Source organism: Mytilus trossulus, chromosome 12 (assembly GCF_036588685.1).
Source record: "Mytilus trossulus isolate FHL-02 chromosome 12, PNRI_Mtr1.1.1.hap1, whole genome shotgun sequence".
Taxonomy (NCBI): Eukaryota; Metazoa; Mollusca; class Bivalvia; order Mytilida; family Mytilidae; genus Mytilus; species Mytilus trossulus.
This window is the reverse complement of record NC_086384.1, coordinates 900,614-1,139,155: the sequence shown is the minus strand read 5'-3', so window position 1 is coordinate 1,139,155 and position 238,542 is coordinate 900,614. Positions and strand designations below refer to the sequence as shown.

Genomic DNA, 238,542 nt, shown 5'->3' with positions numbered 1-238,542 from the left:
ACAATTTTGGTCATATTAACTTATTTGTAGATCTTACTTTGCTGATCATTTTTGCTGTTTACAGTTTATCTTTATCTATAATAATATTCAAGATAATGACCAAAAACTGCAAAATTTCCTTGAAATTACCAATTAAGTGGCAGCAACCCAACAATGGTTTGTTTGATTCATCTGAAAATTTCAGGGCTTATAGATCTTGACCTAATGAACATTTTTACCCCTGTCAGATTTGCTCTAAATGCTTTGGTTTTTGAGATATAAGCCAAAAACTGCATTTGACCCCTATGTTCTATTTTAAGTAACGGCGGCCATGTTTTTTGACGGATCAAAAATCGAGGCACACACTTTGTGCAGGATACTCTAAGGAACAATCATATTAAGTTTCATCCAAATCCATTCAGCAGTTTCAGAGGAGAAGATGTTTGAAAAATTGTTAACGACGACAGACGACGACGACGACGGACGCCAAGTGATAAGAAAAGCTCACATGGCCTTTTAGGCCAGGTGAGCTAAAAAGTATTTCTTGACGATCCCTGCCAAGTGTTTGAATTTATTTGAAAAATGTCTAGCACGCAAAATAAGCATTTATAATACACTTTAAATTAAATAAGCAGAACACGTTGAACGAGGCTTGCACGACTGAACGTCAAATAAAAAAGTAAAAACACATTGAACGTGAAATAAAAAAAACGGCGATCACGTTGCACGAAAATAACCCTTTACCACCCTCATTACACTATTATTGATACTTTTAATATTACATTTGATATTTCAATAGGTCGTTCTGATAAATTTCTTCACGTTGTATTTTTTAATTTAGATCGAAGTATCAATATACGTTGCAGTCTCTGATATAAAATACCAGTATATTTTATTTCAGTTCATAGAATCTTGAATGACGTGAACAACTCTTTCCTTTTCAGAATAATTCAATATTAATAAGTAACTTTTTTATCTGCAATTTAAGAGTTCATATTTCCTTTTCCTATCATAAACCCTTGCGACAATATGTACGTTTCTAGGTGTTTATTGGAAGGCACAATTTCTGTCTCTATTCAACATACTCTCAATTTCAGCATCCTTTACCATTTTCACCCTCACAGAAACGAAAACATGGATCATATCAACAGTCAACGATAGATTCTGTGATCTGACCTTGAGGCTCTGCGAGAACATAAATAAATAAATACTGCCATATTTACATAGATATTTCGATTGTCTCCATAAAACAGGATAATTGTCATACATAATGGAATGTAATAGACAGTGATGCGAACCAGTTGTAGGGCTAACAGAAAGCAGCTTACCATTATGTTAAATAATATAATATACAGTAAAACATCACAGTACCAATTCAAACTACGTAACTATAGAAAGTATAAGACATTACTACTACATAATGACGCGAGGGACAAACAATTTCTTATAAAGAATCATAACAAAAATCACTGAATTCGTTCAATTATATTTAGTCACCTCATAGAATCTCCATTCAACGACGTTTGTTAGACGAGACGTGGCTTTGTACTCATACATCCAGGACCAACTAGACTAGATATACATACTTCAGCCCAGGTGGTCCGGCGTGTGGTCTAGCGGGACGGCTGCAGTGCAGGCGATTTGGTGTCACGATATCACAGTAGCATGAGTTCGAATCCTGGCGAGGGAAGAACCAAAAAATTTGCGAAAGCAAATTTACAGATCTAACATTGTTGGGTTGATGTTTAGACGAGTTGTACATACTTCATTATATACATGCTGACCAGAAATTAATGACACTAGACAAATTATTGTAATATGGATTGGTTGTTGGTTGCTGAATGTTCAGTGGCTTATATAACATGCATATCTCGGACGAAACAACACTAATGTATCCATTATTGTATGACGGCTGCGTGTGTATATATATATCCTAACGTAAAATGGATTATGCCTTTCAGGTCATCTTATATCGATCGGTATCAACATCCCACCACTGAGTTATTGTTATATATTTTTAGGATCATTATTTTTGGAAATTTTTATTTCAATAAAAATGATTAATTACTGAGAAAGAAATTTATATTTTGCTAGAATTATTATTTTTCTGTTCCTAAAATTAATTTATTTAATTTCTATATTCTTTTCGTCAAACTGAATTTGTCATAACTTTTTTTATTGGTTTGTTAGTTGAATTCTACTCACTTTCGTTTACCTGTTATGCGGGGTTCACACATTGCCGATTATTGCTCCCGTTTGAGATCAGACAGCGATACGACACGAAAAGTGAAAAAGTCGTATTAGTATCCTCAATTATCTGGAATGTCCTATTATTGTCTGAACGCAGTCGTTTTAGTTCGTAACAGATTCCTACTGGTCGGGAAGGGTCCGAATAGTTCGGCAAAGCACCCCGACAGTTAGGTGCGTCCCGTAACATTCGGGGAAACTCAGCCGATTTTGTCTAGTCGGATTACAATCGTGCCTATGTCGTGACAGATTCTGCTCTATCGGATCGAATTCCTAACAATGTTCTGTGTATTCGGGACGGTGTCCTGTGGAACGGGAATGATCTGGAGAAGTCCCGACAATAACAGAATACAATACGACTGAGACCAGACAAAGCCGTTTGCAATGCGATAGAGCGGACCGTGATAGGATTACGTTCCGACAGTAACTGATCATCCCGATTATGTCGACAGTTTTCGAACGGATAACTTCCGTCAGCGTCGGTTCACTGTCTTGTCACTATCTGATCTCTGTCGGATTACATTCGGTAGAATCGGGACGCAGTCGTGACAGACTCGGTCGAATTTTACCTGGCGAAAGATACAAATCGAATTTCCATCCACGATTCACAGGACCTTGATCAGACTTTTGACAAATTTTAATCGGGAATGGTCCTGTCAAGGACGGCAGTAAAAATCGTGAATGTGTGACCCCAGCTTTATGCGGGGTTCACACATTGCCGATTATTGCTCCCGTTTGAGATCAGACAGCAATACGATATGAAAAGTGAAAAAGTCGGATTGGTATCCTCAATTATCTGGAATGTCCTATCATTGTCTGAACGCATTCGTTTTAGTTCGTAACAGATTCCTACGGATCGGGAAGGGTCCGAATAGTTCGGCAAAGCATCCCGACAGTTAGGTGCGTCCCGTAACATTCGGGGCAACTCAGCCGATTTTATCTAATCGGATTACAATCGTGGTTATGTCGTGACAGATTCTGCTGTATCGGATCGAATTCCGAACAATGTCTTGTGTATTCTGGACGGTGTCCTGTGGAACGGGAATGATCCGGAGTAATTTTTCATAGCTGTTTTTCTGCCGATTGAGTCCAGATTGCATCCAGATCTTGTCGATTGCGAACCGTTTTTTGCCGAAACCGTTCCGAAACAGTCCCGTTATTAATACGAAATTCGTCAATGATACCCACGTCAGAGTCCCGACAACTACAGAATACAATACGACTGAGACCAGACAAAGCCGTTTGCAATGCGATAGAGCGGACCGTGATAGGATTACGTTCCGACAGTACCTGATCATCCCGAATATGCCGACAGTTTTCGAACAAATAACTTCCGTCAGCGTCGGATCACTGTCTGGTCACTGTCTGATCTCAGTCGGATTACATTCGGTAGAGTCGGGACGCAGTCGTGACAGACTCGGTCGAATTTTACCTGGCGAAAAATACAAATCGGATTAGAAGCGGATTCAGAACGGGATTATCGGGACTTATTCGCTTAGAAACGGTTGAATATCGGTGCTTCCTGAACACTAGATTGTTGTCGTGATCAAATTATTTTTTTTACAAATTTTATTTTAAGTTTGAATTTCCATCCACGATTCACAGGATCTTTATCAGACTTTTAATAAATTTTAATCGGGAATGGTCCTGTCAAGAACGGTAGTAAAAATCGTGAATGTGTGACCCCAGCTTAAAATTACATACCTTTTTACTTCACTCAAAGATTTGCTTTCACACGGTAAACACTTAGTTCTTATTATATATTATTTTTGAAATTTGAGTTGAAGCGTCGATCAACACATTTTGGTAGTTTTGAAAATATTTTTTGAAAGTAATTTTGTACTCTTCTCCTTCAGTTTTGCTTATAAGCATTGTCTTTAAGTTCGATATCACAGTCGATTATGGTGAGATTCGTGTTGCCCAGTCATTTGTTTTTTGTGTTGTGTTTTTTTTTATCGTATTTCATGTTTTGCCATGGGTTGTCTGTCATCTAGGTTTTGACTAATGATTTTAAATTTTCCTTTAGTATAGACCTATATGACCTATAATTGTTAATTTCTGTGTCATTTGATATCTTGTGGAGAGTTGTCTCATTGGCAATCATACCCCATCTTCCTTTTATATTCGGATATGGTACCTTACCCGCACACATAGTCCATAATAAATGTATTATATCTTAAGTGGAGGTCCTTTCTGTATTGACTTGTTGTAGAAATAGTTATCAAATGTACCAGGATTATAATTAAGTACGCCAGACGCGCGTTTCGTCTAGATAAGACTCATCAGTGACGCTCATAACAAAATATTTATAAAGCCAAACAAGTACAAAGTTGGAGAGCATTGAGGATTCAAAAGTTGTGCCAAATACGGCTAAAGTAATCTATGCATGGGATAAGAAAATCCTTATTCTTCCATATACATTTGGTTTTTGTGAGGATTTATCTCTAACTTACAGCTTTAAACCGCCATATGTACCTGTGTCTCTACAAAGCAAGGAGTCTCGTTATTTTGTCATTTCGGGGCCTTTATAGCTGACTATGTGGCACGGGTTTTGCTCAGTGTTGAATGCCGTGCGGTGACTTGTAGTAGTTATTTCTATGTCATTTAGTCTTGTGCACAGTCGTCTCGTTGGCAATCTTACCACATATTTTCTGTTTTAAATGTATATAGAAGACCTTGCACAACAAGTCATCAAAGCTTTACCTTTCTGGCCAATAATAATTGTGCTGAAATTTTAACATCCATATAATTGCATATAAGATCGCACTCGATTTTAGAGGTTTGTCAGAGTAATACAAACACAATATCTTTTGACCTCAGCAACAAGCAATATGCCTATCTATTTTAGTTTCATGCCTATTTTTTATAACCCAAAATAAACTTCACGCACGGGTTCTATAGTGATCCTCAGTCCTGAAGCTCTAATTTGCTACAAAATTTACCCCAATATTTATCTCATCATTGACAAGGTGACAGTTTTGCCGGAGACATCATATTTGTGTCTCTGGTTGTGTGTAGGGAGTATTTCATGTAAACTATGTACTTTCTTGTATATAGATATAGGAAGATGTGGTGTGAGTGCCAATGAGACAACTCTCCATCCAAATAACAATTTAAAAAGTAAACCATTATAGGTTAAAGTACGGCCTTCAACACGGAGCCTTGGCTCACACCGAACAAAAAGCTATAAAGGGCCCCAAAATTACTTGTGTAAAACCATTCAAACGGTTTTTTTTTGGTCAGACCCGATCTAAAGGTTTTATACAATGAAGGAAGGTGTTTGATGGTCTCATTTAAGATTTTTGATATCTTTGTTCTTGACGGTACTGAATTTTCGTATCATTGGTGTATAAAGTCAGTCTCATAATCTAGAAAAAAATAACAACCAAATTGGCTGTACATACTCATGCTGTATTATATTTATAAATCTACAGTTTAAGGAGAATTGTCCCGTTTAAAAATTTCTCCTCTGCAGTAAACCACGTTTTTATCCGTTTTTAAACATTTCTCCTCTGTAATAGACCACGTTTTTATCCGTTTTTAAACATTTCTCCTCTGTAACAAACCACGTTTTTATCTGTTTTTAAACATTTCTCCTCTGTAATAGACCACGTTTTTATCCGTTTCATGTAACTTAACTTCATATAACAAGTCTTTAGGTATTACTTCTTCTAACTGTTTCCATATGAACACTACAATATTCTCTGCGGTACTAACAATGTCTTTGAAATATAAAACATCTTTGTCTATATTTTTATGGTCTAGCACCTTCATTATACATTGATCCATGTAGTCTTTCAAAGTAACGAGATTCAATACCATACCATTGACTGTGTCGACGCCACCACGGACTGTGACCTCGACCTTGTAATTGTGTCCGTGTCCATTTGGATTATTACACTTCCCGAATAGTTTCTTGTTTTCCTCATCACTAAGTTTGTTACTGTGTAGTCTGTGACATGCGCTGAACGATTCTGTACGAGTGATGTACACTTGAGGTCGTGAGCCTTCCATTGTAGTTTTAAATCATTGCCTGAAATATATAGATACCACCCTTCAATAAAATGTCTGTACAGTAGTATTTATTTTCAGAGCGTTCGATACTGTCACACAGGGATGTGTAAAAGCTCCTTGTAAATAAGTTTGGATCCATATTTCAAAACATAGAATATCAAAATTCAGTTAAATCGATTAAATAGGAACAGATTTCTAAAAAAAAAATCTACTCGGGGATCGAAAGGGTGACACTGTTAGTCCTAATTTGTTTTAATAGTTATATTATAAACACAAATAACTATATAGATTTTATTAACTTTTGTGTGTAAAATTTAAGTAAATAATGAAAAATCCAAAATATTATACAATAGATATATACAGGCCCAACACAGAGGCTGATATAAAAATAAAACTAGAGGCTCTAAAGAGCCTGTGTCGCTCACCTTGGTCTTTGTGAATATTAAACAAAGGAAGAGGATGGATTCATGACAAAATTGTGTTTTGGTGATGGTGATGTGTTTGTACATCGTACTTAACTGAACATTCTTGCTGCTTAAAATATCTCTATCTATAATGAACTTGGCCTAGTAGTTTCAGTGGAAAATGTTAGTATATTTACAAATTTTACGAGAAATGGTTAAAAATTGACTATAAAGGGCAATAACTCCTAAAGGGGTCAACTGGTCATTTCGGTCATGTTGACTTATTTGTAAATCTTACTTTGCTGAACATTATTGCTGTTCACAGTTCATCTCTATCTATAATAATATTCAAGATAATAACCAAAAACAGCAAAATTTCCTTAAAATTGCTAATTCAGGGGCAGCAACCAAACAACGGGTTGTCCGATTTTTCTGAAAGTTTCAGGGCAGATAGATTTTGACCTGTTAAACAATTTTACTCTTGTCAGATTTGCTCTAAATACTTTGGTTTTTGAGTTATAAGCCAAAAACTGCATTTTACCCCTATGTTATATTTTAGCCATGGCGGCCATCTTGGATGGTTGGCCGGGTCACCGGACACATTTTTTAAACTAGATACCCCAATGATAATTGTGGCCAAGTTTGGTTTAATTTGGCCCAGTAGTTTCAGAGGAGAAGATTTTTGTAAAAGTTAACGACGCCGGACGACGACGGACGACGGACGACAAAAGATGGGAAAAGCTCACTTTAAAGCCCTTTGGGCCAGGTGAGCTAAAAATGTGGTATGGTTGCCAATGAAACAACCACCCTAAGAAACATAGATAACAAAGTATTTTATAACTAAAGGTCACCGAAGTTGACATAAAAAATATTTGTAGGAGGAAAAGACAACTCAATACCAAAAGAAAAACGTTGAAACTGACAAAAACTATACAAACAAAACACAAAATAAAAAAAGAATGTGAACTCAGATAACTTTATAGCTTGTTGTTCGGTGTGAGCCAAGGCTCCGTGTTGAAGGCCGTACTTTAACCTATAATGGTTTACTTTTTAAATTGTTATTTGGATGGAGAGTTGTCTCATTGGCACTCACACCACATCTTCCTATATCTATCAAGCAAAGACTAGGTTGACCTAAGGCGCACGGAAGGATAAGCATGCACATTCAAACACATTGGCTAGAGGTACAGGGGGAGGGTTGAGATCTCATAAACATGTTTAACCCCGCCGTAAATTTGCGTCTGTCCCAAGTCAGAAGCCTGTGGTATTTGTTAGTCTTGTATGCTTTTTAATTTTAGTTTCTTGTGTATAATTCGGAGTTTAGTATGACGTCCATTATCACTGTACTAGTATACATATTTTTTTTCAGGGCCAGCTGAGGGACGCCTACGGGTGCGGGAGTTTCTCGCTACATTGAAGACCCCCTGGTGGCCTTCGGCTGTTGACTACTCTATTGTCGAGTTGTTGTCGCAAAACAGAAAACTAATACCATACTATATAACTTTATGGACAGGATCAGAGCCTAACACACCATGTGCTTTATATAACTATTATATTAAATCTTATAATAATAAAATATTATATTACTTCAAACATTTTGTTTACATCTGGATCTTATTTCTAAACCTTTAATAATGTAATATAAAACGACATCTACACCCCATACGGAAGCGCTATTGCTTGAAACCAATGGTGCCTCTGATTTTCAAAAAAGTGAACCAGGAGAGATCACATCAACTTCCCTCAACCAAAGAAAAAAGTGTATAAAAATATGAATTAGCCTTGTGAGGAGACTGATTTTTGTCCTTCATATTTTTGTTTGCTTTATGCAATAAGGGATATATATATACACTGTCACAGTGAATAAAATTAAAATCGATTACACATTTTTAATATGTTTTATATAAATGTTTTTTTTTTCCCGTTTACTTTATATTATATAGAAAATCAAATAGAAAACGAAAGTAAAGACCATTCTATTATAAAATCAATCTTATATATATAGAATACCGACCTTTGTCCCATTTTTTTTTTTTTTGGGGGGGGGCGCTTTTACTTTATAAACTAAGATGATTGCCAATGAGACAACTCTCCATCGCAAACCAACACATTTACACATTTCTATTTAAATTTGTACTGAACACAGTATTTGCGTACTATATGTTTATTGATTTAAAATTAGAAACTGGTTATAAATATGTACAAATTATATATAGTAGCAGGTCAAGTAGGTTATATATAAACTGACATGCGAATATTATATTTATTTGATGAAACCAAAGAATACACATTAAGAAATCTGTAACACTTACGTTTGTGTGTGCGTGTAGTTCAAGCAGTAATTTCATTAATTGTAGTATCGTCGTAAGCTGTACAATCAATAACCGGAACAAAAACATACGATTTTAAATGTCATGAATGTTGCAGTTGTGTCCCCTTAATCATAAACCCTGAACTTAGATGCGGATTGGAAAGGAATCAGAGGATAAATAAAATTAGTATATTATATAAGAATTGGATGCGTAATGAGTAACGCCATAATTCAAGTCAAACATTAGATCACCAACCTTTGATGACTTATATATTTAGGGGTTTCATAGGCGGATCCAGGGAAAGGGGGTGGCTGGGGAGCTCGGGCCCCCCTTTCGAGGAAAAAAAAATGGTTGATTATACAGGGAATCATTGAAGCATGACTGGAGCGGCCCCCTTAGGTCAGTCAGCGCCCCCTCCCTTTTAGGAAAAGTTCTGGATTCGCCACTGGTTCTAATATATCTATAATTATGAATATGATTGCAATATTTGTCACTGGACATGCAATTTATACATGTATGTCACATAGTCATACAGAAGCATCATAAGCACAAGACTCAATTGCCAGGCTAAAATGAATGAGATTAGAAAAATATATACTACAGTGTCTTGGAGTATTAAATTGATATTATTTAATGAGGGTTTGATTGGGTTTTGCAGAATAGTTTATAAACATGTTATAATGGGCGAACATATAAAATTTCTCTTGAACTGAATTTCAATGTGCGTATTGGTATGCGTTTACATTTCTACATTGGCTTGAGGTATAGGGGGAGGGGAGGGTTGATATTTAATAAACATGTTTAACCCCGCCGCATTTTTACGCCTGTCCCAAGTTAGGAGCCTCTGGCCTTTGTTAGTCTTGTACACAATGTATTATTTTAAATTTTAGTTTCTTGTGTATAATTTAGAGTTTAGTATGGCGTTCATTATCACTAAACTAGTATATATATTTGTTTAAGGGCCAACTGAAGGACGCCTCCGGGTACGGGAATTTTTCGCTGCATTGGAGACCTAGCTGTTATAGTGACCTTCTGCTGTAGTCTGTTCTACGGTCGGGTTGTTGTCTCTTTGACACATTCCCCGTTTTAATTATTAATTTTGATAATATGCTCAATTATGATAAAGATAAAATAAATTAAAAAAAACGGGTACAGAACGGTTTGATATAAAGAAAAGAGATTATTGCATATTAATTATAGTATTGGCGAGAGTATTGGTAATTATAAAGATTAGAGAATGCTGATTTTAATAATAGAATAGACTGAATAGAGAACAAGGCATTATACAGTGTCAGCTGGTCTCTTGCGAAGAGTTGTCTCATTGACAATTATACGGTACGATTCATACCACATCTTTTTTTTTTATATACATACACAGCTTGCATAGGTACGTGACTTCTGTGACCAAAAAACTGTAGTACTGGAAATCTGCTTTTAATATTCAGTACTATTTTGTTACTTTAAAATTATTGTAATATTTAGGTACCTGTATTTTACAGTACTTGATTTTGATTTGAAATTGAAATTAGAGTACTGAAGATTTTTTGTTGCATGGTTACATTTTCAGCATTTTGAAAGTTTGTCTTCTTCAAATCTCATAAAGTTATGATGTTCAAACATGGAATACTGTGATCATTGTTGGTATTATTTTTGTACCAATATTTTAAGTACAAATCAAGTACTGGAAAATGCAAGTACCTAAATATTACAAATAGTACTATATATTAAAGTAAATTTCCAGTACTACATATTTTAAGTACAGAATTAAATAGTACAGAAATACGTATGCAAAAGTTGCTGTGTATACATTGCGTAATAAAGAAATTAACCCTCATCAAGGCTCTCATTTATGGAAATACTACAATCCCTGAGCAATGTTAGATCTACATCGCTTCATAGGTCAATTATTTCTACTCTACAAATAGATGTCGTTGTTTCTGTATGATTACCCTGTACGGCAATTTATTTCACATTGGTGTTATTGGGAAGGCAACACCAATCAATTAGAAAAAAATTATCTCCGCAGAGATGATTTATACAGCATCTTGTACATTACACACAAATATAGCAGTTAAATATTCGATATGATTCCTCGCTGAAAGCATCAATTTAATTTGCAGAATAACAGGTTTAGAATAAAAAAATCTTTATTTGCTAGAATGCAATAGACACGTGACTAGAATTCGATTTTCTTCTTCATTAGTTCGTACACCTCAGCAGTGGTTGTTTAACTCTGTCACTAGTTATTGTATGGTAGTGCTAAAACATCCATAATGTGAAAAAATATCAATACACAACTTGTGATTTTCTTTGATGGTTTATAAATATGATGCACTTATGTTCGATATTTGAATACTGGATAATTTGTGGTTGATTTAAAATCCGTTAAAAGACCTTGATTAATGGTAAGTGTTTTTTCTATTTTTTTAGAAGATATATACATTTTAATTAAGATTCCAAAACAGAGGCAAAATATATCAGAGGGATATTTATCAAGGAATTGCATGGTTCTGAAGCAATACGTTTTGATAGATATGTAAACGACTATGTTTTACACGAGTAAAAGATATTTGATGTATTGAAACTATTAATAGATAACCACTGCTCACCTCAAACGCTTTTATTGCTACGAGAATTTGTAGAATGACAGTTTAGACATATCTTTAGAAATATTTTCTTCCCACATAACATACGCATTTATATTCTGAGAAGATTGCCACCGTGCAGTGCATATAGTTCCTTACATCAAAGTCTTTGTACTGTGTTGGATATTTGTTTCATTGTCAGTCATGTCATATCGCTCTATGTCTATATTTTTTCCTGTTTCCTACTGTTTGAATCTGACTTTTAAGTCCGCATTGCTTTAATTATTCCTACGACTTATTGTAAACATTCCGCTTATTCTCGTAAAAAGGAAAGTAGTTGATTTACTGTACCAATAGCGTGTTAACCGAGGGTGTGAGTTCGAATCTTTTTCTCACGTGACAAGTCCGTTCGATTTTATTTTTTTTCTGCCAATGGTCGGTGGTTGACTCCGGGACTGCTGGCTGTACCAATGAAAAATGACCGCGAAAAGTGCTGAAAGTGGCGTTAAACATTCGACAATGAACCAGTATATCTTATTCCCCAAATATACACCTCAGTAAATTTTAACGATTGAGAATAAGGCTTCTTAAGAAGTCTGATATTAGTTGATCTGTGTTTTTTGACATAAAACAGATATTTATCTCTTTGCTTTACCGCTCAAGATATTATGTTACAACGTTGAGGTTGGCCCAGAGATTCCAAGTTTATACCTTATAACTATTCGAATTATATATGTAAAGCTTTCAATTTAATAGATAATTCTATCTTTGATTTATGTCTAAACTACGATGAAAACTATTTTTAAAATACTAACGTATCTAATTAAAATAGGATTTTTCTCTTTGCTCTGTCAAATTTGATTGATACTCTCACAAGCGTACATCATATCCAAATTGTCTATATATACATCATCCTGCATCCCCTGACTATTTTCATGTGTTACCAATCTATGTAAAACGTTTAATATTCCCCAAAACAGCTGTTTCTCATCTGATAAGTACGACCACAGAAGGCAGGCCCATCTTCTGTTTAGCAGTACAACCATGTATAACGTAGAGATGGCAAACCTTCAGAATATAGCTTTCTACTGAAATCTGTTTACACAAAAAAAATGTATATTCATGTGTGAATGGTTTTACACTAGTCGTTTTTTGGGGCCCTTTATAGTTTGCTGTTCGATGTGAGCCAATGATCCGAGTTGGAGACCTTACCTTGACCTATAATGGTTTACTTTTACAAACTATGACTTGGATGGAGAGTTGTCTCATTAGCACATCTTCTTATATTATATATGTTCAGAATTTTGGGAGATGGTTAGAGGTTTAATGTTTACACCATTCCAGATAATGACAGAAAGTTATGCTAGTGCCTCAGTCAACTACTTTGATAACTAAACAATTGTTTTGAGCATCATCATGTTTATAAATGATAAGCCAAAAAAGTTTTGTTAATCATTGATTAATTTGTCAAACAGATTATAAAAAATACAGTCCTTCATTTTCAAATAATTAAATAATTAAGAAACATTTTGTCAGGTAGTCTAATAGTCATTAAAAAAACCTGCCAACTAGTCACATAATCAAAAACCCCTTGAAGAGGCTCGTTCATTTGATGTGTTTTGGTTAGTTCCCACTTTTCATTATTTCAGGTCTTATAATTCTCCTGAGTGACTTTTCACAAATTCAATACCTATCCCAAAAGTCATTGTGTGCAAAATCTGTTATGTTAAGGAAAATCACTTTAACATTAGGTTAAAAAACGACTAATTTATAATATTATCAAATAAAAGTGTTATGTAATTTATTCTTCCATACTTATCACAAATGTAAAATGTATAAATAGTTATCTATAGACGTAGATAAACAACTTAAAGAGTACGTTATTAAATACTTGTGGTTTATTATGCATTTTTATGCATTGCTTTCACAGGTGTTTTTCGGTTTTGTTGCAGTTCTACAGAGTTTCAGATGTTTCATCACATATGTAATCGCTGCAATTTTTACCTGGAAGTTTCCTTTAAGATTTAATGTTTTCATCTTTTGAGTCAATACATTGGCTCTATATAAATCTGAAGATAACGGTCATAAGCATCATCCTTGCTTCATACGTTACAAAGGTAAACATTCAAAATAGCAATACGAACATTTTGTAAGAATTTAAAATTCTGAAATCTATGAAATGATTAGTCTGAGATTATTGAAAAGTTTAAAAAAAATAAATAATATATTTTATTTGACTAATTTGAATATATTGACCCCTGTCCCTATGGTGACATAAAGGTGCGTCGATATTTATCCTCCTCCATATATATCCTTGGTAGATAGTTATATCATTGATTTAATGCATACCAAATCATTTCAGATTTTTTACATACTCGAGACAGTCTTTAGTAAATCAGTTCTGACAAGACGAACAAAAACGTGATTATTGCTATAGATTGAGTGATAGACAGAATCAATCGGTTTGTAGTGTCTTATAAAACGTAAATTAAGGTCATTTGTACGGTATCAATATTGACTATTGTGATGGTAAAACCAGCACAACTCAATTTCTTTTCCTCTCAGTATTAGGTTTCTTCGTCTGTGTAAGATGTAGAATGAATCTGAATATAAGATATGTTGATAGTGGTAGTGCTGGTAGTTTTAGTTTAAGTACCGATTATCAGGTTATCTGTAGGTTGACAATGCCTCTTTTCCAAATCAGCTAATGAAACTAGTAAAAAAAGAAAGACTTTTTCTTCCTTTCTAATATATGATTTATGATGGTTGTATTTTAGTATTTGTTTGAAGCAATTAAGTGTTTCTGTTGATCGGTTGTTTTCCTGCTATACTAGCGTTTCCCTCATTTTAAGTTTGTAACCCTTTTTTTACCTTCTCGATTAATGAATTTTGAATACCAGTTTTCTACTGTTGCATTTGTTTGAATCATGCGATCATGTCTGCAGTGTTGACTATGTATTTCAGATATTTGCCAATCATTGACATTTGTGGTCCTCTGAATATGAATGATCAAATAATGTATACTCATTGGACAAAAAAATAACTTCGGATACACATTAACAAACCACTCTAAACACTATTTTGAACTTTTCCTTTGAGTATAAAGAAACAACACTATTGATCAGATTTTTATAGAATTAATTTCCTTAATCGTTACTATGTCATCCATGTGATAGTGCGCGCTGAAATGATAATTCTAGCAACTACTTAATTAAAATCTATTCTATAAAATGATTATATACATATCGGAGTTATTTTTGACTTGTATATTCTCAACTACTCTGGATAATAACAAAACCATGCTGATTCAATATACGTTTTTTATTTGATATCATTAACTTAGTGGGATATCACATGTTTATACTTGCCCTTCCAGAGCACATGAAATCACACCGTCTTTGGTGGGGTTCGTGTTGCTCAGTCTTTATTTTTCTCTGTGTTGTGTTTTGTGTATTATTGTTTTCCTGTGTGTCTTTATCTCATTTTAGGCATCTTTTATCCCTTTTTATAAACTTAAATACGACCGATGATGACACTCAGTTACAGGTGCTAATGGTGTATCTTGTAAAGTAAATGTAACCGAGTCCTTTGTCGAGTCTGATATGATCTGATATAGTTTCCGATCCTCTAACAGGGTTACATACACAAAATGTGATCAGAAAAGAAAACAATTGATTCTGTTAGTTATAGTCACTTAAAAGAAAGAATATGCCTTATTAACTTTAAGGGACATTAAAGACACTTCATTAAATCAAACACTACTACTATGACATTGACATTATATTGCTAATGATTGCTGTCGTCTAGCATGTCTATGCGGTTGTTCATTTGTTTGTTTTGTTGATATATGATTGATTCTGATATTTGTTTTTTGTCTATAATATCTTGATTTTGAAGTAAGATTTGGATTTTTAAATATTTTTGGCTCGTGCATCACTGAGGAGACATTAATTGTCGAAATGCGAAACTGGGTCATACACATTGGTACCGTTCATGCAACTATTGTTGTTTTCTGTTGTCTTGTGTTGGTTATTTCTTTCAATAAAAAAATCTGGATTTATTGTTGTTTGAATTTGTTATTTCTTTGGGTTTAGTTTATTTTGATAAATCGCACTTCAAAAAGAGTAATATACTTTAAAAGAAAAGAAGGGACATGGGATATATATTCATATCACAAAATGAGTATATGTACAGCAAAAAAAACCAAGAAAAAAACCCCAGCATCAGTCCCATTTCCAGCATTTTATTTATAACTCGTGCCTTAAATTGTTCTTGTCGGTCGCCATATGTATTGATGACTGTACCAGAATGTTGATGATCAATAGTTGTATAAATATTTTGTTCTGTAATTGACAACTGTATGGTATTATCATTGTATCACTTTGTCCATTGTAACAAGTAGACCACGATCAATATTGTTACACAATGGAATAAAGGAAAAAATATTATAAATGGGGTTCAAATATGGTAGGAATGATGCAAAACTTCTTTTATCAGCAGAACTTACAGCTTAGGGGCACACGCGAACATCAGTATGTTATTATAATAAATTTCATGAATCTATAATTTTCAAATTCCGTCAAATACTTGCGCATTAAATTATTTCAAATTAAGAAGCTCTGGCCTTGAAGGCATAAAACTTTGCTCAGTGCTCGGAGCACAAAAATCATGCTCGAAACATTAAATCCAGCAATTTGATTGGTTGAATTTCGAGTCTGAGTACAAAAATCATGCTCGAAAGTTTTATGACCGTGAGGCCTGATTCCTATTCGTCTGGGTTTATAATTTGTCTTTTTGAATTTTAACTTGGATGCACAAAATGTAACCTTTGATGTTGTCAGTGTTTACGGACTCATCCTCTTTGAATTTACATTAAAGTCTGGTATTTTTGTTAACAATTTATTGTAGCAAAATATTTCTGTTGCTACTATCCAAAACATCTAATGCCAAGCTATCAATGTGAGCTTGTTTTGGAATGTTTTCTTTTAAATTGAAGAAGTTTGAAAATAAATTAAAGTTGTCGAAATATTACTGCTACAAGGGACACTCAAATATAAAATTTCAATCCTGGTATCTATGATAAATTTATTTTAACCCACAAAGTCGATGCCACTGCTGATGGAGTGTTTATTCCCCGAGGGTATCACCAGCATGGTAGTCAGCATTTCTGTGTTGACACGTATTATCATTGATGTGGTCATAATTATGAAATAACAGTACTTCGAATTTTTGATTAATTTTTCAAACATATCAACAATTCAGTCCTTCATTTTCAAATAATTACAAAATTAAGAAATATTTTGTCAGGTAATCAAATAGTCACTATAAAACAACATTGTCACACAATCAAAAACCCTTGAGGAGGCTCGTTCATTTAATGTGTTTTGGTAAGTTCCCACTTTTCATTATTGAAGGTCATTTAAATCTCCTGCATGTAATTTTCATCAATTCAAGACCTATACAAAAAGCCATTGTGTGCAAGATCTGTTATGTTAGGGAAACTCACTTTTACATTAGGTTAAACAAAAAACGACTAATTTAAAATGTTATCAAATAAAAGTGTTATGTAATTTATTCTTCCAAGCGCATCACAACTGTATAATGTATAAATAGTTATCTATAGACGTAGATAAACAACTTAAAGAGTACGTTATTAAATACTTGCGGTTGGTTATGCATTCTTATGCATTGCTTTCACAGGTGTTTGTCGATTTTGTTGCAGTTATACAGGGTTTCACATATGTAAACGTTGCAATTCTTACCTGGACGTTTTCTTTAAGATTAATGTATTCATATTTTTTGTGAATGCAATGCCCCTTTATAAATCTAGAGATGTTGGAATCAAAAACATCATCCTTGCATCCTATATTATATATATTTTGGTAAAGAATAGCAATACACAATAGCTTTGTAAAGTTTACATTTCGAAAATCAATTAAAATATTGAAAAATTTGAATTGTATATTTTAGTTGACAAATATAGTTCATTAAATTCCCCTTTCTCCTCATGGTACCACGAAAATGCTTCGACCTTCATTCTCTTTCAGTTTTGTCCTTGCTAGATAGATATGGTAACACATATATCATCTTCGTTTCTTTTACATACTCTAGACAGTCTATAAGAAATCAAAACCGACAAGACGAACAAAAACGTGAATATTGAAAAAGATTGGGTGATAGACAGAATCAATCGGTTTGTACTGTCTTATGAAACGTGAATTAAGGTTACCTACACGGTATCAATGTAGACTATATCGTAAAAAACCTAGCATATTAACTCGATTTGTTTTTTCTCAGTATTTAGTTTTCTTCATTTGTGTTAGATAAATACAATAAATCTGAATATATTAAATGTTTGCAGTGGCAGTGCTGGTAGTTTTTTTTCGGGTTGACACTAAGAATATTAACTCTGAATCACATACAATGTCGAGATTTTTGTCGAAAGATCACTTCGAACTGGTCAAATAAGTGTTTTAGTTTTTTAAGTATTAAATGTTCAGATGTTTGTATTTCGCATTGGTTCGATACACTTAATGTTTATGTTGTTCCGTTGTTTTTTCGCTTACAGTTGATAAGTTTCCCTCGGTTAAAGTTTGTTACTCTAATTTGTTTTCTCTCAATGATTTCTGATTGTCAGAAAGCGGTATACTCCTGTTGCCTTTATTTGAATCATGTCTGGAGTTTTTACAAAGTATTTCAGATATTTGTCAATGTTTGTGCTCCTCTTAAAATGTAAAATTAATGTAAAATTAAATATACCAATGCATTGGAAAGAGAACAATTTCAGATACCAATTTTTACCTATATAAAATCACTGTAAGCAGTTATATGAATTGTTCCTGTGAGAATAACGAAACACCAATATTGACTAGATTGTCATAGAATTAATTTCTATATTCGTTACTATATCATCAGTGTGGTAGTGCGTGCTGAAATGATAATTCTAGTTACTACCTAATTAAACTCTGTTCCATGGAATAATTATTTACATATCGCAACCGCTCTGTATACTAACAAAAGACTATGTTGATTAAAAAACGCTTTTTATTTTATCTCATTAACTAGTTTGAATATCTATACATTTTAATACCATCCCTGACGACAGTCAGTTAAAGGTGCTAATGTCATATCTTGTATAGAACATTTAATTGAGTCATTTACCACTAATACTCCTCCCTAGGTTAAATACACAAAATATGAACAGAAAAGAAAACAAATGTTGCTGTTAGTTTGAATCAGAATGGTCTTATTTTGTCCTCTAGATTGTGATCTCGGATTATCTTGTGAGTTATAGCTATTTAAAAATGTTCAGTTGCTTCAGGATCATTGTCGTTTCGTTATGTTTTGTTGAATTTTGGTATCTGGAGTTTTTTTTATTGTCTTGTAAAACACTAATATACCTTATTAAGCGTCATTCAAACACTTCGTTGAAACAAACACTACTATGGCATTTGTATTTGACTGCTTATAAATGTAATCGTGTCTATGCGTAAAAATCTCACTTCAAGAAGGGAAATATATTTTAATAGAAAAGAAAGGATATGGGATATCAGTTCATGACCCAAATCAGTATATGTTCAGCAAATAACACAACAAACAAACGAACAGCATAAGTTAATTCCGAAAATCCAGCAATTTATTATTAACTCGTGCATTAAATTGTCCTTTTCGGTCGCCATATGTATTGATGACTTTACAAGAATGTTGATCGTCAATAGTTGTATAAATATTTAGTTCTGTAATTGACAACTGTATCATATTATCAATAAATCTCACTTCAAAAAGGGAAGTATACTTTAATAGAAAAGAAAGGATATGGGATATCTATTCATACCACAAAATGAGTATATGTACAGCAAAAAAAAACAAGAAAAAAAACCCAGCATCAGTCCCATTTCCAGCATTTTATTTATAACTCGTGCATTAAATTGTCCTTATCGGTCGCCATATGTATTGATGACTGTACCAGAATGTTGATCGTCAATAGTTGTATAAATATTTAGTTCTGTAATTGACAACTATATCGTATTATCATTGTATTACTTTGTCCATTGTAACAAGTAGACCACAATCAATATTATTACACAAAGGAATAAAGGAAAAAATATTATAAATGGGGTTCAAATATGGTAGGAATGACACACGATGGAAAACTTGTTTTATCAGTAGAGCTGACAGCTTAGGGACACACGCGAACATTAGTATGTTATCATAATAAATTTTTCATGAATCTATAATTTTCAAATTCCGTCAAATACTTGCGCATTAAATTATTTCAAATTAAGAAGCTATTCGTCTGGGTTTATAATTTGTCTTTTTAAATTTTAGCTTGGATACACAGAATCTTACATTTGATTTTGTCAGTGTTTACGTACTCTTCCTTTTTAAATTTACCTCGAAGTCTGGTATTTTTGTTAACAATATTTTGTAGCAAAATATTTCTGTTGCTACTATCCAAACTAAATATACTAACTAATGCCAAGCTATCAATGCGAGCTTGTTTTGGTATGTTTTCTTTTCAATTGAAGAAGTTTGAAAATGAATTAAATGTGTCAAGATAATACTACTACAAGTAATACTCTATCATAAAATTTCTATCCTGGTATTTATGAGTATTTTTACACACCATAATCACATGGCAACATAAAATAACAAAACGCACCAAAAACGAATGGACAAGAAATGTCACATTCCTGACTTGGTACAGGCATTTTCAAATGTAGAAAATGGTGGAGTTAACCTGGTTCTATAGCGCTAACACTCTCACTTTAATGACAGTCTCATCAGCATTACTTTATATTTGTTATCGCTTCAGATCATACATAATCAATATAACTAAGTAGAGTCAGAGCTTTTTATGTTATTTCATTATGATGAAATCCGTATATATTGGATTTAAGTTGAGATATATAACATGGAAATATAAATCTGTGGTCAGATGTAACATAAATGCTACTTTATAAAATTATGAAAAGGAGCCTTTTATATGTATGCTACAACCATGAAATTTAGAGTTATAAGAAGCGTTTTTTGTTTATATTTGTAATGCATTTCTTCCATTATATCGGGTAGCACGTGGAATCATAGCTTTTGAATCTGATACGTTAAAAAAGTATTGGAGTGCCAGGCAATGAAAATAACGGATTACTTGTTCTGCTTTGTATCGATCTGATGAATTATTACCGCTTTTTAACTGCTATTTTGTTGCTGCATGTATCATATTTGTATTTCGTACATTGTTTTAATAGTAAATCAGGTCGTTAGTTTTTTCGTTTGAAAAGGTTCACATTTGTCATTTGGGACCATTGCGGTATTGATTTCGCTCATTGTTGAAAGCCATCAAGTGTTTCACTTCTATGCCAATTGGTCTCTGTTTGAAAGTCGTCTCATTTGCAATTTTACCACATCTTCTTATTTGTATATGCAATTTAATCATTGGGTTATTAAAGTTAAACGATAGTTTTAGGTGTAATACCACCAAATTATGGTACGTCACATCCGGTTGTATACTAAAGTAGGTCTAAAAAACATTCCTTTGAATTTGACCGTTGTAGGTAGTTAATCCTACATTTTATTGCAGTAAAACTATTTCGGTGTCATCAACATATGTCTTGGGTATTTCAAAACACCATTTATTTTTTATTTGTGATTTCTATAGAAAATTTTGTAATCTTCAGGTTACATGGTGACTAAACCTTGTGCACATATAGAATACAGGGAGAAATTTGATTGGTTAACTCCCATTGATGGTTATTTTCTTATATGCAACGAAATGTTATGAGAAATTTTTTCTAAAGTACTGGACAAGATAAATTCTTACTCATGCCAAGTATTTTTTTATTTGAAACAAAGATGAATTCTGCACAATTTTTTTGAAAAGTGCAAATTTAACAAAGACTAATAGGGGAAAATCAATGGTGGTATAACACCTAATAAGGAAAGCTGTGCATGCACCTATGGCCTTGTGAGTAATCTCATGTGATAAAATTTCTTGCTATTTAAGTGATATAATACAAGAAATTAAATATTCTGAGTGTATAAGCCTCCAAAACACATTTTATGAGAAAATTGTTTTGAAATAGGACTGTACCATGAATATTCAGTTGACAGAACAAGCCATGCTAAATGCATATATTTATTTCTTTGGAGGAGGGTGGGCTTTTTCTCCTTATTAGGTCTTTCCACTTTTCTGTGGAAAGACCTATTGTTTTTCTTCTGATTATTTTTTTTTTTTTTTTTCCGCCTAATTTTGTTCTTGCGATAAACATTTGTTTCGCAATATGTCGCTTAGATATTTTGTATATGATATCGAACAGTTTATGCGCTTTTGAAATTTACCCTGTGTAAACGAATACTTTTCTTTGTAGGAGTTATCTCCCCAAACACTGTTTTCCTTGTTAGCGCATCTCCTTCGCAACCGTAAAAGATTATGACAAATTTATTTTACAAAATTGCTCGTTATATCCTTGGCATGATTTGTCCTATTTTGACCGAAGCGATATGACCGCTCCATATGAGAGTTATTTCCCCTTATGCATCTGATATAAGTGATATGAATTTCTATCTTATAAATCATAAGTGATAGAGACCTAGGATCTTTTGATTTGACGTCCTTGATCCCAAAAAAATGAAAATTAGGTCAAGGTTAAAGGTCAAGGTCATATTCTAATATTTGAATTTGGCTTATTTTCACTTATATCCAAAGACTGTATAAGATATCAACAAATTATTTTTACTAAATTGTTAGTTGCGACATGTCGTAAGATGTAAATTTTGATTGCAAGCGTACGTTGAATGTAAAAGGGAGTTTTCTCCCCTCTTGTATTTAAAAATACGCGTTTGGTGATATAACTCATTAACTAAATAAAATTAAGACCTATGGTCTTTTGATTTGAGGTCCTTGGCTTATGACCTTGAAATTGATCTCAAAGTCATAGCTTAATTTGACGTTCTACATTTTGACCTTTGCTTTTATTCTATATGTTTACATGATAAAGATAAACAACTTTTAGAAAAAGGTATCAAACCATTTAACCTTGAAGAAAACAACCGGAAGTGACCTTTTGTAAACCGGAAGTAGCTATTTTTTTGTACTTTATTAATATAAAAGTATATAGAACCAGATATTTTTGGAATGAATGTCAAGTAAATATTCAAATATAATCTGAAGTAACATTTTTCAAACCGGAAGTAACAAATTATCTCCCTTATTTAAAAAAAAATGTATGGAAACAATATATTTTTGGAATCAGCTTACTAGGAGCTATCATTTGACGATTGAAATGACATTTTAAACTTAGTTTCACAACTTTTCATATCAAAATACATTGTTTTGATGGAAAGACCTTCAATTGTTCTCTGAACAATTGGTTTTTAATTTCTTATATTTTGCTATGAAATAACATTTTCCTAGGAAATGCTTAAATGAATATATAGTTATAAGTAGATGAAATTATTTTTAATGTTGTAACGACAAGTTATTCACTTAAAGAGAAGCCTTTTATGCCCCTCTTTGGAACGCGGTGTAAATTAATTTTACGTAAGGACTTATTGAAACCTCCTCGGAGACAGTAAACTTTTATATGGATTGTTCATTCTGCTAAAATGTTTCAATTCTCATTTCTTATAACATTTCTACCATAAATGAGTGAAAGTTACCCCAATATTTTTATTTTTTGGTCTGAAAAGTTGAAATTTGAGGAAATGAGAGGTATAAATCGACCAAAAATGACCTTATAAAGAAGACAAAAACGTTCATTAGTGGTATTTATCTTCCGAAAATCATCTTGTGTATCATTTTCAACTGTTTGTAGGCAGATAAGATAGATATTATATCATTTATTGGTACACACTCTACTCTATATGATGCGGCTTGGTTTGGATTTGTTGAAGAAATTTTGCTCGAATCGCTGTAGGTTGCATTTCTGTAAATATTGACAATGCAATTTCCCATAGGAATTTCTTTTACGGCTAAAACTGTACCACTTTTACTATGAAGTTTTAAAAAAAATCTTATCCTAGAATTTAAAGTTCATTTGCACCACAATTTTTTTTTTCAGAGGTCAAAATATAGGGCTGTGCGGCATATTTTCAACGTTTATATGCCCTAAACTTCTCAGAGTTTTAACTTACACTAATTTTCTTAACGACCCTCACCTCAAAGGAAAGGTTACCACAGATTTCAATGTAAACAATATGCACGTGTTTATTTACTGGTAAATAGTTAACAAAGGTGCCATTATTATAATTTAGTACGGCAGACGCGTGTTTCGTCTACATAAGACTCATCAGTGACGCTCATATCAAAATATTTATAAAGCGAAACAAGTACAAAGTTGAAGAGCATTGAGGATCCAAAATTCCAAAAAGTTGTGCCAAATACGGCTGAAGTAATCTATGCCTGGGATAAGAAAATCCTTAGTTTTTCGTAAAATTAAATGTTTTGTAAACAGCAAATTTATACAAATGACCAAATTAATGATATTCATGTCAACACCGAAATGTTGACTACTGGACTGGTGATACCCTCGGGGACGACACGTCCACCAGCAGTTTCATCGACCCAGTGATGTAAATAGTTATCAAAAGTACCAGAATTATAATTTAGTACGCAAGACGCGCGTTTCGTCTACACAAGACTCATCAGTGACGCTCATATCAAAATATTTATAAAGCCAAACAAGTACAAAGTTACATTCCCAAGTTATGTCTCTGCGATATGGAACACAGGGAGCATAACTTGGAACCAGTATGTAAACAAAATTTATTTTCTATGAATATTCAATTTCTCCCAAAAGACGCGTGTTCTCAGAAACAGCTGTATTTACAAAGTGCAACCTGTAGATGTCGTCTTTCATTAAACTAGATTTTTCTCAAACTATTGAACTGATTATGACAAAACTTGACATAAATGCTTGAAATAGATAGAATGAGGGGAGAAATTTGATTGGTTAATTTCAACTGATGGTTATTTTCTTATATGCAATGAAATGTTATGTGAAAATTTTTCTATAGAACTGGACAGGATAAATCCTTACTCATACCAAGTATTTTTTAATTTGAAACAAAGATGAATTCTGCACAATTTTATGAAAAGTGCAAATTTAACAAAGACTAATAGGGCGATTAGGGGAAATCAATGGTGGTATTACACCTTTGAAGAATAACGAATAAATAAAAAAGACAACCGAAAAAAACACGTATAAGTCGCGTCACACATTGAAAATATTGATATCGTTTAAGAAAAGAATAGATCAAAGTACAAAGTAAAATCAAATATTTATAGGTTTACATTAGACAAAAACACATGTTTTTATTCCAATTTGTTTAAGAACTACGATACCCAGTAATATGTTATATAAAACACAAGCATACAAAAGTAATACATGGTTTTCTGACATTAACTACTAAAAATATTGGTGTGACAACATCTAGCGATACCTGATGCAATCAAATTGCACTTAAAACAATCTTTATGGAGGAAAGCTTATGGAGAATGATATAAACATTTTCAATGTGACTTTAAGTGAAGCTATAATCTCAATGAAATTACCTTATTCATGTGCTGATAATGGTTACTGATTTTCCAACGATATGAAAATCTATTACCTCGTTAAATGTATTTTTTTCAATAGAATGATTAATGAGCCAGCGTTATTTTATATTCGTTTTCATTCAAGATCATAAATAAACAATAAAACAATATTGTATCAATGCTTTTTATTTTATCTCTTTTGGTTAAATATTTATATATTTACAATACATGATGACATTAAATAACGGGTGAACTAATACACCTTATCGCTTTTTGACCGCCATTACTGAATATCACACAGGTTCCCGTAAAATTTTGACGTCATTAAACAAAATATCTGGCGACACAATGGAAAAGTGGTTGTTGTAAACGTCAAAAGTTCAAGCGCCCGGGTCAGCTGGGATTAGCGATAAGGTGTATGGGATAACTTGTATTGAAATCTCTCGCATAATTATATTCTTCTAATTAAAGTTAGTTTAAACATATTTTATTGTCTAAAACATTGACAATAGGATTATACACGAGTTTTGCAACTTCAAACGTCTTCTCCATAATAAAGTTAATGATCTCTAACGAGTCAGATTAAATTTACCAACCTCAAAGTCGAGTCAAATACATACGTGTAATCATACAAAGAACTCTGACATCAGCATTATCATTGTTATGTTTTAATATGCATATGAATTGTCATTTCGGGGCATTTTGTAGCTGACTATGCGGTATGGGCTTTGCTCATTGTTGAAGGCCATACGTTAACCTATAGTTGTTAATTTCTGTGTCTCATTGGCAATCATACCACATCTTCTTTTTTTTTTAAAACATATATGATTGTTTGAATTTGATAACCTCTGATTCTGATCAATTCTATGAGCAAATTGTATTCTGTCTGCAATAATGATTATAACAAAGTTCTGACTTCGGTCAACGACATCGCGTAGGTTAAGTGTTGTAAGTTTTTATCAATTCATAGCCTTAGAGAATATATGACACATTGTTAGGAGGAATCACAGTATAACACATAAATATTCTATGCGTATGTTCTCTATAAGACTAAAATCTCCTTAACGTGTTATGCTTGATCTGGGCTTTGCAAACTTTGTGTCTGGTGATTGACCGATTAACGTCAGTTCAGCAACACGCGTTGATATATATTTATTGTGTCTTGTTTGATAAAATCGAATAGAAGAAATAAAAAAAAAAAAAAAAAAAAAACCACACCAAATAAAACGCTTGAAGCTTTACTATTTGGAAACTCAACCAACTGTGTATTAAAGCTTTGGTAAACTACGGCTGCACTAGTATAAAGAAGATGTGGTATGATTGGCAGTGAGACAGTTCTCCACAAGAGAAATATATACTAATGACACAAAAATACCAACTATAGGTCACCGTACGACTTTCAGCAATGAACAAAGCTCATTCCGAATTGTCAACTATAAATGGGCCAATTTTTTGACAAATGTGAATCTATTCAAACGAGAAAACTTACGATATGATTTTTATAAACTCCCTGTTTACCAAAAAAACTAAGGATCTACTTATCCCAAGCATAGATTACCTAATTCATATTTTGCACATTTTTTTTGGAATTTTGGATCCTGAATGCTCTTCAAATTTGTTCTTGTTTGGCTTTATAACTATTTTGATCTGAGCGTCACTGAATAGTCTTATGAAGACGAAACTCGCGTCTGGCACATTAAATTATAATCCTGGTACCTTTGATAACTATTCGACTAACTTCTTTCTGTATCCCGTTGGTATCTTTCACCTCTCTTAAACTTGCGTTGAACATAAGCATCATAACTAATATAAGAAGGGCGACAGATACCAGAGGGACATTCAGACTCATTAACCAAAACTAAACTAACAACGCCATGTCTAGAAACTTGCGTTGAACATAAGCATCACACTGATATAAGAAGGGACGAAAGATACCAGAGGGACATTCAGACTCATTAACCAAAACTAAACTAACAACGCCATGTCTAGAAAAATATACAAACAATAGTACACAAAAAACAAAACATTAAATGATGAGGACAAAGCAACGTGACACCCACCAAAACTAGTTGTAATCTCAAGTGCTCCGGAATGGTAATCAGGTCCTGCTAACCGATGCAAAGTACAAGCAATAAGTTGTGAACTAAGATTAAAAAAAACCCCAAAATTATATGTACCGAGATAAGAGTACTCCCAATAACAGAAATATAGGTCAAAGCCAATAACAACTAATAAATAAGCCATGATTAGAGTGTCTTTTTATATCCTGGTTTACTGAGGACTATTTTTACGTTGTAAATGGTAATTTTGCTAAGTACGTCTCATTTGTCAATAACACAATACACATAATTCCGTTTTGGTTTCTCGTAATTGAATTTGGTATAAGTAAACGGGATTTCTTCTAATATAATCAGACATTTTTTTCATACTACGAAACCCTTAAAACTCATATAAAAGTAAGAGTATTACAGGATTAAAATTTGATTACATTTCCTGTCAGTAAAATTCAATAGATTTTGAGGTATATTTTTCAGTTTGATCATTTGTTGACCTCGTTTTTTTTTTTTATTAATACTGTTATCACAACAAATACTAAATGTTAATAGAAATATTACTTAATACAAAACAAAAGAATAACTATCTTTTTAACTTTAATAAATAAAATTTGTTTTAAAAATGTCAATATTCAAATAAATTATTATACAAATGCAAAATGACATTTTAACCACAATTTTATAGATTTTCAACATCAATTGTATGTATAATCTGATATTCAAATTAGAACCACGCTTTCCGACAGGTTACTAAATATTTAATTGTTGAACCTAGACAGAAAATGTTCAATAATTAACAGAAAGCGCCATAGTGTTGGTACGCTAAGAATGTATATATAGGTCATGTTCTATTGGAATACTTGACATATATCGTTTATAACAACAACCAGTGTATTCATTATTCATGTTTTTCCTTGAACGACAGACAAGAGTCTGAGTATGTAGAAAGACAGACAAGAGTCTGAGTATGTAGAAAGACAGACAAGAGTCTGAGTATGTAGAAAGATGTCGTGTCTTTTATTGTGTATTTAAAGTTATAACATTGGTGGAAATGAATTACATTGATTTTCCAGTGAAATAAAAACCGATAATTTCACATGTGAAATAAACGTGGATATTTCACTTCATACAACACTTACATTTTCTACTTTAATTTCATAAAAAAAGCCATTTGGCAATGTAATAAAAAGAATAAATAATCAAAGAATTGAAAAATCGAAAAATATTCAAATCGTGCGCGCAATCGTGAATTAATGTGTTGTTCGATCACTCGTTGAATATATTTCTCTATTTGAATGTGATATTTATATTAGTGACCTATCAAAGTGATCAAGTCTTTTATATTTTTAGTACTAAGAACCTACTTCAATTGGTCTATAGAAAAACAAATAACAACAATAACAAATTGTTAGATTTAGATTTTTTGTGAAATAAATTTATTTCAATCGTTCATCATCAATTCCTTCGTCTGTTTAAACCTTTTTCCTTAAAAAATTTTCTTTTATAAAGAGATGCAATGCTACTTATAACCGTGTATTGAAATGCGCCCCGCATACTAACACCATATGAAATATAAATGGTGTCCACGCGGTTGCTTTTTAACTAATCCTATTCCAAGAAATGTATAGAAGGCGACATAAAAGAACTTTAATTTTTTTATTTAAATAAGGGCATTAGTTTCCGTTTGAATTGTTTTACATTGTCATATGGGGCCTTTTATAGCTGACTATGCGGTATTGGCTTTTCTCATTGTTGAAGGCCGTACTGTGACCTATAGTTGTTAATGTCTGTGTCATTTTGGTCACTTGTGGACAGTTGTCTCATTGGCAATCATACCACATTTTTTAAAATTCATCGTCTCTCACATAGAGACCATGCAACACATCAACATATTACTAATATGTTCATTTGATACATTCTAAGATACGGGCATACTTTATATTTGAAATTTTAGGATTGCAATGCAGGAAATGCTTACCCTTCCGGAGCACCTGATTTCACTCCCGGTTTTTAATGGAGTTCTTGTTGTTTCTTATTCATTTAACTGTTGATGCTAATGTCCCTTGGTTTTGTGAGCCTTTGTTTACTCCTTGGTTTTGATTGTTATTGTCTTTTAGTTCGTGATTACTTTGATCTATCAACTTTGCACTGATGAGTCTAATTTTTACGAAACGTGCGTCTTGTGTTACATTACATAAGCCATTAATATTTTGCCCGTTTAATATACAAATTGTATAAATACTTGTCTATTATACTAGGCTTTTTATTAACCATTGCATCGTTTTTATTTGGCTGTCGAATTAACGATTACTGACAACCCGATTTATTGTTGATTGTTAAAAGAAAATTTATCAAACATGTGTAATGGAATTCAACCAACATCTTTATTTATGGCTAATCATTCGTTTAAATTCGTTCCATGATATAGTAATTCTATAGACTCATGTTTGATAACATACTTCAGGAAAGATTACTACTCAAATAGTGAGAGAAGATAAAACAAATCAACCAAATGTTTTATTGGATTTAGATAGACCTGTGTGCTTGATCAGATTAGAATTTGCCAGAAGGGGGGATAGGCTGTTTATTTTTTATAGAATTTCGTTAAGACAGATATACTGCACGAGAAAAATCATAATGAATACTAACTAAAAATCTATATGTGAAACATTGGAGTTTCTGGAAAAAGAAACATTGCTTGCGCAAAGTCAAATTCATAATTGTTGAACCTATATTTTTGTTCCTGACCATGCTGCAAATTTAAGTAGAAATTACATTTCAGTGGTTATAAACTATTCTTAGTGTAGTTAATGCAATTAATTGATGCACGAAGAACTATGGTAAATTAATTTGTCTACGGTGATGACTTTAACGACGGAATTTACTACTGATGCTGAAAACAACAGAAATGTCAGATTACTTAAACGAAAAGCTTTTCATGTCGATATAGAAGAACAAATGTCAAACGGTAAAAGAATATAAAGCAATTTCAACACATTTTTGGCATCAATTCCATGGAATTATTATCGGATGCTCGTCATGATTAGTGCAATAACAAAACCACAAAACAGCATCCCCATAGAAACTGTTTGTATTAATTTTATATTCATAGCAATTGGTTTTGCAGGTTGACATACATAAACGCAATATTATTTTTGAACTACATTTCTGCAGCAAATAAATCGTGTTAAATGACAATGTGGATTAGTTGTAATTGTCTTAATTAAATTTGGGTGCTTTTTGATTCGTTTATTTCGAACATTTTGTGCAAATTCCAGGACGATGATGTATCAGGTAGTTACATTGCTTTAAAAAACATACTTTGTTAGCGACAGCATTGTTAACGAGAGTACAGAAATAATATCATAACATGTATCGTCCGTAATGATTTCATAATATATTGAAATGGATTCAAGCTAACCTATTTATAAGAAGCTCAATCGGCCACATCCATCTTTTTTTAAAAGCAAGTCGGAGGAAAGATTGCTTATCAATTAGTAGGAGGAAATACATATTTTATCAGAACCCTTAAAATAGTTAGAACAATAATACAGTAAGGGTTTTATATAGAATTACACAAAGGCAGATAAACTGCACGAGAAATACATTATAAATTACTAACATATATGTATTAAAAGAAGGACAAAAAATGACCGTACCAAAATGCAGAATTATATTCGAGTTTTTATGTTGTGATAACAGTCTCTTGAATACAATATGAATTTAGTGAAAATACATTCTATCTTTCATTTTGAGAAGAATAATAGGTGTCAATTATGTCTTTTTGATACTGTTTTTTTTTCTCTCGATAATTTACGCTTCTTTTGAATTTTCAGTGAAAAAGTATTAACAATGAGCTATTCTATGCTTTGACAGTTTAAGATTTCTGATTTGCATGTTTGCGTGACTTTAACACAGAAACTAGACAATTGTGGCAAATTAACTTAATATGCGGACGAAAGTATCTGGTGTTATAGACATATACATTATTTATTAGGTTTTGTTTCTTAATGACAGCTGTATAGCAGGCTTTACTACATGAAAACTCTTTGCTGATATAAAATCTGTCTAGTTATGTTCTTACTATTACCCTTAAAATTACCATAACACTTGGATGAAACAAGTTAGCAAAAGAGATAAAAAACGGCAAATCAACATCCAAAAATTTAAAAACATTTATTGAATCCTTATTATTTTAGTCGTTAATAAAGTCAGACAGTGTATAATAAAATCATTAACGAAAATATGCTCGTAATTTGTTTGAATTGGTCCTGGTGGTAAAACAGATATTGATTAAGTGCGAAAGCGCAACCAAACTGAAAAGATTTATTTATCTTCTGATTTCACAATTAGAATTCCCGGATCAAGCAGTTAACATAATGAGTATTCTGAATGTGAAGATTTTTTATCTTCAATTCCCACTAAGTGAAGGTCAAATCACATGCTAACATTTATGTTATTAAAATGTTATATTTCTACCCCAGGAATATATTACCTTAGCTGTATTTGACACTACTTTTAGGAATGTTTGGTCCTCAATGCTCTTCAACATGTTCAACTTCGTATTTTATTTAGCCTTTTAAACATCTTTTGATTTGAGCGTCACTGATGAGGCTTTTGTAGACGAAACGCGCGTCTGGCGTAAGTATAAAATGTTAATCCTGGTATCTATGATGAGTTTATTGGGAATGTAATGAACTCGACGCGAATACAGGACAAGTGTACTCTGTTTTATATTCACCGTCGGCAATGCGAATATTAACATAAGAACAGCAAATAATAAAAAAAAACATAAATAAATCAAACCTTATTCGATCCAAGTTGAAAAAAAAACCAGAACGGGCAGACACAGTGTTAGGTTTTCAATGCAAGCCCTCAACTTCGGGGTATAATTTTCACTAAAAAGAAATTCAAAAACCAAAGAACAGCAATTTATAAGAAAAAATTCAAACCTTATTCCAAGTTGAAAGACTAGATCGGGAAGAAATAGTTGCTAGATCTGCAATGCAAGCCCTCAACTTAAGGGTATAGGCTTTTGGCAGCTACAACACATTACCTTATTAATGTATTCTGAACATAAAACTACTGTTATAATTAACGATTCTAATAGTACTGCATCAGATGCGCTTCTCGACACTAAAAAGTAAAATCACAAAAATATTGAACTTAAAGGAAAATCAATTCGAAAAGTCTATAATCACATGGCAAAATCAAATAACAAAACACATAAAAAACGAAGGGACAAGAACTGTCATAGTCCTGACTTGGTACAGGCATTTTCAATAGTAGAAAATGTAAACGTCTTTTCAGCTATTTTCGAGGCCAAAATATGCGATAAACTAAATAGGACTATAAGTAAAGCTTGAGTCAAAGTTCTGCATGCGAGAGGTTTATATCTTGATTTGATCTAATGTAATTCCCAAAATTTTGTAACAGTTAATTTGAGCAGTAAAAGTACATGATGTATGATTTTTTTTGGATAAATATAACTATAAACAACTGTCATCAAACTAGATATAACACCAGATTTAATTCATTATTTTCGTTTTGAAAATTCATGCAGAAGTAAAGAATAAAGCAATTGTTTTGCACTTGTTTTGCCTACTGATAGCATTTGTTTTTTGTAAGGTTAATAGACTTCCCGTTTTTGAAATTGCCTTGTATCTAGGGATTATGAATATACTTAATTTACGTGTAGTTTACGTTTCGTGTCATTTTAGGACCAATTTTAATTTTTGACTGGGCAACTCTTTTTGTCCGTCAAAAATGAATTTCTGGATTGAACTTTCATATTTTTGTACAATAGATTATTTATATAACATACAGACAATTATGTGTATAGATTGTTTTTATGTTGCTATGCTTCAAACGAAGTACCCCCGCCATTTTCTGTGTTTGTCTGTCCCAAGTCAGGAGCTTGCAATTTTATACATACATCAGGTCGTTAGTTTTCTTGTTTGAATCAGTTCGGGGTCTTTTATAGCTGAATATGCGGAACAGACTTTGCTGATTGTTGAAGGCCGTACGATGAACTACAGTAGTTAATTTTTGTGCTATATGATGTTTTGTGTAGATTTGTTTCTATAGCTAGCATACCACATCTTCTTATTTCTGTGTCATTTGGTCTTATGTGTAGAGTGGTCTCATTGGCAATCATACCACATCTCCTTATTTCTATATATCATGTAAGTACTAATACACTTGGGATTTTAATGCAATATTATATTCAACCTTGCCTTTGAATAGAATGTCAATTCCAGTGTTAAGTCTTATAGAATATTTTGTCTACACTTTGATTACTTGAGAGGAATCATTTTTATGACAAACAATATAGACGATGACAAATTGTTATTTTTGTGTCAACACGATGTTAAATGTTTTCTGATTTATCGGCCATTCTAGTTACAAGTTATAAACAATTATGAATAATACTCGATTTACGAGCTAATGGGAATATGTTGGTTGACTTTTGATTTCTGTAGATTATTTATGATACGAATTCTATACTTTTTTTCTTATGTGGTATTGAACAACAACTGCACTAATTTTGAAAAAAGCCTAACGATGAATACTACAAGTTTTAAAGGACAAGCTGAGAACAAAAAAAATACACGAACGAGACAGTGAACAACAAGCATTAACATACTTTGTACAATTTGAAAAAACTTCTGAAAAAATCATTTTCATCAAAGAAGAAAAGTATAACAAAATTATGTTCTGATAACACACATTAGCTATTGAATAATTTTACGTTGCTCTTTTTCATTCTTAGTCTTACATTCAGCAGGGTCGACATAAGGGGTAAGAAATGATAGCTTTCATTTCTGTGTTCATGATTCTATGCCATTTTTTTATATGTTGTATTTTTAACGTGACGTTTTTCTATCTATATATTTTATGTTTTATTAATTATGTGATTGTCTTATTTTGTCTTTTTTTAGCCCATTCTTAGATTTTTCCAATAATTCTGAATTCTGTAAGCTAAAACAATACCACAATTTAAACTTAGGTGAATTCTCGTGTTTAATTTAAGATACCTTGCGTCAAGTTTTTACACTTTTAAGGTCTATAGCTCGAGGTTGATTTGACTCTATCTTGATATTGCCTTTGTGATATGATCGTATTACGCTGAATAAGACTGTAATTTTTAACGCGACAAGTGATTCAAGATGCCTTAGAAATATGTGGTTGCATGCTTGCGGTACCTGACGAAATATCGACATTTTTTTGTATCAGTCATCTAAACGTTTTATTGAAGATGAATTCTTACAAGGTTATTCGATATCAAACATTACTGAAAAGATTTTCAAAGTTCAATATATTAATAGTAAGAATTGAATTCCATGGATTAAATGCCAATTTTTCTTTGAAGAACATTGTAATCCGTTATGTTATACAGTTTAAAGCAACATCGTTTTTGTGTAATACAAATGTTGATTTAATTATGCGATTCTATATCGCAAATCTTAACCGCAAAAAGCCGAACCTAGATGAATCTAACACTGTCTTCTGATAAATAATTGACATACTGCGTCTTCATACACTCCTAGACATCAGCTGTTCATTTGACTGTCTTTAAATTAGTCAAGTATGTCTTTATAACATGTTTATAGGCATACCATATTAGGAAATTGACAAAAACACTATAGTAGGTACTTTGTAACAACTAACATTTTCTATTGGCCATTTTTATGATAATGTCAATAGGCAATAACCGTTGTGGTAACATTATTGGAAAACCGATTTGACCTAATAATCAGTCGTAGATTACTACAGAAAAAAGTAAAATCACAAAAATACTGAACTCAGAGGAAAATCAATTTGGAAAGTCCATAATCACATGGCAAAATCAAAAAACAAAACGCATCAAAAACGAATGGACAAGAACTGTCATATTCCTGACTTGGTACAGGCATTTTCAAATGTAGAAAATGGTGGATTAAACCTGGTTCTATAGCGCTAACCCTCTCACAGAAAGGCTTGAGTTAAATGGTTATATGTCCCTTCCGTGCAATATGGTTTATTTTACAAATCTCTCATATTAAAAGTGAAATAATGTATGAGGTAATGTGAGGGTATCAGTATGACTGTTCCAATTGACGTTATTATTTCTTGACCGTTTTTAAACATAACTTCTCACTCAAAAAAATTATCATCATTTTATCGAAATTTTTCTTTCTTTAAAACACTGGGCAAATAACAATTTGTATAAAGTATGAGAAATTAAAGATTCCATGTTACTTGAAATTTGATTGGACCTGTTTGATCATTCAATATAACGAGAAATGTTTTTGATTCCCAAATGAGACAATTATCCAATAGAGTTTAAATAACGTGGATTCACAGAAGTCGATCATGTGTATATTTGTGAATTCATTTTGTTTTAGAATAACCAATAAAGCTGGTTTAGTAACATCGATACATTTTATAAATTGATATAACAAACGCGAATAATTTATTATCCATAACCGAGTCAGAATATAATCTTTGTAACAGTTTTGTAGATGGAAAAAAATCAATGTAAAGTAGATGTCTTTTATTGGCATGTAATTAATTACACATTAAGGTGACAGTTTTAAAAATTTGGTTGAGCATAACGAGAAAGTAGTTCTTATCAAATGATTTGTGTCTACTGAGGGATTTTCACTAGTTTATTACACAATTTTGTGGCGGTTGAAGATACTTTTAATTACTGTAAATGGTTGAACACAAAAAGTGTAGATTATGGTAAATTAATTCAAGTCAACATTTTTCTTCAAAATGTATTTGTTTGTGCAAAATGAAAAAAAGATTGAGAAATAAATACAGAATTGAAAAAACCATATCACTGCCCAATTAATCACACCGTCAAGTTATGATAATGATTACTTCTTTTTTTTACTTTGAAGAGGTTCTGTTAGAATTTTGCATTATCGTAGTACAGCCACTCTAATGTATCCACTCAGATCAACAATAATTTGAAATTTTATTTATAAATTTCAAAGCTCCGAATTTGACAGGACTTTTTTTCTACGGATGATTGAATAATATATAGATAGTTTTTACATAGGCAACCGTTGTTTCATATATTAAAAGTGACCTAATTTTAACTTGTGCAAATAAGGTAAGTTACAGTCAATATTAACAGACAAAAGTGTTACCTCAGCGTAGTGTTAAATTTCAAATAATAAAAAATCCCCTTAAGAAAAAACCATCGGTATGTGTTTATTATCTAACCATAAGACGTGACAGAATGTGAATATAAGAGTACCTTATAAAAAGGTCGACTACAATCGCGTTATTCCATGTGATAGCACTGAACAAATTGTGCTCTGTACATCTAACTACCTTATGGATCTAATTAACAGCTTATATTATTATATTGTAGTCCCAACGAGTACTAAGCCATGTATATGGAAAGGCTAATAAAGGCATAACAAAATAATTTAGTTGCGTTTATTGCCAGATGAGACATAGATATCGCGTCTTTACAAAAAATAATTTAATACTACGCCGGAAATATTAATTATTTGGAAAATTGCCATATAAGCGCTCTAATGTGTACAACTCTGACCAATTTTCCTGAAACCTTTTTTTTTGCTATCAAAATACTGGAAGAGTTCAAAAATCAGTTCTGACCAATAAGGAGTTATGCGCTTCTATATATTGATAATATAACAAATTACAATGTTATTGCTCTCATTGTGTGTTCACCCATTTTCAGTAATTGAAAGTATCTTCAATCGCCACTAGGTTAACAAATGTATTGTTGACTAAAGCACGTCATTATTTTCCCTCTGTTAGTCTCTGACAGTCTGATAGCTTTTGACTACGTCACATAGTAACCGGTGTTATGATGACGTTTTTGAGGTTCCAATTTGGGATAAAAACTTCGTATATACCCCGGCAGTTTCCTGAATATATACTGACATCTCTGTGTTGTTATCATATCACAAACCTCGACACATTTGTAATCCGTAATATATATTTATTTTTACCACCATTCAGAGGCTCCGATGTTCGATATGATCCGTGATGCTAAGTTATGTATAGTGTGTTTAAGACTGTAGTTTGTTTTGTTATCGACTTTAATATCCCCTTTGAATAACAAGGTAACTCTTTAAAACTGAACGGTTTTGGTTGTTGATAAATGAAAGAAAAGTCGTTGGCAAAAAAATATACAAATTACGGTAATTCTCGCTAAACATTAGAAAAGATTAATATGCAGTTTTGAGAAAATGCATTATTAAAGAATAACAATGAAGTCACCGTTTTGATAAGATATTTTGAATTTTTGACGTAATCGTAGATTAAACTGAGACGACGATATAAACCATTCTTAGAATAGTTTATAAATTTCATTGACGCACAAAGTAATATGGTAAATTAATTGCTGCGCGGTGATGAATTGAACGGCGACATTTGATATTGGTGCTGTACACAGTAGAAATGTCAAATTACTATAACACAAATTCTCCTGTCAATGCAAAACAACATAAATGTCAAATTACTATAACACAAATTCTCCTGTCAATGCAGAACAACATAAATGTCAAATTACTATAACACAAATTCTCCTTTCAATGCAGAACAACATAAATGTCAAATTACTATAACACAAATTCTCCTGTCAATGCAGAACAACATAAATGTCAAATTACTATAACACAAATTCTCCTTTCGATGCAGAACAACATAAATGTCAAATTACTATAACACAAATTCTCCTGTCAATGCAGAACAAAATAAATGTCAAATTACTATAACACAAATTCTCCTGTCAATGCAAAACAACATAAATGTCAAATTACTATAACACAAATTCTCTTGTCAATGCAAAACAACATAAATGTCAAATTACTATAACACAAATTCTCCTGTCGATGCAAAACAACATAAATGTCAAATTACTATAACACAAATTCTCCTGTCGATGCAGAACAACATAAATGTCAAATTACTATAACACAAATTCTCTTGTCGATGCAGAACAACATAAATGTCAAATTACTATAACACAAATTCTCCTGTCGATGCAAAACAACATAAATGTCAAATTACTATAACACAAATTCTCTTGTCAATGCAAAACAACATAAATGTCAAATTACTATAACGCAAATTCTCTTGTCAATGCAAAACAACATAAATGTCAAATTACTATAACACAAATTCTCCTTTCAATGCAGAACAACATAAATGTCAAATTACTATAACACAAATTCTCCTGTCGATGCAAAACAACATAAATGTCAAATTACTATAACACAAATTCTCCTGTCAATGCAAAACAACATAAATGTCAAATTACTATAACACAAATTCTCCTGTCGATGCAAAACAACATAAATGTCAAATTACTATAACACAAATTCTCCTGTCAATGCAGAACAACATAAATGTCAAATTACTATAACACAAATTCTCCTGTCGATGCAAAACAACATAAATGTCAAATTACTATAACACAAATTCTCCTGTCGATGCAAAACAACATAAATGTCAAATTACTATAACACAAATTCTCCTGTCGATGCAGAACAACATAAATGTCAAATTACTATAACACAAATTCTCTTGTCGATGCAGAACAACATAAATGTCAAATTACTATAACGCAAATTCTCCTGTCGATGCAGAACAACATAAATGTCAAATTACTATAACACAAATTCTCATGTCAATGCAAAACAACATAAATGTCAAATTACTATAACACAAATTCTCTTGTCAATGCAAAACAACATAAATGTCAAATTACTATAACACAAATTCTCTTGTCAATGCAAAACAACATAAATGTCAAATTACTATAACACAAATTCTCTTGTCAATGCAAAACAACATAAATGTCAAATTACTATAACACAAATTCTCCTGTCGATGCAAAACAACATAAATGTCAAATTACTATAACACAAATTCTCCTGTCGATGCAGAACAACATAAATGTCAAATTACTATAACACAAATTCTCTTGTCAATGCAAAACAACATAAATGTCAAATTACTATAACACAAATTCTCTTGTCAATGCAAAACAACATAAATGTCAAATTACTATAACACAAATTCTCCTGTCAATGCAGAACAACATAAATGTCAAATTACTATAACACAAATTCTCCTGTCAATGCAAAACAACATAAATGTCAAATTACTATAACACAAATTCTCTTGTCGATGCAGAACAACATAAATGTCAAATTACTATAACACACATTCTCCTGTCGATGCAGAACAACATAAATGTCAAATTACTATAACACAAATTCTCTTGTCAATGCAAAACAACATAAATGTCAAATTACTATAACACAAATTCTCCTGTCAATGCAGAACAACATAAATGTCAAATTACTATAACACAAATTCTCCTGTCAATGCAAAACAACATAAATGTCAAATTACTATAACACAAATTCTCCTGTCGATGCAGAACAACATAAATGTCAAATTACTATAACACAAATTCTCCTGTCAATGCAGAACAACATAAATGTCAAATTACTATAACACAAATTCTCCTGTCGTTGCAGAACAACATAAATGTCAAATTACTATAACACAAATTCTCCTGTCGATGCAGAACAACATAAATGTCAAATTACTATAACACAAATTCTCCTGTCGATGCAGAACAACATAAATGTCAAATTACTATAACACAAATTCTCCTGTCGATGCAGAACAACATAAATGTCAAATTACTATAACACAAATTCTCCTGTCGATGCAGAACAACATAAATGTCAAATTACTATAACACAAATTCTCCTGTCGTTGCAGAACAACATAAATGTCAAATTACTATAACACAAATTCTCCTGTCGATGCAGAACAACATAAATGTCAAATTACTATAACACAAATTCTCCTGTCGATGCAGAACAACATAAATGTCAAATTACTATAACACAAATTCTCCTGTCAATGCAGAACAACATAAATGTCAAATTACTATAACACAAATTCTCCTGTCAATGCAGAACAACATAAATGTCAAATTACTATAACACACATTCTCCTGTCGATGCAGAACAACATAAATGTCAAATTACTATAACACAAATTCTCCTGTCGATGCAGAACAACATAAATGTCAAATTACTATAACACAAATTCTCCTGTCGATGCAAAACAACATAAATGTCAAATTACTATAACGCAAATTCTCCTGTCGATGCAGAACAAAATAAATGTCAAATTACTATAACACAAATTCTCCTGTCGTTGCAGAACAACATAAATGTCAAATTACTATAACACAAATTCTCCTGTCAATGCAGAACAAAATAAATGTCAAATTACTATAACACAAATTCTCTTGTCAATGCAAAACAACATAAATGTCAAATTACTATAACGCAAATTCTCCTGTCGATGCAGAACAACATAAATGTCAAATTACTATAACACAAATTCTCCTGTCAATGCAGAACAACATAAATGTCAAATTACTATAACACAAATTCTCCTGTCAATGCAGAACAACATAAATGTCAAATTACTATAACACACATTCTCCTGTCGATGCAGAACAACATAAATGTCAAATTACTATAACACAAATTCTCCTGTCGATGCAAAACAACATAAATGTCAAATTACTATAACGCAAATTCTCCTGTCAATGCAGAACAAAATAAATGTCAAATTACTATAACACAAATTCTCCTGTCGATGCAAAACAACATAAATGTCAAATTACTATAACACAAATTCTCTTGTCGATGCAAAACAACATAAATGTCAAATTACTATAACGCAAATTCTCCTGTCGATGCAGAACAACATAAATGTCAAATTACTATAACACAAATTCTCCTGTCAATGCAGAACAACATAAATGTCAAATTACTATAACACAAATTCTCCTGTTGATGCAAAACAACATAAATGTCAAATTACTATAACACAAATTCTCTTGTCAATGCAGAACAAAATAAATGTCAAATTACTATAACACACATTCTCCTGTCGATGCAGAACAACATAAATGTCAAATTACTATAACACAAATTCTCTTGTCGATGCAGAACAAAATAAATGCAAACGATAATAGAATTTTAAAATATTTCAGTTTATATTTGCATCAATGGAATATTACTGGCAGCTTGTCAGGGTGATACACAAATCACATACCAGCATTCTAAAAGAAACTATTTGAAATGATTTGCAAACGTAAGAATTGAGGATCAGCTTGATACGAAAGACATGTTTGGTTTTGAATCTTTAAACTAGGCCGTTAGTATTCTCGTTTGAATTGTTGTACATTTGTCACTTCGATGCAGGAATTTCTTTTTTTCTGCTCCTTGATAGGGTTGTTGTCTCTTTGACACATTTCCTATTTCCATTCTCAATTTAATACATTTATTAAACATGTTGCTTTTAGTAAGAATATAAATTCACTCCATTGATCTTGATACGAGATGCAGATGTTGCATTTCAACATAAATAAAGGCAACAGTAGTATACCTATGTTCATAATTCATAAATTAATAGAGAAAAAACAAATCCAGGTTACAAACTAAAACTGAGGGAAACGTATCAAATATAAGAGAACTACGACATAACAGAGACACAGCACTGAAATGTAACACACACAGAAACGAACTTTTATGTAACAATGACCATTTTCCTAACATGGTACAGGGCATTTTATGAAAAAATGGTGGGTTGAACATGGTTCTGTGGGATGCCAAACCTCCCGATTTAATGGCAGTGTTAATTATAACATGACCTCTCACTCGTTTACGAGAAAAGAAACTACACCAAGAAAATCCGACATAATTATTTATTACATAATAGTTACTGATATAATAGATTTGCAGTTACCTGGTTATTGAGGCTTGATATAGAAAACAGTAGTCAATTACCGATGTTTACATAAATATACATAACTGGAATATAGTCTGGAAGAAATACAACTTAATGTCCTTGCTATGAAAATGTCATAAATTATCAAAAATAGGCTTCATACCATTCATACCAAAATCGTTCCAGTTGAAACATAAATTTTTGAAACTTATACTTATTTTTAAGCCTTTTTCATCGACAATATATTAATATTTGTAACGTTAATATTGAGATATTATATACATTAAAGCTTTATAAATCAGATTTGCATGTGTGCATGCTTTTTGCACTGGTTCGCGATTTATTTCTTGAGGCAGACGACACTACAAGTGTTGTAAACGTTTATATTGTTTATTTTTCATTTATAGAATAACTTCCTAGCATGCGTAACCTTTTAACTTCAACATTCTTATGACATAATTCCTTATTGTCACGTTAAAACATTACATATAACCATTGTATGAAACAGACGATAAAATACGTTAAGTGTAAAGCCAATGAAACACAATTACAAATTTCTCTGTCAAGATAGTGTCAGACATTGTTTAGACCAGGATGGAGGCGAAGCATAAATTAAACTGGAATAACAATGACTCTGAAACAAACAGATTAATTACATAAGTGCGAATAGACGGAACAGGTCTCCCAGAACTTTGACCAATATATATCGTCCGGTCCTGCAGAAAGCTCAAATTACGTAACTTGCGTGATCAAGGAATTGAAAACGACATTTAATGAAGGTCTAAGTCATTAGTGATCTATATGTATTTGTTTGTAATATGTGACACCCACAAAAAAACCAACGCCATAGAAATGTTGCGCATTAGGAGCAAGTCTTTATAGTATAAATGTACCGTCCGCCATGAAAATGTCAAATACACGTGAAGTCTTCAGTAGACTCGTCAGTCCCGCTTGACACCAACGTTTAAAATTAATTCAATACAATAGATTCGAAAAAAAAATGAGTAAAATCTACTAAGATCATCTACACATTAGGAAAGAACAACCTTAGAAATTTGAATAATTCGAATCGATTGTTTTACAGCATCTTAAAACAAATTGAACGTATCAATTAAATTATATCACAGCAGTGGGAAACACTGATTTAAACACACATGTGGTTTATCAGTAAACGTTCATGCGGAAGTAATCTTTCAATTATAATAAATAATTAGTTGAAATGTTTCTCCTTCTTTTAGATATAGAATATGTTTAAAACATTATTAGGTTAACAAAAAGAACTTATAAATTAATCAACCGGCTAAAGTATATTTTACTTTCACAATGCAATTAATTCTGACCTCTCATCTTGTGTTATTTAGTACACATTTTAAATTATCAATAAAAAGAAGGGATATGGTGTTAGATCCTTGAACAAAATCATAACAGTCAATAATTGAAATAAAGTCACGTGCTATAAAATGCAATTCACCGTTTCAGAATTTAATACTTGCTGGTTAATATTTCCAAAAGCGCCTCTGAAATTGTACACTAAATAATGATGTGACGTTGTTTTCACAAATATTGAAATTAATCAGAGTCTTTTAGATTCTTAAACGGTTACATGCTTCATTGCTAGTACAAAACAATCTTACTACAGATTTGAGAATTCTTGCATATTTTGGCTTTAATATTGTTTCAATTACAGTGTCTTTGCATCGGAAATAAACAAATTGATTTGAAAACTAGTTGTTGGCATGATACGGGTTATGTTCTTCTCATATATATTTTATGATGGTACAATACTTAACCCCTAACGTGAGGGAGTGTGCTTGATATTCATATAATGTAGAAAAAAGCTTTCAATCAGTTCAATTTAGGTCTAGAGCTTGCAAGTTAGTTAACTGCCAGTAGTCCTTTGTTAATGTAGGTATTATTGTCATTTTGTTTAGTTTCTTTTGTTGCCTATTCTCACATCGGACTCGGAGTTCTTTTGAACTGACTTTTACTGTGCGTATTGTTGCATGTTTAACACTGCTGCATTTTTGCGCCAGTCCCAAGTAAAGAGTCTCTGGCCTTTGTAAGTCTTGTAAGATTCAATTTAATTTCGGAGTTTTTTTGACGTCCATTTCACTGAACTGTTTTGTGTAGGGGCCAGCTTAAGCACGCCCCCGGGTACGGGATTTTCCCTTTACATGAAAGACCCATTTGTGGCCTATGGTTGTTATCAGCTCTTTGGTCGGGTTGTTGTCACTTTGACATTAGACTATTTACCAGATTTGTTATCACATAACCAACATGACGGGTGCCACATGTGATGCAGGATCTCCTTACCCTTTCGGAGCACCTGAGATCACCCCTAGTTTTTGGTGGGGTTCGTGTTACTTATTTTTTAGTTTTCTATGTTGTGTCATGTGTAATATTGTGTGTCTGTTTGTCTTTTTCACTTTTAGCCATGGCGTTGTCAGTTTAGTTTAGATAATGAGTTGGACTGTCCTATTGGTTTCTTTCGTCCCTCTTTTTGGCACATACCACATTCGAGTCTACTTATTTTAAATGAGAAGTTGTCACTTGTCAACCACACCACCTCAACTTAATTATGCCATTCTCAACATAAGGAACAATTTAACTGTTTCAATAAGAAATATATATGTAACAATGTATTTAGAAAACATCAGCTTCCTTCGAATTCCATAAAACTTTTTTCTTCTGAATATGAAAATACAACTTTAAAAATGATTTTGCTACACTCTTTGAAACTTTTATGATAAATTATCAGACGTTATATAAAGCCTCATTCACTTGCAATATCATTTTGAACGGCACTTTCATAAAGAAAAAGGTCAATTTCCACGATGAATGTTCGATTCAGAGTTTAAGCATTCCCTTTGATAAATACTCCATCTGCGCTGTGTTTATTTGTAAGACATTATTGCACTGACATACAATATAAATGAAGGTAATTTGTGTTATCCGTGTCATCTCTATGATAAATGTTTAGACTGACTGTCTGAGTAATCGTCCTTTCCGAGGCTAGATGATGAATAATTAAGATCTGATGTGCTGGCTGATGGGAATAATTTATCTGTCTCTTGATTTCAGTTTAAGTTTTTTAATGATAAAAAATTATTTTGTTTTGTACAATACTAGTTGTCAAGTTTGAACAACTATCAACATATGAATAAAAATAACGGGTTGTGCTGTGGTTGACAATAATGCAACGGTCAAAAAATTTCAGGATGTTCGCTACTCTGTTAGAAAATAACAAGATTTTTAAAAGGCTATTATGAATTGATAGTATACAAATAAAGTAACTAAAAAAAATTAAAAAAATGAAGGGTCTGTGTGCTCGTTTTTGAGATAGAAGCCATTGAAAATTTGGCGGGAAAAAATTCTCTCTTGACTTTTCATATATTTGACATTGGAACCTTATTCATTTCAAAGACTAAGAAAATATAACAAGAACTTATCAAATTTTGAAATATGGCTTTCTAAACTTTGTGTAATAAAATTATGAAAAGAAAAGTAGGGGCTAGTTTGCAAATTTTTTTAATGACAATAAATGGATAAAACCAGATGATTCCAAAAATCTTGCAGAAAATCAAAAAATGGAGGGGAAATCATCCTTAAGGCGACTAAGTAATTGTTCGGTTTTTAGAATTATCAAAAATTGGATACTGTTCTATGTATGACACAAGAAGACGAATGGATCAAGAAATCAAAGTAAACCAACATATGATTACTTGATATAAAAGAACATATCAAAAAAATATATATGGCAAATGAAATAAATCAATATCTGGTGGGTTAAAAACTTCATGCTTGGAGAAAGGCACATGCATATGGCCACTTCAGACATTTTTGTGAGCTCTCTGTGCTCCCCATTAATTCGTCTTTTTTAAGGAATAAATGAACGCTATGACAGGAACAATGTCAGTTTTCTCGAACACAAAAATCAAATTCTACTCAGATAATATGAATGTTTCCTCTGATAAGTTTGATCTCATACTTTTAAATTTTTGTTTCTCATATGCCTCGTCCAATGAGTTCATGGTTTATTTGTCTTTTAATATACATTTTCTGAACGCAAATATTAACCATGATTATTTATTTAAAGAGAATGTAAATTAACATGCAATCAATATAACAACCATCACATTAATCTAATCATATACAAATATCAGTGATAAAAAGTCTATTTCGTTTTCTTTTCACTTTACCTGTAAAATAAGTGCTTCCGATATTGAATATTTTTACGTTGGCATTTTACGTTTTTCTTATATTCAAAGGAGCCCTGTATGAGAGGACGTGGGGATTCTTATGTGACGATTAAATAAAAATAGTTTGATAGACCGTCTATACCTTATAGTTGGAAATTCGTAGAGATAATCAGTAGTACATTTGAAAAGAGGACACATCAATTAAATTTTACGGCAACATTAATTTTGAATATTATACATTGAGGATTCATTGTTGGAGGCCATACGATGAACTTTATGTATACAATTGTTAATGTCTGTGTCATTTGATCTCTTGTGTATAATTGTCATATTGGCAATCATACCACATCTTCTTATTTCTATATGTCATGAAAGTACTAATGCACTTGGGATTTGAATGCAATAGTATATTCAACCTTGTTCTTGAATAGAATGTCAATTCCAGTGTTAAGTCTTATAGAATATTCTGTCTAGACAAGTTGTTTTTCGTGTCACTTCGATGTCACTTAAATGTTTCCTAATTCATCGTCCATTCTGAGTTATAGATAATAAAGACAAATATTCGTTTTCCGAGCTGATTAGAATATTTTGGTTTATTCTTGATTTCCATAACAATTCCGTAGATTATTTATGTTACAAACTCTTTACTTTTTTTAAGTGGTATTAAGCAACAACGAATGTGTGTTTTTTTTTTTTATATATAACGATCAAAAACACACTGTCTGAAACAATGGGCAACTGCATACAGTATAAGTTTGTCACCTCAAATCGCCAAGATTTTTTTAGATTGTATGTGATTATATTTTACAGATAGTTGCAAACATCTGCCATCAACACCGATTCAATCAAATACTATAATACTAAAAAATATAGCAGATAATTGCTGACAACGATCTGGATTTGAAATAAAAAGAACAATACACGTTTTTAAATTCTTCGTTTTACGTTCAGTAGGGCTAATATGTGGGATTGGAGAGGATTGGAGGAAATAATAGCTTTATTTGTGTGCTCCATATTCGTATGCATCTTTTCTATGAGTAATATTTTTATAAAAGATTTCCATTGTTTATATTTTAGCACGAATGTGTCTTATTTTCTCTTTTTGAGCCCATTGTACTCTATTCTTTGTATTTCCAATTATTCTGAATTCGGTAAGCCAAAACCATACCATAATTTAAAGCTTCAATGGATTCTCGTGTTTAATCTAAGATAAATAGACGTCAAGTTTTTACACTTGTAAGGTAGATAGCTCTAGGTTGATTGAACTCCAGCTTGGTATTGCCTTTAGGTTATGATCAAAGTACGCTCAAATAGACTGTGATTTTCAACGGAACAAGTTATTCCATATGACTTAGAAATATATTGTTCCGTGCTTGCGGTAGCTGATGCAATATCCACATGTTTTGTATCGGACATCTAAACGTTTATTAAAGATGAATTCTTACAAGGTTATTCGATATCAATCATTATACCAAAGTTTATAAAAGTTCAATATATCAATACTAAGAATTGAATTCCATGGATGAAATACCATGATAACTTTGAATTACATTGTAATCAAGGATATAATCACAGGCGAATTATTTTTTCCAAGAAAAAAAAAAGGAATTTGGAATGTTACAGACTTAGAAGGTTTCAGTGTTCAATGTCAAAATAAAGACATCATACTGAAAAACGAATTTAGTTTTCGGTTCGTTTTTTTTAAATAGATTGTAGACAAATGAAATAAAAACTGTGTAATCGACGGCGTTTGATGACAAAATTTTACAAAACGAATTAAAATTACACTATTGTATCACGGTTGTAGTGGCGGTTGAAGATACTTTTAACTACCGGAAATGGTTGACCATATAAAGTGTAGATTATAGATAATTTATTTAAAAGTATTTGTTTGTGCAAGATAAATAAAGATTGAGAATTAAGTATAGAATGGAAAAAGCAATATCACTGCCCTATAAACTACACCGTCAATGCTTTCGTAGTAATGATTGCTTCTTTTTTTCTTTGATGAGGTTTCGTTAGTATTCTGCTTTGTCTAAGTCCGATCTGTCGGGATGCAAATCGGGTAGCCTATGGAATACTGACTGTTTGTGGAAATATTAATTCATTCATATTAACAATAATTTGCCATTTTATTAGAATTTTACATGTATTTTATACGGATAATTACATAATGTAAACCTATACATAGGCAACTATTGTCTCCTTTATAAATACTGACTTAATTTTAAACATTTTGGTATTAAAAATAAGGTAAGCTACACTCAAGTTAAACAGACAAGAGTGTCACCTCAGCGTAGTAAGGGTAGCCCAACTAGGACTAAGTCAATAAATCTTTGTAAATTAAGTTTTTGTTAAGACGATATTTATGTTTGTCTCATTTGGCAATAAACGCAACAATTTATTTTGTTATGCCTTTCTGAACCCTGTTTATGTATATGTCAGGGTATTTGTTGGGATGACAATATGGTCATATTAGCTGTAAGTTAAAGGCAATAGATAAGGTAGTTAAATCTACCTGACCACAATTTATATAGTGTTATCTCTGGAGTTACCGCTATACTAAAAGCGATTATAGTCGACCTTGCTATAAAGAGTCTTATATTATTTATATTCTGTCACGTCTCATGGTGAAATGATCAACGTATTATAGTATGTTTTGTTTGTGGATACATTGATCAATCCTGCAGTTCAAGATATAAAATCAATCACTTGATGATGCATTACACGATTAGTATTTCGTTTTGAGCATAAACCGTTGATCCTTAAGTTTATTTTTGTTTATCTGGTAAATAAATGTAATCGTAAAATACCTTTGTTCAAAAAATATAAATCGATTGAGACAAAAAAAAAAACAACTACCGCCAAAATACAAAGTAACAGACTATTTGTTAAAAGCTGCCATATTTTTGACTTGGTTCCGGACATTTAAGGAAAAATCGTTGTTAGAACCTGGTTTTACGGCTAAGCAACCCTCCCGCTTACATGGCAACGTAAAAATCGCTTGTATCTCTTGACAAAACTTTTACTGATAAAGGCAATAGTATTTTTTTTTTTAGAAAAATACATTATTATAGAATAGAAGGGAAGTCAACGTTATCGTTTGGATAAAATAGTTTCTATTATTCTAAGAATAGTTTATACAATTCATTGACGTACAAAGTAATATGGTAAAATAATTGCTGCGCGGTAATAAATAAAACGGCGACATTTAATTTTGGTGCTGTACACAGTAGAATTTCAAATAACTATAACGAAAATTCTCCTGTCAATGCACAACAACATAAATGTCAGATTACTATAACAAAAATTCTCTTGTCGATGAAGAATAAAATCAATGTCAAACGATAATAGAATTTTAAAATATTTCAGTTTATATTTGCATCAATGGAATTTTACTGGCAGCTTGTCAGGCGATGCACAAATAACATACCAGCATTCTAAAAGAATCTATTTGAAATGATTTGCAAACGTAAGAATTGAGGATCAGCTTGATACGAAAGACATGTTTGGTTTTGACTCTTTAAACTAGGCCGATAGTATTCTCGTTTGAATTGTTGTACATTTGTCACTTCGATATAGGAATTTCTGTTTTCTGCTCCTTGATTGGGTTGTTGTCTCTTTGACACATTTCCTATTTCCATTCTCAATTTAATACATTTATTAAACCTGTTGATTTTATCAAGAATATGTCCATCTTAAGAAATTTCACTCAATTGATCTTGATACGAGATGCAAATGGTGCATATCAACATAAATAAAGACAACAGTAGTATACCGATGTTCATAATTCATAAATCGATAGAGAAAAAACAAATACAGGTTACAAACTAAAACTGAGGGAAACGTAGAAAATATAAGAGATCTACGACATAACAGAGACACAATACTGATGTGTAACACACACTGAAACGAACTTTTATGTAACAATGGCCATTTTCCTGACATGGTACAGGGCATTTTATGAAAACATGGTGGGTTGAATCTGGTTTTATGGCATGCCAAACCTCCCGTTTTAATGATAGTGTTAATTATAACATTAAAATGACAATATTACACGACAGGGTTACAATAAATAAACAGATAAATGGGAGGAAAAAAGAACAGAGAAACAAACGAATAATAGCCAACAAAAGGTAACAGGTTAACAAATATTGTTATACGCCAGACACGCGTTACGTCAACACAAAACTATGCTCAGTGCAAAATGTGTTTTTGTTCAATATAAGTTTTCTGTGCTATTTCTAAATATTAGGAAATTTTGATAGATTGAATACGCGGAATATTTTCATTCAATAATAAGTTAATTGTATTATAGCAATCAGATATTATTTAGGTAATTCATATTCTTTAGTGCAGATCTGAAGAAAATATACTTCATGACCTCTCACTCGTTTACGAGAAAAGAAACTTCACCACGAAATCCGACATAATTACTTATTACATAATAGTAACTGATGTAATAGATTTGCATCTACCTGGTTATAGAGGGCTTGATAGAGAAAACAGTAGTCAATTATCAACATTTTCATTACTAAACAGAACTTAGATATAGAATATATAAAGAAATTCAACGTAATATCCTTGCTATGGAAATGTCAAAAGTAGGCTTCATACCATTCTGCTTCCCATGTTGTGAGAATATACTTATTCTGAGATTTCAGAGGCAAAACAAAATTAATGATCATAATTGAAATTGAATTAAATCGTTCCTTTTTAAATATATATTTGAAAAATTTTTTCACCGACATTATATTTAACTATTAATTATGACAACACTAAGATTTTATATACATTTGAAGCTTTTTAATTTAGATTTGAATGTTTGCATGCTTTTTGTAGAAACTGTAACAAACCAGGCACTGGTTCGGGATTTATTTCTTTGGGAAGACGACACCACAAGTGTTGTAAACGTTTTCATTGGTTATTTTTAGAATAACTTCCTAGCATGCGTAACCTTTTAACTTCAACATTCTTATGACATAATTCCGAATTGTCAGGTTAAAACATTACATATAACCATTGTATGAAACAACCGATATAATACGTTAAGTATGAAGCCAATGAAACTCAATTCCTAGTTGATTCCGTCAAGATAATGTCAGACATTGTGTAGACCATGATCGAGGAGAAGCATAAATTAAACTGGAATAACAATGACTCTGAAACAAACAGATTAATTACATAAGTTCGAATAGACTGAACAGGTCTCCTAGCACTTTGACCAATATATATCGTTTGGTCATGCAGAAAGCACAAGTTACGTAACTTGCGTGATCAAGGAATTGAAAAAGACATTTAATGAAGGTCTAAGGCCGTGTTCACACCAAACGCCGTGTAGAGTAAACATGTTTACAATTAGTTTAGTGTAGTGTGCACTGGTTTCACATTACATTTGTTCACATCTATACACCTTGTTTAGCTACCTGTACATAAGATTTGTTCCCACTTGTAAACTATATGTCATTTAAATATTCATTACGTAGAACTGAATTCAAAATTGTTGGAAAATATTTCTAGCGGTAAGGGAACAACCATTTGACTTCAAAAGGGGGTGGGGGATGGGAATGCAAATATTCCGATCCCCAATTTGATTAAAAAAAAAATGGTCATACAGATGATAAAAAAAAAAAAGTCTGAATCAAGAGTTTCCTCATACATTATAGTGTTAAATATTGAAAAAAAAGTATTTGATCACCAGCATCGAAAAAAAAGGAATAAAAACGTACGCGCGAAAAAAAATCTGACTCAGATAAAAAAAAATAACCCTCCCACTTTTTTAAGTTAAGTGGTTGCTACTATATGAAAGCCATTTTTATACGACCGCAAATTTTGAAAAAATTTTCGTCGTATATTGCTATCACGTTGGCGTCGTCGTCGTCGTCGTCGTCGTCCAAATACTTTTAGTTTTCGCACTCTAACTTTAGTAAAAGTGAATAGAAATCTATGAAATTTTAACACAAGGTTTATGACCATAAAAGGAAGGCTGGTATTGATTTTGGGAGTTTTGGTCCCAACATTTTAGGAATTAGGGGCCAAAAAGGGCCCAAATAAGCATTTTCTTGGTTTTCGCACTATAACTTTAGTTCAAGTTAATAGAAATCTATGAAATTTTGACACAAGGTTTATGACCACAAAAGAAAGGTTGGGATTGATTTTTGGAGTTTTTGTTTCAACAGTTTAGGAATTAGGGGCCAAAAAAGGGCCCAAATAAGCATTATTCTTGGTTTTCGCACAATAACTTTAGTTAAAGTAAATAGAAATCAATGAAATTTAAACACAATGTTTATGACCACAAAAGGAAGGTTGGTATTGCTTTTGGGAGTTTTGGTCCCAACAGTTTAGGAATTAGGGGCCAAAAAGGGACCCAAATAAGCATTTTTCTTGGTTTTCGCACCATAGCGTTAGTATAAGTAAATAGAAATCTATGAAATTTAAACACAAGGTTTATGACTATAAAAGGAAGGTTGGTATTGATTTTGGGAGTTTTGGTCTCAACAGATAAGGAAAAAGGGGCCCAAAGGGTCCAAAATTAAACATTGTTTGATTTCATCAAAAATTGAATAATTGGGGTTCTTTGATATGCCAAATCTAACTGTGTATGTAGATTCTTAATTTTTGGTCCAGTTTTAAAATTGGTCTAAATTAAAGTGCAAAGGGTCCAAAATTAAACTAAGTTTGATTTTAACAAAAATTAAATTCTTGGGCCTCTTTGATATGCTGAATTTAAACATGTACTTAGATTTTTGATTATGGGCCCAGTTTTCAAGTTGGTCCAAATCAGGATCTAAAATTATTATATTAAGTATTGTGCAATAGCAAGTCTTTTCAATTGCACAGTATTGTGCAATGGCAAGAAATATCTAATTTCACAATATTGTGAAATAGCAATTTTTTTTTAATTAAGAGTTATCTTTCTTTGTCCAGTATAGTAAGCAAGAAATATCTGCAAGAATTTTTTTTAATTGGAGTTATCTTTCTTTGTCCAGAATCAACTTAAATCTTTGTTATATACAATATACAATGTATATTCACTTTTTACTACCAACTGATAAATTTAAATGATCTTTACCATTCAGTGATAACAAGCAGTTTTTTTTACATCTTAATATTTTATGATGTATTTAAATGAGTAGTAATTGTTGCAAACTCCATTAGAATATTTTAATTGAAATTAGTTTTGGAATAAGGGAAAGGGGGATGTGATTAAAAAATTGGGTTCAATTTTTCTCATTTGAAATTTCATAAATAAAAAGAAAATTTCTTCTAACATTTTTTTGAGAGGATTAATATTCAACAGCATAGTGAATTGCTCTAAGAGAAAACAAAAAAATTAAGTTCATTTGAATACATTCATTCTGTGTCAGAAACCTATGCTGTGTCAACTATTTAATCACAATCCAAATTTAGAGCGGAATCCAGCTTGAATGTTGTGTCCATACTTGCCCCAACCGTTCCGGGTTCAACCTCTGCGGTCGTATAAAGCTACGCCCTGCGGAGCATCTGGTTATAATTTGCAGTAGTTCAGTTGAATATACTAGAGATGTCTCGATAACGCATTAGAAAACGTTAGCTGCAACAGCGTGCTTACAGCCGAAAAAAAAGGATTGAGATATTAGGGATAACTACATTTTTATCTTTTCTGTTCGTTTCAAATGGTATTTCTTCTCCAAGGAGTATTTGGTAAAGGAATAGGGTAACGTTTTTTTTAATTTATATTACGTGTTATTTAACGGATCTGAGATACTAGACAAACATATCATTTACCTCACACTTTTTTTAGTCATGCATTAATGCGTGAATCGTTTTTTGAGTAAAGACCAGTGGCGAATATTTCTTTGTTCGTCAAGTCGATTCGGGAAGACCTTTTCAAATGAATTAGGCAGCAACTATTTACCTTATTTTTTTGTGGAGGGGGAGGGGGGCGAGAGCTATTGAATTTTTTCAGGACACATGTTGGTGACAAGTCGAAATCAATTTTAGCATTATATATAGTGGCAGCAGTGAGGGTGAAACAAACAATTTTTTTTCAGGGCAAAAAACTGGAAACATTTTTTTTTCCAAAACAAAATCCATAGCTCACCACCCCACCCCCTTGCCTTTATGTTTTATACTCAACTATAATAGCCCCCCCCCCCCCGAAAATCAATTGGTTGCTGCCTGATGGGTTCGGCAATGATGCTACTTTGAGTCTTGATTAGGGGTTAATAACGTACGTTATTTTTTTTAACAAAAAAAAATCTGTAAAATTTAAACTAATAATTATAAAAAATAGCAATTTTACTCAAAAATAGTTTCCTCCTTAAATATATAAACGATAAAACTAATGTCCTAAATGCCTAGTTTTGTGTACACTTAACCTACACAAGGCCTACATTGACTATCGACTGTGAGTAGGTAAAACATGATTTAAACTACATGTAAACATGGAGTTTTATCAATAGGAACGCAATTGTGTTTAGTTTACGTGTTACACTAACACAACACCGAATTTAGGTCAATGTGAACACGGCCTAAGTCATTAGTCATCTATATGTAGGTGTTCGTTATATGTGAAACCCACAAAAAAACAAACGCCGTAGAAATGATGCGCATAAGGTGCAAGACTTTCTATTATAAATGTATTGTCCGCCATGAAAATCTGAATCAAACAAATACAAAGACAGGCACGTTTCAATTGGTACTTTCAATGACTCTGTTACTAAGAGTCTTAATCATTAAACCAACTATTATTTGTAACATTAAGATAGAAGTGTCTCTTGTGTCACTTATGATTTGGTTGTTGATGTCTTTCTAAAACAAAATCATCAAAAATTGATTTAAAACTAAGTATTTATTATGTCAAATACACGTGACGTCTTCAGTAGACTCGTCAGTCCCGCTTGACACCAACGTATAGAATTAATTCAATACAATAGATTCGAAAAACATGTGTAAAATCCACTAAGATCATCTACACATTAGGAAAGAACAACCTTTGAAGTTTGAATAATTCGAATCAAATATTTTACAGCACCTTAAAACAAATTGAACGTTTCAATTAAATTATATCACAGCAATGGGGAACATTGATTTGAACACACATGTGGTTTATCGGTAAACGTTCATGCGGAAGTAATCTTTCAATTATAATAAATAATTAGTTGAAATGTTTCTCCTTCTTTTAGATATAGAATATGTTTAAAACATTATTAGGTTAACAATAAGAACTTACAAAGTAATCAACCTACTGGAGTATATTTCTACTTTCACAATGCAATTAATTCTGACCTCTTATCTTGTGTTGTTTAGTACAAATTTTAAATTATCAATGAAAAGAAGGGATATGGTGTTAGATCCTTGAACAAAATCATAACAGTAAATAATTGAAATAAAGTCACGTGCTATAAAATGCAATTCACCGTTTCAGAATTTAGCACTTGCTGGTAAATATTTCCAAAAGCGCCTCTGAAATTGTACACTAAACAATGATGTGACGTTGTTTTCACAAATATTGAAATTAATCAGAGTCTTTTAGATTCTTAAACGGTTACATGCTTCATTGCTAGTACAAAACAATCTTACTACAGATTTGAGAATTCTTGCATATTTTGGCTTTAATATTGTTTCAATTACAGTGTCTTTGCATCGGAAATAAACAAATTTATTTGAAAACTAGTTATTGGCATGATACGGGTTATGTTCTTCTCATATATTTTATGATGGTACAATACTTAACCCCTAACGTGAGGGAGTGTGCTTGATATTCATATACTGTAGAAAAAAATCTTTCAATCAGTTCAATTGAGGTCTAGAGCTTGCATGTTAGTTAATTGCCAGTAGTCCTTTGTTAATTTATGTATTATTGTCATTTTGTTTAGTTTCTTTTATTGCCTATTCTCACATCGGACTCGGACTTCTTTTGAACTGACTTTTACTGTGCGTATTGTTGCATGTTTAACACTGCTGCATTTTTGCGCCTGTCCCAAGTAAAGAGTCTCTGGCCTTTGTTAGTCTTGTAAGATTCAATTTAATTTCAGAGTTTTTTTTATGTCCATTTCACTGAACTGTTTTGTGTAGGGGCCAGCTTAAGCACGCCCCCGGGTACGGGATTTCCCTTTACATGAAAGACCCATTTGTGGCCTGTGGTTGTTATCAGCTCTTTGGTCGGGTTGTTGTCACTTTGACATTAGACTATTTACCAGATTTCTTATCACATAAACAACATGACGGGTGCCACATGTGTTGCAGGATCTGCTTATCCTTTCGGGGCACCTGAGATCACCCCTAGTTTTTAATGAGGTTTGTGTTACATATTCTTTAGTTTTCTATGTTGTGTCATGTGTCATATTGTGTGCCTGTTTGTCTTTTTCACTTTTAGCCATGGCGTTGTCAGTTTAGTTTAGATAATGAGTTGGACTGTCCTATTGGTTTCTTTCGTCCCTGTTTTTGGCACATACCACATTCGAATCTACTTAATTTAAATGAGAAGTTGTCACTTGTCAACCACACCACCTAAACCTAATTATGCCATTCTCAACATAAGGAACAATTTAACTGTTTCAATAAGAAATATATATGTAACAATGTATTCAGAAAACATCAGCTTCCTTCGAATTCCATAAAACGTTTTTTCTTCTGAATATGAAAATACAACTTTAAAAATGATTTTGCTACACTCTTTGAAACTTTTATGATAAATCATCAGACGTTATATAAAGCCTCATTCACTTGCAATATCATTTTGAACGGCACTTTCATAAAGAAAAAGGTCAATTTCCACGATGAATGTTCGATTCAGAGTCAATAGCATTCCCTTTGATAAATACTTCATCTGCGCTGTGTTTATTTGTAAGACATTATTGCACTGACATACAATACAAATGAAGGTAATTTGTGTTATCCGTATCATCTCTATGATAAATGTTTAGCCTGATTGTCTGAGTAATCGTCCTTTCCGAGGTTAGATGATGAATAATTAAGATCTGATGATCTGATGTGCTGGCTGATGGGAATAATTTATCTGTCTCTTGATTTCAGTTTAAGTCGTAAGTTTTTTAATGATACACAATTATTTTGTTTTGTACAATACTATTTGTCAAGTTTGAACAACTACCAACATATGAATTAAAATACCGGGTAGTGGTGTGATTGACAATAATGCAACGGTACAACAATTTAAAGCCACTATAAGTCATTGAACGGTTTTTAAATTAGAAAAATTGGAAACTGAGCTGTGAATGACACAAGAAGATGAATGGATCAAGAATTCAAAAAAGAAAACCAACATCTGATTACTTGAAATAAAAGAACATATCAAAAATATGTATGGCAAATGAAATAAATATATAATTGGTGGGTTTAAAACTTCATGCGTCGAGAAAATCACATGCATGTGGCGTCTTCAGACATTTTAGTGAGCTCTCTGTGCTCCCCATTAAGTCTTTTTTAAGGGAATAAATGAACGCTATGACAGGAACAATGTCAGGTTTCTCGAACATAAAAATCAAATTCTTCTCAGATAATATGAATGTTTACTCTGATAAGTTTGATCTCATACTTTTAAATTTTTGTTTCTCATATGCCTCGTCCAATGAGTTCATGGTTTATTTGTCTTTTAATATACATTTTCTGAACGCAAATATTAACCATGATTATTTATTTAAAGATAATGTAAATTAACATGCAATCAATATAACAACCATGACATTATTCTAATCATATACAAATATCAGTGATAAAAAGTCTATATCGTTTTCTTTTCACTTTACCTGTAAAATAAGCGCTTCCGATATTGAATATTTTTACGTTGGCATTTTACGTTTTTCTTATATTCAAAGGAGCCCTGTATGAGAGGACGTGTGGAATCTTATGTGACGATTAAATAAAAATAGTTTGATAGACCGTCTATACCTTATAGTTGGAAATTCGTAGAGATAATCAGTAGTACATTTGAAAAGAGGACACATCAATTAAATTTTACGGCAAAATTAATTTTGAATATTATACATTGAGGAGTCATTGTTGAAGGCCATACGATGAACTTTATGTATACAATTGTTGATGTCTGTGTCATTTGGTCTCTTGTGTATAATTGTCATATTGGCAATCATACCACATCTTCTTATTTCTATATGTCATGAAAGTACTAATGCACTTGGGATTTGAATGCAATAGTATATTCAACCTTGTTCTTGAATAGAATGTCAATTCCAGTGTTAAGTCTTATAGAATATTCTGTCTAGACAAGTTGTTTTTCGTGTCACTTCGATGTCACTTAAATGTTTCCTAATTCATCGTCCATTCTGAGTCAAAGTTATAGATAATAAAGACAAATATTCGTTTTCCGAGCTGATAAGAATATTTTGGTTTATTCTTGATTTCCATAACAATTCCGTAGATTATTTATGTTACAAACTCTACTTTTTTTAGTGGTATTAAGCAACAACGAATGTGTGTTTTTTTTTATATATAACGATCAAAAACACACTGTCTGAAACAATGGGCAACTGCATACAGTATAGGTGTGTCACCTCAAATCGCCAAGATTTTTTAGATTGTATGTGATTATATTTTACAGATAGTTGCAAACATCTGCCATCAACACCGATTCAATCAAATACTATAATACTAAGAAATATAGCAGATAATTGCTGACAACGATCTGGATTTGAAATAAAAAGAACAATCCACGTTTTTAAATTCTTCGTTTTACGTTCAGTAGGGCTAATATGTGGGATTGGAGAGGATTGGAGGAAAAAATAGCTTTATTTGTGTGCTGCATATTCGTATGCATCTTTTCTATGAGTAATATTTTTATAAAAGATTTCCATTGTTTATATTTTAGCACGAATGTGTCTTATTTTCTCTTTTTGAGCCCATTGTACTCTATTCTTTGTATTTCCAATTATTTTGAATTCGGTAAGCCAAAACCATACCATAATTTAAAGCTTCAATGGATTCCCTTGTTCAATCTAAGATAAATAGACGGCAAGTTTTTACACTTGCAAGGTCGATTGCTCTAGGTTGATTGAACTCCAGCTTGGTATTGCCTTTAGGTTATGATCAAAGTACGCTGAAATAGACTGTGATTTTCAACGGAACAAGTTATTCCATATGACTTAGAAATATATTGTTCCGTGCTTGCGGTAGCTGATGCAATATCCACATGTTTTGTATCGGACATCTAAACGTTTATTAAAGATAAATTCTTACAAGGTTATTCGATATCAATCATTATACCAAAGTTTATCAAAGTTCAATATATCAATACTAAGAATTGAATTCCATGGATGAAATACCATGATAACTTTGAATTACATTGTGATCAAGGATATAACCACAGGCGAATTATTTTTTCCAAGAAAAAAAAAAGGAATTTGGAATGTTACAGACTTAGTAGGTTTCAGTGTTCAATGTCAAAATAAAGACATCATACTGAAAAACGAATTTAGTTTTCGGTTCGTTTTTTTTTTAAATAGATTGTAGACAAATGAAATAAAAACTGTGTAATCGACGGCGTTTGATGACAAAATTTTACAAAACGAATTAAAATTACACTATTGTATCACGGTTGTAGTGGCGGTTGAAGATACTTTTAACTACCGGAAATGGTTGACCATATAAAGTGTAGATTATAGATAATTTATTTAAAAGTATTTGTTTGTGCAAGATAAATAAAGATTGAGAATTAAGTATAGAATGGAAAAAGCAATATCACTGCCCTATAAACTACACCGTCAATGCTTTCGTAGTAATGATTGCTTCTTTTTTTCTTTGATGAGGTTTCGTTAGTATTCTGCTTTGTCTAAGTCCGATCTGTCGGGATGCAAATCGGGTAGCCTATGGAATACTGACTGTTTGTGGAAATATTAATTCATTCATATTAACAATAATTTGCCATTTTATTAGAATTCTACATGTATTTTATACGGATAATTACATAATGTAAACTTATACATAGGCAACTATTGTCTCCTTTATAAATACTGACTTAATTTTAAACATTTTGGTATTAAAAATAAGGTAAGCTACACTCAAGTTAAACAGACAAGAGTGTCACCTCAGCGTAGTAAGGGTAGCCCAACTAGGACTTAGTCAATTAATCTTTGTAAATTAAGTTTTTGTTAAGACGATATTTATGTTTGTCTCATTTGGCAATAAACGCAACAATTTATTTTGTTATGCCTTTCTGAACCCTGTTTATGTATATGTCAGGGTATTTGTTGGGATGACAATATGGTCATATTAGCTGTAAATTAAATACAATAGATAAGGTAGTTAAATCTACCTGACCACAATTTATATAGTGTTATCTCTGGAGTTACCGCTATACTAAAAGCGATTATAGTCGACCTTGCTATAAAGAGTCTTATATTATTTATATTCTGTCACGTCTCATGGTGAAATGATCAACGTATTATAGTATGTTTTGTTTGTGGATACATTGATCAATCCTGCAGTTCAAGATATATAATCAATCACTTGATGATGCATTACACGATTAGTATTTCGTTTTAATCATAAACCGTTGATCCTTAAGTTTATTTTTGTTTATCTGGTAAATAAATGTAATCGTAAAATACCTTTGTTCAAAAAATATAAATCGATTGAGTCAAAAAAAAAAAAAAAACAACAACCGCCAAAATACAAAGTAACAGACTATTTGTTAAAAGCTGCCATATTTTTGACTTGGTGACGGACATTTAAGGAAAAATCGTAGTTAGAACCTGGTTTTACGGCTTAGCAAACCTCCCACTTACATGGCAACGAAAAAAGTTCTTGTATCTCTTGACAAAACTTTTACTGATAAAGGCAAGAGTATTTTTTTAGAAACATACATTATTATAGAATAGAAGGGAAGTCATCGTTATCGTTTGGATAAAATAGTTTTAGTTTTTAACATCTTCACAGAATATCTGAGAATAACCCGCTTACTCTATAAATTATTATTCTAAGAATAGTTTATACAATTCATTGCCGCACAAAGTAATATGGTAAATTAATTGCTGCGCGGTAATAAATTAAAAGGCGACATTTAATATTGGTGCTGTACACAGTAGAAATGTCAAATTACTATAACGAAAATTCTCCTGTCAATGCACAACAACATAAATGTCAAATTACTATAACGAAAATTCTCTTGTCGATGCAGAACAAAATAAATGCCAAACGATAATAGAATTTTAAAATATTTCAGTTTATATTTGCATCAATGGAATATGACTGACAGCTTGTCAGAGAAATTCACAAATCACATATCAGCATTTTCAAAGAAACTAGTTGAAATGATTGGCAAAAAGTAAGAAATGAGGATCAGTTTGATACGAAAGACATGTCTGGTTTAGACTCTTTAAAAGAGACTGTTAGTATTCTTGTTTGAAATCTTTTACATTTGTCATTTCGAGCCCTTCTTTAGCTGGGAATGAGGTTTGGGATTTGCTCATTTTTGAAGGCCGATCGGAGATCTATTGTTTTTAATGTCTGTGACATTTGGTCTTGTTGTTATCAAGAATATGTACATCTTAAGAAATTGCACTCAATTGATCTTGAAATGAGATGCAGATGTTGCACATCAACTTAAATGTGTTTTTGTTCAATATTAGTTTTCTATGCTATTTCTAAATTGATAGAATGAATATCTGAAATATTTTCATTCAATAATAAGTTAATTGTATTGTAACAATCAGATATTATTTAGGTAATTCATATTCTTTAGTACAGTTCTGAAGAAAATATACTTCATGACCTCTAACTCGTTTACGAGAAAAGAAACTTCACCACGAAAATCCGACATACTTACTTATTACATAATTGTTACTGATAGATTCGAATTTGCCTAATTATTAAAGGCTTGATAGAGAAAACAGTAGTCAATTACCGATGATTACATTACTGAACAAAACTGCAATATAATCAAGAAAAAATACGACTTGTTGTCCTTGATATGGAAATGCCGCAAAGAATCAAATAATCTCTTCATGCCATTCTGCTTCCCATGTTGTGAATATGTACTTATTCCGAGCTTTCAGTGGCCAAAACAAATTTTCATGATCATAATTCAAATTGAATTAAATCGTTCACTTTTGAATATATATTTGAAAATAACTACTTACTCTTTTTTTACTGATACTATTGATAACTATCAATTATGTCAACAATAAGATTCTATATACATTTGAAGCTTTATTATTTAGATTTGTATATTTGCATGCTTTTTTGTAGAAACTGTCACAAACCAGGCACTGGTTCGCGATTTATTTCTTGGGGAAGACGACACCACAAGTGTTGTAAACGTTTACATTGTTTATTTTTTTGTTTCTAGAATAACTTCCTAGCATGCGTAACCTTTTAACTTCAACATTCTTATGACATAATTCTGAATTGTCACGTTATAACATTACATATAACCATTGTATGAAACAAACGATATAATACGTTAAGTGTAAAGCCAATGAAATACAATTCCAAATTGATTCTGTCAAAGATAATGTCCGACATTGTATAGACCATGATGGAGGAGAAGCATAAAGAAAACTGGAATAACAATGACTCTGAAACAAACATATTAATTACATAAGTGCGAATAGACTGAACAGGTCTCCCAGAACTTTGACCAATATATATCGTCCGGTCCTGCAGAAAGCACAAATTACGTAACTTGCGTGATCGAGGAATTGAAAACGACATTTAATGAAGGTCTAAGTCGTTAGTGATCTATACGTAGGTGTTTGTTATATGTGAAACCCACAAAAAAAAAACAACGCCATAGAAATGGCGCGCATAAGAAGTAAGTCTTTTTAGTATAAATCTATCGTCCGCCATGAAAATCTTCATCAGACAAATACAAAGACAGCCACGTTTCATTTGGTACTTCCAATGGCACTGTTATTGAGAGTCTTTATCATTAAACCAAATATTATTTGTAACATTAAGATATAAGTTTCTCTTGTGTCACTTATGATTTGGTTGTTGATGTATTTCTAAAAACAAAATCATCAAAAATATCAGATGTAAAACTAAGTATTTATTATGTCAAATACACGTGACGTCTTCAGTAGACTCGCCAAACCCGCTTGACACCAACGTATAAAATTGATTCAATACAATAGATTTGAAAAAATTGTGTAAAATCACCTTAGATCATCTGCACATTAGGAAAGAACAACCATAGCAGTTTGAATAATTCGAATCGATTGTTTTACAGCACCTTAAAACAAATTGAACGTATCAATTAAATTATTTCACAGCAATGGGGAACATTGATTAGAACACACATGTGGTTTATCAGTAAACGTTCATGCGGAAGTAATCCTTCAATTATAATAAATAATTAGTTGACATGTTTCTTCTTCTTTTAGATATAGAATATATTTAAATCATTACTAGCTTAACAAGAACTTACAAAGTAATCAACCTAATGGAGTATATTTCTACTTTCACAATGCATTTAATTCTGACCTGTCGTCTTGTGTCATCAAGTACAAATTTTAAATTATCATTGAAAAGAATGGATATGGTGTTAGATCCTTGAAATAAATCATAACAGTCAATCCATTAGAAATAAAGGCACATGCTATATGTTGCAATTCGCCATTTCAGTATCTAATACTTGCTGGTTAATATTTCCAAAAGCGTCATTTGGCTAAAAATTTTTGTTAAATTATACACCAATCAATGATATGATGTTGTGTTCATTTTATTGAATATTGAAAGGTGTAGGTCCGGTAAGGACCGATTTTGGCCTCAATTTTAAGTTTCATCTTACGAAAGATTTTGACCATTTTTTTTGATTCAATCAATTTATGTGCAAGATTTTAACTTATTTGGTCATTAAAAACGATCCGATTCAAGCTCAAATATGAAAAATCTACCAAATATGCGAAAAAATGTCAGTTTTCAGATGGTTTTGGTCCAAAACAAAAGTGGCCGCATCCGTGTTCATCCTCAATCTTTACATATGTTATGTATTATCATCAAATACAATTTCCATTTCAATATTTTGGATGAAGACGAATGCGGCCACTTTCGTTTTACCCGGAAACCGTCTAAAATTTTACTAAAATGCTGGAATTGTGAGGATTTCAGTAATTTAGCACGACTTCATGGTGCTAGTTCCCAATATATTTACATTGTATTGTCAAAAAACAGCCCATATTTATGTAGTAGGGCCATTCTACTATCCAATAACTAAGAAAAAGTTTAAATTTTAACAATTTTGTAAAACTGCTATATTTTGGGACCAAAAAGATGTCTTACTGAACCTTATCCTTTATCGTAGTCCTTAAGATTCTGAAACGGTACAATGGTTATACCTCATTGCCAGTACAAAACAATTACATATCTGAACAGAAATTTCTTACGTCAGACACTTAAATCAATTAAGTTGTTCGTAATTAGTAGATGTTTTTGTGTTCTGTTAAATTGTTCCTTTTAAAATTGTTAAACGATGATTACTGATGTACTCATATTTTGACTATTTTATTTATTGTGTCTGTTTATTTGTTTAACGCATCAATGTAAATATCACGGAAATTGATGAGACTGTCATTAAAGTGAGAGGGTTACCGCTATAGAACCAGGTTTAATCCACCATTTTCTACATTTGAAAATGGCTGTACCAAGTCAGGAATATGACAGTTCTTGTCCATTCGTTTTTGATGCGTTTTGTTATTTGATTTTGCCATATGATTATGGACTTTACGTATTGATTTTCCTCTCAGTTCAGTATTTTTGGGATTTCCCTTTTTGCTAGATTTTCACATTTTAGTCCACTTATCTTTGGCGACTTGGCGTCATTTTTCAAACATAACCATCATCTTATTTATGGTATTCTTAACATAAAAATACTTGAACAGTTTGAATAAAACAAAGTATTTAGAAAACATCAGCTTCCTTCAAATTCTACAAAACCTTCATTAATATAAATGTGTTTTGCTATACTTTATGATAAACTACCAACTGTAACATATAACCTCATTCACTTGGGAGTAGAATGAAGTATCATTTATAATAGTACTTTTAAATGGAAAAAGGTCAATTTCCACGATTAGTGATCGATTCAAAGTCAATAGCATTCACTGTGATTATTACTCCATCTGCACTTCGTTTATTTGTAAGACATTATTGCACTGACATACAATATAAATGAAGGTAATTTGTGTTATCCGTGTCATCTCTATGATAAATGTTTAGACTGACTGTCTGAGTAATCGTCCTTTCTAAGGCTAAATAATAAATAATTAAGATCTGATGTGCTGGCTGATGGGAATAATTTTATCTGTCTCTTGATTTCAGTTTAAGTCGTAAGTTTTTTAATGATACAAAATTATTTTGTTTTGTACAATACTATTTGTCAAGTTTGAACAACTACCAACATATAAATTAAAATAACGGGTTTTGGTGGGATTGCCAATAATGTAAAGGTCCAACAGTTTAAGGCGACCATAAGTCATTGTACGATTTTTAGAAATAGCAAAATTTGGATACTGAGCTTTGAATGACACAAGAAGACGAATGGAACAAAAATTAAAAAAAGAAAACCAACATCTGATAACTGGTGGGTTTAAAACTTCACGCTTGGAGAAAGGCACATGCATATGGCCACTTCAGACATTTTAGTGAGCTCTCTGTGTTCCCCATTAATTCGTCTTTTAAGGAATAAATGAACGCTATGACAGGAACAATGTCAGGTTTCTCGAACACAAAAATCAAATTCTACTCAGATAAGATAAATTATTCCTCTGATAAGTTTGATCTCATACTTTGAAATTTCTCTGTTTCTCATATGCCTCGTCCAATGAGTTCATGGTTTAATATACATTTTCTGAACGTAAAATATTAACCATGATTATTTATTTAAAGAGAATGTAAATTAACATGCAATCAATATAACAACCATCACATTAATCTAATCATGTACAAATATCAGTGATAAAAAGTCGATATTGTTTTCTTTTCACTTTACCTGTAAACATAAACGCTTCCGATATTGAATATTTTTATGCTAAAATTTTCCTTTTTTTCTTAAATCCAAGAGAGGTCTGAATGAGAGGACGGGACGAATCTTCATACCTGTATTTCTTATTTGCTAACTAATTTTTGTATGTTTTTCTATTTATCTATATAGAATCACACAGGTATTCTCCTTTTTTGGGTCGCATTTTATATATGCATTATTATGTGAACCTTATTTAGATTCTCATTCAATAAATTGACACATATATTTGAACGATACTCAATATGTTCCTGCTGTCCTATTAAGTATATGGTAAGCTCAGCATTTTAACCCTTATAAAGTCGATATGGTTTGTCTTTGCCCATGACGTTTTATGAAAGTAGGCTTACTGAGTCGACTATGATCTTAAACTTTTGGAGGTGATATCAGATAAAATAAAAATATCTGGGTTGCATATTTATCTTTGCAAGAGCTTAAGGTGGTACGTCCCACTTCAACTACAATTAATTTGGCTCGTTTAATTTCCTTAAAATTTTGACAAAGTATTTACTTTGACCTTTTGACAAAAATATAAAAATTTCAAAAACTTTAACCAACTGTTCAATCAGTTTTACAAACACTTTTTTTGATCATCGGGAAGCTTAATATTCCCTTATGAACACAACGTCATTAAAACGTTCTGCCGATTTAACAGAGTTATCTTCCTGTAGTGTTATGTACCACCTTAACATAAACTGACAATTTATCGTATCAGTCATGTAGACACTTAATTCAAGATAAATTCTTACAAGGACATTCATTAATCGGAATTACATAGTTTATCAATATCATCAATGTTCAACTTGTCAATAGTAGGAATTTGATCGCATACATGAAATTCCATGAATACATTTTCCATGCCAAGAAGTACATTAATTCCCGTGAATATTGGTTCAGACTTTCCCAAATTTATCAAGTTCTTTGTCATAATGAGGGTTTATTTACGTGACCCTATTGATTTTCACTTCTTACCTTTTCTTATCCTCAGACAGTTTAGAAATAAATATGCGACATTCCGGGTCGGAACTTTTAGCAGTGTTGATAAATCAAAGTATAGGGTATTTAATTTCTGGAAAACATTTTACACTTCCGTTTTTCTGCTTTAGAGAGTAGGATGATGATATGGTATTGTAGTATTGGTAAAGATTTAACAATCATATTAATCATTTCAGTAGTGAAAAAATACCATCTTACGAACACTTCTAGCAAATAGTTGATCATGCAACGATTAAACATGAGATACGTTGGGTGATTGAAAATTTATTTTTCTAGTAAAAGTTAGCTATATATAGAGGCCTGACATTTAATGGTTTTCGTTTGTATCTGTATAACATATTTTGTTTTTTTGTACATGGTTTGGTACATAATTCTTGAATAATGAGGTTTGATTTCTCTTCTTAATTGTTTAGATTAGTTTTTTCGGGGCATTTGAAAGCTAACCATGTGCTATGGATTTTGCTCATTATTGAAAGCAGTATTGTAACCTATACATGTTGACTGCACTGTAATTCATGTCATTTGGTCTACGATTGGGAGTTGAATAAGGCAGGATAACAGACACTTTGCTACAGCTATTATTTTGAAATAAAATATTTCATGAGAAAAGTCAAATGAGAAAGTACTCATTATGGTAACATTTATTGGTAAAGTCATGTGACATTAATGATCAGACGTAGATGACTACGGGGAGCTTGAGGGGAATCGTTATATATGTTTTATGTTGTTATTTAGCACAGATGACAATGATAATGGTACTCATACAACGTCTTCCTTTATCTATAAAATAAAGTTGAGGATGGAAAAGGGGAATATGTCAAAAAGACAACAACCCGACAAAAAAACAGAAAACAGCCCAGGACCACCAATGGGTCGTCAACAGTCAGAAAATTAATTAAAACAACATCTTACTCTATAAAAAGGAAGATGTTGTATGATTGCCATTGAGACAACTATCCACAAAAGACCAACATCACACAGACTTAACAACTATAGGTAACCGTTCGGCCTTCAACAATGAGCACAGCCCATACCGCATAGTCAACTATAAAAGGCCCCGTTAAAACAATGTAAAGCAATTCAAACGAGAAAACTAACGGCCTTTTTTATGTTAAAAAAAGAACGAAAACAAATATGTAATACATAAACAAACGACAACCACTGAATTACAGGCTCCTGACTTGGGACAGGCACATACATAAATAATGTGGCGGGATTTAAAAAGGTTAGCGGAATCCCAACCCTCCCCCTAACCGTTCTTATATGTATATGATAGTTGCCAGATAATTTGAAGCAATACTGTAGTTAAATGATAAACAATTTGTGTGTTCTGATGTTTTCGATCGGTAAACTAATGTCATCTATATTTGTGAACTGTAAGTTTTTTTTTAGTTAATTGGAAAGTGTTTTTATGGGTTGCAGCGTAAAAAAAAGTAAATGATACTTCATAAATTTGTAACATGCGTGACGCGTAACGTGATTTAACATCATTAGGAACAATCAAACACAAACTAAGTCAAGGATACAAAATTATTTGTTAAGAGCTTCGAGTTTTAATAGAACAAACGAAAAATCCATCTTTTGTCAACTTTGCTTGAACTATATATGGTGGAGAGTTGTGTTATTGACACGCCTACCATATCTTCTTATATCTATGTATAGTGTATTGATAGTATATTGTAACACACATTATTGAGATTAACCACTAATTTACTACATATAGAGATGTAAAGTAAACCAAACCAGCCCTGGGAAATCAATTCGTCAAACATCAATTATTACCAACACATTTTCCCGCCATTATATATGCATACACCCACGTTTCAGTCGATAGAATAATTTCATGGAAAATATTTTCATAAATTAAATGATTTGATAAAATATTTATATTTTCTATCGTTGACTGTTTTGTATTGATTGTTATTACTCTAGTTTATTTTCATTGATTTTGCAGACGACATGAAGATTTTTAACTGGTGACATATTTGCCGTATAAATCATCTAATTGTGGTAAGTTTGTTTAATATCTTTTTAATGTCTTTATTTCAGAAAAAAACATCAACGAAGGAGAATGCTTCTAATATAAATAATTTGCTAAAGTACTTATTACTATATTTCCTCTCAGTGTTTGTATTATATCTGCATTGTTGTATATTCCATAATGTATCAACAAATTACCATATACTGCAATTTTACGATATTAATATACATATATGCGTAACACTTGTAATTCAAGAAGACCTTCGACCTTGATTTGCAACATGTTAATATCGACAAAAAGGAAGTAGTTGAGTATTTTATAGGAGTCAGCATAGTATTTGAGATTCAGTATACACACATTTTGCAAGTAAAGATTTTCCATTATTATCGTTAAATTAACGTTACCTTTAGCCTGTTTAGCATTATCTATTTTTTAATTAAGTCGGATACTATACTATTACATCAAATAACTTGAATGACAACACAAATTGCGAATTTTGTTATCATCATTACTTTTTTTTTATATGCGATCAGACCAAAAATACAGCGTCTATACATGGTTTTCGAGTATACATTGATTTACACAGGTCTATCTGTATATATATTTATATTCGTTTAAAAACATAAAAAATGTTGCTATTATTCATAACGTGCTGCTCGGTGTGAGCCAATGCTTCGAGTATAAGGCTGTTCTTTGAGCTATATTTGTTTCCTTTTTACACACTGTGACTTGGATGGGGAGTTTTCTGATTGGCACTCATAACATATCTTCTTAATGTTAAATACATGAAGGGATATATTTTTCGAAACTATATTTGATGAGATGTCCTTGATCGCAGGGTGAAAACTTACAAAAAAGCGAAGCAAAAAGGGTTTAAGGATTTGGAATATATCAGTGAAATAAAACTACGGACTATTTCCACGAATTTTTGTTTGTTTGAATTTACAGAAGATCTATGCATATCAAAGATATGTGACCTCTGTCCTCCTTATTTGGTGCAAGCGATATTCTCTGTCTTTTTTGTAACCTTGATTTGTTTTTTATCTACTGCTGCCTCAATTTATCAAAATATTTAAGTTTTCAAGGCAAACATATATTAAAATTGACAATGGAAATTGGGAATGTGTCAAAGAGATAACAACCCGACCATAGAACAAACAACAGCGGAAGGTCACTAATAGGTCTTCAATGCATCGAGCAATATCTGCACCGGAGGCGTTCTCGGCTGTATTTTTACAATTTGGTTTTACTTTATATGGAAGTAATATTTGTTTTTGGCTTGGGGAAACCCATTATTTATTTATAACCTCGGCGGCTATTATAACTGAATCTTTTGTGCATGTATTTTATAGAGTAAATCATAACATTGAAACTTCTGCTTTGGTTTGTTCATACCTTTAGACATTACTATAAAATCTATATTATCGTAAACAAAGTGATACTATAGGAATTGAATATGGAACAATAGCACTATAATGTGTTCTCAGTTTATTTTCGTAACATTTTAATTACACTATATGAACACAAAGACAATGATGTACGGTGTCTTTTTCAATTACATTTTACCACAATCTTACGACATTTGAGATTTCTTTAGAATTAATCTGTTGGAAAGCAATCGTGAGTCCTTCAAGGAATCAAATCCATTAGAGCTGTGTGATATAAAACAAACCACATGATTAAATTATCTCAGCTATGATTGATGTGCATGTTTTAGCTTGTTTTTTATTAGGATGTTTAATTAAAATTGAAATATCGAACTATATTCAAGCCAGCCTTTCAAAATAAATCTGTGACCTCAGTTTGCCAAATACAAATATAAATTAAATTATGAAAAAGTTTTTCACAAAAAGGGTCAAAACGCCAAATGTAAAAATTTACCAGTGATAGATTTTGTTAATGATTTTCACATTCATTTTATTATTTTTGTATAATTACACATTTGACGATTTTGGTCAGCTGATCCGTAATGGATATACTATTTATCAAAGGTACCAGGATTATAATAAAGTACGCCAGACGCGCGTTTGTCTACATAAGACTCATCAGTGACGCTCAGATCAAAATAGTTATAAAGCCAAAAAAGTACAAAGTTGATATACAGGATGGGTTACGATTATATAGTGGGAAACGTTCGTGTCTGTCACATGATGTTGTCATTTGAACGATAATTTTAGCATTGTCACATAACCAGGAGGTGTTGCTTGCTTTAAAACCAGGATAAACCCATTATTTTGTCTTAGAATGTACCATAACAAGTCAGGAATATGTTATCAAATACTCTATGTATGTTGCCGTTTGGTTTTATAGCACTTCAGAGTTTTTCTTGTTCCGTTGTTTTCTCTTATAGATGATGGTTTCCCTCAGTTTTTATTTTCAACTCAAGTTTGTTTCATGACTTTTGAACAGCAGTATACAACTAATGCGTTTATTAATTGTGACAAATCTGGTCTTGCTCTTTTTGGAAATTTAGTGGGTCCTCATGTAACACCTTGATATGTATCTCCTTAAATTATTTTTCTCTGGAATAAATATTGATAAACATCTGTTAGCTTTCATTATGATCATGAAAAGTAATTTCACTGAATCACGACTGTTCGATGACGACCAATTTCTTAATGTTGACGATTAGGTATGATATTTATTTGATTTGATGAGACTTATGTTATAATGTACTTTTGTAATTTAATCGATCAGATTTATTAGCAGTATAAATTATTATCATAACAAATGAGGAACACAAAAAGCACATACGTATTGAATTGAATCAAAGTATTGATTTATTTAAATACCATATTCAATCCCAACTACAAATAACGCCACTTTTGTTAATAAACATACAAGATACAAATATGTTCATAATAAAACATACAAAGGACACACGTAATGAATTGAATTTAAATATGGATTTATCGGTAGTCTTTATTAAATCACAGCTACAAATAGAAAGCACTTTTGTAAATGAATATTTTCGGAACAAATAGGTTTATTGTACATTATATTTGTTAACGTCCATTCATTATATAAATATTCATATATGATTCTTTTGAATATATTGCAGGTAAGGTTTATTCCGTCTCGTGAAATGTGAACAGATTCTATCTAATGATAACCAGGTCAGTACATTCAATTACATAAAAAGATAGTGGTAAAACATGGAAAAAGGAACATAAATAAGTATATAACTATATCAAATTATTAATATTACAAAACGTTTCTGCGGTAGTGGTTGATTTATTGATTGTAAATTGCTTAACGTTCTCTGGCAAATAAATCATTCATGTTCACGACGAGACTTGAAAACGTCTTTTGATCTTTGATAAAATCTAAATTACTAAACGATCCACTGTCGGTCTCAATAAAAAAGATGTATTTCCTTTATCTGTAAATATTGGCAGAAACTTTGAGACCAGTTCACTGATAACTAAAAGAGGCACGAAAGATACTAGAGGGACAGTCAAACTCATAAATCGAAAATAAACTGACAACGCCATGACTAAAAATGAAAAAGACAAACATATACACAATAATGCACAGGACACAAAAGTACCAGGATTATAATTTAGTACGCCAGACGCGCGTTTCGTCTACATAAGACCCATCAGTGACGCTCATATCAAAATATTTATACAGCCAAACAAGTACACAACATAGAACATAGAAAACTAAAGAAAAAGCAACACGAATTCTCACTAAAAACTAGGGGTGAACTCAGGTGCTCCTGAAGAATAAGCAGATCCTGCGCCACATTTCGCACCCGTCGTGTTACCTCGGTTATAGCTGTTCTACAGATTATGATCAGACAATTAAAAAAAATATACATTCTATGCATTATCTTAGCTACATTCCTGTAACATATTTTCACACTTACTCTCCAAATAATATGTCATCTTCCTTTTGTCATTCATTAAGGTAATTTTAGTTATTTGGTGGTAGCTGCAAGAGATGATATTATGCGTGTTAATTTTATTAAAATATTGGTCTAGGTTGACAAAATGTGTTACAAATCAAATGAGAAAACTAATGATCACCCTATGTTGATTTGTTAAAATGTTTGTCACGCCAGGGCCGAATTTGAGATTCAAAGATAATGCCCATCGGTTTACCACACAGCGGGCGTTGTATTTAAAGCTTAATTTATCGACTAACACTGTCACAGACATAACATACGCCATCAACGGAAATATGATTGTAAATATATTGTCGGTTGTTTGGTTTGTGTTGGTTCAAATCATAATACTTAGATTTTATCTTTCAGGTTGGTACAAAGAATAGCAAAGAAATGAAATGGGTTTATCATGATTACTTTATCAAAATGATTTGGTTGTGGACGCCATTGTTTGCCAATTTAACAAAAGTCAATTCAACACGGAGTAACAATGTCAAGTATGACGTAATGAACGACCAATCAATGGACGATTCAATTATGACGTTACCAACACAACCATCCAATTACGATCATCTGTTGAAAGTTCGTCTTCTTGCGCTAACAACGTCTTCCATCGCAATAGAGTGGAATTATGAAGAGACTGTTTTTCGTAATAAAACGTTGCTTGGATCAAAAGTGGAATATTTTATAAATAGTGGTAAATTCTCTTCCGATATGTTACAACCGCATATACATTCTTTTACGTGTGACCATTTAAAAGTTGCAACAAAATACACCATTTGCATTTCTGTGTATTTAAGTGAGCTTGTTTATTTAAAAGAGGATGATTCAATTGTTCTATCAAAATGTTTTGGAGCTGAAACTATACCATACATTCGTAATGATTCTATTCTAGTTCTTATTATTTTACTGTCGTACTATTTATTTATGGGAATGATAGGCGTTTGTCAATGGAAAAGGAAGTGTCGTATGCAGAATTCTAAAAATAGACGAATTGAGATCGTGCATAATACCGAAAATAATGTAAACAGTAATTCGACTATGCGATTCCGTGAATTGGAGGAGCGACAACGATTGACCAATCCAGTATGTTCTATTGAAGAATCACGCATTTGAAATAGTGCTTCGTTAATATCTCCTCAGGGTAAACCAGCTTACAAGTCATAAGAAAAAGTTTCAAAATGTCGTGTCATAATGCCATTCGAAAAGCCATTTGTATACGATTTTTGACGTGGGAACATACACAATGTGGTATTTAATGTGGATGTACTATTCGTCGTCCATTTAATTTGGAAACGCAAGTGAAGATTTTAGAAATATACAAATATTGACGTTTTTGTATTGGACTATATGCTCAAGAAATCCAAGATAATTTATATGAATTCTTTTTTTAAACTTCAACAGAAAATATTTCAATTTTAAATATCGATAACTGGCTCGTTTTCATATAAATAAGGCCAGCTTAAGATGTACTACTTTGGTAAGTCAATGATATTTTGTGTGCAGTTTGTAATTAGTATAAGAAATCGTATTATCATGGAGAATATTTCATCTTGTACGTCTAGTCTTGTTTCATTGGCTTTGAGAGTTTGTATCATTTACACGACAAAGTTTGCAATTTAAATTTTAACATTTGTATTATAGATCAAAATTCGATACAGGTGAGGCAAAGCTATGGGTCAACATTTTATTAGTACAAAAAAATAATAGAACAAAACAACTTTCGACACGTTTTATTGTTTCCGTTATTCATTAATGAAATATTAGTATGATGTACTCACTTTTTCTTAGAATCATATAAAATTTGGATAATTTATTGTTAACAAGCTTGAATTTCTTTTATTGAGATGATACAAATATGATTCATTGACCATTTTAAGTATTCAAGATTGATTCATTTCATTTAAAAAAAAAACTCGTTTATGTGGGGATCAAATGCCATTGTTAACACAAAAAACCAACAATGGTTATGTATTTGAAAAAAGGGAGACATGAGTTCAAGTTTTAAATGTCCTACTAATGTATAGACTACATTTACCTTGGGTTCTTACTCGAATGTAAAATGAATAAATGTGATCAATGCATTAGACCGTTGGTTTCCCGTTTGAATGGGTTTACACAAGTAATCTGGGGCCCTTTATAGCTTGTTGTTCGGTGTGAGCCAATGCTCCGGGTTGAGGATGACAGATCCAATAGTCAATGAACATGATAATACCATCAGCGGCATATATGACAATCATCAGGCAGATAAATATATATATATATTACATCATAGAACAATAATTTAATTTTGGATGTAACGCGTCTTTTGATTGGCTGACGTTATTTTGTAATCAGCCCATAGACATAATATAGTCATGTGACCGTGACCTCATCAAAGTTTTTTCATGGTTTTCTACGGTTTAAAATGGAATTAAGAATTAAATTATAAGAAATGACTGTAATATTTTTTCTATCTATTCGCAAAAACAATAAAAATGGACTGCACACTGTTAAATAACCAGTGTGCACTATTTTTTTATGTTATTTCTTCATAGACAGAAAAAATATTACAGTCATTCCTTAAATAAACAATGTACTAATATTTTTATATTGTCTATAATCTATAGGTGTTGTTGTCTCTTACATATTATTAAAATAAATTGCAGTATTAAAACTAGTGAAAGTGATTGGTAATAGTTTTGTTTTGTATAAATAGTTTGCTTTAGAATATTACATTTCTCCCAACGGATATGAACAGTTATGTAAAATTTGAAATCACAAAAATACTAAACTCCGAGGACAATTCAACACGGAAAGTTCCAAATCAAATGCCAAATTGAAAGCTAACACACATCAAACAAATAAATGACTACATTCACATTACTGACTTAGAACAGATATCTTCTTATGTAGAAAATGGTGGATTAGCCCTGGTTTTAAAACTAGCTAAACATCTCACTTGTATGAGAGTCGCGTCAAATTCGATTATATTAACAACGATATGTGAACAAAACAAATAGACATGATACGAAAAAAAATGTCAATAATAGGGGTACAGCAATCAGCATTGTATTATAATCATAAATACTAAAACAAACCAACCACATATGTTATAAAGAAGCACAAAATGGCATATAGTCACAGCATATGATCAAATATTATTAAATGTACCATAATACAATAACACAATGATGATATGTATAAGTACAGAGCCACGACATATATATGTATCACAGAAACATAAAAAGGCATAGAGACAAAGCACATTAGCAAAAATGAAAGACAAGAATACACAAATGTTTTACAATAGCACCATAACTAAATGCAGAAAAACAGAGCTACGGAAATCGTTCTTTAGAACACGAAAATGGGAAAAGCATTATAAAATAGAATATGGCAATACTGTAAAACATTTAAAAAGAGACAACCCAAGGAAAAAATAAGAAGCGAGACTGAGTGCGAAAGTGTATCGTTCTTTGCCTGCCTGCTTAATAAATACACTCATTATAATAGATACCAGAATATATCTACGCCAGACGCGCGTTTCGTCAACAAAAGACTCATCAATGACGCTCGAATAAAAAAAAATTGTAAAAAGGCCAAATCAATTACGGAGATGAAGAGCACTTACGGAAAAAATCCTAAAAGATTTGCCAAATACAGCTAAGGTACTCCATATCTGAGATACTTACTTATTTAAAAATTCAAAGTTTTGTTAACAGTTAACAATGATAATGCAAGTCAACACAGAAGTGCGACCTACTGGGCTGGTGATACACTCGGGGGATTAAATCTCCACCAGCAGTTGCTTCGACTTAATGGTTGTAAATACACTCATCAGAGGAACCAGGATTGAAATTTTTGTATGAACGCTAGACGGGCGTTCCGTCTGCAAAAGACACACCAGTGACGCCCGAATATTTATTTTTGAATAGGCCAAATAAATAACGAAGATGAAAAGCACGAAGGATAAAAAACAACCTAACCCAATGCCAGCTATGTTTTTATACATCCTGCAAAGCCAATTAGAATCACATTTGCCTCGAGTGAAATTTCAGACTGGAATTGTCATATGACCGTAATTTTATTTTTATAGCTCGCTCTAATGTTGTGCTGTCATACCACTGTCCCAGGTTAGGGGGAGGTTTGGGGTTAACCCCGCCACATTATGTATATATTCACTTTTTTTTTACATAGAAACAGCCATTAGTTTTCTCGGTTAAATTGTTTTCCATTGTCATGTAGTGACCGTTTTTAGCTGACTATGTGGTTGGGCTTTGCTTATTGTTGAAGGCCGTACGGTGACCAATAGTTTTTAATTTCTGTGTCATTTTGGTCTCTTGTGGACAGCTGTCTAACTTGGCAATCATACCACATCTTCTTTTTTTATTTTTTTTTACACCAAAGTCAACTTTTTGGGTCTTTTAAGTAAACAGGTGAGCCTACATAAATACATGCTAATTTTGTGCCTACATTCCTATATGCTTTAATTAATTCATGAACTGGTTTTTTGAACCATAATTCCCTAACAAACTTTCAATGCACTCTAGGGAAAACAAATAAAATTATCTAATATACCATAATGTCATATTTAATGTTGATTTTGAAAAGAACACATGTTGCATCGTAATAATGTTGCGATTTTGTTATATTATTAGTGATGGTTAGAGAATATTATGTAATACTTCATATTATTCATGTACCATATGTCAATTAAACTTAAGAATGTAGCGATATTATAGTACAGTGAAGTTTGAAGGCAATAGTATTAATTAAGTATGATCCTGAAAAAAAAATTGGCTTTAAACAATAAAGATATGTTATCAATGAAAAAAGAATATTTAAGAAAGTAATGTATGTTTGACACGTATTGATAAGGCATTGTAGTAAAACCCTTAATATATCAAATTCCTATTTTTTTTAAATGATATGATTGATCGCATGGACCTAATTCAACGCCTAATAACTATATAAATAAAACAGGATCAAAAGTAAAGTACCTTAAATACCGATCTTCAAGGAAAATTCAAGGCATGGTCACACTTGGTTTTGAGATTTTAACCTTCCTTATTATTATTATTGATTGATGGAACTACAAACAATTCAAACAATATCAATTGTTTTGAAAAAAAGTTGTAACATAACAGAAAAACCTGCTGTATGAGGAAGATTATTTCGCAATTAGTGCAGCTGACTGAATGCTATTAAACCATAGCCTTTAGTTTAAACAAGATATATATATTTTATTTATTCTTAGTTCTTTTTTTCTCCAACAAACACAGAAAAATTTATTTGTTCGATTAAAATCAAATCAGATAATTACTTCTTAAAATATCTCTTTTTGCAATGTTCATGTTTGATTTAAAATGTAAATATAACCAACTTATTCTTTATTTCCCGTATGCTTAAATATGTTAATTTTTCTGTTAAATTGTCCCTTTTAAAATTGTTATGCGATGATGACTGATGTACCCATATTTTGACTATTTTATTAATTGTGACTGTTTATTTAACGCATCATGCAAATATAACGGAATTTGATGAGACTGTTATTAAAGAGAGAGGGTTAGCGCTATAGAACCAGGTTTAATCCACCATTTTCTACATTTGAAAATGCCTGTACCAAATCAGGAATATGACAGTTCTTGTCTATTCGTTTTTGATGCGTTTTGTTTTTTGATTTTACTATGTGATTATGGACTTACGTATTGATTTTCCTTTTGTGATTTTACTTTTTATGCATTGGACAAGTGCGTTTTTTTCTAATTTTGAATCAGAATTATGCAATTTATTTCCAGTTATACATCAATGTGTTGTGTGTTTCAAAGTAGGAACTATTATATGCTTGCTAAGATAAGTAACGATCATTATAAATGGTAACTAGATAGTACATGTATGATTCATTTGCTGTCACAGCTGGAAAAAGAGATAGTAGACCCTAATTACATAATGGGAATTAAAATATATTTTTTGTGTATTAAAAATAATCTATATTATAAATATAGATTCTTACACTGCAACAAGTGTATTACGATATTTCTCCACTCGAGACAGTTAAATTTTATTATTTAAAACGCGAGGCTACCGGTATATTGTTGAAGAAAACCCACCAAGAATAATAGGATTGTAAATCTTCTTATCAAAGAATCCAATTGTTTATGTCGGTAGTAATACTCATTTAAAAGAGGGACGAAAGATACCAAAGGGACAGTCAAACTCATAAATCTAAAATAAACTGACAACGCCATGGCTAAAAATGAAAAAGACAAACAGAAAAACAATAGTACACGTGACACAACATAGAAAACTAAAGAATAAACAACACGAACCCCACCAAAAACTAGGCGTGATCTCAGGTGCTCCGAAAGGGTAAGCAGATCCTGCTCCACATGCGGCACCCGTCGTGTTGCTTATGTGATTTCAAATCCGGTAAATAGTCTAATTCGGTAGGTATATAAATATCATATATATAAAATATCATTTCAAATCCATTATTGTTCACGTTAAAAAATCAATCTCTTCAACTATCTTATTTAAAAAAAAAATAATACGAATACAATATGCCATTTTTGAAATTTCGCAATTTTGTTAGTGTTAAAAGAAGACAGAGCCAATTTAAAATATATTTGAAAGATACTTTCAACATATAGCGAAATAAACATTATCACAGCGTCATATGAGTACTGCGAAATTCTACTTACAATTTGTTCAATTTCGTAAAACTACCTGTATATTGTTGAATACTGATGTCTCATCCCCAAGAAAATATATACCGTATAGAAAATAACAACGAGAACACTCGGAATGATGGTCTTCTTATTTAAGAGTCGACAAAATCAAACCAAAGCTTATGTCAGTGGTCAGTGATAATACTAATTTAAAACAGTATTTTAAACCCATTATTGTGCACGTTTAAAAAATAATCTTAAAACTATTTTATTTGAAATAAAAATATAAATACAAAATGTCTTTATATTCAATATTTATCACAATTTTTGTGTTAATTTTTGTGTTAACCTTTTATTGATAAGAGTCATATCTTTGCTACATAATGATAACATAAAACATGCAAAGAAATAATGTATACCAATGGAGTTCTATTCGTTTATTGGAGTGTTTAACACAGTACTAAACACTATTGCAAAAAAGAGCAGAACAAAAAAAAATAAATAAAAAACTGTGAACATAACATAAAAATTAAAAAATGACCAACACGAACCATCCAAAAACAAGGAGTGATTATACATATTTTGATCTTTCAAAATTTTGTACGCGCCATTCTGCTATTTGAAACAAGAATTTAAAAATATTGTTTTGAGTAAGAAAAACTATTTTCAAGTTGTATCTGAGAAGTCTGAAAAACTAATGGAAACCCCTTTTCTTTTTTTTTCAGAATTTTCCGTTCAGAGACTTTTTAAAATAATTTTAAGAATATGTGATTTCGAATGTTGTTAATTTATTTCAGCTGCAGATATATTTGCATTTCAAAAATAAGAAATAGAATTTGACTAGTTATTTCAAGATTGTAAATATTTGCTGCATATTTGCACTTTTGTTTTGTTTTGTTCTTATCTGCTCTGACCAAACACGGCCAGTGAGGAATACTGCACGTAGAAACATTATTTAAATTTGGAACTAGAGTAAAATTTTGGCACAACATAATTATTCAAAACTGCTATAGCATAATGTACTCTGTTGCTTGCTATTTTAGGAGGGATTTGCATCGATATCAGTATATGGTAATACTTTTTTTCTCAATTTAATTGTTTTATGTCTTTTGACCTGGACGTTTCTCTGTGAATTAATAATTAAAATAGTAATAACTTAAATGTGACAAATATTGAAAGAGAGGAACGAGAGATACCATAAGGATAGCCAAACTCATAGATTGAAAATAAAATGACAACGCCATGGCTAAAAATAAAAGACAAACAGACAAAAAATAGTACAGAAGACACAACATAGAAAACTAAAGACTAAGCAACAGGAACCCCACCAAAAACTAGGGGTGATCAACACTATAACTGATTTCAAATATCTAAGTTTTCAGAGTTTGCAAGGAAGTTTATGTTTGTTAATAGGTAGGGAGCTGTACACATATAGATTTTGGCTATTTTTTTTTATTTGGGGCGCTATTGATAGGAATAATTTACTCATTGTGGTACTTAACACATTGACTAAAATTTATTTGGCTTGTTAAAATTTTCATGAAATTTTGAAAAATATTTCATACGACCCTTTGATAAAAGTATAAAAATTTCAAAAAACTTTTACCACACATTTTATCGAAAACAAACACTGGATATATAGGAGTTGTGCAACACAAATTTTTAATCAATGAGAAGCTTAATAATACCAAAACAATAAAAGGTGGTTAAAACCTGAAACTGGTTTTTACAGAGTTATCTCCCTGTTATTATCTGTACCACCGTAATCAATAAAAATAACAATTTACTCTCAAGCAGAAAAATTCTTATGGCAAAACAACAAAAAAACTGAAAGGTGAAAACGGAACCTTCGTTAAAGCAACTGAACCTAAATATGATATATCTATTTGTGATATAAGACATAAACAGATGGTTTCACATTTTATATCAACGTCCGTTCATGAACTTGGATTGCAATCTAAATTAACCGTTTTGAATTCACGTCCCTCAATTTATTTTTTGGAATTCGAAGCAAATTTTAATATAAAAACTACCGAATAAAATCCCCTCAGAGTAAAGATAAAACACTTAACCATTACTATGGTATTCTTTAAGTATCCTTTTGTGTTCATTTATTCTGCTTTCAAAGGTAAAATGACATATCGTCAAATAACGGCAACAGTAGCATATCGCTGTTTGAAAGAATAAATTGATTGAGTGAAAATAAATCCGGGTTACAAAGTTAAACTGAGGGAAACATCAATATTAGAGGAAAACACCAAGCTTATATGTATATTAAGATTCAACGTGTCGGTCTTCTACATATCCCGGTATACATTCTTATTTTATGTTCATTTCTACCTCTTCAATGTGTTTTTCACTAATCAGGAAGGGAAACGGATTTCAAAAGAATAGTTCATGTCATCGTATCGAGGCACATGAACATGTGTTACTTCTAATTTAGTCATGAAAGTAAGGTTCAATTACTGGTAAGAAGTGCATGATCAATTGTTCTTTTAACATATTTATTGAATGTCTAAACGTTAATACATGTGATGCGTTGTTCATCAAAGAATGTTGATAATCAATATGCTGCTATAAACGTAAAATATATAACACATTATTTAGTCCTAATGGAGAAAACATTTTTTTCTTATTTTTGTGCTTTTACACATTCCTGACCGGTGTGAGAAAAATAGTTCTCCTCACTAGTGAAAAAATTGTTCTAGGCAAATGATTGGTTTAAATTAAATTGTGAATTTAAATTTTCTTGTTTTCTTCTTGATTTTCTTTTGACGTCATGAATAAGGCGACCATGCATCATGACGTCACAACAAAAATACACAACTGTCATCAAATCTTTGAATAGAAATCATAAGAAAAACAGATTCCACCGCCGCAAATCGTGTAATGCCTGTACCTAGTCAGGAATATAACAGTTGTCCATTCGTTTTTGATGTGTTTTGTAATTTGCTTTTGCCATGTAATTAGGGACTTTCCGATTTGATTCAGGTCTGAGTTCAGTATTTTTGTGATTTTACTTTTTACACTTGTTGCAGTTGTGGAATCTAAAAATAGAATGAAATTTTGATTAAGGGTGTTAGAAAGTTTTAGGTAGACAATGTAACGGAAAAAAAGTCGATTACAAAACAACATAATCAAATACATTATAACTATTTATTCAGCTATGAGATATCCGGAGAAGGTACTGTAGTTATTATTGCTACTGTAGATTTTTTGACCATTACAACTCGAAGAACACCTAATATAGACGCGATCACCTTTCTTTAACTTGAACACGACATCAAAGGAACCAGTTTTATGACCGTCGCCAATCGTAAAACTTCCAGCGGTATTTGTATCATTGTTCCATAAATGAAGAAATAAACTTTTTCCAGTCACTGACATCAAAACTGCAGAAAAATGATAAAGACCAGGTATTGGAGCAGTAAAGACACCTGTAGTGACGTCATATGCGTTCATGGTATTTGTCCATAGCTTATTAAACTTTACAATAGCATTGGCCGATGCAGTTTGTGCAGAAGTCAAATAGAATGAGAAGCCAGGTGTATCTTTTTGTATCGATGCGTTTCCTTGTCCTACATGCCCTGAAATAAGATAACAACACAATACTGATTTCTATGTACAAAGTTGCCTTATCATAACAATACATTCGTCTGATTTCCTTTTCCAATAAACATAAATTCTGCTTTTTTACTCTGTACCAACAATCTTTTATTTTTTCAAATGATATGCAACTTCTTTGTTAATAGCAATCAGCATCATTTTGAATATTCAATTACATTTTTATAGACATACGTGAAATAGAGATTATGAAAATCAGAATATGTCTTTGATATATGAGTATGACATATCAGAACCACTATGGAAAAAGACAAGGAGAGGAGAACAAGAACAAAATGTATGAACTAAATCATTTATACCTGTCCCTTTCAGCTTTAACATCCTTCCAATAAGGTCATCAAACAATGAGTTTTCTACAAAAATAGATACAAAGGTTTAAAAATCAGAACTGTCAATCGTTGATCTCGCTTTCAAAAGTAAATTTCATTATATGATGCAAGCTTAAAATTATTAATTTCTTTTGATTTACTTCATCTTATCTTTTGCAGTTCATAGATACAAAATCCAATTTCACTTGCTTTTTAAAAAATCTAACAAGAAGAAAATAATAGACCTAAATCAACTATAAATATAAAGCTTATCATATTCCAAAAACGCAATACTTTAAACCTTTAATGCAGTCCAACCATATGTTCCACTACATGAGTTGATCACGACTCATATAACCTACCGAGCTTAATAGTACATGAGCTGTAAACGACTCATTTAAATTACCAATATAAAAGGTACACGAGCTGTTCACGACAGCGACATTGGCTCCTCATGACACATTATTACCTTAGCAAAAAACTATAAAAGATTTCCAGGACACATAGAACTTACCAAGCTTGGAACTACACAAACTAATAACGACACATAAATGTCCGCTTAAAACAAGACATACTATTGGTAGATGCTGTAGTATAAACATTATTGCACTTGTCGACTGTAGACATAACTAGAAAAAGATTCCTTATATACATATGTACCTGTCTAAAGGTGTATCATGCTTCTAGTGTCATTTAAGTAGGGCTCCGTGTAAAAATCATGCAATGAGTAATACATGGGGTCAACAGATTATCACCAAATTTGGTATGTTATCTTGCCTTCAATCAAGATTGATGTAAAAATATTCATTTTTGTTGCTAGGACACTTTGGTTGCCATGGCAACCAACTGTCAGATTGTTGGTTCTGGTTTAGACAAATATACACAAATTACAGTATATTAAACATTCATTTACAAACAATAAATAAAAAAGCAGACAAATTGCAGTGATATATTATTTATTTTCAGATATTATCTAAACACAATAACAAAAAATAAAGAGATATTTCAAATTGTTTTTCTTTGTTACCTCTGTACCAAAAAGGGGTACAACACCATTTTCTTTATATTGGAATTTTCTTGTTTTTGACCAATTTTGAAGTTAAATTTTTTCACAAAACCCAACAAGTAACATCATATTATGTATATACAAATAAAAGAATACTTATTGGAGTTAAACCAGAAATTAAAAAAAAATGGTGCAAATTTACAAAATTCAAATAAATGAATGGCTACAAAAGGGAGGTAATCCATTTTTCAGTTTTTCCTTATTTTGACCATTTGTAATGATAACAATTCAACATAACTCTTCAAGTAAAACTGTATCACTTTTTAGCAAATTTAAGTTTTTTAAAATAAATATCTTCTAAAGGAAAAAAAAAGTGTGCAAGTTTACTAAAAATCAGTAATTTAATGACAAAAAAGGGAGGTAATCCATTTTGTTGCTTTTTTCAATTTTGACCAATATTAAGGACAAAAGTTCTAACAAAACTCTTGATGCTAAACTATAATACTTTAATGCTTATTAAAGTTTTTTAGTTGAAAATCATTCAAAAAGAATCAATTATGTGTGCAAGTTTACTAAAAATCAGTAATTGCATGACAAAAAAGGGAGGTAATCCATTTTGTTGCCTTATTTCAATTTTGACCAATATAAAGGACTATAAAGTTCTAACAAAACTCTTCATCCTAAACTATAATACTTTAATGCTTATTAAAGTTTTTTAATTGAAAATCATTCAAAAAGAAACAAATATGTGTGCAAGTTTACTAAAAAATTAGTAAATTCATTGAATAAAAGGGAGGTAATCCATTGTGTTGCTTTTTTCAATTTTGACCAAAACGAAGGACTAAAATGCCAACAAAACTCTCCATGTTAACTAATACTTTTATACAGATTAAAGTTTTTTTTAACTGGAAATCTTTCAAAAAGAAACCGTAATGTTTGCAATTTTACAACAAATCATTAAATCCATTACATAAATGGGTGGTAATCCACTTTGTTACTTTTTCAAATTTTGACCGAAATCACGAGTTTAAACTGAATATCAATGAAAAAAAACCATCAAAGTCTTGCACAAAATTCATAACCAAATGAGTAAAATTCATGAAATAAAAGGGAGAAAAAACAAACCTCTTCATGTAAAACTATAATACTTTTATGCTAATTACAGTTTTTACCTAATTCATTCAAAAGGGAACAAAAAACTGTGCAAGTTTACTAAAAATCAGTTAACTCATGGAATGAAAGGGAGATAATCCATGTTTTGCTTTTTCCAAATCTTAACCAATATCAAGAATTAAAATTGTTCTTGAACTATTTCAGAGAGGAAATGATTTTTATTGAAAGTTTACATAATTCAAAATGATTAGTTGACAATGCAAGTAGGTTATCTGTTTCAGTCTGACTATCTTTAAATTTTCAAATTATTAAAGATAAAATTCTATCAAAATTATACAATTAAAATCATAAAACTTATAACTACATTTAAAAATGGATAAAATTGAATTTTGTATTTTTCAAACATTTCTAAATTAACAAGCTTTTAAGTGAATATATGCACTATTTCTTAACAGTCATTTGTTGTTTTTGCAGAGTTAACTGATTCAATTAATTCAGATTGATTTATTGCAACAGCAGCAGCTACCAAGTCATCATCTTCAGGTACTATTTTCTTGTTGTTACTTGCATTAGCTGATACCAATCGTGAGAAGAAAGATGTAATTTGAGTACTATTTAAACATTCGTTTAACTGAAATACACGTCTGCCCTCAGTATCCCTCATTGATTTCATTTCTAATGCGACATCATCTGGACTGCATTTGTTTTTACTTTTCTCTCCTTCATTGAATTTCTTAATAAGGAAGTTTTTAATCTTGGTAGGAAATCTATTCACCTTTCTGGCCCTTTTTAATGCCCAACCCATAGGAAGGGTTTCTACAGCTTGTGGATTATCTGTACATTGGCTGGCAACATTTTTCTTCCTTGTAACAATAACATTGTTGCAGAGTTCTGCCCATTGCTTGCGAATGATATCATATACCGATTCTCTTTCTAATCTTAAATCATGTTTACCTAATAAAACATGATTTTCTAGAGTTCTGTAAGAAGCATAATGCTTAATACAACCTGGTTCTGGGCAATGAAAGGAGAGTGGTGTCTGCAAAGCAGATGAACTGACTGGTCTTATTGTTGTGGTCTCAGTACTCATTTCATTTTCTACAGCATTACTTTCAGCTTTTGTTAACTTGATCTTTCCTTTGACCTTTGATGGCAGAACAAAATCTGTTACAAGAGTACATCCAGTTTCATTTTGACAATGGCCTGATAATTCAGTTAACTCACTATAAGTCATTGACAATCCATCCCCAATACCATAAGCTTTTCTGAATACAACACCAGATTCTGTGTACTGAAAATCGTTGTAATGTGTTATATTTTTTAAAGTATGAGTCTTGAGAATATGTTTTGATGTTTCAACAATAACATGGGCCACTTGACATCCAGCTACACCTGTAAGAAAGGGAATTGAACTTATTATATAAAACTTAGCAGATGCAATGATTATGTCTTGACCTTTGACCTTTATGTAACACATAGTTAAAGGTGATTTTGTTTATAGAGCTGGTAAATTAAAATTGTATTCTGTACACCTATTAATCTTTTAAAGAAGTCAACTGTCAATTAATTGATTGTCTCTTGTGCTGTATTTTATAATTGTTTTTTTTGTATAGTTTTACTCTGCTATTGAATCAAGGCCTCACTTTGAAGCTACACTGTGACCTATAATTGCTTAAATTTACTAATTTAAGTCTTGGATAGAAATATGTCTCAATCAATGGTTATCATACCACATCTTCTTATGTTTAAAGAATAAATTTACAATGTACCTTTTCCATAATCAATTGCAGTTTTCATGTCGTCTGCATTCAAAATATTATTTCCGGTTGCCACAAAGGATCTCATCTTGGTTCTCATATGAGCAATTTTTAAGTCACAGTAGGACTTTCCGGCCTGAGCCTCTGAATATGAATATTGCTTTATTTGAATACCTGCAAAAAATCACAAAATAAACATGAACAAAGATTTGAGAGTCTACTTATAAATATATAGCTTATATTTTGAAGTATTTTCTTTATTTTAAAAGCTTTGAACTACATGTAGGTTGGTTGAAGTTCCTGTTTGTATTCCTAAATATTTTTGTGTCTTTTTTTCTTGTTCATTTAATTTTATGATCTTTTGAATAAGTCCTCTGCCAAATGTTTTTTTATATAAAACATATGATTGCAGCATATCAGAATATTGTTTTAAATTTGTACTGTGATATAGTGCAACTTTACATAATAATGTGGATTCATCTATTTTCGTGGATACCAATTTTCGTGGATTGATGAAAACTTATATGTTCGTGGATATTTAATTTCGTGGTTTTGTGGAAATCTGCATACAAGCCTATAGAAAATTTGGTATTTGTTGAACATTTAGTTTCGTGGTTCGTCTGTTCCCACGCAATCCACGAAAATTGGTATTCAACGAATAATAAGGAATCCACAGTAGCCTGACTTTTTTTGTTTTTTTATCATATTAATAGATCTTTCTAAGTTGCACTGTTCTTTCCATATAGAACTTGTAGGACTAAAATGATAATTGCAGTATAAAAATAAAATTCCACTTTACATTCAGTTAAGCTCTGTATAAGTAGGTCAAATATCAAATTATATCTCTTACCTGTTCTATTGCTAATTTGAGGAATAGCAATCCACAAATGTCCACAATGGTAACAGCCCGCATTATCAGAACGAAGAAACATATCTGTCACCTGAGGTAGTTGGATTTTAACTGTTTGCAGCACATGTTCCAACAGTGATGCCACTGCAAACCAATCTTGTTTAACATTCTCAAGAACATGAGTAAATGTCCTATGCTGAAATAAATTATCATAATAATGTATTTATCTTTCTTACTATTCAAAACTTTTTTGTCCCTAAAAATACTGTAACAAATGAGTTGTTATATTGTCCATTGTCTTTAAACACTTTATTGAAGACTTTAAATAATTGTTACATTTTATTGGTATCCAATATTTGTTAACATACAATTACAGTGTTTGTAACCTTAAAATCAAGCTTCACATCGGACTTTTATAAGTTTGTGAGTGAATTGGTCCAGTTTATACAGCAATAAATTCCTAAAGGCGTTTAATCCTACAGTATTTTCTTTTAAAGAATACATTTTTGTCGAGCCTTCGACTTAAGTCGAAAAAGCGAGACTAAGCGATCCTACATTCCGTCGTCGGCGTCGTCGTCGGCGGCGTCCACAAATATTCACTCTGTGGTTAAAGTTTTTGAAATTTTAATAACTTTCTTAAACTATACTGGATTTCTTCCAAACTTGGACAGAAGCTTGTTTATGATCATAAGATAGTATCCAGAAGTAAATTTTGTAAAAATAAAATTCCATTTTTTCCGTATTTTACTTATTAATGGACTTAGTTTTTTCTGCGGGGAAAGATAACATTCACTCTGTGGTTAAAGTTTTTAGAATTTTAATAACTTTCTTAAACTATCCTGGGTTTGTACAAAACCTGGATAGAAGCTTGTTTATGATCATAAGATAGTATCCAGAAGTAAATTTTGTAAAAAAATAAATCCATTTTTTCTGTATTTGAAGTTTAAATGAACTTAGTTTTTCTGCAGGGAATCATTACATTCACTCTGTGGTTAAAGTTTTTAAAATTTTAATAACTTTCTAAAACTATCCTGGGTTTGTACCAAACTTGGACAGAAGCTTATTTATGATCATAAGATAGTATCTAGAAGTAAATTTTGTAAAAAGATAACTCCATTTTTCTGTATTTTACTTATAAATGGACTTAGATCTTCTTCCAGTTAACAGTTAACATACAGTCTGCAGTTAAAGTTTTCAAAACATTTATTAGATTCATTAATTATTCTAGATTTTTACCAAACTTGGACAGAAGCTTCTTACAATCATAAGATAGTATCAAGAGGAATATTTTTATTGATTTTTTCCCTCATTTTTGTTGAGCCTGCGATTTACAGCAAAAGTAGGCGAGACACTGGGTTCCGCGGAACCCTTACTAGTTTTTCTTAATGAGTTACATATTTGTTTTTCGTACATTTTTTATATAAATAAGGCCATTAGTTTTGTTGTTTGAATTATGTGTTACATTGTTACATTAAAATTAGTTACCCCAATTTCACCACTTTCATCTATAAATGCAGACGCTGACATGCCAATGTTTTCCCCTTTGGCCAAACCAATCTGTTTGTTTCTCTCTGTATCTCATTGGTAGAAACTTCATTGCCCAGTCCATCACTAAAACTCCCTCAAATCGCTTTAAATTATCTAGCTTTTGAGTTCTAAAAAGGTCTTGATTCACATTTCTAGCAATATGTGCTTTCCAGTCGTTGATTTTCTGTAATGCATCCTGGAAGTTTTTGGTGGTATCCTCTTTGAAGTCATCATCTCCCATCTTACCAATACATTTGAACACATCATCCTCTATGCCATGTAACATTTCACACCTATCACACACTAATGTATGAATGTGCTCACAGGGACTTTGAAATTGACAGTTTTCAGGGTCACTCAAAAGCCATTGAAGACAATGGTCAGCACACAGGCAGTCTTTTTCCAGATGAAGTTTATAATCGGTTTTGAAGTAAAGTTTTGCTGATGTGATATTTTTTTGTATCTGTTCGTGTTCTTCAGTTGATAGAATGGATCTTTCATAAATGTGTTTTGTAATTTCTTTAAGTGATTCAAAACCTTCAATTCCCTCATCTGCAATATTGTCTAATCCGTGTAAATTGGTGCGTTTAGTAGCAGCACAAGTATTTAGAATTTTAAATAAAGTTGATTTAGATAGTGGTTCAAAATTTGATTCTGTGCAGTATGAAAAGTACAGGTCTATAATTTTGGAGTGATTTGTTGTTCTGATTACATCTGGTATAGTTATATTTTCCCCTGAATCCATTTTTAAATCTCTTGTACCATAGGATACTAGCTGCATAAATGAAGTGTCAAAAAAACAACTTATGGCATGTTCAAGCTTGCTGTCATCCATTCTTTGATGTGGTACTTTTATTTTATTTTTGACTTGAAGACCCAAATTTGTAGAGGTATTGAAATGAAGTCGTGCCTGGTCTATACGATAAATGGTTATACCTGGTATTGCTGTTTGAAGTTCTGCCTTGGTAAGTCTATTGGTGATTACAGATAGAATTTGCATTTTTAAGGAGTTGTCCACTGTTTCCATGTAGAGTTTTGAAAGATCTTCTATCATAGCACTCTCTGTTGGTAAAGATGTGTCCCTGTTTTTAGTTAAAACTTCATCTTTAAGTAAATGTCCTTGTTTTGGAGCCATAAAATCCAACAATGAATCAATAGATTCATGTGCTTTCCGCTTGTAATATCTGATTGTTGAATCTTTTAAATCTGTAATTTCTTTTTGTAGTGTGGAACGTAAGGGGCTCACATTGATTGATTCCATTACCATGTTTACTTTCTCCAGTGCAAGCTCACTACAGTCACTCCAATTAGAAGTCTGGGAGTTTGTGGTCTGAGAGTACTGTGAATTCTGAAATAATATGTGTAAACATAAATAGACAATAAAACAAGAAGCTAATAGAAAATATGGCAAAAAAATAATAGTAGTTATCTTTGTGTAGTCAGGGGCTTACAGAATTTTGGAAGGTTACAAATATATTTCTTTTAAAAGTACAAAAAACTTGTGTTACTGTCTTAGCAAACAAAAATGAATAATTTTTTTACAGAAAATGTCAGTTACTAAAACAATGCATTGGAACAAAATATTCTGCTTATTTTTCAAATTAAAAATGTAATGATACATAAAGTTCCCCAGCTTAATTGAACAGCTTCACACATCGGTGCAGGCATTCCACGTTGTGCTTTGCTGTTGGAGGTTGTCGGGTGTCTAAAAAAGCCACACCTTACTTTTGGTCTCCATCCAATTCCATACTGGTATCTGTGAGCAGGGCATACTGAAATCCCATGGTCAGTTTCAGGTCTCCATTTCCATATCCCAGCACGTAAACAAAGCAACTCCCCTTCTGATTTTACCGACTTTTCACCCATGTTACATGCTCTCAAATGTCCAACAATGCTCTTATTACAATTCACAATAAGTTTCAAACAAATTTCATTTGGAAATTTGCTGGAAAGGCTACAGTCCCCCTCAAAATAACTGTGGAGGGAACACTTCCCCAACTCATCCATGGGGACATCCATCTTGTTACTATACCAACAACAACAACAGTAGAGCGCCCCCTATGACAAAGGGAGATAATTTTGATAGTTTTGGAGGGAACATTTGAAAACGTTTTTAATGAATTTTTCAGAAACAAAGGATTTGCACAAAATTTTGACGCATCTTTTAAATTCTGTTTACAATTATTGTTTTTATAAAACTAAAATCTTTTATGTAATAAAATGGGTTTGTTGTTTATTGGGTGATGAATTATGGCACATTTCTAAAGGATATCACTATGATTATAGATAAAATACAAAGCCTAATATTTTTTCAAATACACCATTCTAGAAGAAAAAACCTGGGTATAAGTTGCTAGCAATCAATATTTCATTTTAAGCATGCAACATCATACATTTGTTCTGACCATGTATCACCATATCATTGATGGCTGCATGATTTTTACACGGAGCCCTACTTAATGGTAAAATGATACATTTACCCTTTCCGTGTTCATTAGGAACAGCTTGTAAAACAAACATTTCTGAGTATAGTTTGTAGGACATGTGGTTCTTGAATGTCTATCTCCAAGTAACTGATGAGTCTCAAAGTCAGACAGATTGGAAATTATTTGGTTTACAATATACATCAACGCATCCTGATAAATTTGGTACGCGTTTCGTCTATAGAATCATCATCAGTGACGCTTCAATCAGTAAAAAGTTTAAATAAAGTTCGAAGTTTATCATTGAGTTGTTGATCAAATATAATTGCTCTAAACAGTGGAATTAGTAAGAACAATCATAGGCTTTGATGGCTATACCATTCTCTAGCTAAAGACTGAAGTGACTACAGATCTGTATGTAGCTTTACGGCCATCAAAATGGCACTTGTCACGTGGTAGTAAGATAATACATCTTCATTTTATAATTTACTTTATCAGATCGTCACCAAAAGAAAGGCAGTCAAATATAGAGAAAAATATAAAAGAAAGAGATAACAAGTACAAAGACAGATAACTCATTTATAAATTTAATGTGTATTTCTTTTCCCTGTCTCAAATATATGATTCTATTCATATTCAGACTTAGTTAGTATTGTATTAGAAACTTAATCTTCTTTTGTAAAGATCCTGATAAAAAAGGCTTTCGAGAGTAATGTTTCTCGTGAAATAAAGTTATAAAAAAGAGGACACGTAAAACAAATTTCAATTCAATTTGTTTTTTTTAAGTCCGCAGTAATGATATCGTTGTTCAATTAGGGAAATAAGAAGCTATTTTTCTGAGCTATTGCACATTTTAGGGAAATTGTGATTACTCAGACTAAAATAAGAAAAAATCTAGGGTACTTAATATTTCTTGAACTTTATTTAAAATTTATTGATTGATATATGTTTTAGACTCAGTGGTAAGTATTTCTTTATTCTTCAAGATTAATCTATTAACAATAGATAGTATAGAACGGTTTTCTACTGGAATGGAAGATAGGTACAACAAATTTAGTATTGACTTACAATTAAAAGATATGATATAGATTATATTTAACATGGACAGACATTTAGTCTTTCATAAGGCCAAATACTGACCCGAAGGTTTGCTGAGACCGTTTCACTCTCCCAACAAGAAGCATCGGATATTCAATTATGACTGGACATGGTTGGACATTTCTCGCACAGCAAAACTAACGCCCCACTTTGACAAGCTTAGAAGATCAAATACAAGTCATGACTGTATTTCTGTACCTCAATGAAACCATAGTGTTTACTTGAGTTTTCAAGTATCTTGTAAAAATCTAGTTTTCATTTCCAGGCATATCTTTTTTAGGAGATATTTCATAATGGTATACTACCTAAAGTATGTACTAAAATTGTACGGGTTTTTAGGTAATTTTTAACGTCGGGAATACAAAATGTTATCTATAAGTTTTGATCACACAAACTTACCAACACACTTAAAATGTGTTTATTTATGTCTTTGTGTATCATTTTCTCCTGAGATTTTGTTAAGATAACAAGAAATAATGCCAAAATTAGTTATACTCGTCATATAACTTTATTGATGAGTAGACGAAAATTGTGTATGACGTACAAAACTATGATATTGGCCTCATTGACGCATTATTTTTGAAAAAGAGTCGACTGACGATTTACCTCATTAGACTTATATATTATCCTATCTTGCTTGTGACTTTTGAAATTTAAAGTTTTTATCTATATATTATAATTTTAATTTGATAGGTCAAAAAACTCCCCAAAAATGTAAAGTTTAAAGCAATAAAACATATCAAAGTTGTAAAGAGACATCAGGTTGATGCGTTGAACCAGTCAGATTTCTCCTTCTATAGTGGTTATAAGATAATAGAAAAAACTTTATTCCCCATTGTCTTATTTTTGTCATGGTGTCAATTACTGTTGACAAGCGGGGTCATTTGGAATAATTTGTTAAACAAGATACCCAAATGATTATTACAGCAATTAAAAAAATAAAATTTAGAAAGTTTTGAAAAAATTGGTGCAGTAGTTTTAGAGGAGCTGATGAAAAGTACTCAGTCAAATAAACGACTAAGCAAAAGTGCATAATATTCTGATATTATTGATTTTCAAGTTCATACGATGACTATGTAATATTTTGATTTGGTATAGCTGGCTATGATTCAAACCATTACGGTCAGTCCAATTGCTATCAATACCAGCTGTTAACGTAGACCCAGTTTATCATTTTAATGAATTCGGTTTTAAAGCGTAAATGGCAATGTTATTAAGTTATTATGACATAGGAAAATAACTTTAACGAAGGATCTTTGGAAAAGGTTTGAAAAGACGAATTTGAACGCATTAAGTCGGTGACATGTCGATGATTTACCTTGAATAGAGTTCACAAGTTTTGGATACCAATATTGAACATTTTTTCGAAAACATCAGCAAAATAAATCCGTTGCAATTGTTTGCACCTGTCCTAAGTCAGAAAGCTGATGTTCATTGGTGGTCGTTTGTTAATGTGTTTCTATAGTGTTTTTGTTTTCTCATATCCATTTGATCGTTGGTTTTCCTGTTTGAATGGTTTTAAACTAGTCATTTACGGGGACCTCTATAGCTTTCTGGTCGGTTTGAATCAAGGCTTCGTGTTGAATACCGGACTATGAACTTTATTGGTTCACTTATACAAGTTATGACTTGGGCGGAGAGTGGTCACACTGACATTTTTACCACATCGTATATCTGTATTATTATCCTCATCATAAAGCTATTTAAAGACATGATCTGGAAGATGAGGTAATATTACGTCCTTAAACAATGAGCAAAACTATTAAAGACCCATACATTTTTTTTAAAATTAAAGTTTTATTGCACTTTTGCTGTTAACAATTTACTCCATCTACAGTAATTAAGTATCCATAAATTAGTTATTGAATATCTAGGGGAAAATAATTAATGACGTATGTCTATTAAGTTAGTTATATTTATTAAATATATTAGAACAATTATACATAGCTCAATTTTATATAAGAATACGGTACGTTTCTTAACCTAAACTGATTTGATATTTTATTAAAGATTCACTGAACCGTGAAATTGATGATGATCATTGTTAGTGATAGCATGACTTTTCAGAGAATTTAGAAATTGTTTTGGTTTATTTACTCCTTTGAATTATTATACAAGTCTTAGATGATGAGGTAGAAAGGTGTTTTCTTTTCCACACATTATAGGTTCAACATTATTTTTAACAGTGAATGATAATTTTTATGATTAAGCCAAAGATAAAAAAATAACTGATCGAGAGTTCACGTGGTCTTCAAATTGTACATGAATGCAGTATTGAAGCATTGTGTTGTGTAAACTAATAACAATACTATTTCAGTGTAGCTGTGTTAGACATGGTAATTTATATAAACACTATAAAGCTTAATTATGGAAAATCTATCAAATATGCAAAAAAATGTCAATTTTCAGATCGTTTTTGTCAAAAATGAAAGTGGTCGCATCCGTGTTCATCCTCAACCTTTATATATGTTATGTATTATCATCAAATACAACTTAGATTTCAATATTTTGAATGAACACAAATGCGGCCAGTTTATTTAAGACGAAAGCCGTCAAAAATCAAACTAAAATGCTAAAATTGTAAAAAATTTAAAACAGCACATATTTATGTAGCAGAACCATTCGTCTTTCCAATAGATAACTAGAAGTTTGCATTTTAACAATTTTGTAAAATTTCTCTATTTTGGTGACAAATAAGGGTCTTACCGGATTTGCTCATTTGTTGTTTTCAAAAAAAAGTTGAATGTGGACATCAGTTTTGAAGACAATCTTTATGATAAATTCATTCCCGCATTAAAATGCCTGTCGGTTTATCATGAAGACCAATATGATTAACTATACGCAAGCATATCACCCCCGTGAGTGGTTTGTTTCGTGTTGGTTTGTCTTTTATTTTTTATGTTGTGTATGGTGTACTATGATTTTTATGTTTGTATGTTTGTCTGTTTGTCATTTTTATTTTAAGCCATGGGGTTGTCAGTTTAATTTCGATCTATGAGTTTGAATGTCCCTCTGGTATTTTTTGCCCCTCTTTTGCATGACCTTGATTTGAAACAATTATTATTACCTAGCATTTCGTCTTCGTCTGGTATTTACAGCCCCTCTTATCATGTTATTTTTGGGGATCTGAACATGATTATATATGATCTTCTCCGAAAGGTGATGTCTCATTGTCAGAGAACTCCAAACATCTATTAGAAACATAACTTTCAAATTATTATAGATTCCATGGAGGACTACGTCAGAGCATTGGCTTCTTGTTACTGAAGGTACCAGGATTATAATTCAATACGCCAGACAGACACGCTTTTCGTCTAAATAAGACTTATCAGTGACGCTAAGATCAAAATAGTTTTAAAGCTAAACGTGAAGAAGTTGATTGACTCAACACTTTGTCAGAATGTGTTAAAAACAATCAGGTGTCTGATAAAACTTCAAAATCATAAGTTGAAAGCTGTTTGAATGACCGAGCAAAGTCATAGTAAAAGAAGCTGTAAAATGTCTATAATCTCTTCACGATATATGTTTGGTTATTCCTGCATCTAAAGCTTATAAATATTTCTACTACAAGTTTCTTGTAAGATTATTTAGATTTTTTGATCTGTTGACATCATATAGAAGTATTTCTCAACATTTGAGCAGTGAATATTTTATTGTCAGCTCGTTGATGATTCTATGAAAGGTCTAGATAACCACTCAAAATAAAAGCAAATTGACTTTAATGTGCTCAATATTTAGAATTGATTCACACACTTGACTTATTGTATATTGTTAGAGAAAGACAGACAGATATCCTAAAAGGCATAATTTCTTGTTTTGTCTTTTTAGTAAATTTCAGTTCTTGCTCACATATTACATCTCAAACTTTTACAAGGTCTATGGTACTGCTTGTGAACGTTAAGCATACGAGTGTACCGCAAACCCAGTTATCATAATTTTATTGCTTATTACTGGGCCTGTGATACGTGTAATATTATTACCAAGTTTTTTTTCTAATCCCCAGAAATAAATCGCCGTAGCCGTATTTGGCGATCAGATTTTGCTTTGAAACTGCTTTGAATCGAGCGGTATATAAAGGCAAAAGTTGTAAACCGCTTTTCAAAACTCGTAAATCGATGGAAAGAACAAAATCGGGGTAACAGACTAAAACTGAGGGAAACTCATTAAATGTAAGAGGAGATACGAGGGTAATGCATACATGCTATAGACTGGACATTTATATGCGGGTGTCTTGATGAATCAGAAAGCCTTACAAACATAACCAACAAAACCAAAACTATGAACGAACAAACAAGTCTTTAAAAGACAACATACAAACATTATGATATAAAAGTTATATATTATGAACTCACAATAATTTGTAGAAATTTTTAATAACACGTTATCTGGATTGTTTTCAAGAAACGAATGACCGACTCATTGATGGCTATAACCCCGGAAACTGATAGTTTTCTAGAACGTTAACAGCTTAAAACTATCTTCCTATGAGACGTTATTATATTAACGCTACCTATTAGCGAATTTTCTGCACAAGATGCGCATTTGAAAATGTCTCTTCAATTATGTTTAATGCCAAAATATTTGAAAATAAAAAAAGAATACAAAATTATTTTTACTTATACATTTATTAGGCGATACGGTATCCAGAAAATGTACTATAGTTATCACCATCACTGAAGATTCTTTGACTGTCATGGCTATAATGACCTCCCTTACACCTTATGTAGATTCGATCACCTTTCTTCAAGGTCAAAACAACATCAAAGGTACCAGTCTTAAGCCCATCGCCGTTTGTGTAACTGCCAGCCGTCATTTTTTTATTATGCCATAAATGTAGATATAATGTTTTCCCCATTTCTGACATGAAAACTGCAGAGAAGTGATAAAGACCTCGCATTGGAGCAGTAAATATACCAGTATTGACGTCATATCCGTTCAGGTTATTCGTCCAAACCTTATTGAATTTTACAATAACGTTGGGTGGTACATATTGTACAAAATCCAGATAAGCGGAGAATGCAGGTATGTCTTTTTGCATCAGATCTCCTCCTTGTCCTACATGCCCTTAAAAAAATAATATAGAGCTTTTTATATTGATATTGACATATTTATAGTAAATATTTAATTTATTTAAAAGCATTTTTCTATAAAGAAACAATACGCTAAATGATAATCATTCAAACCAAATAGTAAGCTTCTATATAATTTGTTCAAGCACCAGATATCTAAATGTCGAGGGGGTATAAATTAGTTAACCAATTTTAAGAAGTTCAAAATTTAAAAATAAGAATTATTTCAAGCAAAAAAAACTATAAATATAATACGAAAAAAAGCATGTGAACCAACACAGATGAACGAAGCATGAAGAAAATAATATACGACATAAAAATACCAACAAAAATAAAAATCAGTACCTGTTCCTTTCAGCTTCTGTATTATTCTAATAATGTCATCAAACAATGACTCTGTTAATATAGAAATACAACTTTGTAAAAATGTAGTTAAAAACGCTAGTTTAGTTGTATGCGTCCGAAAGATTTTTGAATTCACTTCATCGGATTAAAATATTTGAATATTCATATCTGTTTGTTGAAAGAAACTAAAGATTATGCTCTACATCGTTAGATATTTCTGTTAATTAAGTTCACAAGATCAGAAACAGTAATTTCTTAGATTGTTGGTACTAAATGTATTTCACATTGTAGCTAAATGTAGAATATCATGCAATGATTTTGCGTTTACCAAAAACTTTACATGATTGTACAAAATAAAAAAATTATAAGATAGGTTTGATGATAACTTACCAAGTTCAGAGCTAAATGAGCTGTTGACGACACATATATGCCCTGGTAACGACAAAAGAATAAATGATATGAGTGGAATTATGTACATTATTCCACTTGAAAACTGGATTGCAACGTAAAACAAAGAGGTTTTAACCTGTGATTGTAGAAAAGTTCTTTTATTCACATATGCACAAGTACAGTTTCTGTTTGTTATTAAATGATAACTTGATATGTTTAACATTTTCGTGTCACTATGTAACAGCTGTTTAATCGTGTTACAGAACGTATGGCAAATGTTTCTGGAAAATCTCGCACGAGGTAAAGCTCAAAACTAAAGGCCATATTAATTTTTAATGATTTGTTTTAATATAAATTGCAGAAAATATAACTATGCGAGCCAAAACCTTTTAGTTAAAGATCTGAAAATGTGATATGATGCAACTCTGCCCTAGAGATTGAGACGATAAACTACTGTTACCGTCAGTTATTAGCCCTGCCCTAGAGATTGAGACGATAAACTACTGTTACCGTCAGTTATTAACTCTGCCCTAGAGATTGAGACGATAAACTACTGTTACCGTCAGTTATTAACTCTGCCCTAGAGATTGAGACGATAAACTACTGTTACCGTCAGTTATTAACTCTGCCCTAGAGATTGAGACGATAAACTACTGTTACCGTCAGTTATTAGCTCTGCCCTAGAGATTGAGACGATAAACTACTGTTACCGTCAGTTATTAACTCTGCCCTAGAGATTGAGACGATAAACTACTGTTACCGTCAGTTATTAACTCTGCCCTAGAGATTGAGACGATAAACTACTGTTACCGTCAGTTATTAGCTCTGCCCTAGAGATTGAGACGATAAACTACTGTTACCGTCAGTTATTAACTCTGCCCTAGAGATTGAGACGATAAACTACTGTTACCGTCAGTTATTAACTCTGCCCTAGAGATTGAGACGATAAACTACTGTTACCGTCAGTTATTAGCTCTGCCCTAGAGATTGAGACGATAAACTACTGTTACCGTCAGTTATTAACTCTGCCCTAGAGATTGAGACGATAAACTACTGTTACCGTCAGTTATTAACTCTGCCCTAGAGATTGAGACGATAAACTACTGTTACCGTCAGTTATTAACTCTGCCCTAGAGATTGAGACGATAAACTACTGTTACCGTCAGTTATTAGCTCTGCCCTAGAGATTGAGACGATAAACTACTGTTACCGTCAGTTATTAACTCTGCCCTAGAGATTGAGACGATAAACTACTGTTACCGTCAGTTATTAACTCTGCCCTAGAGATTGAGACGATAAACTACTGTTACCGTCAGTTATTAACTCTGCCCTAGAGATTGAGACGATAAACTACTGTTACCGTCAGTTATTAACTCTGCCCTAGAGATTGAGACGATAAACTACTGTTACCGTCAGTTATTAGCTCTGCCCTAGAGATTGAGACGATAAACTACTGTTACCGTCAGTTATTAACTCTGCCCTAGAGATTGAGACGATAAACTACTGTTACCGTCAGTTATTAACTCTGCCCTAGAGATTGAGACGATAAACTACTGTTACCGTCAGTTATTAACTCTGCCCTAGAGATTGAGACGATAAACTACTGTTACCGTCAGTTATTAACTCTGCCCTAGAGATTGAGACGATAAACTACTGTTACCGTCAGTTATTAGCTCTGCCCTAGAGATTGAGACGATAAACTACTGTTACCGTCAGTTATTAACTCTGCCCTAGAGATTGAGACGATAAACTACTGTTACCGTCAGTTATTAACTCTGCCCTAGAGATTGAGACGATAAACTACTGTTACCGTCAGTTATTAACTCTGCCCTAGAGATTGAGACGATAAACTACTGTTACCGTCAGTTATTAACTCTGCCCTAGAGATTGAGACGATAAACTACTGTTACCGTCAGTTATTAACTCTGCCCTAGAGATTGAGACGATAAACTACTGTTACCGTCAGTTATTAACTCTGCCCTAGAGATTGAGACGATAAACTACTGTTACCGTCAGTTATTAACTCTGCCCTAGAGATTGAGACGATAAACTACTGTTACCGTCAGTTATTAACTCTGCCCTAGAGATTGAGACGATAAACTACTGTTACCGTCAGTTATTAGCTCTGCCCTAGAGATTGAGACGATAAACTACTGTTACCGTCAGTTATTAACTCTGCCCTAGAGATTGAGACGATAAACTACTGTTACCGTCAGTTATTAACTCTGCCCTAGAGATTGAGACGATAAACTACTGTTACCGTCAGTTATTAGCTCTGCCCTAGAGATTGAGACGATAAACTACTGTTACCGTCAGTTATTAACTCTGCCCTAGAGATTGAGACGATAAACTACTGTTACCGTCAGTTATTAGCTCTGCCCTAGAGATTGAGACGATAAACTACTGTTACCGTCAGTTATTAGCTCTGCCCTAGAGATTGAGACGATAAACTACTGTTACCGTCAGTTATTAACTCTGCCCTAGAGATTGAGACGATAAACTACTGTTACCGTCAGTTATTAACTCTGCCCTAGAGATTGAGACGATAAACTACTGTTACCGTCAGTTATTAACTCTGCCCTAGAGATTGAGACGATAAACTACTGTTACCGTCAGTTATTAACTCTGCCCTAGAGATTGAGACGATAAACTACTGTTACCGTCAGTTATTAGCTCTGCCCTAGAGATTGAGACGATAAACTACTGTTACCGTCAGTTATTAACTCTGCCCTAGAGATTGAGACGATAAACTACTGTTACCGTCAGTTATTAACTCTGCCCTAGAGATTGAGACGATAAACTACTGTTACCGTCAGTTATTAACTCTGCCCTAGAGATTGAGACGATAAACTACTGTTACCGTCAGTTATTAGCCCTGCCCTAGAGATTGAGACGATAAACTACTGTTACCGTCAGTTATTAACTCTGCCCTAGAGATTGAGACGATAAACTACTGTTACCGTCAGTTATTAGCCCTGCCCTAGAGATTGAGACGATAAACTACTGTTACCGTCAGTTATTAACTCTGCCCTAGAGATTGAGACGATAAACTACTGTTACCGTCAGTTATTAACTCTGCCCTAGAGATTGAGACGATAAACTACTGTTACCGTCAGTTATTAACTCTGCCCTAGAGATTGAGACGATAAACTACTGTTACCGTCAGTTATTAGCCCTGCCCTAGAGATTGAGACGATAAACTACTGTTACCGTCAGTTATTAACTCTGCCCTAGAGATTGAGACGATAAACTACTGTTACCGTCAGTTATTAGCCCTGCCCTAGAGATTGAGACGATAAACTACTGTTACCGTCAGTTATTAACTCTGCCCTAGAGATTGAGACGATAAACTACTGTTACCGTCAGTTATTAACTCTGCCCTAGAGATTGAGACGATAAACTACTGTTACCGTCAGTTATTAACTCTGCCCTAGAGATTGAGACGATAAACTACTGTTACCGTCAGTTATTAACTCTGCCCTAGAGATTGAGACGATAAACTACTGTTACCGTCAGTTATTAACTCTGCCCTAGAGATTGAGACGATAAACTACTGTTACCGTCAGTTATTAACTCTGCCCTAGAGATTGAGACGATAAACTACTGTTACCGTCAGTTATTAGCTCTGCCCTAGAGATTGAGACGATAAACTACTGTTACCGTCAGTTATTAACTCTGCCCTAGAGATTGAGACGATAAACTACTGTTACCGTCAGTTATTAACTCTGCCCTAGAGATTGAGACGATAAACTACTGTTACCGTCAGTTATTAACTCTGCCCTAGAGATTGAGACGATAAACTACTGTTACCGTCAGTTATTAGCTCTGCCCTAGAGATTGAGACGATAAACTACTGTTACCGTCAGTTATTAACTCTGCCCTAGAGATTGAGACGATAAACTACTGTTACCGTCAGTTATTAACTCTGCCCTAGAGATTGAGACGATAAACTACTGTTACCGTCAGTTATTAACTCTGCCCTAGAGATTGAGACGATAAACTACTGTTACCGTCAGTTATTAACTCTGCCCTAGAGATTGAGACGATAAACTACTGTTACCGTCAGTTATTAACTCTGCCCTAGAGATTGAGACGATAAACTACTGTTACCGTCAGTTATTAACTCTGCCCTAGAGATTGAGACGATAAACTACTGTTACCGTCAGTTATTAACTCTGCCCTAGAGATTGAGACGATAAACTACTGTTACCGTCAGTTATTAACTCTGCCCTAGAGATTGAGACGATAAACTACTGTTACCGTCAGTTATTAGCCCTGCCCTAGAGATTGAGACGATAAACTACTGTTACCGTCAGTTATTAACTCTGCCCTAGAGATTGAGACGATAAACTACTGTTACCGTCAGTTATTAACTCTGCCCTAGAGATTGAGACGATAAACTACTGTTACCGTCAGTTATTAGCCCTGCCCTAGAGATTGAGACGATAAACTACTGTTACCGTCAGTTATTAGCCCTGCCCTAGAGATTGAGACGATAAACTACTGTTACCGTCAGTTATTAGCCCTGCCCTAGAGATTGAGACGATAAACTACTGTTACCGTCAGTTATTAACTCTGCCCTAGAGATTGAGACGATAAACTACTGTTACCGTCAGTTATTAACTCTGCCCTAGAGATTGAGACGATAAACTACTGTTACCGTCAGTTATTAGCCCTGCCCTAGAGATTGAGACGATAAACTACTGTTACCGTCAGTTATTAGCCCTGCCCTAGAGATTGAGACGATAAACTACTGTTACCGTCAGTTATTAGCCCTGCCCTAGAGATTGAGACGATAAACTACTGTTACCGTCAGTTATTAGCCCTGCCCTAGAGATTGAGACGATAAACTACTGTTACCGTCAGTTATTAACTCTGCCCTAGAGATTGAGACGATAAACTACTGTTACCGTCAGTTATTAACTCTGCCCTAGAGATTGAGACGATAAACTACTGTTACCGCCAGTTATTAGCCCCACACACAAAAAACCGTCAGTTTTGCGAAGAGTTTAAACGTTTATATTACACTGTTAAGAAAACAAAATTAATGTAAAATGATTGAAATATCGACTTGGTTAAGTACAAAACAATGAAAATATAATATATAGCAACAAACTATAACCACAGAATAACAGGTTCAGGACACTAGCTATATTGATAATTGAACTCAATAACATAATAATGATTGATTGATAATTATTTGTATAACGCCACCTTAGCACAAAAAGGTTATGTCGCAGCTTATTCAAATATTTTAACAATTCAATGTATATTTCAAAGATCAGACAAAACATTCTTTAATAAACTAGTACTCAAGTCTTAGATAATATTGAGTAAAGTGATAAAATAATGTAAAATGAAGGAGGGATAATGATATTTCATGTTATGCAGTTGTATCTACAAATTGTTTCAACCATGTAGGTTTTTAACCAAATACAAGGCCGAATTTAAGATAATATAAATAAGAAAAAATGATAAAAAAAACAAAAAAAAAAACCCCCATATAATAATCAGTTTATGGGAAGTGATAATCGAGAAAACTGTTTCTTATGTTGAGTCGCAATAATAAACCAAAACATTCAGTCTAGAAATATTCCCAATATCAAAATAATAGCAAATAAAGGCAACAATAGTTTACCGCTGTTTGAAATTCATAAATCGATTGAGAACAAAACAAATCTGGGTAACAAATTAAAACTGAGGAAACAGCATCAAATATAAGAGGAGAATTACGACACAACAGAAACACAACAATAAAATGTAACACACACAGAAACGATTTATAATATAACAATAACAATTTTCCTGACTTGGTACAGGATATTTTAAGAAACAAATGATGGGTTTGAACATGGTTTTGTGGCATGTCAAACATCTCGCTTTTATGGCAATGTTAGATATAACATTAAAAAGACAACATTACAAGACAGGAGTACAATACAAATAAATGGGAGAACATATAGGACAGAGAAACACACGAATTATAGCTAACAAAAGGTACCATGCTTAAAATTTTATACGCCACGCTAGACGCGCGTTTCGTCCACACAAAACTAGCCAGTGACGAAGAACAAAAGTTTAAGTACGTGTAAAACATGTACTACTACGTTTTTCTTTTGTAAATTTAGAATTAAATGCTTTCTATTTTATAGAAGATGCTATATTGGTAATGTTGTTTTGAATTATACAATGTCTGAAAGTGTTAGAAAATATTTCTGGTAATTTACAGGCTATTGTAGAAGAAGGAGTAGTTGGATCGACGATGAAAGACTCGGGGAATGAGAAAAACGTGTTTGATGAAAAACAGAACTCCATAAATGCATAGAATGTGAATTCATAGGGCAGTTCCTTTTAAGACACAAAGGATTTCACTCAAATAATTTACTTCAATGTGTCCTGTTAGGTATCAAGACGCATCGCTTATAAAAGATCACCCGAAAGATAAACACGGACAAGGTTTAATTTGCAGCCACTTACCGAAAACTGTTATGAGAAGACATGCTTTTACTTATTACATGAAGCAGGTGATGGGAGGTTTCGATAATTGATTTTCTTACTGTGACAAAAAATCCACCAGCAAACAAATTTTGTATAGCTGACTATGCGGTATGGGCTTTGTTCGTTGTTGAAGGCCGTATGGTGACCTATAGTTTTTAATTCTGTGTTATTTTGTCTTGTGTGAAGATGTTTCTCATTCACAATCATACCAAATCTTATTTTCTATATTTTACAAACAAACAAACACTGGAATTACAAAAAATATAAATGTTTTAAGTGCAGAAAAGCATTTCATTAAAACCACACTTTGTAATTTTGTAATGTGTTAGTTTGTTTTGGTTCGAGCGTCTTGTCTACATGCTGTAGACTGCAAATTTATGTTCGGGAATCTTTGGTAAGTTTTAATTATATCTAAAAGTCACAGAATACCTTTCAAAACTAACCAACAAAACGATAAAAAAATGAACGAATAAGATATCCAGAAAATGTACTAAAGTCATTACCACCACTGAAGATTCTTTGACTGTCATGGCTATAATGACCTCCCTTACATCTAATGTAGATTCGATCACCTTTCTTCAAGGTCAAAACAACATCAAAGTTGACAGTCTTATGTCAATTGCCTTTTGTGTAACTGCCAGTCGTCATCTTTTTAATATGCCATAAATAAAAATACCGGTATTGACGTCATATCCGTTTAGGTTATTCGTCCAATAACAATAAGAACAATAATGTACAGCAACAAACGATAACAAGCTAAGGACACCGGACTGATTGATAATACAAATCAAAATTAAATCATGTAATTAAAATGAGTAATAATAATATTCCATGTTTTGCGATTGTATCTAGAAATTGTTTAAAATGTTAAACAAGGTAGGCTTTTAACCCAATTAAAAGTCTTCTTCTTCTACTTAAGTTACGGAATACATTCAATCAATTTTTTGAAGATTGCTTTCCGGCGCATACCTGTATGAGGTAGTTTTAAGTTTTAAAGTTTTCATTTTTACATTATTTATATATTTTTTCTATAACCATAAGATAAAAACGATGAGCACATTTAGTTTAGGTGATATAATGTTTTTAGGAGGACCTTATGAGTGAGTGCATCCATAAAGTTGTCTGTACAGGTTTGGTTTGAGGTATCGGGTTGATGCGTAGATCTTGTTTTAGACTGTTTGTTTAGAAGTTTATCTTGCGGTGGTGTTACATTTTTTTTTGTAGATGACTTTATGGAACTTTGAAAGTTTGGTTTTTAGTCTGCATTCTTGTAAGGTTTGCCATTTCAGATTTTATAGAATTTTAGATACACTGCTGGTATTGTGATATCTGTTGGAAGTATATCGTGCAGCTCTTCTTTGTTTTTGTTCTAATCTATATATATTTTCTGAGGTGTGTGGATCCCAAACTGTGCAGCAGTATTCTAGTGTTGGTCTAGCTGTTTTTTGTTAGGCTCTTTCTTTTACTAATTTTTAGATTACGGATGAAGAATGATGATTAGTTTACTTTTACTGCTAATTCTGTCTTTCTACTTTTAAATGATGAGTCAGTTGAGAGACAGACCTACGGCCACAACGTCAACTGCTAATCAAATTGCTTAATGCCATTTTGCACAGGTTTATGCCATAAATGTTTCCCATTAACTGAACTGACAAAAAATCAACTGCAGAAAAAACATTTAGAGCCTTAAAGCTTCAACCGCATAATTGCCAAAATATGGGCGGAACAACGGTAAAATCAGAAGGTAAAAAACAGAACCCCAAAACGTGCCGAACAGAATTGGTTGACCTCTCTGATTATCATTCTGGTGCTTTTTACAGGCAGTTATTGCTTTTGATGGTTACACGTTCATTGGTAAGGGGGAAAAAGTAAAAATACTGAACTCAGATGAAATTAAATCGGAAAGTCGAAACCACATTACAAAATCAAATGACAAAACACATCAAAAACGAATCGACAAGAACTGTCATATTCCTGACTTGGCACATGCATTTTAAAATGCAGAAAATGGGGGATTAAACCTTGTTTTAAAGCACTGAACCTCTTATTTTGATGACAGTCTCATCAAATTCCGATATATTTACAATGACACGTGAACTAAACAGACATTGGCTAGAGGTATAGGGGGAGGGTTGAGATCTCATAAACATGTTTAACCCTGCTTCATTTTTGCACCTGTCCCAAGTGAGGAGCCTCTGGCCTGTGTTTGTTTTGTATTATTTCAATTTTTGTTTCTTGTGTACAATTTGGAAATTAGTATGGCGTTCATTATCACTGAACTAGTATAAATTTGTTTAGGGGCCAGCTGAAGGACGATTCCGGGTGCGGGAATATCTCGCTACATTGAAAACCTGTTGGTGAACTTCTGCTGTTGTTTTTTTCTATGGTTGGGTTGTTGTCTCTTTATTCCCCATTTCCTTTCTCAATTTTATTATAAAAAGAATATTCAAAGTATGGCTTCAGCAGTCATCATCGTGTTCCAATTTTAAAAGGAACAAATTAACAGAAGACAAAAAATCTTCTATCTACAAACACATTCATTGATTTCGTTAGAAAATTTTGTACGTTATTGTCGTTTAATAATTTCACATAGGCACTGCTAGCATACAGGCTAAAAAAATGAAAGTATGTAAGAATTAATTTGAGAAATAGACTGATATTTAAAATAGTTCAAAAGTTATATAGAATTTATAAGAATCCACAAATAGTTCATTCCATCACGCGAAACCAGGGTATACCACGATATTTGAACGTTGAAAATGTCGTAATCAATTCAACTTTCGGCCAAAAGTCGGTCAGTATATTTTAATGTATCATACTAACTTGGTATTGCATTTTTATTTCCTTAACACATTTTTTTTTAGACATTTCTTTTACTTTCTTATTTTTTTTTCTCATTTATATTTCCTTTACTCTTTAAATTTTTAGACATATATCTACTAGTTCAATTTTTAAATTGAAGCATTTATGTTGATTTTCTTTTAATATTTTTTCAAAATTTGTTTATATTTTTTTTTTTTTATGAATAATTTTCAATTTTTGTTTATGGTTTCTATTCTGATTCTATTTTTGAATTTATTTATATGTACTTGTATCTTTTTTATGCATTTTTAATCACCATAATAATAAAAGGTCAATTGAAAACATAAATTGGCCGAGCAATTTCTTCAGACAACTAAGATCATTAAGTTATGATTGCTGAAGTGACTAATCTTTATTTATAAACTAAATATATAGTTATGCTTAAATATTACAGTCGTAGAATGATATTACATGTTACAAAGAAGACTGTAATCTATAAACAAAATTGCTGTGAATACATTGTCTTCAGGGACTTTGTTTATAATCCTTTCACCTGTAAATACAAAACATCAAATATATAAATATGACATATGTGTGTGTGTATTCGTATGAACATTTCAGATGTTGTTTTGTTTCTATGCTAATGCAATGATGGAAATATTCTGGAAATCTCTACTGAGATAGCCCAACGTTATAACTAATGTCTGCGATCGTCAACTGTGAAATTAAACGTAGTGTCATTAGAGACTACTTTCTTTATTTCTACCCTTTTGACATTTTTTTTTATAATTGAGACCAGGATATAACAAACGAACATCTTATTAACGACAGAACACCGTAACAATTTATCTTCAATCATTGAGATGTATGAGATATGAAAGTCTGATTTTTTTCTATATTTTGTATGGGTACGTACTTTAATAACAACTGATCCTATGTCCCTGCGCAATCCTTTGTTCGGTCGATATCTAGCTCCAAAGACTGGCCCATATCTAGCTAAGTATCTACTATATCTATCGTATCCGTTGTATACACCACCAAATCCACCATATCCACCACCAAATCCATCATATCCACCGTATCCGTTGTATCCACCTACAAATCCATCATATCCACCGTATCCGTTGTATACACCACCAAATCCACCATATCCACCGTATCCGTTGTATCCACCTACAAATCCACCAAATCCACCGTATCCGTTGTATCCACCGCTAACAAGTGGTTCTGTAGGGTACCCAGCAAAATTAGGGAATCCATTATTGTTATCAGAAGTAAATCCATTGAGGTTTCCACCAGGGAATCCACCCACGTTTCCAGTACTGAATCCAGCACCGAATCCACTAGAAAATACAGCACCGTTTCCAGTATTAAATCCACCATCGTTTCCACCACCGAATCCAGTAGGGAGTCTACCACCGTTTCCAGTATTAATTCCAATGTTTGCACGAGCACGAGCGATTGTGGAAGACTGTCTACCACCATTTCCAGTATTAAATCCACCACCGCTTCCACCAGCGAATCCAGTAGGGAGTCTACCACCGTTTCCAGTATTAATTCCAATGTTTGCACGAGCACGAGCGATTGTGAAAGACTGTCTACCACCATTTCCAGTATTAAATCCACCACCGCTTCCACCAGCGATTTCACCACCGAATCTACCACCGTTTTCATCAGCAATTACACCACCGTTTCCACCAGCGAAGACACCGCTAACAAGTGGATTAATACCGTACCCACTGAATCTGTTGTTTGCTTCATGTCCAGATCCAGAAACTGTCCCGTTGGCACTTCCATTACCTAGAGGGAGTGTTGAACCAACTCCGTTACCATATCCAGAGCCTTGTCCACCACTAACAGCAACTGGTCCTTTATTATATCCACCATTACTTACAGACACTGATCCATAACCAGCACTGGGTTTGCCTCGTAGAAGAAACAAAGAACCTACACCAGGTCTAAGTCCAAATCCTTCATATCTACGTCGGCCAAGTTGGTGAATACCAGAAGCCACTCCACTCCTGTATCCATATGAACATGTGCCAGAAATGCATGCAGTCAGAAAAATAATAACTACAGGAAAATACATTTTATTGAGGTATTTCCAAACTGCAAAAAAGAAATAATAAAAAGGTACATTAATTTAATGTATTCTTAGCTACTGTAAGTCAATCATTTGAAGAATAAACAAAATGTACTGGTGCGTATAAATGTAATGTATATATCTAATTGAAATAAGTATTTTGAAGAAATAATACCACAAAAAACGATTTATACAATAGTAGAATATATTTTTTCTGAACTCAATTTATTACTTTTCGTAATTTTTAAGATAATATGCTAAACAGACATCCATTGTTATGGTATTTTATATATGTAGTTAGATAGAAGACTTATAATGGTATACCATATATGTTGTTAAATCCTGTGAAAAATCAGTTTATAAACTTATCATTTGACACATGGGAATAATGTGGGGTGGTATGTCATACCAAAATATAGTTCCATTGAAATCTAAATGATATTGTTTTGTTTCATGTCAACATTACCTTAATTCTAAATAAAAAAATGATACGCACATCTGCATAATATGCTCAAAAACTGTACTACGTCATAGTGTAGCCATATATACTTAAGGAGCTAGTCTGCATATGCTGCACAAAGCTGTGCAAAATATCATTGCTGTCCTAACCATACTTTTATCTTGCGTTTACAAAAGATTTAAACGGACCGATAGGGTTGTCTTATTTGCACTTATACCACATTTTTCTATATCTAGATAGGTGAAATATTTAGGGTAACCGCATCTTCGAATTTTAAGCAGTGTCTAATAATATTAAGGTAGATGCATGGTTTACCGCCATCTTAGATCGCAAAAAATCGGTCTAGTTATTTGCCCAAATCTGCAAATTTGGAGACAGATTTACCATTTAAATGTTAGACTGTCTATTCATATGAAGAAAACTTGATTATTCATAATATTTAAAAACAAATGTGATTCATTTATGGTTTAGAATCATTTTTTCAAATGAGTCATTTAAGGGGAGATAACTCTTCTAGTATTTTTTTTTTATACTGGACTAATAGGGAATTGTTTTTTTCTTATAGCAAGAAAACAAAGTCGGTGACACCATTTTATCTTTTTATTTTCTAAAAACATTTTATTAAACATATCTTCTCACAATTTATTTCAAAATTCTATCTAATAGAATGTTTTTTATGCTTACAAATGTGTATTTTCATGAACAATCTAACCACATTCAGGCAATTTTCAACGACTCATACCATGAAAAAAAGCACGGTGACCCATACTTTTTATTATATTTTTGAAAAAAAAACATCGTAAAATCTTTATTTTAGCAAATTATAAGGAAATTCTGTCTCAAAAAGTCTATACTAATGATCTACATTAAAAACCTTATATTTTTTTTAATTGATAAAAAGCGGTAGAAATGTGGATCTAGTTTACGTTTTAGTATACAAATACTAGCTATGGTTTAGTTTACTATAGGTATTGTTAAAACTAAATGGACGAATGATAACGATAAGAATAATATGTACAGATAACGAATTCTTAATACAACAGCTTAGTTTACATTTTTCATGATTTGAATAGTTTCTATATAAATTGATATTTACATATAAATTCATTGATATATTTCACAAAATAAAGTCTCGTTAGACCTTTCACAGACATGCGCATAAATAAAAACGCGTCTGTGAATAGATCGAGATGACGTAAATAGAAAACAACAGTATCTGTACAGCTTATCCGTAATTTACCTACTAAAACTCAATGCAAATAATTTAAGGAGGACAAGAATGAAAACAATTAAAAAAAACGATATTTCCCAAAAACAAAAGACATTTAAATGTTTAGTGGTTGTTTATAAACCTACCTTTACAAACTATTTGTTCAAGTCTTGGAACAGTCCTGATCACTTACAGTATTATTTGTCTTGTTCTGGTAAAATATTATATAGTACCTTCTGATACGGTAATTCTTGCACACCAAATATTTCCAATAAGATTACAATATCCCTCATTCGTTTTGTAGTTAATGTGATCTTTATTAAATATATGGTATGTCTTTGATGTCCTCAGCTCACTTAGGTGAAGGTAATACATTTTGAAGAAAATTAATAAAGAAAGTCAAGACATTTTTTTAGATTTGTCAGAAATTTGTCAGTAAACTGGAAGAATAAGTTTACATATCCGGCTATACAGTATACAATTTTATAATTGTTGCAGATATTTCGATTAATTTTAATTGCTTTAATCACTACATTAAAAATTTGGTGAATAGTTGTCTAATACGCAATCATGCCACATATCCTTATTTCATATTAATGTGTTTTATAGTTACACCTGATAGCATGAATCTATAATAATCAATTTTGCACATATGTTTTAACAATTGGGTTGATCTGAGAAAACATAATTGTGTGTTAAGTTGTTTCTGATATAAAATTTGAACCAAACAAAAAGTCTCATTTGAGTTTATTGTATCATAAGTGAGTCCCGCGAGATTTGACCAATACATTCAGTTTGGCCGCTGCTATCAAGCGTGACAGCACGGACTTTAACAGCTCTTGAGTAGAGCATGGTTGTAGTGTAAAGAAGTTTCTTACTGTGGAAGTAAGTTTTTTAAATCTAGTTAAATGTAGTTAATGCTTTCAATGTATTTTGTTGATAACAGCTAGTAGTTGTGGTTTAATGCTGTTTTTATAATTAATGTACAAAAATGGAGTTTGCGTCTGCAATGGTTGCAACGCGTTTTGAGAACTGTCCTGTATGTCGGGAAGTGTTGTATGATTTAAAGCTTTAAGTTGCGTTTGCATAGGTTGCAGCGTTAAATGAAGATATTGTAAGAGATTTTTGTTAAATATATCTAGGGAGAAGAAAGCTCCGAATTTTGCGTTATTTTCGAGGTACTAGAAATAATAACTTTGAAGGAGAATGTTTTTGGTTTAATTCATTTTAGGAGTTTAAAAGCACATTTTATTTAATGTTCATGAGTTCCTTTAGAAAAGATATTTGTATCTTTAATTTATGACGAAGACAGTCAGCATTGCACGATTTTTAATGGCGGATTTCTAATGGGGTTACTATGCAAGTTTTTTAAATCTAGTTAAATGTAGTAAATGCTTGCAATGTATTTTGTTGATAACAGTAAAGTAGTTGTGGTTTAATGCTGTTTTAATATTTAATGTACTAAAATGGAGTTTGCGCCTGCATTGGTTGCAACGCGTATTGAGAACTGTCCGGTATGTCGGGAAGAATGTTTTTGGTTTACTTCATTCTACGAGTTTTAGAGCACATTTATTTTATTGAATGTTCATGAGTTCATTTAGAAAAAGATGTTTTTATCTTTAATTTATGACGAAGACAGTCAGCATTGCACGATTTTTAATGGCGGATTTCTAATGGGGTTACTATGCAAGTTTTTTAAATCTAGTTAAATGTAGTAAATGCTTGCAATGTATTTTGTTGATAACAGTAAAGTAGTTGTGGTTTAATTCTGTTTTTATATTTAGTGTACTAAAATGGAGTTTGCGTCTGCATTGGTTGCAACGCGTATTGAGAATTATGACGAAGACAGTCCGCATTGCACGATTTGTAATGGGGTTACTCAATTTATTCTTTTTAATTTCAGCTATGGCTCAGGTATTGAAGCCAAATTGCTCCCTTGCGGGAAAAAGTTTAATCCCGATCATTTTGAGGGTAAAAAACGCAGATGCAGAAGCGGTTTTAGAGCTGTCAAGACTGAAAAAAGATGAACCATTAGAGAGTTTGACAAAAGTCGAATTAATTGCTCAGTTTGAGAAGCTTACGGGTAATTTATAATTTATTATAACGTTTTCTTAAGACTTTTAGAGAACCTTGTATTCAAAGTAATTATGGCTTTAATTTTTGTTTTTGATAATTTAATTAGCTTCATTTGACCGATAATGCTCTTTTGAACAAACATTTTTTTTTTAGAAATGTAGATCTGCGTCTGGTGCGATATTTTTAGCCTTTTGGTTTTTATGTTAATTCTTGTTATTTAGTGTCATCAGAACTTATGATTTTATTGACGGTAACTTGGCAAGTTACCTCAGAGTTTTTCGCTTTCCACGGTTCGTGATTTTTTACACATTATACTTGAAATTGTATCTGTTCCGTTTGATTGATTAGTGCCTTTTTTAATTCCAGGTGAATCCGTTAAAGATGTATTAATTCTGCTGTGTGGGAAAGATGATAACATTGAGAATGTGCGTCTCTTAGTGCATGAAAGCATATTGTTAGCGAATTCTGTTGGTGGTAGAGGTCAGAGGTTAGGTACTAGTAATCCGAGTACAGATACACCAGCGGCGAAAGGTATGAATGTTTTTTGGATTAGTTTGCTTGCATTGTCCGTATGTTCTAATTTAGCCCTTTTGAAATGCTTATCGAAGATAATCTCTTCTTATTTGTAACTTGATGTTTATGTAGGCGTTTGTTTATTTAAGTGAGATATTATTCACGGCAACATATATTATTCACAACAACAGATCTAGTCTTGTTTTGTTGCATTTTCAAGAAACCTGGATTTCTTTGCTAAGTAAACTTAATTTTTTACAGAAAACTAGACTTGATAATTTAATGTTATTTTAGTTATTTCGTTTAACGCTTAATTTTGTTTTAATGTTGTGGCGCTACTTTCATGGTTTCCTACATTTACAGTTTACGAATGTTATTTAGAGCAAGACCTTGTCCTGTATTTGTATTGCTAGAATGTTTTGATATTCTTGATTTTTCTTTTGATATATATTAAAAAACTGTTGCAAGGAAGTTTAGTTATTTTTCGTTTTGTTTGTTGTAGGAAGTGATGGCAAAGCGGCTCAGGGAGACCCATCCACAACAAACCAGCAGCTGCAAGCAATGAGACAAGACCTGGATGAGTTGAAGAAAAATTCAAAGGTTTTACAGGTAGATGAAGCACTATCTTACGTTAGAACTTTGGCAGCAAGACCAAAACTTACAACACCGGGAGTATTACTTGCGGCCATCGAAATGTTGGTTGATGCAGCTAACAAAGCGAATCATAAGGACTGTTCTTTATTTTCAAAATCTTTTTCAATGTGTAAAAAATACGAAGATAATGTTGATTTTTGTGGGCTCGTCTTAAAGTTATTTGGTTCCCAGGAGGACAAGAAGATTTCCTCCTTAATTTCAGACTGGGCAAAATCTAAAAAATACGAGGAACCATCAGGGTCAAAGGAGAGGCAGGATATATTAGATGCTCCACCTACTTCAGCTCCTGCTTTTCCTTTTCCTGGATATGGATATCAGAATCCAGGTTTTGGTTTCCCGTATCCTAATTTTTATCCAGGGCCAAACTATAATTCAGGTGGTTTTAGGCCTCCAAGAATGCAAGGAGGTAGAGGCAGGAGAGTGTCAAACGGTGTATGTTATTTTTGCAAGGAGTCGGGACATTTTATTGCAAATTGTCCAAAGATGAAAAAAGACAATTAATTATGTATTTTGTATATTTTTTAATTTTAATCTTTTAGATGCCTTTCCCTTTCCCAGGAGCTTCGATCTCCAGTGAAAAATTTTTCACGCGGGCAAGGGTTGAGTGTCTCTCTCCTTTATTTTATTTTTATAAATCTCAAGCAATTTTTCAGAGTTGAAATTTTTGTTAATTTCAGAATATCAGGGATCATGAACCTTTGGCTAAGAAAGAAAAGTTTGAGCCAGAAATTCCAGATTGGGAGTTAAAATCGGGTTTCGATCCATTTAGCGTTAAATTAAGAAAGCAAAGTGACATACTTTTAGTAAATTATAAAGGAGAGATCACCCAACCCTCTGATTGCTTACCAAGTGCTGAAGAGGTTGTAAATGGAAGCGACTATGATTTTGAGGATCTGTCTTTTTTAGATCCTAATTTTTTCAAAGCAGGAAATTTAATGTATTGTTCAGAACAATGGGAGAAAATAGGTTGTCCTAGTGAAATTTTGGACTGGATTAAACAGGGGGTAGATATTAGGCCCATGTTTAAACATTTTAAGGGAAATTTTAGGGGTCGTTGTTACGATTCAAGTCTTCCCCAACCTGCTTATTTTCAAAATTCTGCTAGTTGCAAAGGATTTGAGAAATTTTTGTGTGACACTTTATTAGAAAGAATAGCCAATGGATCATTAACTGTAATTGGTAGAGTTGGGGAATGTGATCCGCCGTTACTTGTTTTACCTATCACTATTGAGCCATCAAAACCACGCATGTGCCATGATGAAAGATACTTGAATTTATGGATTAAGGATTTCCCGTTTTCGTTAGATACTCTGAAAGAGGTTCCTAGATTAATAGAAAAGGATTCTTTCATGGCATCTCTTGATGATAAGTCTGGTTACGATCATATACTTTTAAATCCCAATTCTAGACAGTATTTTCGAATCCAGTTTGCAGGCTGGTACATGGTTTTTAACTCTCTTCCTTTCGGCTTCAAAGCTAGTGCTTTTATTTATCACACTACTGGTCTAGTTCCAATCAGCTATTGTCGCTCCCTTGGTGTACCTTCTTTATTGTACATAGATGAGAGGTTAGTTTGCGAGTTTAAAAATACAAATTTGAAGAAGAAATCCGGTCATGCCGAATTGGTAAAAAGTCTGTACATTCTGTGTCAGGTTCTTGTTAGATTGGGATATTTTTTAAACTTGGAAAAGTGTTGCTTTATACCAACCAGGTGTTTGAAATTCTTGGGAATGTTTTGTGACTCAGCAAAACTGGCCTTCATCTTGCCGGAGCAGAAAAAAGAATCATTTAGAATTTTAAGGGAATCTATCCTTGATGGTAATGACGTAGGCATTAAAACTCTTCAACGTTTCGCAGGAAAATGTATTTCATTTTTTCTTGCTGTCCCCTCTGCCAGGTTGTTTTCAAGGGAAATCAATAGGGCCATAAGCCTTGCTTCTAAAAATAGTAAGAAAATTAACATTTACAAAGAGTTAAAAGAGGAGTTGGAATATTGGCGTTTTTTGGATAATTGGAAGGGAACTGCCTCTTGGAGATTAGAAACCCATTTACAATTGATTTTAGCAACTGACTCGTCGCTTTTTAAGTGGGGTGCCTTTATGATTTGCAAAGAGGTTACGGTAGAGTTTGGTGACTTTTGGAATAAGAATGATAGCTCTCCTATCCACGTTAAGGAGGCAAATGCACTACTACACTCCCTCTGTTCTGTTAAAGAGAGAATTATCGACTCTCGGGTGGACACGTTTTGTGATAATCTTGCGGTAGTTAATGCTTGGAGTAATCAAGGAGGTAGAGACCCCTCGTTGAATGGAGTTTTGCGAAAGATATTCACTCTTTCAAAAACAGTTAACATGGACCTACGTCTTGTATATGCTAGTTCTAGTAGAAACCCTGCTGACAGGGAGTCCAGAAAGTTGAGATTATCAGATGCTATGTTATCTCCTATGAAGTGGAAATTTGTTGAAGAGAGGTTTGGTCCCCACACTTCAGATTTGATGGCATTAGACTCTAATACTATGAATGATACTTATGGTTATCCGTTAAAACATTTTACACCATTCCCCACAGTTCTTTCAGATGGTGTTAATGTTTTTTCTCAGGACTTGAATTTGGAAAAAAATCCTTATGTGTTCCCCCCTTTTTGTTTAATTTTTGCCGTTTTGAAGTTTTGTGCTCAGATTGGGGTTAAGAGTTGTACATTTGTGGTTCCTGAGTTGTTTCCAAGACCAGTGTGGTGGCCTTTTTTCTGGGAACATGTGTCAGTATGGAATGTGTTAGCTGAACGAAATGAACACAAAGCCCTGTTGTACCCATCTACTAAAGGGTTTAAGTTGGACACTAAGGGTTTACCATGGCGTTTAATTGTCGCACGACTTCATTTTTAGTTTTACCTTTTTGTAGAATGGTGTACCACGAGTTTGGCTGCCAGCAGAAAAGTGTTTAGTGTGTGGTTATGCAAATGATGTTGGGTATCAATTTTGCCAGTCATGTGGACAAAAACCCATTTTGATTGAAAGTTCGGAAAGTATCACGAATAATTGTTCAGTGGAAAGGCGTTTGAGATATTTAGACAGTTTAATTGGAAGCACTAGTTATAATAAGAAAAAACTTTCGCTGGAAAAAGAGTTTGAGAAGTTTTTATTTGAAGGTGAACCTGTTAAGTGTTTAAAAACCGCTTCCCCTTTAGAAGTAAGGCGATTTATGGTCATGAAGGATTCAAGGGGGAAAACGCAAGTACATGACTTAACCTGTGAATTTCTTGGTAAGTTGGGTATTCATTCATGTCAGTGTCCGTTAAGGTTAGCAGCAGGAACTGTTCAGTCTATGCTAGGACAATTAAAAGCTATATTTGAATCTAATGGTCGGGGTTCTGAGTGGAATGAAATAACTAAAATTGGTAATCCTGTGTGTAGTCCAGAGGTAGACAAATATTTGCATGCTATTCAGTTTGAGCAGTCAAAATCCCATGTTGTACAAAAGCAGGCAAAACCTCTATTTTTAGACAAACTCCGATCAATTAGTGTTCATATTGATGAGTTGTTGTTGGATCCTGTTATGAAATCCTCTGAAAGATTCATATTCCTTAGAGATCAAGCATTTTTCAAAGTTCAATACTTTTCAGGAGACAGAGCGAATGACTTGGGCTTGTGTATTTCACAAGAGGTTAAATTATTACCAAATGGTGACGGTTTTCTATTTTCACACACAGTAGGCAAAACACTTGGAAAAGGGAAAGTGAATGAATTTTCCATCTTAAGATTTGATGATACTTTAATTTGTCCAGTCAAAGCACTGGAAAGGTACGTTGAAGGTGCCAGGGCACTTGGAGTTGATTTACGTTTTGGTTATTTATTCCGTACGTTGAGTAGAAATCGAAAAGATGTTACTGACAATCCTGTATCTTCGAATGCTATGTATGATCGCTTGAGGAAATATTTAAAGAAACTCGATATTTACGACGGTGAGACCCCTCATGGAATTCGGGGAGCTTGTGCTATTACTTTAGCTTTGTCAGGGGGATCTACAAGTGACATCATGCAGCATATAGGTTGGTCTTCTTCGTCCTCTTACCAAAGATATAGTAGATTGTCAAGTATGGTAGGAAGAGGGTCAGTCAGTTCCATCATGGCTAATACAGGGGTTTCTGAATCTAATATCTGTAGATCTATATTCGAGTCGTATTGTGAGGTCAATAAACTTTCCAATGCTTTTCAGTGACAGTTTGAAGTGTTTAGAGTAAAAGTTTGTTACTTATGATGCTTGTTTAATTATTTTTTGTATTTTGAGGGAATAATGTACTACTACTATTTATGTATATTGACTATGACTATGACTAGCTTGTATTTTGAGGGATATTATGTATTAAGTATGAAGGTATGTAAAAATAGAGAATTTTTGAAATTGGATTTGCCTCTATTTTTCGAGGGATATTATGTATTACTATTTTGTACATGTATGCTAGAATTAAATTTTGTGAAGACGCACTGTATTGAATACACTTTTCTTTAATAAATATTACTTTTCATAATCTGTTTAACGAAATTTGTTTTTGAAAATAAGTTTGTTAAATTTAGAGGGAGACTTGTGGTTTCTGTTCTATTAAGGTATGCGAATTGCTTACACCAACAACATTTGATCTTGGCTGGTTAGTTGTCTCATTAGTAATTAAACAACATCTGATTTTATATGGACAACATATTACACATGTCATTCTCTACACATTCTTTTTATTTCATACATGTATTGGATGTATTGAATATTCAAGAGGATTTCCCTGATTATGGGAAATAAGGGATAAAGGGCAAAGACACAAAACCTGTCTTAGTCACCCGATGTAATACATATAAATCATCTAGAGCTCATGCACCACTTGATCGTTCTCGAAGTATGCAAAAACTACTACATAACAGATAGTTCGCTCTGTCAAACTTAAGATCGGTTCAACTGAAAATATTAACACTTTAATTTAAGTCATAGGTTGCATACGTTTGTTAAAATTTATGATATGGAGCATGCACGTGAAAGTCTCGGAAACAACACAAGAAGTATACGGAAGAGTTAACAGTTGGCATAATCTGCTTTTATCAGTTTTCTGCATGGGATGTATTCATTTGAAATTTCTTAACTTTTTGATGTTTGCTTAGTTGGCGATATTTCAAGTTTTGTCATGGACTCCCATTTGTATAAGAATTTTGACTTCTTCATTTATACAAGACAATTTTTTAAGTTTTGGGTGAGTATTGGGAATGTAAAGGTTAGAATTGGGAATTATAAGTGTGTTGTCGTTATACTAGCTTATAGTATTGAGGTCTGCTGTGTAACCCAATTTTCACCCAATACTTATATAAATTTGGTCATATCGAGCAAGGGCTCACCTATGATATTACTATATCATAAGTGAGTCCCGCGAGATTTGACCAATACATTCAGTTTGGCCGCTGCTATCAGAGCTAAGCGGGACTTGCACATGCTCTGCATGATGTCGATACAAAGGTGGACTTGCACATGCTCTGTGCATGCTGTCAATACAAAGGTGGACTTGCACACACTCTGTGCATGATGTCGATACAAAGGTGGATTTGCACATGTTCTGTGTAAAATGGTGGTACCGTATAGATGGAATGAACGTGTGCCGTCGGTAAAAAAAAAAAAAAAAAAAAAAAAAAAAACACCACGGAAGTACATGTATCTCGATATGGCTAAGTTCAAACCCAATTTTCACCCAATACTTATATAAATTTGGTCATATCGAGCAAGGGCTCACCTATGATATTACTATATCACCTGTACCAAGCAATCTGTCAATTTGTTTTCCGTATTATCTATGTCAATTGTCATCGACTTCCTTTTCTTGAATTTGACTTGGATCTCGTAATTTTTAAAATATTTTTTTCTGAAAAGTTTAAAATTTCTTTATTTCTTCTTCTTCTTCTTCTTCTTCTTCTTCTTCTTCTTCTTCTTCTTCTTCTTCTTCTTCTTCTTCTTCTTCTTCTTCTTCTTCTTCTTCTTTTTCTTTTGTAATTCCCTCCTGTTGAGGAGCAATCTGATGAGACCGATAAATTATAACAGTATCTGTATATTAAAACACAATAAATTGTTTGTAAAATATGAATGAACTGTATCCTCCACCAAAATAACCAGTGTATATACAACAAGTCGTTACTTTATATATAAACATTTATATAGGGACTTTAAAAGTAATTTAATGTTAAAATGGCAAGAGCCAGATAAATTACATGTTTGTAAGGCTTGGGAATCATAAATTTAAGTAAGTGATTTTAAATGCAATATTAACATCAGAAGCCTGACTAATTTGGATGTTTAGTAATATTATTCAAATAGTCAAATGTGTTCTCCTATTTATTTACAATGTAGTCCTGTAATGTTGTGTCGTCATTTTAATGTTATATTTCATATGGCCATTAAAAAGGAAGGTTTGGCATGCCACAAAACCAGGTTCAACCCACCATTTTTCCTTTAAAAAATATCCTGTTCCAAGTCAGGAATAAGGCAATTGTTATATTATAGTTCTGTTCTGTGCGTGTTACATTTTAAAGTTGTGTTTCCGTTGTGTTGTTTGTTTTCTCTTATTTTTGAGTGTGAATTCACATTACTATAAGACGTGTCACGGTATTTATCTATCCCAATTCATGTATTTGTTTTGATGTTATGTTTGTTATTTTCATAGGATTTTGTCTAATGCTTAGTCCGTTTCTGTGTTTGTTACATGTTAATGTGGTCTCCTCCTATAATTTATGTGTTTCCCTCAGTTTAGTTTGTTACCCCGATTTTTTTTGTCCATGGATTTATCAGTTTTGAACAGCGGTATACCCCTGTTGCCTTTATTTAACGTTAGCTAAGAATGCCGAGAGATATTATAATTAGCAAGTTCGTTTAGCGTGAGAATTAGCATTCGATGAAGTTTATAAAATCTGAAACCATGACTTTGATATTTTAGTAGTATTATTTTGATTGGTTTAATAATTTTACTACTTTTAAGATTTAAGATATGAGACTGACTTGATCATACACAGAGATATGCCTCCTAATTCTATGCGCTAGCTATGCATTAGTAATGTCATTCATTGCATGTGCATTAGGTGGTAGTATTTCTATTGTTCTTAGTACATTTTTTGGAACTCAAATTTTCAGGCCAATTTTTCTATTCATCTGTCAACTATTTATCTTTTATAATTTTGCAGAGATTGGAAAACTGTATAGTCAAGTTCATTTTCAGTGGACAAATACTAGCTTCAATGATTTCATCTCTCTTTCATTAGTAAGATTACATACGTGGTCACCTTTTGTCATCATCGATAGTTACCTATTATGCTTGAGTTTTTGTTCTGTCATTATTTTTGTTTCTTCCTGAATGAGATCATAATAATAATACATTTCTAAACTTATTGAAATGTTTCCCGAAAAAGACATGAAGAAATAACTATTAAATAAAATAGAATATTTAAAATATGTTAATCCATAAAGAAAAAGGTGACCTTTGATGAATTTGGCTATTGTTTTAGATGGTATGTTTTTCATATAGCTCTTTTCTTGTTTACAAAACTTTGAATTCTTCGTAAAACTAAGGATTTTTTTATTCCAGGCATAGATGACTTTTGCTGTATTGGGCACATCTTTTTGGAATTTTGGATCCACAATGCTCTTCATTTTCTATTTCTTTGGCTTTATAAATATTTTGACATGAGCGTCACTGATGAGTATTGTGTAGACAAAACACGCGTCTGACGTACTAAATTATAATCCTGGTACCTTTGATAACTATCTTCAACTCTTTCAGTACTTATACATCCCTCGAATTTAAATTTTTTGGCTTTATGCGGTATTGGTGAAGATAAATAAAAAACAAAAGCGCGTCGGACGCTTTAAATTATTAAACGTGTTGTTTTCAATTTTTGATAAACGGATTATGCGTTTTATCAAGAAATTAATCAATCAGAATCGAGAATTACTTCAAACTTGTTCTTCAAAGACAACATTCGAAGTGAACGACTTTTTAGAACTAATAACATTTTACTTTTCTGCCTCATTTGCTACTTTCTTAAAATTTCATTATAATCCTTTATTATCACCATGCCGTTAAATATTTATTTCTTTTGCGAGACTAAGTATACAAATTAATTATGATAATGAAATTCAAAAAGAAAAGTCAAAAGGCAGAATCAAAGACTCAAACACATCAAACGAACTGTCAAACAACTGTCATATTCATGACTTGGTACAGGCATTTAGAAATATGAAGACATTAGGGTATTAGTTTGATAGACTGTGGATGAGGACGTTTAACCATATAATATCAAGTGGTATGAGATGTGTTGTTACTGAAACGTCTGCCATATCAATGTTTTTTTTTTGTTTTTTTTTTATCTTTGATGATATTTTACAAATACAATGCACGTGTCATTGCTATACGACTCTTCAATACATAGTTGTTAACACATTTGGTAAACTGACTCTCTTAATATGTGGAATTGCAAAGCCGCCAAAAATGAACCACAAAACAAAAAAAGGTACGAATGTGGTATGATAGCTAATGAGACATATATCGAGAAGAGACCAAAACGAAGTGAAATTAAACTACTATAGGTCACCGTTCGCCATTCTGTATTACGTATTGTGAGCTATAAACAATCCAAAAGAGACAAACTATAAATAATTTAAACACGTAAACCTCGAAAAGATCAATAAACATACAATCATACATGACAAACAGCAATCAAAGAAAATAGCTAAATTACAGGCACCTACCGGCATAGACATACACATAATATGGCGGGGTCACACATTTTATCTTTTAATCAGATATCGACTGTATCAATCTACTGGGGTTTTTTTTGGGGGGGGGGGGGGGGGGTTCACGCATCGTTGTGACTGTCATACAAGTGAGAGGTTTGACAAGCTATAAAACCAGGTTTAATCCACCATATTCTACATAAGAGAAATGCCTGTACCAAGTAAGAAATATGACAGTAGTGATCTTTAGGTTTGATGTGTTTAAAAGAGGGACGAAAGATACCAAAGGGACAGTCAAACTCATAGCTTTTTGATTTTGTCATTTAATTAAAGACTTTACGTCTTGAACTGAGTTCAGTATATATATTTGTTACTTTTTTTTTCTTTTCTATTTTAACTGTAAAATTTGTTCAGTAAATCATATTGTACATTTAACTACATCTGCTAACACACAAATGAAAAACATGTTAACCTAACTAATGCTTCAACGGAAATATGATAAAGTTATAAAAAAGTTAGCAAATTGAACAGAAAAACAATGTAATAGTTATGAAAGGGCATTCAGGTTTAATGTCGTCTTTGAAGAAATTGTCATAATGATTTCTTCAAAGCCTCAACGATTTCTTGATTCGGATTGAATAATTTCTTAATCACACGAATAAAATGTAATGATATATACGGATGAGAATAATAATCTTTTTTTAATAATTCTATTCTAAACAAATCGTAGTTTCTTATCATCTAATCCGAAAAACATTGCAATAAGTGGAGAAATGTATTTCTTACTTGGATCGGGAGAACGTCAATACTTAATTGATAGGGTACCGCTGAGGTTCTTTTATCCACCCTTTTCATTAGGTACAACTGTAACCTTTCCCAATTGTTATATTTTTAAGCCTAAAAAGGTGACATATTCCAGCGCCACGTCCTATCACCTTGTATATAAAATTGGCCACTCCTCAAGATAACGAAATGCTCTTATCCGGGATGAAAACCATACAATTCGTGGTTAAAAAAAGACCCCTATTATATCTAAAGAAAGATGAAATTATAAGAGCTAGTATTTGTCCATTAAAACTGCACTTGATTGTTCCAAATTGTGATAGATAAATAGTTGATAAATGAATAGAGAATGATCTCTGAAAAATAAAGTGCAGAAAATTTCAACCTTTCAGCAAAAAAGCTAGAAAATCATCGAAGAGCCAAGGCAAATTCAAATAGGGATAGTTCATAAAATATGGAGAGAAAAAAAATGCTGTCACTCGGCGGAACATGCAAAACTCAACTCTTCTTTTCCAAATCTATAGGATTATGGGTAATCTTATTGTTCGTACACCAGAATGACGTCACGTTATTGGATGCATTTCTATTGTTTAGAACGTTTTAAACCAATCACAATGTTTTGGTTTACGCCTTTGAAAATATTACCCAGAATGCATTTAACTCTGAAACGGCGAATTGCCAGATAGCTTTGAACAATTGATATAACTAGTTAAAACTATACCTTATTTTTCTTTTAAATATATTATCAGAAACAACTCAACACACAACGCTGTTTCATTCAAAACACATATGTGCAAAATTGCTTTATAAAGATTTATGCTTCCAGTGGTAAATGTGTTAGGCACTTTGATATGAAAATAAGGAGAAGTAGCAGGACAACGTATATGACAACTAATCATCAAAGTACAAATGAAGTTGATGTTAGAGGGTAAAGGTAATATTACAGCTTTCAACAATCAGAAAAATCCTTACTCTATATAGATATAAAAGACCGTTGCATGTAAATCTTCTATTTTAATTTCCTGACAAATCTAAATAATCTGTTTCATGTTAAATGTTTGTTAATATATTTGTCTTTGTTGTCATAGTGAAACCGTATTTTTGTCATTTTTACCTATTATCTTTTTTTTTATCACACATCGTTGACATTATTATGGAACTGTATAGGAGTGCATAGAAGTGAGAGGTTTAGCTAACTACTAGTTTAAAACTAGGTTTGATCCACCATTTTTCACTAAAGAAATAGCATGTACCAAGTTATTTTATTGAAAGTTGTTGTCTATTCGTGCGATGTGTTTGAGCTTTTGATGTTGCCATTTGAATATGGACTTTCCGTTTTAGATTTTCCTCGGAGTTCAATATTTTTGTGATTTTACGCCTAAGTGATGTAAGGACATCAAAGCCATGTAAGATACTTTAAAAGGTCACAGGAACTACAAAAAAAGTGTGGGATATTTTAATCGTATTTGAAATTTTTTGTATGCAATAAGTACTGTAAACTAGAGGCTCTAAAGAGCCTGTGTCGCTCACCTTGTTATATGTGAATATTAAATAAAGGAAGCAGATGAATTCATGACAAAATTGTGTTTTGTTGATGGTGATGTGTTTTTAAATCTTTATCTTTATCTATAATAATAATATTCAAGATGATAACCAAAAACAGCAAAATTTCCTTAAAATTACCGATTCACGGGCAGCAACCCAACAACAGGTTGTCAAATTCATCTTCCAATTACAGGGCAGATAGATATTGATCTGATAAACAAATTCACCCCAAGTCAGATTGCTCTAAATGCTTTGGTTTTGAGTTATAAGCCAAAAACTGCATTTTACCCCTATGTTCTATTTTTAGCCTTTGTGGCCATCTTGGTTGGTTGACCTGGTCACGCCACACATTTTTAAAACTAGATACCCCAAAGATGATTGTTGCCAAGTTTGGATTAATTTGGCCCAGTAGTTTCAGAGGAGAAGATTTTTGTAAAGATAACTAAGATTTACGAAAAAATGGTTAAAAATTGACTATAAAGGGCAATAACTCCTAAACGGGTCAACTGACCATTTCGGTCATGTTGACTTATTTGTAGATAATACTTTGTTGAACATTATTGCTGTTTACAGTTTATCTCTATCTATAATAATATTCAAGATAAAAACCAAAAACAGCAAAATTTCCTTAAAATTACCAATTCAGGAGCAGCAACCCAACAACCAATTGACTGATTCATCTGAAAATTTCAGGGCAGATAGATCTTGACCTGATAAACATTTTTATCTCTGTCAAATTTCCTCAAAAGGTTTTGGTTTTTGAGTTATAAGCCAAAAACTGCATTTTACCCCTATGTTCTATTTTTAGCCGTGGCGGCCATCTTGGTTGGTTGACCAGGTCACGCCACACATTTTTAAAACTAGATACCCCAAAGATGATTGTGGCCAAGTTTGGATTAGCTTGGCCCAGTAGTTTCAGAGGAGAAGATTTTTGTAAAAGATTACTTTAATTTACGAAAAATGGTTAAAAATTTACTATAAAGGGCAATAACTCCTAAACTGGTCAACTGACCACTTTGGTCATGTTGAATTATTTATAGATCTTACTTTGTTGAACATTATTGCTGTTTACAGTTTATCTCTATCTATAATAATATTCAAGATAAAAACCAAAAACAGCAAAATTTCCTTAAAATTACCAATTCAGGGGCAGCAACCAAACAACCGATTGACCGATTCATCTGAAAATTTCAGGGCAGATAGATCTTGACCTGATAAACATATTTACCCAATGTCAGATTTGCTCTAAATGCTTTGGTTTTTGAGTTATAAGCCAAAAACTGCATTTTACCCCTATGTTCTATTTTTAGCCCTGGCGGCCATCTTGGTTGGTTGACCGGGTCACGCCACACATTTTTTGAACTAGATACCCCAATGATGATTGTGGCCAAGTTTGGTTTGATTTGGCCCAGTAGTTTCAGAGGAGAAGATTTTTGTAAAAGTTAACAACGACGACGGACGACGGACGACGGACGACGGACGCCGGACGCAAAGTGATGGGAAAAGCTCACTTGGCCCTTCGGGCCAGGTGAGCTAAAAAGTAATCTACAGAACAATACAACAAGTGCTTTACTTTATAAGGCCTGTTACAATGCTGGCTCAAATAGTTTGTTTCATATGTTTTGTGTACTATTGATATGTTCATTTTTAACGGTCTGTGGCATTTCATTTTCGATTTATGAGTTTAAATGTCATTCTAGTATTGTTTGCTTCTCTTGTAAAGGTAAAGGTAGGTTTAACTTAATTCTAGGTTTTCCATGTAGTGTTGTGTTTACCGATATTAGTGTTTAAGTCGATTGTTATAATATTGTAGTTTTCATCTACTACTGTGATGTAAAATAACCATGTGGTATCTGTTGTATTTTTTTATTTTAATTTTTTATTAAAAAGCGTCAAAATAATTTATGAATGGTCTTTTAAATTGATTAACTCTGGCAGTCAGTTCAGGACTTTTGATAATTTCAATTATAAATAGATTTATCAAGGCTATTTTTTATTTTGGTATTTCAAAAAAAGTGATTAAAAATTCGATGCTTATAATTCAAAGGTTGTGCACATCCGAGATCATTAAAAGAGGGACGACAGATACTAGAGGGACAGTCAAAGTCATAAATCTAAAATAAACTGACATGGCTAAAAGGAAAAAGACAAACAATACAACACATGACACAACAAAGAAACTAAAAAAATAAGCAACACGAACACCACCAAAAACCAGGGATTATTTCAGTTAAGTAGACTTTATAGCTTATGGAAATTAACAACCAGTCAAAATATTCAGGATTTTCGAAAATATTACTGAACTTGGTAGAAATAAATCTAAAATGTTCTTATAAAATTTATAACATAGGCATACATATCATGACATTTCTTGATACGTTTTACCTATTATGTCTGTTTGTTTTGTTCAAGTATCGTTGTTCATATAATATAAATTTATTCGATTGAAATACAAGTGAGTGGTTTAGCGTGCTATAAAACCATGTGTAATCCACCGTTTTCTACATACGAAAATGCATTTATTAAGTCAGGGATATGACAGTTGTTATTCTTTTGTTTGCTGTGTTTTAGTTTTTGATTTCGTCTTTTTCCTCTGGGCTAGGTATTTTTGTCTTTATACTTTTTATTGATACTACATACGATAAATATGGAGTATAAAAATGGTAACGCATAATTAATTGTTGCGGGTTACATTTATTAATGAACTTCATCTATACAATAATGATAACGTGATACAGCTCTTGGTGTATGAGGGAATGTTACAGAAACCAAGAACTGCTGTCATAATGGTATGGATTCATTATCATTAGGGACTTTCTTCATAATCACTTCACCTGAAAATATAAAAAAACAAAATAAGTAATGTCTATCATTTGTCTATGTATGTTTGAATGATCATTACGTGTCCATTCTATCAATTAAAACTTGTAAACTTTTCTAAATTTAACATTTTAAATAGCTAGGAAAACTCGAGTTAGGAAAATTAGACCGCTCAACGACATGTGAACTGTAAAAATATTTCCGTACTAATGCCAACTAATCAGAAATAATGTCCTTTTGTATTTGTTTCAATTGTCGTGTTCAATGTAAAACCACAAAAATACTGCGAGGAAAATCAATCTTAAATTTTTGCTAGTGTGCTTTGTCAGTGTGTTTTTTTTTTTTTTTTTTTTTTTATACATATGACGTAGCTCTGTACTTTAAACATCCCGCCATTATGAAACTGCTCGATTATAATTTTTAGCATACTTTGAACGACATAATTATTTTAAATCTCTTCCTGTGTGACGTTTACATTCTGACGTCAAACGTGCGATTCTTCATTACAGTGTATCTTAAATTAGCCATTTTTTAACAGGACTAAACATATTTCAATCCTAAATGGGCTGGTTTAACATCAATAAATATAATGCAAACATAGCTGTAGGCAATGCACTCAGTTGGTAAATTTGATATACATTTTTTGTGCTTTTTGGGTTTGTTCGATCGACATGGACGAAACGGAAATGACAGCTGAACCCGTATTTTTAATTTGCCTCGTAGTTCAGTAATTTTGATTTTTTTTAAGACTGTCAAATAAGTTAATATTTATAACTTTGTAAATCCTTAAGAAAACGGACACAACAAATCTATATCGACATGTTGATCACTTACCATATTGTAGAAAAGTCTTATCATTCATACTTCGTTTTTTGTATTGTGTTTTGATAAGAATGCATACCTTAGTATTGGGATCCTTTTCCGTAGCCATAACCACCTCCGACACCGACAGCTGCAACTGAGACTGGTCCGTAACCTGCTCCGACTGAGACTGGTCCGTATCCAGCTCCGTATCCAGCTCCGTATCCACCGCTTACAACAACTGGTCCTGGACCGTATCCGTTACCTCCTTTGACTGGTCCATATCCATATCCAGCACCAGATCCGCTTCCGACAATAACTGAACCCAAAGCGATTCCTGAGCCATAACCTCTGGAAACTGGTCCATATCCGCTACCACCACCTCCTAAAAGGACTGCAGATCCAACTCCGGATCCATATCCAGATCCATATCCAGATCCGTATCCACCACTGACAACAACTGGTGCTGGTCCGTATCCACCTTTACCTCCGGAAACTGGTCCATATCCGCTTCCGCCACCTCCTAGAAGGACTGCGGATTCAACTCCGGATCCATATCCAGAGCCATATCCTGAACCGTATCCACCACTGACAACAACTGGTGCTGGTCCATATCCGCCTTTGCCTACTGGTCCATATCCGGAACCGGAAACACCTCCGAGAACAGCTACAGATCCGACACCGGATCCGAGTCCGTAACCACCATATCCGCTGCCGCCACCTCCTAGAAGGACTGCAGATCCAACTCCGGATCCATACCCAGAGCCATACCCAGAGCCGTATCCACCACTGACAACAACTGGTGCTGGTCCGTATCCGCCTTTTCCTACTGGTCCGTATCCAGCGCCGGATAAACCTCCTAGAACAGCTACAGATCCGATACCGGATCCGAGTCCGTAATCACCATATCCACTACCGCCACCTCCTAGAAGGACTGCGGATCCAACTCCGGATCCATATCCAGAGCCATACCCGCTACCATATCCATATGAGTCTTTGCCAGAGCAGTAGGCAGAACTGAAGACAGTTAGCAAAACGACGGCTAAAGTGAAAACCATTTTGATATGGATCGTCTGTACTGCAAAGAAAACAAAGTAATTCGTTATAAATGTTTTTAGTTGTACAGAAAGTATTGCATAATTTTCTTTTTTTGTTACAGGAACTTCACTCATAGTACATAAAAGTTTTGCCGGATACTAAACCATTTTGAAACTTTCAACATGAATTAGCAAAACAGATTGTATCATTATGGAGAAATTCCTTGTTTAAGAAAAATCGATGCATCTTGATATACATCATACATTAATAACGGTTCAAATTTTTTTTTTTTTTTTAATTTGATTACAGACTATGTTTTAATTACGGACTTTTCAAATTTATTTTTTGGTATTTTTGTTAATTTCTTTTGACAACATTTCATAAAGAAAAGTAATGAGGAAATTAACACACGGTCTTCAATGATAGATAATTTTTGAAACGATATTTCAATTTCTAAATCCGACAATTATAAAAATCAATGTGACTGTTATAGTTGATACACTGTGTGATTTTGAAAAGGTCTTCAACGCCTGCAAAAACAACAGATACACAAACAACGTGCCATTAACACTGCGTTTCCTAAATTGACGCATTAAATGCTTTTCCTGTTGATCTTCCTTTCGACAAAAGTTCTTAAGATTTTTTGAGATGTAATATGTAAAGCATGATCGTTTCATGTTTAGATCCTTTCAGAAAATATGTAAAGCATCAGATAATTTTTTTATGTTTGGTTTAACAAAAAGCACGAAAACATACATGTTTTGTGAACCAGATTGGTCGAAAAAAATATTATTCTTGGTGGATCCTTATTTATATTTTCAATATTGACATACTTTGTCTATAAATGCATATTTGAATGAACACATCTCTTAATGGTAAAATTTAAAGGTAGCATTCAAACGTTCTCAAATCAGTTAAATTATTGACTAAGTAAATTGATAATAGAAAACTACAATTTCTTTACTCTGCTGTTAAAAACAAAACTTATACTATTGACCTATAATGGTTTACATTTATAAATTGTCTAATTTATAAACTATTTTTAAAAAGTAAGGCATACAATACGGAGCCTTGGCTAACACCAAGTATATTATATTAAATAGAACTAGCAACCCCTTAAAGGAATACAAAAAGTCGCCTTCATTTAAAACTATCTTAAATTTATTAAATCAAAAAAATAAAAAACCTTTTTTTTTTTAAAGAAATCAGAAAATCTTACCTTACTATTGAAGCTGGATATGAACTGTGCTGATACCGTCAAAAACTCTTTCTTTTATACTGAACATTTCAATTGAATAAAAGACTGATTACTAACCACAAAGTCAATTCATTCATAATAATGCATCATGATTGCATCACCTTTGACCTTTGATGTTCCTCAAATGATCAATTTCTCTACATTTCATTAAGAAGAACTAAAGAAACGATGATGTATAATAATTTCATCATTTATATTTGCATGAAATTAGATAATGTATATTTTTTGTGTTAAAGGTTTTTGCTGTCAAGGCATTTTTATATTTTTCAGTTATATTAAATGTAGGCTGCTCCTAGCTGTATTAGGTGTACGGTAATTCATTATGTTATGAAAATAAATATTTATAAAAAAAAACAAGAGGAAATTCAAAATTAACTTATTAAAATGATTAACAGACGTGCGAAATTTATCATTTCACAAGAAACACCATTAATAATTGTACTGATATTAAATGTATAGGTAGAAAAGTCGAAACTGCTGAATTTGGCAGAAAAAATAAATAATAATCTGGTCACAGTCATAAATAAACTTTTTACTCAAGTTTGATTTTTTTACAATACTGAGGAATTTTTATGCAAGGAACGAAATATTAGCTGATTTTGCTAAAACTAAATGATTTGGATTCATTAAGAAGAACTAAAGAAACGATGATGTATGATAAACAGAAACACAAGGGGAAATTCAAAATGCACTTATTAGAATGATTAACAGATGTGTGAAATTTATCATTATACAAGAAACGACATAAATAATTGTACTGACGTTAACTTTATTGGTAGAAAAGTCAAAACTGCTGAATTTGGCAGACCAAATAAATAATAATATGGTCACAATCATTGTTATACTGTTTACTAAAGTTTGAATGGAGTTTAAAGGATTTTCTATGCAATAATAAGTTAATATTAGCTGTAATAGATTCTCAATGTTTCGTAATAACTTGACAATATGTTCAACTAACTATATGATTTCAGCGTTACTGATGGGTATTTTTTTAAAAACATATCATGTTGAATATATTGAGTGTCTTTTTTTTTTTTTACCTCTTACGAGGATCTTCAAGAAGCAAAAGTTTTTCCTCTCAGTACACAAAGAAGGTATTTGAAATTTTCGCTGTTAGGGTTCACGTTTAAGGGTACGACAAAATGTCTATCTGGTCAGAGAAGTATCCCAGGCTCATCGCATCTCATCAATTTGCGGTCTAGTGTATACTAAGATATCTTTTTGATTATCGTTGTGACATATCATAAACCCATCTTTGTATCATTGAATTCAACACTTTAGCGGAGGTCAAAATGTATCTCTGATGTTCGCTGTGATACGTAAAAAAAATTCATTACATTCAACACTTTAATTTAATACATTCGTTACATTAAATTGTAGATGTGTTTTTGTTCTGTTGTAATCGTTAATGACTCTGTCCTTTTAAACTGGATTATCCATCACTGTATCACATATTACTAGAAACTTAGAATATATAAATGTACTTACAAACAACAGCATATTGCTCCATGGAACCTTTTTCTAAATCATTAACATCAAGTTGATCAGAAACTAATGCCCGGTTTCTTAGTTGTTGTGAAATTAGACATTTAGAAGGTGTGCATTCTAAACAATTCTAAATATAAAAAAGAACATGTGGTATGATTGCCAATGAGACAACTATCAACAAAAGACCAAAATGACGCAAGCATTAACAACTATAAGTCACCGAAAGGCCTTCAACAATGAACAAAGCCCATACCGCATAGTCAGCTATAAAAGGCCCCGATAAGACAATGTAAAACAATTCAAACGAGAAAACTAACGGCCTTATTTATGTAAAAAAATGAAGATGACCTTTTTACACTTTTCACAAGCATGCCCCATTTCAAACTATCAACCAAATTAAAAACATTTGTATTGCATTTTTTTCGTAAAAAAAATGGCCAAAGAGAATGCAAGTACCTTGTTTTAGGGAGGAATACATTCTGCTTTGTTTAAAATCACACTGATTCAGAAAAAATATTCTCTGAAACTGACATTTTTAAAATGCTGGACTTCTTGCTTGACGACATATTTCTTGTTTACATCAACTCTGATTTAATATGTTACAATAAGGCCAAACTTGATTAAAAACACAAATAAGTAAGCGAAAGTTCTAATACCTATTCGTTCCTTGAAGATAATGGGCGTTTAAACAAAACAAATTTTAGTACAGATAAAAACTTATTTGCTTCAATACAAAGTTGTGGACAAGACACAATTCTCCATAGTACCTCACGAACCACACAATATATTAAAGCATTTATTTATTAGATATGAGGGTCCATTCAAAGGTATGGCTGACTTTTAAACCGAAAAAAATCAAACGTTAGACTACACCAACCAAAATTTATATTGAAACCAAAACAGATAACGAGCAGCTATACTATTCAAGTTGAGGTAAGAAATATTTATTTTATCAGTTTCAATTCGAACAATATTTTATTCCAAATTCTTAAAAAAACATTGTTTTGAAATGAACACTAACAAATCTTATAAAACACTATGCAAAAAGATTTTCAGTACTAAAACACCAATAAAACAAAAATCACAACAGATACTTTGACCCATTTTAATTTGAATAACAGGCAATTATTTATTATAACAATACCAATTACAATCATCAATTATAATGTCAAAAATTCAATACATCTGCAAAATCTATAAATATAAGTAGAATCAATATCTATAAACTCATCATATATACCAGAACTAAATTTTCTATATACGCCAGACGCGCGTTTCGTCTACAAAAGACTCATCAGTGACGCTCGAATCCAAAAAACTTAAAAATGCCATATAATATAAAGTACGAAGTTGAAGAGCATTGAGATCCAAAATATCTAAAAGTGTTGTCAAATACAGCTAAGGTATTCTATGCCTGAGGTAGAAAAGCCTTAGTATTTAAAAAACCAAATTTTGTGAACAGTTTATTAATTTTATAAATATTACAATATAAATGATAATTCATGTCAGCACAAAAAGGGTTGACTACTGGGCTTGTGGTTTCATCAGGGAAATAAATCTCCACCAGTAGTGGCATCGACCCAGTGGTTTGTAAATAAACTCATCATAGATACCAGGACTAAATTTTATATATACGCCAGACGCGCGTTTCGTCTACAAAAGACATATCAGTGACGCTCGATTCCAAAAATGTTCAAAAAAATAAATACATAGAACTCCAAGGAAAATTCAAAACGGAAAGGTTCTTATCAAATGGCAAAATCAAAAGCTCAAACACATCAACAAATAGATAACAACTGTCATATTCCTGAATTGGTTCAGGTATTTTTTTTATGTAGGAAACGGTGGATTAACTTTAGTTTTTATGCCAGCTTAATTGCTGATTCGTACGACAGCCGCATAAAAATTGTTGTTTGACACGATGTGTGAACAAAACAGACAGACAAAATAGGTAAAAACTTCAAAATAGGTAAAGCAGTAAACCTTTTTTATTATCTTAACCACAACAAATGCATAGAAACAAATAGATATGTTACAAAGAACCCAAAAGGGCATTTAGACAAAGCATATAAAAAACATACAAAAATTTACCGTTCGACTCGACAAATTTCCGATAGTATTTAATTGTACTTAATTGCACTGGACTTTACTTCTGAAAATTCTTAATTAGTATTTGATAATCTCGTTACACCTTTTATATTCAGTTATTTCAATCCATTCTTTTCAAAGCGCATTTTCTTCTAACACAATCTTTAAACAGACTTGATGAGAAGGGATATAGTTACGATACTGTTGTCAGGTCATTTAAAGATGGCATATGTTGGCTTTAATATTTATTCGCTTCTAGAGTCTTTGAATCGTAAATAATCATATCTATTCTAAAACTAATGTTGGCAAGATACGGGTTATGTTCTAATATATTTTATCATGGTTTGATACTATAACTCTAACGGGCGGGATTGTGCCTGATACTCATATGATAAAGACATAATCTTTCAATCAGTTTAATTTAAGTCTGGAACTGGCATGTCAGTAACTGCTAGTATTCCTTTGGTTATTAGTTATTACTGCCATTTTGTTTATATTTTTCAAACTGAGATGTACTGTGCGTATTGCTGTGTATTTGGTTTTTCTACATTGGCTAGAGATATAGGGAGTGGGTTGAGGTCTCACAAAACATGTTTAACCTAGTTGCATGTTTGCGCCTGTCCTATATCAGGAGACTCTGGCCTTTGTTTGATAATAGTCTTCTATGATTTTTAATTTTAGTTCATTTACATATTTCGTAGTTTAGTATGACATCCATTATCACTAACTAGTGCTATTTAACTATTTTAAGTTAGAGGCCAGCTGAAGCTGAGGGATTTTCTAGCTGTGTTATTGATCCATTGGTAGCCTTCGGATGTTATCTGCTTTTTGGGCAGGTTATTGGCTTTTTGAGTAATTTATTGTTAAGACTTTTTGAATGATGTTAAAACATCAAAATAACCGTTTTTAAGACTTATCTTCCTTGTTAAAAGACACATAGTGTCGATTTAAGATCTTATCAATTTTAAGATGTAAGTTACTGAATAAAAATAAATCTGAGAAAGAAAATGGTGAATGTGTCAAAGTGACAACAACCCGACCATAGAGCAGACAACATCCGAAGGCCACCAATTGGTCTTCAATATAGCGAGAATTCCCACACCCGTAGGTGTCCTTCAGCTGGCCCCTAAAAATATGTATACTAGTAAATTGTTAATCGATGTCATACTAAACTCCAAATTATACACATGAAACTAAAATAAAAAATTGAAAGCTAGTTCAAAGCAAATTAGTCGCTTTTTAAAACTTTTAGGAATTTGTGGTCCGTATGTTCTTCAACTTCAACACTGATGAGTCTTTTGTAGACGAAACGCTCGTAAAATTTGAATCCGGGTATCTATCATGAGTTTATTAATTAATTGCTATTTATTTTTTTGGCCTTTTTAACTTTATTTCGAGCATCAGTGAAACGCTTTTTTGTCGATGACAAACACTGTCAGTCAATCAGAATATTAATTATATGTTTCTTTGTCTAATAAGTATTTATTTGTATTGTAGTCCTGTACTTTTTTGTTGTCATTTCAATGTTATATTTAACATTGCCATTAGGTTTGGCATGCCACAAAACCAGGTTCAACCCACCATTTTTTCATTTAAAACGTCCTGTAGCAAGTCAGGAATATGGCCACTGTTATATTTTTGTTCGTGTCTGTGTGTGTGTTACATTTTAACGTTGCGTCGTTTGTTTTCTTTTATTTTTTAGTGTAAATTCAAAATTGCGATAATACGTGTCACGGTACTTGTCTATCCCAAATTCATGTATTTGTTTTTGATGTTATATTTGTTATTCTCGTAGGATTTTGTCTGATGCTGGTCCGTTTCTGTGTGTATTACATTTTAGTGTGGTGTCGTTGTTCTCCTCTTGTATTTAATGCGTTTCCCTCGGTTTAAGTTTGTTACCCTGATTTAGTTTTTTGTCAATGGATTTATGACTTTTATTACAATGAATATGTCGGCAAATATATCAGTCCTAGGAGGGAACCTCCATCTATCATTTTTTAAATAAGCCGTTTCCATAAAGGAAATGAAATTTACCTCTTTAACAAAATATCAATCTATTTTTTCCACTTTGTACTATTTTAGTTTGAAATGTAATTTTTGTTTAATGTTTTTGCTTTCATTCAAAAGAAAGTGGGTCTGACACCAACTTTATTTCTCCTTTCCTTCTCCAATATCTTTCTTTTTTAAATCTATATTTAATGGTTTTGGGAGCTCCATATTATAGTGTTCAAATCTGATTGTTTGTAGTAGAGTGTAGTATGGTACCTTCGAAATTCTTTTGTTTTCTGCTGCTGTTACCTAACATTTCCATTTATTCTTGATAAATAAGATTAGTAGTAAATGAATTGCTGAAGAAAATATATTTGTACTCTCAAATTGGAAACAAACTGATAACGACATATAAAAAATAGAAAGACAAATAACATTCTACAAGTAACATGCACAAATATTGACTACCTCTAACTCAACAAAAAAATGAAAAATCTATCTGGAGAGGGGTTTTGAATATCAAAGGTGCTTGCAAGTGCTTTCAAGATCCTGCTAAAAAGTAGCACCACTCGTGTTGCTAATCGACAACAAGTGATAAAAAAACATTTAGTGATATGTCATATTCCAGGAGAAGAGAATGGGATTGTAGTTACGATAATTTGAAGATATTCGTCGTCATTTGTTAAACGTATGTCCAGTAACGGTGAACCCAAACAGAGAGTGCATAACTTTAACAATGCGACTAGGGTCCATTTTTTAATATAACAAAGTTTCAATCTGTAATTGTATCGGAGGCAAATCTTTATTAATGAATTTTATCTACATAATTCTGTAGTAACATCCTCGACCGATGTAAGGGATGAGCTTACACGGACAACGGACTGTTCTTGACATTGAAAGTACTATGGAGTCATCATCTTCGGGGATCTTGTAAGTAATCACTTATTCTGCAAATATAAAACATAATGAATAGAAATATGTAATGGCTTTGATTCTCTACAGCACTTGAAACCTTAACTGCTATTGCGCAAGGTAACTTTCAATGGTGAACGTTACCCATAAAATAAATTGGCAAAAGTCCTCATTCAGTCAGAAATAGCGTAACAATCTATATTCCAATACTATAAATATGTTTTTTTCTGATGACAATGTACAAATCGTTTCAAATCGTCGCACCTGTTGTTTTTTTTAAAGCAAATTATATTACTAGTATTTTTTTATAGTTTAATTAAGATCAATGTTCCTTTTACATTCATAAAGAAAGGTTTGTTCCAATGTTCACTTTGATATGCTTATTTTGCATTGGCTTTAAAATACTTTCACAGCTTTAGTTTGACCTTTCACGTTATACATTGTAGATACAGTCTATTATAACATTGTTTCGCCTTAAAAAACATGACGGAACGGACATATATTGTGTTTTCATACGGAAAAATACCTAATATTGTGATCCTTTTCCGTAACCATAACCGCCTCCGACACCAGCGGAAACTACGGAGACTGGTCCGTATCCTGCTCCGACTGAAACTGGTCCATATCCGCTTCCGCCACCTCCTAGAAGGACTGCAGATCCAACTCCGGATCCATATCCAGATCCATATCCTGAACCGTATCCACCACTGACAACAACTGGTGCTGGTCCGTATCCGCCTTTACCTACTGGTCCATATCCAGCGCCGGATAAACCTCCTAGAACAGCTAAAGATCCAACACCGGATCCAATTCCGTAACCATCATATCCACTACCGCCACCTCCTAGAAGGACTGCAGATCCAACTCCGGATCCATACCCAGAGCCATATCCAGAGCCGTATCCACCACTGACAACAACTGGTGCTGGTCCGTATCCGCCTTTACCTACTGGTCCATATCCAGCGCCGGATAAACCTCCTAGAACAGCTAAAGATCCAACACCGGATCCGAGTCCATAACCACCATATCCACTACCGCCACCTCCTAGAAGAACTGCAGATCCAACCCCGGATCCATACCCAGAGCCATACCCAGAGCCGTATCCACCACTGACAACAACTGGTGCTGGTCCGTATCCGCCTTTACCTACTGGTCCATATCCAGCGCCGGATAAACCTCCTAGAACAGCTACAGATCCGATCCCGGATCCGAGTCCGTAACCACCATATCCACTACCGCCACCTCCTAGAAGGACTGCGGATCCAACTCCGGATCCATACCCAGAGCCATACCCGCTACCATATCCATATGAGTCTTTACCAGAGCAGTAGGCAGAACTGAAGACAGTCAGCAATACGACGGCGAGAGTGAAAACCATTTTGATATGGATCGTCTGTACTGCAAGGAAAACATTATAATATATCATAAGTTATTGTTGCAAAGAATATACACTGATACAACAGATAACCTTATTTCCTATCAATATACGTGTACTGAATACTAGGACAAGCCCACTGAGTTGCTTGAGAAACCAATACGTGAATAAAACAAATGTTTCTTTACGTCAGACATATGCAAATTTAAAACATTAAATAGCCAAAACGATTGAAAATTTAAAGGAAAGTTCTTTTTTTGTAAATTCTATATTTTTTGATTGAAAAAAACAACAACTGTGTTTACGATAATTGTTAATTTTATATATGAAGAAAATTTATCGAAGATAAATAAACCAAAATAGAAAACTCGGGTTATTTATAAAATAAACTTTAACAGAGCAAAATATACATTAATATATCATAAGTGGATATGAGCTTTTCGAATGAAATCATAAAACATTTATTTAAATAGAAAATATTCTCTTGAATATTTATTCTCTCTCAAGCTCCCAAAAATCCATCTCTAAATGTAGAAAAAACACAAACAAGTGAAAGTTTGAAACACAGAAAGGTTCGAAAAAATAAACCAATCTACATCAATAAATTGCGGGACTTTGCACGTGATCCTTGGTGACTGACTATCTTAGATAGTTTTCATTTAAAAATGAACTTTCGAAAAAAAAATAGTGTTCTCCTTATAACAGTGTTTGATGGATTCTTAGTGTCTTGATATCTCAAAGAATAAACATAAAATTCAAACACGATATTGAAAATTAAAAGCAGACAATTCTAGTAAGATTTTAGAAAACGTACCTTAGTATAGGAGTTAGATATAACCTGTGCTGACTCTGTAAATGTTCCTACTTTTATACTGAAAAAAGACGATTACATACCACATAGTCAAGCCATTTGTTATCATGCATCATAATTGCTTTGATGTCATTTATACGATCAATTTTCAAAATATTAATTTATTTTATATACAAAAAAAAAATGAAAGAAACCACAAAAAAAGATTGAGATGAGTTTTCGGACGATTTTATACATTATAAAGATAAGGATTTAGATCATATATTTTAAGTGTGTCATCATACATAACCGTATCTATATTTATATATTACTTTTAAGGTCCTTAATTTGGTAAAATAGCTAATTCCTTAAACACCCATTTAATAAATATAGAGGCCCTACTATAAAAAATCAATTATATATTTATAAGTTACATTTTTTTTATTTCCTTAATAATGCTTTATCACATGCATTGGTCAAAAGAGATATTTATCATGACTAGAACTGATTATTTGTTTGAATTGAATTCATAAAAAAAACTTAAATTTGGCAATTTTCCCGTAAAAAAATGATGAAAAAGATGGCGCCACAAAAATCGTCTATCAGTTAAAATTTAAGCAAAAAATTTTGCAAGTGATATTGGGATTGCCTAAGTATTGTGTGTACAAAATTTAAAGAGATTCCGCAAAATTCACTCCTCGACACTTTTGCATGATTTTCTGTGAGACAAGCTCTTAAAGTCACAAGAATCGGACACGACTTATGATACACTATCGCTTAAACTGACATCTTCCGATATTTGAATAATATTTCTTTCGTTAAATAATTAAAAAAAAATCTTAATATACTGCGTAAATTAACATAAATGAACTAACTTTAGATAAAAAAATTAAAAGGAAAAAACTGTCCTTCCTACATGTAGATTAAGATATTTTATTGTTTTACCGCAATATTCACACTAAAATTTACGACAAAAAGGGTTGTTAATTTTCCATTTTTGGATGGTGATGTTCCTTTGGCACCACCTTATGGTGTTTATAGTTCACAGCTCGTTCGCTATGCCCGTGTCTGTTGTAACGATTTCAATTATAACGAACATAATCCATGTATTGCTGATAATTATTAAGCCAACTTAGTTACTTCAAACTGAAAAAATATACTCATTTTTACTGAAATATTGTTTACCGTGCCCAGAAATTTAAATTTGAAAAATTGTTGGTTCTTTTTAAAAAACTTATCCTAAAAGGTTACCAATTCAACACAGTGACTGTAATTAAATCACTTAATATTTTGTTTATTGGTATTAAAATTGATTTTGTTATCAGTAAATCAAAAGCAAACTAAATTCATTGTTTTATGAACATTAAAATTATTCAATTTCTTCTTAAATCTTGTTTATTTACTTTTGACCTTAAACATATACCCCTAAAAACTTTATTAACTATGTATTTACATTCCGGCGTCGCAGATCAAATTTGTTCGTTCATAGTGTTTTAATATACGTTTTTTTTTTATTGAGTTTAGCTTTCCTATTGATATTTTATCGTGTGGTTTTCTGTGTTGTGACGTTATACTATTGCCTCTGAAAAAGGGAGAGGGATTGGTACCATTTAAATGTTTAATCCCGCTGCAAATGCTTGCACATTTCCTAAGTCAGGAATCTGATGTACAGTAGTTGTCGTTTGTTTATGTAATTTATACGTGTTTCTTGTTTCTGTTTTTTTTTATAAAGGTTAGACCGTTGGTTTTCCCGTTTGAATATATTTTATACTGTCTAGTTAGTTTTGGGCCCTTTATAGCTTGTGTTTGATGTCAGATAATGCTCCGTGTTGAAGGTCGTTAATTGACCTATGATGGTTTACTTTTATAAATTGTTATTTGGATTGATAGTTGTCTCATTGGCACTCATACCACATATTCTTATTTATAAATATCATTGTTACATACATATACACATTCATGGATCTACAATATTTCTATACCTGTATCCTGGTATTGCACAAGGTCCTGTTTTGATTCTGACTGTTTATGACGTCTTTACACTAAATTCACTTGATGTTTAACGTGTTCTGATTGATAATAAATTCTAAGATGCATGATGTTTTGTATTAGTTGTTAGTGGCTTTGAAGTAGCTGTCAGTAATTGCGAATACTTTCAGATCTGTACTTAGGATCTTTTTGTTGTTAGGACGAACATGTAACCGGCCACGTCTACTTGTATTAGAAGTATATGTTTCTTTTTTATCCATCTGCCTTTTTCAACTGAATTTTAAAGTTCATTCTTTTTTTGTACTGTTACACCACTTTCGCAGATTATGGGAAGAATTGTGATCCCACTAACATGCTTAACCCCGACACATTCTCTATGTATGTGCCTGTCAGGAGCCTTGTTGTTCAGGTTTTGTGTTTTTTTATGTGTTACATTTTTGTTTTTTGTTCATTTTTTTTCGTAAATTAGGCCGTTAGTTTTCTCGTTTGAATTGTTTTTCATTGTCACTTCGAATAGATATAGGAAGATGTGGTGTGAGTGCCAATGAGACAACTCTCCATCCAAATAAAAATTTAAAAAGTAAACCATTATAGGTTAAAGTACGGCCTTCAACACGGAGCCTTGGCTCACACCGAACAACAAGCTATAAAGGGCCCCAAAATTACTAGTGTAAAACCATTCAAACGGGGAAACCAACGGAGCCTTTTTAAATCTGAATATGTTTTATTTGCATGTCTCATTGTTAAGGACCGGACGGTGACCTTTAGCTGGTAATTTCTGTGTCAGTTAGGTGTCTTGTTGAGAATAGTGTCATTGGCAATCATACCACATCTTCTTTTTCTATAAATATAATGCAACATTTAAACACTTTTTATATGAAAATATATATCGTACATAAAACAAAAAATACACATAATAATTTCTTCTTTGCATGTTTCGTCGATAAAACTTAGAATAAAATAAAGAAGTTAAAGGGATTTCCATTTTGTTGATCAAAGATTTGATATTGAGGTCGTCAAATCTACTTAATAATCTCTAATATTTTCTCATTTTTTAACAGCAGGAGGTTAACAATTATCGTAGAAACTCAAAATGAATAGCTCTAAAAAGAACTTGAATCCCATAAAACTACACTGATTATATATGAATAATTCTAACAGGCCAAAAAAAATCATTTCCTTTTTTTTGGGAAACCGTATATTTCATAATCCTTTTACAACAATGGATCAAATTTCCAACCTTAAAGATATATATTTCGCAAAAGTAATCGTAATCAATTAAAACATTACATCAACACTTACAAAATATTTATGGAACACAGACATATGTGTCAATCTGGTTATAAATATGTCATCGTAAAACAACAAATAAAATATTAACCCTCGTTATATGTTATAATGTCCCTAAAATATAGCGTAGTCAGAAGTTAGTGAAGATACAAATATCTTCTATGCTACAAGTAACAAAATCACGTACTGTCCATGCACATTGTATGTCTGTATAGTGAGTGTAACAGAAGGTCATTACACTTGGTGGATTAGTTCAAACAAATGCATCAAAACTTTCTTGTCATTAAACAAATATTGTTAGACGCTTAATGTGGCGGATTTTTTTTTTTTTTACAAATAAAACAAACGGCAATTAGAGGTATTGAGCGTTTGATGATTAACTTTTTGTTTTCATTATAAAAAAAAACTAAAAAAGTTGTGAACGGGGTACTGAAGCATTTCATTTGTTAAAAATTACAATTTTTATTATTATTATTATAAATATTATTATTATTATTATTATTATTATTATTATTATTATTATTATTATTATTATTATTATTATTATTATTATTATTATTATTATTATTATTATTATTATAATAACATAATAATAATTATTATTATTTTTATTATCATTATCATTATTATTATTTGGGGCGTGGTTCCTCTGTTCAGAATGAAATCCCTTCGATACATTTGATTCGTATGTTTTTGTTATTGAAGAAATTATAGAAAACTGTATTTTGTAGTCATATAAAAGAGAAATGAAAGATGCCAGATGGAGATTCAAACTCATAAATGGAAAATAAGCTGACAACGCCATGACACAACATCGGAAACTAAAGAATAAGCAACACGAACCCAACCAAAAACTAGGGGTGATATCTGGTGCTCCGGAAGGGGAAGCAGATACTGCTCCACATGTGGAACCCGTCGTGTTGCTGATGAGATAACAAATCGGGTAAATAGTATAATTCGTAAAAAAAAAATGCACTCAACTAAATGGCAGTAATTTGTAGTTATCTTTAGGACTGGTCTTTACACTTCATAAAATTCAGCTTCCCAATTGTGACCTTTCCATTGAGAGTTCCAGATGGTGTTGTTGAAATCACCAATTCTTAACTTTTAAAGACGCCATCACGAGTTGGTTGACCGTTATGAAAAATCCGTTTCTCAGATCTTTACTTAGTGTTGTTTTGTTGTTGGCATGTACAAGTACCTGGTCACACTTTGTTTTAGTTACTAAAGTATGTGTATTTCTATTTGTATCCATCTAATGATTTATTCTTTTTTACTGATTTGTAGTTGAAAATATGGTACTGTGACACCAATGTCCCAGGTTAGAGGAAGGGTTTGGATCATCCCTCTAGCAGCGTTAAACCCACCACATTTTGTTTTTATATGTGACTATCCCAATTCAGGAGCCTTTAATTCAGATGTTGTTGTTTGTTGCTGTTTTGCATATTTGTTTTAAGTTTATTTTTTGTGCATTAACAAGGCAATTGGTTTTCTTTCTTGCATCCTTTTACATTTGTAATTTCGGGGCCTTTTTATGTGGCATGGGTTTTGCTCAACATTGAAGCCCAAATCTATAGTTATTGATTTCTGTGTCATTTGTTCTTTAAAGTGTTATCTCATTGACATCATACATCATCTTCTTTTTTTATATTCTTATATTTTTCCTTCATGCATGATCTAGTAACCATCTGAATGATCATACAATTATACAAGGAAAAACCTAACTATGAGTACGACCAAAATGTGTTTCTGGTATATTGCTACTATAGATTTTACCCTAAAAGCCTTTTTCGCTTAAATTTTTTTTTACATAATTCTTTGTTTCAATTAAAAGAAACACTTGAATGGGTAAGGACACTTGTCTAGTACTAAATGCGTAATGTAACATAACATAACATTGCATATAAGAAATTAACCATCACCAACAATTATCAATCGTATTTGACCTTTTCTTTCTGGTGTTCAAGCTTCAGTAATAATGTAACCCCAAATTTCCAAAATATTCTATATACAAAACATAAAAAAAAACACCAAAGATATATGTTTATAACTAGACATTTTTAACTGCAATTAAATAAGGAATTAATTTCCTACACCAGTCAAATTCAAGGAATATTTTTCGACAATTGTGTCAGCAACCGGACGTGACGTTATATATTTTGTTAGTATTACTCCATGCTATAAGAAGAAGCTGCAAATTTAAATTTACCTTACATAACCATGGATTTCTACAGTTTATTTCCCGCATGACGGAAAATAATGTTTATTCACTTTGAAAATGATTTCAAACGTCGTCAACATCTTTCAAAATTTCAACTAGTGAAATGATTTAGATTCTTCATTTGTTAGATTTTGGGTTTGACATTTTGTGTTGGGTTTCTGTTGTGTCGTTGTTCTCCTCTAATATCTGATGTGTTTCCCTCAGTTTAAGTTTGTAACTCGGATTTGTTGTTATCAATCGATTTATGAATTTCGAACAGCGGTATACTACTGTTGCCTTAATTTCATACAACTGCCAAAATTCAAGTTTATATTTTTTTTTTACTCTTTCTCGTATTCAACTGGATGTGACTTGCTATGATTTGGAGGTATTTTACCTTGTCATTTGAAGAAGCTGCAAACGTACTTCAATTAACCATATCTTTCGATAGTATATTTCCTTGCATAACAGGTACGTTGTATATCCACTTTAATAATGAGCCTAAATGTTGTCAACAGCTTTCAACGATTTCAATAGTGAAATGATTTTCATTCGAGTTTGGGTTTTGTTTTAATGACATTTTAAACGTAAATTTATGAAGCCACTTGAAAGTACTTACACAATAGCATTTCTGCTGGCCCTTATGAAAGATGTATTCATGAATACTTCGAATTCGACACCATAAGTATATAAACAGGATAGTTAATTCGTGTATAAAAGAGAAAACACTATACTTTTACCTCACGTTTAGTGTAATTGAATCAACCAACATTGAAGATAAAACCCGCCTAAAACCATAGTCGTTGGTATTCGTGAGGGGAACTATAATACACATTTTAAGTGAAATACAACTTCAAATGTTCTACTTTGAAAGAAGTTTTTTTGCTAGAATGCATTGTAAACATATTCTTTTAAAAATCTGTTGAATCAAACACTTACTTATTATGGGAATATTCTGAAAATGTTTACGCTGATTGTTTAAATATCAGATGGCTTTTTACGTAACGGTAGATGTGGAAATTTCACAATTGATGTAAACTATAACTCATAGTATTACTGTAGGTCATCACTGTAACAAGATTTGTCATCTATGTCAATCAATGTGTGTGATAAACATAAGAGATAAATCTTCCACTGATAAGGCCCGCCAGTCGTTTTGAATATCTGAAATCTGACAATGGAGATTTGTGAAATATCGTATTGAATAAGATTTGTTGGTGAAATTTATTCCGCTGGATTTCTGATATTAAGCAGACAAATTTTTACCTTCCATTCGAATGAAATGCAAAAATATGTTTTTGTTCTAAGTGACGTCTTCAGACATGGTCGCATATCATCTCACAATAGGAAATTCAGAGGGATGCAAGACCATTTGAATTCAATTGCCCAATGAAGAACTGAGATCAAACAAACCTTACGATGATAAAATAAAAATATTTAACAGGTCAGGAAAAGAATAAATCATGTAAGAATCAGAGAAATTTTAATATAAAATTCACAAATACTCAAAAATACTCCAAAACCTTTAAATTGCATTAAATACTTTTTGTTTTCGTACAGCTCATGAATGATGTAAACATACATTACAGTTGTCCATAACAAGAAATCAAAGGGAGGAATAAGAAAAGAGTATTTGAACTCATGAGTCGAATACAAACTGACAACGCCATATCAAATAAACGAACGACAAACAACAGGTGTATAAACACAACCTACACAATAACAAATAACACGAACTCACATCAATTCATGAAAAGTGAGAGGGGTTAAGACCACACGTGTTTCTAAATGATAATCAAATCGTGCGTAAAATGTATGATTCCTCGGTATTGCCAATGCATACCAATATCGTGATAATACACTTTTAGTAAAATCCTATTCGAGGACAAGATAATATGATTTTGGTTAAGATAAATGGGACATACTCGTCGTACGTAATCTGTTACATTTTTCTGTAATGGTCAACAAACCTCGAGGAGGCGATCGTTAAACATGACTTCCATTTTTTTATTTTTGAACATTTCATGGAATAAATAAGTTCGAAGTTCCAAATCTATAAATGTTTTGGAAGCAAATCTTTATTACTGAATATCAGCTATATAATTCTGTATCTATGGTACAGTCTTTGACCGATGTAAGGGGTGAGTTTACACGGACTACCGACTGTTGTCTGGCATTGAATCATCATCTTCGGGGATCTTGTAAATAATTAAACCTGCAAATATAAAACAAAACATACTAAATTACAAATGTCACATGTCGTTTAATGTATGCTTTATTTTTTTTCTCATTTGAATTCTTATGCATTTTTCGTAAATTGTTTGAGAAACAAAACGCTTAAAACCTGAACTGTGATAGTTCAAAGTCATTTGAACTGATGAACATCAACCATGAAATAAATTAACAACAGTTCTCATCCAATCAGCGGATTACAATCAATATTTCAATAGAATTTATTAATCTTACTCTGACAATGTACAGTTTTAAATCGTTGCAAGTAAAGGATTTAAAGCAATTTATAATACTAGTTCTAGATTTTCTCACAGAGTTATCCTACATTTATTTATAAAAAAACAACGACATTGTTTTTCACGTTTTGTTAAAAAAACAACCTTTCTTTTACTTTCATATAGAAAGGTTTGCTCCCATGTATATTTTGATAATAATTTGAGAATAGAAATGGGGAATGAGTGAGACAACAACCCAACCATAGAACAGACAACATACCTTTTTGCATTCACTTCTTAGTTTTGATGAAAATCCTTTTGAAATGTGAAAATACTTTTACAGTCAAGGCTTTAGTATGACCTTTCATATTATACATAATAGATACTAGGACGGATAAGTAGATATAACGTTATTTCTACTTATAAACATGACGGAACGGACTTATATTGTGTTTCAATACGGATACATACCTAATACTTTGATCCTTTTCCGTAACCATAACCGCCTCCGACACCAGCGGAAACTACTGAGACTGGTCCGTATCCTGCTCCAACTGAAACTGGTCCATATCCATTTCCGCCACCTCCTAGAAGGACTGCGGATCCAAGTCCGGATCCATACCCAGAGCCATACCCAGAGCCGTATCCACCACTGACAACAACTGGTGCTGGTCCGTATCCGCCTTTTCCTACTGGTCCATATCCGGCACCGGATACACCTCCTAGAACAGCTAAAGATCCGACACCTGATCCGATTCCGTATCCACTACCGCCACCTCCTAGAAGGACTGCGGATCCAAGTCCAGATCCATACCCAGAGCCATATCCTGAACCGTATCCACCACTGACAACAACTGGTGCTGGTCCGTATCCGCCTTTACCGACTGGTCCATATCCAGCACCGGATAAACCTCCTAGAACAGCTACAGATCCGATACCGGATCCGAATCCATAACCACCATATCCGCTTCCGCCACCTCCTAAAAGGACTGCAGATCCAACTCCGGATCCATACCCAGAGCCATACCCAGAACCGTATCCTCCACTGACAACAACTGGTGCTGGTCCGTATCCGCCTTTACCTACTGGTCCATATCCTGCACCGGATACACCTCCTAGAACAGCTAAAGATCCGATACCGGATCCAAGTCCATAACCACCATATCCACTACCGCCACCTCCTAGAAGGACTGCAGATCCAACTCCGGATCCATAACCAGAGCCATACCCGCTACCATATCCATATGAGTCTTTGCCAGAGCAGTAGGCAGAACTGAAGACAGTCAACAAAACGACGGCGAAAGTGAAATACATTTTGATATGGATCGTCTGTACTGTAAGGAAAACATTATAATATATCATTTATATTTGTGGCAATGTTAATACACAGCAGATAATTTGGTTTCTTAGTAATGTACGTGTACTGATAACGAGGACACGTTTACTTAGTTGTTTGAGAGACTAATACTTTAACAAAAAAAAAAGATTTGCCTTATATCAGACATGTATTAATTAAAAATATTAAGAACCAGTCATGTATTACAATTCCTGTTTCCGGTGCGTGTCAAAACATGGAGGGAAACAAAGTATTATAAATTTTTCTGTTGTTTTTTTTTTGACTCATTTTTTTCGGTTTGATTATCAATGAATATAGGTTTATGCTGAATTGAAAAGTTTATATATAGGTTAAAAAAAATCTTGATTTTTTGGGGGGATATGGGAGGTAAATGGAAGGATATCAAACAGTAAACAGAAAGTAGAAAAAAAAATGTTTTGACCCCAGCGTTACGCAACTTTTTATTCTTTTTTCCCGATTAAATCACAATTTCACATTAGTATATACATGATATGAACGTGAAAAAAAAAATTTAAGCAGCATTTTCTATTTTTTTATATTTTTAGAGATATAAGATGTAAGCCTAAAGGGCGTTCAATTACAAGACTGCAACCTAAAATAGAACAAAGAGTTTGGAAACAAATCGAAGTTTTTTTTTGTTAATGCTTTATCGTTGATTTGAAAAAAGTAAAAAAAAAGTTGTATTCGGTAAATTTGAATTTTGTATATAAAATAGATGTATAAAACAAAACAGCAAAATCTAGATGGCTTTTTTGTGAAATAAACACAAAAAAGATTAGAAAGTAAAATCACAACGTGAAAGAAAGTGTGAAACACAGTGAAGATACAATGTATAAAAAAGTGAACCAATCATAATATCTAAATCACCAAATAGCGGGACTATGCACATGATTCCTAACTGAAATAATGGTGACTGACTATCTTAGAAAGTTTTCATTCAGAAATGATCTTTCAAATAAAAAGTTAGTGTTTACCTTACAACAGATTTTGATAGATTTCTAGTGCCTTGAATTCTCAAAGCATAAACATAAAAGTCAAACACGATCTTGAAAATTAAAAGCAGACAAGTTTAGTTCAGGAAACTTAATTACCTAAGGATAGGAGCTAACTGTAGATTTAAATGATGCTTATCATCACAAAAGACACAAAGTCAAGCAGATTTTACATAATATTTCAAATAAACAGCAGATTTGTTTGTTAGACATCAGAAAACTTACCTTAAGATAGGAGCTAGATATAACCTATGCGGACTCTGTACACTCTTCCGGCTTTTATACTGAAAAAAGACAGATTACATACCACATAGGTCGATTCATTTATAATCATGCATCATAATTGCATCACCTTTGTCATTCATAAGATCAATTGCCCCAATTTTAATTAATTTTATAAAAGTAAAGGTGCTTGTTTCATCATTTACACTTTTGAAAGATAATAATTTGTATAATTGTATATTAAATTTAAACAACCAGGTAAACAGTTTAGTCTTGTTTATCTTAGATTACAAGATATTGAATGCATGGATAACAGTTATCCTTAAACCACGAGAGAGAGGGAGACAGTTGTTTTTGAACCACGAGAGAGAGAGATAGATAGAGAGAGAGAGAGAGGATGGGAGTTTCCGGACGATTTTAGACATAACATATATAATGTTTTGAAGAATTTTTTTTATAAAAATTTAGAAAAAAACATACGGATACAATTTCTGTATTACAAAATGCTTTCGTCTGTAAAAAAGAATACAATGATTTAGCTAAAAGAGGAACCATATTGCTGAAGTTAAATATAAAAAAAGAAGATGTGGTATGATTGCCAGTGGGACAACTGTCCACAAGAGACCAAATATAACACAGACATTAACAACTGTAGGTCACTGTACGGCCTACAAAAATAAGCAAAGCCCATACTGCATAGTCAGCTTTAAAAAAAACCTATAAGACAATGTAAAAAATTTCAAGCGAGGAAACTAACGGCGTTATTTGTATAAAAAAAGACTAAAAAATACTTTATTTTGATTATTTTTCTTATTGTTTTTTTTTTTTTTTTTATCTCAACCACCTTAATGTGTGTATAAATATACAAGTATATATTTGAGGATGATAAAAAATTTGCAATGTACTTATTCAGCTAGTTATATACGTGTCTAAAAATATACAGAATCTTTAATATTTTCTATCAGTCTCAATATTTCTTAATTTTTTTTTACATTATAGTTTGTTACCATTCGGTGTTGTGTCTCTGTTGTGTCGTAGTTCTCTTATATTTGATACGTTTCCTTCAGTTTTAGTTTGTAACCCGGATTTGGTTTCTCTCTATCGATTTATGCATTTTGAACAGCGGTAAACTACTGTTGCCTTTAGTTACAGCAGGAGATGAAACTGAAAAGTTCATCATGTCTAGCTAAGATAAAAACCTGAATCCTGTAATAGTACAATGAATATACATGTATGAAAAAGAAGATGTGGTATGATTGCCAATGAGACCACTATCCTATGATTCATTTTAATAAGCCAGGAATGTGTGTACTTTTTTGAAAACCGTATATTTCATAATCCTATTACACCTATTTAACGAGTTACTAAACCTTTGCAAAATATATCTGCACATGTTATTTATTATGATGTATTGAACATATCGCATAGTCAGAGGGAAAGTGATGACACAAATATCATCTATGTAACAAAATCACGTAAGGTCCATGCACATAGTATGTCTGTATACAGAAGGTCATTATACCTGGTAATAAGGACATACAAATGCATCAAAATATTTTCGTCATGAAAGAGTTATTTTTAAACGGTTTGATGTACGGAACATTTTTTTTTTTCACAATATACATGATTGATTTTAATAACCCAGGAATTTCTGTACTTTTTGGAAAACCGTATATTTCATAATTCTTTACACCTAATTAATGATTTACTAAACCTTTCCAAAATATATTTGCACATTTTACGATTTTGTAATGAATTACGACAATGCTTCTACACTTTTAAAATGTGTTTACAACAGAAATATGTCAGTCTGGTTATAACTGTGTCATCGTAAAACAATATGTACAATATTAACCCTCGTTATTTATTATGATGTAATGAAAATATCGCGTAATTAGAGGGAAAGTGATGACACAAATATCTTCTATGTTAAAAGTAAAAGAATCACGTACGGTCCATGCACATTGTGTGTCTGTATAGGGAGTGTTACAGAAGGTTATTACACTTGGTGGATTAGTTCAATCAAATGCATCAAAACTATCTTGTCATTCAACAGTTATTTTAAGAATTTTAACGTTACTGAACATCTACTTTTTCAAAAAGAGAAAACAATGATAAAATATGTAGGACTTGACCGTTTGTTATTATTATTGCATATAATATTTCCCACAGAAAGTAACCAAACGTTAGCGTGCAATAAATCTTCAAAATTCATGACGTCATCAACGACAAAATCTTAGTTTTTACCAATTTTTACTTTCAAATATTATATTGATATGCAATAAAAGGGTTAGTGCATGAATATTGGGGAATATTGTACCTCGTAGAACATATATGGCACTCGCAAGCTCATGCAATACAAAATTCTACTAGGGACAATATTCCCCAATATTCATGCAATAACCCTATATTATTATTATTATTATTGGGTAATACTTAGCTTTCTTAATAGTATCAACATGCCTAATAACATTTTTTATTCTTCAATAAAATATTCAACCGGTCTTTAACAGAAAAAAGGGACAAAAAACACGTTCGTTTACGGACTTTTACATTTTAAGAGCACTGTGGCGTGGTTTCTCTGTTAAGAGTGACGTCCCTTTAATAAATTCAATTAATATGGTTTCGTTATTTTGAAAATGTAGGAAAACATTATTTTGAATCCATATACTGAAAGAAATGCGCAAAGAGCAGTGACTTATAGTTATCACTCAGACTGGTCTGTACTATTTCCTATAGAAATTGTACAGTAACTCGAGTTGGCCTAGAACAATTTGAATTTATGAGATTTTTTTTAAAACATAGTTGCATCAATAATATGAATAGAACAGTTTTTATGGATTATTTTTATCCCAGGAATATATTACCTTAGCCTATTTTTGGCACATTTTTAAGCTTACAACAAGGGCTATGTTTAGCTCCCACTTAACTTATACATTGATTACAGTATATTCTATAAAGAGAAATAAAGATAGAGATATATCATGTATAATGGTCATAATTTGTCAATGAAAATGTTCAGATATGTCAAGTCATACTGAGACTTTAAAAAGTAAAAACACAAAAATACCGAACTCCGAGGAAAATTGTGATTTAAGTGACGTGCTAATGAGACATCTCTCCATCGAAGTCACATACAAACATTTGAATAGTGTTTAAGTTGTAAATCTACAAAACAAGGTTTGGTTGAATTCATGCAAAATATTTGTAAAATAAAACACTGAAATACGATGTGAATTAAAAAGAAAGACGCCCGTCACATTTGACATAATCAAACGTAAGACTCTGTCACCGAACGGGTATAGGTGTAATATCACCTTGATTTCTCCCTATTAGTCTTTGTTAAATTTTCACTTTCCATAAAAATGTGGAGAATTTATTTTTGTTTCAAAGTAAGAAATACATTTGTAAAGTTTTATCCTGTCCAGTACAATCTCACATAACATTTCATTGATAGAATAATAGTGACACAGAAATAATTTTATTGTAGTAAAATGTAGGATTAATAACCTACAACTGTCAAATTCAAGGGAATATTTTTTGTCGACCTACTTTCGTTAACATATTACACCTATTTGGAAGACTAACGGTCAATCAGCACCGGTACTATTTACCAAGTGTATTTCACGCAGCATCTGTTATCTTTTTTTTATTGAAAAATATCATATCCAAAATCTTTGAAACCATAAGCGATTAACAGTATTACTAGATTTATTTCACCTGACTGGGTGGAGTTTAAGAAGTTCGCTCATTTAAGACCAGTCAATCTATAGACAGGAGTGTTGGGATAAGCTCATCAATGAAGTGTCCAGTTATTCGTCCCATATCATACATTCAGTTCATTTGTATATGCGTTTGGTGACACTGATAGGTGATTATAATTCAATAACAATTATAACGGCAATCATCCTTATCACACACATCTTCAAATAGACTGTCCTTATGCAAATTAAAACATAAGCTCCGCCCGATCAGTTGAAATAACATTGGTAATACCAAAATAATATATAAATTTAAATGAAAAGGTTGAAATGCCAATTGGTGAAATACTGTTCAAAGTGTTCAACCTGGTGTTAAATAAAAAAAAAAACACCAGACAAACAATATCAAACAAAACAAAATGTGTTAACAAATTAATCTGTGTGATCAAACCTCAAGTTGTGTGCATATTTACAAGTAAAATATGAAGACTAAATATGACTTTTATAAACATATACATTTCCTTGAATCTACAATCTGTCAATTCCTGCATCTTGCATTGCACTGTTGATGACGTATTTAAACTAAATCCATTTTATGTTGGATGTGTACTGATTGATAATATAGTCATTGATGCATAATTTTGAATTTAGATGTTTTTGGCTTAAAACTAGTTTTTAGAAGCTGCGAATACTTTTAGATATGTACTGATTTGTCAGGTAATTAATTATTGCATATTTTGGCTTTACTATTGATTCACTTATGGGGTCTTTACATCTGAATTAAACACAATTATTTGAAATAAAGGCAACAGTAGTATACCGCTTTTCGAAACTCATTATTTGATAGAAAAAATTCCAGGTTATAGCTAAAACTGATATGATGAAGACATAATCTTTCAATCAGTTTAATTAAGGTCTGCTGTTATTTATGTATTATTGTTATTTTGTTTATTTTCTTTTGTTTCATATTCTGACATCGGACTCGGACTACTCTTAAACTGAATTTTACTGTGCGTATTGTTGTGCGGTTTTTTTTTATACATTGGTATAGGTGGAAGGTTGAGATCTCAAAAAACATGTTTTACTACGCCGCAATTTTGAGCCTGTTCTAAGTCAGGAGCGTCTGGCCTTTGTTAGTCTGATTTAATTTTTATTTTGTAACTAGTGTATAATTCGGAGTTTAGCATGACGTCCATTACACAGGCAAATTTTGCTCACGTTAATTTCACGTGAATCTCATTTCACGTGAAAGTCACGTGAAATTCACGTGAGTTTAACATGAATTTCACGTGAAGTTTTGTTGATGTGAATTTCACGTGAAAAATTCACGTGAAATTCACATGAAAACTGTTCACGTGAAATTCACGTGAAATTCATGTGAAACTCACATGATCTGACTTACGTGAAATTAACGTGAACGTGCTAACGTGAAACTCACGTGAATTTCATGTGAATTTCACATTAATTTGTTTTCACGTGAAATTCACGTGATTTAACTCACGTGAAATTCACATGATTTCACTCACGTAAAGTTCACGTGATCTGACTCACGTGAATTTCACATGATCTTACTAGCATGCAATTCACATGAGATTCCAATGATCTGACTGATGCTAAAATGTGCTTACAGATATAATGTTTGTGCCTGTCCCCAGTCAGGAGCCTGTAATTCAGTGGTTTTTGTTTGTTTATGTGTTACATATTTGTGTTTTGTTCATTTTTTAATATAAATAAGGCCGTTAGTTGTCTTGTTTGAATTGTTTTACATTGTCATTTTGGGGCCTTTTATAGCTGACTAAGAAGTATGGGTTTTGCTCATTGTTGAAGGCCTTAAGATGGCCTATAGTTGGTACTGTCTTTGTTATTTTGGTCTCTTTGGTAGATTTCTCACATTGGCAATCATACCACATCTTCTTTTTATATTTATAGAGTTCAAAATTATACAGTGTATGCACTAGTTATTGCTATTTTGACATATTAAATCAACCAAAAAGTAAAACAATTATTGAAGAAGAATTAGAATACGAATATAAATATTTTACTGGTTTGAAATGCAAAAATTCACAAATGTTAAACAAATTTCACAATGAATATTTTAAACACATTCATAGGATAATATTATTACTAGCACTTGTATGTATGATTACATATACCCTTTAAAATCTAATGGTAAAAAAGATACTTTCAACATTAATATTTTGTTAAATTTTTTAGTGGTTTCACCCTGAGGTACATTTACAACAAAATGATTAATTATGAAAACAAAGCATTTTTAGTATTGTACATATTACAAATGGATTTAACAATGACTTTTATTATTTCAAAATCTCTATCTACAAATTAAACCAAAAATTATCCTTGTTCAAAAATATAAAAATTTGAATACAACTTTATCTGACTAAGCCTTATTAATAAAATACAGAACTATTTTCAATGCATTTTGTGCATTTTGTGCATATTTTTCTGGAATGAATTCAGTACATGTAGTAAATTCTTATTTGTATTTGTTTTAAAGCTGGATTGGAAAGGGTGATCTAAATAAAAAAAAATAGGAATTTTTAACAATTTGTATAAATCGTGTTTATTTGTTCTTGTCCATTATATACACACACAACCAGTTTTGAAAAATTGTCAGATTTTGTACAGATTATGCATGGAAAATCAATTTGCTTTTGAAAAGAAATCAACACTACAGAAGTTTAACTTTAAGTGCGAGAGGATAGGTCTAATAACCTGCTTTCTGATAATAAAAAGAAAAAATTGGGTCACCAGACTTGTTTTCTTGCTTCATATTAACATTCATAAATGCACAACACTTTTTTTTATAATGAATCACTTTATCAGAATTATCTCCCCTTGTGTGACAATATTGAAAAAGTAGGAATCAAATAAAAATAATTATGGTTTTTTTTTCTATATATATATAGATAATACACCCAAAATATGGTAAAACACACAATTTTCTTAATTAACATTGAAAAGTCTTACACATGAATTACATACTTCTTTAAAACTTTGCTCATTTCATTAAAAATCTAGATCAATAGTTATCTGCTACTTCAAAATACAAGTTGGAGGACAGCCACCTTATGTCATCTATGAATTCTTACCTTTTTACAGATAATTGAATCAATATAACAATAAACATTTTATTTCCAATATTTCCAATATAATCTATCATTAAGTATAGTATATACTGCATGCATACAATAAAAGTTGCTGTCTATAACAAAATGTTTTGATTTTCCAAAAAACATGTTAAAAATTAAGCTAATGACTCTCAACGTGTTGTGGCAAAACCGTTGCCTACTTACAACATGCGCAAAAATTAATTATATATGTGTCTAAGTAAACAATTATTGTCAATTTTTACATGCAACCAAAAGACATTATAGACAATTTCAGGGCTTCTTTTTATTAAAACAGGATACATACCAAGTTCAGCCAATACTGTTAAATTGACAAGAGGTATAGTTAAAGTCTTAAAAAACTAATCTGGCCAACAGTCTCTGCTAACAGTTTTAAATGACTTCTTGAAATTAATTATTTACTTAGTTATTTATTCAAATGCTTTATCAATTACAGTTTTACGGGTTAAAAGATGACCACTAGTTTGACTAATGTGATTGTTTCTAAGACATTTTTCTCAGTGACTTTATCTAAAACTTTCCTGCAGCATTTTTAAAGGGATATTACTGATTGATTAGGAGGATCATTAAAATATCCAACCTGAAAAATGGGATGAACAATTTATGTGATTAAAGTGGAAAAAAGCTTACAAATATATATGTCAGATTTAAGAAGGAGAGTTGAAACACAGCTGTTATTCAGTGGTTGTCTTTTGCTGATGTGTTACATTTTTAATTTCATTCATTATTCTTTAATATCCTATTCACATTATACATTACTGTACATGAACTTCATGAAGGTATTTACTTTGCTCATTGTTGAAGGCTGTACAGTGACCTACACATGTTAATGTCAGTCTCACATGTTCTCTTGTGAAAAGTTGTCCTTTTGACAGTCATACCACATCTTCTTTTTATAATTAATTCTGATTTGGTACTGCATCATGTTCTAAATAGCCAAATTTAAAAAACAAATTTATCCAAAGAATGTGTTAATCTGTATTTGTTAATGATATAAACATTATGCTGTGAAGAGTGTTTAAGGTATGTTCTTTTGACACTTCTGTTTTCCTGTTCAATTCTTTTGGTTACAGTTCCTTCCTTCAGATGGCAATTCCCTCCTCTACAGTCATGTACAGTGTGAATTAATGACTGCAATTTAACTAATTTTACACAAAATGTTGTCTCTGTTGTAGTTATATATTGCAGTCTTTCATTTCTATGATTAACAGGAATAACCTTCTGGATAAAAACAACCTGGTGACAATTTCCTTTCCACGCCAACCTAAGAAATTTTGTAACTTTTCCAATTTTAGCCTGTGAAATAAATTAAACATTACTTATAAAAAAACATCAATATCATCTGTCTGAATGATAACAGGCTGGTGCTTTCAAACAGATATACAACTGTGATAAAGTGACTTCAATCTGCTCTTAACAAATGTGATTATACATATTTCTCTAACTCTATGGAAATTTATCCCTTTCCGAACCCATTGTATAAAAAAATTTAATCAATGTGTGGTTGCTAGTGATCTCAAAAGATCATTGGATGATTTCAAAGGTCATGACCTTTTTAGCTAACTGAATGAATCAAAATATGATACATGTGTTAATGAAATTGACAACTTCGTGCAATGTGAAAGGCACTCGAAGGGGATTTTTGGTTAACAAAAAAAGAAAATGTCTTATTAATCATTAGAGAAACAGATTCTTACATAGTTACTCGTGGATTATCGGATTTATCCAATCTCGATAGTTAAATTATAAATTTTAAAGTCCTCGCCGAGGCGGCTCGGACTTTAAAATTGATAATTTAACTATCTCGATTGGATAAATCCGATAATCCACTGGTATCAATGTAAGAATCTATATATATCAATAGATTGAAAAAATAGTTTATCACTATAGCCCAAATAAATTGCAGATATACAGACAAAGTGTTCACGTAATTGCAGTTGTTCTAAAAATTTACTGATTGCCATGTAAAAATGAATCAATGTTAAAAGTGCTCAGACAATAATTAATAAAATCACTTTTTCCTATTTTGGGTGAAAAGGATCTTAAAAATGAATATCCCAGTCTGTATTTGTTGAACCTTTAAATTTGTGTACAGTATGTAACAGTTGGAAAAAATAATACAGTAAATAATGGAATTTTAGAAACAGTTATGGATTATGGGAAATACTGAATAATGTTTCACAATAAAACATAATAATTAAAGGTGAAGCCCAAGTTTGGGTTCTTTTTTTTTCATAGTGTTGAAGACCCATTGGTAGTTTTTAGCTGTTATCTGCTCTGTGGTCAGGTTTATGACCCTTTGACATTATCCACATTTCCATTCTTGATTCTTATCATTGCATAATATGTATGTAAAATAAAATGTTGACAATTTTATAGCAGACTAGCTACACAGCTACTTTTGCATATATACTATTTTTGTACCAAATATCTGTAGTTCTGGAAATTTACTTTTAATATTCAGTACTATTTTGTTACTTTAAAATTATTGTAATATTTAGGTACCTGTATTTTACAGTACTTAATTTGTACTTGAAAGTTAGGAACAGATTTTTGGTTACTACCGTTACATTTCCAGCATTTTGAAATTTTTTCTATTTCAAATCTCTTAAAATCATGATTTTCAAACATGGAATATAGTATTATTTCTTTACTTCTTTACCAAAATATTAAGTACAAATCAAGTACTATAAAATACAAGTACCTGAATGTGACAATAATTTTGAAGTAAAGAAATAGTACTAAATATTAAAAGTACTACATATTTTCAGTACAGAAATAGTACCTATGCAAAAGTAGCTGTGTATGGATTATGGGCTTTGCTCATTGTTGAGGGCAGTACATGGAGCTATAGTTGTTAATTTCTGTGTCTTTTTGTCTCTTGTAAAGAGTTGTTGCATTGGCATTCATACCACATCTTTTTTTAATAAGATTTATAAAAATTATAACTAAAATTGTTAGATAAAAGTATGATATACATAAAGTAATACTTGTGTAAATTGCTATTATGGTATTTATGTCTCGTAGTGATATGGTGTGCACATGATTTCAAAATGATGGATAAAGATGTACAACATTACTATTTTTTCAATTGCTTGTGTCGATTAAAACTTTTTTTATTCTAAATATTAAAGTGATTTTGATGAAGCTAGCAGTCTAAAAGATTTTACAAGGTTTAACAGAGTTGCACACAAAGTAGAGTTTTATACATACGTTTTCTTCTTCATCAAGGTATAAAACAAAACTTCCAATTCTTGCATTTTCGCCCAGCTTAGTTGTGCCCTTTGAAAACTCCTGCACTGTGAGATCTTTGCTGCTTATAATATTTGGACTTCCTCCACAATTCAAAATGGCCTGTAGGACTTGTACTTCTATGTACATTAGGTCATCAGGACTCTTCAATATAGAAAATGAGCAAATATAAATTAAATTTTATTTCAAAATAATTCCTATATGATTTGCATATCTATAAATACTTGAATTGGATTGGTGAATTAGAATTTTTCTCTTAGTTTAAACTTCTATAAACCAATTTTTCGAAACTACTTTCGTAATCTATATATTCATGTGCGATACACAAACTTTGTTATATATGCATTAGAAAACTCACAACTGTTATGCAATTGTTTTTAAATCTCAATTTGTTGAAAATCCCGAGTTCACTGCAAGTTTGTGTATCGCGCATGAATAGATTACAAAGGTAGTTTCGGAAACATGGTTTATCGAAGTGTAAACTAAGAGAAAAAATCTAATTGACCAATCCAATTCAAGTATTTATAGATATGCAAATCATATAAGAATTATTACTAAATGCTTAAAGTATATATTCATTGCTTTTATTGGTGGTATAGTACCGGCTGCAATAAATATCTTGTGATGAGCTCTGATTGTCTTTTTATATATGGCAGTTTAATCAGCATTGCCAAATTCTGACATTTTATCATTACAGGTAACTGAAGTTACTGAACTTAAGGAAATATCAAATCGTCATATATTTCCATACACAAAACATAAAAACCAATAAAACACAAAATTTTCTACTATTGTTGTGAAAAATCAAAATTAAACATTTAATTTATACATCATCTAGATTTCAAACAATTAAGACTTTCCGCAGAGTCAAACTCACAAGATATTGTGAAATTATACTGAAAACATTAAACAGAAAAATTAAAAAACTGAAGCATATTCAAGTACTCACCATCTTTTTATTTACAATGTTTTTTAGAAGTCCAACTCCTTTATCATGGTTATTCGGCATTCCTAAGAACTTCAATAATTTGCCGTCCTTCCCACAGCTAATCACCAAATCAGAAGCACAACTCCTTAAAAAAAATTACAATGTGTTTGATTTCCAGATTAAGTTTATACATTCATCTATAATTATTCTAAGATTTTATAGTAGTTTTTATTATTATGCTCCTTATAAAGTTACTTTTCCTGGTTGTGTCAACAGATTTTTTAACATTAATACTGCTGATTCCAAGACATTTGGAACCCTTTTGTATTCAAAACAAATAGTAATGTCATTTGCTACTTTTTTTACTTTCAAGTTCCTAAACTGATGAAACCAGAGACACTTTTTGACAAATTTTTTGAACTGAAACAGTGATTTTCTGTAACAACCATTTTTTTTTTAAATTGAGAAATCAGAGACTGTTATAAGAGTTTATTAAAAAGGTATTTGGTGAGGCTTTTTGAAATTTTCTATACCATATTAACAGTGACTTTGTGGGGTTCATCAGAGGTCAGGATTGATATAAAAGTTATCAATGACAATGTATATCTGTTGACATTGTCTTGGATTTGTATAACACTCCAATATTTCAATGTCAGATCTCAAAGTCATATGAAACCAATGAAATATGAAATGTGCATATGTTCTTTATAGCTAAATGAATAGTTTTCATTAAACAACTTATGCACATATATACTTTTTTCTGAGGAAAAATCTTTAATTATTTAATTTGTTCACATTTAGAAGAGGTTTACTTATTTTTAATTGCTTGATTCCAGGAAGCTATTCCCCAACATATTTTCCATATATGCATAGTTACCTTAGCATGACCCTCCCTGTAAAAAAAACAGTGATCGCAATACGCATCGATCTCTCATTAAAATAAACAATTATCTAATTGTACATGTTAAACCCCTGCTCGATACCCATGCTTTTTGTTATTTGTATACTATAAGGTGACAATTGGTAAACTTCCACTTCAAAACACAGCATTTAATGAGCAATATTTATTAAATCATAACAGACAGAAATAAAAAATAAATGACGATTATAGGTAGTAAGACCAAAGGAAAAATGTGCTAATTGGCGATAAAATTTCATCCTACAAATTATATCAAAAAGTGTTATTTATAATTTTTGTGATCAGTTTTTGTTTGGAATTATTTAATCTATTATCCTATTACCATTGTGTAGAATTTAGAAAAAATCCTCCAGCAATCACATGTGACATCAACTCACTGTTGGCAAACTGACTGGCTGTATCCCTTGACCTAGCATGGCCATTTTGGTGTGCAATACTGCTTCTGATCGTCTTGTGGTTTTTTTCGAAACTGTCCTCTGTATAATGCAGTAAGTGGCCATGTCTTTCCATGTCATCAGCCTTTGAAAGAAAGATTTTTTTTTTGAAAAAGTTATAGTCTTCTTAATACACACTTGAAATTACAGAATTGAAATTGGTGGCATTCTTAGTTACAGACACAGACTAGTAGTCTAGTAGAACCTAAAATCTATCCTCTCAAAATATTTGTCAATGTCCAATGAAATTTATTGTTCAAACTAATCGCAATGAAATAATGGATTTAAAAACGCAGAATAAAATTAAGGTCTCACCGATAAATGCGCTTATTCTGGAGAAATAATCCATTGAAAATTTGTTTGAAAATAATTTTCTCTTTGTTTTTTATACTTTTGACATTGTCCAACTTTCTCTTTAAAAAATTACAAAAGAAAAACAAGGATTAATATAATAATTTCAAATGGAAAAAAAAGTTGGGGAAAGGGAATATTTTTCTAAGGGTATAACATGGATAAAACCACAAGATAACAAAAATATCATAAACAAGTGGATCAAATACCTAAAAAAAATTATTATTTACCAAATGAACACAAAGATGGGTCTTTCTTTTTGTGCCAATTTCTGGTATGTTTTCCTGTATCAACAGGAAATAATCATCAAATTCTGACTTGATTTTTGGCACACCACATCCTTGCAAGATATACTTTGAAATCTATAAAAGAAAGAGTTTGTATATTATTTTTTTTCATAATTATTACCAAAATAAAATAAACAAAAAAAAAGAACAGATAAAAAAAATCCTTGTTATACTTATAATATTAAAAGTTGCATTAACAAAATTATATTTTTTTTCTCATGTAAATGGCCAATTATAGATGTTACTCTGTGGTAATATATTTTTTGAGGTAATTATGTTACAAATGTACTTTTCGTTGAATTATAAAATGGTGCAATACAAAATCTTATATGAGTAAATCAAGTCAAAAGAAATAACAAGTGAAACTGTGAGCTTCTGCTCACTGATGGTACCCTGCCGTAAGTGGATAATTTCAATAGTGTAAAAATATGCAAGTGTTCGGTAAACAGGAAATTGTCAAGTGATGAATCTAAAACACATCACAATGTATAGCAAACTTATATAAACCTTGAAAGCAAATTTCAGAAATCCTTGTATTGTAGTTCCTGAGAAAAATTAGACGAAAGATATTCATTGGATGGACAGACTGACAGACTGATAGAAAGACAGAGGTTAAACAGTATACCCCCTTTTTTTGAAAGCGGGGGTCTATAAATAATGAAATTGACTTAATTGGAAATACATTGTCATGTATCTTTCTTACCAATGCAAGTTTTTCCAACACCAATATGTACTTTGTACGCAATCCAGCATATTCCATATTAATAACAGCAATTTGGAGCTGCAAAACAAATAAATAAAACCAAAATTAAAAAAAAATGTATGTAAAAATAAAATAAAAAATTTAATAGTTTTTAATCAACAGAAACGTTATGCATGTCAATGTGATGTCACCATACTATCATGCGGTTGTGCTGAAATCAAATTTGAATTTTACAAAATTGACTTTCCACCTTTTTTATTTGACAACAAAAAAATTCGTTATAAAAATATATATCACCCTGTCATCATTTATATGGTAATCCCACTGTACATTGCATTGTAACATCAAGTTGTACTGCACTTTTTTTTTTGTCTGTGTTATACATATACAATATATGTACAAGGTCGGAAAATATGTATGAGCTTTAGAAACAGGACGAAAAGCACCGCTCTGTACATATATTGTTTTTATCCTGAAATTGCTCCCAACACTTGTAACTTTAGTTATGAAATCGAAATTATTGTCTCTAATTTCTCAAAGAAATCGACATACCGTAGTTGAAATGTGGACCACAAAAAGGACCCAAAAGAACTGGTTTGGAAACAGAAATATTCATATAAGCACTAGCTTAACCTGTAAGTGGGGTAACAGGAGACTTTATTTGTACAAGTACTAATAACGCAAAAAGTTAGTGTATACCTGTTATTTGTACAATAGTTGGCTAGTTGCAGGATAAAAACTAAAACATAATCATCTATCCTTTATTTCACGCCAGAAATAATGTTTAAATGTTTTACATTGTTTTTTTCTGACAGAAGCATCTTAAATAGCAAAGGTATAGCAAGGACAGCTCAGTTCTTATGGAAAAATAAGACAAGTCTGATTATTTCAGCAATGTTAATATGTTCTTGTTCAGGTTATTGTCTCTTTGACCATTCCCAATTTCCGTTCTCAATTTTATTGTATTGATTATTTTCATTTGTAATGAAAAGCTGTACTCACATAATGTTTGAAATCTTTGCCCTGTCTGCTATCAAAGTATTTGAAGAAACTGGTATTGATTTGATAGGCGAAGTCAGACTGGTCTATACTTTCTAAATGCTTTTCCAGTAAATTTTTTTGGTTTTCATTTAAGGTATCTAAGCAGTACTGTCAAATATATAAAAAAAAACTAGATTGATTTTTAATGTATACATATTTTTGAGACAGTAGCTGTTCTTAGTTACTCTACTAAGTCGTCAATTTCTAACAAATTTACATGTAAGCTATCATAATTTGGAAATTGAATAAGAAAGATATAAAAAAGTTCAAAGAGAACACAGACTGTGCAAAGTTTGTTAAATTTTAGATGATAAGGAGCACTTTTTTTTCATTGCAAAATTAACAGACTGAGTAATGTAATACATTCCCTTATAAATTCAATTAAAACCCATTATCCTAATTAAAGAATGAATTGTTCTGATGTTTTAGTATCGCTGAAATCTCAATCTGGAATTATTTCTAAATATTTGATTCAAGTGGAAAATAGCAATGAATTAAAAAAGTTTATAATCAAACTTAACTCATGTGAAAAAAAATTAGGTAGTTCCAATGAGTGGTTTTTGAGTAACGGTAATCAATTATTCAAATTTTATTACAATCAAGTCAGTGTTTTAAGTCAAATTTTTTAGATATGTATTTTATTAATCTCATTTATGACAAAGAAGTTAAAAAAATATGCAATTTGTACTTAACACAGGAAAAAAATCTCAAATTTACAAAATTGATAACATGGTAAATTCGATCGTCACATAAAAGCATCAAAATTTGATAAAGCTTTCTTATATCTACACCTACTCATAGTTTTTTTAATTAATAATTAATCCTTTCTGTCCCCTACTGTTAAGAATTTGGATCACAATCATCCTCCTCAATTTTACCACCCATAATAGAAAAAAACATTTACCTTAATCAAATGCTTAGCTAGTCCTAAATACAGGAAATGTAAAGTTCCCACTGGTGTATCTCTGAAAAAAAAACTACATAAGAACACATATATATATATCATTTCTAAATATAGTAAATACATGAAGTCAATACATGCAGACAAACAGTGAAAAAACACAAAATGTGAAATGGAAAAAACATGACCAAATAAACCAATGATAAAAAAGAAAAATTAAACCATAAGTGATATTGTTAGTTACACAGTGTGCAATTATCTTAATACGAAAATATTGATACAAATTTTATAGACCTATCAGATTTAATGTATGTCTTTTTTTAAACTACAAATTTATATATATAATAAGGACAACATCAAGCAAGAAAGTTTATATATCTTATCTAAAACTGTAAAAAATGGAAAATCTGAGGACTATATACATGCAGTAAGAATGTTTTATTGTAGAATCAATAATTCAGGGAGATAATTCCATCTGAGATAATAAAAAAATGGTACATGTACTTGATAACTAGGACAACATCAGCCAATCAAATTATGAAAAATTACTCTAATTCAGGTTACTTATATAAGACAATTACCATCCATCCCAACAAATTAAATATATGTCATATTGATATCCCTTAAATTATACTAAGCTTATAAAGCATGTGCTGCATACCTGTGTGGATCCATAAATTGCCATAAACAATTTTCATACAATTTCACCCCTGTCTGTCTTTGTAATGATACTTTGTCTCGCACTAACTTGAGCCTTTCTAGTGTCCTCTTTGTGGTTTCTGGAGTTCTCAAATCCCATTTCTTAAAAGGATCTGTGCCATCTGCCTACAGTTAAACAAATAAGTCTCACTAAACAAAGTAAAGTTTGGTATAAAAAAGTAATTTTTAATATGATGAACAACCATCAAACTTTTAGGTGTTGTTTTTTGGGGTTACTATAACTATAGATTATTGTTTATCATCTCAACGAGATTGATTTTCTAGCTTGAGCTGGTACAGTGAAAGTGAGAAAAGCAATCGAGTTGAGATGACCAATGATAATCTGTTTATCGCTATTTTACCTATGACGACGTTGTCAATTTCATGTCAATTTCGTTAGCAAAGCCACATGGCCTCCTTAGTTTCTAGCGATAATTTTTCCATCTCAAGCGAGAAGCATGATATGAAAATTATCACAAACTAGATATCATTGAGATTGGAGCCATCTCTGTGGGCCCCGCTGTCAATAACGTGGGGTATATAAATAAGTTGCATGGATAATCTGATATTAAGCATTATTTGAAGTTATTACATACATGTAGTCTCATGTGTGATTTTGATCTAAGATTTTAAGTTAAAACTGATAAATATTCTCAATTTACTTTCATAGTATAAAAGTGATATGACTGCATGATGTGAACTCATTGTTGACTACTCTAAGGTGACTTCTGGATATATGGATTGATGTTTGAACAATATGTTTAAAGGTGCTGCCCAATTGATATTTGTCACTTATTTTTAGAATTATGCCTTCAATATATTATGACCCACCAAGTATAAAGTATGAAATATTAACGGTTCTCGAGAGGTAGAGCGGACACAATTTGTATAAAGTATGAAATAATAACAGCTGTACTCTCAAATTATAGTGTGGATCAAATTTGTTAGCGATGGACAGACCAACAGACAGACAGACCTTTGACCTAGGAAGTGGTGCATACATCATGACACACCCTCTGGTGTTGGTTAAAATGGATGTCAAGTATAATATTTGAAATCATAACGGTTCTTGAGATATAGAGCGAACACAATCTTCACCACAGGACACAAGGTTGTCAACTGAAACCAAAGTTTTTTTGACGTTGACCTTTGACCTACGAAGTTGTACATACATCATGACACGCCCTCTGGTGGTGGTTATAATGGATGTCAAGTATAATATTTGAAATCATAACGGTTCTCAAGATATGGAGCGGACACGATCTTCACCACAGGACACAGGGTTGTCAAAGTTTTTGACCTTGACCTTTTACCTAGGAAGTTGTACATACATCATGACACACCCTCTGGTGGTTGTTAAAATGGATGTCAAGTATAAACTTTGAAATCATAATGGTTATCTAGATATGGAATGGACACGATCTTTACCACAGGACACATGGTTGTCAACTGAAACCAAAGTTTTTGACCTTGACCTTTGACCTAGGAAGTTGTACATACTTCATGACACACCCTCTGGTGTTGGTTAATAATCATGTTAAGTATTAAGTATGAAATCATAATGGTTCTCTAGATATGGAGCGGACACGAAAGTGTTACGGACGGGCGGACGGACAGACTGATCACTATAGGGCGTCCCGCCTTTGGCGGGGCCCTAATAAGATCATACCATTATAAGATACAAACGTTTTTTTGGTGTCGTATACAAATATTACCTGTACTGTGAATACTTACATTACATTTTGGGCAATATTTATTTGCAGATGGGCCTAAATGGTTGCAGGCCAAACTCATCATTTGGTAGTCTGTAACAATAAAGGATATGTCAGTTGTCAGTATAACCTTTTGGTTAAGTGAAGCATCAAATGCTTCTATACCTGATCTGAAAGATGAAAAAATAAAAATAAAAGTTCCATTTCACTTCATATCCTGTAAATGTATTTTTTTCATGAGCACTTATTTTTGCAAATTGTGTATTTCAAACAAGTTTAGAGAGCTACCATTTGATTTTTATGGGTGGGGGGGGGCTAGGATGAAATTTGAAAAAAAAAGGCAGGACAGGATTTTGAGTAAAAAAAAAAGGCAGGACCGAATAGACTGAAAAATAAAAAGGCAGGACAGAGATTACAACTAAAAAAAGAGCAGGACACAATTTTTCATCCTAGCCCCCCCCCCATAAAAATCAAATGGTAGCTCCCTTACTGGTAATTTATTTTGTGATTTTATTCTCATAAGTAAACAAAAATTTGTTTTATAGTTATGATTATTACCTCACATGTTAATCTGAACTGTATTGAAGGTAAAATTGTAAATAGCCGTTGGAAATATTGAATTAGACTGTGGTTAGTGCATACATTTAAAAATGTAGAAGATGTAAATAAGTTATGTGTGTATATATTTGTGCTTGTCTTATTTTCAAAAAATCTAATTAAAGTTATAATTTTGTTTGTTATAAAATGATAACAGTTTAAAGCTTTCATTGTCTACTACTATACACATATGTTTTTGTAAATAAATAAATAGTTAAATTAAGGGGGTTCGCGGGTCTAAATCATTTATATAGGATTTCTCTATATTTTTCTGTAAATGAACTTTATCTTATAGTTTATAGAAAAATGAAATAAAAAAGTGGGGTCACCGTTCGATTGCGCTCACAATCTGCCTTCGGAAGAAGCATACATTTTTGTAAAAGGTGGGGATTTTCTGTTGAAGTGATAAGAGAAATGAAAGGTAATATCGAAATAAAAAATGAAATTTATTACAGAAATCGCTCAAATTTTAAAATAATTTAGTTTAAGTACAGCTTATATGGAAATTATATTAAAAAATATAGGTCACTGATGAGTTAAAAAAGATATTTCAATTTTAAAGCAAAAAAATGGCATTTTTGCACCAAAGGGAGATAATTTGGAGCTTTTTCAATGATATATACATTTTAAAAGTCACCTGGGGCCAAAACGAATTGATTTTTTGGAATAATTTTTTAACCATATGATTAAGTAACAACTACTAAAGGCAATTAATGAAATTTGTAATGAAAAATAAATGTTTGATATTTTTCTGAAAATCTTATACCCTCGAGCCTCCTTAAGCTTATGACAAATCCATATACATTGTAAATCAGAAATTATTGCATGCATTTAATATTGTGATTTTGTCATTTGAGACTAAAAAGCGTTTTTTTATTTTTGCGATATTGAGAAAAATCCTGTTGAAATCAAAAAATTTCAAGGTTGCGATTTTTAATTATTGAGATTATAATCCTGTCACATTTTTTGCAATAATAAAAAAATGCAATAATTTCTGAATTTACAGTACCTGTTTGTTGAAATTGAAAGTTTTAGATTTAAGAACATCTCAATAACCCTACCCATAACAAGTCCTGTCTTATATACACATTATGCATATATTATTTCACAAAACATTTCAATTTCTTTAAACAATCATACATACTGTTTACAATTTTCAATGTCCTTGCAAATAGGAGACACAAGCTCAAGAATATCCATTCTATCAGCCACACCTAACAAAAACACATTCTTTCCTCTGTTCTTTTCTTCAACACTCAAGCCAGAAAGCTGACCCTGGATGGCATGCAAGGGTGACCACCTTTTGGACTGATTGGCTGACATGTCATCCATGAACAGATTTAAAGGTACTGTTATAACAGGTAAACCAGTGTATAAAGATGACTGCTTTAAGATTGCATCTTTTCTCTGAAAAAAAATAACAAGATGTACTGTAAGTAATTCCTCACTTAAATGATATCATTGTTTAAAATTGCATTTGAATAAGTTGAACCTTACAGTAATTTTTTTTGAAATGTTCATGTTGATTGGATTAAGTCACTACTCTTCATGGCATCAGTTGACAATTGGTGCTATGAAAACATACATGCAAGTGCAGACAGCATATAACAGATTTTAGAATTAAGATAACAATATTGTATTGTAAGTTAACTTTATTTGTAACCTTCAAATCATAGGTGGATCCAGGGGCCCTGGGGTGGGGTGTTGTTGGGACATCCCTTTTCATGGGAACATTTTTGTTGATTTGTATAGTGAATCACTGAAGCATATCACTGGCGAATAAATCTATAAAGTGGCAAAAATATATATTGTTTTTGCAGAAGAGGTGGCGAAACAAAATTATTTCAAACAGCAGAAACCCTGACGGATAGCAATGAGACTATATAACTAGAGGCTCTCAAGAGCCTGTGTCGCTCACCTGTTACTGTATTTACTGATGTCGGTCATCTTGGTTGGTAGGTCATTAGACACCCTAGTTATGATTGTGGCCAAGTTTGGTTAAATTTGGCCCATAGTTTAAGAAAAAAAGATTTTTGTACAAGTTAGAAAAAATGACGAAAAGTTGTTAGAAATTGACTATTAAGGGCAATAACTCCTTAAGGTGTTGACTGACAATTTCGGTCATGTTGACTTATTTGTAGATCTTACTTTGCTGAACATTATTGCTGTTTACAGTTTATCTCTATCTATTATAGTATTCAAGATAATAACCAAAAACTGCAAAATTTCCTTAAAATTACCAATTTTAGGGCAGCAACCCAACAACAAGTTGTCGGATTCATCGGAAAATTTGTGAGGGAATAGATCTTATTTTAATGGACATTTAAATCTTTAAAGATTTGCCCTAAAATGTCTTGGTTTCAAAGATATAAATCAAAAACTACATTTTACCACTATGTTCTAATTTTAGCCATGTCGGCCATTTTGTTTGGAAGGCGGGGTCATCGGACACATTTTTTAAACTATATACCACAATGATAATTGTGGCCAAGTTTGGTTATATTTGGCCATGCAGTTTCAGAGAAGAAGATTTTTGTACAAGTTACAAAAACATGACGAAAAGTTGTTAAAAATTGACTATTAAGGGCAATAACTCCTTAAGGGGTTGACTGACAATTTTGGTCATGTTGACTTATTTGTAGGTCTTACTTTGCTGAACATTATTGCTGTTTACAGTTTATATCTATCTATTATAGTATTCAAGATAATAACCAAAAACTGCAAAATTTCCTTAAAATATCCAATTCAGGGGCAGCAACCCAACAACAGGTTGTCTGATTCATCTGAAAATTTCAGGGCATATAGATCTTGACCTGATCAACAATTTTACCCCATGTCAGATTTGCTCTAAATGTTATGGTTTCAAAGATATAAGCCAAAATATACATTTTACCCCTGTGTTCTATTTTTAGCCATGGCGGCCATCTTGGTTGGATGGCGAGGTCACCGGACACATTTTTTAAACTAGATACCCCAAGGATGATTGTGGCCAAGTTTGGTTAGATTTGGCCCAGTAGTTTCAGAGGAGAAGATTTTTGTAAAAGTTTACGGACGACGGACGACGGACGACGGACGACGGACGCAGGACGACGGACGACGGACGCCAAGTGATGAGAAAAGCTCACTTGACCTTTCAGGTCAGGTGAGCTAAAAATCTAATTGATATAATAAGTAGTTCCTTAATAACATGTCTTAAGCAAAAAAAAAATACTATGAAAATAGCTAATTAATAGATATAGGAAGATGTGATGTGAGTGCCAATGAGACAACTCTTCATTCAAATAACAATTTTAAAAAAAAAGGTAAACCATTATAGGTCAATGTACGTCCTTCAAAACAGAGCCTTGGCTCACACCGAACAGCAAGCCATAATGGGCTCCAAAATTACTAGTATAAAACATAAACAAACAACAACTACTGTACATCAGATTCCTGACTTAGGACAGGTGCTGCAGCCGGATTAAACATTTTAATGGATCCAAACCGTCTCCCTTTTTCTGAAATAAGTCCTTTATAAAACTTATTTCTAACTTGTTCAAATAATCGTCTTTCAACAATGTACAAATGTTAAACAATGAAACACATACTTCTCTGGAAATATTTATCAACTCCCCATTTATGAGCTCCATCAATGATGTGTCACTTGGAATTGAAACCACCTTGCATTCTTCTAAAGACACCATATGCAGTTGCCCATACTTCACTAAACATCTAAAAAACAATTAATCTTGCATTTATCATTGTTCAAAATTTTGACACTAGATTGTACTTACAGCAAATGCACATAAGGGGTAAGTTTTGGCACTAAAAAAATAATCCAATTTATTACCCGTTTGGAATTTAAGGGACATCTATTATGACTTTGTGGTTTTGTATCATTATTGAAGGTCATACATTGTTTTATGGTGAATTATTTGATATTTGTGTAGAATTGTCTCATTTAGGCACTTAAACTTATTGTAAATAGTTTGATCAGGTCACTTATTCTGTTTGCTCTGTTCTTTTACACCAATCTAAAAGTGCATTTATTTATGGGAACCACAAATATTTGCCTCTACCTAGAGCGCTTCAATTCAAAAGAAGTTCCGTTTTTGTCCTATTAGAATCAAAATAATAGAATATATCTAGATTTTACCAGGGGTTGTCCCTTTATGCCGATATTTTACTCCTCGCTATCGCTCAGTGTAAAATATTTGTAATAAAGGGCCAACCTGTGGTAAAATCACAATATATTCAAGCCCCAATGAATTATTTCTTAAAGCGTACAAAATTCGAACAGGAGAACCAACGATCTAATTTATATATCCAAACAGGAAAATACCAATGAACAGCTGATGAACAACATCAACAAACAATAACTGCTGAATGACATTTCCAGATGCGGGAAGCAGGAATATAAAAAATTAAAAAAATCTGTTTTCCAAAAATAGTGTTGGCGGGTCTGTCGTACAAGGAATCAAATTGGTGTGGCTTTAATGATATTTCAACCTTTACAATTTTTTTTATGCTCTAAAGACAGCTAAAATATCAAAAATCAATACAATCTGTTGAACAGAAGCAGTGAAATTATAATTTTGTGTCAATTTTTTATTGACATTCTGTCTAATTTTTGCAGAGTTATCTCCCATATCAATGGAAATGTCCATAGGAATTTTAAATCATTATTTTTTACTTTTCCTCAAGTTAGATTTTATTGGATTTTTTCTGTGTATATTAGGGTTATAATGAAAAGTTTTAAACTTCTTCTGATGCAATTACTTCATTAAGTTCAGTGTCAAATTTATGCTAGATTAACTGAACTTAATACCATGGCATAACTTATGTAAAATTATACATACTTATCATCCATATTCATTTCAGACATGTATCTGTGTTCCTTGCCAATAAACACATCTACTTTGGCATACATCAATTTGTCTTCCTGCAAAATAAAATAAAATATAACAGCAGTTATGAAAGCATTCACACATAATAATGATATTGAAACCTCTAGATTGAGTTCTATAAGGTAAAAAATAAGATATCAATACACTATTTAGTAACTATGTATAGTTTAACATTAAATTAATGAGATTTAGAACCGAAGTATCATGAAATTTATAACATCAATATTAAATGCATCTCAATACTGACAAAAGTTACAACTATCAAATTTAAACAACAGCATCTTACCATTATACAACAATATTTTTTGCATAAGTCACAGAACAACTCACAACATTCCTGATTCACAAAATTTAATAATTATAATGCAACATTCAAAACAAAATGCATGAACATGACCTATACTGTCTTTTAAAAAAAAAGTTTGATGTTACATTAGCATTGTTGTAGGACTGAGTAACTAAGTTAAATTATCTCCCTTTGTCAGAGACTGCAAATCAAATCTTTCATTACAGTCTGGAAAAATGTAATAAATTAAATAGTTCATATTTTGATTAATTAATGTTTTTGTTTCAAATTTTACATAAGATTATAAGGGATGTAATATTCATCTTTTATTTCCTGTTTAAACCTAAATCTGCTAATATCATCTATATTATTTTTTTACAAAAAATCATTTTAAACGTCCCTATATCTTGTATATCAGGTTTGCCAAATGTAATACAATACCTGTACACTTTCCAGAAACTGCAAAATCTTGCCGTAGACTTCTTGACCATCAAGTTCAAAGGATATGAACTGCCCTTTAACAAATTGGTGTTTTTCACTGTTTATAGTCCAGTGAAATTCCATTTCTTTCCACTTACTGCCTGACACTTGGTAGTTTGACTGAGAAGAAGTTTCTACAGTTGGATATCTATTTATATATATAGAGAGAGTATTTAATTATAAAATATATTCTTCAACATTTTGTTATATTTTTTAGATGCAACAAAGGTTTGGGGGTACTTATACAGTTGAAAAAAACAAATCTCTTATTTCATTGACATGTGCTTTGAATATTTTCCAAGTACGTGGAGTGTCTTTTTCTTCAAGGGTTTTCCTCTGAGAGTACATAGAAATGTATAAGTTGGTTTTAATGTAATTGGGTACCTTTGCGACAAATAACGTTAAAAAAATGATGGTAATAAAAATAATTTCAGACCTCTGACAATTCATGATAATAATATTTTGGTAAATCCTTATAAAATTTTAATCAATTTGATGCTTTATAGCTTAAAATTGTTGTTTCACCCCTAATGGTAAAGTGCATTACAACCCTTATATATAAAAACATTTACCATCAATCAACCATCCTTAATTACAAAATTACAGCAAGCTTGCAAAAGACTGAAATTTCACTCTTTATGAAACATTTTAATACCTGAATATCTGGTTTGAAAGCACTGGATTAGCCAGTTGCAACTTAAGCATTGAAGTTGGCTTGATCATCCAGGAAATATTTCCATCTTTATCTTCATGCTAAAAGTAGATTAAAAATTCTAATGCAATTTGGATGTGACAATTTTTTTCATGGCTAAAAGTATCCGTCAAATCCACAGTTGACCAGGCGTAACTAAATAGGGACACGCCATTTTGAATTGATGAATCAATAAATGTTCGATTACTACTATATAATCAAAAATAAAACAACACCTACCTCGCATTCGTCCGTTTTAATGCAATTTTATTCAAATTTGAAGTTTACAAGTAACGTCATAACCTCCAGTTTTTAAGTTTTCATTTGTATGATGTCACGTTTAGCCATGACGTCTTTGTGCCAAAATCATTCATGAAGTTTCACAGATTTTTTTGATTTTTCAAATTTAGACCTTATTTCAAGTTTTATCGTATTATTGCAACTTTAGCATTGAAGTTGGCTTGATCATCCAGGAAATATTTCCATCTTTATCTTCATGCTAAAAGTAAATTAAAAATTCTAGGCTACGCCTCGACAGTAAAACTGCATTTGCGACCGTCAAATCTACAATTGACGGTGGCAAGTCTTCAACTACAGTACTTTTATTCCTTAATTGTACATAAAAAAGTAAGGTTAAAATCATTATTAATAGTATTGGATACTATAGATTATAATTTATTAAATATATAAGATATTATTATTTAAGATAAAGTAATACTAAAAACTGCAAAATTCCTTAAAATCACTAATTCAGGGACAACAACCCAACAGTTGTATCGTACATTGTAGGTGGGGCTAAATACTGCATTTTACCTCCATGTTCTATTTTAAGCCATGTCATTTATCTTTAATAGTGGGGGATCATTGGACACATTTTTTAAATTTAGATACAAGACAAAATTATTTCTCATGTTTTTAATAAAGAAAATTACTATTGAAAATTATAGCAAACATTAAAGAGTGTGCCCATTTCCTTTTAGGGGTATAATAGCAAACTTTTTACTTATCTTTTAAAATTGTAACAGTTTCACAGTTTCACATGTTTGTTTATACAAATATTTTTTTAAATAAAGGCAAAACAAATATTATACAAAAAAGGTCATTATAATAAAACAAATAACTCAGATTACTTGCTTTTTAACTAAATTTTTTAATATAATTATTTAAAAAAAATAGATTTTAACAATTAAAATGAATGAATTACCTTTTGGATCATATCTTCCATTTCCATTTTTGTCTGAAGATACTTTTTTATTTTGGACAGTGGAGGCACATTACGACACCCACACTCCTTCATTATGTACATAACGAAAGTCATTACCTCATCACTCTGAAAAACAATAAAAAAAATGAAAAGTGAAACATGACTGTCAAATATTGATATCCATGTATATCTGCATGGCCGCAACATCGACAAAAAAAAATATATGGTATAAATGAAAATTCAGAATTTTGATTTGGTGATTTTGGAGTATGGGTACAAAAAAAATGACTAGAAAGCTTAATGACTTCAAGGCCTGGCCTTAGGATCATAAAACTTGTGAGCATGATTTTTTTACTAAGATGCAAGAATCAACCAATCAAAATACTGGATTTTGTGTAGGAGCTCAAATTTTGTACTCCTTGTACAGTATTAAATAAAGTTTTATGACCAAGAGCTTAATGTTTGAATTCAGTTGCAGTCCAATTGTTTGAAAGTAAATTTAATTATCATGTTATTTGTGATTAAAATATTTTTTATGGACTGCTTTAAGTTTCTTGTTGGCCATTAGGCTAAATTGACTGCATTTTGTTTGAATCTGTACTCTTGAGTAAATTTTGAGGTTATAATGCAGTCAATTTATCAAAAGGGTTCACTTGACAATACAAAAAGTACTCCATTTTTGAGAAAGATGTGTAAAAATCAGTGATTGAAATAGCATATCACATTTTATACAAATGAATGATGCTTATAAGTCTTAAAGACCCTGGGGAGACCACGAAAAATAATTATGATGTTTTAATGTATGACTTTTCCATATTAATTTTTTTGGATGCCTTCCCATTTAACTGGAAGGGGTTACAGAAAACAAAAATCAAAAATATATAGCCTTCTTAGTTCCTAGACATCATCAATTACAAAATTACATTGACCAGACTATGAAAAGAATAAGATTATTCTAGTTCTAACTGAAAGGCCCTAGCTACAGCTATTAGTCCAAATAATTATGAAGTCTGGAAAGGCTTTTTTATTATTTTTTTTGGGACGCCTTCCTAAACCTGTCACAGAAAAAGAAAATTAAAATAGCCTAGCCAGACCTCATAATTATTTTACATGTAACTAAGTATATAAATAGCTATAGTATTCATGTAGGTTATAAAGAGCTTTCATCATAATACAAGTTCATTAGATTGGACATTATATAAGAAACATATAAGACACCAACTATAGTCGCCGTCAGCTGAAATTCGTAGCGGTTATCAATTAAAATAATCTAAACTATCAACCACGTTCACTCGAGATATAGTTATTCACATTCCATTCATAAATCGCAAAAAGAATCAAAGAGCTGATAGCTCTGAAGTGGAAGAAGGTGAATAAAAAGTAACTTGAATTACCATAAAAGCAGTCCCACTTACCCAGGCTGCTTTGTTCCATTATTGTTAAAATGTATTTTTTTCTTCAAACAAGAAAAGGTCATAAGTACATGGATTTCCCATCCGTACAATCATTTTCTATGTTCAGTTGACTATGAAAATTAGGTAAAATCTTTAATTTGGCAGTAAAATTAAGAAGATCATATCAAGAGGAACACATAAGTTTCAAGTTGATTGGATTTCAACTTCATCAAAAACTACCTCGACCATAAACTTTATAACCAGAAGCAGGACGGACGGACAGACTAGAAAACATATTGCCCATAAATGGAGCTTAAAAATAGTAAGACTTGTTACATACCCGCCAACTTTTGAAAGTTCCCATATGGGTTTTTAAAGGTTATCATTTTTAGCGACGTATTTTGCAAGATCTGGATTGTTTAGAAAAAGTGTCATATTTGTATGATGAACTTACATGCCTTTTCCTTAAGTCTGTTTGCATGATTCTACTTATATATTAAATCGGTAGAAAAAATATACATGAAGCTATGAGACCAGGGTTTATTTTCCAGATTAAGAATATTAGATGCTTGTTGAAATTTCCAATTTTGAATAATGCACAAAGATGGACCTTTAACAGGTTGGGAACAACACTCCAAATGAGGGTAACCTAACTGGAAGATCATCACAACCCACTGTAAAAAATGAGCACAAATAAGTCATTTATATTCATATTATTTGATGAAACTTTTCCCCAAGAACTATGCATCTATTAAGTACTGAATGGTCAAAACATCATGTTTTTTATCGACATAAATTTTGTCGTAAATGTGACCAAATGATGTAGAAATTGTGTTTTTTCTTCAAATTTCCATCAAATTGTAATGTTTATAGTTCCCTTATTGACTCTCTATTTGAATAAAATAAAATAATAAGAAGAATCTGTTTCTTGTTTTGTTTTGTTTTTGACAAATGATTGTTCACTGCTTGCAAATAAATCATTATATTTATATATCTTATCTGTATATATTTTTGTTCATGTCTCCATCTCCTTATCATTTATAAATGTTTAGACAAATAAGAAAGAAATAAGCTCCACATGTATATTTGCAACATCGTAAATTAATTAAAAAAATAACACACACTAACACTAGTACTGCATGGATTTTAAGCATTATGAAAGTCATATTTGTAGAAAGCTTAAAAAGACTTAAAAACAATGTAAAGTATCTTGCTATTTCTTAGCTTACACAATAAAATCTAATATATACTATCATTTACAAATTTAAATTTCAAGATTTTACTAGGAATTAGTCTATTAATCTGACTACTAGACCTTTTATTAGTCTAGTTGTACATATTGTATGTTAACTTCTCATCATTAATTCAAATCAAATTAAATCAAATCATTTTATTGGTGTAAAATCCAAATATTGGATTGTTACCAGGACAAACATGACAATCATTACAAAGATATAAAATATAAATTTAAACAACATTCATATTCTTATAATAGATATAGGAAGATGTGGTGTGAGTGCCAATGAGACAACTCTCCATCATATATTTAAATGGTAAGGAGGTTTAGAAACAAATTTATCATATAAACTTCAATGTAATCCTTGAAAGGAGGTCTAGATTGTTAAAATAATTTATAAATTTAATTTTTTTATTTCGATTTGTCCAAAATCATTTAAATTCATTTAATCAAAATCATTTTATGATTATTTGATTAAAATATTAATCATTTATAGTCTTTTTACAATTTACACTTTTAAAAGCAAAATAACTGAAAACAGGCTAAAACAAAGGGAAGTAACAAAAAAGTATTTCAATATTCCCAATACACATCGTTTTGATAACACAACGGCAGTTAGCCGGAGGTAAACATCGTTGATTTCCAGCATGTTTGACACCCAAGCTGTCAAGTGAAGCCATATAATTATACATCTTCTTTGATGTTCAGGTAAAATTTAACACAGGTGTCAATTACACCCGTACAGTAGTAAGAAATGATCAAATATGGCGTCTGAAAACTGCAAATTCGTAACTTCAAGGGCGAACTTGTAAACAGGGCGAGTTGTCCCAATACCAAATTCACGCATGCGTAATACAAATATCTACAGTTAAAACATCCTGTTACAAGTAAACAAATAACGTTCATGTGGATGAGATGAAATCTAATAATTTACATAAATAAAAGATCCATATTTACGATAGTGATTGTTTTACAATCATGATTTACAAATTAAATGATTCAGATGCCTAATCATGTGTAATCAAAGCGCGAAAGCGCTGTAAAGGCAGTTAATTACAGGTTGTGTGTATTTCTAGTCCAGTTATATCATTATCTTCCATAGAACAGAGGTGGTTTGTAGAATTTAAGATTTAGAGTTCTTTTGTACCTAGTTCACCTATATCTAGTCTACTGTTTACAGTATATTTTCTGTGCCTCCCATGAAATGCATTTTTAGCCATGGCCTTGTCAGTTTGCTTTAAATTTATGAGTTTGACTGTCCCTTTGGTGTCTTTCGTCCCTCTTCTTTAGACATAATATAAGAACTTTTCCTTTTCAATATAAATAGACTATTTTTAATTATTGATTGTATACACATATTTTATGACTCCCATAAAAAATAGTTCACAAAGATTGACTATTCTCTGTACTGTGTGTATAGCAAGGACATCAAGTAACATAATGGTATATGTACATAGTAACATGTCAACTTTTTTGATGACCATACCTGTCAACTGTCAGTATTTGCAGAGTATTTCCCCCATCGAGCTAAAGGCTCCCAAATGGAAATTTTGTGAGAGCAATTTTGTCGACTATTTTAAGGAAAACAATTAATTCAACAATGGCTATGAGCTTGTTAATGCACGAAGAAGCCAAAAACCACATTGGAATATATTTGAAGGGAATCCATGACAAATCGCCCCACTTTTTCACTAACTCGCCTCACTTTAAAAACAAGAGTGCACACACTGAAATGTCTCGCCTTCTTTACTAATCATTGATATTCTGTTGATAGTCCTAATAAAAAAGCGTTATTACAACTGTCACATAATCTTAACATAAACCAAGAAAACTAAACATTGACCTTTGAACCATGAAAATGAGGTCAAGGTCAGATAAACCATGCCAGGTAGGCATGTACAGCTTACAATTCTTCCATACAACAAATAATATTGACTAATTGCTTATAGTTTAAGAAAAACAGACCAAAACACAAAAGCTTAACACTGAGCAATGAACCGTAAAAAATGAGATCAAGGTCAAATAAAACCTGTGCGACTGACATGTAAATCATGAAATATTTCCATACACCAAATATAGTTGACCTATTGCATAAAGTATTAGAAAAAAAGGCCAAAACTCAAGAACTTAACTTAAACCACTGAACCATGAAAATGAGGTCAAGGTCATATGACACCTACCAGGTAGACCTGTACACCTTACAACCAAGCCATACACAAAATATAGGAGACCTATTGCAAACAGTATAAGAAAAACAGACCAAAACACAAATCTTAACTATAACCACTAAACCATGAAAATGAGGTCAAGGTCAGATGACACCTGCCAGTTGGACATGTACACCTTACAGTGCTTCCATACACCGAATATACTAGACCTATTGCTTATAGTATCTCAGATATGGACTTGACCACCAAAACTTAACCTTGTTCGCTGATCCATGAAATGAGGTCGAGGTCAAGTGAAAACTTGCAAGGTACGCACATACCAAATATAGTTATCCAATTACTTACATGTATAATAAGAGAGAATTTAACATTACAAAAAATTTTAACTTTTTTTTCAAGTAGTCACTGAAGCATGAAAATGAGGTCAAGGACATTGGACATGTGACTGACGGAATCTTCGTAACATGAGGCAACCATATACAAAGTATGAAGCATCCAGGACTCCCACCTTCTAAAATATAAAGCTTTTAAGAACTGAGCTAACATCACCGCAGCCGTATCACTATCCCTGTCGAGCTTTCTGCGACAAAAGTCGCAGACTCGACAAAAAAACTGTCCCAACCTGGATTACCAAATCACCCCACTTGTGAACTGTGTTAAATCCCTTTAATATTACTCCTGCCAACTGGTCCCATCTAATGGAAATGGGTGAAATCTAGATAAATATATTATTAACCAGGATGAATTAAGTAATGCCAACTCGCCCCACTTATGGAAAAAGATGTTATTCCATTGAATATAAGTTAAATTCCTTATATTGCATTTTGATACATTTAACTGGTTACTTTTCAATTGTTATGCAAATAACTAAGCTTCAAAACTTAGTAATTCTTCAACAATCAGTTTTTTTTTAGAATTATATTAATCTCAGTATATATCAATAATAGTAATTAAATTAATTTTCGGTTTGTTTGTATTCTGTGTAGATTAGTTTTCATTAAAGTGGTGCGAGTTTTTATTTTTAATTGTATATATATTAATCTAAATATTACTGTTTTTTTATAAGTAGGGCGAGTTGGCAGGAGTAATATTAAACATGATTTGACCAATTTCACATGTGGGGCGATTTGATAAATCAATTTGTGGCGTTTTTTTAAAAAGTGGGGCGATTAGCCAGTGGGGCAACTTGTCCTGCTTCCATTTGAAGGCCCCCTTGAAGGTTTTGTATGACTATATGGACCATCTTTCACGTAAAACCCCCATGTGCATTTTGAAAAGTTGGCAGATATGTTTCTAACTCCAGGCAAAATCTACCGGTATGAATGAAAAAGAAAATTTCAATTAAGGCTATGTGGCCATAACAGCTGTCTCATTAGCATTTTAACCACTTCCCATATTTGCAATTAAAACAATAGAAGAAAATTATTTAATGCAAAAACAAAACTTGCTTGTAAATATGAAATTCTCTTTTATACGGTATGAGTTTTTCTCATTGTTTGAGATTGTACAGTAGTACCTGTAACTGCTTATTCCTATTTCTTATTCACTTTTGCTTGATAAACTCACTAAATATCAAATACATTGTACCACATCTCCTTATTTTTATAAGCATTCCAATAACATGAACAATTGTAATTCAATTCTATATACCAAAGCAAAATGAACTGCACCACTTTCATTCACTAGTATGCATCTTTTGGCAAAATACAAGTTCTTAAATGACACAATATATATTTATTGATAGAAGAATATATTTATTGATAAAAGAATAAAATTTAGTATACAACTCTTAAACAAGTATAAAAAAAAGCACAGCTGTGTCATAACTTGTGAAATCTGTGCTGAAAACATAGACATTGGTTTTTGAGTAATTCCATATGTGAAGCTCAACATTAGCTTGTCAGTTGGTGGTGGACAGTTAAATATATAGTTCCTTTCTGTAGGCTAGGATGAATGACTTTTCAGGAAAACCAATTTCACAAATCAAAACTTTCCTCTAGATTTCTCCTACAATATTCATCCAGTTTAGTTCTTTTGTTTTAATTGGACACCGTCCTGATTTTTAATTTTGCAAACCATTCAGTCTCTTGCTTGCAAATGGAGCATGAAAATAGGATGGGTATGGCAGTAGACAAGTCTCTTTAAAGTGGGTTTGTGCCCTGAAAAAAAAGTTTTATAACCCAGGGGTGTGGAAATGCTATGCCCGACTCGTACATTTGAACAACCGGACAAGTAATTATTTTTGTCTTGGTTGCCCGTGGACAAGTAAAAAAATACACAAGACAAAGTTCCAATCCAACAAAAACATAAAATTAATTTCAAAACGTAAAGAGATGTTTAATTTATGTAAGAGAAACAAATGTTCAGCAAGTAAAAACATCAATGTTCATGACGATAAATATTACATGATACCGGAAATAGATCGATTACCAAAATAAATAAAATAAGTATGCGAACCCGAGTCGCGTAACATTGCATTGGCTTTGTCCATTGACCCGGGATCGTCGATTAGGTTTTATCCGTCATTTGCCGGAAGTGTCATTTTGGCGGGAAATCATGTACACATACACACGTAGATTGGCTGGTACCCGATCGTAATGTTACACATCACATATATCAAATAGCTAATACCCGGAACGTAGTACCGGAAACCAGGATAAAACGTGGACAACATACATAACTAGAACCGAAATTGAAAACGCTTTACGGTTTCTCGTTCATAAACCGAATTCCGCTTTGAATTATAGAAGATGCAATATTAATCATGTTCAGTCGACTTTTCATTGTTATATCAACGTCTGAACTAATTAAAGAATCTTTAGATGTCAGATAACACTCGAAATTGACCCGACCTCTTTCCACACGGAATACACATAATGATAGTTTGTAGTCAGGTTGACTGCTTATAATGCAAAATACACACTAATAACAAGTTCTAAAAAACGAACAATCCACACTGATCGTTTCTTTAGTCCCCAATGTAAATGAAAGAAACAAAAACCATATTATACCATAAAAAGAAGAGGAGAAATTCGAACAATTCCGGATCTATTTCTGGCCAAAAGACCCCCTGCAAAGATTGCGTATGAAAAGATGAACCTCATGACTTAAAAGTCAGGCCTTAAAGCACTGCCTTTAAAAATCGGTGTAAGGAATCTAAGTTGTTTTGAAATTGTAATGCACGAAATGAATGCGGAATACAGAGACTCAATGCCAAGGGTCGGCCCCTTAAGTCTTCAGAAGACTTGACGTCTTCTTCCACTAAAAACCACTACTGACCTACCTTTTAAGTGATTGCACTGTGATAATCCTGACCTTCACATTTTCCAAGACTATTTTCAATGGTGGAATCCGCCATTGTTTTTTCCGGAAGTGTTCCCCTGGAGTTCAATTTCATAACATTTGCATAAAGCGCGGGAAACCGTATCACATCAATGAAAAGAACATTTCAGGAAACTGCGTAAATGACGAATTTCACATGTAAACAAATGATCCTCATAGAAACGAAGATGGCGGAATTACAATGGAAAACATTCTGGAAAATGTGAAGGTCAGGATTATTACAGTGCGATCACTTAAAAGGTAGGTCAGTAGTGGTTTTTCTTTTTGCGATTTATGAATGGAATGAGAAAAACTATATCTCGAGAGAACGCGGTTGATAGTTTAGATTATTTTTACCGATAACCGCTACGAATTTTAGCTGACGGCGACTATAGATATATGCAATCAGAATGTTAACTTACAACTCTGTGGGTTTTAGAACTGTATAATGAAGTGAGGAGAAAGTGGATTTTGGAGTCGAAGGGGAACCACTCTGTATCTATCCTGGCGTCGTGGCTTCGTTCCTCGTAACATTCTTGTTCATCATTATCCTCTACAGCTTCATCTTCTTCTTCTTCTTCTTCGAAATCTTGATCGTCATTATATGTACCGTAACTGGTTTGACATTCTACTGTCGCACCATCTACGATCATGGGCTGAGTACTTGCGCTATCCGTGCACAAGTCATTCTCGTTGATTTCACACTCACAGTTAATCTGGTTTGAAAAATTTAGTACCCTCAGATGTCGATCTGATGCCAAATGCCGGTGATAATTTGCACTTTTCCCTGTTACGTATCCACAACAATCACACTTAAAACTACCCGGTGTCTCAAATTTTGACGTCCGATTGCGAGACATGTCAGCGGCTTCATTGACAACCATCAACATCGATGAAACGCTTTAGTATAATCAACGAAATCGCATCTCTTTGAAACGTATACGTAACCCGGTTTATACATGACGTCATAATACAGACGACAGTTCTGTCAAAATTATTACAGTTCTGTCAAAGACGCCAAACATCAAAGGAAAGACTGAAGAAAGACAAGGAGATTAAAGAACGACAGATTAGACTTCAAAGTCATGTTTCAGGTATAAAAAAAACACACAATGCCATACAATGAACTAGAAATTTTAAATACATTTAAATATTCTACTTTTGAGGGGGGATAGGAACTTTATCGGGACTCCGGGATCGGGTGTTTTTAAGCTCGGGATTTTGGGATTGACTCTTTAGGGATCCGGTAATTCTTGTTTTCGAATTTCGGGACGTCAGGATTACTTTATTTAAATTCGGGACCTCGGGATTTCGTGTTTTTAAGCCCGGAATTTCGGGATCAGGACCCCTCCTATCCCCCCTCTACTTTTGCTACGATTTTTAATTTGGTAAAAATTTATTAACAAGTGGACACAGTTGTAGGTGAGGTTATAGTGGTGGAAAAGACAACAAGTATTACAGGCGAAAAATTTTAGAAACATTTGTTGCACTGCCTGACAAACATGTGTTGCAGTAATGGACTTATCTTTTATTGTCTGGGAAAAGGGGGGGACCTGGTCAAAATACTGGGGGTGTCATTTTTTCTGTATGTGGAAAAGGGGGGTTCAAATCTGTTTATAAATTCAAAGTGGGAGGATCAAGTTTTTATACACATGAAAATAAGTATTTTACAAACTTCAAGAGACAAAATGTGTAGAAAATTACAAGTTAAATCAAAATATATTTTAAACATTTATATACAAGTAAGACATCACAAAAGGTGAGGTAGGAAGCTGCAGCTTTATCATCCAAATAAATAATTCAGTCATTATACATGTATTTTACTCACTTTGATCACTATATTAAATTAAAAAGCCTTACAACCAAACTTTATTTAAATTAGCTTATTTGTTTGATAGAAATTAAATATCAATCAAAACGAAATTTACAGCCATTTGGGCATTTTTTTTTCCAAACATACAAATCAGGCAATTTTATGAAAAGAACATAGTGTACAGCAATACATGATTAAATATTTATCTACTCTGCATTTGAATATTGATACACATTGATAATAATTCTGATCACAATGCATTCTTTTGTTTTCATAACAAGATCCCTTTGGGTCATTTTTTACCTCTAACTCCCTCAAGCTTTTTGGGCTAATATAGAATAAGAAAAAGGTTACTATCACACATTCGTTAGTGAAATGTGACAATAAATGAGTTTTTGAATTGTCAAGCTGAAAACATGAACTATCTATATATAAAAGTTTAGGGACTCAATTGACAAAAAGCTTAAGTTTAAGCATCATTTATATGATAGATTCCTGTTAATAAATAATGTGTTGTTCCTGTTGTTACTGTTTCAAAAAATTATTTTTTGAGTTACTTAGGATAAAGATTTCTTTTAAAGCACAATATTAGCAAATTAGAAAAAAAGTCAGAAGAAAATACTAATTTTAGCACTGGCTTGCTCTACATACTTATATTCATGGAAAAGGCCTTATGGAATAGCCCTATTACAAAACAATTTCCCCTCAAATATGTTTTCATTTGCAATATTTTTTGTAGATTTACATGTTGTATGTAAATAGAGGGGGGTGGGGTCATTTAAAAAAAAAATGTTTTTACCTTGGGGATCAAATAAAAATAGTGAAATATTATTTGGGGGTCAAGAAATTTTATATGTTTGATTTCAAAATGACCAGCCCTCCTCCCAGGTAAATAATGATAAGTCCATAAAAGAAAGTATTTGAATAAAGTTTTTTATTAACTCACAAATAGACATTTTAATATGTCACTAGTGTAATTTTCTGAAAACAGAATTAGATAATTAAAAAGCAGAGTTTCAGTAAGGCAATGCTGGTAATTAGTTAAAAACTTAAATTTAACAACACAATGTGTACATAGCCTTTCAATCAAAATGGAGAGAATCAAAACTATAAGAACAAATCATTAAAAGCAACAACAAATTTTTTTTTTTAGTTTTAAAAAGAATTAATTTTTAACAGGACAGCCAAGATAGCAATGCTAATGGTATTGGTGAATTAGGTTCACAGCAGGACCTTTTTGATGACTTGGTAGCACCACTCCCTAACCTACCAAATGGTCACTTTTGTTGTGAAGGGTGCAAATGCAACTCTTTGTTGTTGAAAGAAATAGGTATGTTATGTTTTTGAATCTATATATATATCTCTAATTATGTTGAAATGTATAACTACAAGTTTTAAAATTTAATATCTTGGATTTCTCTTAGAAGTGTTTCCATCCAAACTTGCACTGTTTTATAGACCCATTGGTACAACCTGCCTGATTTTTTTAAAAATTAATCAAATTAATTATGCAATGTATTGGAACCTACTTCTAGTGAAAAACTTGTTGCAAATTGTCAAAACAGGGGAGATAACTCATGAAACTACAAAAAACTATAAAGTACTAAGCCATGTAAATGAATTAAAAAATAAATGGGCACTGTATGATACTTACTAATTAAGCCTGCACTTATTAGATTAATATAATATAAATATATATTGTGTAAGTAGACATTTCCTTTTACTTTGAATTTCCTGTAGTAAAGATACTAAAGAATAAATTATTTTACCAATTATTTTACCATATGATAAATGCTGAATATCTTTCTTTGCTTGCTTGTCTATTTAAAAAGGCATGCAATGATGAAATATAGATAATTTCTTTAGTAAAATGCATATATTTATTTTAATTTTATACTTTACATTTAATTTTTTATTATCATTTTTTTTAAAGTACCTGAATCATTTTGTGAATGTGACATCAAGACCTTAAAATACATGTTTATAGCTTTCTATTTATTTTTTTTAACTTATAACTATTACAGTAAAAGAGTTAAAAGATTTGAAGAAATGTGTAAACACAACAGCAGCAGCAAAACCTGGAAGGTCTTTTACCTGCATTGAAAAGACAGATATGGAGGTAACTATTGAGAAAATTTTAAAAATATGATACAATGTGTAAGAATTATAGCTGCAGTCGGTCAATGTAATCAATATAATAGATCTTTTATGTCTCATGATCAGCAAATCACTGAATTTATCTTTGCTCAACATATTTACAGTTGACTCTTGTGAGCACCAATATTCCCAGTATTGAAACTATAGTATGCATTCTTAAATTTATGGTAAAGTAATTATAAGTCCTAATCTACAATATGAGACAGAAATCTTTGATCCTGTTTTTTGTCATTATTATGCCCAAGTAGTAACAGAGATCATTAAGTAATACCCATCGGCCGGTTTGTCCAGTCTGTCCGTCCTCTCCATAAAAAAATGGTTGTTGTTCTCTCATTTTAGTTTGCCTTAACCAAATATTGTAAAACTGAAATAAAATGCATACTACCACAAAACAAAGATCATGGTTAAAATTGGGTGTCATCACTTTATTCCTTCATAAGCCCCTTTATTAGCCTAGACAATTGCTAATTTTTTTTTTCCATTCTATATATAGCTTTAGTTTGCCTCTACCAAATGTTTTAAAACTTACTGTAAATACAATGCACATTACCACAAAATATAATCATATATCAAGTTTTAAATTGAGTGGCAAAACTTTTACCATATATTAGTTATGCCCCTTTATATATGTAAAAATCTCTCAATCTGTTTCTGTTCTCCAACTGTACTTTGCTGCCACCAAATGCAATGAAATTTATTCTCTTGCTGGACCCGGGAAATGACAAAAAAATGAGAATTGTTTACGTACATTGTGTAAACGGTATACTTAAATCTGACAAAACAGTAAGCGGAATCCTGCTAAATTATCATAAGGCCAAATTAGACATATTCTCCATTTTTTCACTTTCATTTATAAATGACAGACCTCTATCATTGCACTTAGATTGTACCTTATAATGATAGCTTTTGCTGGTTATAAGCAAAATCAGCAGTGACATGTGTATATCATTAAAAAGTTCAAAAGAATGATCCGGTAAAAAGAAAAACTAAATGTAAATCGACATAGAATGAGCTATAACTTGACTAAACATGATGATTCAAATAAAATTAAGATCTTATCATAAATATAAAGGGAGACAGAAACTTAGAAGACTGAGACTACTGATGCTTTTCCTTTTTGTAGAGACCATTGACAGATTACCTGAAAAGCCGGTTCCCAAAGAACCCATTTTTGGCAGACCCAGACACAGAGTTAAAAGTAAGATTTATTAGCAATGAATAAATACATATGCATGTTTAAACCAAGAATTAATAGTCATCTGCCTTTTATTTTCAGAGGGAATGTTCAGTCTCTCCATTTATATGGAAATGCACATGTTCAGCATTACTGATGACTTTCCCTTTATTGATTTTCATGAAAAAGTGTCTCAAAAAATCACTGCTTCATTCTATATTTTATATTTGGCAATTTGGCACCAAGTTCTATGTAGGCATGACAATTGCAAATCAATTAATTTTTTAAAAAGAATGGCAATCAACAACAGATGTTTGTGTCAGCTGAATACTGCAAACTCACAGTTTATAATTCCTGATGTTTGGTAAATTAATACAGCATGTCATGTATAAACATGCCTCATTGGCACTCACACCACATTCTTCCTATATCTATTTATGATTCTGATCAACTTGAAAAATAGAGAGGCTGATTACACACTTCTCTTGCTTGAAGGACTGAATCGTACTAGCAATATAAAATTTAAAAAAAACAACATATAAATTCAATGGCATTATTATTAAACTGGACAAAAATACAAGAAATATGAAAATTCAGTGTTTCAATAACAATTTCTAGATTTGATAATGCATGTACCAAGTCAGGAATATGACAGTTCTTGACCATTTGTTTTTGATGAGTTTAGTTATTTGATTTTGACATGTGATTATGGACTTTTTGAATTGACTTTCCTCTAATTAAAAAAGTATTAAAAGTATTTTTGTGATTTTACTTTTTTCTGATTGAATTAATATCATATTAAATGGTTTATTTTGAATAAAGATGAAAATATAACTTATATATTGCATGCTTGTTTTTATTTCAGGCCAAATTAATGTCTTTAAAGAGGAGACTTGCTCCAGAGGCAGACTACCAAGAAGTTCTTAGAGCAGGAGTGAGGTTCAGCACCCGGAAAATGGTTGACTTTAGGTCTCAAACCAAAAACAAGGTAACAATGAAATTTATGAGAGTGTTAGAAGAATGACATACAAGCATTGTAATTCAGGGCTTGTCTTTTTATGATGTGTTACTTATTTGTTTTTCGTTCTTTTTTTGTACATGATTTATGCCATCAGTTTTCTAGTTTGAAATGTTTTACACTTGTAATTTGCTGGCCTTTTATAGCTTAATTTGCTTATTTTTGAAGGCAGTATGGTGACTTATAGTTATTAATTTCTGTGTCATTTGATCTCTTGTGGAAAGTTTTGTTATTGACAATCATACCAAATGTTCTGTTTTATACTAGGTGTTGTCCTATAACTATTATCTTGATTTACAGTTTTAAAGATACATAATAAATGTATATCTTTAAAATGTATATAAACTGTATATATATATAGAATAACCATACATTGTCTCGAAATATCCATGTCATTTGTACAAGGCTTAGAAACAGGTAGAAAGTGAGGCTGTGCTGAGCATTTCTACCTGTTTCGAGCCATGTACAAATAACCGATTGACAATGTATGGTTATTCTTTATATACTGCAACTCTTATAAGTGTTCTAAATGAAGTATTTAGGGTAAAAACCATAATTTTTAAAATTTGAAGCGGACGACGTAAAATTTCCACGAACTGGTATGTTTTATTGACTTCATAAATAAAACTCTACGGAAACGCATTGTCAACGTCATAAAAAAGGTGATATACGGTCAGTGTCTGTATATCACATATGAATATACAGTCAATGCAATTTGACTGCTCAAATAGCACAGCTGCAGTTTATATATAGTCAAAAGTGGTATTCAAATGTACATTTTTAAAGATGTATATAAACTGCAACTCTGTAAAAATGCACATTTTTTAATTTGTATAAGCTTTATAGATTCTACCACTGCATACAATATCTATTCAGTTTATATATAGGTTTTAAGATGTACAGTTTATATACAGCTTTACTACGGTACAGTTTTGATATACAGCTATTCAGATGCACATTTTTTATGCATCTTTAGAATTTTTTTCCAAAGGTCTTCAGTCTATTCAAGTTTAAGTTAGGTTCGGTTCCACTAATTTTTTTTGAATATACAGGCTTTGGACTTCGATGAGTTGTTGAAAATCAAAGTTTAATACAGGCATTTTTCAAAAACGCCTTCAGACATTGGGCTGATTTTTGGATTGTAAGTTAACTATGATGAGGACATGGACAACATTTTTTTTGGAAAATAAATCAGAGAAATGTTTAGACTAATACAGGACATAAAAATCACATGTATTTTCATGATTTACTCATGCTTAAAATAAAATTTAGAATTGAATTAAAGAAATAATGACTTTTAATTTATATTTTTTCTTTCTCCTAGCTACCATCAAAAATGTGGTGCCCCCTTTAAAATAACCATGTAGATATGTGCACCACATTTTAGATGCTATTTCTTATATAGACCAAATTTTTGTTAAATTATTCCTTAAGAAACATAAGTTGCTTACATGTATGATGTAAACCTATCGTGATGTTTGAATTATTTTTTAGATGCTATCAAGAAATGAATCAGCAGACTTAGGCTGTAAAAGTCTGAAGGACTTGGGAAAAGCTCTCTTTTCCAGGTTTCAATGCCAAGATGAAGAAGCTGTTGAGAATATGACAGTTGCTTTAGTAAGTACATAAATCAGTATTTAAAAAAAAAGATATTTATTATCATATATTAAAAATATAGTCCCCACACAATCACATGTATGGATTAATGGTAATCGCATAAAATACTTATTATGATTATCATTTATAGCTGTAAGAATTCTCAAAATCAATCACTTAAGAGTTAAGCAACTTTTCACATCATTTTGCAGATAAACCCAATTTGTGTTGGTAAAACATTAGTTATGAGTAGGTTAGATATACTAAAAAAATGAAATACAAGATAGTTTACTGCATACCTAATAATCTATTGAGCTGGCTGTTTGCTTACCAGTATATAAATACAATGATGTAACCTTAATATATATAGATTCATTACCTGGGTGAAACACTAAGAACAATTTAATTTTTAATCATAATGTGCACACCTTTAAAATATATATGCATATTGGTATCTTCTTTGTAGAAAATCAAGTCAAAGCCTTTCTAACCTGGGAAAGTACAGACCTTAGGATATAAAATAATTGTATAAACTCTTATTTGATTCTTTAAATTTCCATTTGATATTTGGCATGTTGAACATGATTAGGAGGAGTTGTAATTGTGTTAGCAATTTTTATGTCTGTCCTATGTCAACCTCCTTTGTTACTGTTAAGAAACTTTTAAACCAATGGGGCACTGAAAATGTGTGCATTAAACACCAGATTTGTATAAACATACTATATTATTGATCTTTGATAATATTTCAGAGAGCATTCAGCTATGAAAAGAAGCAGCTAAAAAAGCAGTCTGGGGAGCCCTTGGAGGATTACTGGACAGCCTTCAAGGGTTTCCTGGGCGATATCCTAGATAATCAGGACAAGGAAAAATGGGCCCAGTTGAAAGACAGAGAAATCAAAAGAATTGAAAGATATATTAAGTATGTAATATAAATATAATTTACACTTTTGCTAGCTTGTGACATATTATGTATGCAAAGATGTCATATTATTTCAATATTCTACTTTGTCATCATCATTACCAAGCAATACATACTCTCTTAAAAATATTAGATAAGATTTATTCCATAAGAAAATATAAGGAAAGGTTATACATGTATATGTATTCGGTTCCTGTAATTCAAAGTCACAATCATTTGGAAATAACTTTATTTGGATATAAAGATTTTATTGAAGTAACAATTTAAGTCACATCCCTAAGACATCTTGTATGAGATATATGTCAAGGTTTAAGTACACAATCAGAAACTTTTAAACTGTTAGGTCTTCAGAAAAATAAGTCTTAGGCAGGCAAATTTTGGAATAATTTATATGAAAAGATCATTATATTTTTTACCATATATTATTATTTCTATAATATTAGGATCAGACTCTACATCATACTTTACTGGTTAAAAAAATACTTGGAAAGAAGAGTATGTGTATACATATAATGCTTGAGCTTAAGTATTTCATTATACATCTTATTTTTATTGTGAAAAGAACTAAATTGTCTAAATTAATCAAAATTGAGGGTTTATTCTATTTTAGTCTACTTAAAAGATAACTTTATTGTATTTTAAGCTCTAAGGACTTACAATCAGTAGTTTTTACTGTCAAATTTAGTTTACCTAGGAATGGGTAGACATACTCAAAGCTTTAAATAAATTTTAGTATAAAATCTTCATTAAAGAAAATTCTGGGAAAAAGATGTTATCTTCTTATTTTGGTCCCTTCACTAGGTGACGTCATTATACATGCTTCTGTCCTCAAACTAGACACCAGGTGTTTTCTGGCTTCTGTGCCGCTTAAGCATGTATAAAATTTGATAAAGATAAGATTTATAGGTGCAACATGTGATTTTTTTGTAGAAATTACATGTCAATACATTCAGCAATTCTAAATGTTGGCTTCCTTAGTTACTGACAGGGATATAGAGAATTTTACACTAACTGTCATCAAATCAGAACCATTGATACAAAATGATTGCATTAGAATTAAATATAACTCTTTGTATTCTTCATTGATAGAATAACTTTATTTAAATGTGTCCTGTATAAATAAAAGAATTCTTTTTTTTTTTACAGATAAAGATGGATAGACATGTTCAACTTGATGGAGTGGTCAGGGGAAACACAATATATAAAGAACACTATTAATGTTATGATTTTTTTGTTTATATATTTCTTTCTTTATATGTAATATAAGTATATTTTTGTAATTAATTGTTGTTATTTTTTTCTTATCAATTTAGTGGTTGGCAATTTGGAAGAAAGAATTAAGCATCTTAATTGAAAAAGTATAAGACAGAAAGGGAAAGTTTGTTGGTATGTTGTACAGGTACACCTCTATCAAGGTTAGACGGTGGATTTGTGCATTAAAACCAGTTTAACCCCACCACATTTTGTATGTGCCTGTACGTAATCGTTAGTTTATTGTTTGCTTTGTTACATATGTAATTTTTGGTTAGAAAAGTTGGACATAAATTAGGCTGTTTACTTTCTGGTTTGTATTGTTTTAAAACCTTCTTAAAAAGAATTGGCATCTTGTGCAGGTACTTTTCCATACTGTGATTGGTTTGTGTCAAAACTGATGGCCATACAATACGACTTAAACATACATACATACATATTAAAAATCAACTAAAATGAAATATTCATCAGTACATAAATCTTTTGCAAAAAAAAATTGAGACTCGAACACAACCATAATTGTACTTGGAGTTAACTAAGGTGCCCTGGATATTATTTAAAACCTGTGATGATTTTCTTGTTCTTCATTTAAGAGACCAACAACATTTGGATGCAAAGAAAGTAGATATAGAATAGAAGTATGAACACATGGTCAAGACTAAGAAGAATGTTAAATAAGCTCAAATCCTGTGAAATATGTGGGATTTCAGAGGCTGAATTCACTTTAATTTCATTGAAAAAAAAAAAAGCTCGATTCATGTTAATTTCACGTGAAAAGTTCACGTGAATTTCACGTGAAGGCTCAATTCACGTGAATTTCACATTAAAATTTCACGTGAATTTCACGTGAAATCTCAATTCACATGAATTTCACATCAGATTCACGTGAAATTCACGTGAAAAATTTCACGTGAGTTTCATGTATAAGCTCGTTTGAGGTGAATCTCACGTGAAAAATTTCACGTGAAATTCACGTGAATTTCATGTGATATTCACGTGAACAAAATTTGCCTGTGTATAGGTAAAAATGTCAAATATACAGCAGTCAACATTGTGTTATAATCTTAAACACTACAAAAAAAAAAAAAATGTAAAAAAGAAGCACAAAATGGCATAAAGACCAAGCTTATAAGCATATGTTAAAGACAATAATGCACAAATTTACCCTTGTACAATAACACAATGCCGGGATGAGTAAGTACAGCGCCACGTCATATATGTAGCGAAGAAACATAAAAAGGCGTATAGACAAAGCACATAGCAAACATTAAACAAGCAACAAACAAGTTTTCGAAGTAAAACCAAAAAAGCATATAGACGCTATAAAAGTAAATGCACACACTACAATGACCGAATGCATAAAAACAGAGCCACGTCAAATGTCACAGTTTGTTCCCATGGGAATGCCGACAATTTGTTGAAAAAAATAATTCCAATTTAAACAGATATGTTGTCGATTAAAAACTCCAGCATACTAATCACTTGTAGCCTGTTTTACTCTTTTGTTCACATTAACAAAATATTCCTTATGGTATCACAAAGTAACACATTTATAGCGTATGGTACCATTTATATGATGAAATGAATTGTGGTTTATTTCTTGTAGTCGATTTTTCGGTTTAACATGGGTAATTGTTGTATACAGGCTTGAAACTTCAAAAGTTTTGATAGTAGTTATTTCAGAAAAAGACTTAAAAGATAAAAGATTTAAAATTATTCAGAAGTTCTTAAGAATTTTCAAGAATCCACATATGGTAAATACAACTACGCGAGTAAACTGTTTCACAGTGTTTCTGGGGACGGTCTCTCACTGCAGAAAGAATTTTAGTCAGTCTTATGGACAATGTTTAGTGGAACATGCAGATAAGACGACAATGTACCGTTTTTGAGAAGCTTAGATATCCAATACAAACAAGGTAAGCCCTCCATATTTGTTTTACGTTCATTTCTTTGTATATAAATTATAGTTAACTAGTGTTTTCGTTTGGATTGTTTTACATTTGTGATTTTGGGGACTGTTATTGCTGACTTTGCGACCAAGTCATTGTTGGAGGCCGAACATTTCGTTGCATATAAAGGTTATACATCACTAGATGTTAACCAATCATAATTCGACCCTTTTTTTACATGTTTAAAGCTTTAGTTACCAAAATTTATCTGGAAACACAAAATAAAAAATATTGGTGCTTTGAAACACCAAACACATATGTTTATGACTCCAGGGATTTTAACTTGTTTTTTAAATGTAACGTACAATGATTTGTTGGTATTACACCTTGTTATAAGAAGAAGCTATAGACATAACTCAATTAACCATAGCTTTTTGTAGTATATTTCCTCGCATTGAAGGTATATTGTATATCTGCAGTAATTAGGATCGAAAATATCAACATTTTGTTTTTCATTAAGTGTAGTGAAGAATATTTTGTTAAAAATTAATCCTACATTTCATTGTAGTAAAAATAATATAGACAGATACTTTGTAAAATTTGTCAGTTTTTTGTTTGTTTTTGTTTTTTTCGCAGATGATGAAATTTCACTTTTGGTGGAAATTATAACATTATATATCATTACCGTTGGAAATCCCTATACAAAACTTCATCTCTGTCAATCAATGTTTGTGATAAAAATAAGATATAGATTATAATAAAAGAGGGACGAAAGATACAAGAGAGACGAAAGACACCAGAGGGCAGTCAAACTCATTTAATGATATCAAGTACCAGAGAGAGTATCTTTATGGTTGGGGGACATACCCGTCGTCATCTGTAACGCATTCTTTTTTTTATAACAAACCTCGAGGAGGCAACCTTCATACTGTTAAAAAATGACTTCAACTATTGTGACGTTGAACCTTTTATGAAAATAAAAAAGTTTTCAAACTATGAATGTTTCGGAAGCAAATCTTTATTTCATAAACTGCATATATATAATTATGTACATGTGGTACAGTCCTCGTCCGGTGTAAGGTATGAGTTCACATGGACAACGGACTGTTTTCTGACATTGAAAGGACTATCGAATCTTCATCTTCGGGGGTCTGTAAATAATCTATTTGTCTGTAAATATAAAGCAATACATTTTTAAATTGTTTGTATGAACATTGGACGACAAATATATGTGACGTATAAAACATTTCTAACGTCAGACACACAAATCAATGAATGTGTTTGTAGATAGATGTTTTTGTGTTCTGTTTAATTGTTCCGTTTGAAACACGATGATGACTGCTGTATCCATATTTTGTCTATTTTATTTATGTGTCTGTTAAGTTAACGCATCATTAAAAATATAACGGAATTTGATGAGACTGTCATCAAAGTCAGAGGGTTAGCGCTATAAAACCAGGTTAAATCCAACATTTTATACATTTGAAAATGCCTGTACCAAGTCAGGAAAATGACAGTTCTTGTCCATTTGTTTTTGATGTGTTTTGTTATTTGATTTTGCCATGTGATTATGGATTTTCCAAATTGATTTTCCTCTAAGTTTTTGGGATTTTACTTTTTTCATAATTAATATAAATATCACATGACTTTGATTCTTCTATTTCAATTCTTATGCAATTTTCCTATTTTTTTCCCACATTTGGCACATGTCCTGTTGCTTATGTTTTAACAAATCCGGTAAATAGTCTAATTCGGTAGGTCACAATCATGAAAGAGAAGGGGATTGTAGTTACGACGTAAGGAACATATCCAATTTCTTTGTTGAACGCTTATACCATAACGGTCAACAAAATCGTGATGGCGTTCAAAAAATTTACGAAGGGATGATTTTAACTTCACCATTTGGAACTGGTATAATACCATGACGAAACCGACTTTGTATTGATTTGATTCATATGGAAACATACCTAGTATTTTGATCCTTTTCCGTAACCATAACCACCTCCGACACCAACAGCTCCAACTGAAACTTGGCCGTATCCGGCTCCGCCACCTCCTAGAAGGACGGCTGAACCAAGTCCGGATCCATACCCAGAGCCATATCCAGAACCGTATCCACCACTGACAACAACTGGTGCTGGTCCGTATCCGCCTTTACCTACTGGTCCATACCCAGCACCGGATACACCTCCTAGAACAGCTACAGATCCGACACCGGATCCGAGTCCATAACCACCATATCCACCTCCAACAGATCCTAGGAGTAATCCAGATCCAACTCCGGATCCATACCCAGAGCCATACCCAGAGCCGTATCCACCACTGACAACAACTGGTGCTGGTCCGTATCCGCCTTTACCTACTGGTCCATATCCAGCGCCGGATACACCTCCGAGAACAGCTACAGATCCGACACCGGATCCGAGTCCGTAACCACCATATCCACTACCGCCACCTCCTAGAAGTACTGCAGATCCAACTCCGGATCCATACCCAGAACCATACCCAGAGCCGTATCCACCACTGACAACAACTGGTGTTGGTCCGTATCCGCCTTTTCCTACTGGTCCGTATCCAGCGCCGGATAAACCTCCTAGAACAGCTACAGATCCGACACCGGATCCGAGTCCATAACCACCATATCCACCTCCAACAGCTCCTAGGAGTAATCCAGATCCAACTCCGGATCCATACCCAGAGCCATACCCGCTACCATATCCATATGAGTCTTTGCCAGAGCAGTAGGAAGAACTGAAGACAGTCAGCAAAACGACGGCTAAAGTGAAAACCATTTTGGTATGGATCGTCTGTACTGCAAGGAAAACATTATAATATATCATTTATATTTGTGACAAAGAATATACACAACAGATACTTTTGTTTCTTATAATTGCACTGGCACTGATTACGAGGACACGTTTACGTAGATGTTTAAGAGACAAAACAAACAAAAATACTGTCATATTCCTGACTTGGTACATTAATATATCCTAAGTGTGTAAGACCTTTCGAATTTAAAGTTTAAGAGATCAATAAACATTTATTATATTGCAAATGATCTCCTTAAGTTTTACAAAAAAAACAAAAAAAAACAAGAGAAAGTGTAAAACACAGGGAATATAAAATGCAGTTCAAAGTGAACAAATCATAATATCTTATTCATCAAAAAGCGGGATTATTAACATGATCTCTTAGCGGAAAGTTGGTGACTGACTTAGTTAGTTTTTACTTAAAAAATAACTTTCAAATAAAAATAGAGTGTTTCCCTTATCACAGTGTCTAATAGATTTCTAGTGCATTGCATTCTCAAAGCATAAACATAAACGTCAAACACGAAATTGAAAATTAATAGCAGACAAGTTTAGTTTAGAAAACTTACCTTAAGATAGGAGCTTGATATAACCTATGCGGACTCTGTACTCTCTTCCGGCTTTTATACTGAAAAAAGACAGATTACATACCACATAGGTCGATCAATTTATAATCGTGCATCATAATTGCATCACCTTTGTCATTCATAAGATCAATTGTCCCAATTTAAATTAATTTTATAAAAATGTAAAGGTGCTTGTTTCATCATTTACAATTTTAAAAGATAATAGTTTGCATAATTGTATGTTAAATTTAAACAACCAGGTAAACTGTTTAGTCTTGTTTATCTTAGCTTACAAGATAGGAACCATATTGATAGGGCCCCTTGCTGAAGTAAAATATAAAGGAGAAGATGTGGTGTGATTGCAAATGAGACAACTGTCCACAAGAGACAAAACATTAACAACTATAGGTCCCCGTACGGCCTTCAACAAGGAGCAAAGCCCATACTGCATAGTCAGCTATAAAAGACCCCGATAAGACAATGTTAAACAATTCAAACGAGAAAACTAACGGCCTTATTTATATAAAAAAAAACTAAAAAAGACTTTATTTTGATTATTTTCCTTATTGTTTTTTTACCCAAAACATCTTAATGTGTGTATAAATATATAAGTAAACATTTGATGATTATAAAGGATTTGCAATGTACTGTGATATTGTGGTCTTAAAATCTACAGAATCTTTCATATTCGTTTCTCTGTGTGGTACGTTTCGGTGTTGTGTCTCTGTTGTGTCGTAGTTCTCTTATTTTTTCTACATTAGAAAATGCCTGTACCAAGTCAGGAATATGACAGTTGTTACCCATTCGTTTGATGTGTTTGGACTTTTGATTTTGCCTTTTGATTTTTGATTTTCCTTTTTGAATTTTCCTCGGAGTTCGGTATTTTTGTGTTTTTACTTTTTTTTTATACGTTTCCTTCAGTTTTAGTTTGTAACCCGGATTTGTTTCTCTCTGTCGCTTTAGGCATTTGGAACAGCGGTATACTACTGTTGCCTTTATTTACAGCAGGATGTGAAACTCATCATGAAAGTTCATCATGTCTAGCTAAGATAAAAACCTGAACAATGAATATACATGATTCATTTTAATAAGCCAGGAATTTGTGTATTTTATTGCAAACCGTATATTTCATAATCCTTTTACACCTATTAAACGTATTACTAAACCTTTGCAAAATATATTTGCACATTTTATGTTTTTGCACAAAGTAATGAAGTACGACAATACATCAACACTTTTAATTTGTGTTTAAACACAGAAATATGGCAGTCTGGTTATAACTGTGTCATCGTAAAACAATATGAAAAGTATTAACCCTCGTTATTTATTATGATGTAATGAAAGTATAGCATAGTCAGAGGGAAAGTGATGACACAAATATCTTCTATGCTACAAGCAACAAAATCACGTACTGTCCATGCACATTGTATGTCTGTATAGTGAGTGTTACCGAAGGTCATTACACTTGGTAAATAAGTACACACTAATGCATCAAATTTTTCTAGTCAGTAAACAGTTATTTTAAGAACTTTCACGTTACGGAACATCTACTTCTGAAGAAATAAAAAAACAAGGATAAAAAATGTAGGACTTGACCGTTTGTTTGGTTTTATTTTGTTTGTTAGATTCCTTTTTTTTAAAAAAATATTTTCATTATTACTATTATTATTATTATCATTATTTTTATCATTATTATTATTATTATTATTATTATTATTATTATTATTATTATTATTATTATTATTTGGGTCGTGGTTTCTGTGTTTAGAGTGAAGTCTCTTCGATAAATTTCATTCATATGTTTTCTTATTGATTTGTTTTTAGATTATAATTATGATTATCATGATTAGTGTTATTATTATTATTAATATGAGGAAGGCGCTACTTTAAATGCCAGCTCAGTTATACTAAGACAATGTCCTAAATATTGATTGGTTGTTGGTTGTTTAACGTCCAGTGGCAAATATTGCATGCATGTTGAGAACGAACGAGGCTACATTAATATATTGTTTATGTCTAAAATAAAATTATAAGTTCAGATGGAAAATGTGTAGGGAATGAACATTGAACTTGAAAAGGCATGAGTGGTAATGGTATTTTTCCTGAAAAAAATATTCTGATTCCAAAATTGATGAATAAAAAATCTATTCAAGCATACGACAAAAAAATTATTTTGAATCAAGATCTTCACCAAAAATGATTTTATCTTTCAGAAATGCAAAATAATTGAACTTTTATACATCTAAAAACATAAAACCATCCTAAACCGTACATGTAACTCTGTACACAGTAGTTTTTAAGGTGATAATAAGGCTGTATTTACCAATTTGTTATAATATACCTTTATACTAGTGTTAAATTTTGACTAAATAAGTTTAATTGATAGCGCTGAAGGGCTTTCGTAAAAAAAATCTGACTTTTATAAACAATCATTTGTATTTCTGATCATCTTCAGTGTTTGAGTTCTACATAAATTTCTTGTACAGAGTCGGTTTAAATTATTATTATTGTTTTATGTTATTTCTTGCATATATTTTTTGTTTGTTACATGTACATGATGTAGCTTTCTTTTCAAGTTTTTATATGGCAGAAAAATAAAATTGAAATGGGAAATACAATTATTTTTGTATGTGCCTGTCCCAAGTCAGGAGACTGTTGTTCAGTGGTTATCGTTTGTTTATGTGTTACATATTTGTTTTTCTTTCATTTTTTTTTACATAAATAAGGCCGTTAGTTTTCTTGTTTGAATTGTTTTACATTGTCTTATCGGGACCTTTAATAGCTGACAATGCGGTATGGGCTTTGCTCATTGTTGAAAACCGTACGGTTACCTTTAGTTGTTAATGTTTGTGTCATTTTTGTCTTTTGTGGATAGTTGTCTCATTGGCATACCACATCTTCTTTTTTATAATACAAGCATACAAAAGTAATTATGTCATATTTTTGTGTCATAGTTGTTTTCCAGAATACACATTTGGTTACTAGACAATAACTTGAGTATAAGTGAATGGATCTCTATGAAATTTTACTAGAAGGTTCAATACACAAAAGGAAGATTAGAATTGATTTTGGGGTTATGGTACAACATTATTGGGGTGGGTTCTTTTCAAAATTTTGGGGTTTTCTTCCAAAAATTACCTTATTTACATTGATTATACTCGTCTAACATTTTAAATAGATGCAACAAATACTGATATGGCAGAAGATGCATTCAACATAGGGTATTTTTAATATTTTGTCTCTAATTTGTGCACTTTTCCTATGATATGTACTTCTTGATAATGTCGATGTGAGTATCATGATAAAGAAAATATATTTGGTAAGTATATATTCACAATTGACAATGCTCCAGTGCACTGCAAAAGGATCTTCTTTCCCTTCAATTCCAAAAATTGTACATGACTTTTTTTTTCTCTCACAGAAACACATGAGTAATTTGGTAGATAAAACACTTGTCATCGTTTGAAACTTTCAGTAATACAAATTTAGTTTAGCCTGTTTGAAAGTTTCACTGATTGTGTGAAAATTTTGAACAAAAATTGTACAAAACACTTGATAAAACTGTATTATCTGCAGAATTATTGATATCTTTCCTCACAATATATTCACAAGTACATAGAACGAACATATTGTCCATGCTATTCTGATCTGAGTTTTTATTCATATACTGGCATGGCTGGTGCTGCTTCAAGTTCTCTTCTTTTTCGATTTCTTGAGAAGTACCTGTTCAGTCACTATAAAGTATTACAATTCTTATTTAGACGCAACACATAAATAGTGACCAAAAAGGTACTGCTTTCACACGAGAGAAGCTAGAAAAAAAATTAAATGTACACATTTTCAATATTTTTATAGAACTTATTATCATTTGAAATTAAGGAGATATGTAGTTAGAGACTGCTGCTGAATAAATATATGTGGGTTCACCTGATACCTGTTTTTAAATTAGTCCATATTGAAGTTAAAAGGATCAAAAATTAAAACATGTTTGATTTCAACTGACATAAATATATTTTATATGCTAAACATACATCTGAGGTATCAGGCTGTGCATATCGAAGCATTTTATTGCCTTTAGGTTTGTACTTTTTTTTTTTGGTCATGAAAATAAATTTGTAGCTCTGTTGTGAAGTTGCTTACATGAGAATACCCAAATTGCACCTAAACTGTCAGTTTTTTTACCAACTTTTTTATGTACCAGACAAAAGTTTATTCTATGCTAATTTTGTAGACTATCCTTGTTTACAATATAGATACACCAATTTAATTTTGAGTCCATGTAGAGTCATTAGAAATGGGTTTGAAATTACATCCAAACAATCCATGATACTTTAATGAGGTGAGTTCCCAAATTCCATACATCATTACATGTATGGTTACTTTCAAATCCTTCAAACTGGGATATAAACAGAAATTTTGTTTTATTTCTTCAAATATTTCAAACAATTTGACATTATTTAATACTTTAAACTATTATTTTTTATAAGAAAAGGATGCTGGTAACAAATTTAATTTGCTCATTTTAAAAAGATGATAATAAGATAACTTCACATGAAAGAAAACTTGTAAGATTTTTGCAGGTTTTTTTTTGCTGAATAGGTGCAATTTGGTTACTGAGTACAATTTTGGTACTCTGAGGTTATATAACCATAAGTGTGTATTGCTAAATAGGTGGAAAAGTGAACCTGATAGTGATATAGCAATAAAGTACTTGGTAGAGTGAAAATATTTTGATCGGGTTTAAACTGATGCATAAAATATGCAGTCCACTGCTGCAGCTTGAATTTTAAAGGATGTAGCCCACATACTTCCAAGTAACATGCCCTGTATATACCTATCAAAGTTATCATCCTCATGGGTTAAAATAAATCCATCTTCCAATAAATTCCAATTTTGGACTATATGGGAGCAAACAATATATACAGTAGTCAGTTCTAAATGTACTTCTCAGACTCAAGTTTCCATCTTCTGGGACTGTACATGCTGTATAAGGTGTGACATAATCATAGAAAAGATTTGTTGAGATTTTGCCAAAGATGTACAGAATCAGAAGATTTTGAATTATTTGAATATTTGTTTGTGTTGTAACTTTTGTTAAGTTTTTAATTAGTCTGTGGGCTTCCATAGGAATCAGAGGGGGCGGTCCCTGGGGAAAAATTGTTAATAATATAAGGAATCACTCAAGCCTGAAGCATGACTGGAGCACCCCGTCAGCGCCCCCCCCCCCTTTATGAAAAATGGTGGATTCGCCATGGACTCCATGAATAACCGTGACCACCAGTCAACAGTATAATTATCACTGTTCCTTGATGTGGGGAATAATGTGGCAGATGAACATTAGTAGTCGTGGTCAACCAGTGCACCGTAGTTTACCACGCTTGCCGCATGGCCATTATAAAAAAAATCCGAAATGTATTGCTTGCAGAGTTCTTTTCTGTTCCTATGCCTGGATGGAACTTTTACACTAAATATGCTATCGTTAAGGTAGATTGATGGTATACCGCCATCTTGGATTGTACAATCACAGTACAAAAACGGTCTAGTTATTTGTCTAAATCTGCAAATTTAGAGACATATTTGCAATTCAATAGTTAGACTGTTTTTTCTATTTAAAGAAAACCTGTTAATTTATCGTATTATACAATATATTTTAACAAATATGATTTGTTTTGGTATTAAAATCATTTTTTTCAAATGAGCTATTTAAGGGGAGATAACTCTTTTAGTACAAAATTTATACTGGACTAATAGGGAAATTTTTTATTTTCACTTGTAGCAAGAAAACAAGTTCGGTGACACCATGTTTTCTTTTTATTTTCTTAAAACATATTATGAAACCTTTCTTCTCACAATCTATTTCAAAATTCTATCTCATAGAATTTTTTTTATGCACACTAATGTGTTTTTTCATGAACAAACTAACCAAATTTTGGCAAATTTCAACGACTCATTGCTTGAAAAATAGCACGGTGACCCATTCTTTGTATTATGATTTTGAAAAGAGCATAGTAAAATCTTCATTTTGGCAAATTATAAAAAAATTCTGTCTCAAAAAATATATACTTGTGATCTACCTTAACTAGGATTGTGTGACTTTTAAATGAAGTACCTGTGTTTTTTAGGTAATTTGTTTTGACTTCACTGATAATGGAATATTGAAGCAGACGAAACATGGCGTCAGATGTTGTTGTCATAACTTCGGTAATTTCCGTGGTACAATTAAATTTAAATAAGCTTCACAAGTTACAAAAAAATTCTGAATTCTTGTTTTTGCAAACAAATAGAAATTCATGTCGTATTTAACATTGATTTTTTCCCGATCTGCCCCGTTTTTACAAGATCGCGTTGAAACGTTAAATTTAGCCGCCATTAAAAAAAATAATCGTACTAGATTTAATGAGAGTGACGAAACTTTTCAGATGGGTCGTCTAAAAAGAGTTATCGTTCTTTGTCCCAAAACGATGCTTCTACCATAAGTGCCAGCATAGCTGGCATATAATTATTGCATAGCAATATGATATTTCCCACAGAAAGTAACTAAAAGTTGGCGTGCAATAAACTCCGACACTGCACTAGTGCAATAAATCTTCAAAAATTCCTGACGTCATCAACAACAAAATCTTAGTTTATAGCATTTTTTATTCTTCAATAAAATATGCAATCGGTTTTTACAAGAGAAAAGGGACAAGAAAACTGTTCTTTTACGGACTTTTACATTTTAGGATCACTGTGGCGTGGTTTTTCAGCTTAAAGCGACGTCCCATTAATAAATCCAATCTATTTGTTTTCGTTATTTTTTGAAATTTAAGAAAACATTATTTTGAATCTATATACTGAAAGAAATGCGCAAAGAGAAGTGACTTATATATAGTTATCACTCAGACTGGTCTCTACTATGCCCTATAGAAATTGTACAGTAACTCGATCTTGATAAGAACAACTTTTATTTATGAGAATTTTTTATAACATGGTTGCCTCAATAATATGAATATAACAGTTTTTAAGAACTTTATTTTATCCCAGGCATATATTACCATAGACTTATTTGGCACTATTTTTTTTTTGGAATTTTGGGTCTTTAATAATATAAACTTTGTTATTGTTTGGCTGAATAACTATTTTCATCTGAGCGTCACTGATGAGGTTTATGTATACGAAATGCGCGTCTGCCGTATTAAACTATAATCATGATAACTGTTATTACTAAAATACTTGCTTTTCTTTAGCTTCCACTTACAATAAGGGCTATTTTTAGCTCTCACTTAACTGATACATTGATTATAGTGTATTCTATAAAAAGAAATAAAGATAGAGATATATCATGCATGTTGGTCATAATTTGTAAAACTCGAAATTCTCAAGATAAAATGCAGAATGTTCAGATATGTCAAGCCATACTGAAACTTTAATATACACACAATAAATTTTCACTTTCCAAAAAAAAGTGGAGAATTTATCTTTGTTTCAAAGTAAGAAATACTTGGCATTTGTAAAGTTTTATCCTGTCCAGTACAATAGAAAAAAATCACACATAACATTTCATTGATACAATAATAGTGTTTTAAAATACCCAAGACATATTTTTATGACACAGAAATAATTTTACTGCAATAAAATGTAGGATTGATAACCTACAACTGTCAAATTCAAGGAAATATGTTTTGCCGACCTACTTTCGCATACAACCGGATGTGACGTACCATGATTTGGTGGTATTACACCTATATCGAAGACTAACGGTCAATCAGCACCGGTATTATTTACCAAGTGTTATCTTGTTATTGAAAAATATCATATCCAAAATCTTAAAAACCATAAACGATTAACAGAACCAAAATAATATAAATACACACATTACAGTACAAACCTTATAAATGAAAAGGGTAAAATGCCAATTGTCGAAATACTGTTCCAAGTGTTCAACCTGGTGTTGAATAATACATAACTATATAATATTGCATAAAAACGGGTTCGGGTTAGGGTAAGAACACACCAATGATAATGATATACATATAAATAGCTACCAACACCAGCTACCTCATTTGGAAACCAGACAAACAAAGCATGAAACAAAACAAAATGTGTTAACCAATTAATATGTGTGATCAAACCTTAAGTCGTGTGCATATTTACAAGTAAAATGTGAAAACTAAATAGTACGGTTATAAACATATGCATTTCCTTGAATCTACAATCTGTCAATTCCTGCATCTTGTATTGCACTGTTTATGACGTATTTACACTAAATCCATTGTATGTTGGATGTGTACTGATTGATAATATAGTCAGTGATGCATAATTTTGAATTTAGTTGTTCTTGGCTTTGAACTAGTTTTCAGAAGCTGCGAGTACTTTCAAACCTGTACTGATTTGTCAGGTAATTAATTATTGCATATTTTGGCTTTTATATTGATTCACTTATGGGGTCTTTACATCGGAATTACACATATTGATTGGAAATAAGGGCAACTGTAGTATACCGCTTTTCGAAACTCATTAATCTATAGAAAAACAAATCCGGGGTACAGCTAAAACTGAGGGAAACGCATTAAATATAAGATGAGAACAACGACACATCGTAAAATGGAACACACACAGAATCTAAGCATTACACAAACCGATAAGAAAAAACAAAAACTAAAACCAGTGGTTGGCATGACACAGGTTATGTACTTTCTAATATATTTTATGATGGTAAAATACTAAACCCCTAACAGGAAGGATTGTGCCTAATATTCATATAATGGAGACATAATTTTTCAATCAGTTTATTTAAGATCTGGAGCTGGCATATCAGTGAATGCTAGTAGTCTGCTGTTATTTATGTATGATTGTTATTTTGTTTATTTGTTTTTGTTTCATATTTTGACATCGGACTCGCACTACTCTTAAATTGAGTTTTACTGTGCGTATTGTTGTGCGTTTTTTTTTTTCTACATTGGTATAGGTGGAGGGTTGAGATCTCATAAAACATGTTATACCCCGCCGCAATTTTGAATCTGTCCTAAGTCACGAGCCTCTGGCCTTTGTTTGTCTGGTATGGTTTAAATTTTAGTTTCTTGTGTACAATTTGGAGTTTAGCATGACGTCCATTATCACTAAACTTATATGCATACTGGTTTTGAGGCCAGCTGAAGACGCCTCCGTGTGCAGGAGTTTCTCGCTACATTGATAAACCCATTCGTGGCCTTCTGCTGTTGTCTGCTCTATGGTCGTTTTGTTGTCGCTTTGACACATTAACCATCTCTATTTTCAACTTCATGATTGTTTTTGTTGGGATGTACCTGTACTCGGCCATATATACATGTTTTTGTTATGAGTGTTTCTATTTGTATCCATCTCATAATTCAAGCCTTTCTTTAAATTTTATTGTTCGTTCTCATGTTGTATTATAAAATCATTCAGACCAGGTTAAGGTTAGAGGAAGGGATTTCGCTAACATTTTTGACCTTTACCACATTATATATAGATGTGCATGTGCCAATCACAAGTTAGGACCATGTGATTCAGTGGTGGTAGATTATCGGTGTGTTACATAAAAAGTAAAATCAGACAAATGCTGAATATCGAACATGGTACAGGGATTTTCTTATGTAGAAAATAGTGGAATGAACCTAGTTTTATAGCTAGTAGCTAAACCTCTCACTCACTTCAAACTCCATTATATTGACAACGATGCGTTAACAAAACAAACAGAACGTTTTGGTAGAAATGTCAAAAATACAGCAGTCAACATTGTGTTAGAATCTTAAACACTACAAAAAGACATACAAATATGTAACAAAGAAGCACAAAATAATATAAGGATCAAGCATATAAGCATATATTAAAGACAAGAATACATAAATTTATCCTTGTATAATAACACAACACAGAGATTAATAAGAACAGAGCCTCGTCACATATGTAGCAAGAAAACATAAAAAGACGTTTAGACAAAGCACATAACAAACATGCGACAAGCAACAAACAAGTTTTCGAAGTAAAACCAAAAAAGGATGTAGACAATATAAAAGAAAATGCACATAATACAATGACCGAATGCATCAGAACAGAGCCACGTCAAATGTCACAATGTGTTCCAATAGGAATGCCGACAATTTGTTGAAAAAAATAATTCCAATTTAAACAGATATGTTGCCGATTAAAAACTCTAGCATACTTAACACTTGTTTCTCCTTGTAGCCTGTTTTACTCTTTTGTTCACATTAACAAAATATTCCTTATGATATCCCAAAGTAACAAATATATAGCGTATGCTATCATTTATATGATGAAAGGATTTGTGTTTTATCTCTTTTAGTCGATTTTTTTCGATTTAACATAGGGAATTGTTGTATAAAGGCTTGAAACATAAAAATTTATGATAGAAGTAATTTCAGAAAAAGACCGAGATTTAAAATAAGTCAGAAGTTCTAAAGAATTTTCAAGAATCCACATATGGTAAATACCACGACGCAAGTACACTGTTTCACATCGTTTCTGGAGACGCTCTCTCACTGCAGAATTTTTTTTAGTCAATCTTATGGACAATGTTAATGGAACATGGAGATGAGACGGCAATGCACCATTGTTGTGAAGCTAAGGTATCCGATACAAACAAGGTAAACCCTCCATACTTGTTTTACGTTCATTTCTTTGTATATTAATTAAAGATAGTGTTTTCGTTTGTATGGTTTTACATTTGTGATTTATGGGACTGTTATTACTGACTTTGCGACTAAGTCATTGTTGGAGGCCGAATAACATTTCGTTGCATAAAAAAGACTAGACATCAGTAGATGTTAACCAATTATAGTTCGACCTTTTTTTTTTACATGTTTGAAGCTTTAGTAACCAAAATGTATCTGGAAACACAAAATAAAAAATATTGGTGCTTTGAAACACCAAACACATATGTTTATGACTCCAGGGATTTTAACTTATTTTTAAATGTAGGATCATGTAACGTACAATGATTTGTTGGTATTACACCTTGTTATAAGAAGAAACTGTAAACATAACTCAATTAACCATAGCTTTTTGTAGTATATTTCCTCACATTGCAGGTATATTGTATATCTGCAGTAATAAGAATCGAAAATATCAACATTTTGTTTTTCATTAAGTGTAATGAAGAATATTTTGTTAAAAATTAATCCTTTGTAAAATCTGTCAGTTTGTTTTGTTTTTGTTTTCGCAGATGTAGAAATTTCACTTTTGGTGGAAACTATAACACTATATATCTTTACCGTGGGAAATCCCTATACAAAACTTCATCTCTGTCAATCAATGTTTGTGATAAAAATAAGATATAGATTCTAATAAAAGAGGGACGAAAGACACAAGAGGGACGAAAGACACCAGAGGGACAGTCAAACTCATTTAATGATAATATCATATTTAAGTACGAGAGAGTATCATTATGGTTGGGGGACATACCCGTCGTCATCTGTGACACATTATTTTCTATAATGGTCAACAAACCTCGCAGAGGCAACCTTCATACTGTTAAAACATGACTTCAACTATTGTGACGTTGAACCTTTTATGAAAATGAAAAAGTTTTCAAACTATGAATGTTTCGGAAGCAAATCTTTATTTCATAAACTGCATATATATAATTATGTACATGTGGTACAGTCCTCATTTGGTGTAAGGTATGAGTTCACATGGACAACGGACTGTTTTCTGACATTGAAAGGACTATGGAATCGTCATCTTCGGGGGTCTGTAAATAAACTATTCATCTGTAAATATAAATCATTACAATTTTAGAATTGTTTGTATGTACACTGGACGACAAATACATGTGACGTATAAAACATTTCTGACGTCAGACACACAAATCAATTAATGTGTTTGTAGAAAGATGTTTTTGTGTTCTGTTAAATTGTTTCTTTTTGAAACACGATGATGACTGCTGTATCCATATTTTGACTATTTTATTTATTGTGTCTGTTTAGTTCACGCATCATTGAAAATATAACGGAATTTGATGAGACTGTCATCAAAGTCAGAGGGTTAGCGCTATAAAACCAGGTTAAATCCAACATTTTATACATTTGAAAATGCCTGTACCAAGTCAGGAAAATGACAGTTCTTGTCCATTTGTTTTTGATGTGTTTTGTTATTTGATTTTGCCATGTGATTATGGATTTTCCAAATTGATTTTCCTCTAAGTTTTTGGGTTTTTACTTTTTTCATAATGAATATAGATATCACATGACTTTGATTCTTCTATTTCAATTCTTATGCAATTCTCCTATTTTTTTCCCCACATTTGGCACATGTCCTGTTGATTATGTTTTAACAAATCCGGTAAATAGTCTAATTCGGTAGGTCATAATCATGAAAGAGAAGGGGATTGTAGTTACGACGTAAGGAACATATCCAATTTCATTTGTTGAACGCTTATTCCATAACGGTCAACAAAATCGTGATGGCGTTCATAAAATTTACGAAGGGATGATTTTAACTTCACCATTTGGAACTGGTATAATACCATGACGGAACCGACTTTGTATTGATTTGATTCATATGGAAACATACCTAGTATTTTGATCCTTTTCCGTAACCATAACCACCTCCCACACCAACAGCTCCAACTGAAACTTGGCCGTATCCGGCTCCGCCACCTCCTAGAAGGACGGCTGAACCAAGTCCGGATCCATACCCAGAGCCATATCCAGAACCGTATCCACCACTGACAACAACTGGTGCTGGTCCGTATCCGCCTTTACCTACTGGTCCATACCCAGCACCGGATACACCTCCTAGAACAGCTACAGATCCGACACCGGATCCGAGTCCATAACCACCATATCCACCTCCAACAGCTCCGAGGAGTAATCCAGATCCAACTCCGGATCCATACCTAGAGCCATACCCAGAGCCGTATCCACCACTGACAACAACTGGTGCTGGTCCGTATCCGCCTTTACCTACTGGTCCATATCCAGAGCCGGATACACCTCCGAGAACAGCTACAGATCCGACACCGGATCCGAGTCCGTAACCACCATATCCACTACCGCCACCTCCTAGAAGTACTGCAGATCCAACTCCGGATCCATACCCAGAGCCATACCCAGAGCCGTATCCACCACTGACAACAACTGGTGCTGGTCCGTATCCGCCTTTACCTACTGGTCCATATCCAGCACCGGATAAATCTCCTAGAACAGCTACAGATCCGACACCGGATCTGAGTCCATAACCACCATATCCACCTCCAACAGCTCCTAGAAGGACTGCAGATCCAACTCCGGATCCATATCCAGAGCCATACCCGCTACCATATCCGTATGAGTCTTTGCCAGAGCAGTAAGCAGAACTGAAGACAGTCAACAAAACGACGGCTAATGTGAAAACCATTTTGGTATGGATCGTCTGTACTGTAAGAAAAACATTTATATTTTTGACAAAGAATATCCACAACAGATACTTTTGTTTCTTATAATTGTACTGGCACTGATTAAGAGGACACGTTTACGTAGATGTTTAAGAGACAAAACAAACAAAAATTTTCCTGACTTGGTACATTGATATATCGTAAGTGTGTAAGACCTTTCGAATTTAAAGTTAAAGAGATCATAAAACATTTATTATATTGCAAATGATCTCCTTAAGTTTTACAAAAAAACAACCAAAAACAAGAGAAAGTGTAAAACACAGGGAATATACAATGCAGTTCAAAGTGAACAAATCATAATATCTTATTCATCAAAAAGCGGGATTATGAACATGATCTCTAAGCGGAAAGTTGGTGACTGACTTAGTTAGTTTTTATTTAAAAAATAACTTTCAAATAAAAATAGAGTGTTTCCCTTATCACAGTGTCTAATAGATTTCTAGTGCATCGCATTCTCAAAGCATAAACATAAACGTCAAACACGATATTGAAAATTAATAGCAGACAAGTTTAGTTTAGAAAACTTACCTTAAGATAGGAGCTTGATATAACCTATGCGGACTCTGTACACTCTTCCGGCTTTTATACTGAAAAAAGACAGATTACATACCACATAGGTCGATTCATTTATAATCATGCATCATAATAGCATCACCTTTGTCATTCATAAGATCAATTGTCCCAATTTAAATGAATTTTATAAAAAAGTAAATGTGAATGCATGGATAACAGTTATCTTTGAACCACGAGAGAGAGAGTTGCCTTTGAAACACGAGAGAGAGAGAGAGAGAGAGAGAGAGAGAGAGAGAGAGAGAGAGAGAGAGAGAGAGAGAGAGAGAGAGAGAGAGAGATGGGAGTTTTCGGACGATTTTATACATAACATAGATAATGTCTTGAATAGTTTTTTGTATACAAATTTAGAAAAAAAACATACGGACACAATTTCTTTATTACAAAATGCTTTCTTCTGTAAAAATACAATAAAATGATTTAGCTAAAAGAGGAACCATATTGCTGAAGTTAAATATAAAAAAAGAAATGTGGTATGATTGCTTGTTGTCCACAAGAGACCAAAGTAACACAGACATAAACAACTATAGGTCACTGTACAGCCTACAACAATAAGCAAAGCTCATACTGCATGGTCAGCTATAAAAGACCCCTATAAGCCAATGTAAAACAATTCAAACGAGAAAACTAACGGCCTTATTTATATAAAAAAAGACTAAAAAAAGACTTAATTTTGATTATTTTGATTTGATTTTTTTTGATTTTTTTTTACCTCAAACATCTTTTAAACGTGTGTATAAATATATAAGTAGATATTTGATGATTATAAAAGATTTGCAATGTACTTATTCAGCTAGTTATATAAGTGTCTAAAAATCTACAGATTGTTTCATATTTTCTTTTAGTCTCAATATATCTTAATTTGTTTTTACATTATAGTTCGTTTCTCTGTGTGTTACGTTTCGGTGTTGTGTCTCTGTTGTGTCGTAGTTCTCTTATATTGGATATGTTTCCATCAGTTTGAGTTTGTAACCCGGATTTGTTTTCTCTCTATCGCTTTATGCATTTTGAACAGCGGTATACTACTGTTGCCTTTAGTTACACCAGGAGGTGAAACCTAAAAGTTCATCAAGTCAGGAGCCTGTAATTCAGTGGTTGTCGTTTGTTTATGTGTTACATATTTGTTTTTCGTTCAATTTTTTTACATAAATAAGGCCGTTAGTTTTCTCGCTTGAATTGTTTTACACTGTCTTATCGGGGCCTTTTTAGCTGACTATATGCGGTATGGGCTTTGCTCATTGTTGAAGGCCGCACAGTGACCTATAATTGTAAATGTTTGTGTCATTTTGGTCTTTTGTGGATAGTTGTCTCATTGGCAATCATACCACATCTTCTTTTTTATATAGCTAAGATAATAACCTGAATCCTGTAATAGTTAAATGAACATACATGGTTCATTTTAATAAGCCAGGAATGTGTACTTTTTTGAAAACCTTATATCTCATAATCCTTTTACACCTATTTAACGAGTTACTAAACCTTTGCAACATATATTTGCACATGCTATTTATTATGATGTATTGAACATATCGCATAGTCAGAGGGAAAGTGATGACACAAATATCATCTATGTAACAAAATCACGTAAGGTCCATGCACATTGTATGTCTGTATACAGAAGGTCATTATACCTGGTAATAAGGACATACAAATGCATCAAAATATTATAGTCATTAAACAGTTATTTTTTAAACGGTTTAATGTACAGAACATTTTTTTTCACAATATACATGATTTTAATAACCCAGGAATTTCTGTACTTTTTGGAAACCCGTATATTTCATAATCCTTTACACCTAATTAATGATTTACTAAACCTTTGCAAAATATATTTGCACATTTTACGATTTTGCAAGAAGTAATGAATTACGACAATGCTTCAACACTTTAAAAATGTGTTTAAACACAGAAATATGTCAGTCTAGTTATAACTGTGTCATCGTAAAACAATTAATTATGTATAATAAAAACCGCCGTTATATATTATGATGTAATGAAAGTATCGCGTAATTAGAGGGAAAGTGATGACAAAAATATCTTCTATGTTAAAAGTAAAAGAATCACGTACGGTCAATGCACATCTACTTTTTCACAAATAAAAAACAATGATAAAAAATGTAGGACTTGACCGTTTGTTTGGTCTTATTTTGTTTGTTAGATTCTTTTTTTCAAGAAAGATTATTTCTATTATTAGTATTATAATTGTTATTATTATTGCATAGCAATATAATATTTCGCACAGAAAGTAACCAAACGTTAGTTGGGGTTCGTGTTGTTTATTCTTTAGTTTTCTATGTCATGTGTACTATTGTTTTTCTGTTTGTCTTTTTCATTTTTAGCCATGGCATTGCCAGTTTGTTTTAGATTTATGAGTTTGACTGTCCCTTTGGAATGTTTCGTCCCCTCCTTGGGGAATATTGTACCTCGTAGAACATATATGGCACTCGCAAGCTCGTGCAATATAAAATTCTACTAGGGACAATATTCCCCAATGTTCATCCAATAACCCTATATTATTATTATTATTATTATTGGGTGATACTTAGCTTTCTAAATAGTATCAAGGGCCCTGATAACATTTTTTATTCTTCAATAATATATTCAACCGGTCTTTAACAAAAAAGGGACAAAAAAGGACACGTTCCTTTACGGACTATTACATTTTTAGAGCACTGTTGCTTCTCAGTTAAGAGTGACGTCCATTTCATAAATTCAATCAATATGATTTCGTTATTTTTAAAATTTAAGAAAACATTATTTTGAATCCATATACTGAAAGAAATGCGCAAAGAGCAGTGACTTATAGTTATCACTCAGAGTGGTCTGTACTATTTCCTATAGAATTTGTACAGTAACTCGAGTTGGCTCAGACCAATTTGAATTTATGAGATTTATTTAAAACATAGTTGCATCAATAATATGAATAGAACAGTTTTTATGGATTTTTTTTTTATGCCAGGCATAGATAACAAACATGCAACAAGCAAAAAACAAGTTTTCGAAGTAAAACATAAAAAGCATATAGACAATATAAAAGAAAATGCACATAATACAATGACCGAATGCATAAGTACAGAGCCACGTCAAATGTCACAGTTTGTTCCCCTAGGAATGCCGACAATTTGTTTAAAAAATAACTCTTATTTAAACAGATATGTTGTCGATTAAAACCTCCAGCATATTGATCACTTGTTTCTCCTTGTAGCCTGTTTTACTCTTTTGTTCACATAAACAAAATATTCCTTATGATATCCCAAAGTAACACATTTATAGCGTATGCTACCATTTATATGAAGAAAGGAATTGTGTTTTATTTCTTTTAGTCGATTTTTCGATTTAACATAGGGAATAGTTGTATAATCCTTGAAACATCAAAAGTTATGATAGAAGTTATTTCAGAAAAAAGACCGAGATTTGAAATTATTCAGAAGTTCTTAAGAATTTTCAAGAATCCACATATGGTAAATACCACTACGCGAGTAAACTGTTTCACAGCGTTTCTGGAGACGCTCTTTCACTGCAAAAAAAAAGTCAATTTGATGGACAATGATTAGTAGAACATGCAGATGAGACGGCAATGCACCGTTGTTGTGAAGCTTAGGCATCCAATACAAACAAGGTAAACCCTCCATATTTGTTTTACATTCGTTTCTTTGTATATTAATTATATTTAGATAGTGTTTTCGTTTGTATTGTTTTACATTTGTGTTTTCGTAGACTGTTATTACTTACTTTGCGACTAAGTAATTGTTGGAGGCCAAAAAACATTTCAATGCATAAAAAAGACTAGTTTACACTAGTAATTTTGGGGCCCTTTATAGCTTGCTGTTTGGTGTGAGCCAAGGCTCCGTGTTGAAGGCCGTACTTTAACCTATAATGGTTTAATTTTTAAATTGTTATTTGGATGGAGAGTTGTCTCATTGGCACTCACACCACATCTTCCTATATCTAGACATCAGTAGATGTTAACCAATCATGATTCGACCCTTTTTTTTGTACTACACCTTGTCATAAGAAGAAGCTGTAAACATAACTCTATTTACCATAGCTTTTTGTAGTATATTTCCTCGCATTGAAGGTATATTGTATATCTGCAGTAATTAGGATCGAAATATCAAAATTTTGTTTTTCATTAAGTGTAATGAAGAATATTTTGTGAAAAATAAATCCTACATTTCATTGTAGTAAAATAATATAGACAGATACTTTGTAAAATCTGTCAGTTTGTTTTGTTTTTGTTTTCGCAGATGTAGATATTTCACTTTTAGTGGAAATTATAACATTATATATCATTACCGTGGGCAATCCCTATACGAAACTTCATCTCTGTCAATCAATGTTTGTGATAAAAATCAGATATAGATTCTAATAAAAGAGGGACGAAAGATACAAGAGGGACGAAAGACACCAGAGGGACAGTCAAACTCATTTAATGATTATATCATATTCAAGTACAAGAGATTATCATACCCGTCGTCATCTGTGACACATTCTTTTCTATAACGGTCAACAAACCTCGAGGAGGCAACCGTCATACTGTTAAAACATGACTTCAACTATTGTGACGTTGAACCTTTTATGAAATTAAAACTATGAATGTTTCGGAAGCAAATCTTTATTTAAATAAACTTCATATATATAATTATGTACATGTGGTACAGCCCTCGTCCGGTGTAAGGTATGAGTTCACATGGACAAAGGACTGTTTTCTGACATTGAAAGGACTATCGAATCTTCATCTTCGGGGGTCTGTAAATAAACTATTCATCTGTAAATATAAAGCAATAACATTTTTAAATTGTTTGTATTTACATTGGACGACAAATATATGTGACGTATAAAACATTTCAGACGTCAGACACACAAATCAATGAATGTGTTTGTAGATAGATGTTTTTGTGTTCTGTTTAATTGTTCCTTTTGAAACACGATGATGACTGCTGTATCCATATTTTGACTATTTTATTTATGTGTCTGTTAAGTTAACGCATCATTAAAAATATAACGGAATTTGATGAGACTGTCATCAAAGTCAGAGGGTTAGCGCTATAAAACCAGGTTAAATCCAACATTTTATACATTTGAAAATGCCTGTACCAAGTCAGGAAAATGACAGTTCTTGTCCATTTGTTTTTGATGTGTTTTGTTTTTTGATTTTGCCATGTGATTATGGATTTTCCAAATTGATTTTCCTCTAAGTTTTTGGGATTTTACTATTTTCATAATGAATATAAATATCACATGACTTTGATTCTTCTATTTCAATTCTTATGCAATTCTCCTATTTTTTTCCCACATTTGGCACATGTCCTGTTGATTATGTTTTAACAAATCCGGTAAATAGTCTAATTCGGTAGGTCACAATCATGGAAGAGAAGGGGATTGTAGTTACGACGTAAGGAACATATCCAATTGCATTTGTTGAACGCTTATTCCATAACGGTCAACAAAATCGTGATGGCGTTCATAAAATTTACGAAGGGATGATTTTAACTTCACCATTTGAAACTGGTATAATACCATGACGAAACTGACTTTGTATTGATTTGATTCATATGGAAACATACCTAGTATTTTGATCCTTTTCCGTTACCATAACCACCTCCGACACCAACAGCTCCAACTGAAACTTGGCCGTATCCGGCTCCGCCACCTCCTAGAAGGACGGCTGAACCAAGTCCGGATCCATAACCAGAGCCATATCCAGAACCGTATCCACCACTGACAACAACTGGTGCTGGTCCGTATCCGCCTTTACCTACTGGTCCATACCCAGCACCGGATACACCTCCTAGAACAGCTACAGATCCGACACCGGATCCGAGTCCATAACCACCATATCCACCTCCAACAGCTCCTAGGAGTAATCCAGATCCAACTCCGGATCCAAACCCAGAGCCATACCCAGAGCCGTATCCACCACTGACAACAACTGGTGCTGGTCCGTATCCGCCTTTACCTACTGGTCCATATCCAGCGCCGGATACACCTCCGAGAACAGCTACAGATCCGACACCGGATCCGAGTCCGTAACCACCATATCCACTACCGCCACCTCCTAGAAGTACTGCAGATCCAACTCCGGATCCATACCCAGATCCATACCCAGAGCCGTATCCACCACTGACAACAACTGGTGCTGGTCCGTATCCGCCTTTACCTACTGGTCCATATCCAGCACCGGATAAACCTCCTAGAACAGCTACAGATCCGACACCGGATCCAAGACCGTAACCACCATATCCCCCACCGCCACCTCCTAGAAGGACTGCAGACCCAACTCCGGATCCATACCCAGAGCCATACCCGCTACCATATCCATATGAGTCTTTACCAGAGCTGTAGGCAGAACTGAAGACAGTCAACAAAACGACGGCGAGAGTGAAATACATTTTGATATGGATCGTCTGTACTGCAAGGAAAACATTATAATATATCATTTATATTTGTGACAAAGAATATCCACAACAGATACTTTTGTTTCTTATAATTGCACTGGCACTGATTACGAGGACACGTTTACGTAGATGTTTAAGAGACAAAACAAACAAAAATACTGTCATATTCCTGACTTGGTACATTGATATATCCTAAGTGTGTAAGACCTTTCGAATTTAAAGTTTAAGAGATCATAAAACATTTATTAAATTGCAAATGATCTCCTTAAGTTTTACAAAAAAACAACCAAAAACATGAGAAAGTGTAAAACACAGGGAATATACAATGCAGTTCAAAGTGAACAAATCATAATATCTTATTCATCAAAAAGCGGGATTATGAACATGATCTCTAAGCGGAAAGTTGGTGACTGACTTAGTTAGTTTTTATTTAAAAAATAACTTTCAAATAAAAATAGAGTGTTTCCCTTATCACAGTGTCTAATAGATTTCTAGTGCATTGCATTCTCAAAGCATAAACATAAACGTCAAACACGATATTGAAAATTAATAGCAGACAAGTTTAGTTTAGAAAACTTACCTTAAGATAGGAGCTTGATATAACCTATGCGGACTCTGTACACTCTTCCGGCTTTTATACTGAAAAAAGACAGATAACATACCACATAGGTCGATCCATTTTATAATCATGCATCATAATTGCATCACCTTTGTCATTCATAAGATCAATTGTCCCAATTTTAATTAATTTTATGAAAAAGTAAAGGTGCTTGTTTCATCATTCACACTTTTAAAAGATAATAATTTGCATAATTGTATGTTAAATTTAAACAACCAGGTAAACTGTTTAGTCTTGTTTATCTATAGTTAATAAGATATTGAATGCATGGATAACAGTTGTCTTTGAACCACGAGAGAGAGAGAGAGAGAGAGAGAGAGAGAGAGAGAGAGAGAGAGAGAGAGAGAGAGAGAGATGGGAGTTTCCGGACGATTTTAGACATAACATAGATAATGTTTTGAATAATTTTTTACATAAAAATTTAGAATATTAATAATTTAAATATAAAAAAGAAAATGTGGTATGATTGCTTGTTGTCCACAAGAGACCAAACTAACACAGACATTAACAACTATAGGTCACTGTACAGCCTACAACAATAAGCAAAGCCCATACTGCATAGTCAGCTATAAAAGACCCCGATAAGACAATGTTAAACAATTCAAACGAGAAAACTAACGGCCTTATTTATATAAAAAAAAAAAAAAAAAAGACTTTATTTTGATTATTTTCCTTTTTGTTTTTTTACCCAAAACATCTTAATGTGTGTATAAATATATAAGTAAACATTTGATGATTATAAAGGATTTGCAATGTACTGTGATATTGTGGTCTTAAAATCTACAGAATCTTTCATATTCGTTTCTCTGTGTGGTACGTTTCGGTGTTTTGTCTCTGTTGTGTCGTAGTTCTCTTATAATTGATACGTTTCCTTCAGTTTTAGTTTGTAACCCGGATTTGTTTCTCTCTGTCGCTTTAGGCATTTTGAACAGCGGTATACTACTGTTGCCTTTATTTACAGCAGGATGTGAAACTCAAAAGTTCATCATGTCTAGCTAAGATAAAAACCTGAACAATGAATATACATGATTCATGTTAATAAGCCAGGAATTTGTGTATTTTATTGCAAACCGTATATTTCATAATCCTTTTACACCTATTAAACGTATTACTAAACCTTTGCAAAATATATTTGCACATTTTATGTTTTTGCACAAAGTAATGAAGTACGACAATACATCAACACTTTTAATTTGTGTTTAAACACAGAAATATGGCAGTCTGGTTATAACTGTGTCATCGTAAAACAATATGAAAAGTATTAACCCTCGTTATTTATTATGATGTAATGAAAGTATAGCATAGTCAGAGGGAAAGTGATGACACAAATATCATCTATGTAACAAGTATGGAACGCCGGAACTGTCTTATAGTGTAAATATTTAATGTGTTTTGTCGCTTTGCCGTTACGTCCTGTCATTTCTTTTTTATGTTATGTGCAGATGCCTTTATATCCTGACACGGCATCTCTGTGTTATGTCATATTAGTAATTCGTTTGGTCAAACGATTGTATGATATGTCATTGCTAAACTTTGTTGTTTAAAATATACATTACATTATGCTGTAACTACTATATATTCTGTGAATACTTCGGAACTTTATGATCAACCACCTTTACATTCTCTCATATTTTATCTATGTTGTGTCTTTTCTTCTTTTACGTGAGTCAGTTAATAATTTCGTCCTGTCTCAAATGTTATTGCTATGTCAAATGTTCTAGACGTTTTGTTTTGATTCACCTTTGTTCTATGTAAATCTCATGATATTATAGTCTTTTGGCGTTATATTGCGTTTATACATATGTATATCCAGTGAAAAACATAATACATCATGGTATAATTCATATGCGTTTTGCCGTACAGTTGATACTCTCTGTGAGCATTCATTACGTCATGTGCAAATGCCTTTTACATTATGTGTAAACAACTAATACATTTTGTGCAAACCTCGTTTACCTTATGTGCATACATCGTTCACCCTATGTGCAAACATCGTTAACCTTATGTGCAAACACCTATTACGTTATGTGCAAATACCTATTAAGTTATGTATAAAAACTACATCATTATGTGCAAACACTATTACTTTATGTGCAAATAGCGCTTACATTATGTGCAAATACCGCTTACATTGTGGCAAACACCATGGAAGTTATGTGCAAATGCCCATTACATTATGTCCAAACATCTATTACGTTATGTGCAAACACCTATTACGTTATGTCCGAACACCTATTACGTTATGTGCAAACACCTATTACGTTATGGTAAACGCTTTTTTGACACAGATTTAAAAACAAAACGCATCAGTGATAACCGGTTCAGTGATATGCATTTTGAAAATGAAGAATTTTTTTTTTTTTTATCTTTCTTACAAACTGTCGATTTTTATAATTATATTGATTGATGTAAAACTGCTATAAACATACAATGTATCTAGTTTAATGGGAAATTATTTTGCTCCACTTTAAAAGTGTGCATTATGCATCCATGCTGTTGTTTTTTCTATGGTCGGGTTGTTGTCTCTTTGACACATTCCCCATTTCCATACTTAATTTTATTTGAAAATTTGTTCACTTTACTTGTGGAAAATTCTAACAAATATACAGACACGACTCTAAGTTTCCAAGAGGGGCAACTGAAAGGAACAAAACGATATAAAATAGAAGAAGTGGTACGAATGACAATGTGACAACTCTACACAAGAGACCAGGATGATTTGTTATTACCCTTCCAGTATGGTTTTCATATGTACTAGATTAATGCTACAAATGTAATGACGTCTCCCACGATTCACGTAGCAACTAAGGAATCCTACAAAATGTTTAAGATTTTATTTTCGTTCATTTCCTTTAACAGTTGTGAATATTATTCTGAATAACCTTCCTAAGACTTATTATTTCCTCCGTCCCTGACAAGGCGTGTTGAAAAGGTGGATGTCCTGAAAAGGGGTGGTCAGGTGACCCGCCCCTCTTATCTGACAATTCTTTTTTTAAACTCACAGGGATGTTGGAAAAATTTGATCCGATTTTGGATCAGGCAGGTAGACGGGTGTAACAAAAAGCTGCATTTTCTCTAAAAATAACCCCTATTTTTTTCATATTAAAAACTACCTTATCCTGTAATCAAAAAAAATACGCTTACACATATTATTCAGGATGAAAGGATTATCAGCCTTTTTTCACCTTCACTGGCCATACTTGAAACTCCAGATAATAACTTTCATTTATCCGTATTTGGTCCAGTAACTTTTCGAATCGTGTCATCAAGAACGATACAAAAAAACAAAACATTATCTAGTAAATAGTTATTGTTTTCTTCTATTCTTTGTTTTATAAGTGATGTGTATATAATTTCATTTGTTGTCTATAAGAATGAATAAATAATTTCGTTGCTAAAATGGTCATCATAACATAATTTCCCTTTGAATTTCAGAAAATACTGACTATCTATAAAAAAGATGTGGTATGCATGCCAATGAGAAAATTCTCCACAAAAGATCAAACTGACAAAGAAATAAATAACAATAGATCCCCTTATGGCTCTTAACAAAAACCCATACCGCATAGTCAACTATTTTTTTTTTTAACCCATTTAGTTTTTTCACCAGTTTAAAAAAAAAGTGTTACAGTTAAGTAATTCGCTTTTATCCTGCTATTAGCTAGTTATTGTATACAAATAACAGGTAAACAACATTTTTTTGCTTTGTTTGTACAAATACAAATAAATGTTCCTGTTACCCGCTTGCATGTTGATCAATCGGTAATATGGATTTCTTTCTGGTATTAGTATTTTGGGGATTTCTTCGAATCCGCGTTTCAATAGTTGTAAAAAATCAGAGACAATTGTTAAGATTTAACAACCTATTCTCAAATACCAGGTGTAAACTGTAAACAATATATGTACATTGTCATAAATAAAAAATGTATTAAACCGTTGGGACAAAAAAAAAACTCAATCCAAACCTTCTTTTAGTGGTAATTAAATTTGTGTTAAAATTTTATCGATTTCTATTAACTTAAACTTAAGTTATTATCCGGAAACCGTCTATCTTCGGACGACGCCGACACGTGATACCAATATACGACCAAAAAAATATTTTTGCGGTCATATAAAAACATTTATGAAACTCACAAACGACATCCATTTAACAGCAGGCCTTGGGACAGATGCATCATGATAATATAGCAAGTATGAATGTTTTAAAAGGCGTCAACCCCCTTACCTAAAAAGTAGTATGTATATTATTTATGACATTACAACACGAAAAGACGCACTATAGAATATTAGTTAAATATACGGCTTAGCTCTACCAAAAAAGACGTGAATTACACAAAAAAACATGTGCCTATTAAACAAAGACGTGCATGCAGTAATAAATTAAGACACACGAAGCAACTGTTATCTGTTTTAGAGTTCCATTCTTTAAACGTATCGAGTTCTCTTTTTAATCTATTATTTTAAATACAAGTTTCATATTTTGAATATTGAAATCGGGTTAAAATGTTTTACTAGCATTAATATTGATGTAAAAATATCCGTTACTTTTTTTTCTAGATCTGAGAATAAATTCAACTCTGTAATACACTAATATGCTAGTAATCGAAAAATTAAGAGTGTCACATGGCGTCTCTATATGTCGTCTGCATTACAATGTATGTTATTGTTCTGTTATTTATATATTCGCCATGATCCGCAATAAATTTTTAAATGTTATTTTGGCATGCCATACTTGATAGAAGTGCGGACGTGAAAGAAAGCACTCTTCACCAAAACTTCAACGGATATTACATTCCACGGATATTACATTTCGAGTATTCCGTCTTTTATAAAACATAATACGTGTATCTGAAGAGAGAAGTTGTATTACGTAGAATTAAATTTTAATTTAACACCGATATTAATATGTTGGGTGTAGAATCTATTTTCAAAACTGTGTTTATTTAGAAAACAGGGATTTCTGCATTTTTCACCATGGTTTCAAGTCTGATAATATAGTTTTTAGTATTTTAAAAATGACCATAATTGATATATAAAATAAAAAAATATTCAAGGAAACCTTATAACTCACACTACACTCTTTATTGTGCTAAATATTTCGCCATGCTTGGGTCTTTTATCACTTATTAGTCTTAACGGAAATTACAGGTTTGCGAAAAAACGTTTATTACGGCCAGTACGATCACTATGGTAGTCTCAATGAAGATGGTAGTGCAATATGCATTAAAGATAATAATATTAAAGAAATATAAAATATCCGATAAAGTAGTAAAAGCTACAGGTATACATAAAAAAACTGGCTAGACGAAACAAATATTTTGGAGAATTTAGGAATAGTCCTTGGAAATTCATTATCAAATCACCATTCAATAAATAACTCAATGATATTTGTTTAAACTTTAATAAAATTAATACTTGCGTATAAAGATAATTTCGGAAGTTGCTGCGTTTAGAAATATAAAAAAAGCACTTGTTCAAATCTGATGAAAATCGAATGGAAAATCGTATCGTGTGAACAGAACGCTGTACGATTTACCTGTGCGACGGTGTCAAGTCGAATGGAAAATCGAACGGAAAATCGTATCGTGTGAATGCACCTTTAGTTCTCGCTGCGAAATAGGAGAAAATTCGGCAAGCCTCGCTTTTCGTCCTGTTTATAAAGCTCGTACAAATAAATTTTACGTTTACCGACAACAACCTATTCTCAAATACCAGGTGTAAACTGTAAACAATATATGTACATTGTCATGAATAAAAAATGTATTAGTTCTCGCTGCGAAATAGGAGAAAATTCGGCAAGCCTCGCTTTTCGTCCTGTTTATAAAGCTCGTACAAATAAATTTTACGTTTACCGACAACAACCTATTCTCAAATACCAGGTGTAAACTGTAAACAATATATGTACATTGTCATAAATAAAAAATGTTTTAGTTCTCGCTGCGAAATAGGAGAAAATTCGGCAAGCCTCGCTTTTCGTCCTGTTTATAAAGCTTGTACAAATAAATTTTACGTTTACCGACAAAGTACATTTATAATCAATACATTATTCCACACTTCTTGAGATGAATATATTTTTTTGTTCAATATTTCAACGAATATCGTCGTATAAATTAGAAACATAAACTTATTTTCCGAACGGAGAGTCATAAATTCAATGAATAGTATTACTGGATATACGGTATAAACGGTAAGCTTCGATGCATTTAGTTATGAACGCTAATGGTTCGATAAATATAGCAAAATACACAATTAAGCCAAATGTTCATAAAAGGACTTTGCTAGCCTGCACATCATTATTCTGACAAATTTTATTTTAAAAAATATAAAATTTCATACAAATACATTCTATTGGATCTAAATGTTATCAATCTATGTTTTGACAGTTTCCGTTAAATATTGCCATTTTTGTCGAGCCTTCCACTTTAGTCGAAAAAGCGAGACATAGCGATCCTACATTCCGTCGTCGTCGGTGTCGTCATCGTCGTCGGGGCGGCGTCCACAAATATTCACTCTGTGGTTACAGTTCTTGAAATTTTAATAACTTTCTTAAACTATACTGGATTTCTACCAAACTTGGACAGAAGCTTGTTTATGATCATAAGCTTCATGTACTATCCAGAATTAAAATTTGTAAAAAATAAAATTCCATTTTTCCGTATTTTACTTATTATAAATGAACTAAGATTTTCAGCCAGAAAATATTACATTCACTCTGTGAAACAACATATTCACTCTGTGGTTATAATATAATATTCTTAGAATTTTAATAACTTTCTTATACTCTTTTGGATTTGTACCAAACTTGGATAGAAGCTGGTTTGTGATCAAAAGCTAGTATCTAGAAGAAAATTTTGTTCAGATTTTGTATCTGTATTTTACTTATGAATGGAATTCCAGTCTGAAGTTCATTTTTTTAAACATTTATTAGATTCATAAACTAGCCTCTATTTTTACCAAACGTGGACAGAAGCTTCTTACAATCAAAGATCGTATCAAAAGGAGTATTTTTATAGACTTTTTCCTCATTTTTGTTGAGCCTGCTATTAACAGTAAAAGTACTCAAGACACTGGGTTCCGCTGAACCCTTACGAATTTTTGAATATATTGGTCCCCCTTTTCTCGGCTACTGTTAAAACGAGACGGTTTTTTTTCATAAATAGCTATCGAGGCATGATGTTCATATGATTCAATCCAAATTATCCTCAAAGTGCGGAAACAATCTTGAATTGCAGCAATCTTGTTCGCCTTGAAATCGACGTAACATATTTAGAATTCTTTAAACAAAAATCACCAATTTAACGAAAAGAAAACTGTGACAGACTTTAACACGAAAAGGAAGGCTAAAATTGTTCTGTTATTGTCATGCTACTGATTATAAATTAAGAAAGTTCACTTGTCATGTTTTGTATTATTGGAATTTTGGAACCCTCTTGTTCATCCGTTTGAAGCACCATGAAACAATTGCCAACTAACTCCCAGTTTCAAAATCTTTAAATGTGCAGTATGTCATTGATAAGATTTGAGTTCTTATAATGAATCAAGATAATATAAGGACAATAAGACATTTGTAAAAAATATAAAACCCTTGTTATGTTTTATTACCATTTGAGAACATCTTTATGTTAAAAATATGAATCAAAGTACTGAAATACTGAACATCGGATGACCGCAAGTTCTTGTGGACGGTCACAAGCACTTGTCTCAGAAAACAAAATCACATCTCGTTACCTGAAAGTGACGTTAAAGTACAGACATTTATTTTTTCTGTGCGTGGATGATAAATTCTCCCTCATCGTAGAAGTGATACATAGAGAATAATACATGGCAAAATCCGTATCATATGTCGTATCATCCCGAGACATCAATATCAGCCCAAGGGCCTTTAGGCCCGAGGGATGATATTGGTCGAGGGTGATACGGCATGTGATACGGATTTTGCCATGTATTATACGCTTTATCATATGTTTCAACAGAAGAGTATTATATGAACTGTTTTCTTATTCATAACACTGGGTTACCTTCAAATCTACTTTTGTCTTGTTTCAATGGCCTTAAAAAAGAACTGCTCAATTACTAATCCGAAGCACCTTGGTTACCTTACAATTTACGTGCTGTTGTTTTAAAAATATTTTATTTATTCTTGTATTTTTTATAGTTGCATTTGGTGTGCCAAAAAATAAGAATTTGTTTTTACGTTCTTGACGTCACATACAACATGAAAGCGACGTTCGTGACGTCACATACCAAACAATGACGTCATAAAAAAAATTTAGGAAAATTTTTCATAAGCAAAAAAAAAAAAAAAAACTGACTTTATGTAAAAAAAAAAAAAAAAAAAAAAAGTAGGGGTGTGATAAAGGGTAGGGTTGCGATAAAGGGTAGGGGTGTGATAAAGGGTATGCGATAAAGGGTGCGCATCAAAGTTGCGCGATATGGATTAAACAGCAGGCTTTTTATCACATATGCAAAACTACTGTATTTACTACTAAACATATGATAAAAATTAGTAAACTCTGTTTTTTTGTTATACAATATTTGATATTTGTAAATAACAGTTACATGTATATATAATTTTCATCTATTTGTGTATCATTCTATTACACTATATTAATTATAGTGCTGTGCAAGTGCATGATGGACACTCTTCTGTAATATTTCCATTTTTCTAATAGATTGCATTTGAGTGGGCATTCATATTTTCCAGCAAAACATTCAATGTCCCACGCAGAGAGGGGGAGCAAAGACAGATAACTCTGCATGGGATATCGCAAACGTTCTTGAGATATTCCTCCGCATGCGGTAACACACTTTTCTGTACGTGTGTATAAATATTAAAGATGTTTTTAATTTATTTACAAATGTATGTTTTAACGAGTTAAACGAAAATTTCAGATCATTAATTTATGTTAAAAAAAAACCCTATATTTACTCAGTTTTGCTAAAACTCCCTGCTAATTAAAAAAAAAATACAAGATAGGAGGTGGCGAGGAAATATCTTCGTCCTCAGTCAATATAATCTAAATAGACCCATAAATAATGCGTTGACGTTGTCAAAAGTCTTTAATTCATAAATGTAATTTGGCGCCTTCCAAACCCATACGTTATAATTATGTATGCAAGATATGGCGACCTATGAAATGACCCGCTTTGTGCAGATGAAAGAGAACATTACATAAATAAAGTCGTTAGTGCTCTCGTTTGAATTGTTTTACATATTCTTTTCGGGGCCTTTTATTGTTGACTATGTGGTATGGGCTTTGCTCAATGTTGAAGGCCGTACGGTGACCTAAAATTGTAAATTCCTGTGTCATTTTGGTCTCTTGTGGAAAGTAGTCTCATTGGCAGTCAAACCACGTCTTCTTTTTTTTATATCAACTTATTTTCCGTTCACATTTTCCGTAAAGAAATGAGGTTGAATTTTGTTTTTTACAAGTAGCTTTTTTTGCTTCGAATAACAGGGTAGAGCTTTTAGTTTCAGTCGATATACACGCCATCTTGAAATAATTACTTTTCACTTATAAATTATGTTTGGTTGCTTCATGATGTGGCTGAAATTCAGCAACAACTATTGGCTTAATTGAGATAAATATTTACAGACTGTTCTCTTCTGAGGACATGAAATGCCGGAAAATTAACTGTGTGTATTACATTTCAGATCAAATGTTATTAATTCATGGTCGTTTTGTTATGCATAAAATACTCACTGAAATAAAAAAAATAAAAAAATATCAATCATTAATACGTTTTTACTTGCATTTCTGCCTATAAGCGTAACATACGTTATCGCTAAAATCTGACGTTTTTCATGGTTTAGACGCTACAAAAATACTTCTAGAATAAGTAAAGTTAATGTACCTGTCTAGTTAGGGGAGGGTTGGGATCCCGCTAACATGTTTAACCCCGCCACACTATGTATGTATGTGCCTGTCCCTAGTCCATGTAGTCAGGAGCCCGTAATTCAGTTGTTGTCGGTTGTTTATGTGTTACATATTTGTATTTCGTTCATTTTAAATAAAATACGGCTCTTAGTTTTCCCGTTTGAATTGTTTTACATTGTCATTGCGGGTCCTTTTATAGCTGACTATGCAGCATGGGCTTTACTCATTGTTGAAGTCCGTACGGTGACCTATAATTGTTAATGTCTGTGTTATTTTGGTCTCTTGTGGAGAGTTAATTGTCTCATTGGCAATCATACCACATCTTCTGCGGGACACCCAATTACGGCTTCAGTTGTTCTCGACAATTGTCGGTATGGGGGCTTTATACTTCAAATGGAATTATTTATGCAGTCTTTGTAAGTAACAACCAAATAGTTTTCACAAGAATAACATAACAGATACGTAACTGGCAAATAAGCATCATTCAAAGAAGAAGAAAAAACTTGATAGAGACTTTAAATATTAGGAACGATTTAAAAGATATTGTGTCACGATCTATACTCCCAATTCGGCGCTTACAATACATTAACTTAGTGTCGTTCAAATGTTTTCCGCAATATTTAAAAAAAATCTACCGCAGATTGTATTATTTCGTTCCCGCGAAAAAAATTAATGTCTACTTGAAAAAGCCCCCGGCTGCGTCCTAATGTCCCTTTCACGAAGTTTCGAAGAATAATTTCGAATAAAAATTTCATATTCGTGTCGGAAACTAATGTCGGTTTAGTAACATTCAAAAACAATTTCGTGACTTATACTGAACCGATAATATTAAGTGATAATACATGAAATATCCGGCAAACTTTCTACTCCGTCTGATGTCCAGCGAATTTTTCTTAAAGTTCTCTAAAGTACTTTAACATGTTACCCGGTTTAGTGTATTTTCTGACAAGTGTAAGTTTTTTCTTAGTTTTTACAGTAATATATTCGTATCGTTTCAAAGAAACATTGAGAGCATCATCCGAAACATTCTTCGTCCGTTAATTTTAAAGAAGACTCTTTAGTGCTGTAAGATAGAAACGCAAAACAAAAATGCTCGTACAACTACGCACCCAAGTTTTACTCATTTAAACTTGCAAGTGCTGCACTTAATTTAAAATTTGCGAGTAAAAATAAAACATTCAATCTGTTCCGGGTTGAGGGCAACACTTATCAATATCATAGAATGATAAAAATAATCAGAAAAATCAGTAACATATAGATAAATCAAATCGTAGTTTAAAAATTATCTCTCTATATATGTAGAACAATATATGCACCGACAATCGACTAAGTTGTGCGCTTGTTCTGTGTGTTTTTATGGCACTGCGTTTTTTGTTGCTTTGGCTATTTAAAACGACGTCAGGTTTCCGCCGTTAGAAATTTAATGCGTGCGACATCTAGTCACCAATTTTCAAACATTGTTTTCTCGGACAGTACGAATGCAATGGAGATAAATATAGATATTTTGAAAATATAAGAAAAATAACATGTCTATACAAGACTTTGATTGTCGACTATAAAGTGCAAAACTAGTCATCGTTTTCGTTTATTTCGACTGGACGCAACGTTTTTGTAAAAAATAACGCGTGACATTTTATTCACCAAATTAAAAAATGTAGGATCTTTTTTGTTTTTGTGTTTGATCGATTTTGCCTTTGAAATTAATTAACTACAAAAAATAGCATTAAACTAGCTATACCATTTTCTCACCTGATTACATCATTTGTCCGTATTTTTTAACTGTTTTCGTTAAAGTAGTTTCGAAAATGGAGATGGGACACTATGAAACTGTGCAGATTTGCATGGCGTAACAGAATAAGACGCCATTACGTCAATTTAGGCACACCTCCAGAGAGACACATCTCGAGAATCGTGTCTATATATTTGTAAATATTTGAATTTTCAACAAGTAAAGTGAACAAAATGTAAAAAGAATGGATGTATAACGCACACTCTTTAAGTAGAACAAAAATCTAAATATTTATAAAACATTTTTATATCAATCAATATATAAAAATACTACATTTCCAATACTAAATCAACAACCCAATGCTCACATATTACCTTCAGTTCACTTTCAGCATCCAATGGATATTAGCTTGAAACAGAATACAGCGAATTATTTCAGAGCTTTTTAGAAAGCTAAAACTTACAGTTTTCTTAATTTTCAAAGTGTATATCACTGATGCGTTTTGTTTTAATCTGTGTCAAAAAAGCGTTTACCATAACGTAATAGGTGTTTGCACATAACGTAATTGGTGTTTGGACATAACGTAATAGGTGTTTGCACCTAACGTAATAGATGTTTGGACATAATGTAATAGGCATTTGCACATAGAGTAATCGGTGTTTGCACATAATGTAAACGGTATTTGCGCATAACGTAATAGTGTTTGCACATAACGATGTAGTTTTTATACATAACTTAATAGGTATTTGCACATAACGTTATAGGTGCTTGCACATAAGGAAACGATGTTTGCACATAGGGTAAACGATGTTTGCAGATAAGGTAAATGAGGTTTGTCAAAAACGTACAAGTTGTTTGCACACAATGTAAAAGCATTTGCACATGACGTAATGAATGCTCACAGAAAGTATCAACTGTACGGCAAAACGCATATGAATTATACCATGATGTATTATGTTTTCCACTGGAGATACATATGTATAAACACAACAAAACGCCAAAAGACTATAATATCATGAGATTTACATAGAACAAAGGTGAATAAAAACAAAACGTTTAGACCATTTGACATAACAATAACACTTGAGACAGGGCGCAATTATTAACTGACTTACGTAAAAGAAGAATAGACACAACATAGATAAAATATGAGAGAATGTAAAGGTGGTTGATCATAAAGTTCCGAAGTATTCACAGAATATATAGTAGTTACAGCATAATGTAATGCATATATTACACAACAAAGTTTAGCAATGACATATCATACAATTGTTTGACCAAACGAATTACTAAATTGACATAACACAGAGATGCCGTGTCAGGATATAAAGGCATCTGCACATAACATAAAGAAGAAATGACAGGACGTAAAGGCATCTGGACATAACATAAAGAAGAAATGACAGGACGTAAAGGCAAAGCGACAAAACACATTAAATATTTACACTATAAGACAGTTCCGGCGTTCCATAAACAAGTATCAAAATCACGTACGGTCCATGCACATTGTATGTCTGTATAGTGAGTGTTAAAGAAGGTCATTACAGTTGGTAAATAAGTACACACCAATGCATCAAATTTTTCTAGTCAGTAAACAGTTATTTTAAGAACTTTCACGTTACGGAACATCTACTTCTTCAGAAATAAAAAAAAAACAATGAACAGAGAGCAGAATAAAAAAGGAAAAAACCAATTTTCCTCTTTTTTCACTCTAATTTCTGACAAGTGCAATTAGAGGCCAAAATAGGATCAGAACGTAATAAATTTATTCTATAACCCTTGTATTTGAGAAAAAATCATGAAAAACAAAGACAATTCTGTAAAATTAGTATTTATTTGATACATTTCAAAATAAATTTATACTGTATTCTACACTTTACTGTCCATTTTCATTCAACTCTCCGTAAATGATGCAACTTAGAATAAATTTATTCTAAATGCATGATGCTTTCTGTATATAAACATTTATAAAATAAATTTATTATAAAGAGCCTTGATATCTATTATCAGTTCGAGAAAATCATAGAATAAATTTATTCTACATTTAATGTCATTTATGATTATAACAATATTTAAAATAAATTTATTTTAAAAGTCCAGTAATCTGTATGGTGAGGCTGTGATACAGAATAAATTTATTCTACATTTAATGTCATTTATGATTATAATAGTATACAAAATAAATTTATTTTAAAAGTAAAGTAATCTGTATGGTGAGGTTGAGACACAGAATAAATTTATTCTATGTTCAATGTGATTTTTGTCTTGTATAATAATATATAAAATAAATTTATTCTGAAAGTAAAGTAAGAAAGTAATCTGTAAGGTGAGGTTGAGACACAGAATAAATTAATTCTATGTTCAATGTGATTTTTGTCTTGTATACTAATATATAAAATAAAATTGTTTTGAAATAAAGTAATCTGTATTGTGAGGCTGTGACACAGAATAAATTTATTCTATGTTCAATGTGATTTTTGTCTTGTATAATAATATATAAAATAAATCTATTTCGAAGTAAAGTTATCTGTATGGTGAGGCTGAGACACAGAATAAGTTTATTCTACATCAATATGAATTTTGTTCTATATAAAAATAATCTTAAAAGTATTACATGATACAAAATTAAAATAATTTAAAAGAAAATTCCAACGGTCTTATTTATTACAGACAAATTGATAAAATAAATTGCTTTGCCAAACAAAACTGGATACGACTGCAGAGGTCAACTCCTTTAAAGACGGTGTGCACAAAGTTGACGGCAACTGTAAAATGCGCTTTTTTAAAAGCTTTAAATTTATAAGAAACCTCAAATAAAAAAAAATAATGCATAAGTTTTTTATAACTCAATGGATAGTTTTCATTATAAAACTTATGTACATATACTTTTTTCTGAAGAAAATTCTTTAATTTATTCATATTTAGAAGAAGTTTACTTTATCTGAATTGCTTCCTTCCAGCAAGCAATTCCCCCGACATATTTTCCGTATGCAAGGTGACCTCAGTGTGACCCATCTCGTAAAAATCCGGTGACCACAATACGCACGGATGTCCTTAAAATAAACTAGTATCTGAATTTACATGTTAAACACGTGCTCAATTTCCATGCTTTTGTGTTTATTTTTCGTCAATTGTTGACAAACAGGTGACAATCGTTAAACTTCGGCTTCAAAACACGAACTTTAATTACCTGCCATATTTTCACAACAACACTGACGAATTGAAAAAAAAATTGACAATTATACGAAATTTACACGAAAAAAATGATTAATTCGAGCACAGAAGACTAAGTTTATGATGTTTGTATGCATTGGTTCAAGAATTAGAAGAACATTATTTTTCACCGGTCACTCGTTTCTTATGACTTTAAGCATATTATATTTAATGAATGGCTATCATTTATTTTGAATTTATTGAACCATAAAACTAATTTTTGACTCTTCATTTTGAATAATCCGCGAATATGATGTTTGTATGCATTGGTTCAAGAATTAGAAGAACATTATTTTTCACCGGTCACTCGTTTCTTATGACTTTAAGCATATTATATTTAATGAATGGCTATCATTTATTTTGAATTTATTGAACCATAAAACTAATTTTTGACTCTTCATTTTGAATAATCCGCGAAGCGGATTATGTAAAATGTGAAGAGTCAAAAATTAGTTTTATGGTTCAATAAAATCAAAATAAATTATTGCTATTCATTATAAATAAATTTCTATCAAAAATAAGGCTCAAAGAACTGTTTATATAATTTGTATTAACAAAAACAACGTACACACATGTTGGCGTATATATACTCAACGTCATAGTGGGCGTGTCGCCATAAAAATTGACAACATTGAAAATAAAACTAATAATTTTAACCAATCAGAAGACAGTTGATACACCAAATTTATTTATTTATATGTAATTTTAATATTTTTTTAAGAAGATTTGTTTTTCATGATTACTAGTAATGCAAATTAATATTTAATCTATAAAGCATGAAACGGACATATAGAAAACGTCAAAAAATCGGTATAACTTGTAACATTAGATTAGCATAAAATAGAGTTTTTGACCTAAAACTTATACAAATTTAACATTGTATCCCACATTTTCGTAAAATAGAATTGTATAGATTCAGACTGACATTATATGAAATTTACCGCAAAAAAATCAAAAACGACCATAGTAGATATGCTTGGAATGATCTGTAAGAAGTAGTAATTTGAAAGGACGAATAATCAAAATGGACGAATCGGTAAGAAAAATATGTATAATTGCTATCTTTTGATTTTCAAAATAACTTGGTATTCGAAATGTGGAAAACCAGAGGTTTAATAAAATCTGCAACATTTGAATGATTGGATGGTCCAGACTGAACACCTGAATTTTTTAAATGTCCAGCTATTATGTTACAATCTAAAGAAATGGCGTTTTGACGCTGTTTTCTGAAAAGGATCCACGACATCGTAGCTAATTATTTCCATTATACTGCGTTAGTGGACTCAGCTTTTTACACGCCGTCTAAGCAGTTGGGACAAAAATGGACACAATTTTCGTGCATGATACAGGTCTGAATTTGGATTGTAATTAATTATTTGATGCAATATAGGTTTCTGACACAGATTAACGGTAGCCAAAGAACTTAGAATCGGTTATATCATTTGAATAATATTTAATTTTTGGCTTTTGTGCAAAACACTATGCTGTTGCGAATTGCCCCCCCCCCCCCCCAAAAAAAAAAAAAAATAAATAAATTAACCTCTTTTTTTATGCATTTGTGCAGAACACTATGCTGTTGCTATTTGAACCCTCACTCCAGAAAAAATATACCCTTGCCCCTCTTTTTTTTGGCAAAATGATTTTTGAAA

The 238,542-nt window shown here is 32.1% G+C and overlaps 15 protein-coding genes and 1 long non-coding RNA gene across 19 annotated transcripts; 3 read left to right on the top strand and 13 right to left on the bottom strand.

Moving 5' to 3' along the window:
• Positions 1-5,641: 5,641 nt before the first annotated feature.
• LOC134692068 (6-pyruvoyl tetrahydrobiopterin synthase-like) lies at positions 5,642-9,093 on the bottom strand. Its single transcript, XM_063552431.1, has 2 exons — positions 8,957-9,093; positions 5,642-6,259 (listed from the first exon to the last, which is right to left on the bottom strand). Exon 2 carries the CDS (start codon positions 6,238-6,240, stop codon positions 5,800-5,802), a length of 441 nt encoding a protein of 146 aa, XP_063408501.1. The 5' UTR covers positions 6,241-6,259; positions 8,957-9,093; the 3' UTR covers positions 5,642-5,799.
• A 1,881-nt stretch (positions 9,094-10,974) lies between these two features.
• LOC134693057 (uncharacterized) lies at positions 10,975-75,605 on the top strand. Its single transcript, XR_010102320.1, has 4 exons — positions 10,975-11,361; positions 69,053-69,108; positions 72,141-72,195; positions 73,338-75,605. It is a non-coding gene; the product is annotated as an uncharacterized LOC134693057 (long non-coding RNA).
• Positions 75,606-82,760: 7,155 nt separating this feature from the next.
• LOC134692057 (complement C1q-like protein 3) lies at positions 82,761-84,152 on the bottom strand. Its single transcript, XM_063552420.1, has 3 exons — positions 84,065-84,152; positions 83,542-83,595; positions 82,761-83,205 (listed from the first exon to the last, which is right to left on the bottom strand). The coding sequence occupies exons 1-3, from the start codon at positions 84,150-84,152 to the stop codon at positions 82,775-82,777; spliced, it is 573 nt and encodes a 190-aa protein (XP_063408490.1). The 3' UTR covers positions 82,761-82,774.
• A 1,965-nt stretch (positions 84,153-86,117) lies between these two features.
• On the bottom strand, positions 86,118-88,780 carry LOC134693535 (uncharacterized). The gene is made up of 4 exons (XM_063554373.1): positions 88,757-88,780; positions 88,277-88,472; positions 87,439-87,600; positions 86,118-87,061 (listed from the first exon to the last, which is right to left on the bottom strand). Exons 1-4 carry the CDS (start codon positions 88,778-88,780, stop codon positions 86,118-86,120), a joined length of 1,326 nt encoding a protein of 441 aa, XP_063410443.1.
• On the bottom strand, positions 88,283-91,145 carry LOC134692858 (uncharacterized). Its single transcript, XM_063553467.1, has 2 exons — positions 89,762-91,145; positions 88,283-88,472 (listed from the first exon to the last, which is right to left on the bottom strand). Exon 1 carries the CDS (start codon positions 91,068-91,070, stop codon positions 89,778-89,780), a length of 1,293 nt encoding a protein of 430 aa, XP_063409537.1. The 5' UTR covers positions 91,071-91,145; the 3' UTR covers positions 88,283-88,472; positions 89,762-89,777.
• Positions 91,146-97,951: 6,806 nt separating this feature from the next.
• On the bottom strand, positions 97,952-99,237 carry LOC134693396 (complement C1q tumor necrosis factor-related protein 6-like). The gene is made up of 3 exons (XM_063554192.1): positions 99,129-99,237; positions 98,739-98,789; positions 97,952-98,388 (listed from the first exon to the last, which is right to left on the bottom strand). The coding sequence occupies exons 1-3, from the start codon at positions 99,214-99,216 to the stop codon at positions 97,952-97,954; spliced, it is 576 nt and encodes a 191-aa protein (XP_063410262.1). The 5' UTR covers positions 99,217-99,237.
• A 9,729-nt stretch (positions 99,238-108,966) lies between these two features.
• On the bottom strand, positions 108,967-110,517 carry LOC134693534 (uncharacterized). The gene is made up of 2 exons (XM_063554372.1): positions 109,345-110,517; positions 108,967-108,981 (listed from the first exon to the last, which is right to left on the bottom strand). Exons 1-2 carry the CDS (start codon positions 110,515-110,517, stop codon positions 108,967-108,969), a joined length of 1,188 nt encoding a protein of 395 aa, XP_063410442.1.
• Positions 110,518-112,983: 2,466 nt separating this feature from the next.
• LOC134692885 (uncharacterized) lies at positions 112,984-116,057 on the top strand. Its single transcript, XM_063553504.1, has 4 exons — positions 112,984-113,066; positions 114,085-114,264; positions 114,624-114,788; positions 115,273-116,057. The coding sequence occupies exons 2-4, from the start codon at positions 114,087-114,089 to the stop codon at positions 115,923-115,925; spliced, it is 996 nt and encodes a 331-aa protein (XP_063409574.1). The 5' UTR covers positions 112,984-113,066; positions 114,085-114,086; the 3' UTR covers positions 115,926-116,057.
• A 13,120-nt stretch (positions 116,058-129,177) lies between these two features.
• On the bottom strand, positions 129,178-132,427 carry LOC134693018 (uncharacterized). Its single transcript, XM_063553707.1, has 3 exons — positions 132,382-132,427; positions 130,225-131,202; positions 129,178-129,337 (listed from the first exon to the last, which is right to left on the bottom strand). Exon 2 carries the CDS (start codon positions 131,180-131,182, stop codon positions 130,226-130,228), a length of 957 nt encoding a protein of 318 aa, XP_063409777.1. The 5' UTR covers positions 131,183-131,202; positions 132,382-132,427; the 3' UTR covers positions 129,178-129,337; position 130,225.
• A 6,996-nt stretch (positions 132,428-139,423) lies between these two features.
• Positions 139,424-140,275, bottom strand: LOC134693533 (uncharacterized). Its single transcript, XM_063554371.1, has one exon. The coding sequence runs from the start codon at positions 140,273-140,275 to the stop codon at positions 139,424-139,426; it is 852 nt and encodes a 283-aa protein (XP_063410441.1).
• Positions 140,276-149,459: 9,184 nt separating this feature from the next.
• LOC134693531 (uncharacterized) lies at positions 149,460-150,302 on the bottom strand. The gene has a single exon (XM_063554368.1). It carries the CDS (start codon positions 150,300-150,302, stop codon positions 149,460-149,462), a length of 843 nt encoding a protein of 280 aa, XP_063410438.1.
• Positions 150,303-156,462: 6,160 nt separating this feature from the next.
• Positions 156,463-186,790, bottom strand: LOC134693154 (uncharacterized). Of its 3 annotated transcripts, none has more exons than XM_063553861.1 (17): positions 186,323-186,790; positions 177,781-177,906; positions 176,541-176,638; positions 175,847-176,033; positions 175,072-175,154; positions 173,821-173,944; positions 171,378-171,640; positions 169,659-169,806; positions 167,887-168,050; positions 167,229-167,301; positions 166,286-166,432; positions 165,284-165,361; positions 164,524-164,655; positions 163,831-164,027; positions 162,611-162,734; positions 161,623-161,805; positions 156,463-159,705 (listed from the first exon to the last, which is right to left on the bottom strand). In XM_063553861.1, the coding sequence occupies exons 1-17, from the start codon at positions 186,788-186,790 to the stop codon at positions 159,352-159,354; spliced, it is 2,949 nt and encodes a 982-aa protein (XP_063409931.1). In that variant the 3' UTR covers positions 156,463-159,351. The 3 variants fall into 3 exon arrangements, 2 of the variants coding, with proteins under 2 accessions (XP_063409931.1, XP_063409932.1); XM_063553862.1 differs by having other exon boundaries at positions 167,229-167,289; XR_010102346.1 differs by lacking the exon at positions 156,463-159,705 and having other exon boundaries at positions 161,674-161,805; positions 163,886-164,027.
• Positions 186,791-186,869: 79 nt separating this feature from the next.
• On the top strand, positions 186,870-195,857 carry LOC134693155 (uncharacterized). 2 transcript variants are annotated; one of them, XM_063553863.1, is made up of 8 exons: positions 186,870-186,994; positions 188,893-189,043; positions 189,738-189,832; positions 190,994-191,068; positions 191,910-192,032; positions 193,557-193,679; positions 194,408-194,577; positions 195,724-195,857. In XM_063553863.1, the coding sequence occupies exons 1-8, from the start codon at positions 186,986-186,988 to the stop codon at positions 195,725-195,727; spliced, it is 750 nt and encodes a 249-aa protein (XP_063409933.1). In that variant the 5' UTR covers positions 186,870-186,985; the 3' UTR covers positions 195,728-195,857. The 2 variants fall into 2 exon arrangements, with proteins under 2 accessions (XP_063409933.1, XP_063409934.1); XM_063553864.1 differs by lacking the exon at positions 194,408-194,577.
• A 3,827-nt stretch (positions 195,858-199,684) lies between these two features.
• Positions 199,685-200,509, bottom strand: LOC134693530 (keratin-associated protein 6-2-like). The gene has a single exon (XM_063554367.1). The coding sequence runs from the start codon at positions 200,507-200,509 to the stop codon at positions 199,685-199,687; it is 825 nt and encodes a 274-aa protein (XP_063410437.1).
• Positions 200,510-213,624: 13,115 nt separating this feature from the next.
• LOC134693529 (uncharacterized) lies at positions 213,625-214,449 on the bottom strand. Its single transcript, XM_063554366.1, has one exon. The coding sequence runs from the start codon at positions 214,447-214,449 to the stop codon at positions 213,625-213,627; it is 825 nt and encodes a 274-aa protein (XP_063410436.1).
• Positions 214,450-220,623: 6,174 nt separating this feature from the next.
• On the bottom strand, positions 220,624-221,448 carry LOC134693528 (uncharacterized). The gene has a single exon (XM_063554365.1). It carries the CDS (start codon positions 221,446-221,448, stop codon positions 220,624-220,626), a length of 825 nt encoding a protein of 274 aa, XP_063410435.1.
• Between the last annotated feature and the right edge of the window lie 17,094 nt (positions 221,449-238,542).

Bases quoted from the DNA above. Each gene is read 5' to 3' on its own strand.
- LOC134692068 (XM_063552431.1), bottom strand. From the start codon at position 6,240: ATGGAAGGCTCACGACCTCAAGTGTACATCACTCGTACAGAATCGTTC.
- LOC134692057 (XM_063552420.1), bottom strand. From the start codon at position 84,152: ATGTTTATACTACAGCATCTACCAATAGTATGTCTTGTTTTAAGCGGA. The intron at 83,596-84,064 runs GTAAGTTCTATG...CTATTTTTGTAG, and splicing joins TTTGTGTAGTTCCAAGCTTG to AAAACTCATTGTTTGATGAC. The intron at 83,206-83,541 runs GTATAAATGATT...ATCTTATTTCAG, and splicing joins GTTAAAGCTGAAAGGGACAG to GGCATGTAGGACAAGGAAAC.
- LOC134693535 (XM_063554373.1), bottom strand. From the start codon at position 88,780: ATGTATTCTTTAAAAGAAAATACT. The intron at 88,473-88,756 runs GTAGGATTAAAC...AATTTATTTCAG, and splicing joins ATTCTTTAAAAGAAAATACT to CATAGGACATTTACTCATGT. The intron at 87,062-87,438 runs GTACATTGTAAA...CCTTTCTTACAG, and splicing joins TGCAATTGATTATGGAAAAG to GTGTAGCTGGATGTCAAGTG.
- LOC134692858 (XM_063553467.1), bottom strand. From the start codon at position 91,070: ATGGTAATGGAATCAATCAATGTGAGCCCCTTACGTTCCACACTACAA.
- LOC134693396 (XM_063554192.1), bottom strand. From the start codon at position 99,216: ATGTACATAATTCCACTCATATCATTTATTCTTTTGTCGTTACCAGGG. The intron at 98,790-99,128 runs GTAAGTTATCAT...CTATATTAACAG, and splicing joins CTCATTTAGCTCTGAACTTG to AGTCATTGTTTGATGACATT. The intron at 98,389-98,738 runs GTACTGATTTTT...TATTTTTTTAAG, and splicing joins ACAGAAGCTGAAAGGAACAG to GGCATGTAGGACAAGGAGGA.
- LOC134693534 (XM_063554372.1), bottom strand. From the start codon at position 110,517: ATGTATTTTCCTGTAGTTATTATTTTTCTGACTGCATGCATTTCTGGC.
- LOC134692885 (XM_063553504.1), top strand. From the start codon at position 114,087: ATGGCTCAGGTATTGAAGCCAAATTGCTCCCTTGCGGGAAAAAGTTTA. The intron at 114,265-114,623 runs GTAATTTATAAT...TTTTAATTCCAG, and splicing joins TCAGTTTGAGAAGCTTACGG to GTGAATCCGTTAAAGATGTA. The intron at 114,789-115,272 runs GTATGAATGTTT...TGTTTGTTGTAG, and splicing joins AGATACACCAGCGGCGAAAG to GAAGTGATGGCAAAGCGGCT.
- LOC134693018 (XM_063553707.1), bottom strand. From the start codon at position 131,182: ATGGTTTTCACTTTAGCCGTCGTTTTGCTAACTGTCTTCAGTTCTGCC.
- LOC134693533 (XM_063554371.1), bottom strand. From the start codon at position 140,275: ATGGTTTTCACTCTCGCCGTCGTATTGCTGACTGTCTTCAGTTCTGCC.
- LOC134693531 (XM_063554368.1), bottom strand. From the start codon at position 150,302: ATGTATTTCACTTTCGCCGTCGTTTTGTTGACTGTCTTCAGTTCTGCC.
- LOC134693154 (XM_063553861.1), bottom strand. From the start codon at position 186,790: ATGTTGATGGTTGTCAATGAAGCCGCTGACATGTCTCGCAATCGGACG. The intron at 177,907-186,322 runs GTAAGTTAACAT...ATTGTTTTTCAG, and splicing joins GTTCTAAAACCCACAGAGTT to AGTGATGAGGTAATGACTTT. The intron at 171,641-173,820 runs GTATGTGTTTCA...ATTTTTTTTCAG, and splicing joins TGATAAATATTTCCAGAGAA to AGAAAAGATGCAATCTTAAA.
- LOC134693155 (XM_063553863.1), top strand. The intron at 189,044-189,737 runs GTATGTTATGTT...TAACTATTACAG, and splicing joins TTTGTTGTTGAAAGAAATAG to TAAAAGAGTTAAAAGATTTG. The intron at 191,069-191,909 runs GTAAGATTTATT...TTTTTATTTCAG, and splicing joins ACCCAGACACAGAGTTAAAA to GCCAAATTAATGTCTTTAAA.
- LOC134693530 (XM_063554367.1), bottom strand. From the start codon at position 200,509: ATGGTTTTCACTTTAGCCGTCGTTTTGCTGACTGTCTTCAGTTCTTCC.
- LOC134693529 (XM_063554366.1), bottom strand. From the start codon at position 214,449: ATGGTTTTCACATTAGCCGTCGTTTTGTTGACTGTCTTCAGTTCTGCT.
- LOC134693528 (XM_063554365.1), bottom strand. From the start codon at position 221,448: ATGTATTTCACTCTCGCCGTCGTTTTGTTGACTGTCTTCAGTTCTGCC.